Source organism: Choloepus didactylus, chromosome 12, assembly GCF_015220235.1.
Source record: "Choloepus didactylus isolate mChoDid1 chromosome 12, mChoDid1.pri, whole genome shotgun sequence".
Classification (NCBI taxonomy): domain Eukaryota; kingdom Metazoa; phylum Chordata; class Mammalia; order Pilosa; family Megalonychidae; genus Choloepus; species Choloepus didactylus.
In genome coordinates, this window is record NC_051318.1 from 102,372,186 (window position 1) to 102,660,543 (window position 288,358).

General features: G+C 39.0%; 3 protein-coding genes and 1 non-coding gene across 5 annotated transcripts; 1 reads left to right on the plus strand and 3 right to left on the minus strand.

Annotated features, from left to right (window-relative positions):
- The first annotated feature begins 32,848 nt into the window (after window positions 1-32,848).
- On the plus strand, window positions 32,849-50,695 carry SLC25A15 (solute carrier family 25 member 15). 2 transcript variants are annotated; one of them, XM_037800372.1, is made up of 7 exons: window positions 32,849-32,986; window positions 35,448-35,572; window positions 37,741-37,999; window positions 43,148-43,285; window positions 45,343-45,512; window positions 46,479-46,637; window positions 48,394-50,695. In XM_037800372.1, exons 2-7 carry the CDS (start codon window positions 35,518-35,520, stop codon window positions 48,516-48,518), a joined length of 906 nt encoding a protein of 301 aa, XP_037656300.1. In that variant the 5' UTR covers window positions 32,849-32,986; window positions 35,448-35,517; the 3' UTR covers window positions 48,519-50,695. The 2 variants fall into 2 exon arrangements, with proteins under 2 accessions (XP_037656300.1, XP_037656301.1); XM_037800373.1 differs by lacking the exons at window positions 32,849-32,986; window positions 35,448-35,572 and adding an exon at window positions 35,625-37,488.
- A 2,371-nt stretch (window positions 50,696-53,066) lies between these two features.
- Window positions 53,067-226,795, minus strand: LOC119506941 (phosphatidylinositol 3,4,5-trisphosphate 3-phosphatase TPTE2-like). Its single transcript, XM_037799943.1, has 17 exons — window positions 226,665-226,795; window positions 225,909-225,956; window positions 224,584-224,745; window positions 223,127-223,246; window positions 198,324-198,423; window positions 198,122-198,185; window positions 197,010-197,074; window positions 191,426-191,486; window positions 190,488-190,569; window positions 190,293-190,381; window positions 158,345-158,406; window positions 134,564-134,644; window positions 127,581-127,686; window positions 66,704-66,795; window positions 64,068-64,163; window positions 62,703-62,773; window positions 53,067-53,163 (listed from the first exon to the last, which is right to left on the minus strand). The coding sequence occupies exons 1-17, from the start codon at window positions 226,793-226,795 to the stop codon at window positions 53,067-53,069; spliced, it is 1,527 nt and encodes a 508-aa protein (XP_037655871.1).
- Window positions 62,403-62,517, minus strand: LOC119507502. The gene has a single exon (XR_005211260.1). It is a non-coding gene; the product is annotated as a U5 spliceosomal RNA (small nuclear RNA).
- A 13,374-nt stretch (window positions 226,796-240,169) lies between the features above and the next one.
- On the minus strand, window positions 240,170-241,725 carry LOC119507103 (lupus La protein homolog). Its single transcript, XM_037800194.1, has one exon. The coding sequence runs from the start codon at window positions 241,653-241,655 to the stop codon at window positions 240,438-240,440; it is 1,218 nt and encodes a 405-aa protein (XP_037656122.1). The 5' UTR covers window positions 241,656-241,725; the 3' UTR covers window positions 240,170-240,437.
- Between the last annotated feature and the right edge of the window lie 46,633 nt (window positions 241,726-288,358).

The following is a 288,358-nucleotide window of genomic DNA, read 5'->3' on the forward strand; positions in this document are numbered from 1 at the left end:
ATTGTGGAGTGTACATACAATGGAATATTGAGCTGCTATAAGAAGGAATGAAGTTGTGAGGTGTGCAACTAGGTGAATGGATATTGAAGACAGTATGTTGAGTAAAATAAACCAGAAATGAAAACACATTGTAGTACCTCACTAATATGGATTAAATGTAATGTGCAAACCATGAGAACTGAATCTGAGAGCACAGGTTATCAGAGGAAGGCTTATTGTAAAGGGTCTGTCCTAGTTTGCTAATGCTGCTGGAATGCAAAACACCAGAAATGGATTGCCTGTTATAAAAGGGGGTTTATTTGGTTACACAGTTACAATCTTAAGGCCATAAAGTGTCCATCAACAAAGGGTACCTTCACTGGGGAAAGACCATTGGCATCCAGAAAACCTGTTAGCTGGGAAGGCACGTGGCTGGCATCTGCTTGCTTCCAGGTTGCGTTTCAAAATGGCATTCTCCAAAGTGTCAGTGTCAGCTTTCAATGGCCATCTTCAAAATGTCTGTCTCAGCTCCAGCTAGCTATCAGCTCCTTCTGTCTGAGCTTATACAGTACTCCTGTAAACTAAACAAGGCCCACACTGAATGGGTGGAGCCAAGCCTCTATGGAAATTATCCAAACAGAGTTATCACCTACAGTTGGGTGGGTCACATCTCCATGGGCACTGAACCAATAGGTTCCAACCCAATCCACACTAATACGTCTGCTCCCACAAGAATGCGTTAAAGAACATGGCTTTTTCTGGGGGACATAAATACACAAACTGGCGCAGCATTCTAGAGTGTAAGCTCTTAAAGCAGTTACATCTATTCCCAAGTTGTAATGGCTATTACTAAATTCTGAGATGCTGAGCTTTTTGTGTATAACAAGGTTGGTCCCTGGAACTTTGGGTATCTGTGTGACGCCTGAGACTCAGAGCCAGAGCTCGAAAGCTATGAATGTCAGCATTACTCCATACAGCAAATGTTAGAGTCTGAAAAAGAAATCAGACTTTAATTAGAGATAAGACCAAAATGGACTTGGTTAGGACTAAGGTAAATCAGACTAAAGAATAAAGGACAATATTGATGGTGTTTCAAAACTTCAACTTCTGTGTGAGACCAAAGGAAGAGATGTTTATTAGGTGCAAAATCTATATTTTTTGTAGCACACTATATAATTTAAGTTGTATGATCAGTTTATTTGAACATATGAGTGCATGGAACTTTAAATAGGGAGTGAAATCTGGTGGGTTTGTACAGGTTAGTGTGAAGCTCTGATACATTCCAGAGTAATTTAGACAGAGAATAAAAATGCATTTGCAAATCCCCCTTGAGGGACTGGGGGAAACTGTGGAAATGTTAAACTCCCCCACTTAGGGAATTACTGATATTCTCACAAGCACTGGGGACTAGCAATTTAGAAGGCCAAACCCTCGATCTTGGGGCTTGCCCTTATGAAGCTTGTTACTGCAAAGAGAGGCTAAGTCTAATTATAATTGTGCCTAAGAGTCACCCCCAGAGAACCCCTTTTGTGGCTCAGATGTGGCCTCTCTCTAAGCCAACTCTGCAGGTGAACTCACTGCCCTCTCCCCTATGTGGGACATGACTCCCAGGGGTGTAAATCTCCCTGTTAATGTGGGACATGACTCATGGGGATGAGCTTGGCCCTGGCATCACGGGATTCAGAAGGCCTTCTTGGAACAATAGGTAGAAGAGAAATGAAACAAAATAAAGTTTCAGTGGCTGAGAGATTTTAAAGAGTCAAGAAGTCATTCTGGAGATTATTCTTATGAATTATATAGATTTCCCTTTTTAGTTTTTGTGAATTTTAATAGCTAGAAAGAAATACCTGAAACTGTTGAACTGCAATCCAGTAGCCTTTATTCCTGAAGATGATTGTATACCTATAGTTTACACTGTATGACTGTGTGATTGTGAAAACCTTGTGGCTAACACTTCTTTATCCAGTGTATGGACAGATGAGTAGAAAAACATGAACAAAAGGTAAATGAATAATTGGTAGTATGTGGTGGGGGGGTAAGAGATGTTTTGGGTGTTCTTTTTTACTTTCATTCTTATTCTTACTCTTTTTTTGTAGTAATGAAAATGTTCAAAAATTGTGGTAATGAACACACAACTATATAATGGTACTGTGAACAATTGTACACTGAAGATAATTGTATGGTTTGTGAGTATATCTCAATAAAATTGAATTTAAAAAATCAATATCTTAAATATGTCATACCACTGACTTCTGGTCTTTATGGTGTTGATGAGAAGTCAGCACATAGTCTTATTTGGCTTCCTTTGTATGTGGTGCATTGCTCTCCTCTTGCTGCTTTCAGAATTTTCTCCTTCGGCATTTGACAGTCTGATTACCATATGTCTTGGAGTGGGTCTATGCAGATTTATTCTGTTTGGAGTTTGTTGGGCTTCTTGGATTTGCATATGTATGTCTTTTATAAGGTTTGAGATATTTTCAGACGTTATTTCTCCAATATTCTTCGTGGGCCTTTTCCCTTCTCTTGTCCTTCTGGGACACTATTGCACAGATGTGTATATTTGTGTGTTTTGTGTTGTCAATCATTTCCCTGAAACCCTACTTAAATTTTTCCATTTCTCCTCCACTTGTTCTTTTGTCTTTTCAAACTTGGTTGATCTGTCTTCTAGCTCACTGATTCTTTTGTCTGCCTCTTCAAATCTGCTGTTGTGTGTCTTCAGTATATTTTTAATTTCATCTACAGCATCTTTACTTCCACAATGTCTGTTATTTTTCTATATATTCTTTCAAATTCTTCTATATGCTCTTCTAGTGTCTTCTTTATACACATTTTCCTTCATTTTTTTGAATTGGTTCAGTTGATTTGTTTGCACATCTTTGATTAGTTGTTCCAGATTCTGTATCGCCTCCAACTTTTTGATCTGTTCCTTTGCCTGGGCCATTTCTTCTTGAGTTTTGGTATGCCTTGTGTTTTTTTGCTATGTGGTCATCTGATTATCTTGATGGGTCTATTCTGAAGTCAATTTCTCTTGTCTAGGAATTTAGTTATCGCTTTGGCTTCTATTAGGGCACTGCTTTGACTGTTGGGTCATCCATATTTCTCAGTCAAAAGAGGGCCAGATACACTTGCAGGGGGGTAGTCCAGCTCTGATGGGCCTGGGATATTGTCTGGAGTGGCTCTGAAAAGCCCTGCGGTTCCCCTGCACTTTCTGGCCTGCCCAGCAGATGGCACTGTTCAGTGACTTAATCGACCTCAGAAGCTGTTTACCTCCTGGACCCAGGCTGCCTCTGACTGGGCAGGGCTGAAAATGTGGGATCCCTGTGCCCTCACTTCACTGGCCAAAATCTGGCTCAATGTGGGGCTGTGTCCCCCACTGTACTTGCAGTGGAGGATTCCATCAGTCCCTCAAATCTGCAGCCATTTCATAGGCAAGGATCAGGATGCCTGCTGCAGTTTCCTTCAAGGGTAAGGGATGAACACCAGGACCCAGGGCTGGAAATACAGTTTCTGCCCTTATTTTCTCAGAGTTTATTTCTCACTGACCTGGACCTTGAAATGTCCTTCCCTGTCCCCTGGGTTCCCAAACAATCTATTGAACAGGTTCTGTCTGGCTACTTGCTGCTTTTAGGGAAGATTTTGCAGTTCCTCCCTGATCCTCCATTTTGGAAGCTCTTCCTTGCTGCCCTTTTCTTTTTTTACATTTTATTTTGAAATATATTCAACTTTATAGGAACAGTTGCAAAAGCAATACAAACCCCATACACAGAACTCCAGCATTCCCTGACCCCCCGATACCCTGATCCACTAACTTTAACACCACTATTTCTTTCCCTCCTTCCCTCCCTCTCTCCCTATATATCATTCATCTATTGCTCTGTCTTCTGAACACATGAGAGCTAGCTGCACACATCCTTGAACAAACACTATAATTCACATATACAATTCCCATGAACAAGAACATTCTTTTATGCAATCCCATTAAGCACAGCTAAGAAGTACAAGAGATTCAACGATGATACAAAGCTTACATTCTATGTTTCCTTTTCCTTATGTCTCAACTGTGTCCCTTTGAGCCTCTTGTCCTCCATCCTCAGATCCCATCCAGGGTCATCCTTGGCATTCATTTGTCATCTATTTAGACTGTCTTTTTTTTTTTTTTCCTCATTTGTGGAAACATATATACAGCCTAAATCTTCCCATTCCACCCCCTCCCTAGCATTCTATTAGTGGGATTAATCACATTTAGAATGTAATGCTATCACCTTCCCACCTTCGATTACTAGACATTTCCCTTCATCTCAAACAGCAACCCTACACTCAGTTCTTAACTCCCCATTGCCCCTTCCCCCATTTCTCTTAACCCATACTCTACTTTTCATCTCTATGGTCATATTCTCTGATAATTTCTTTGTGTTTACCATGGGGCATAAAATTAAACTCTTAAATCCATAACAATCTTGTTTTTCTTTGATACCAACTTAATTTCAATAGGACACATAAACTATGTACCTATACTCCTCCATTCCCCCACCTTTATATAGTTCTTGTCAAACATTACATATTTTACATTGAGTTCAAAACCACTGATTTGTCATTAGAGTTTGTGTATTTTATATCATGTAGGAAGTAAATAGTGGAGTTATAATTAAAAAATTATTGACTTCTATCTGTATTCCATTGTGGTCAGAGATTGTGTTTTGAATATGTTCAATTGTGTTTTTGTTTGTTTGTTTGTTTTTTAATTTATTGAGGCTTGTTTCATGTCCCAGCATATGGTCCATTCTGGAGAAAGATCAGTGATCACTAGAGAAAAATGAGTGTCCTGGTGATTTGGGATGTAAGGTTCTATATATGTCTGTTAAAATTCTCTATGTCTCTTTCTCCTTTCTTTGTTTCTCTGTTGGTAGGGCTACGTTTAGTATCTGAAGTAGGGCAGTCTTTTATTGGCAAACTCTCTCAGCATTTGTTTGTCTGTGAAAAATTTAAGCTCTCCCTCAAACTTGAAGGAGAGTTTTGCTGGATTAAATATTCTTGATTGGAAATTTTTCTCTCTCAGTTTTAAATATGTCGTGCCACTGCCTTCTCACCTGCATGGTGGCTGCTGAGTTGTCACAACTTAGTCTTATGCTGTTTCCTTTGTATGTGGTGAATTGCTTTTCTCTTGCTGCTTTCGGAACTTGCTCCTTCTCTTCAGTATTTGCCAGTCTGATCAGAATTTGTCTTGAAATGGGTTTATTTGGATTTATTCTATTTGGAGTTTGCTGGGCATTTATGCTTTGTGTATTTATATTGTGTAGAAGGTTTGGGAAGTTTTCCCCAACAATTTCTTTGAATACTCTTTCTAGACCTTTACCCTTCCCTTCCCCTTCTGGGATACCAACGAGTCTTAAATTTGGATGTTTTATTTTATCTATCATATCCCTGAGATCCTTTTTAATTTTTTTTATATTTTTCTCCATTCTTACTTTTGCTCTTTCATTTTCTGTTCTGTGGACCTCTAAGACACTGAGTCATTGTTCATCTTCCTCTAATCTTGTATTATGAGTATCCAGAGTCTTTTTAATTTGGCCAACAATTTCTTTTATTTCCATAAGATCTTCTATTTTTTTTATTTAATCTTGCAATTTCTTCTTTATGCTCTTCTAGGGTCTTCTTTATGTCCCTTTTATCCTGCTCCATGGTCTTCTTCATGTCTTTTATATACTGTGCCATATTTTTGTTCCTCGATTGTGATTGTTTGATTAATTGTGCCAAGTACTGTGTCTCTTCTGATATTTCAATTTGGGTGTTTGAGACTGGGTTCTCCATATCATCAGGTTTTAGCATATGCATTAAGATTTTCTGTTGTTTTTGGCCTCTTGGCATTTGCTTTGCTTGAAAGGGTTCTTTCAAGTTGTAAAACAAAAAATACCAATCTAGTTTTTCAGAAATACAAGTTGGTGGCGTACGCTTTCTCCAACTAACCAGCAGGTGATGTCTGTGAGTCACCTATACCCCTCAAGTCAGTTCTCCCCAACTCTGTCTCTGTGGTTTGTGGGGAAATGATTTTTGTGGGGTTCAGTTGGTGAACTCAGTTTGGGTTTGTTGTTGGTGCTGTCCACCCTGAACGTGGTGTGTGTGTCTGGGTGGTCAGGGAGGCAGGGCTGCTTTAATATTCAAACCTCCCAGGTGTTCCCAGAGATTCAAGGCTGTTGCAAGAGTCTAAGCTTTCATTTCAGTTTTGCCCCAGATTTTCTGTCGCTGACCCACAAACCACCGGCATTGATGTAGCGTCCCTGTGTTTTCCGAGCGAGCCCCCCTTCTCGGCTGTGATCTTCCCGGACCTCTGCTGAGGGAAGGCTGTGCTACATCACTAGTGCATGTCATCCCTCAAGGGAAGCCTTGGGCCACCGGGCAGTGCAAGGGCACTCTCAGCCTGATGCAAAGATTAGCCTATAATTCTTGACTGGTGTAAGTTCTGAGTGAAAGGCAGGTAGTAGAGCTGGGCCCCACCCCTTTCCTCTTAGAGAAGATAGACGCCCTAGGGGAAGGTCATTAGCATTTCAATGGTCTCTCTCTGCCGGTGCCACACCCCTGTCTGGGTCACAGAACGGGGAACTGAAAATGGCTGAGGCTTTCTCCACTGAGTCAAAAAAGGAACAGAGCTAGTCCAAGGCGACCCTCAGGCTCTCCAAGGTCAGTCATCACCCAGACAGGTCTACTTTTGGGGATTCGTACCTCATAGTGAGCAGTTCACACTCGCTAATTAAAACCCCAGTTGGAGCTCAGCTGAGCTATATTCACTTGCTGGGAGAAAGCTTTTCTGGCACCACGAGGCTTTGCAGCTTGGGCTGTTGGGGAGGGGTCTCCCAATTTGGATCCACAGTTTTTACTTACAGATTTTATGCTGTGATCTTGGGCATTCCTCCCATTTCAGGTTGGTGTATGATGGGTCACGTCTGTCCTCCTGCAGTTATTCCAGATTATTTACTAGTTGTTTCTGGGTTTTTTTAGTTGTTCCAGGGGGGCTACTTAGCTTCCACTCCTCTCTATGCCGCCATCTTTGCAAACTGGCCCCTTGCTGCCCTTTTATATCCTGCCCTCCTTGGTAGCTTAAGTCCTGTTGTTGGTCTCTGTGGGCTTGTGTCTCTGTGTCCGGATATAGGTGGGGGTCTTCCACTGCTGTGAGAGAATGTCTACTCTGTGTCCCCATGGGAGGTGGGAGGGGTCCCAGCGGCTGCCTCTGGGCACTTCCTGAGCTGCCTGAAATTGAGTGATGGGGAGGGGAGAGGTGCTGGTCTGAGAGGAAAGTTTCCTACCTTACATTTTTCTCTTTCTTCAATTCAGCATTTCAGTCTTTACTGTCCTCCAGAGTTCTGAACAAGTGAGAATTGTCCTTTTTTTCCCTCTCAATCTCTGGGGAGAGGTTTCCAGTAGCTGTCTTACATTGCCATGTTGATGACATTACTCCATAACAATTATAAATATATATGCACCTAACAGCAAAGCCTAAAAATATATGAAACAAATATTGACAGATTTTAAGGGATTAATAGATGGTGCTACATTAATCATGGGTGACTTTAATACAGCACTTTCAATAATGGATAGAATAGCTAGACAGATGATCAATAAGGAAATACAAGATTTGAATGATACGCTAAACCACCTAGACCTACCAGACATATTTAGAACACTTTACCCAAAAGCAGAATAATACATATTTTTCTCTAGTGCATGAGCATCATTCTCCAGGATACACCATATGTTAGGTCACATAACAATTCTCAATAAATTCAAAAATATTGAATTCATACAATGTATCTTCTCTGACCACAATGGATTTAAGTTAGAAAACACTAACAGAGGGAGAAATAGAAAATTCACAAATATGTGGAAATTAAACAATGTACTCTTAAACTGCCAATGAGTTAGAGAGGAAATCACAAGGGAAATTAGGAAATATCTCGAGGTAAATGAAAATGAAAATTTTATTGGATGCAGCATAGGTAGTGCTGAGAGGGAAATTTATACGTCTGAATGCTTACATTAAGAAAGAAGCAAGACATCAAATCAGAGCCCTAACTTCAAAACTGGAGGAACTAGAAAAAGAAGAGCAAACATAACCCAAAGTGCGCAGAAGGAAGGAAATAGTAAAGATTAGAGTGAATATAAATGAAATAGAAAATAAAACACACAATAGAGAGAATCAACAAAACCAAGTTGGATTTTTGACAAGATCAACAAATTTGACAAACCTTTAGCTAACCTGATGAAGAAAAAAAGAGAAAGGATACATATAACTGAAAGGAGAAATGAAAAAGGTGGTTACTACCCACTCCACAGAAATAAAAAGGCTTATTAAGAGGATGCTATGAATAACTCTGTGCCAATGAATTAGATAAACTAGACATAATAAACCAATTCCTAGAAACACAAGTTACCTAAACTGACTCAAGAAGAAATAGAAGATCTCAACAGGCCAATAACAACAAAGAGATAGAAATACTAATAAGAAACTTTCCCAAAGAAAAAAATCCAGACCAGATAGCTTCAACACTGGTGAATTTTACCAGGCATTCAAAGAAAAAATATTACCAATTCTTCTCAATCTCTTTCAAAAAACTGAAGAGGAGAGACAATTTCATAATTCATTCTATGAAGTTAGCACCTTAATACCAAAGCTAAGTAGAGATCTCACAGGAAGGTAAAATTACAGAACAATATCCCAATTAATATAATGCTAAAATCCTCAACAAAATATTAGGAAACAAAGGATTGTACAATCTGGTAAAGTGTGATTTATCCCAGGGATCACATGGTGGTTCAACATATGAAAATCAATGTACGTAATACACCAATTTAACAGAATGAAAGAAGAAAAAATTATACTCTCATTTGATTCAAAAAATGAATTTAATGAAATCGAATACACTTTCTTGATAAAAGCACCGAGAAAAATGTAGGAATAGAAGAAAACTTCCTCAACACAATAAAGGGCACATGAAAAACCCACAGCTAATCTCGTACTCAGTGGTGAAAGACTGAAATCTTTCTCCTTGAGATAAGAAAGAAAACAAGGATAACTGCTGTCACTATTGCTATTCAACCTTGTAGTGGAAGTGCTAACCAGAGCATTAGGCAAGAAAAAGAAATAAAAAGCATCAAAATTGGAAAGAAGGAAGCAAAACTTTTCTTCTTCACAGGTGTCATGATCCTAAATACAGAAAATCCAGAGGAATCTATAAGAAAGCTACTAGACCTAATAAATGAATTCAGCAAAGTGATGGGGTATAAATAAGACCAATAAGCAAAATTTGGTAGTGTTTCTATACACTAGCAATGAATAACCCAAACAAGAAATCAAGAAAATTCCATTTACAATAGCAAATAAAAGAATAAAATATCTAGGAATAAATTTAACCAAGGTTGTAAAGGACTTGTATACAGAAAACTACAAAGCATTACTGAAAGAATTCAAAGACCTAAATAAGTACAAAGACGTTCCATGCCCATGGACTGGAAGACTTAATATTGTTCAGATATCAATATTACCCAAAGCAATACAATCCCATTAAAAAATTCCAACAGGATTTTCCAAAGAATTAGAAAAGCTAATTATCAAATTCATATGGAAGAAGAAGGGAGAGTGGATAGCTAAAAGTGTCTTGAGAAAGAACAAATTTGGAGGACTCATACCAATTTCAAAGTTTATTACAAACCAGTGGTAATCAAAAGTGTTGTAATGGCACAAGGCCAGACATATAGGAATGGAATAGAACTCAGAACACAGGAATAAAGCCATATATCTACAGACAATTAATTTTTGACAAGGTGGCTAAATCCACTGAATTGGAGAAAGAACAGTCTCTTAAACAAATAGGGCTAGAAAAATTTGATGTCCACATGCAAAGAATGAAATTGGATCCCTATCTCATACTGTGCTGGTTTGGATGTATTATGGCCCCCAAAATGCCATTATCTTTGATGCAATTTTGTGGGGGCAAATTGGTTAATCTTTTTGATTATGATATGACCTTTTGATAGGATGTTTCCATGGAGATATGACCCACCCAACTGTGGGTGATGACTTTGGATAATTTCCATGGAGGTGTGGCCCTGCCCATTCAGTGTGGGCCTTGATTAGTTTACTAGAGCACTATATAAGCTCAGACAGAAGGAGCAAGCTTGCTACAGCCAAGAGGGACACTTTGAAGAATGCACCAGAGCTGAGAGAGGAGCTGCAGATGAGAGGCAGTTTGAAGATGGCCATTGAAAGCAGACTTTTGCTGTGGAGAAGATAAGAGAGGACAAACACCCCAAGAGCAACATTTTGGAGAATGCCATTTTGAAATACAACCTGGGAGAAAGCCATTTTGAAACCAGAACTTTGGAACAGATGCCAGCCACGTGCCTTCTCAACTAACAGGGGTTTTCTGGACGCCATTTGCCATCCTCCAGTGAAGGTACTCAATGGTTGATGACTTACCTTGGATACTTTATGGCCTTAAGACTGTAACTTTGTAAACAGGTAAACCCCCTTTATAAAAGCTGCTCCAATTCTGGCATTTTTCAAAAAGGCCGCATTAGCAAACTGGAACACATACCATATACAAATAAAACTCAGATATATCAATGACCTAAATATAAGAACTAAAACTATAAGTCTCTTAGGAAAAAAATCATAGGGAAATATCTTCAAGACCTTGTAGTAGGCAGTAGATTTTTAGACTTGACACCAAAACACAAGCAACAAAAGAAAATATAATTAAGATGGACTTTGTCAATATTAAAAACTTTTGTGCATAAAAGGACATTTTCGAGAAAGTGAAAATACAACCAACAAAATGGGAGAAGCTATTTGGAAACCACATATCTGATAAGGGTTTAAAATCCAGAATATATAAAGAACTCCTACAACTCAACAAAAGACAAACAACACAGTAAAAAAATGGACAAAGGACTTGAATACACATTTCTCTGAAGAAGGTATATACATGGCCAATATGAGATACCATCTGTGATGGTTGGGTTCATGTGTCAACTTGGCCAGGTGATGGTACCCAGGTGTCTTGTCAAGCAAGCACTGGCCTAACCATTACTGCAAGGACATTTGTGGCTGATTAATAAACCAGAAGGCTGGTTTATTAAATCATCAGTCAATTGGCTGAGGCTGTGACTGATTACATCAACGAAAGGTGTGTCTTCCACAATGAGAGAATGTAATCAGCTGGATTTAATTCAACCAGTTGAAGACTTTTAAGCGGGACAGACAGAGGACCTTCACTTCTTCAGCTAGCCAGCAAAGCATTTCCTGACGAATTCACTGAAGTTGCCACTTCAGTTCATTGCCTGAGGAGTTCATCAAACACATTCATCAGAGTTGCCAGTTTGTTACCTGAGGAGTTCATCAAACATCACTGGAGTTGCCAGTCTGCTGTCTGCCCTATGGAATTTGGACTCATGAATACCCACAGTTGCATGAAACTCTTTTATAAATCTTATATTTATAGATATCTCTTGTAGATTCTGTTTCCCTAGAGAACCCTAATACACCATCTTATACCTACTAGAATAGCTATTATTTAAAAACAGAAAATAATTACTGGCAAGAATGTGGAGAAATATAAACTCTTGTACTTTTTTTGGTAGGAATGTAAAAGGGTGCAACCACTCTGGACAACAGTTTGGCAGTTCCTCAAAAGATTAAACATAGAACAAACATATGACTCAGCAAACCCCTTCTGAAGATATACACAAAGGAATTTAAAGATGGATATTTGTATACCAGTGTTCACAAAAGCATTATTCACAATAGCCTATAAATGGAAGCAAACCAAATGTTCACCAGGAGACAAACGGATGAGCAGAATGTATGTATGTATGTACAATGGAATATTAGTCAGGCTTAAAAAGAAATGTCCTGATACATGCCATATAAGAGATGAATCTTGAGGACATCATGATGAGTGATAGGACACTGAATCACAGGTCACTTTATTTAAGGAAATTGAGTCAAATGCATGTTTCAGTCACTTCTATGCACTCATCCTGACACACTGTTTCATACAAACTTTCTCTTACAAAACTGTGAAGCACGTATGTTATTTAACTTAGAAACTGAGTGAGAAATGACTATCATGTCTGTGAATGTCTCTTCACTTGCTAAACACTGTTTAAATTAAACTTTCTTTTGGAAAGCTGGGCGAATCACAGACTTCAAAAACTGAGTGAGACACTTCTTACACTTACTTCTATGGACTTATCTTGAATTAGAAACCACCTTTTAAATGAAAGGTTTTCTTAGAAAGCTATGAATCACATGTTACATAATTTCAGAAATGGATTAAAATTCATTTCACTACCTTCTATGCACTTATATTCACTTTAGAACACTTCTAAATGAAACTTCCCTTATAAAGCTGGGAATCGCGTTACTTATTTTCAAAAAAGGAGTGAGATATGTCTTTCACTTGCGTCTTTCTATGCACTTATCTTCCGTTACTAAACACTGTTTAAATGAAACTTTCAGAAATCTGAGAATCACAATGTTTCTTAGTTTCAGAAACAAGTTCCTGTTTCATTCCCTCTTACATATTTCTCTTGGCTTATATATCTGTTTAATAGAAATTTTCTTTTAGAAAAATGCAAATCACACATATTATTTCTGGAAATTGAGTGAAATGCATTTTGCACTCAACTGTATGCACTCATCTTGACTGACTAAACACAGTTTAAATGGAACTTACTGTTAGAAAAGTGTGAATCAAATATGTTACTTAGTTTCAAAAATGAGTAAAATGGATGTAATTCAGTAACTTGTACACACTTATCTTGTTTTGCAAAACAGTTTAATTGTAACTTTCTATTAGATAACTGTGAATCATGTGTCATTTAGTTTTGGAAACCAGGTGAAACGTTGCACTCCCTTCTATATAATTGTCATGATTTATGGAACACTGTTTAAAGACATTTTCTCTTTGATTATTTCACAATATATGTTTTGGAAATTGAATTAAATTCTTGCTGCACACACATCTACTCACTTGATATTTACTCATCAAACACTGACAGAACCTTTTTCTTAGAAAAATGTGGATCACATGTAACAAAGTTTCAGAGTGGATGAAACACATGTTTCACTCATTCCTATGCACTTTTCTTGACTTACTAAATATTATCTAATGAAACCTCTCAGAAAGCAGTGACTCACATGTTACATTCGAAACCTGAGTGAGGTGCCTCGCACACTTGCTTCCATGCTCTCATCTTCAATTGAAAAACATGGTTTTAAAAAACTTTAATCTTAGAGATCTGTGAATTTCATGTTACTTAGTTTTGAAAACTGAGGGACATGCATCTTTCACTTACTTCTATGCACTTGTCTTCACCTACTAAACACTGTTTAAATAAAACTTTTTATTTAACTGGAAGCTCGGAATCACATATATTACTTAATTACAGAAACTAAGAGACATGTCATACTCACTTCTAGGCAATTATCTTGACTTAGAAAACAGTTTAACTGGAATTTTTTTGAGAAAGTTGTGATGCATATATATTACTTTGTCTAAGAGACTGAGTATAAAGCATGTTTCACTAAATTCTGCACACTTATGTTGACTTAAAAAAACATTGTTTCAAAAAAACTTTCTCTTGGAAATATGTGAATCACGTTTCTTGGTTTTGAAAACTGAGTGTGACACATCTTTCCTTCACTTCCATGCACTTTTCTTCAATTGCTAAACAGTGTTTAAATGAAACTTTCACTTAGAAAGCTACGAATCACATATGTTCTTTAGTTTTGAGAACTCAGTAAAAGACATATTTCATTCACTTTTATGCACTTATATTGATCCACAAACACTGTTTATTAGAAACTTCCTTTTAGAAAACTGTGAATCACATATGGTTTCAGGAACTAAAAAGCATGCTTCACTCATTGTATGCACTTATTTTTTTTAAATTCAATTTTATTGAGATATGTTCACATACCATACAGTCATCCGAAGTGTACAATCAGTTGTTCACAGTATCATCATATAGTTGTGTGTTCATCACTACAATCAATTTTTGAACATTTTCATTACTCAAAAAATAAATTAATAAAAATGAAAGTAAAAAAGAACACCCAAAACATACCACCCTCTCACCCCACGCCCTATTATTCATTTACTTTTTGTCCCCACTTTTTTACTTATCTGTCCATATACTGGATAAAGGGAGTGTGAGTCACGAGGTTTTCACAGTCATATAGTCACACCATTTAAACTACATAGTTATGCAATCATCTTCAAGAAACAAGGCTACTGGGTTGCAGTTTGACAGCTTCAGGTATTTCCTTCTATTTATTCCAATACACTAAAAACTACAGAGGGATATCTATATAGTGCCTAAGAATAGCCTCCAGAATGAACTCTCATCTCCATTTGAAATTTCTCAGCCACTGAAACTTCATTTTGTTTCATTTCTCTTCCTACTTTTGGTCAACAAAGCGTTCTCAATCCCATGATGCCAGGGCCAAGCTTATCCCTGGGAGTCATTTCCCACATTGCCAGGGAGATTTACACTCCTGCAAGTCATGTCCCATGTAGTGGGGAGGGCAGAGAGTTCTCCTGCTGAGCTGGCTTGGAAAGAAAATGTATGCACTTATTTTTGACTTACAAAATGCTAAATAGAAAATTTACTTAGAAAACTGAAGCACATGTTACTTAGCTTGACATAAAAAACTTTATCTTGATTTACTAAATATGATTTAATGAAACTTTCTCTTAGAAATCAGTGAATCACATGTTACTTATTTTCCAAAAGTGAGTGAGATACATCACTCTCTTCTATGCACTTATCTTCACTTACTAAACATGGTTTAAAAGATACTTTCTAGAAGTTAATAATAGAGAGGCATATAGGGAAAAATATACATATCTATGGCAAATTATATATTACAGTTAGTAGTATTTTAATGTTCTTTCATCAACTGTAACAAATGTACTATACCAACACTATGAGTCAACAATGGAGTCAGGGTGGTTAGGGATAGAGGGGAGGATTTGAGTTTCCTATTTTTTTTGTCTTTACGTCTTTTCTGGAGTAATGAAAATGTTCTAAAGATCGAAAAAAATTAATTGTGGTGATGGATGCACAGCTGTATGATGGTACTGGGGCAACTGACTGTACACTTTGGATCTTTGGATGATTGTATGGTATGTGAACAATCACAATAATAATAATAATAAATACTTTCTAGAGAGTTGTGAATCTCACATCACTTTAAAATCTGAATGACATGCATGTTTTGCCTACTTCTATGCACTTACATTGATTTACTAAAAACTCTTTAAATGAAATTTTCTCCTACAAGCTGTGAAACACATCTTATTTAATTCCAGAAAATGAGTAAAATGTTTCACTCACTTCTATGCACTTATCTTGACTTACTAGACATTGTTTAAATGAAACTTGCTCTAAGAAAATATGAATCACATATATTAGTTTTGAAAACTCTGAGATGAGTCTACATTGCTTTTATGCATTTGTCTTCACTTGCTCAACACTGTTGAAATAAAGCATTCTCTTAGAAAGTTGTGAATCACATATGTTTGCTAGTTTCAAAACCTGAGTGTGATGTGTTTCACTTACCTCTATGCATCGATCTTCACTTACTAAACACTGTTTGAATGAAACTGCTCTTATAAACATGCACTATTTACATTATTTAGTTTCAGAAACTGAAGAAAGGCAAATTGCTCTCATTTCTATGCAATTAACTTACTAAAAATTCTTTAACTGAAATTTCCTTTAGAAAGCTTTCGATCATAAATGTTATTTAGTTTCAGAAATTGTGTGAAACTGATGTTTCTCTCATATCTATGCGCCAATCTTGACTTAGAAAACACTGTTTAAAAGAAACTTTTCTACAAAAGTGATAAATCATGTTAATTGCTTTCAAAATTGAATGAAAAGCATGTTTCACAAACTTCTACGCACTAATCTTGACAGAAAACACTAGTTAAATGAAATTTTCTCTTAGAGATTTATGAACCAAATATATTACTTAGTTTCAAAAACTAAGTGGTAGGAGTCCTTCACTTACTTCTATGAACTTACCTTTACTTACTAAACACTATTTAAATGAAATTTTCACTTATCTGTGAATCACATATGTTATGAGATTGATAACTGAGTGAGATGCATGGTTCACTCATTTGTATACACTTACTTTGAATTAGAAAATACTTTTTAGATGAAACTTTCTCTTAGACTCCTTTGAATCACGTTACTTTGTTTTAAAAACTGAATGAGTATTCAATTCTTCTATGCTCTTATCTTCACTTTCTATATGCTCATTATTTGTAGTTTTTTTTCGTTTTTCTTTTGTTTTCTATATGCTCTTTAAATGAAACATTCTCTTAGAAAAGTGTAAGTCACATATGTTTCTTAGATTTGAAACTGAGTGAGATGAGGCTCTCAATTACTTCCATGCACTTTTCTTCACTTACTGAATACTGCTTAAGTGATACTTTCACCTAGAAAGCTATGAACCACATATGTTACTTAGTTTTGATGAAAACAAGGTGACAATTAAAAAATTTCTGAGACTTCCAGGAAGAGGGCAGAATAGGGAGTTGCAGGGTTTACTCCTCTTCCAAAAAACAGCCCCTGGATAGGCAGAAGCTGTCCAAAACACTATTCTGGGGCTCTGGAGACCAGGGGAGCACTGCCCAGCACGTAGGGAAGAGCGGGATGAAAAGACTGAGAATCTGCAGTGAAGAACTGTGAGTAACTTGCTTGGCTGCAACTCCTGGTTCCCACCCCCCACCCTGGAGGCAAGCAGCTTTGGGTCCACCTGGTCCCTCCTGGCGGGCTGCTGTGAATGGCTAGGACCATGGAAATCCTCCTTCCCAAGAAGAGAGGGGGACGTGGCCCAGTACTGAGCCAGCTATTGGGTCCTACAGCTTTAGCCCATCCCAGATAGGCCCTGAAATGCCATTATTTCAGCCTGAGTCAGATGCAGAGCTGGCAGAGGGTACAAAATACCCTGCCTTCTTAGGACTTAGGGGAATAGGTTGCTGAAGAGCACCATCTGCTGGGCAGGCCAGGAAGGTGCAGCCTGGCAGAGCTGAAAAAAAGACTTTTTCATAGATTTCCTGATCCTCTACCTAGGGCCCTTTGGAACTGGTCTGCACCCCTATGATGGTCCCAGCCCTGTCTTGGCTGGGAAATACTGGTGAACTAAGTGTTAGCAAAGAGCCTTAACATAAAGCCAATCAATAACAAAATCCTAGACAAGAGAGAGAAACCAACTTTCAGAATAATCTCATTAAGATAATCAGATGCTGAGATTTCATAATAATCTCATTAAGATAATCAAATGCCCAGATATCAGCAAAAAATTACAAGCAATATTAATAAACAGGAAGATATGGCCCAGTGAAAGGAACAAATTGAAAGTCAGAGGAGACACAGAATTTGGAATAACTAATCAAAGATATTCAAACATATCTCCTAAATCAACACAAGGAGATGAAGGGAAACATGGGTAAAGAAATAAAGGATATTAAGAAGACACTCAGTGAACATAAAGAAGAATTTGAAAGCATTCAAAGAAAATTAACAACTTATGGGAATGAAAGACACAATAGATGAAGCAGAAAATACACTAGAGTCATACAGCAGCAGATTTGAACAGGCAGAAGAAAGGAGCAGTGAGTTAGAAGACAGGACATTTGAAATCTAACAGTCAAAAAAACAGAGAAAAGAATGGGGAAAACTGTGCACTGTCTCAGGGAATTGAACGACAGCACAAAGCACACAAGCATACATATCATGGGTGTTCCAGAAAGAGAAAACAAGGGAAAAAGGTCAGAAAGAATACTTGGGGAAACAATGGCTGAAAATTTCCCAACTCATATGAAAGACATAAATAAACAAGTACAATGTACTCCAAAGAGAATAAATCTGAATAGACCTGTTCCAAGACCCATACTAATCAGACTGGCAGTTGTCAAAGATAAGGAGAGAATTCTGAAAACAGCAAGAGAAAAGTGATCCATCACATACAAGGGACGCTCATTAAGACTAAGTGCCAATTTCTCATCAGAAACCATATAGTTGAGAAGGCAGTGGTATTTAAGATACTGAAAGAGAAAATTGCCAATCAAAAATTCTTTATCCAGCAAAACTGTCCTTCAAAAACAAGGCAGAGATTAAAATATTCACAGATAAGCAAAATCTGAGAGAATCTGTTAACAAGACATCTGCCCTACAAGAAATACTAAAGTGGGTTCTGAAAAGAAAAGATAGGAGAGGGAAGCTTGGAGGAGAGCGTAGAAATGAAGATTATCAGTAAGGGTAACTAAAAGGGTAAAAGGAGAGACAAAAATAAGATATGACATATAAAAGCCAAAGGATAAAATGGTTTAAGTAAGAACTGCCTTTACAATAATAACATTGAATGTTAACGGATTAAACTCCCCAAACAAGAGACACAAATTGGCAGAATGGATAAAAAAGTATGGTCCATCTAATCCTGTCTACAAGAGACTCACCTTAGATCCAAGGACACAAATATGTTGAAAGTAAAAGACTAGAAAAAGGTATTGCATGCAAACAGTAACCAAAAAAGAGCTGAGGCAGCTATACTAATGTTGGGCAAAATAGATTTTAAATGCAAAAATGTTATGAGACAAAGAAGGACATTATATAGCAATAAAAGGGGCAATCCCCAGAAGAAATAACAATCATAAATATTTATGTACCTAACCAAGGAACCCCAGAATGCATGAGGCAAACACTGGCAAAACTGAAGTAATAGACATCTCTACAATAATAATTGGAGACTTTAATACACCACTCAGATCAACAGATAGAACATCTAGACAGAGGATCAATAAGAAAATGGAGAACTTGAATAATGATAAATGAACTTGATCTAGCACACAAATTCAGAACATTGCATCCTAAGACAGCAAGATGTATGTTCTTTTCAAGTGCTCATGGATCATTCTCCAATATAGGCCACGTGTTTGGCCATATATTAGGGTTCTCTAGGGAAACAGAATCTACAAGAGATATCTATAAATATAAGATTTTATAAAAGTGTCTCACATAACTGTGGGTATGCAGCAAACTGGCAATTCCAATGAAGATATTTGATGAACTCAGGCAGTGAACTGGCAACTCTGATAAACATGTTCGATGAACGCCTCAGAAAATGAACTGGCAACTTCGATGAACTCCTCAGGAAATGCTTTGCTGGTTAGCTGAAGAAGCAGTGAAGGTACTCTATTTGTCTTGCTTAGAAATCTTCAACTGATTGAATTAAATCTAGGCAATTGCATTCTTGCATTGCGGAAGACACGCCCATTATAGTTGTAATCAGTCACAGCCACAGCCAATTGACTGATGATTTAATAAACCAGCCTTCTGGTTTATTAACCAGCCACAAATGTCCTTGAAGTAACAGTTAGGCCAGTGCTTTCTTGACCAGACACCTGGACACCATTACATGGCCAAGTTGACAGATGAACCTAACCATCATAGTCCACCCCTTGTCAGCTTGGCAGGTCTACACATCACCTTAAACCATATTTTATCTCTAAGCAGAGAACAATAACAGTATATATTTCACCTAACAATACTCAGCTGTCTTGTGTACACCCGGAAATGCACTAAATCTCTCCAGAATAGGGTGTAAGTACTTGGGTGACATTAACTCTCTTAAAATTGTTTTCCTTTAACTTAAATACTGCAAAATAAACAATACAGTTTATGTCATATGATAAGGGGATAAGATAGAGAAGAAAACAAAGATATTTGCTTTACAGACATATACAAACATACTCATAACAAAACAAGGAGGAAGGATTCATGCCATCATAGTCCTCATTTCTGTAACTGGTCACGTGGCCGTAGTTTATATTTACCATGACCTTCTTCCACTACCCATTCCATGTTCCCTTCACTCTCAGCAAGCACTTCAGCTGGCCGTGGTTCTTTGCCTGGTGGGGTGACCCAACCTTCATTCCTGAAGTTTCTTGGCCATTGGTAGTCCTGCCTGGATTGGGTTGTTGCAGTTTTCCACTGACTTGAATCACGGGGCATGGTAGTACTAAGAGACGCCCTAGGGGATCTCCTGTATTCCAGGAAAACTCTTCTTTACCTCCATTTGTGCAGTTGCAGTGCTATTTCCCCTTGATAGTCAGTATCAATCACCCCAGCCAGTACAGTCATCCCCTTCCTTGCCTGTTGATTCAGAGGCATAAGAAGCCTGAAGTGGCCAGGTGGCAGTCTTAACTTCCAGTTCAATGGGATTATTGTTGTGTTTCCTGGTGGAAGCACTCCTCCTTTTGGAACTAAGACTTGTAGACAAGCAGAGCTTAAGCTTGCAGGAAAAGGAAGGAAAAATTTACCTAGTGGATCACTAGGAGTGATAGTGTGTGGTGCCACTCCTGTTTCCACCCCTTGATTCCTGGACCCATTAATTCAGGCTATAGGAGAAACAGCACCATAGAGTGGATGCTGATTCAGAGCATACACAGCCTCCTGGAGAACACTGCCCCAGCCCTGCAAGGTATTGCCACCTAGTTGGTGCTGTAATTGAGTCTTTAACAGGCCATTCCACCGTTCTATCAACCCAGCTGCCTCTGGATGATGGGGAACATGGTAAGACCACAGAATTCCATGAGCATATGCCCATTCCCTCACTTCATTTGCTGTGAAGTGAGTTCCTTGGTCAGAAGCAATGCTGTGTGGAATACCATGATGGTGGATGAGGCATTCCATAAGTCCATGGATGGTAATTTTGGCAGAATCATTGCATGTAGGGAAGACAAACCCATATCCAGAGTATGTGTCTGTTCCAACGAGAACAAATAGCTGCCCCTTCCATGATGGAAGTGGTCCAATAATCAACCTGCCACCAAGTAGCAGGCTGATCACCCCAAGGAATGGTGCCATATCGGGGACTGAGTGTGGGTCTCTGCTGCTGGGAGACTGGGCACTCAGCAGTGGCTGTGGTCAGGTCAGTCTTGGTGAGTGGAAGTCCATGTTGCTGAGCCCATGCATAACCTCCATCCCTACCACCATGACCACTTTGTTCATGAGCCCATTGGGCAATGACAGGAGTGGATGGGGAAAGAGGCTGATTGGTATCTACCAAGTGGGTCATCTTATCCACCTGATTATTAAAATCTTCCTCTGCTGAAGTCACCCTCTGTTGAGCATTCACAAGAGGCACAAATATCTTCATGTTTTATGCCCACTCAGAAAGGTCTATCCACATACCCTTTCCCCAGACTTCTTTGCCACCATTTTTCCAATCATGTTCCTCCAAGTCCCTGACCATCCAGCCAAACCACTAGCAATAGCCCATGAATCAGTAAACAAACACACCTCTGGCCAGTCCTCCTTCCAAGCAAAGTGAACAACCAGGTGCACTGCTCGAAGTTCTGCCCACTGGGAGGATTTCCCCTCACCACTGTCCTTCAGGGACATCCCAGATAGGGGCTGCAGTGCTGCAGCTGTTCACTTTCAGGTGGTGCCTGCATATCGTGCAGAACCATCTGTAAACCAGGCCCGAGTTTTCTCTTCCTCAGTCAATTTAAGGAACTCCCCAAGATGCCATAGCTGTGGGCTGGGAAAGAGAAGGTAAGGTGGAAGGAGTGGGGGCCATGGGCATTTGGGCCACTTCCTCATGTAACTTACTTACTTGTGCCCTCAGGACCCATTTGAGCTCTATGTCTTATATACCATTTCCACTTTATGATGGAGTGCTGCTGTGCACACCCAACTTTATGGCATGGTGGGTTGGACAACACCCAGCTGATAGGTAGCTCAGGTCTCATGGTTACTTGGTGGCCAGTGGTTAAGTGTTCCGTCTCTACTAAGGCCCAATAGCAGGCCAACAGCTGTTTCTCAAATGGAGCGTAGTTATCTACAGAGGATGGTAAAGCTTTACTCCAAAAACCTGTGTTATGATTCTCCTATGGGAGCCTGCCAAAGGCTCCAAACAGAATCTCTATCTGCCACTGACACCTCCATCACCACTGGATCAGCTGGATCATATGGTCTGAGTGGCAGAGCAGCTTGCACAGAAGCCTGGAGCTGTTGCAGAGCCTCATCTTATTCCATTCCCCACTAAAAACTAGAAGCTTTTCTGGTCATTAGGTAAATGGGCAGGAGTAGCCCACCCAAATGAGGTATATGTTTTCTCCAAAATCCAAAGGGGCCAACTAAGCATTGTGTCTCTTTTTTGGTTGTAGGTGGGGCCAGATGCAACAGCTGATCCTTCACCTTAGAAGGGATATCTTGACATGCCCTACACCACTGGACACCTAGAAATTTTACTGAGGTGGAAGGCCCCTGTATTTTTGTTGGATTTATCTCCCATCCTCTGCCACGTAAATACCTTACCAACAAATATAGAGTAGTTGCTACTTCTTGTTCACTAGGTCCAGTCAACATATCATCAATTTAATGGACCAGTGTGATGTCTTGTGGGAGGGAGAAACAATCAGGAGCCCTGCGGACAATACTATGACATAAGGCTGGAGTTGATATACCCCTGAGGTAGCACAGTGAATGTATACTGCTGGCCTTGCCAGCTGAATGCAAACTGTTTCTGGTGGTCCTTACTAACAGCTATGGAGAAGAAAGCATTTGCCATCTCAATAGCTGCATTCCAGGTACCAGGGGATGTGTTGATTTGCTCAAGCAATGATACCACATCTGGAACAGCAGCTGTAATTGGAGTCACCACCTGGCTAAGCTTATGATAATCCACTGTCATCCTCCAAGACCCATCTGTTTCCTGCACAGGCCAAATAGGAGAGTTGAATAGGGATGTGTGGAAATCACCCCCTCCCCCCACCACCTGCATCCTTCAAGTCCTTAAGAGCGGCATTAATCTGCAATCCCTCCAGGAATCCAGTATTGCTTCTGGTTTACTATTTTGCTAGGCAGGGGCAGTTCTAGCAGTTTCCATTTGGCCTTTCCCACCATAATAGCCCACACTCCATGAGTCAGGGAACCAATGTGAGGATTCTGCCAGTTGCTGAGTATGTGTATTCCAATTATGCATTCAGGAATTGGGGAATAACCACAGAATGGGTCCAGGGACCCACTGGACCCACTGTGAGATGGACTGAGCTAAAACCCCATTGATGTCCTGACCTCCATAAGCCCCAACTCTGACTGGTGGACCAGCGTGATGTTTTGGGTCTCCTGGAATTAATGTCACTTCTGAGCTAGTGTCTAATAATCCCCCAAATATCTGATCATTTCCTTTTCCCCAATGCGCAGTTACCCTGGTAAAAGGTCATAGATTCCCCTGGGGAAGGCTGGGAGGTAGATTAACAGTATAAATCTGTGGCAGTTTAACAGGGCCCTTCCCCAAGGGTACCCAACCTTCCCCTCATTCAAGAGGCTCTGGATCTATAAACTGTCTCAAGTCCAGGAACTGATTAAGGGGCTGTGACTCTAGACTATCCATCTATGTTACTGCTAGGTACTTCATGATCCACTAGCCAGTGCCATAAGTCTCTGTGAGTCAGATTATTTTGACTGCTGCTTTGAGCCTGTTTTCTATTATGATAACCACACCCACCTTGTCTTTGGTGATTAACTGTTGCCACATGGCTTCTGCCAACTCAGGATCCAATTATTCCCCATTGTTTTTAAGGATTCCAGCTCAGTGACAGCAGTTCCCACAGCAATATCTGACCTACAGAGAAGGGGAACTACAGAGCACTTCATGGATAATGGAGCTAGTCTCACAAATTTATTCCCCACAGTCCTGGTAAAAGGTGTGTCCTCTGGACATTCCAGGGGTGTGTGAGCAGGTCTTCCATGATAAATCTACTTTAACATTCCAATCTCTATAAGCCTTTGAATTCCCTCCTCTACATTATACCAGGGCAGTTCTCGCATTTCAACCTCAGGTACTGTCAGACACCTTTTGATCCATGTTTTAACCAGCTACCCAAACAAACTGTTAACACCCTTTCTAACCCCTCAAGCTACAACACTGAATGCTTAGTGGGCCCATATCAGTAAATTCAGCCTGATCCAATTTTATATTCTTTCCACCATTATCCCACACCCTTAATATCCATTCCCATACATATTCTCCTGATTTCTGTCTGTATAAATTGGAAAACTCATACAGTTCTTTGGGGGTGTAGTGTACTTCCTCATGGGTCACACTTTGTACCTCACCCTTCAGGGCCTGTTGTGACTTTAGTCTAGTTATAATAGGTCTTGAAGCAAAGACTAGTGGTGGGGCTGGGTCATGAAAATAGTCAGAAGTATCCCTCAAGCCACTTACCTCAGGACATTCTGTTGCAGTTTCATCTTGTGAAACAGGATTAATCTCTCCAGACAGAGGAGTGAGGGCTGCTTCCTCGGGGAGGTGATTACAGGTTCAGCAGGCACTGAAGGGTTAGTCTCTTTAGGTGGAGGTTGGATGGCAGGCTCTTTAGGGCACACTGGAGATCAGGAAAATGCTTCCTTAAAGCAGGCTAGAGATTGGGTAGCTGTCTCCTCATGGCGGACTGGCAGTGGGGGGGCTATTTCCTAACAAAGACTCAGCAGAATTCTCACTGCCATTATTATCAATCCATATGCCCCCATCCCAAATTTCAGGAATCTGTTTTTTTCCAATCAATGCCTTTACTTTAACAGCAGACACCCTGCAAGTTTGAGGTTTTAGTTTACATTGTAAATCTGCTACTCACACAATGAGACTCTGGGTCTGGTTTTCAGAAATCTCAAGTCTGTGGCCACAGAAAATAAGATTTTCTTTCAGGGCACATAGAAACCTTTACATCTGTCATACAGCACTTAAGTTTAAAATTTGAAGCCTTTAGCTTCTCCCTTTCTCTTATCTTTATCCAGCATATCTAAGAGCAACCAGCCAACATCATTATACCTCTTAACTCTGCAAAACCCTGTTAAGGTGTCAAAAACACTGTCACTCAGAGCCTTGCTTCATACAAGAGTATGATTAGGAGACTCAAACAGTGATATTTTGCTTATCTCCATTGCCAACTCACGCCATGGACCGCAGTGCCATCTTGATTATTGGAAATGTAGGCATTAGTGCCTTTGAATCTAATCAGAGTAGAAAACCAATTGTAAAAGCCCATTTTAAGATTCTCTTTTTCAAGAACCACTCCCGGTACCAAGTTGTATTAGTTAGGGTTCTCTAGGGAAACAGAATCAATGAGAGATATCTATGAATATAAGATTTATAAAAGTGTCTCACGCTACTGTGGGTATGCACAAGTCCAAATTCTGTAGGGCAGGCAGCAAACTGGCAACTCCAATGAACTCCTCAGGAAACGCTTTGCTGGCTAGCCAAAGAGGAACAGTGAAGGTCCTCTAACTTTCTCACTTAAAAGTCTTCAACTGATTGGATTAAATTCAGCTGATTGAATTCTCTCATTGCAGAAGACACGCCCTTTGTTGATGTCATCAGTCACAGCTGCAGCCAATTGACTGGTGAGTTAATAAACCAGCCTTCTGATTTATTAACCAGCCACAAATGTCCTTGGAGTAATGGTTAGGCCAGTGCTTGCTTCACCAGACACCTGGACAACATCACCTGGCCAAGTTGACACATGAACCTAACCATCACAGTCATCTTTTCTTTTTTAATTTTCTTTTTTCTTTTTCTTTTCTCTTTTTGCTCCCCTTCCTCTTTCTTTGTGGAAGAAATGGAAATGTTCCCATATATATTGTGGTGGTGAACGCATAACTATGTGATTTTACTGGGAACCTTTGACTGTTTACAGGAGGGAATGTATGGTGTGTGAATAAAACTGTTTAAAAAATAAACAGAGGGAAAGAAGTGCTGGAAAAAATGTGGAGAGAGGGAAATACCTATTCACTGTTGGTGGGGAAGTAGAATGGTGCAGCCCATCTGGAGGGCAGTGTGGTGGTTCCACAGGAAGCTAAGTATGGATTTGCCTGACGGTCCTGAAACCCCATCATTGGGTGTATACTTAGAAGAACCAAGAACAGGGACACAAATGGACATTTGCACATTGGTTTGGTTTTTATGGTGGCAATAGTCATGATTTTCAGTGGTTGGAGGTGCCCGAAGGGTACATCGACTGATGAATGGAATGGCAAACTGTGGTGTACACATACAATGGAATGTTGTTGAGGATGGTAGGTTGAGTGAAATAAACCAGAAACAAAAGGACAAACATTATAATGCCTCACTCTATGGGCTAACTATATTGTGCAAACTCTGAGAGCATAGGTTATCAGGGGAAGTCTTATGGTAAATGTTCCTAGATTGTAAGCCCTTACAGCAGTTACATCTTTTTCTGAGTTGTAATGGCTATTTCTGAATTCTGAGATGCTGAGCTCTTTGTGTATAATCTGGTCAGTCCCTGGAACTTCAGAATCTCAGCATTACCCCATATAGAAACTGTTTAAGAGGCTGAAAAATAGATCAGACTTCAATCAGAGGTATGAATGAAATGGACTTGGTTAGGACTAAAGTAAATAAGGCTAAAGGATATAGGACAATATTGACAATGTTTTAAAACTTCAACTTCTGTGCAAGACCAAAGGAAGAGTTGTTTATTTGGTGCAAAATCTATATTTTCTGTAGCACACTAAATAATTTAACTTGTATGGTCAGTTTATTGAACACTATAATTACATGGAACTTGGAATAGGGAGTGAGATTTGGTAGGTTTTTACACGTTACTGTGAAGCCCCAATACATCCCAGAGTAATTTGGACAGAGAATAAAAATGTATTTGCAAAGTGCCTTTGAGGCACTGGGGGGAAATGTGGAAATATTAAATTTCCCCACCTGGGGAATTACTGATATTCTCACAAGCATTGGGGACTACCAATTTAGAAGGCTGAGCCCTCAATCTTGGGGCTTGCCCTTAAGAAGTTTGCTACTGCAAAGTAGGCTAAGCCTACTTCCAATTGTCCTTAAGAGTCACCACCATAGAACCCCTTTTGTTGCTCAGATGTGGCCTCTCTCTCTATGCCCACTTGGCTGGTAAACTCACTGCCCTCCCCACTATGTGGGACATGACTTCCAGGGATGGAAATCTCCTTAGCAACATGGGACATGACTCCCGGGGATGAACCTGGCCCCAACATCATGGGATTGAGAAAGACTTCTTGACCAAAAGTAGGAAGAGAAATGGAACAAAGGGAAGTTTCAGTGGCTGAGAGATTTCAGATGGAGTTGAGAGGTCCTTCTGGAGGTTATTCTTATGCATTGTATAGATATCCCTTTTTAGTTTTACATGCATCAGAATAGCTAGAAGGAAATATGTGAGACTGTTGAAATGCAACCCAGCAGCCTTGATTCTTGAAGATGATTATAGCTTATATGGTCTTGTGGGCAGCCAACTCAGCACCCGGCAGTCGGCCTAGTGGCACGGTCCCTGGGCCTTCAGTACATGTCGTGGTGACCGTTCCGCAAGGCGGAGCGTCGAGTGGCACCTACGACTCCTGCCTAAAAGGAATTTGTTTCTTGCTGCTGTTTCTTATATGTTTCTTATGCTGTCTCTTATATGTTTCTTATATTCATACTGCCTCTTTTTCTCGTTTGGCGTCTTCTGGGCTCTGTGGTGGTGGAATGCTCCCACACCTAGCTACATCAATGAGCCAGCAGCTTACCCTGCATTAGCGTCAGCGTAGTGACAATGCCTGCTCCTTTCTTAGAAAACAATAGGTCACCCTTTCTGCTCAAAATCCCCCTTCCCAAGCTTTGAAAGAGTTAGCTAGAAGAAACAAAAAGGTAATGATTAGCAGACTCTAAAACATGAACACAAAAAATAGTTATAGGTTGCTTGGTACTAAATAATAGGAACTGCTATGCCTGTCCGAACAGTGTGTCTTGCTGCGCTCCAGGGAGTCTGTCCCTGCAAACCCACTGATCACTGTGTAAGAATAAATAATGTCTGAAATTTAGCCAAACTATTCTAGTATTGCATGCCTAAATGCTAGTGTGTATGTTATAGAAAATTATAAAAATAAAGCTCTGATGCTCTGCTTGGTCGGAGATTCCATCTTTGTACCCGGACACAACAAGGGGTCTGTCTCGTTTCTTCGCGGACTCCAGCCCCCCTATCAGGACCCTGCCCGTTGCTGAGGGTTAGGCCAGCCCTCGGCACGGTCTGACTGTGTGATTGGGAAAACCTTGTGGCTTGCACTCCCTTTATCCAGTGTATGAACAGATGAGTAGAAAAATGGGGAAAAAAAGTAAATGAATAATAGGGAGGGATGGGATGTTTTGGGTGTTCTTTTTTACTTTAATTTTTATCCTTATTCTTTTTTTTTTGCAGTAGTGTAAATGTTCAAAAATTAATTGTAATGATGAATGCATAACTATATAATGGTACTGTGAATAACTGATTGTAGACTTTGGATGATTGTATGGTACGTGATTATATCTCCATAAAATTGAACTTAAAAAAAAGTGAACTACAAAAAAATTTAAAAAAGCTACTTGCCTTTCAAAGTCCCCTTGATGCGGGGTGGTTGCTTGGAGGCCTCCCCTGAAACCTTCTTTCCCATCCCTCCCAAACCATCACTCACGCCCTTCCCATGGTTCCCACCCTGCCAGCACTCCTGCTGCCACTTGCCCCTGGATGGTTGTTTCGTCCTCCTCTATTCAGACCGAGGTGTCTCTGAGACCAGCCAGTGTCCTTCCCATTCCTCTACCTCCATCACTTCTTTGGGGTTGATCCAGTGCCTGGCACATGCCAGGAGCTAAAGGAAGGTCTGTTATTCACACAAAGGATGATCCATGTTGAGGGGCCCAGGGACGAGGAAAGGGTGTTATTTAGTGACATGACTAACATAGATCTTGGTGAATAGCAGGGATTTCAACAGGCAGAATTTGCTGGGGATCATTCTGCCTTTAAGGCCTTGAATCTGCTTTTTAAAAAATTAATATATCCCTGAGCATCTTCCCATATCCGTAACACAATTTGGGGAATATTCTTGGTTGCCTAAGAGAACCCTACTTTTTCCAGTTTGGGGGGTGACTGTTTTTGGGAAAGCGGCCTCTTCTACAGTCCCAAGGGCAGAGGTCACTGTTAGGCTAAACCAGGGGTCCAGAAACCATGGCCCACCAAATCCGGCTCGTCACCTGCTTATGTATGGCCAGAAGCCATGCAAAATATTTTTTTACATTTTCAAATAATTCAAGAAATCAAAAGAAAACTAGTGTTTTGTTATAGTAAAGATGATATTGAAATTTAAAGGTTAGTGTCCATAGGAAGGTTTTATTGGAAAACAGGCATGCTTAGTCATTTACATAGTGTCTGTGGCTACTTTGTCCTACAACAGCAGAGTTAAGTAGATAAGACAGAGGATGCATGTCTAGCAAAGCCTAAAATATTTACTGTCTGGTCCTTTTCAGAAAAAGTTTGCTGACCCCTGTTCTAAACCAATCATAGTAATTCCATTCTTCTTCCAGTGTTTATTTTTGGGGGGAGCATGAGATCCAGTTCTGACCCAATTAAACATAAATCTGACAAAGGGCTTATGAGAAAGATATTTTTCTTCTCTGAAAGTAAGGAGATATGTGAGAATCCGTCGTTCCTGTCTTTGTATGTTGAGAGTGAGGATGTGATAGGCAGAGCTGTGGCAGCCATCCTGTGGTCATGAGGGAAGGGCCAAGTGAATCACAGAGAAGCCGCTCTGTAAACTGTTGAGCTGCTAAATTAACCAACACAAGAACTTCCTCCTGCTAGATTTCATTTTATATTCAAAATAAATATATAGTTGGACATTCTGCTTCTTGTACCAAATATGGTTTATGATGTGAGAAAATGATTTTTTAAATTATTATGACAATATTTCATCTTATTGGTGATCCATTAAATTTTAGCCATATATGGGCATTTTCTCTAATTCTTTGGTATTATAAATTTTGTCTTTTCATTTTTAATTATTTTACAAATACAAATCTAAGTCTCATGAAATACTCACTTCAAGTTGACTTCTTTTTTTCCTTTCTTCTCTTTCTTTCTCTCTCTCTCTTTCGTTTGCATGCCCTCTCCTTTTCTCTCTTTCAATTTCTTTTTTGCTCATACCATTAAAAAGCTGCCAAGGAAAAGACAAATAAAAGAAAGTGCCCTCTTTAAAACATTGTCCTAACAACTCTTTTATGGGACACAAATTACTCCCTTATTGTACACAGACTGACAGAAATCCAAGTCCGTATTAGTTACTTTAAATACAAACTCTCCTTGATTCCAAAAAAAAAAGACTTGAGAGCGTTTTCAATAAATTGCGCCAAGAATATTGAATGGGGAGTTGAAATAGTGTAATCAAAAAGCACTTTTTCTTTTTCTGTAACCTCAATATTAATTAACAAATGATTATGATTACTGAATCAATACATGAATTTTTTTCTTTCTATATAGAATAGGTAGACATTAATACCTGAAGTTACTGAAACTCAACAACCTGTAATCTCACCCTTGCTTATGCTTATTTATACTTACCACTATAATCATCATTCTAGCCTGGTTTCAGCCCTGTTTATCTGGTATTTTGATGGTAACAACTCCATCCCCTCTGGTGTGAATCCATAAAAACTATGAACTCCTTAGACTCTGGGAGATAGATTTTTGGGCCGAAAGGCTGTCTGATATCCTGCTTCACGCATGGCAATAAATTTTCTCTGTCTTTGAGACCTCGGTGTCATAGGTTGGCTGTTAGGAGCATCAGGCAGAGAACCCAATGCTTTGTTTGGTACCATTTCTCAATAACTAAAAACACATTTGGATCAGGGATGGTTTACGTTTTTGAATTATTTGCACTTCTAACTCTTAATTTGTTCAGTTAAACAACAGTCACATGGTATCAGGCTCAGGGATTTGTTTTGTGAAATTTTTCCTCCTTTCAGTATCATTAACCAGTACACTGTGAAATTCTGTTGAAATAGCAAAGGCTCCGTTCCAGGTAGGGAATCTGTCCGTTCTCTCACCTGCGTCACACTGGCCGCTTCATCACAGAGCCTGCTGTGCTATCCCTGGGTTGTGCAATCCCAGCCACAGCAGAGAGAGCAGTGTATTGACTTGTTTGTTGTTTTGAGCCCATGTATGAAATACTATTGGTTTGAGCTATCCAGATTAAAACACTGATTCTTAATCTGGATAAAATTCGGTTTTGAGCAGGCCAAAGAATTCCTGGGAAATTATCCCTAGGGGAAACTTTGCATGAATGTCTTCCTGATTTGGTTCTGGAAGATATGTTGGAGAGTTTGTGGCCAAACTCTTGATTTTCCTATTCATTCTCTGAGCTACTGTGGGATCTTAGGCATTTTAACATTTGTATAGTTGCTCTCCTATTTCTAAAACAAAGACAGCTTCCTCCTTTTGGCTATTGTCAATAAGGCTGTTATGAACATAGGTCCAAAATTATCTATTCAAGTCCCTGCTTTGAATTCTTTTGGTATATATCTAGAAGCGAGATTGCTGGGTCATATGGTGTATCTATGTTTAACTATTTGAAGAACTGGCAAAGCCTTTCCACCATTTTACATTCCCACCAGCAATGCATAAAGCTTTTAATTTCTCTACATCCTTGCCAACCCTTCTTGGGTGTGCAGTGGTGTCTTGTGTGTGGGTTTGAGCCTCTTTTCATGAGCTTATTGTCCATTTGTATATCTTCTTTGGAGAACTGTCTATTCAAATCTTTTGCCCATTTTTAAAAATGGGTTGTGTTCTTGTAGGTGAGTTGTTGGAGTCCAATGCTCTTTCTGAGCTATAACAGGAGGTCTGGGTCTGCACTTAATTAGGTTCTGTTTGGGCCTTGGTTTCCTAGTCTGCAAAAGTCACTGGACCAGGTGTGGCTGTAACTGTAGTTTCTTCTCCTGGATCTGCTTCCAGCTAGTTACGGGACACATTGTTTTGGGAAAGTTGCCCAAACTCCCTGGCTTGTTTCTGTCATTAAACGACATTCCAGACGCCTAGGTTTCTAAAATCCCGATTCTGTGAAAAGACAGTCTTGCCTCGTTTCTATCAGGAGCAGTTGAGGTTTGATACATTAGTAGCATCTACTACAGTGAGGAAAGTCTTATCCGTCCTGCACTCGTGTTAAGCACAAACACAAATAATATCAAATATTTAAATCATTGACTCGGGTCCCAAATTGGTGATAATCCAACACCATATCCAAACAAGGCAAAAAGTTGTAAAAAAATGACACCGTGTTTTAAGGAAGAAAATGAGAAATGCAGGAAGGCTGGATGCAATCCATCGATGCTCCTGACAGGGGCAGCCTGTGGCTGTCTGACTGGACTGGGGCCCCTGGGCAGGCCCCTTGCGCCTTTCGTCTTGGAGCACCACAGAAAATTATGGGACTCCTGGAATGCAAGAGTCCTTGAATATTTTCGTCTTTTAAAAATACCAGAGAACCACAGATAGAATTTATAATTGACTAGGAACTCAGAGATCAGAGCTAGTGACTCAGGGTTACAGTTTTCGGGGCAGTACTCTGAATGTCATCAGTGGGGATGGGAAATGGTTTTGAACGGGAATAAGCATATTTATTTATTCGCCATTATTTTCGCACTCAATTATAACTGAAGGGTAAGACAAGGCCTTGAGCCCCGAGTCCCAGCGAGGTTAACCAGTCTGCAGACCTCACCAAGCCCTGCGGCTGATCCCCGCTCCCCCCCGCAGGTCTGCCCGGAAGCCGGGGCTGGGACGCGGCCTCCGGGAAGCTGCAGCGAGCGCAGCCGCTCGCAGGCGCCGGGATCCCGCCCGCAGCGCCCCCCGCTCCCGGGCGGTGGAAGGCGGCGCGGGGCGGAGTTCCGCTTCCCCGGCAGCGGCGGGGGCCCCACGTCCCCGCGTCCCCGCCCCCGGCCGCAGGGCGCTCCTGGGCGGGGCGGAGGGCACGCGGGGTGAGCGGCTTCCCCGGCCGGGCAGGGCGAGCGGAGAGGCGGCGGCGGAGCCGAGCGGGGACGCGGCCAGCCCTGGCGCTCGGCGCGGCGGGGAGGGCGCCGGAGGGGAGCCCCCTGTCCCGGGAGGTAGGAGCTGGGGAGCGGGCACGGCCGCTGCTTCCGGGCGGCGCGACCTTCCCGGGCACCCGGGGGTGGTCCCCGGAGTCCTGCCGGGCGCCGCACGTGTCCCGGGATCCGCGGGCCTCCTCGCCACGCGTTGTCCCTCCGGCGGCTGTCGGAGAACCTGGGCTCCGGCAGCCGTCTTCGGGGTCCTGGGCTGGGAAACGTGGCTCTTGTTTGCCCCGAGGACTGTCGCCCGGCTTCTGGGCGCTGCGCCCCCCGCGCTGGGAGGAGCGAGGCTCTTAGGAGTGGGGGGCTCCCGGGGGCCGGGCAGGGAGCGTCCGGAGCTGGGAGGGGAGAGTTGGAAGTCCTCTGGGTAAGCTGTGCGGTGCGGGGGAAACCGGGGCCTGGGAGAAGCGCCCTGCGGGGCTGCTGAGGGGCAGAGCTGGTGTGCGTCCCCGCTCCTCTCCTGCCCAGCGCCAGCCGCTCGGTGGGCGGCCGCCTCCGACCGCCCCAGCTTTAGATTCCAGCTGGAAGCTTCCCGGAGCGGTTTCCCTGGTGGAGAACGTGGCCTCATTTGATTCCCCTGGCCGAGAAATTCATTTTCCCGAGCCACGAGAAAGGTGTCGTTTTTGTCTCTTCTGAAGTCAGACCCTGGTCTAGTTTGCAAGACGCGCAAAAGGGTGCTTAAAAGCTGCAGTTTTCTTCGTCCAAAGTGGTATGGAAAGTTTGTAAGTCAATTTTATTTCATGCTGATTGGTCTTGCTTCCTGGACTCCAGTCTTCTCCAGGCTACAGCTACATGTGATTTGAATTAATTGTCCACACCTTCTGGGCTAATCTGTTAGTACCCATCACGGTTCTCTATGCTAATAGTTCTGCCAATAGTTATTTGTAGAATTTGATGTTTTAACTTTGGCTTTCTTAAAGGGATTGAATATGCATTGATGTAGCACAGTCACATGTGCCTTTATGCTTTTATTTCCTGCTAAGTTAGGAAAGAAGCTTTGAAACCACAACAAATGAACATGCTGAGGTTTTTCTGAGAGTCCACACTTGGTGTGCCCCATCTTTGTGCCCCGCCTCTGTAGTTGCCTCAGTTTCCCCCTGAAATGCGGGGGTGGGTGATTTTTCTTTTTGGCCAGGTTGGAATATTTTCTGGAGGTAGGTTGGTAGGAACAGACGTGAAAGGGAACTTGAGTTGAATCCTCTGTGTGCTACCCTCTAGTTGTGTGGCCTTGTGTGACCTTAGATAAGCCACTTTCCCCCCATCTGAAAAAGGAGATGATCGGATTAGGATTTGGATATCCTTTTCTGAGTGAGTACTGGATGTGCCACACCTTACCGATTTGGTCATTGGTTCTGCCCTCTGAGCCCGCCCCTAACATAAAAATCGATGTCTTGTACTTCTTAGTTGCTTTATCAAGTACTGTACTTTTGTCACTGCTGCTGGTTTTAAAATTGTTTTGTAAAGAGGGAGGATTCTTGGAGTCTGGTCATTGGTGAGGTGATTCAAGCAGTTAAACAGACTTCTTGGTGGCTGAAATAATTTTCTGCTGACATTTGGGATGACTTTGGACATTGGGTAGCTCAACTCTGATCTGGCACCCCTCACCCCCCATCCCTCTCCCACAGCGTGGTGAGACTGGAAAGCCTTTCATTAGGAATAAAAACTTGTCGCTTGCTAATCACGGAGGAAGCACTTGCATAATTTGGAAAACATATAGAATGATTGTTGAATTGGTTAATCTCCTATATTAATGAGTCACTCTTTTTCTTAGTCAATATGTATTCAGAACATGCCCCAGAAATAGTTGATTTTTGTTTAAAGGTAGAATCTGGTTTTCCCAAACTTCTGAAGCCAGGACAGAGGCCTGGTAATTTGAACATTTAACAAGTGCCCCAGAGGGTTCTCGTCAAGCAGATTTGAGACACGGTGGACCAGATACAGTTTCTCAGAGTGGGGACAGGCAGCATGTCTGTCTGTCTAAGAATGAGACATCTGCCTAAGAATGAGAATCTGCATTTTAACAAGATCCCTGGGTGATTTGGGTGCACATTTAAGTTTGAGAAATGCTACACTAGTCTGTGCTGAGGTTAACTAGCATTTGTTACTCAACGCCAGGCCTCGTGCTAATTGCTTTACATGCATGTTCACAGTTCATTGTCATTATCAGCCCATGTGGTTATTGGTGATAGCCCATAATCAGAATATTTTTAATATTCACCTTGTGCAGGTGAGGACCTGCTGGTGGCTATTGACACTTGGGGAAGGTTTTTGACATAGCAGCTTACTGTGGGGAGGTGCTGGGTGGGGAGAAGCGGAGGTTGGTATCTACTGCATACACATATTCTTGAGCCAGTTTCCTTTGGACAATGTAGAGTGCACAATTCCATTCTCAGAAGTGCAGTGACCACTCATAGCAGTGGGCTGGGAGCGCGGGAGGCTGCAGACACCTGGCTAACGGTGAGCACTTACCTGCCCCCAGGGATATGAGGCGCCCATCATAAGCTCCAGAGAGTCGTCCTCCGTGGAAACCAGCAGACGAGTGGGAGAACATGAAGTCCAATCCCGCTATCCAAGCTGCCATCGACCTCACGGCAGGGGCCGCAGGTGATCCCAGAGAAAACCCAGTCCTCTGTGTTCCTCAGCCACCTTGGAAGCCAGAGCTGGGGAATGCAGCGTGAAAATATAACCTTCGTCACCCAAGGAACGATAGGCTTAACCATGGAATGAGTCTAAGCAAGGCAGAAAGTAGAGAAGTGACCACTGTTTTGAAACTTTATGAGTCAGGGTGGGGCTGGGAGTACCCCTACTTGACAGCTGGACAATGTCTCAGCTCAGAGATGAAGTCACTTGTCCGTTGTCGCAGGGCTGGGATCTGCAGGTGGTGATGTGGGATGCCAGTCCAAGTCTGGCTGTCTTCAAAGCCCTCGTGGTGCAAAATTAACACTATGCCGTGTCTCTGGGGGAATGCCATTTACTGTTTCAGCATTGCTGGGAAGGGAGGGAGGATGCTCTTCAGAAATGTCTTTGGTAAACCCAAGGGCAGACTGCAACTCCACCCACCACTGTGGCCTGCCAGGCTCATAGCTCCCTGCAAGCAGGAAGCTCTTTAGAAAGAAAGATCATCTTTTAAGTGGCAGGAACCCTAGCCCAGCCCCAGGCAAACTGACAGCATTGGAAGGGCATGGGTGACAATAACGTCTTTGGATTCCTGCCAGAGGAAGGCAGGAATGTTCATATTTCGCCTATGAAAACCAGGGTCTGGCCTCCCCTCCACCCTGATACTTATCACTGGGTGCAGCCGCCCAGGGGTGGAGAGCTCAGCCTGGTGTTTCCCAGGGTCCTCTTATCCAGTGGGACCTCCCAGATCAGCCAATCAAATGCCCTGTCCCCCACCCTGTCACTCACTCGATTTTATAAAAGAAATCGTTCAGAGAAGAACGAAGTATTTTTCCATGAGCCAAAGGTCTCTGCCAAGGTAAGATAATGTGGCAGGCGGAGGCCACCGTGCAGACTCTGACAGGCAGCCCTGGGCGATAAGCACAGCCTCCAGCCGGGACCCGAGCACGCCCAGGCCCACTGGGGCCCCGGAAGCTAGCTGCAGCCCCCAGACCCTGCACGCCGTCCCCTCCATCCCACTGTGAGAGCAGACCCCGAGAAGGGGGGGACTCCTTGCCTGCCTCTGATGTCCTTTTGCCGTTATGTGTTATGTCAAAGTCATGAAATGGCATTTCTTGACTATTTTATCATCTCACTTTTTGGGAGAGGATGATCCTTCTCTGTAATTTTGGTGACACTCTGAGAATCTCATTTAAGTGGTGTCTGTGTCTCCTGACACGAGCAGGAAAGATCTGAGGGGGACAGGCAGCCTTACCAGGGGCAGTTCCTGAAGTGCTGGCCCCAGGCCGGGGTCTGGGGTGTTAGCAGGTTGTTACGGTTCATTCCTGTGTTCAGGATTTTTATTGAAGTGCTTGCAATTTAGATTTTGCTGTATTTAAACACTCTAGTAGTATAAGATCATATAAATGTAGGCTTCATGAGAAGCAGGGGCACATTTCAGTCTGTCCCCTGTCTAAACACAGTTCACTAATTGGTAGAGTCCAAATTAAAGAGGTTTTTTCATAGGGCCAAATATTTCGCTCTTTGGGGATCAATTAGCCAGCCTCCTTATTTTGCTTCATCTGTTATTTTCCCAGTAGTCACCAGTACCCTGGGCACTCTGCTTGGGCAAAGAAGCGTGTTTAACTCTTTACACACTTCTCCTTCCCTTTACATGGCCTCTGTCCCATACGCACGGTAACGGCTGTTTATTAACCACTTACTGTGCAGTATTTAACCCGCACATTGAGCACCTGAGGTGTGCACAGGTAAGGATCCGAGGCTCAGAAGCTGCGTCACTCGTCCAGGGTCTCGCAGCTGGCTGGCGGCAGAGCCAGGCCACTCTGTTCCCGTTGCCGATCCGAAACACGTCACCCTGTGCTTCCAGGACTCCGACTGCTGCACACGTCTGCCTGCCCTCCCAAGTGCGAGCTCCTCAGGGCTGAGCATGTCAGGGGCCCCACTGTAAATGGGCCACGGTTAGACGGTTTGGGGTTGGGGGAAGAGGTCAAAATGAGCCGAAGCAGCGGCAAGCCTGGGGTGGGCTGCCTCACCTCATTTCCAGGGATCACTGAGGCCTCACTGGGAGACAGAGTCTTGCCCTCGGGCTAGGGAAGGACCCCCGCCCTGTGTGGTGCTGGGGTGGCTTCAGGTGGTGATGTGTTGTCTTGTGGCAGGGGGCACGGCGTGCGTGCTGACTGGGCAGCCCTTCGACACGATGAAGGTGAAGATGCAGACGTTCCCTGACCTGTACAGGGGGCTCACGGACTGCTGCCTCAAGACCTACTCCCAGGTGGGCTTCCGGGGCTTCTACAAGGGGACCAGCCCCGCGCTGATCGCCAACATCGCCGAGAACTCCGTCCTCTTCATGTGCTACGGCTTCTGCCAGCAGGTCGTGAGGAAGGCGGCTGGGCTGGACAGGCAGGCGAAGCTGAGGTGAGTCAAGGACACCATTCCGGTTTGCTAATGCTGCTGTTACGCCAAATACCAGAAATGGATCGGCTTTTATAAAGGGGTTTATTTGGTTACACAGTTACAGGCTGAAGGCCATGAAAATGTTCAAATTAAGGCATCAACATGAGTTTACCTTCATCGAAGGAAGGCCAGTGGCATCTGGAAAAACCTTTTAGCTGGGAAGGCATATGACTGGCGTCTGCTGATCCCGGGTTGTGATCCAGCTCCTCTCTCAGCTCCTGTGCATTCTTGGTTCTTTCTCCTAGGACGTTTCTCTCTAAGTGCCTGGAGGTCCTGTCTTAGTTTCTCTGGAGCAAACTCTGGGCTACTGTCTCTTAGCTTAGCATCTCCAAGTGTCAGCATCAGTGTCAGCTCTTAGCTTCTTTCCAAAATGTCACTCTTAGCTGCTCTGAGCTCCTTCTGTTTGTGAGCTCTTTCATAGGACTCCAGTGATTAAATCAGAACCCAGCCTAAATGGGCGGGACCTGTATCACCATGGAAATAATTTAATCAAATGTTTTGCCCACAGTTGATTGAGTCACATCTCCATGGAAACACTCAATCAAAAAATTCCAACCTTATCAACACTCATATGTCTGCCCCCACAAGATTGCATTAAAGAATATGACTTTTGGGGGAATGTAATATATCCAAACTGGCACAGACACCCACACTTATTTGTTTTAAGAGAAGAAAGCGTGAAGTGTCTCAGTGTGCCAGGCTGCTGACACAATGGGTTGACTGAAACGATGGGAATTTATTATCCGTCTGCTTTGGAGGCTTGACGGCCAAGGTCTTCTGGTCCGGTGCTGGCTTGCCGCACTCCTGGGGGTTCCTTGGCTGGGATCTTTCCCTCCGTCACATGACTTGTCCTTCTGTCTTGTCCTTTTGCTCAGTCTTGTCCCCATCTGTACAGGCATACCACAGAGATATTGCAGGTTTGTTTCTAGACCACTGCAATAAAGCAAGTCACATGAATCTTTTGGTTTCCCAGTGTATATAAAAGTTATGTTTATATTCTATTATGTGTGCAGTAGTATGTCTAAAAACAAATGTGACTCAGAGACACAAAGTGAGCACATGCTGTTGGAAAAATGGCACCAGTAGACTTGCTCAAATGCAGGGTTGCCATAACCTTCAATCTGTTAAAAATGCAATATCCACAAAGTGCAGCAAAGCAGACTGCAATGAAACAGAGTATGCCTTGTATTTCCTTTCCTTCAGCCGTTTGGACTGAGGCCCACTGATTCAATTCGGCCTCTTCACACCTTAACTAATAATATTGTCTTCAGAGGTCCTGTTTACAAACAGGTTCACACCCACGGGTACATGTGTCTTTTGTGGACGATGTGACTCAATCCCCCAAATCAAACTTTTTGTGATACCTTATGAGGGTGATCATCATCTTTTTAAAAATAACTACTTTCTTTATGATTACGAAGTCATACATTGACATCATGTAAAACTAGGAAAACATACATGCATTCCCCAAAAGGAAAATCGCCCGTAATTCACCACTGAGCATGAACTTGGGAACGTTTTGGCGTCCTTAGGAGACAGCTTGTCCACTGCCGTCACGGGCCTGCCTCTGGTGGGCAGAAGTGCTGGACCAGTCACAGAGATGAGACCCAAGGTTTGGGTTCCACGTCACTGTAGAATGCGGAGTATTGGACGAGGTTGTCTGAGCCACGTGAGTTTGAGGAGAAACTCCAAATGCGAGGAAGGGTCAGAAGCTGAGAAGATGCAGGTTACCACCCTGTTTCTCAGGCTGAGCCCACCCCGGACACCAGACTTCCCCTCACAGCTTGGTCCTCCTCGGCTATTTATTATACTGAGACTAAAAGTAATTCAGAACCCACTGGTATGTTTATCCCTCCTTTGAACGTCGATTTATTTTTAAATCATTTAAATTAATCACATCAGCTCTGTGGCCTCGTGGGTGGTTTTGGTAGGAATTTGAAACCCTCTTGCAGTTACAGGTCCCACTACGATGAAAGGAGGTTCCTTTTGGTCAGAAATGTTCTCCGGAAGTGCCTGGAGGTCTAAAGATGTGACCAGTTGCAGGCAGGGATTCTGTCACGCTGGATGGAAAAGCAGCTTGTATGGCCCGGGGCCGCCTGAGATCGCCCAGGGAGGGGGCTGGGTGCTCCAGCCTGCAGGGAGCAGGACGAGAGCGGTGAAGACCGGACGGAAGCAGAACTAGAGACGACTGTTGTTTTTCTCCCCACGTGAGGGAGAGGCTGTCTTTTATTTGGAGAGACCTGGGGTTTGGTTCTCCTTCCTCATCCTTAGAGAAGGACAGAATGGGTGAGAAGACCAGAGAATGGTGAGATCCTGAAGGCAGAGCTGTTTGCTCCCCTCTGGGTGGAGCAGTGACTTCTGCCTGCCGTCCCCCTATTGTCCTTTCCAAGGCTGTGAACAGAATGGAGAAAAGTCAAGAGCATGTTGGTTTTCTCATGGGGGACAGTATAATACCTTCCAGCTGCATTTCCCCTTACTCTCTTCAGATACTGAACCGGCGTCCCTAAAAAAGTGTTGGCAGCTCATCACGGTGTACTTCTCATGTATACAAGCTGCATTTCCATCCAGTGTGACAGAATCCCTGCCTGCAATTGATCACATCTTTACACCTCTAGGCACTCTACTTTTTATTTTATTTAGTGTACATGCTCTTTCAGTTGCTAAACGCACTCAGAAGTCCTGCAGTAAAAAAAACCATCCAGTTTCACTTTGTCTAACCCAGTGCACTCATCTTTTGTGAGCATGGGGACTTTTTTTTCTTCATACTGCAGAGCAGTTTTTGCTTGTTATCTGCTTGGGGAAATGCTGCCTCATGGTTCACAAAGCTCTGACATGGATGTCATCTTTGTAGCCCTCACCATGTCCCGGGAGATGAGCAGAGCGGGTGTTACCACCTCTGTTTCACGTGGGGAAACTGAGGCACAGATACGGACATGCCCAAGATCACCCGGGAACCAAATCCATGTTTCCTGAGCCCCTGTCTGTTATCCTTTCCATCAAACCACAGTTGAGACTCTGGAATTTTTGTTTTTGTAGGGGTCAGACCCAGAGAAAAGATTGAGCAGGAGCGGTGAAAGAACTGCTTGTGAGGATCTCTGGTGAATTTCTGCAATAATATTGTAAATATTAGTCTGTTCGTGGTTCCAACAATCCCCAGGGTTTGGCCTTTGGCTGGTTGGGGTTTTAGAGAGCAGGAGTGTGCAGGTATGTTTGTCGAAAGGGTGACAAACAGCCGATTCTTACAAAATCTCACCCGAGGCCTGTTGCTGTTTCGATTCCAGTTCTAAGCGTTTGCACTTCGGGCAGCACCTGGGGCCCACGCACCTGGTTAGCTCACTGGTTGATGAAATATTGGAAAGTCAAAGTCCACTGCAGATCTGATTTGGCCTCGCTGTTGCATGGTGGAAGCGTGGCTTGGAGTTTGTTCAGACACCATGGCCAGTCCCCTGAGTGTCTTAGGGTTAACAGACATCTGCGTTTTATGGACTGCCACCTTTGTTCCAGCAGACTCTGCAAAGTCTGGTTAATGACCCCATTGACTGCTGCCTGTCAGCAGGGCTGACGGAGAGTCCCCGAGGGGGATCTGCTGGCTGGCAGAAAGATGGCAGAAATCAGTCTAAGCTTTGGTTTTTTAAAGCTTTGGTTTTAACAGATGAGCCAAATAGGAGTGAAGCAAGGAGGAAAGGATGGACTGAATGGCGTAGAACCAAACTTGTAAGTGCTGCAAAGCTGCATCTGAATACACTCATCTGTCTGGCTTGCATCTGTTTGTCTTACCGTTAGTTCTCTAAAATCCCAGGGAAGACTTCTAGTGGGGTCTTATTCCTGAAAGAAAACCTCACTCCCCACCAGCTGCTCTGGGATACCTGGGTGTGGGGAGCCGCTCGGCACCAGAGACCTGCGTTGGGAGAGGCTAGACCACGGGGGAATAGAAAATCGGGGCCGTGGTTGGAGGCGGCCCTGATTTTGTACTGATGTTCAACACGGAGGTGACTTTGGGATCGCTGAATGTGTAGGTCGTCCATTTGCACTTGAGCCTGGTTGTGATGTCTTGCGGGGCCTGTGGGAATCGGTGAGTGGCCCTGGTGGTTGTGGTGAGAATGGGATGTTGGTTTGGATTGAGTGTGTTTTCAGAACCACCCAGTCCTTCCACCACGGCAAGGAATCGCTGTGTCCATAATGCCAGCCGTAAAGGGATTTCCTTTTCTGACGCCCTTAAGCCCTTGGAGAAACCTTCCTGGCAATTTATTTCTCAGGCTTCCCCCCATATTCTTTACTCCTGTTGTATTCCATCACCCCACTTGTGATGTTGCTGTAAGAGACTGGGGGACGCTGCCAGTTTTGTGTTTGTGTCATTTATCCCTCTGGTTCTTTTGGATTTCCACATTGGCCATTTTTCCTAGAACGCTGAGCTTCCTGACGCGTGGGTTGACCTCACCCTCTCCCACACTCCTGCCCTCTCTCTTGCTTTTCCCTGTTACTGAGGCTGATGTTCGTATCAGCTGAACTGGGAAATCTTTTTGCTTGTGTAGCAACTTTGTGGTTAAACATTTATCCTGGGTCTCATCGGTGGCGGTTATATTACATGTCTTGTGCTCCAGGTTGGATTTGGGGTGTGCAAAGACGGCCAGTGGTATTTAAAGCCTAGTGACACATACGCCTGGGTATAAGTAATTAAATGCATGTTTTGGAGTGGTGGGACCATGGGTACTTTTTTCCCTTCTCTTTTTTCTGTTTTGTTTGTTTTTGTCAACTGCTGTGTCTAATAAATCGAGCGTGGATTTCGCAGCAGCCAGAGCAGTCTGGGTTTGAATCTTACTTATCCCTGCCACTTTCTACCTGCAGGACCTTGGCACATTCTGTCTCACCTCTAAGTGTCATTTTCCCCACAACAGAACTGGGGTACTGCTGTCTGCCTCACAGGGTCACGGGGTCCTCAGGTGAAAGAGCAAGTGTGCGAAAGTTCCTGGCATGTGGTGGGCGTTCAGGAAGTGTTTCCCTTCCGTGTTCCTTGCTCTCCTTTGCCTTCCACGTGCTCTCTGCGTGGTGAGCGCCGGGTGTGTGACTGGCTGACCGGTGGCTGGTCTTCTTTGCACGTGTCCTTTGCAGTGACCTGCAGAATGCCACCGCCGGCTCCTTCGCCTCTGCCTTCGCCGCGCTGGTGCTCTGCCCCACTGAGCTCGTGAAGTGCCGCCTGCAGGCCATGTACGAGATGGAGACGTCGGGAAAGATCGCCAAAAGCCATAAGTAAGCACGCTGGGGCACAGACGTTTAGGTCGCTGTGTGTATTAGGCCTGGGCATATTGTTTACTTAAAATTTTTAATTATACGAAAATTAGGTGGGAGGTATGGAAATAGATTTATCTATTCCAAAATATTCTGTTGCTCAGAAGACTGTTTTCTAACGGGACTGGATGTGATATCCATAGGATATCTCCAGTGGATCTTTGCTGCCCCAGAAATGGAGAAGCGGGGAGCTTCTACCCATCTCGGCCCCTTGGGTTTGTCATGCCTGGTCCCCAACTGTATTTGGAAGCCCAGAGCAGGCAGCTTTGAACTTTGTCCCCAAGCATTCGCCAGCACATGTTGGGGGGCTGAGCCATCTCTAAGTGCCGTTTGGATTCTGAGATGAACGTTTGGTGCCCAATCCAGGGTTTCCCACAGCGGTTCAGGCCAAGCACCTCAGATCCTAGTAGAATCTTCCTTTACCCCCCTCCCTGCAGCCCCTGCAAAGGCCCAAGTCCTGAAAACATTCACCAAACCGTTGTAAGCGTAGCTGCTCCCCAGCGATCAAACCACTCTCTGACTCAGGCTTGGAAACAGATTCTGGTGACCCTGTGAAAGTGCACGTGTCATACCCAATATAATTTATTTTATCACTGAAAAGCAATTTATTACTCTTCTTAATCTCAAAACGTGCTTTTTAACTTGGACGTCTGAGTGATGTTCTGGTCTTGGATATTGCTATGGTTAACTAGAAGTTTTTTGATTCTATAGGAAAAAACCAGTAGATAAATGAATAAATTCTGGAGGTATTAGTCTCTGCTTAGCGAGAATTGGGTTTGTCATAATGACCTATTTTGTGTACCCTTGAGGTTTCATTACTACCAACTTGAATCCATCATTCATAGCCTAGAAGTCCAAAAGTTAAATTTATAAAACTTTTTACTGATATATAATAAATATAGTATGTGAATATGCACAGAAATCATAAATGTGCAGCTCTGTAAATAGTTGCAAATGAACATCCCTATGTAATCAGGACCCAGATTAAGAAACAGAATGTTAACAGCACCCAGAAAATTCCCTCATGTCCCTTCCAGGTAGTCTAAGGTATTTTTTTTTTTTAACTCCATTTTGTTTTGTTTTTTTTTAACATATAAAACAGCCATTTAAAGGATTTTTTTAAGAATAATTTTTAGATCCAAAGGGCTTAGGCAGATTGAAACCTTGGAAGAAGGTATAAAATTCCAAGTCTGACTTTGCATTTAGGCATAGCTGTGCTCCACACAGGGCTTTATAGTAGCTTTGGGTCAAGTGTTGGCCCTGGTTAACTGTGGGAGTGGGATTACTTTATTCCACATTATACAATGCAAGCGGGGCTGCAGGAAGGACCCGACAGTAATGTCTGCGAAGCCCCTGAGGTCCTCAGGAGGGAGCTCATCATCAGAGCCTATGGCCTTTCTCCCCTCAGCTGAGCCCTCTTTGCTCCCAGCCCGATCACCTGCTCTCTGAGAACAAAGGGAGGGGCAAGGTGTTTTTATCAAGACACACTGGGTCACCGGTCTCTAAGAACTAACCTCTTGGTGCTTTTTGCATTGCAGGAGCTGTAACTCAGTTCTTAGCATGTCTTTTGTCTTGCCTTCACATAACATACACTCCTTTGTTCATTTCTCTGCACTAAACCAAAACACACCCTAAACACCTGAACAAAGTCCCTCAAACCCCAGCAGATCAAAAGAAAGATTGAGGGGATAGGAACTGAAGTGGGTACTGGACTGAGGTATGGACTGAGCACATACAGTTTCATTTCATGCTTGCTGCATTCCAAGAGCTCCTCCATGGAAACATCTCTGATGACTCCTAGAAATATATGCATCCATTTTAATAAAATGTTTGCCATAGAATAAGTTAGGTGACAAACTTCGGTGTATGTATCCATAGTTCTCGGAAGTTATTTCCTTCCTGCAGAAGGATGCCCCTTGCATGCCCCTGCGACTTCCTCCCCCGTGCTCCCCCAGGGTGGGTCGTTGTCCTCCACCCCTTGCCTCCCAGCACAACTGTCTCCTTGTGTCTCCTCCCAGTACAGTAGGGTCTGTCGTGAAGAGCATCCTCACAAAGGATGGCCCCTTGGGCTTCTACCACGGCCTCTCCAGCACTTTACTTCGAGAAGTACCAGGCTATTTCTGCTTCTTCGGAGGCTATGAATTGAGCCGGTCGTTTTTTGCATCGGGAACATCAAAAGATGAACTAGGTAACTTCACTCAGGTGACGGTGTTGTCACTTCCCACTGGGTAGGCGGCTGCCCCTTCTCCAGGCTGTGTGCCGCTTTCTGGGGGGTCCACCTGGGACGGGGGAATTTCTGGATGTAGGAAAGTCACATGGCAGTGGGTGAGTGCTAGCACCCTTCCCCCAGGCTTCATAATTTCTTCAGGACAGGGATTGAGGCTCAGTACATCCCAAATACCTTTACTTGGAATTACATTTGTTAATTTCTTCAGGATCCATTTTAGGGGAAGAAGGAATACAGAAATTACTTTCCTCTTGAGGAAATCACCTGTAAATGATCTTGCAATAAGCTTAACACTTGGGAATAAATCTTGATAGTGAGAACAGTGAAAAGTGTAGTTCTAGCTGATTGCTGTTTAGCTATTTGACACAACTGTGCAACATTTGGCTCACATAAGTGAGTTGCTTTTTTCTTAAATAGCTCCTTTCATTGTTTTGAATCTGCTCAGGGAGTTATTCAAGCTCCAAACTAACTGTCATGTTTAAAAGAGAATTTTGATTTTTCATGATTAAGGAAGAACTGGGGCTGTGGGGAATTAAAATATTAGACTAAGAACATAGGAAAGAAGATGTGGCCGTGCTCTAAACCTGGCTTTCAGTGCCTCTGTCCTCATCCCCCGTAAGTGTGGCCACGCTGGCGGTGGGCCATGTGGGTTCCTGGGGTGCAGGCCTCTGGGATGGGGAGGGGTCACGCACTAGGGCTCCTTGTCCTGGCGAGACCCAGAGGTGCACCAGGACTATCAAATCTAACCTGGCTTGTGTTTTTAGCTCTCAGTAGTAAAGGGCTTTTGACAGTTTCCTCAAGAATTTTGTTTCTTGGCATTAGCAATTTTATTTTCACCTACCTGCAGCCCTTACTATGTTGACCTTTGGAAATGCTGCGTTCTCTGTTCTTGAGAAAAAAATACTGTTTGCTGTTTTTCTTCTCTAGGCCCTGTTCCTTTGATGTTAAGTGGAGGAGTTGGTGGAATTTGCCTCTGGCTGGTGGTTTACCCGGTGGATTGTATCAAATCCAGAATTCAGGTTCTTTCCATGGCTGGAAAACAGGCAGGGTTTCTCGGAACCTTTGTGAGTGTCGTGAGAAATGAAGGTGAGTGTGCTGACCACAGAACTGAATAGGTATGTGTTCCAGTTTGCTAGTGCTGCCGGAATGCAAAACACCAGAGATGGATCAGCTTTTATAAAAGGGGGTTTATTTGGTTACACAGTTACAGTCTTAAGGCCATAAAGTGTCCAAGGTAACGCATCAGCAATCGGGTACCTTCACTGGAGGATGGCCAATGGTGTCCGGAAAACCTCTGTTAGCTGGGAAGGCACGTGGCTGGCGTCTGCTCCTGAGTTCTGGTTCCAAAATGGCTTTCTCCCAGGATGTTCCTCTCTAGGCAGCAGCTTCTCAAAAATGTCACTCTTAGTTGCTCTTGGGGCGTTTGTCCTCGCTTAGCTTCTCCAGAGCAAGAGTCTGCTTTCAACGGCCATCTTCAAACTGTCATCTGCAGCTACTCTCTCAGCTTCTGTATATTCTTCAAAGTGTCCGTCTTGGCTGTAGCAAGCTCGCTCCTTCTGTCTGAGCTTATATAGTGCCCCAGTGAACTAATCAAGGCCCATGCTGAATGGGCGGGGCCACACCTCCATGGAAATTATCCAGAGTTATCACTCACAACTGGGTGGGGCGCATTTCCATGGAGACAACCTAATCCAAACGTTCCAGCTTAATCCCCATTAATATGTCTGTCGTACAAGACTGCATCAAAGAATATGGCTTTTTCTGGGGGACATAATACATTCAAACTGGCACAGTATGTGTGGAGTGGGTGGTCGTTCCGCTGCTCCTCTCATCGTGGTTTGATCAGACGTGTGACAGCTCTCCTCCCCCGCCTTATTTCCTTTTTCTAGCAGTGTATATTAATCTGCATTTGTGAATTTGTCTTTCCAAACCCCTTTCTTTAGCTTACCTTCATTATTCTCATGAAGAATGTTTAAAGTTCTTATTCCTAACCCCTGGGTCAGGCCCCTGTTGTGATGCTTTGTTTTCAATAGCCTGGAGGGAATTTTTAAAATACAGCCTTCTCTAAGGGGACAAACGGTTTGAGGTTAGCACATAATATAGATATTATCAGAAGATGATCTCCAGCAGTACCAGTGCAGGATTTAGAAGTAGTACAGCATCCTAAATGCTGGGACTTGGGGAATTTGAAGTGGGCTAAGCAATTTCTGAAGATTTTGCCAATTTTTAGAGTTGTGCAAGAGGAGAAGGATTTTCCAAGTCCTTCCAGCATCCAGTGTACATCTTAAAACCTGAGATGTGAATTTCTCTGTTTTGGTCTTAGAAAGACCAAGGACAGTAATCGAATGGAGAAACTGTGTTTAAATTCATGTCCCAAGTAGAGCACAGACATCTTGTAAATTACTAATTGAAGTCCCACTTTCAATTTGCATTAACACTTTATAGTTTTACAAAGTACTTACACCTCCATTGTCTAATTTGATCTTCAGAACAACCGTATGCAGGTATCTTCTCCACTTAATGCTAATCCAATGCTAATATTAGAAAAAAGGTCTCTTTCCAGGCTCACACCCCAGGTGAAATGGTGAGGTTGTCTGGGTGTGTGAGGCCTTGACTCTGCCCCATCTGTTTCACCAGGTGTGGATTTGGATGCCTGTTACCCGAACCTTGGAGACCTGACATTGTCCTTGTTTCCATTAGTGTATTAAGAGAAACTTAGAAATGAATCCTTCTTAGTGCCGTTGTCTGGACTTGTGTGAAAATACAAATACCCCATGCAGCTGCGCGCAGTGTCTCCAAGGGGGGCGAAATTACAGCCTTTGGTCTCCCTTTTGCCTTGCAGGAATGAAAGCTCTATATTCTGGACTGAAGCCAACCATGATCCGCGCATTCCCTGCCAACGGAGCTCTGTTTTTGGCCTATGAATACAGCAGGAAGTTGATGATGAGCCAGTTTGAAGCATGCTGAAGTGTCTTGGTGAAGCTGGCTCCAAGGACACACGTTTAGGGACTACAGTTCATCTCAGGGTTTCATGGAGTTCAAGACCAATGTGCAATTATTTTGGCTTCACAGGAATTTTGTTTTTGTCTTCTAAATCTTAAACTTTATGGAAGGACTTTTAATTTACATCATATAATTTCTGCCCATAATTTTACTGAAATAGAAAAGCTGCTGCTTTTGTCCTTGGTGGAATATACAGGCTGAGCCAGTGGCCCTAACTATCTTCTCTGAAAGGTCAAATGTAGGCGTATCAGGGCTTTTGATAAACCTGTAGATGTATATGTAGTTTGGTTTTGTGTTGCATGAAACACACAGTTTGGTTCCATGTTTAACCTCAGATGTCACAGAAGAACCCAGCATTGACCATGTTCTGTGAAGATGGTTATAAATGATTGCTTAACCCATTTAAGATGTAGGGTCTCTTTTAAAGTCTGCTTAACATGTGCACTGTATAAAGTTTAAAAAAAGTTTTTATGTGGAGCTTGAGAATCAAAATATTCATCTAGATTTTTACGAGGGAAATATACTTGCACACTGGTGTGGCTTCCATATTCTTGAGTTGAAGTTTTGGGGTAGGCATCCTGGATTTTCCCAGGGTGCTCCGCTCCTACCTGAAATGGTGCCAATTCAGTTCCTAAGCGGGATTGTATTCCTCACTCTGGCCGTATCGTTGGGTGTGGCCTTTGGGAAGCAGCAGGGCCTTCTCCTCTGTCAATGTCCCCTCTTCTCTCTCCAAAAGAACTTCTGCTCTGCTGGGCATCGGATTGAGGCCGGAGCTGAGGGGAAGGGGCCGTGCTGCCAAGCTGGGATGGAGACCCAGTGGCTGACAGCGGCTCTCTGCTTCTGGTTTCTGGGTCCTGGCCTGGAGAGGATTCCTGTCGGCCCACCTAGGAGCTGCTGAGCCACCTTGGACCACTCACTGTCCGCGCTGCCTCCACCAATCGGAAACCCTTCCAGGGAACGCAGGGTGCCAGAACCTTCCGGAGAAGCCTTGGTCCCCTTTTAGTTGTGGAGTGACAGACAGTACTCGTGGGTGAAGTCCTCTCCTCTCCGAAAGGACTAAATAGAACTTAGCCCTTGTGCCAGGTGGTGAGTCATGTCAGGGTTAGCCCATCCTGAAACTTACCTGGAGGTCCTTAACTCTTTGCTATGCTGGAGCCTTCTAAAATTGGGTACTGGAAGTCAATGAGTTTTAATGGTGATTTTATACAAGGTGAGACTTTATAAAGTAATGAAACATAAGAAAAGCCATTTTCTTCAACTTTCCCGTATGTCTGTGTATGTGCACCAGCACAAGAACCCCACAGTTCATCTGGTCCTTGCAGACTTGGAGATGGGTAGCTGTTCTTTGGCCATAGGGTGTAAGAAGGTTATTCTTTTCACCACTAAAGTAAGCCTCATCATTCCATGCTGCTCCAAGACCAGCAGGGTCTCTCTCATTGAAAAGTGTTCTTAAAAGCTGGTACTGCTGAAGGCAGGCCAACGATGTTAGTAATAGCCATAGCCTCTGTATCTATCAGTGTCAGCTTGTCTCAGAGCCCGTTTCCCTAAACTTTTTGCCCTCCGTGAGGCCTCTGTGGTAGCCTCAGCCACAGTGACAGAAGCAAGAGGGTCAGGGACGTGAGCTGCTGCGGACACACAGACATCCCGGAGAGGCTGCTCAGCCTGGTGCCTGAAGTGCTCCAGAGCTGTAGGCTGCCCTTCCGTTTGCTTTCTCTTAACAGAGAACAGTTTTCTACTTTACTTTGTTTCCATACTCAAGCTTCATCTGAGCCGAATGGATTAAAACTGTAGAAAACAGACTGGCTCCCAGCAGGAAGTGGGCGGCTCTGTGTCCACAGTGCCTGCCCAGGCGGGCAGCCAGTCTCGGCCTGTTGTCAGCAGAACTTTGGCTCCCACGTTGCCTGTTAAAGATTTAACTGGGTGTCTTGAAATAATTTCAGGTGTGTGAGAGTGAGTGGGAGAGGGGAATGAGTGGAAGGGATTTAAGTCAGAATTTTTTTCATTCAGTTTGCTTAATTCATGTTTAATATTGGAGTACAATTTGTACCATTTCAGATCTGTGCTTCAAACAAAAAGTACGGTCACTTGAAAGATTGTGTTTAAAGGAATTTGGGCATTCATTAAATATTTACCTAATTGAGTGTATTATGAGTTGTTTTTTAAGTGCTTACAGCCCTGTTAAGAACTCAGTATTAGAAATGTTTGAGTGTTACGTGTTTCAAGGTGGTGACTTTATTGCCAATAAGCATTTTTTTTCATCAGCAAGATTCTTGTATAAAATAATTTCGCTGTAGGTCAGTTGACAGGCATGGCCTTTATCCACTGTCGTCATGAAACGTGACCCACTATAATTGCTGTCTCCCTCTGCCAGGCTGTGGGCAGGAAGCCATCCTATTTTTATAAAATCGTGAAACTGCTTGTACTAAGTTTTGGATAATTCTATCCCAGTTAGTAAATTCTGTTTAACAAAACCAGTATCATTCTCATATATTATGATGTTTCTTGAGTTGTTCAAAGAATTAGTCACGTTGGAATCAAAGAAAGCAACACCCTGAGATGCCCTAAAACATTTTATGAGCAAAAGCAGAATAGTGTGTCAACTTATAATTGCCGGAAATTTTAATACATATTGGAGGGTTAAGAAAGAGAAACCACAACTATGACCTCCTTTCTTATTTCAAAAAGCAAAATGCTTAAGATAAAACTTGGGTTTTTATTGCCACTATTGAAGAAGATAGATCCTACCCTTCACCGAGCCAGCTAAATATTTTTGCAGTTCACCTAAGCCTCACGTACTCTGTCCTCTGAATTTATTGCTGAGTGAATTTGAAATGACAGAGTACAACTCGTTCTGTCATGATACAGGTTTCTACAACAAATTATGGAAAAATGGTAATAGCGTGGAAGTAACTTGAAAGCATGCTCTATACAGTCTTCTTCCACGGGGAGCCAGAATAGGGGTGCAAATGATAACTTTCTCCAGAAAAGGAAAAGCATTTAACTGGGTTGCTGCACCGGCAGCTGGAACCCTTTTTGGGCTATATTTTTAAAAACAAAATGCACACCTGAGCAAGGCCATGCCTCAGCTTTGTGCCCACCCTAGTGACGGCAGCCCCAGAGGCCCCAAGCTCAGCTTCCATCTGCGCTGCTTCAGCTCCTACCAACCCTTTTCAACTGAAGTACTGTTGTATTTCCATTTCTTTTTTAACACCCACTGTGGCAACCTCCAGACATTCTGAGCTGCCAACCTGCTGGTCCAGGTGGTTTTTGTTAGTGTACAGGTTACAAAATTGCTTAGTTAGAGTGGCCTGGCCCAAACATTCGCCCCATTTTATTTTCCTACAGAGTTTTTTAGAATGTGCTTTTTGCAGAGTGCAAAGGTTTTTCAGGAATGAGTGCTGTTTTAGCAGAGATGCTGGTTCTTTTCTGTTGCTATCTTTTATTTCCTGATGAATGCAACTTCATCTAGATTGCTGAGAGCCTTGCCAATACAAGGAAGATCACTCAAATAAGAATAATTTCAATAAAGCCAAAACAGAGCTGTTTTCAAGGACTATTTTGGCCTTAAAATGTGATGGCGGGGTACTTAGAATAAAACACCCAGTGCCAAAGAGAAAATAATTCTCTGTGGACATAGGACTAACCAGTTTTTGTAATGAGAAGGTGACCTTCCTCCAAACTTTAGATGAAGTTGGTCATGAGCAATTCCTTCAACTGGGTCTGGGAATGGAGGATTTTAACATAGTAAATCCAGATTACAATAGGGACAAATACTTCAATTATAATGTTACACAAAAGCAGAATTTACTGAAGCTTCTCTATCTTTCATGTTTACTGAGCTCCTTTTACCCTCAAGGGGAATACGTGTGTCATTGAAGAAAGCTGGTCACCTGTGGTCACATAAGCCACCCATGTGGTGTTTGGAGCTCCATGAAGATGCGGGAGGGGAGGTAACTGATTGTGTGAAACATTTCTCATTTCTTCAATGTTTAAAACTTAGTCTTCACTGCCCCTCTGATGTTTGTTAACATAGTTTATATATAAAGTGGAGGAAGAAAATAGAAATGAGCTTTTTTAATAAATCTGAAATTACAGATGTGAAACAAATCAAGGAATAAATACATGTCCATTAAATAAATAAATAAAATGAAACCCACAGTATTGGAGGGGATCCCAATTTTAAAATATAACAGTTCTTTTAATATGAAAGGTCTGTTTCAAAGTTTTTCAGTTTTACCTAATGTCCTTGTGTACTGTGTTCCAAAATAATCAGAATAACAAGGTAAAAACCTTATATGAAGAATATTCTTTCAAAAATAAAATCTGCATTGACATTTTATCTAGTTAGGAGAATCCTCAAGTACATATGTATATATGCATAAATACATGTGTATCAGCAAGGAAATAGATGTAAAAGCTATAAACATGTAGCAGGGATTGGGGACAATTCTTTGCTAGGTGGGAAACTATTCTTCATCAGATACCAGTTACAACCTAACTCTAGGTTATGTCTCATTCAAAATATACCTCTACTGCAAAATCTTGACCGTAAATTCTCCATGTTTTTGGTTTATGAGGATTATCCAATTCATTTCTGGGAAGATAAAGCCTAAAAATAGAAAGAAAAAAAATCATTTTATTTTAGGGCTGAAAGAAAAGTCATGCAGAAGGCACCCTTATTAGAGCTTCATAATTTTTTGCTTGTCACTATCAGAGCCTCAGCCCCTTTTCTGTTTCTTAGTTGGCTCCTCACATTTCTCCACTGAGTTGCAAAATATCGTAATCTACAGTAACAAACATGTCAGTGACAAAAAGTTCACCGATTCTTTTAACATTGCCTTTTATGGAATTAGTGACATCTGTGTTTAATAAGCAATCTAAATTCCTATTAGGTGACAGAAACCAGCTAGAAGACGGGTGTCTATTTAAGCACAAGTAATAAAATACCTATTATGATGAAGTTTAAACCACAATCCCATCACTAATAAAAATGGCTTGTCCAAGTAGTTTCAAAATTAAACTGTTAAGGAAATCTTTAAAAGCAATAAAAGTGGCTATAAGAGTGATCTAAGTTGTTGCTTCCCCAATATGAACATGGTGGCGTTAAGGAAAAAATTGTGTCCTTACAATAACTACTTAAGTAGCACCAATTCAAGTTTCATGCAGACATCGCTATTTGAGATATTTTGCTCATGTTATGAGCACACAAAACTGCGACCCATCCAGGAAAAAACTGGTAAAATTCGTCCATCAAATCCAAAGTTCACTGTATCAAAATACATTACATGTGTGTGCATTACAAGTATTTAAGCCAGATGTTAAATTCACTGTTGCCTTACTGGACTTGAGGTGTTACCAGAGCCAGTTCAGATTTGAAGAAAAGGCTAGGATTGTATGTAATGAGAACTATAAATTGATACCATGTACAATCACAAGCACTTCTTCAAATCTAAACGGAATAATTTTTAAAATACATGACTCCATCTCGATTTTTCACCACTACAGAACAGATACCCTTAATGTGGAATGCATTACCTGGAATACATTTCCAGATATGGTAGAAAGTTCTTTGGACTAATGATCTTCCAATCCAATTAACAATTACAAAAGGCTTCCCACTTCAGTTACTAGAAAATCACATCTAAATGGAGACTATTAGATTAATGATTTTTAGCTGCCCTCATGTATACTTGTGCCTTATCACTTCTGCTCTAGATATAAGTGTTATTGGTCAGCTTTTAAACTAGCTGGAGCCTCCCTAGACCACACCTTACTTTAGAATACGATTTGGTGGTATTTGCTCACCAGTTAACCGATAACTTCCTGAGTCCCTGCTATGTGTTAGATACCGAGCAGACTTGAGTGAAACTTCCGTGGGAGGGATTCCTGCACCCAAGACTCGACTGATACTTTTTAATTTGTAGCAGAGTAACTTGGTGTGGACCTTAAGGTTAATGTGCCAGTGGATCTCTAGAATAGCTATACTTTTTTTTTTCAGAACCATCTATCTTTTTTTTTTTTATCTTCATTTTATTGAGATATATTCACATACCACGCAGTCATACAAAACAAATCGTACATTCGATTGTTCACAGTACCATTACATAGTTGGACATTCATCACCCAAATCAATTCCTGACACCTTCATTAGCACACACACAAAAATAACAAGAATAATAATTAGAGTGAAAAAGAGCAATTGAAGTAAAAAAGAACACTGGGTACCTTTGTCTGTTTGTTTCCTTCCCCTATTTTTCTACTTATCCATCCATAAACTAGACGAAGTGGAGTGTGGTCCTTATGGCTTTCCCAATCCCCTTGTCACCCCTCATAAGCTACATTTTTATACAACTGTCTTCGAGATTCATGGGTTCTGGGTTGTAGTTTGATAGTTTCAGGTATCCACCACCAGCTACCCCAATTCTTTGGAACCTAAAAAGGGTTGTCTAAAGTGTGCATAAGAGTGCCCACCAGAGTGACCTCTCGGCTCCTTTTGGATTCTCTCTGCCACTGAAGCTTATTTCATTTCCTTTCACATCCCCCTTTTCGTCAAGAAGATGTTCTCCGTCCCACGATGCCAGGTCTACATTCCTCCCCGGGAGTCATATTCCACGTTGCCAGGGAGATTCACTCCCCTGGGTGTCTGATCCCACGTACGGGGGAGGGCAGTGATTTCACCTTTCAAGTTGGCTTAGCCAGAGAGAGAGGGCCACATCTGAGCAACAAAGCGGCATTCGGGAGGAGGCTCTTAGGTACAACCATAGGGAGGCCTAGCCTCTCCTTTGCAGCAACCGTCTTCCCAAGGGTAAAACTTATGGTAGAGGGCTCAACCCATCAAACCACCAGTCCCCTATTTCTGTGGTCATGTTAGCAACCATGAAGGTGGGGTAGGCAAATACCCCTGCATTCTCCACAGGCTCCTCAAGGGGGCACTACATCTTTTTTTTTTTTTTTTTTTTAACTTTCCCTTCTTTTTTAAATCAACTGTATGAAAAAAAAGTTAAAAAGAAAACAAACATACAATAAAAGAACATTTCGGAGAGACCATAACAAGGGAGTAAGAAAAAGACAACTAACCTAAGATAACTGCTTAACTTCCAACATGTTCCTACTTTACCCCAAGAAAGTTACCTAATATAGCAACATTTCTGTGAACTTGCTCCTACTATATCCATCAGAAATTAACAGACCATAGTCATTCCTGGGCATCCCCAGAACGTTAAATAGCTTATCTGTTCTTCTTGGATTATTGTTCCCCCTTCCTTAATTGCTCTCTATTGCTAGTTCCCCTACATTCTACATTATAAGCCATTTGTTTTACATTTTTCAAAGTTCACATTAGTGGTAGCATATAATATTTCTCTTTTTGTGCCTGGCTTATTTCGCTTAGCATTATGTCCTCAAGGTTCATCCATGTTGTCATATGTTTCACAAGATCGTTCCTTCTTATTGCCGCGTAGTATTCCATTGTGTGTATATACCACATTTTATTTATCTACTCATCTGTTGAAGGACATTTGGGTTGTTTCCATCTTTTGGCAATTGTGAATAATGCTGCTATGAACATTGGCGTGCAGATATCTGTTCGTGTCACTGCTTTCCGATCTTCCGGGTATATACCGAGAAGTGCAATCGCTGGATCGAATGGTAACTCTATATCTAGTTTTCTAAGGAACTGCCAGACTGACTTCCAGAGTGGCTGAACCATTATACAGTCCCACCAACAGTGAATAAGAGTTCCAATTTCTCCACATCCCCTCCAGCATTTGTAGTTTCCTGTTTGTTTAATGGCAGCCATTCTAACCAGTGTTAGATGTTATCTCATTGTGGTCTTAATATGCATCTCTCTAATAGCTAGTGAAGCTGAACATTTTTTCATGTGTTTCTTGGCCATTTGTATTTCCTCTTCAGAGAACTGTCTTTTCATATCTTTTGCCCATTTTATAATTGGGCCGACTGTACTATTGTCATTGAGTTGTAGGATTTCTTTGTATATGCAAGATATCAGTCTTTTGTCAGATACATGGTTTCCAAAAATTTTTTCCCATTGAGTTGGCTGCCTCTTTACCTTTTTGAGAAATTCCTTTGAGTTGCAGAAACTTCTAAGCTTGAGGAGTTCCCATTTATCTATTTTCTCTTTTGTTGCTTGTGCTTTGGGTGTAAAGTCTAGGAAGTGGCCGCCTAATACAAGGTCTTGAAGATGTTTTCCTACATTATCTTCTAGGAGTTTTATGATACTTTCTTTTATATTGAGATCTTTGGTCCATTTTGAGTTAATTTTTGTGTAGGGGGTGAGGTAGGGGTCCTCTTTCATTCTTTTGGATATGGATATCCAACTCTCCCAGCCCCATTTGTTGAAAAGACCATTATGACTCAGTTCAGTGACTTTGGGGGCCTTATCAAAGATCAGTCGGCCATAGATCTGAGGGTCTGTCTCCGAATTCTCAATTCGATTCCATTGATCTATATGTCTATCTTTGTGCCAGTACCATGCTGTTTTGGCAACTGTGGCTTTATAATAAGCTTCAAAGTCAGGGAGTGTAAGTCCTCCCACTTCGTTTTTCTTTTTTAGAGTGTCTTTAGCAATTCGAGGCATCTTCCCTTTCCAAATAAATTTCATAACTAGCTTTTCCAAGTCTGCAAAGTAGGTTGTTGGAATTTTGATTGGGATTGCATTGAATCTGTAGATGAGTTTGGGTAGAATTGACATCTTAATGACATTTAGTCTTCCTATCCATGAACATGGAATATTTTTCCATATTTTAAGGTCCCCTTCTATTTCTTTTAGTAGGGTTATGTAGTTTTCTTTGTATAGGTCTTTTACATCTTTGGTTAAGTTTATTCCTAGGTACTTGATTTTTTTAGTTGCTATTGAAAATGGTATCTTTTTCTTGAGTGTCTCTTCAGTTTGTTCATTTCTAGCATATAGAAACATTACTGACTTATGTGCATTAACCTTGTATCCCGCTACTTTGCTAAATTTGTTTATTAGCTCTAGTAGCTGTATCATCGATTTCTCAGGGTTTTCTAGATACAAGATCATATCATCTGCAAACAATGACAGTTTTACTTCTTCTTTTCCAATTTGGATGCCTTTTATTTCTTTGTCTTGCCGGATTGCCCTGGCTAGCACTTCCAGCACAATGTTGAATAACAGTGGTGACAGCGGGCATCCTTGTCTTGTTCCTGATCTTAGAGGGAAGGCTTTCAGTCTCTCACCATTGAGTACTATGCTGGCTGTGGGTTTTTCATATATGCTCTTTATCATGTTGAGGAAGTTTCCTTCAATTCCTGCCTTTTGAAGTGTTTTTATCAAAAAGGGATGTTGGATTTTGTCAAATGCTTTTTCAGCATCTATTGAGATGATCAATTGATTTTTCCCTTTTGACTTGTTAATGTGTTGTAATACATTGATTGATTTTCTTATGTTGAACCATCCTTGCATGCCCGGAATGAACCCCACTTGGTCATGGTGTATGATTTTTTTAATGTGTCTTTGGATTCGATTTGCAAGTATTTTGTTGAGGATTTTTGCATCTATATTCATTAGGGAGATTGGCCGGTAGTTTTCCTTTTTTGTAGCATCTTTGCCTGGTTTTGGTATTAGATTGATGTTAGCTTCATAAAATGAGTTAGGTAGTGTTCCCTTTTCTTCAATGTTTTGAAAGAGTTTGAGTAAGATTGGTGTCAGTTCTTTCTGGAAAGTTTGGTAGAATTCCCCTGTGAAGCCATCTGGCCCTGGGCATTTATTTGTGGGAAGATTTTTGATGACTGATTGGATCTCTTTGCTTGTGATGGGTTGGTTGAGGTCTTCTGTTTCTTCTCTGGTCAGTCTAGGTTGTTCATATGTTTCCAGGAAATTGTCCATTTCCTCTACATTATCCAGTTTGTTGCCATACAGTTGTTCATAGTATCCTCTTATAATTTTTTTAATTTCTTCAGGAGCTGCAGTTAGGTCACCTTTTTCATTCATTATTTTGTTTATATGGGTCTTCTCTCTTTTTGATTTTGTCAGTCTAGCTAGGGGCTTGTCAATCTTGTTGATCTTCTCAAAGAACCAACTTTTGGTGATATTTATCCTCTCTATTGTTTTTTTGTTCTCTATGTCATTTATTTCTGCTTTAATCCTTGTTATTTCTTTTCTTGTACTTGGTTTAGGATTGGTTTGCTGTTCATTTTCTAGCTTCTTCAGTTGATCCATTAGTTCTTTGATTTTGGCTCTTTCTTCCTTTTTAATATATGCGTTTAGTGCTATAAATTTCCCCCTTAGCACTGCTTTTGCTGCATCCCATAGGTTTTGGTATGTTGTGTTCTCATTTTCATTCGTCTCTATATATTTAGCAATTTCTCTTGCTATTTCTTCTTTAACCCACTGATTGTTTAGGAGTGTGTTGTTTAACCTCCAGGTATTTGTGAATTTTCTAAGTCTCTGATGGTTATTGACTTCTAATTGTATTCCATTGTGGTCAGAGAATGTGCTTTGAATAATTTCAATCTTTTTAAATTTATTGAGGCTTGTTTTATGTCCCAGCATATGATCTATTCTGGAGAAAGTTCCATGAGCACTAGAAAAGTATGTGTATTCTGGTGATTTGGGATGTTATGTCCTGTATATGTCTGTTAAATCTAATTCATTTATCAGATTGTTTAGGTTCTCAATTTCCTTATTGGTCTTCTGTCTGGTTGATCTATCTATAGGAGAGAGTGATGTGTTGAAGTCTCCCACAATTATTGTGGAAACATCAATTGCTTCCTTTAGTTTTGCCAGTGTTTCTCTCATGTATTTTGTGGCACCTTGGTTGGGTGCATAGACATTTACGATTGTTATTTCTACTTGCTGAATTGCCCCTTTTATTAGTACGTAGTGGCCTTCTTTGTCTCTCAAAACATCCCTGCATTTGACGTCTATTTTATCTGAGATTAATATTGCTACACCTGCTTTCTTTTGGCTGTAGCTTGCATGAAATATTTTTTTCCATCCTTTCACTTTCAGTTTCTTTGTGTCCCTGTGTTTAAGATGAGTCTCTTGTATGCAACATATTGATGGTTCATTTTTTTTGATCCATTCTGCAAATCTATATCTTTTAATTGGGGAGTTTAATCCATTTACATTCAACGTTATAACCGTGAAGGCATTTCGTGAATCAGCCATCTTATCCTTTGGTTTATGTTTGTCGTATTTTTCCCCTCTGTCTATTAATATCCTTTATTGTACCCATACCGAATCTCTTTAGTACTGAACCTTTCTCCAAGTCTCTCTGTCCTTTCTTTGTTTCTCTGTCTGTAGGGCTCCCTTGAGTATCTCCAGTAGGGCAGGTCTCTTGTTAGCAAATTCTCTCAGCATTTGTTTGTCTGTGAAAAATTTAAGCTCTCCCTCAAATTTGAAGGAGAGCTTTGCTGGATAAAGTATTCTTGGCTGGAAATTTTTCTCACTCAGAATTTTAAATATATCGTGCCACTGCCTTCTCGCCTCCATGGTGGCTGCTGAGTAGTCACTACTTAGTCTTATGCTGTTTCCTTTGTATGTGGTGAATTGCTTTTCTCTTGCTGCTTTCAGAACTTGCTCCTTCTCTTCTGTGTTTGATAGTGTGATCAGTATATGTCTCGGAGTGGGTTTATTTGGATTTATTCTATTTGGAGTTCACTGAGCATTTATGATTTGTGTATTTATGTTGTTTAGAAGATTTGGGAAGTTTTCCCCAACAATTTCTTTGAATACTCTTCCTAGACCTTTACCCTTTTCTTCCCCTTCTGGGACACCAATGAGTCTTATATTTGGACGTTTCATATTATCTATCATATCCCTGAGGTCCATTTCGATTTTTTCAATTTTTTTCCCCATTCTTTCTTTTATGCTTTCATTTTCCATTCTGTCATCTTCCAGGTCACTGATTCGTTGTTCAACTTCCTCTAGTCTTGTACTATGAGTGTCCAGAATCTCTTTAATTTGGTCAACAGTTTCTTTAATTTCCATAAGATCATCCATTTTTTTATTTAGTCTTGCAATGTCTTCTTTATGCTCTTCTAGGGTCTTCTTGATTTCCTTTGTCTCCCGTACTATGGTCTCATTGTTCATCTTTAGTTCTTTGAGTAGCTGCTCTAGGTGCTGTGTCTCTTCTGGTCTTTTGATTTGGGTGCTTGGGCTTGGGTTATCCATATCGTCTGGTTTTTTCATATGCTTTATAATTTTCTGTTGTTTTTGGCCTCGTGGCATTTGCTGAACTTGATAGGGTTCTTTTAGGATTTGTAGACCAATTGAAGTCCTTATCTCTAATCAGATCTACAGCTTCGTGGAGTACACTTTCTCTAACTAACCAGCAGGTGGCATCCACGAGCCACCTGTTCTCCACAAGCCAGTTCTCCCCTGCTCAGCCTTTTTGGTGAGTGGGGGAGTGAGTCTTGTGGGGTCGAATTGGTGTACCAAGCTTGCGTGTGTAGTTGGTGTTGCCTGCCCTGTATATGGGGCGTGTTTCTGGGCAGTCAGGGAGGGGGGGGTGGCTCTAACAATCAAATCTCCCTGGTGATCCTAGAGTTTTAAAGCTGCTGCAATAGTCTAATCCTTCAGTTCAGTCCTGCCACAGTTTGTCTCTGCCACTGACCCACAAGTCCTTGGTATTGGCGTATGGCTCCTGAGACTTGCAAGTGGGCCCCTCTTCCAGGCTGTGCACCCTGGGTCCTCTGTTGAGGGATGACTGTGCTATGTCACAGGTGAGTGCCGTCCCCCCAGGGCGGTTCTGGGCTGCTGGGCTGTGTAGGGAGGCTCCCAGTCTGCTGAAATAATGGCTGAATGGGGCTTTGTTAATTCACACTGCTCTACCTTCCCAACTCTGGGACAATCAGCTGAAGTTGCAGGGAAGGCTAATGTCCACGCCCAGTTTTGTGGTGTGTGCCTGTTATTTGAAGCACTTCCGTCACACTGGGTTGCCTGGGGAAGTTCTGGGCTATGGGGCTGGCGATGGGCAGGAGTGTTTCCTGTCCACCAGGATGATGGCTGTGAGCGGACACCCCCCTTTTCTTGGGAAGTTGTGGTGTTTAGTGAATTTTCTCAGCCACTGGATTATTGCGTTTTGTCTCAGAGCTCTCCTAGTTCTGCTCTTGACTTGACCTGCCCAAATAGCAAGTCTTTGAAGCTTTCTGTATTGGGCTTCTTAGAGTAATTGTTTTAGAAAAAGAAAAAAGGATTAAAAAAAAAACAAAAACAAACAAACAAACAAACAAACAAACAAAAAAACGGGCCCTCCTCAGAGATCTAATGGGTTATTGAAATGCTAAGAGACAAAGCAACCAGGGCCATTAACGAAAGGTCCACAGGGCAGAGAGATCAGCTTTTCTTCAGGATTTGCATATGCGCCTCAGGGCCCTTCCCCTTTCTATGTTCACCAGAACTCTAAAAATCCTCCGCTTTTATTTTGGAGTTTTTCGTGTTTTTTTTTTCTATGCCTGTCTCCTCTCTGCTGGGCTGGCTGCTCTCAGATTCTCTGGTGTCTGGTCTCAGTCTATCTATGGTTGGAGTTTGAATCAGTAGAATGAGTTTCCGATAAGGGCTGCCACTGCAGTTCTCCCTTCTCCTTCCCGGAGCTGACAGCCCCTCCTCCCCCGGGACTGAGCCTGGCAGGGAGGGGCGCGGGTCCCCTGGCCGCAAAAACTTACAGATTTCGCTGATCTCAGCAGTTCCACTTTTTCATGAGTGTTGTATGAAGTATGCCCAAAGTCAGATTGCTCTGTGGTGTCCAGTCCACGCAGTTCCTGGCTTTCTACCTACTTTCCTGGAGGAGTAACTAAAACATACAGCTCACCAGTCTGCCATCTTGCCCCGCCCTCCCATCTATCTTTTTATACTTTATTATTAGCTCTACAGATGCAGGGCCTCAAAAAATTGGGTTTAAACTCAGACTTGTTTCTCTTCACAGACTCTTTAGTAAAAAGTGAAAGATTTATAAGATCTGAAGAGAAACCAGAGTATAGAATAGCTATAAGTTTTAAAATAACTGGAGTAAGATGAATAAAAACTCTGAAGAATGAGTGATTTGAGGATTTTTTTGTTTCCATAAATTGCGCTTACAACAATCAGCAAAAGACTTGCCATTCCACCATTCACTCACACATTGAAGATTAAGCTGTTTCTGTTGGATTATATCATAGCCATACCTGTTATTTTGTATAAAAGATGTATGGAACCAAAAGAAAAATGGGCAGTTGTCATAGTATTTAGGAATATCCTAAAAATATATGAAAGGAAAAAAAGGTTATTTTTTCATAGTAAAATTGATACAAAGAGCTAATTATTCCAAAGGGATTAAATTTCTTCCTTTGGGGCATTTACATATTTATTAATCAATTGTAGTTATTAAATATGCAGCACTCTATAGTCTGTAACACAATACACATGAGGCACAGAGAAGGAGTTTTTAAGAGAAATGTATTCTTTCCATGATTTTTAGAAATTCAGGGACTGGTCTTTTAAACTGGTTTAGATATTGCAAAACAGAATCTACTAAGGACCTATGTCTATTTATACCCATATATATTATCCATTTCTATAAGGAGCAGCTGCATTGAATAATTAACCATTATTATTAATGATAATGATAGAAATACCTAAAAATATTGAAAGTGTCTCCATCTCATGGCCCTTGACAATCACAAATTCTAGATGTTACCCACCCCCACCCACCCAGGAAGGTAGTCTACACTACTGCTTCTGCTTGGAGCCCCCTGTTAAAGAGAGAATCAGAGCAGCTTCCTAATTCAAGTGGCATATGTCCAATATGGGAATTATCCAGTTCACTTGCTTCAACACATTTACCATTTCAATACTCAAAAGATTGTACCCCAAAAGGGAGTAAGCTGGGGATGAAGGAGGGCATAGGAAATAAAATTTACACTGATCTTGCCAACTACTTGTTGGCAGTTCTAATAGATATTTTGATAGGAAAATGAAACTAGTGAGGCTTAGAATTTGTTATATACAGAATAATAGACATACATTTTATATGACTGGTCAATATAAATACACTCATAATATTCAGAGTATTGACAATAAAAGACCTTATTTTTCATAAATAAATATTGGATTACTACTTTTATAATGTATGATATGTCAATTCAGAGGAAAGTAAGATCTCCCTGTATTAAAGGATTTCATACGTTATGTGGAACAATGTGTTAAGATACAAAACAAAAATGTGGATTACTGCTATGCAGTCAAAAATGTACCTTTGTTTTTTAAAATATTGGTTTTTGTAATTTTTCTTATTTTAAAATTAATACATGTCCACTGTATAGAATTTAGAAAAAGCAAATGAACAAAAATAAAAAACAAAAACCACATGTATTGTTCTTTTTTTAAAAAATTGTAGATCTAACTTACTGTTTTCCTCCCCCTCCCTGATTTGGGGTTGACTCTTTCCGATTAGCTCCCATGTTGGGAATTTTAGAAAAGGAAATCTCAAAAGAAAATCATTCCAAAGACCAGACAAGAATCATGACAGAGGTTGTTTTTTGGTTACTCACTGAAGAGGAGAGAAATTTCACTTTCACATCATCATACAGAATTGGACAGTTGAGTAGATTAATTATTACTTTGTCCCTTTCAGGGTCATGAAATATCTGTGAATGAAGACATGGAACTCTTCATTAAACTGAGCTGGAGACTAGATGGTAAATAAGTATAACAGTGAAGTAAGTTTTCACTGATCTAGGCTTCCTATATTTATCGAGTACTCTTGATCTTATAGGCCCATCACTACATGTATAAATAAATGTGAACCGTTGTTTCTATGAAGTTGTAACACTGTTGTTTACATTTTTTAAAGGCCAGCATGTTTGGGGTTATGGTGGGGCACTGTTAAAAAGCAGAGGATTCAATTTTCTATTAGTGTTTAATCAAGGAAATATTAATGTTGAATCTGTGTGACCTGATTTTCATGTATTGGGGCCTCTTTTGAGAGTATGCTAAGAAGCTCTATTTCAAAGCTGCTTTTTGGCATTCAAAAAGCAATGCATAATTGATTGTGTTTTATCAAAACCTTGTGTTTGCTGAATGGAATCACAGACCTGGTTCACTGAAGGCTGCTGGACGGGGTGACCAAAGATAGGTCAAGTTTCTGGAACAAACAACTTTGAAGCTATAATGAGTGTTTCTTTATTATTTGTTCACCCTGTATAATAATGGCACCCATCATGTGAAAGGTCTGTGTTAGGCACTGTGAAAAATACAAAAAAAGAAGTAGCCTACATAGTCAATGCCTTCAGGGAGCCATACACACACAAAACAATAATATAATGGAATCCAATTAAGTGCCAATCTATACGATGGAGATTGAGTGTGGTGTTGCACATTGCTGGGGAGGTTAACAGGAGCTGTTGGATGAGAAATCTTCAAGAGGAGGTAGGAATTGAGCTGGGCATGGAAGGCCTTGTGTAAATAAAGAGGAGCACGTAAAACAGTATTTAATCCAGACAAGAAGGGACAACATCTTCAGAAACACAAAGCAGAATAGAGTGTTGTATTCCAAGGGCCAGAATGGATTCTGTAGGTCAAGTTACTGATGGAAATAAGTTCAGTCATGATAGGGCCATACCTTAAGAGTTCAGGAATCAGGAAAATAAGTATGAAGTTGCTGAAGAATACAGTGAGGCATTTCCTATGTGGCAAAATGGCCTAATTACCACATAAAACTTTTGTTTAGTGCTTTATAATTCACAAAGCAACTTAACATATATTATCTCATTTAATCCTCACATTTGACACGTTCATTTTACTGACAAGAACACTGAGCCAAAGATGTTAACTGGCTTTGTTCATGGGCATGTAGTTTTGTCTTCTGATCTATATTATACTTTTTCACAATGAGAACATTATTTCAGGATGCATGTTGCAGGACTTTATAAATTGCACTGTATAAGGAGAAACAGAAAGTAAGAAGAACACTGTAGAAATCTATGCATGAGCAGATGAGGTCCTGGCCAGGTAGGGACATTGTGAATAGAAAGGAAGGAAGAGAGTGAAGAGAGATTTCAAAGCCATAGTCAACAGGATTTGGTGACTACATGGATTTAGAGGGCCAAGGTGAAGAGAGAATCAAAGATAATACCAAATTTCAGGCCTGAGTGGGAGAAGGCTGGTGTGATTTGCAGAAGTAGAGGAAAAGCTCATTTGATAAATTTGGACCGACAAATGTTGGGTTTGAATTGCCGAGGCAGGGACTGTGTATTTTATCTCCCTGCATCTGCCGCATTGCCAGGCACACAGTGTGTGCTCATAAATATCTGCTGAGTGAATGAACGAACAAATGATGGTTTATAGCAGGGGACTGGATGAGCATAACCAAGAACAGGAAACACAGGGTCAGGCTGGGTGGATGCCCTTAGTTAGGCGAGGTCAAAAAGAAGAGAAAGAAATAGTGTTGGAAAGGTAGCAGGAGAACTAGAGATGAAAGCCTGCGAAGAAATTTTAAAAGTTTCTATTTCTTAGACCTATGAAGAGCGCTTTCCTATTGCTTCGGAAAAAGTCTGTAATCTTAGGCATTTCTTCAACATTTTAGCAAAATACCGACTACCAGATTCCATTGCTTTGGGTAAAAGCGATTCCTCCACAAGCTATACCCTGTTGCACTGTTTCTTACAGCATGGGCCCACAGAACATCTGAATTAGAATCACTGGGGATGCTGTTAAGGCCCCATGCCAAGTTTCCTGAATCATACTTTGGGGAGTACAACCTAAGAAAAAACATTTTTCAGAAACTCCTGGGTGATTTTCATGCACACTAAAATTTGCAAATCAGAGGTATACAATGAATGATAAAATGACCCAGAAGAAGAGAATATAGCTAAAAATGACCAGATATATGAATTTAAAACCCTGATAGATTCCTGGAAACACACTCAGCATTTGTGGGAAGGTGAAAGGCAAAGCAACACTCTGAACTGGAAATTTGTTCTGGAAAATGCCCAGGAAAACCTATTCTGAACAATGAGGTTAATTTAGCACTGGTTTGCATCTGAACGCACTGATACCAAGTAGGATGGCAACCAGAGAGCAATATGGCATCTCTTTATGGTGTGACAGTTTGGGGATATCAACATGCAGATTTAAGACAAACTTTAAAATAAACATTGGAACTTCTAGTCCACATGCTTTCTCTTACATAACAGTTTTTGGAAGCGCAACAGGAAAAGACAGTCATTTTCTGCATCGTTATTTGCACTTTCAAATCACTTCCATTGCCTTTTCCAACACCTGAATGAAACAAAAGGCCGGTTAGAACAAAGATTAAAATGTCTTACCAGTGAGTATTATGGATTAAAAAGAGAAAAAAATTATCCCAGCTAACAGTGTGTCAATATTTGATCATTTGGGTCTTGCATGGATTTTGCCCTTGAAAGACAAGGTTTCAAGCCCAGTTCTTTCTCCTAAAGAATTTATAAGTCTCTAAGACATACAATTTAACTGCTTCACCTTTCTAGACAAAAGAATATTTTAGGGAAGGTGATTTGCAATCCTTCTCACTAATATGTTGCTTTCTCCAGACTTCTAATCATAATTAAAAAAATAAAGCCTAAATTCTTCTGGCCTAGTTTCTAATGAGACCTCTGTAAATATAGAGGATAGTTATATCCAAACATTCCTGTGGTATTCAGAATATATTACAGACAAATGGTCGCTTGCCCTTTTTATTAATCCAAATAGCCCACTTCCTCAAGCATTTCCTCAAAGGGTTGGTTTCTCATCCTCAAATTAATTTTTATTGATTTCCTTTCAATCCTACATATTTTATCTCAGTATTGGGGTACAGAACTTAAATATTCTAATAAAGTCCTACATTAATCATTCTTTTTTAAATTAGAGAAGTTGTAGTTTTACATAAAAATCCTGCAGAAAAAATAGTTTCCATATAGCCCCCACCCCACATACCCAGTTTTCCCTATTACTAACACTTTCCATTAGTGTGTTACCTTTGTTACATTAATGAAACTACATTATTATAATTATACTATTTAATATAGTCCATATTTTACATTAGGTTTCACTAGTTTGTGTTGTACAGTCCTATGTTTTTTTAAAATTTATATTCTAGTAACATACACACAAACTAAAATTTCCCATGTCAACCACATTCAAATATATAATTCAGTGATATTAATTACATTCACAGTGTTGTGCTACTATCACCACCATCAACTACTTAAGCTTTTCCATCACCCCAAACAGACAAGCTGTACCAATTAAAGCCTTAATTGCCCATGCCTTACACCCACCCCAGTCCCTGGTAACCTGTATTCTAGGTTCTGACTCGATGAACTTGCTTACTCTAATGATTTCATATCAGTGAGATCATACAGTATTTGTCCTTTTGTGTCTGGCTTGTTTCAAGGTTCATCCATGTTGTCACATGCATCCAAACTTCATAACTTTTTATGCCTTAATAATATTCCACTGTATGGATATGCTACATTTTGTTATCAGTTCGTCTATTGATGGACTCTTGCATTGCTTCCATCTCTTGGCAGTTGTTAATAATGCCACTATGAACAAGAGTGTGCAAATATCTGTTTGAGTTCATACTTTCAATTCTTTGGAGTATATACCTGGAAGTGGGATTGCCAGGTCACATGGTAATTCTGTATTTAACTTTCCACGGAACTGCCAAACTTTTCCACAGTGGTTGCACCATTTTGCAATCCCACCAAAAATGAATGAGTGTTCCTATTTCTTCACATCTTCTCTAACACTGCTTACTTTCCATAATTGTAATAGTAGCCATTCTAGGGGTGTGTGAAATTATATCTCACTGGGGTTTTGAATTGCATTTTCCTAATGGCCAGAGATGTTATGAATCCTTTCTTGTGCTTATTGGCCATTTGGATACCGAATCTGGAGAAATGTCTCTTCCAGAATTTTACCTATATTTAATTGTGTTGTATGCCTTTTTGTTGCTGAGTTGTAGGGTTTCTTTATATATTCTGAATATTAAAACCTTACTGGATATGTGGCTTCCAACTGTTTTCTCTCATTCTGTAAACAGTCTTTTTACTTTCATAATAAAGCTTTTTGAAGCACAAATTTTTAGTTTTGATTGTCCCATTTTCTATTTTTTCTTTTGTTGATTCCATGGGCTATATATCTGTCCTTGTGTCCATACCATGCTGTTCTGACCACTGTAGCTTTCTATCAATGTGGTGGTGTGAAGCTGCATGCACCCCAGAAAAGTATGCTCTTAAAGTCAATCCATTCCTCTGCGTGTGGACCCATTGAAGGTAGATCTTTTGGTGAGGCTACTTAAGTTAAGGTATGACCCATTTCATTCAGGGTGGGTCTTAATATTCTTACTGGAGTACTTTATAAATGAGATGGATGACTACAGAGAGAGAGAAAGAGAAAGCCAGGGAAGCAAGAAGCTGACAGCAAGGAAAGCCAGAAGAGAAGGGAGAGAACAGCAGATGCCGCAATGTGCTTTGCCATGTGAGAGAGGAGTCCAGGATCTTCTGCAGCTGGTCTTCAGGAAGAAAGCATCGTGTTGATGATGCCTTGATTTGGAATTTTTCATGGCTTCAAAACTTAAGCTTGTAAGCTAACAAATTCCTATTGTTGGATGGTGGATTAGGAGAGACAGGGCAAAAAAAGTCTCCATGAAAGATAGTATATAAAAGACAGAAAGTGCTCCAGAATACCAGTTCCAGTGACGCACCAGCTGATCAAGGTCTGTTAAATCCACAGGGACCGTGCACTTGGTGAAACCGAGAGTCTGCATTCTGAAATGAGTGAGTGAGTCTGCTGGAGAACCGACAGCCATCCTGTGGTCAGGAGAAACTGGGGGTTGGCATTCACAGACGGATTAGTTTAAAAACCCAAAAGCAGCTGCGGATCTGGCAGCGAGAGCCGCACAACCCAGCACGGCAGTAAGTCCTTCCCGCAAAATGCGCACACACCTCAGTAGCTGGTGTGGACGATAGCCTTTCGCACATCTGCAGCCAGTTGTCCCAGAGCTACAAAGGTGGAGGTCCATGATAAAGGGGGAAATTGCCATGCCCCACACGCCCATATTTTCAGTGGGCTGTGAACACCCCTGAGCGATGCAGTGGCCCAGAGCTTCCCTTGGGGACTGCACTCACCTGTGACATTGTGCTGTCTTCCTCCCACAGAGGCCCTTGGAGGCAGGACCTGTATGTAAGTCACAGGGACCATACACCAATATCAGGGACTTGTGGGTCTGTGGCAGAGACAGATTATGAGGAGACTGAACCAAAAGTTTGAACCCCTACAGCAGCTATAAGCCTCCAGGAACATCTGGGAGATTTGATTATTAAAGCTGCCATCCCTTCCTAACTGTTCAGATACAACCCCCACATTCTGGGGAGGCAGCATCAACTACACATGGAAATTTGGTGCACCAAGTGGACCCCCTCAAGATTCAGACCCCCACTCACCACAAAGACAAAGTTGGGGAGAACTGGCTTGAGAGGAATAGGTGCCTCACGGACACCACCTGCTGGTTTGTCAGAGAGAGTGTACTCCACCGAGCTGTAGCTCTGAGAAATTAGAGACAGTTGTTTAAATAAGTCTACATATCCTAAAAGAACCCTATCAAGTTAAGCAAATGCCAAGAGGCCAAAAAACAACAGGAAATTTTAAAGCATATGAAGAAACCAGAAGATATGGATAACCCAAACCCAAACACCCAAATCAAAAGATCAGAGGAGACACAGTACTTGGAACAATTAATCAAAGAACAAGATCATGGCACAGGATATAAAGGACATGAAGAAGACCCTAGAGGAACATAAAGAAAAATTTGCAATAGTAAATTAAAAAAAAACAGATGATCTTATGGAAATAAAAGAAACTGTCTATCAAATAAAAAAGATTCTGGACACTCACAGCACTAGAATGGAGGAAGCTGAGCAGCAAATCAGCGACCTCAAAGAAGACAGAACAGTGAGTGAAAGAAAAAAGCAAGAATGGGGAAAAATTGAAAAAATGGACACAGATCTCAGGGATATGATGGACAATATAAAATGCACAAATATAAGAATCATGGGTGTTCCAGAAGGGGAAGAGAAGGGTTAAAGTCTAGGAAGAGTATTCAAAGAAATGGTTGGGGAAAGCTTCCCAAACCTAAACAACATAAATACACAAATCATAGATGCCTAATGAACTCCAAAAAGAATAAATCCGAATAAAACCACTCCAAGACATATTCTGATCAGATTGTCAAATGCTGAAGAGAAGGAGCAAGTTCTGAAAGCAGCAAGAGAAAAGCAATTCACCACATACAAAGGAAACAACATAAGACTAAGTAGTGACTACTCAGCGGCCACCATGGAGGCGAGAAGGCAGTGGCATGACATATTTAAAATTCTGAAAGAGAAAAATTGCCAACCAAGAATTCTTTATGCAGCGAAGCTCTCCTCCAAATTTGAGGGAGAGCTCAAATTTTTTCACAGACAAATGCTGAGAGAACTTGCTAACAAGAGACCTGACCTACTTGAGATACTACAGGGAGCCCTGCCAACAGAAAACAAAGAAAGGCGAGAGAGGTATGGAGAAAGGACCAGAACTAAAGATATTCAGTATGGATACATTAAAGAACATTAAGAGAGAGAGGAGAAAGATATATCTGACAAACATAAGCCAAAGGATAGGATGGCTGATTTAAGAAATGCCTTCACACCAATAACACTGAATGTAAATTGTTTAAACTTCCCAATTAAAAGATATAGATTGGCAGAATGGATCAAAAAATATGAACCATCAATATGTTGCATATAAGAGACTCATCTTTGACACAGCAACACAAAGAAATTGTAAGTGAAAGGATGGAAAAAAATATTTCATGCACACTACAGCCAAAAGAAAGCAGGTGTAGCAATATTAATCTCAGATAAAATAGACTTTAAATGCAAGGATGTTAGGAGAGACAAAGAAGGCCACTACATACTAATAAAAGGGGCAATTCAACAAGAATAAATAACAATCATAAATGTTTATGCACCCAATCATGGTGCCACAAAATACATGAGACAAACACTGGCAAAACTAAAGGAAGCAACTGATGTTTCCACAATAATTGTGGGAGACTTCAAGACATCACTCTCTCCTACAGATAGATCAAACAGACAGAAGACCAATAAGGAAACTGAAAACCTCAACAATCTGATAAATTAATTTGTGTTAACAGATATATAAAGAACATTACATCCCAAATCACCAGGATACACATCCTTCTCTAGTGCTCACGGAACTTTCTCCAGAATATACCATATCCAGGGCCACAAAACAAGCCTCAATAAATTCTTAAAAATTGAAATTATTCAAAGCACATCCTCTGACCACAATGGAATACAATTAGAATTCAATAACCATCAAATAAAGACTTAGAAAATTCACAAATACCTGGAGTTTAAACAACACATTCCTAAACAATCAGTGGATTAAAGAAGAAATAGCAAGATAAATTGCTAAATATACAGAAACGAATGAAAATGAGAACACAACATATGAAACCCTATGGGATGCAGCAAAAGCGGTACTGAGGGGGAAGTTTATAGAACTAAACCCATACATCAGAAAGGAAGAAAGAGCTAAAATCACAGAACTAGTGGAGCAATTGAGGAAGCTAGAAAATGAACAGCAAACTAATCCTAAACCGAGTACAAGAAAAGAAATAACAAAGATTAAAGCAGAAATAAATGACATAGAGAACAGAAAAACAATAGAGAGGATAAATAATATCAAGAGTTGATTCTTTGAGATCAACAAGATTGACAAGCCCCAGCTAGACTGACAAAATGAAAAAGACAGATGACCTATATAAACAAAATAATGAATGAAAAAGATGACATTACTGCAGATCTTGAAGAAATTAAAAAATTATAAGAGGATACAATGAACAACTGTATGCCAACAAACTGGATAATGTAGAGGAAATGGACAATTTCCTGGAAACGTATGAACAACTTAGACTGACCAGAGAAGAAATAGAAGATCTCAACCAACCAATCACAAGGAAAGAAATCCAGTAAGTCATCAAAAAGCTTCCTACAAATAAATGCCCAGGGCCAGATGGCTTCACAGCGGAATTCTACCAAACTTTCCAAAAAGAACTGACACCAATCTTATTTAAACTTTCAAAACATTGAAGAAAATGGAACACTGCCTAATACATTTTATGAAGCTAACATCGATCTAATACCAAAACCAGGCAAAAATGCCACAAAAAAAGGATAACTACAGGCCAATTTCCCTAATGAATACAGATGCAAAAATTCTCAACAAAATACTTGAAAATTGAATCTAAAGACACATTAAAAAATCATACACCATGACCAAGTAGGGTTCATTCCAGGCATGTAAGGATGGTTCAACATAAGAAAATCAATCAATGTAATACAAAACATTAACAAATCAAAAGAGAAAAATCAAATGATCATCTCAATAGATGCTGAAAAGGCATCTGACATAATCCAACATCGCTTTTTGATAAAAACACTTCAAAAGGTAGGAACTGAAGGAAACTTCCTCAATATGATAAAGAGCATATATGAAAAACCCACAGCCAGCATAGTACTCAAAGGTGAGAGACTGAAAGCCTTTCTTACAAGATCAGAAGTGAGACAAGGATGCCTCTGTCACCACTGTTATTCAACACTGTGCTAGAAGTGCTAGCCAGGGCAATCTGGCAAGACAAAGAAATAAAAGGCATCCAAATTGGAAAGGAAGAAGTAAAACTGTCATTATTTGCAGGTGAAATGATCTTATATCTGGAAAACCCTGAGAAATTGATGATACAGCTACTGGAGCTAATAAACAAATTTAGCAAAGTAGCAGGATACAAGATTAATGCATGTAAGTCAGTAATGTAGAAATGAAAGAAGTGAAGAGACACTCAAGAAAAAGATACCATTTTCAATAGCTACTAAAAAAATCAAGTACCTAGGAATAAACTTAACCAAAGATGCAAAGGACCTATACAAAGAAAACTATATAACTCTACTAAAAGAAATAGAAAGGGACCTTAAAAGATGGAAAAATATTCCACGTTCATGGATAGGAAGGCTAAATGTCATTCAGATGTCAATTCTACCTAAACTCATCTACAGATTCAATGCAACCCGAATCAAAATTCCAACAACCTACTTTGCAGACTTGGAAGCTAGTTGCCAAATTTATTCAAAAGGGAAGGTGCCTCAAATTGCTAAAAACACTCTAAAAAAGAAAAACAAAGTGGGAAGACTTACACTCTCTGACTTTGAAGCTTACTATAAAGCCACAGTAGTCAAAACAGCATGGTACCAGCACAAAGATAGATACATCGATCAATAGAATTGAATTGAGAATCAGAGACAGACCCCCAGATCTACGGCTGACTGATCTTTTATTTTGAAATGAATTCAAAGTTATAGGAACAGTTGCAAAAACAATACAAACCCCATACACAGAACTCCAGCATACCGACTTCCCTCCCGATACCCCAATCCACCAACTTTAACATGCTGTCACACCGCTATTTCTTTCCCTCCCTATCATCCATCATCTATTGCTCTGTCTTCTGAATATATGAGAGCTAGCTGCACACCTCCTTGAACAAACACTATAATTCACATATACAATTCCCATGAACAAGAACATTCTTTTATGCAACCCCATTAAACGCAGCTAAGTACAAGAGATTCAGCATTGATACAAAGCTTACCTTCTATATTTCCTTTTTTTTCCCCCTTATATCTCAACTGTGTCCCTTTGAGCCTCCTGTCCTCCATCCTCAGATCCCATCCAGGGTCATCCTTGGCATTCAACTGTTATCTATTTTGACTTTTTTTTTTCTCAATTGTGGAAACATATATACAGCCTAAATCTTCCCATTCCACCCCCTCCCTAGCATTCCATTAGTGGGATTAATCACATTTAGAATGTTGTAATGCTATCTCTTTCCCACCATCCATTACTAGAAATTTCCCTTCACCTCAAACAGCAACTCTACACTCAGTTCTTAACTCCCCATTGCCCCCTCCCCCATTTCTCTTAACCCATACTCTACTTTTCATCTCTATGGTCATATTCTCTGATAATTTCTTTGTGTTTACTGTGGGGCTTAAAATTAACCTCTTAAATCCATAACAATCTTGTTTTTCTTTGATACCAACTTAACTTCAATAGGACACATAAACTATGTTCCTATACTCCTCCATGCCGTCACCTTTATATAGTGCTTGTCAAAAATTACATATTTTACATTGAGTTCAAAACCACTGATTTGTCATTAGAGTTTGTGTATTTTATATCATGTAGGAAGTAAATTGTGGAGTTACAATTCAAAAATTATTGCCTTCTATTTGTATTGCATTGTGGTCAGAGAATGTGCCTTGAATATATTCAATTTTTTTTTAAATCTATTGAGGCTTGTTTTATGTCCCAGCATATGGTCCATTCTGGAGAAAGATCTGTGATCACTAGAGAAAAATGAGTGCCCTGGTGATTTGGGATGTAAGGTTCTACATATGTCTGTTAAAGTTCTCTGTATCTCTTTCTCCTTTCTTTGTTTCTCTGTCGGTAGGGCTCCCTTTAGTATCTGAAGTAGGGCAGGTCTTTTATTGGCAAACTCTCTCAGCAGTTGCTTGTCTGTGAAACATTTAAGCTCTCCCTCAAATTTGAAGGAGAGTTTTGCTGGATAAAGTATTCTTGGTTGGAAATTTCTTTTCTTTTCTCTTGCTGCTTCCAGAACTTGCTCCTTCTCTTCAGTATTTGAGAGTCTGATCAGAATATGTCTCAGAGTAGGTTTATTTGGATTTATTCTATTTGGAGTTCCCTGGGCATTTATGCTTTGTGTATTTATATTGTGTAGAAGGTTGGGGAAGTTTCCCCAACAATTTCTTTGAATACTCTTTCTAGACCTTTACCCTTCTCTTCCCCTTCTGGGACACCAATTAGTCTTAAGTTTGGATGTTTTATTTTATCTATCATATCCCTGAGATCCATTTCAATTTTTTTGATTTTTTTTCTCCATTCTTTCTTTTGTTTTTTCATTTTCTGTTCTGTGGACTTCTAGGACACTGAGTCATTGTTCAACTTCCTCTAATCTTTTATTATGAGTATCCAGAGTCTTTTTAATTTGGCCAATAGTTTCTTTTATTTCCATAAGATCTTCTATTTTTTTAATTTACTCTTGCAATGTCTTCTTTATGCTCTTCTAGGGTCTTCTTTGTGTCCCTTATATCCTGTGCCATGGTCTTCTTCATGTCCTTTATATCCTTTGCCATGTTTTCATTCCTCGATTGTAGTTCTTTGATTAATTGTGCCAAGTACTGTGTCTCTTCTGATATTTTGATTTGGGTGTTTGGGATTCAGTTCTCCATATCATCTGGTTTTATCATATGCATTAAGATTTTCTGTTGTTTTTGGTCTCTTGGCATTTGCTTTGCTTGATAGGGTTCTTTCAAGTTGTAAAAAAAAATACCAATCTAATTTTTCAGAAATACAAGTTGGTGGTGTACACTTTCTCTAACTAACCAGCAGATGGCGTCTGTGAGTCACCTATACCCCTCAAGTCATTTCTCCTCAACTTTGTCCTTGTGGTGTGTGGGGAAATGATTCTTGTGGGGTTCAGTTGGTGAACTCAGTTTGGGTGTGTTGTTGGTGCTGTCTGCCCTGAATGTGGGGCGTGTATCTGGATGGCTAGGGAGACAGGGAAACTTTAATATTCAAACCTCCAAGGTGTTCCCAGAGATTCAAGGCTGTTGCAAGAGTCTAAGCTGTCATTTCAGTTCTGCCCCAGATCGGGACCCCTGCTGAGGGAAGGCTGTGCTATGTCACAAGTGCGCGCCGTCCCTCAAGGGAAGACCCGGGCTGCCGGGTGCAGGGGCTCTCTTAGCCTGATGCAAAGATGGCTGAACAGGGTGTCTCAACACCCCCCCCCCACAGTTTCTCCTTCCCAGCTCTGGGACAACTGGCGCGGCTCTGGGCTGTGGGCAAGGCCCCGGGCAGGAGTGTCTCCAGCCCGCAGGGGAGCCAGCTGCAAGCAGCAGGGTTTCTTTCTCCTTCTGGCTCTCCCCTCTGCTCCCCTGGCCCTGAGGGAATCTGCAGTGGGCTATCCTCCATGCCAGACACCGAGAGGCTGGCTCAGCCCACTCCTGCCGTGCTTCACTGTGCAGTTCCCACCGTCGCAACTGCAGCCGCTCCTGAGTTTTTCCCTTGTTTTTTTTTTTAGAACCAGTCCATCTCCAAACACCAACCTCTGGCTTCCCCACACTGCAGTGTGGCCGCGGGTCTTTCAGCCGGCTTACTCACTCGTTTCAGAATGCAGACTCCCGGTTTCACCAAGTGTACAGCCCCTGTGGTTCTAGCAGACCTTGCCCAGCTGGTGCATCGCTGAAACCGGTATTCTGGGTCACCTTCTGGTTTTTATCTAGTATTTTTCACGGAGGTGCTTCTTTGCCCTGTCTCACCTAGCCGTCATCTTAGGTTCTTGGCAGAAGAGTTTTGATGACAAATTTATCTGGAAGTTAATCTGAGTTTGCATGAGCTCATAGAAATAAAGAATTGTTTATAAAGAATTCATATGTTTATCTTTACAAAAAAAACCTTTTTTATTTGATATTAGCACTACCCCAGTTCTCTTTTGGTCACTATTTGCATGGTATATATTTTTTCTATTATTTCACTTTCAACCTACTTTTGTTTGAATTTATGATGAGTATCTCATAAACAGCATAGTGTTGGGTCATGCTTTTTTTTTTTTTTTTTAATCCATTCTGCCAATTTGTACATTTAACTAAAGAGCTTAATCCATTTGCACTTAGTGTAAGTATAACAATGCAGGATTTTCTTCTGACATTTTTCTCTTTGGTTTTGTAATTCTTACATGTTTTTACTTCAGAATTCTGTTAATAGTTTCATATTTATTTCAGTTTTTTGTTGTGTACTATTTTAAGTCCATCCTTATTTCTTTCTGTATATATTTTAATATATTTTCTTTGTGTTTACCATGGAGCTTTAACTTAATATTCTAAATCTATAGCAATCACATTTGATTTGATACCAATTTGACTTTAATAGCATACACATGCACTGTTCATTTACCACTCCATTCCCTCACATTTTGGTTGTACTTTTTACAATTACATTTTTATATACTACATGTCCCAAACCATAGATTTATCATTACTTCTTATGCATTTGCATTTTGGATCCTGTAAGAAGTAAAAAGTGGCATTACACACCAGAAAATACAATTAAACAGTACTGTAATTTATAAATACCCATATGGTTACTTTTACCATTAGTCTGTATTTCTTTTGCACTTTGATCCATTCTCTAGCATCCTTTACTTTCAGTCCACAGAACGTCCTTTAGTGTTACTCGTAGGGATGTTTTAGTGGTAACCAACTCACTCAGCTTTTGCTTTTTCCGGAAATATCTTCATCTTTCCCTCATTTTTGAAAGACATTATTACCAGATATAACATTCTTGGTTGTAAATTGTTTTTTCTATACTTTAAATATTTCCTCTCACTGCCTTCTTGCCTCCATGGTTTCTGATGAGAAATCAGGATTTATTCTTATTGGAACTCCCTTGTTCATGGCACTTTGCTTTTCTATCGAAGCTTTCAGAACTCTCTTTTTATCCTTGGCATTCCACAGTTTGACTACTATGTGTCTTGGTGTGGTTCTCTTTGCATTTATCCTGTTCTGATTTCGTTGGCTTCTTGAACGTGCATATTAATGTCTTTCATTACATTTGGGAAGTTTTCTGCCATTATTTTTTGGAATATTCCTTTTCCCCTTTCTTCTCCTTATAGGACCCCTGTAAGGCATATATTGGTATGCTTGATGGCTTTCCACAGGTCTCTTAGGCTCTTGTTCCAGTTTGCTAATGCTGCCTTATGCAAACTAACAGAAATGGATTGGCTTTTATAAAGTGGATTTATTTGGTTACAAAGTTACAGTCTTAAGGCCATAAAGTGTCCAAAGTAAGTCATCAACAATTGGGTACTCTCACTGGAGGATGGCCAATGGTGTCTGGAAAACCTCTGTTAGCTGGGAAGGCACATGGCTGGCATCTGCCCCAGAGTTCTGGTTTCAAAATGGCTTTCTCCCAGGATATTCCTCTCTGTGCTGCAGCTCCTCAAAAATGTCACTCTTAGCTGCTCTTGGGACATTTTTCCTCTCTTAGCTTCTGTGGAGCAAAAGTCTGCTTTCAAAGGCCATCTTCAAAATGTCTCTAAGCTGCAGCTACTCTCTCAGCTCCTGTGCATTCTTCAAAGTGTCCCTCTTGGCTGTAGCAAGCTTGCTCCTTCTGTCTGAGCTTACATAGTGCTCTAGTAAACTAATCAAGGCCCGTGCTGAATAGGCAGGGTCACACCTCCAGAGAAATTATCTAGTCAGATTTACCACCTACAGTTGGGTGGGTCACATCTCCATGAAACACTCAAAGAACTACAATCTAATCAATACTAATACACCTGCCCACACATAATTGCATCAAAAATAATGGTGTTTTGGGGGACATAATACATTCAAACTGGCACAGCTCTGTTCACTTGTAATAATTCTTTTTTGTTCTGCTTTTCATCCTGAATCATGTCGATATTGTTGTCACTGAGTTCAGTGATTCTACATTGCCAACTCCAATATGGTACAGAAACCCTCTAGGGATTTTTTTAAATTTCAGTTATTTTGGTCTTCAACTCCACTGCTTCTGTTTGGTTCCTGTTGAAATTTCTATCTCTATTGAGATCCTCATATTGTTCATATTTTCTTACTATCCTTTACTTCTTTCTCTGTGTTTCCCTTTTTCTCTGTATGAATATTGAGGATTTTTTAAAAGTATTTATCTAGGAGGAGGAGTAGGGAGAGGCTGGGCTCACATATTTACCTGCAAAAACAACCAGGAAACAGGAAGAAACTGTGTGAAACAGTGGTTCTGGAGCTCTGGAGATCGGGAGGAGTGCTGTGAACACCCAGGAAAGTGTGGGACAAAGCGACAGAGAAGCTGTGATGAAATAGCATGAATAATCCCCTGTAGTGCCAGCTCCTGGTGACCTTTCCCCATTCTTGGGGCAGAAAGTACAGGGGTATTGGTCCCTGATGGGCAGACAGCTACAGAAAGGAAGGGCAGTGGAGGTCCACTCCCTGAAGAACAGGGATGGATATGGGCAAATTTGGACTGCTGGGACAGAGGTTTCAACCTTCCTGGCCAGGCAGGGCTACACCATTGTCTGGAGCTAACAGCTAAGAATAGCCTGCATTCTGAGGGTGGGGGAAATAAGATTGCCAAAGAGCACCATCTGCTGGCAGGTGAGGAAAGTATTCCTCCAGCAAGATGTCTAAGACTTTTAGGTGAAGAGGCCATATGTTGGGCAGGCCAGGAAAAGGCACCCCTGGGGAGTAGAATTAAAGACTTTTTGCTGTCTTTACCTGACTGTCTTCCCAAAGCCCTGTGGAACTGGAGTGTGCCCCCTTCGTGGGTCCCTGGCCCAGCCCTGGTAGGGCAATATTGAGGAACCAAGTGTCAAAAGCAGCACTAACACAAACTGAATCAACAAAAGCTTTGAGAAGAGAGTGAGTCTGACCTTCAGAGTAAACTCACCAAGATAATCAGATGCCCACATCAGCAAAAAATAACAAGTCATAGGGAGAAACATGAAGATATGGCTCAGTCAAAAGAGCAAATAAAAATGTTGGAGGGAGTATAGAATCTGGAACAACTAATCAAATATGTTCAAACAAATCTCCTAAACCAACTCAAGGAGATGTCCAAGAAATAAAGGATATTAAGAAGAAACTGGGTGAACATAAAGAAGAATTTGTAAGTATGAAAAGAAAAATAACATATAGGAATGAAATGCATGATAAATAAATTAAAATACACTAGAGGCACACAACAGCAGATTTGAAGAAGCAGAAGAAAGGATCTGTGAGGTAAAAGACAAAGCATCCAAATTTGAGCAGACAAAAGAAAAGATAGAGAAAAGAATGGGGGAAATTTAGAAAGGTCTCAAGGAATTTATTGACAACATGAGCATACAAACATTCACATCTGGGTGTCCCAGAAGGAGAAAAGAAGAGAAAAGGTGAAGAAGAAATATTTGTGGAAATAATAGCTGAAAATTTCCCAACCCTTATGAAAGACATAAAAATACATGTCAAAAAAGCACAGCATACTCAAACAGGATAAACCTGAATTGACCAACTCCAAGACACACACTAATAACAATGTCAAATGTCAAAAATAAAGATAATTCTGAAAGCAGCAAGAGAAAAGCAATTCATTATATACAAAGTGTGATGGTTAGGTTCATGTGTCAACTTGGCCAGGTGATGGTGTCCAGGTGTCTTGTCAAGCAAGCACTGGCCTAACCATTACTGCAAGGACATTTGTGGCTGGTTAATAAACCAGAAGGCTGGTTTATTAAATCATCAGTCAATTGGCTGCAGCTATGACTGATTACATCAACGAAGGGTGTATCTTCCACAATAAGAGAATTCAATCAGCTGGATTTAATTCAACCAGTTGAAGACTTTTAAGTGAGAGAGATAGAGGACCTTCACTTCTTTGGCTAACCAGCAAAGCATTTCCTGAGTTCATCGAAGTTGCCAGTTTGTTTCCTGAGGAGTTCATTGAACATGTTCATTGAAGTTGCCAGTTTGCTGCCTGAGTTCATAGAACATCTTCATTGGAGTTGCCAGTTTGCTGTCTGCCCTATGGAATTTGGACTTGTGCATACCCACAGTTGCATGAGGCACTTTTATAAAATCTTATATTTATAAATATCTCTTTTTGATTCTGTTTCCCTAGAGAACCCTAACTAATACACAAGGGATGCCCAAAAAGATTAAGCTCCAATTTTTAATCAGAACCATAGAGGTGAGATGGCAGTGGTATGATATATTCCAGATGCTGAATGAGGAAAAACTGCCAGCCAAGAATTCTCTATCTGGCAAAACTGTTCTTCAAAAATGTGGGAGAATTTAAGATACAGATAAACAGAAGCATAGAGAGTTCATTAAGCAACCTGCCCTACATGAAATACTAAAGGGAGCTCTGCAGGTTGAATGGAAAGGACAGGAGGGAGAGGTTTGGAGAAGAATGTAGCAATGAAGAGAGTATCAGTAAAGATAACTAAAAGGGTATACAGAGAGACAAAAATAAGATATGACATATAAAAGCCAAAGGATAAAATAGTTGAAGTACTGCCATTACAATAATATCATTGAATGTTAATGGATTAGATTCCCCAGTCAAAAGACACAGACTCATAGAATGGATTTTTTAAAAAGGAGTCATCTATATGCTGTCTACAGACTCACCTTAGACTCAATGATACAAATAGGTTGAAAGTGAAAAGCTAGAAGATATTCCATGCAAATAGTATCCAAAAAGAAAAAAAAAAAGACAGGGTAGTTATACTAATATTGGACAAAATTGACAAAGAGGGACATGGGACATTATATATTAAGAAAAGGGGCAATAAACCAAGAAGAAATAACAATCATGAATATATATATATATATAATATATATATATTATATATATATTATATATATATATATATATATATATATATATATATATATATATATATATATATAAAATATATTTAACAAGAGAGCCCCAAAATATATGAGGCAAACACTAGCAAAACTGAAGGGAGAAATGGACATATCCTCAATAATAATTTGAGCCTTCAATACACTACTTACATCAATAGATATAACATCTAGACAGAGGATCCATGAGGAAACAGATAATTTCAGTAAACTGATAAATGAACTAGACCTAACAGACATATACAGAACAATCCATCCCTAAACAGCAAGATATACATTTTTCTCAAATGCTCACAGGTAATTCTCCAAGATAGACTACATGTTGGGTCACAAACAGGTCGTAATAAATTTGAAAAGATTGAAATGATACAAAGCACTTTCTCTGATCATAATGGAATGAAGATGGAATTCAAGAACAGATGGAGGACTGGAAAATGCACAAATTTATTGAGATTAAACCACACATGCTCAACCAGTGGGACAAAAAAGAAATTGAAAGAGAAATCAGTAATTTTGATACAAATAAAAATAAGGACATAGAATATCAAACCATATGAGATGCAGTGAAGGCAGTGTTGGGAGAAAAAATTTGTAGCCCTAATGCCTAAATTAAAAAGGAAGAAAGAGCTAATGCCAAATACCTACCTACCTGGAGGAACTGGAAAAAGAACCGCAAACTACTGCCAAAGCAAGCAGAAAGAAACAACAGATTAGAGCATAAATAAATGAAATTGAGAATAAAAAACAATAGTGAGAATCAAGAAAACCAAAAGTTGGTTCTTTGAGAAGACCAACAAAAGTGGTAAGGCCTTAGCTAGACCAACAAAGAAAAAAGAGAGAAGATGCAAATAAATAAAATCAGAAGTGAGAGGGGGTACATTACTACTGACCCCAGAGAAATAAAAACAGATCATAGAGGATACTATGAACAACCCTATGTCAGCAAACTAGACAACTTATATGAAACGGACAATTTTCTAGAAATACATGAAAAAACCTACACTGACTCCAGAAGTAATAGAAGATCTCAATAAACCAATCACAAGTAGAGACTGAAACTGTCGTCAAAAACCTCCCAACAAAGAAAGCCCAGGACCAGATAGATTCACAGGTGAATTCTTCCAATCATTCCAAGAATTAATATCAAATCTGCTCAAACTCTTCCAGAAAATGGAAGAGAACAGAACACTACCCAATGCATTCTCTGAAGCCAACACCACCCTAATACCAAAACCAGATAAAGATAATACAAAAAGGAAAATTACAGACCAACTTCTCTAATGAATATAGATGCAAAAATCCTCAACAAAATACTTGCAAATAGAATCCAAATGCACATTAAAAGAGGCACACACCATGATCAAGTGGGTTTTATCTCATGTATGCAAGGGTGATTCAACACAATAAAATAAATTAATATTTACAAACATTAGAAATTTACAAATTGAAGAAGAACCACATGATCATCTTGACTGACGCATAAAAGGCAAATGATAAAGTCCAGCTCCCCTTTTGATAAAAAGACTTCAAATATAGTAATAGAAGGAAACTTTCTCAACATGATAAAGGGCATATATGAAAAATCCACAGCTAACATCATACTCAATGGTGAAAGACTGAAAGCTTTCCCTCTAAGATCAGGAAAAAGACAAGGATGCTCAATGTCACTACTGTTATTCGATACTGTACTGGTAGTTCTTTCCAGAGCAATTGGGCAAGAAAAAGAAATAAGAGAGATCCAAATTGGAGAGGAAGAAGTACAATGTTCACTGTTTGCATATGATATGATCCTATACCTAGAAAGTTTCTGAAAAACCTACAATAAAGCTAGTAAAGCCAATAAATAAGTTTAGCAAGTGGCTGGATACAAACGCAACAAGCAAAAATCACTAGTGTTTCTGCACAGTTGTAATGAACAAGCTGAGGAGGAAACAGAGAAAAAATTCCATTTACAGTAGCAATTAAAGAATCAAATATCTAGGAATAAAATTAACCAAGGATGGAAAGGACCTGAATCCAGAAAACTACAAAGCATTGCTAAAAGAAATCAAAGAAGACCTGAATAAACGGAAGGACCATTCTGTGTTCATGGATTGGAAGACTAAATATTGTTACAATGTCAATTCTACCCAAATTGATATAAGGATTCAACGCAATCCCAATAACAATTCCAACATCCTACTTTGCAGAATTGGAAAAGGAAGTTGCCAAATTTATCACAGAGGGTAAGGGGCTCCAAATAGCTAAAAAAAAACTTGAAAAAGAAAAATGAAGTTGGACGAGTCTGATTTCCTGACTTTAAAGCATATTACAAAGCTAGAGTGGTAAAAAGAGCATTGTATTTGCATAAAGATAGGCAAACTGACCAATGGAATTTAATTGAGATTTCAGAAATAGACTCTTAGATCTATGGTTAACTGAGTATTGACAAGGCTGCCAAGTCCACCCAACTGGGAGAGAGAAGTCTTTTCACCAAATGATGCTGGGAGAACTGGATATATATATCCAAAAGAATGAAAGAGGAACCCTATCTCACACCTTATAAAAAATTAACTCAAAAAGGATCAAAGGGGGCTTCTGGGAAGATGGTGGAATCAGAGAGGCAGAGCAGACTTCTCTGTGAAAGGGACTAGAGAAGGAGCAGAGGGTGCTCAGAACAGCAGTTCCAGGTGTGACTGGCTGGAGAGGGAATGCTACAATGTATAGTGGAGACTTGGATGGAGATGGAGAGACTGGTGGCTGGAGTCGGACACCAACTGTGGGAGGGAGCAGCTTTCCACACCCTGTGCACCCATTTCAGCAGTTAGCTGGGGAGATAACTCTTCACAGACCTGTGGCCAGGAGCTCCTGTGACAGGACTTGGGATTTAGAGGACTTGTGGCTGCATTTACTCTTCCTCCCTGGAAACTAGTGGTGTGCACTGGCAAGAGGCAGAGATAGGTGAGAACGGTGCATGTAAGTGCCAGGAGCCCTTCCCCAACCCCAGAGGCTTGCAGGTGCATGATGGAGAGGGTCTGGGTGAATTTGAGCTTGGGGGTGAGATGTGTGGCCAAGCAGCTTGAGTGGTCCACTTGGAAGCCCGGGAACTACCAGACTCACTGTGCCCTTAAGCAGACTCCCTGCTGAGCTGCAAAGGGCCCAAATCCATACCCAGGGTGGGCAGTCCCCAATGCACATGGAGATCTGATGTGCTGATTAGATTTCCACCTGGTTTGCACCCCACACAGCACATGTGTGAGGTTAGGGGAAAGCTAGCTTGAGAGTAAGAGGTGGCTAAAGAGCACTATCTGCTGGGAGGACAGGGAAAGTGTACTCCAGGAAGCTTGTTAAAATTTTCCACCTTATATCATTTCTGTAACAATTGCTATTTGGCTGTTTTGAAATGCAGACTGAGAACTTTCCCTGCTATGTCTGATAAATGCTGTCCAGGTTTGTTTGCTAAGAATTTGTTGTCCAAATTTCCTGTTTAGTTTTTAAAGATGGAACTCCACACTTTGCTTGGTTTTAGGTATGTATGGAATGTTATGATAGAACATAGTAAGAGCGGTGGTCAGAAAAATGGAAATGGTGGAGAGACAAAAATATACTTGTGAAATAAACTCAGTATTTTAATAAAGTAAAAAAAATTATATTATATATACTGCCAAACTATATATAAATGCTGAAATAACCCTGTATATCTCAAAATAACTTTATCAAGACAAACAAATGCCCCAAATTCAACAGAAAATTGCAAAAGCATATGAAGACCTAAGTAGATATGGACAATTCAAATAACCAAATTAAAAAGCCAGAGGAGACACAGAATTTGGAGTAACTAATCAAAGAAGTACATACAAATCTCCAAAACAACTTCAATGGGTTGGCTAAAGACACAAAGGATATCAGGAAGACACTAGAAGAGCTTATAGAAATATTTGAGAGAGTAAATAAAAACATAGAAGATCTTCTGGAAATAAAGGGTACTTTAGATCAAATTAAAAATATACTAGAGACACATAGCAGATTTGAAGAGACAGAAGAAAGAATAAGTGAATTAGAGGATAAGGCAATTGAATGTGAATGCACAAAGGAACTAATGGTGAAAAAAATAAAAAAATTTGAAAGGAATCACAAGAAAATAAAGGACAACATGAAGTGTGCAAATATAAGAATGACTGGTGTCCCAAAAGGAGAAGAGTAAAAGGCTAGAAGAGTATCTGAGGACATAACTGGGGAAAACAACCCAACCCTTCTAACTGACATAAATATGCAAATCAAGGAAGCCCAATGAACTACAAATAGAATAAATACAAATAGACCCATTCTGAAACATATACTCATTAGACTGTCAAATGCTGAAGAGAAGGAGAACAACCTGAAAGCAGCAAGAGAGAAGTGACTCAACACATACAAGGGAAACCACATAAGACTAAGTACTGAGCACTCAGTGGACACTATGGAGGTGAGAAGGCAGTGGTATGACATATTTGAGATTCTAAAACAGAAATATTGCCAGGCAAGAATTCTTTATCCAGTAAAGCCCTCCTTCAAAATTGAGGGAGATTTTTAAAATTTTCACAGACAGGGGCAGGGCAAGATGGCAGAATGGTGAGGTGTAGAATTTAGTATTTCCTCTAGGGCAGCTGGTAATTACTCAGGAACTCTATGAAACAGTGTTTCTGGGGTCTCCAGTGACGAGACATACATCATACACAAGTCTGGAACTGGAGGGAAAGCTGAGATTGCAGTGAACCTTGCAAGTCCCTTGACCAGGGGTCTGGTGCCCCTCCCCACCCAGACCCCATGGAGTGTCTTGAAGCTGGCTCCCTGAAAGGAAAAAAAACCCCAACAATCTGCTGAGGGTAAGAAGGGGGACTCAACCCAGCCTCAACTGCAGAATTAATTAAAAATTAATGAACTTTGGGGGTTGGGGGTGCTAAAGAAGGGCTGGGTTCTGAGAAGGGGGGACACATAAAAGCAGGCACCCATTCCCTGGCTCCAAAAAAGCTTTTTTTTTCCCTTACATTTTGTACCTTCTCCTTTCTTACTGACTCGTTATTTTGTTGCACTTCAATAGCCCCAGGCAGGGGCAGAATTGAAGCTGTTGGAGAGTAATTATCAGACAATAGCCCAAAGTGCATCTTTAAATGCTCTATTCTGACACTGACAAAACTTCCAGGCTGGGGAAAGGCTTTTAAAAGGGACTTCTTTTTTTTTTTTTTTTTTCTTTTTTTCCTTTTCCTTTTTTTAATTTGAAAGTAACATATGTGGTTATTTTCTATCAGACAGCCCAGGTTGAAGGTTTAGGCCAGTCTTGGGGGGAGACAGAGTACCCAGAACTTCTTTGAATTTCAGATTAACTTCTGAAGAAGGTCTCCACCTCAGTCTTTATTGGCAACTCAGGGTGACCAAGGAATTAAGCTGGAGTTGCCCCAAGGAGAAGAGGGGAGAAGGGAATAGTGCCCCTAGGAGAAAGCTGGAGTTCCTAAGATTGGGAGAGTGGAGGGAGGTCCACTTCAATTGGCAGCACTCCTTCTGGGAACTCAGACCCCAGGGGCTTCAGTCAGCCACGCCCCCAACAGGCTCAGAGTCTGCAGACAATTAAAGGCACTTCACCTCCTTACACTGCTGGGGGAATTGCATGCTGGCAAGTGCCACCTGCTGGACAGGACAGGAAAAGTACCAAGTCCAGAGGCCTCACAGAAGGATCTCATTCTCAGGGAAACTCCATATCCTCCTAATGAGACCTGGGCCTCTCTAGACTGGGAAAACCTGACTGGGGTTGACCATATCTGAGGAGACCCTCTCACAAAAAGGCTACATAGAGGCAGGACAAGAAACAGAAAAACAAGAGGTGAAAAATTCTGATCAACTAAATAGAACCTAAGTTAGAGATCTAGAATAAGTTGAACTGAACAAGAAAGGTTAGCGAACAAAGCCAACCAACAAGAAACCCCTAAGTAAAAGAGTGAAAATGAGCTCCAGAATAAACTAGTAAAGAAAATCAGATGCCTAGACAACTTAAGATAATGAGCCATACTAGGAAACATGAAAATATGGATGGGCCAAAGGAACAAACTAATAGTCCAACTGAGATATAGAAGTTGAGGCAACTAATGCCAAATCAATTCAATGAACTGAGGGAAGATATGGCAAAAGAGATGAAGGACATAAAGAAGACACTGGATGACTACAAAGAAGAATTTGTAAACTTGAAAAAACAAATGGCAGAACTTATGGGAATGAAGGGCACAATGGAGGAGATGAAAAACACAATGGAGGGACACAACAGGAGATTTGAATAGGTAGAAAAAAGGATCAGTAAACTGGAAGACAAGACATTCAAATTCATACATGCAAAAGAACAGACAGTGAAAAGAATGGAAAAATAGGAGCAGGGTCTTAAGAGATCTGAGTGACAACATGAAATACATGAATATACATGTTATGGGTATCCCAGAAGGAGAAGAGAGGGGAAAGGGGGCAGAAAGAATAATAGAAGAAATATTCACTGAAAATTTCCCAACTCTTATGAAAGACAGAAAAACAGATTCAAGAAGTACAGCATACCCAAAACATAATAGATCCCAATAGATATACTCCAAGACACTACTGATCAGACTGTCCAATGTCAAAAACAAAGAGAGAATTCTGAAAGCAGCAAGAGAAAAGCAATCCATCACATACAAGGGAAGCTCCATAAGACTATGTATAGATTTCTCTGCAGAAACCATGGAGGCAAGAAGACAATGGAATGATATATTTAAGATACTGAGAGGGAAAAAGTGCCAACCAAGAATTCTATGTCTGGCAAAAGTGTCCTTCAAAAATGAGGGAGAGGAGCTGTATGTTTTAGTTACTCCTCCAGGAAAGTAGGTAGAAAGCCAGGAACTGCGTGGACTGGACACCACAGAGCAATCTGTCTTTGGGCATACTTCATACAACACTCATGAAAATGTCGAACTGCTGAGATCAGCGAAATCTGTAAGTTTTTGCGGCCAGGGGACCCGCGCCCCTCCCTGCCAGGCTCAGTCCCGTGGGAGGAGGGGCTGTCAGCTCCGGGAAGGAGAAGGGAGAACTGCAGTGGCTGCTCTTATCGGAAACTCATTCTACTGATCTAGACTCCAACCATAGATAGACAGAGACCAGACACCAGAGAATCTGTGAGCAGCCAGCCCAGCAGAGAGGAGACAGGCATAAAAAAAAAAAACAACACGAAAAACTCCAAAATAAAAGCAGACGAGTTTTAGAGTTCTGGTGAACACAGAAAGGGGAAGGGCGGAGCTCAGGCCCTAAGGCGCATATGCAAATCCCGAAGAAAAGCCAATCTCTCTGCCCTGTGGACCTTTCCTTAATGGCCCTGGTTGCTTTGTCTCTTAGCATTTCAATAACCCATTAGATCTCTGAGGAGGACCCTTTTTTTTTTTTCTTTTTTTAATCCTTTTTTCTTTTTCTAAAACAATTAATCTAAGAAGCCCAATACAGAAAGATTCAAAGACTTTCAATTTGGGCACGTCAAGTCAAGAGCAGAACTAAGAGAGCTCTGAGACAAAAGGCAATAATCCAGTGGCTGAGAAAATTCACTAAACACCACAACTTCCCAAGAAAACGGGGGTGTCCGCTCACAGCCACCATCCTGGTGGACAGGAAACACTCCTGCCCATCGCCAGCCCCATAGCCCAGAGCTGCCCCAGACAACCCAGTGTGACCGAAGCGCTTCAAATAACAGGTACACACCACAAAACTGGGCGTGGACATTAGCCTTCCCTGAAACCTCAGCTGATTGTCCCAGAGTTGGGAAGGTGGAGCAGTGTGAATTAACAAAGCCCCATTCAGCCATCATTTCAGCAGACTGGGAGCCTCCCTACACAGCCCAGCAGCCCAGAACTGCCCTGAGGGGACGGCACTCACCTGTGACATAGCACAGTCACCGCTCAACAGAGGACCCGGGGTGCACAGCCTGGAAGAGGGGCCCACTTGCAAGTCTCAGGAGCCATACGCCAATACCAAGGACTTGTGGGTCAGTGGCAGAGACAAACTGTGGCAGGACTGAACTGAAGGATTAGACTATTGCACCAGCTTTAAAACTCTAGGATCACCAGGGAGATTTGATTGTTAGGGCCACCCCCCCTCTCCGACTGCCCAGAAACATGCCCCACATACAGGGCAGGCAACACCAACTACACACGCAAGCTTGGTACACCAATTGGGCCCCACAAGACTCACTCCCCCACTCACCAAAAAGGCTAAGCAGGGGAGAACTGGCTTGTGGAGTACAGGTGGCTCGTGGACGCCACCTGCTGGTTAGTTAGAGAAAGTGTACTCCACGAAGATGTAGATCTGATTAGAGATAAGGACTTCAATTGGTCTACAAATCCTAAAAGAACCCTATCAAGTTCAGCAAATGCCACGAGGCCAAAAACAACAGAAAATTATAAAGCATATGAAAAAACCAGATGATATGGATAACCCAAGCCCAAGCACTGAAATCAAAAGACCAGAAGAGACACAGCATCTAGAGCAGCTACTCAAAGAACTAAAGATGAACAATGAGACCATAGTACGGGATATGAAGGAAATCAAGAAGACTCTAGAAGAGCATAAAGAAGACATTGCAAGACTAAATAAAAAAATGGATGATCTTATGGAAATTAAAGAAACTGTTGACCAAATTAAAAAGATTCTGGACACTCATAGTACAAAACTAGAGGAAGTTGAACAACGAATCAGTGACCTGGAAGATGACAGAATGGAAAATGAAAGCATAAAAGAAAGAATGGGGAAAAAAATTGAAAAAATCGAAATGGACCTCAGGGATATGATAGATAATATGAAACGTCCGAATATAAGACTCATTGGTGTCCCAGAAGGGGAAGAAAAGGGTAAAGGTCTAGGAAGAGTATTCAAAGAAATTGTTGGGGAAAACTTCCCAAATCTTCTAAACAACATAAATACACAAATCATAAATGCTCAGCGAACTCCAAATAGAATAAATCCAAATAAACCCACTCCAAGACATATACTGATCACACTGTCAAACACAGAAGAGAAGGAGCAAGTTCTGAAAGCAGCAAGAGAAAAGAAAAGCAATTCACCACATACAAAGGAAACAGCATAAGACTAAGTAGTGACTACTCAGCAGCCACCATGGAGGCAAGAAGGCAGTGGCACGATATATTTAAAATTCTGAGTGAGAAAAATTTCCAGCCAAGAATACTTTATCCAGCAAAGCTCTCCTTCAAATTTGAGGGAGAGCTTAAATTTTTCACAGACAAACAAATGCTGAGAGAATTTGCTAACAAGAGACCTGCCCTACTGGAGATACTAAAGGGAGCCCTACAGACAGAGAAACAAAGACAGGACAGAGAGACTTGGAGAAAGGTTCAGTACTAAAGAGATTCGGTATGGGTACAATAAAGGATATTAATAGAGAGAGGGGAAAAATATGGCAAACATAAACCAAAGGATAAGATGGCTGATTCAAGAAATGCCTTCACGGTTATAACGTTGAATGTAAATGGATTAAACTCCCCAATTAAAAGATATAGATTCGCAGAATGGATCAAAAAAAATGAACCATCAATATGTTGCATACAAGAGACTCATCTTAGACATAGGGACACAAAGAAACTGAAAGTGAAAGGATGGAAAAAAATATTTCATGCAAACTACAGCCAAAAGAAAGCAGGTGTAGCAATCTTAATCTCAGATAAAATAGACTTCAAATGCAGGGATGTTTTGAGAGACAAAGAAGGCCACTACATACTAATAAAAGGGGCAATTCAGCAAGAAGAAATAACAATCGTAAATGTCTATGCACCCAATCAAGGTGCCACAAAATACATGAGAGAAACACTGGCAAAACTAAAGGAAGCAATTGATGTTTCCACAATAATTGGGGGAGACTTCAACACATCACTCTCTCCTATAGATAGATCAACCAGACAGAAGACCAATAAGGAAATTGAAAACCTAAACAATCTGATAAATGAATTAGATTTAACAGACATATACAGGACATTACATCCCAAATCACCAGGATACACATACTTTTCTAGTGCTCACGGAACTTTCTCCAGAATAGATCATATGCTGGGACATAAAACAAGCCTCAATAAATTTAAAAAGATTGAAATTATTCAAAGCACATTCTCTGACCACAATGGAATACAATTAGAAGTCAATAACCATCAGAGACTTAGAAAATTCACAAATACCTGGAGGTTAAACAACACACTCCTAAACAATCAGTGGGTTAAAGAAGAAATAGCAAGAGAAATTGCTAAATATATAGAGATGAACGAAAATGAGAACACAACATACCAAAACCTATGGGATGCAGCAAAAGCAGTGCTGAGGGGGAAATTTATAGCACTAAACGCATATATTAAAAAGGAAGAAAGAGCCAAAATCAAAGAACTAATGGATCAACTGAAGAAGCTAGAAAATGAACAGCGAACCAATCCTAAACCAAGTACAAGAAAAGAAATAACAAGGATTAAAGCAGAAATAAATGACATAGAGAACAAAAAAACAATAGAGAGGATAAATATCACCAAAAGTTGGTTCTTTGAGAAGATCAACAAGATTGACAAGCCCCTAGCTAGACTGACAAAATCAAAAAGAGAGAAGACCCATATAAACAAAATAATGAATGAAAAAGGTGACATAACTGCAGATCCTGAAGAAATTAAAAAAATTATAAGAGGATATTATGAACAACTGTATGGCAATAAACTGGACAATGTAGAAGAAATGAACAATTTCCTGGAAACATATGAACAACCTAGACTGACCAGAGAAGAAATAGAAGAACTCAACCATCCCATCACAAGCAAAGAGATCCAATCAGTCATCAAAAATCTTCCCACAAATAAATGCCCAGGGCCAGATGGCTTCACAGGGGAATTCTACCAAACTTTCCAGAAAGAACTGACACCAATCTTACTCAAACTCTTTCAAAACATTGAAGAAAATGGAACACTACCTAACTCATTTTATGAAGCTAACATCAATCTAATACCAAAACCAAGCAAAGATACTACAAAAAAGGAAAACTACCGGCCAATCTCCCTAATGAATATAGATGCAAAAATCCTCAACAAAATACTTGCAAATCGAATCCAAAGACACATTAAAAAAATCATACACCATGACCAAGTGGGGTTCATTCCAGGCATGCAAGGATGGTTCAACATAAGAAAAACAATCAATGTATTACAACACATTAAAAACTCGAAAGGGAAAAATCAATTGATCATCTCAATAGATGCTGAAAAAGCATTTGACAAAATCCAACATCCCTTTTTGATAAAAACACTTCAAAAGGTAGGAATTGAAGGAAACTTCCTCAACATGATAAAGAGCATATATGAAAAACCCACAGCCAGCATAGTACTCAATGGTGAGAGACTGAAAGCCTTCCCTCTAAGATCAGGAACAAGACAAGGATGCCCGCTGTCACCACTGTTATTCAACATTGTGCTGGAAGTGCTAGCCAGGGCAATCCGGCAAGACAAAGAAATAAAAGGCATCCAAATTGGAAAAGAAGAAGTAAAACTGTCATTGTTTGCAGACGATATGATCTTATATCTAGAAAACCCTGAGAAATCGACGATACAGCTACTAGAGCTAATAAACAAATTTAGCAAAGTAGCGGGATACAAGATTAATGCACATAAGTCAGTAATGTTTCTATATACTAGAAATGAACGAACTGAAGAGACACTCAAGAAAAAGATACCATTTTCAATAGCAACTAAAAAAATCAAGTACCTAGGAATAAACTTAACCAAAGATGTAAAAGACCTATACAAAGAAAACTACATAACTCTACTAAAAGAAATAGAAGGGGACCTTAAAAGATGGAAAAATATTCCATGTTCATGGATAGGAAGGCTAAATGTCATTAAGATGTCAATTCTACCCAAACTCATCTACAGATTCAATGCAATCCCAATCAAAATTCCAACAACGTACTTTGCAGACTTGGAAAAGCTAGTTATCAAATTTATTTGGAAAGGGAAGATGCCTCGAATTGCTAAAGACACTCTAAAAAAGAAAAACGAAGTGGGAGGACTTACACTCCCTGCCTTTGAAGCTTATTATAAAGCCACAGTTGCCAAAACAGCATGGTACTGGCACAAAGATAGACATATAGATCAATGGAATCGAATTGAGAATTCAGAGATAGATCCTCAGATGTATAGCCGACTGATCTTTGATAAGGCCCCCAAAGTCACTGAACTGAGCCATAATGGTCTTTTCAACAAATGGGGCTGGGAGAGTTGGATATCCATATCCAAAAGAATGAAAGAGGACCCCTACCTCACCCCCTACACAAAAATTAACTCAAAATGGACCAAAGATCTCAATATAAAAGAAAGTGCCATAAAACTCCTAGAAGATAATGTAGGAAAACATCTTCAAGACCTTGTATTAGGCGGCCACTTCCTAGACTTTACACCAAAACCACAAGCAACAAAAGAGAAAATAGATAAATGGGAACTCCTCAAGCTTAGAAGTTTCTGCACCTCAAAGGAATTTCTCAAAAAGGTAAAGAGGCAGTCAACTCAATGGGAAAAAATTTTTGGAAACCATGTATCTGACAAAAGACTGATATCTTGCATATACAAAGAAATCCTACAACTCAATGACAATAGTACAGACAGCCCAATTATAAAATGGGCAAAAGATATGAAAAGACAGTTGTCTGAAGAGGAAATACAAATGGCCAAGAAACACATGAAAAAATGTTCAGCTTCACTAGCTATTAGAGAGATGCAAATTAAGACCACAATGAGATACCATCTAACACCGGTTAGAATGGCTGCCATTAAACAAACAGGAAACTACAAATGCTGGAGGGATGTGGAGGAATTGGAACTCTTATTCACTGTTGGTGGGACTGCATAATGGTTCAGCCACTCTGGAAGTCAGTCTGGCAGTTCCTTAGAAAACTAGATATAGAGCTACCATTCGATCCGGCGATTGCACTTCTCGGTATATACCCAGAAGATCGGAAAGCAGTGACACGAACAGATATCTGCACGCCAATGTTCATAGCAGCATTATTCACAATTGCCAAGAGATGGAAACAACCCAAATGTCCTTCAACAGATGAGTGGATAAATAAAATGTGGTATATACACACGATGGAATACCACGCGTCAGTAAGAAGGAACGATGTCGTGAAACATATGACAACATGGATGAACCTTGAAGACATAATGCTGAGTGAAATAAGCCAGGCACAAAAAGAGAAATATTATATGCTACCACTAATGTGAACTTTCAAAAATGTAAAACAAATGGTTTATAATGTAGAATGTAGGGAAACTAGCAGTAGAGAGTAATTAAGGAAGGGGGAACAATAATCCAAGAAGAACAGATAAGCTTTTTAACGTTCTGGGGATGCCCAGAAATGACTATGGTCTGTTAATTTCTGATGGATATAGTAGGAACAAGTTCACAGAAAGGTTGCTATATTATGTAACTTTCTTGGGGTAAAGTAGGAACATGTTGGAAGTTAAGCAGTTATCTTAGGTTAGTTGTCTTTTTCTTACTCCCTTGTTATGGTCTCTTTGAAATGTTCTTTTATTGTATGTTCGTTTTCTTTTTAACTTTTTTTTTCATACAGTTGATTTAAAAAAGAAGGGAAAGTTAAAAAAAAAAAAAAAGAAAGAAAGAAAAACAAGGAAAAAAAAATGATGTAGTGCCCCCTTGAGGAGCCTGTGGAGAATGCAGGGGTATTCGCCTACCCCACCTCCATGGTTGCTAACATGACCACAGACATAGGGGACTGGTGGTTTGATGGGTTGAGCCCTCTAGCATAAGTTTTACCCTTGGGAAGACGGTTGCTGCAAAGGAGAGGCTAGGCCTCCCTATATTTGTGCCTAAGAGTCTCCTCCTGAATGCCTCTTTGTTGCTCAGATGTGGCCCTCTCTCTCTGGCTACGCCAACTTGAAAGGTGAAATCACTGCCCTCCCCCCTACGTGGGATCAGACACCCAGGGGAGTGAATCTCCCTGGCAACGTGGAATATGACTCCCGGGGAGGAATGTAGACCCGGCATCGTGGGACGGAGAACATCTTCTTGACCAAAAGCGGGATGTGAAAGGAAATGAAATAAGCTTCAGTGGCAGAGAGATTCCAAAATGAGCCGAGAGGTCACTCTGGTGGGCACTCTTACGCACACTTTAGACAGCCCTTTTTGGGTTCTGGAGAATTGGGGTAGCTGGTGGTGGATACCTGGGGCTGTCAGGCTATAACCCGGAACCCATGAGTCTCGAAGACAGATGTATAGGAATGTAGCTTGTGAGGGGTGACAATGGGATTGGGAAAGCCATGGGGACCACACTCCACTTTGTCTAGTTTATGGATGGATGGGTAGAAAAATAGGGGAAGGAAACAAGCAGACAAAGGTAGCCAGTGTTCTTTTTTACTTCAATTGCTCTTTTTCACTCTAATTATTATTCTTGTTATTTTTGTGTGTGTGCTGATGAAGGTGTCGGGGATTGATTTGGGTGATGAATGTACAACTATGTAATGGTACTGTGAACAATCGAAAGTACGATTTGTTTTGTATGACTGCGTGGTATGTGAATATATCTCAATAAAATGATTAAAAAAAATAAAAAATAAAAAAATAAAAAAAAAATAAAAAAAAAAGAGGGAGAGATTAAAATATTTTCCGACAAAAAGACACTGAGAGAGTTTGTGAATAAGAGACCAGCACTACAAAAAATACTAAAGGGAGTGCTATAGGCTGATAGGAAAAGACAGAAGAGAGAGTGAGTTGGAGAAGAGTGCAGAAATGAAGATTATCAGGAAGGGTAAAAGGAGAGAGAGGAAAAAATAAGATATGACATGTAAAACCCAAAACAAAATGGTAGAAGAAAGTACTGCCCTTACAGTAATAACACTAAATGTTAATGGATTAAAATCCCCAACAAAAAGACACAGACTGGCAGAATGGATTAAAAAAACAGGACCCATCTATATACTGTCTACAAGAAACTCATTTTAGACACAAAGACAAAAATGACTGAAAGTGAAAGGTTGGAAAAAAGATATTTCATGCAAACAATGACCAGAGAAAAGCAGGAGTAGCTAAATTAATATCAGACAAATTAGACTTCAAAAGTAAAACAATTAAAAGGACAAAGAAGGACACAATACATTAATGAAAGGGTCAATTCATCAAGAAAACATAACAATTATAAATATTTATGCACCAAGCCAGAGTGTTCCAAAATTCACGAGGCAAACACCGAGAACACTGAAAGGAGAAGTAGATACCTCTACAATAATAATTGGAGACTTCAGTATACTGCTCTTATCAATGGACAGAACATCTAGACAGAGGATCAATCAAGAAATGGAGATGTTGAATTGTATGATGAATGCACTAGACTTGACAGACATTTATAGAACACTACATCCAACAATAGCAGGATACACTTTTTTCTCAGGTGGTCATGGAACATTTCCTAGGATAGACCACATGTTGGGTCACAAAGAAAGTGTCAACAAATTTTAAAATACTGATATTATGCAAAACACTTTCTCAGACCATAATGGAATGAAGTTGGAAATAAATAACAGGCAGAAGTTAATAAAATTCACAAATATATGGAGGCTAAATAACACCCTCTTAGAAAACCAGTGAGTAAAGAAATTACAAGAGAAATTAGTAAATATCTCAAGGCAAATGACAATGAAAACACAACATATTAGAACTTATGGGATGCAGCAAAGGTGGTGCTGAGAGGGAAACTTACTGCCCTAAACACCTATATTAAAAGAGATGAGAGAGCAAAAATTGAGGAATTAACTGTTCACCTGGGGGAACCATATAAATAACAGCAAACTAACCCCAAAGCAAACAGAAGGGAAGAAATAACAAAGCTTAGAGCAGAAATAAATGAAACTGAGAACAGGAAAACAATAGAGAGAATCAACAAAACCAGAAGTTGATTCTTTGAGAAAATCAATAAAATTTATGGACCTCTAGCTAGGCTCAAAGAGAGAGACTGAGAGAGAGAGAGAGAGAGAGAGAGAGAGAGAGAGAGAGAGAGAGAGAGAGAGACAGACAGACAGACAGACAGAGAGAGAGAGAGAGAGGGAGAGGGAGAGAGAGTGAGAGAGAAAATAAATACAATCAGAAATGGGAAAGGAGACATAACTACTGATCCTGAAGAAATAAAAGAGATAACGAGAAGATACTATGAGCAACTATATGCTAATAAACTAGACAATCTAGATGAAATGGACAATTTCCTAGAAGAGCATAAACAACCAACATTGACTCAAGAAGAAACAGATGACCTCAAGAAACCAATCACAAGTAAAGAATTGAGTTAGTCATCAAAAAACTCCCAAAAAGGAAAAGCCCAGGACCAGAAGACCTCACATGTGAATTCTACCAAGCATTCAAGAAAGAATTAGTACCAATCTTGCTCAAACTCTACAAAAAAATTGAAGAAGAGGGAAAGCAACCTAACTCATTCTATGAAGCCAACATCACCCAAATACCAAAATCAGACAAAGATACTACAAAAAAAGAAAATTATAGACCAATCTCTTCAATGAATATCGATGCAAAAATCCTCAACAAAATACTCACAAATTGAATCCAGCAGCACATTAAAAGAATTATACACCATGACCAGGTGGGATTTATTCCAGGTATGCAAGGCTGGTTCAACACAAGAAAATCAATTAACATAATATACCACATTAATAAATCAAAGTGGAAGAACCACATGATCATCTCGATCGATGCAGAAAAGGCAGTTGACAAAATTCAACATACTTTCTTGATGAAAACACTTCAAAGGATAGGAATAAAAGGGAACTTTCTCAATGTGATAAAGGCAATATATGAAAAACCCTCAGTTAACATCATACTCAATGGGGAACAACTGAAAGTTTTCCCTCTAAGATCAGGAACAAGATAGGGATACCCACTGTCATGATTGTTATTCAGCATTGTGCTGGAAGTGCTAGCTAGAGCAATTAGGCAAGAAAAAGAAATAAAAGGCATCCAAATTGGAGAGGAAGAAGTAAAACTTTCACTGTATGCAGAGGACATGATTCTATAAGTAGGAAACCCAGAAAAATGTACAACAAAGCTACTAGAACTAGTCAATGAATACAGCAAAGTAGCAGGCTACAGGATCAACTTCCAAAAATTGGTAGTGTTCCTATACACAAGTAATGTGAAACAGGAGGAGGAAATCAAGAAAAAAATTCCATTTACAATAGTAACCAAAAGAATCAAGTATTTAGGAATAAACTTAACCAAGGACACAAAAGGCCTTTACACAGAAAACTAAAAGAAACTGCTAAAAAAATCAAACAGGACCTTAAAAAATGGAAGAACATACCATGTTTATGGATTGGAAGACTAAATATAGCTAAGATGTCAATTTTACCTAAACTGATTTATAATTTCAATGCAATACCACTTAAAATCTCATCAACTTACTTTGCAGAAATAGAAAACCAGGAACCAAATTTATTTGGAAGGGCAAGTTGCCTCAAATAGCCAAAAATATCTTGAGAAAGAAGAACGAAGTGGGAGGTCTCACACTACCTGACTTTGAAACATATTACAAAGCCATGGTGCTCAAAACAGCATGGTACTGGCATAAGGACAGAGATACTGACCAATGGAATCAAACTGAATGTTTAGAAATAGACCCTCACATCTATAGACAACTGATCTTTGATAAGGCAGTCAAGCCAAAGCAACTGGTACAGAGCAGCCTCTTCAATATATGGTGTTTGGAGAACTGGATATCCATTTCCAAAAGAATGAAAGAGTACTCCCATCTCTCACCTTATACAAAAATTCACTTGAAATGGATTACAGACCTAAATGTTAGTGCTAAGACCATAGACTCTTAGAAGAAAATGTAGGACAATAGCTTAAAGATCTTGTGATAGGAGGTGGTTTCCAAGACCTCACACGCAAGGCATGAGCAAACAAAGAACAAATAGACAAATGGGATTGCCTCAAAATTAAACACTTTTGTACACAATGGACTTTGTCAGAAAAGCAAAAATGCAGCCTACGCAATGGGAGATGATATTTGGAAACTACATATCAGATAAGGGTTTAATATCCTGAATATATAAAGGGATCCTACAACTCAACAACAGAAAGACAAACAATCCAATTGAAAAATGGGCAAAAGACATGGACAGACACTTTTCTGAAGAGGAAATACAAATGGCTCAAAAAAGTGAAAAAATGCTCAACTTCACTGGCTATGAGAGAAAATGCAAATCAAAACCACAATAAGATATCATCTCACACCTACCAGGATGGTGATTATCCAAAAAACAGAAAATGACAAGTGCTGGAGAGGATGTGGAGAAAGAGGCACACTTATTCATTGTTGGTGGGAATGTAGAATGGTGCAACCACTCTGGAAGACAGTATGGAGGTTCCTCAGGAAGCTAAATATAGATGTGCTGTATGACCCAGCTATTCCATTGCTGGGTATGTACTCAGAGGAACTGAAAGTTAAGACACAAACGGACATTTTTAAACTGATGTTTACTGCAGCATTATTCATGATTGCCAAGAGATGGAAACAGCCCAAACGTCCATCAATGGAAGAGTGGATAAACAAACTGTGGTATATAACCTGATGGAATATTATGCAGCTGTAAGACAGAACAAAGACATGGAACATATATAAACTTGAGGACATTATGTTGAGTGAAGTTAGCCAGAAACAAAAGGACAAATACCATGTCACTAATAAGAACTAACATTAATGAGCAAACTTTGAGAGTTAAAAGCTGATAACACAGGTACCAGGGGATAGAAAGAAGGTAGAGATCGGGCATTTGATGCTGAAGGACTACAGAATGTTCAGCAGATTGAATGTATAGATTTGGATAGCATAATACTGTGTAATGGTAGCACAATATTGTAAGGACACTGAACAAAGATGTCTGTGAGTAAAGCAAAAAGAGGTAGGATAGGGGAATGTACGATACCAGAGGTAAAGATAGATGATAAAGACTGGGACTGTATAACTTGGCAAAAACTGGAGTGGCCGATGACTGTTACTAAATGTATAAATATAAAAATGTTTTTAAATGTGGGAGAACAAATGAATGTCAACCATGCAGAGTATTGAAAAAAGGGATGGTATTTGGGAAAAAACAGAATCAAAGCAAACTGGAGGCTATGGTCAACAGTAACAGTGTAATATACTTCCATTAAATCTAACAAAGGCAATATACCAAAGCTAAATGTGTATGAGAGGGGGATATAAGGGAGGTGTTTTAGTTTGCTAATGCTGCAGAATGCAGAACACCAGAGATGGATTGGCTTTTATAAAAAGGGGGTTTATTTGGCTATACAGTTACAGTCTTAAGGCCATAAAGTGTCCAAGGTAACACATCAGTAATCAAGTACCTTCACTGGAGGATGGCAAATGGCATCCAGAACACCTCTGTTAGCTGGGAAGGCACATGGCTGGCGTCTGCTCCAAAGTTCTGGTTTCAAAATGGCTTCTCCCAGGACATTCCTCTCTAGCAAGCTTGCTCCTCTTCAAATAACATCACTCACAGCTGCACTCCGTTCTGTCTCTTTGAGTCAGCATGTTTTATATGGCTCCACTGATCAAGGCCCACCCCGAATGGGTGGGGCCACGCCTCCATGGGAGTATCCCACCAGAGTCACCACCCACAGCTGGGTGGGGCACATTCCAAGCAAATCTAATCAGCACCAAAACTCTGCCCCACAAGACTACATCAAAGATAATGGTGTTTGGGGTACAAAATGCATTCAAACTGGCACAGGAGGGATATGGGATTCTTGGAAGTGGTGTTGTTTTCTGTCCTTACTATTATATTGTATTTATGACATTTTATTTTTCTATTTTTTTAATTATTGCTAGAAAAAAACCTTTTTTTTTTTTTTTTTTTTTTTTGCAAAAATCAATATGCTCAAGTGCTGACTGTGGTGATAAATGTACAACTTTATGATGATACCCTGAACAACTGACTGTACACTGTGCATAAATGTACAGTATGTGAACATATCTCTATAAAATTGTAGGAAAAATATAAATAGGGGTAAAAATGGTGGAGAAAACATGGATAGAGGAACGTACCTATCTACTGTTGATGAGGAGGCAGAATGGTGTAGCCTTTCTGGAAGACAGTGTGGTGGTTCCAGAAGAAGCTAAGTATGTAGGAGCCATAAGGTCCTGCAACCTCATTATGGGGCATATACTTGGAAGATCTGAGAGCAGAGACATGAATGGACATTTGCACACTAGTGTTTATGGAGGCAGTATCCATGATTTGCAATGAGTGGAGGTGGCCTAAGGGTACACTGACTGAAGAACAGAATGGTGAACTGTGGTGTGTGCATAGAATGGAATATTGAGCAACTACAAAAGGAGTGAAGCTGTGAGACATGCAATGAGGTGAATGGACCCTGTAGACAGCATTTTGAGTGAAGTATGCCAGAAACAAAGGCAAACACTATAATGCCTCACAATATGGACTAACTATAATGTATAAACTCAGAATTGAATCTTAGCACACAGCCTAACAGGGGAATGATTATTGTAATGATCCCTAGATTGTGAGCTCTTATAGCAGTTGAATCTATTCCTGAATTGTAATGGCTATCTCTAAACTGAGATGCTGATCCCTTTGTGTATAACCTGATTGGACTCTGGAACATTGGGTATCTGTGTGACACCTGAAACCCAGAGCTAGAGCTTGGCAGACATGAATGTCAGTATTAGCGCATACAGCAAATATTTAAAAAAAAAGGTGGAAAAGAGCCTAGACTTCAATTAGAGATATGAATGAAGCAGATCTGGTTAAGACTAGGGCAAATTGGGCCAAAGGGTAAAGGTTGAAACTGACTGTGTGTTAAAACTTCAACTTCCATGTGAGACCAAGGGAAGAGATGTTTACTTGATGCAGGATCTATGTTTTTTAAACAGTATAACTTCTACAGTCAGTTTGTTCAAACACCACAATTACATGGAACTTTGAATAGGAAGTGAGATACGGTAGGTGTGTATAGGTTAGAGTGAAACAGGGACACATCCCAAAGTAATTTGAGCAGAGAATAAAAATATATATGCAGGCCCCCCTGAGGAGCTTGGGGAAAATGTGGAAGTGTTAGACTTCCTCACCTGGATTGCTGCTGATGTTCTCACAAACATTAAGGACTGGTGGTTTGACGTGTTGAGCCCTCTATCATGGGACTTGCCCTTATGAAGCTCATTACTACAAAAGAGAGTCTAAACTCGCATATAATTGTGCCTAAGATTCTCCCCCTGAGTACCTCTTTGTTGCTCAGATGTGGCCCTCTCTAGCTAAGCCACCTCAGCAGGTGATCTCACTGCCCTCCCCCCTACATGAGACCTGACTCCCAGGGGTGTAAATCTTCCTGGCATCACAGGATATGATTCCTGGGGATGAATATGGACCTGGCATTGTGGGATTGAGAACAACCTCTTGACCAAAGGGGGATGCAAAATGAAACGAAAGAAAGTTTCAGTGGCTGAGAGAATTCAAATGGAGTTGAGAGGTCACTCTGGTGGACATTCTCATGCACTATATAGATAATACATTTTAGGTTTTAGTGTATTGGAATAGCTAGAAGCACCTGAAACTATCAAACTCCAACCCAGTAGCATTGACTCTTGAAGATGATTGTATAACAATGTAGCTTACAAGGGGTGACAGTGTGATTATGAAAACCTTGAGGACTGCACTCCCTTTATCCAATGTACGGATAGATGAGTAGAAAAATGGGGACAAAAACCTAAATGAAAAATTGGGTGGGATGGGGGGGATGATTTGGGTTTTCTTTTTTACTTTTATTTCTTATTCTTATTCTCTCTGGTGTAAGGAAAATGTTCAAAAATAGATTGGGGTAATGAACACATAATTATATGATGGTACTATGAACAGTTGATTGTGCACCATGGATGATGGTATGGTATGTGAATATATTTCAATAAAACTGAATTTAATTACAAAAATTTTTCACAGACAAAAAAAATGCTGAGAGACTTTGTTAACAACAGGTGTGCCCTGCAAGAAACAGTAAAGAGAGCTCTACTGGCTGAGAGATAAAGAAAGGAGAGAAAGGTCTGGAGAATGGCACAGAACTGAAGAATATTTGTAAGGGTAACTTACAGGAAAGAAAGGTGTGTGTGTGTGGGGTAGATCTGACAATTAAAATCCAAAGGATAAGACGGCTGGTCAAGAACTGCCTTCACAGTAAGAACTTCGAATGTAAAGGGATTAAACTCCCCAATTAAAAGATACCGACTGGTAGAAAGGATTAAAAAGTATGACCCATTGATATGCTGTTTACAAGAGACTCAATGTAGACCCTGAGACACAAAAAGACTGAAAGTGAAAGGAAGGAAAAAAATATTTTATGTAAGCTTTAACCAAAAGAAAGCAGGAGTAGCTATAATAATATCAGACAACATAGATTTTGAATGCAAAGATGTCATAAGACACAAAGAAGGTTAATTTCCTTACTGTGAAATATGACATATATAATTTATTTCTTAATTAATAAAAGGGACAGTTCACCAAGAAGAAATAATCATAAATGTTTATGCACCCAATAAAGGAGCTCCAAAGTACATGAGACAAACATTGGCTAAACTGAAGGGAGAATAGACATTTCTACAATAATAGTGGGAGACTTCAATATACCAATGTCTTCTATAGACAAAACAACTGGAAAGGGAATCAATAAGGAAATTGAGAACCTAAACAATGTGATAAATGAATTAGAATTAACAGACATATATAGATCAAATACCAAAAACGGACAAATACAGGTCAAATACCAAAACCAGATAAAGACACTACAAGAAAGGAAAACTACGGGATAATCACTATAATGAATACAGATGCAAAAATTCTCCACAAAATACTTGCAAATCGAATCCAAAAACACATTGAAAGAATCAAACAGCACAACCAAGTGGGGTTCATTGCTGGCATGCAAGGGTGGTTCAGTATAAGAAAATCAATTAATGTAAAGCAACACATTAACAAATTGAACAGGAAAAATCAAATGACCATCTCAATAGATGCTGAAAAAGCATTTGACAAAATTGAGCATCCGTTTTTAATAAAAACACTTCCAAAGTTAGGAATTGAAGGAATCTTCTTCAATATGACAAAGGGCATATATGAAAAACCCACAGCCAGCATAGTATTCAATGGTGAGAGGTTGAAATCCTTCCCCCTAAGATCAGGAAAGAGACAAGGATGCTCACTGTCACCACTATTATTCATAATTGTGCCAGAAGTCCTAGTCAGAGCAATTGGCCAAGAGAAAGAAATAAAAGGTACCCAAATTGGAAAGGAAGAAGTAAAACTATCATAATTTGCAAATGATATGATCTTATCTTTGGAAAATCCTGAGAAATCAACCACTAAGCTATTTGACCTATGAAAAAAATTCAGCAGAGTTGTGGGATGTAAGATTAACACACATAAGTCAGTGATGTTCCTATACACCAGTGTCTTAGTTTGCTAATGCTGCAGAATGCAAAACACCAGAGATGGACAGGCTTTTATAAAACGGGGGTTTATTTCACTACACAGTTACAGTCTTAAGGCCACAAAGCGTCCAAGGTAACACCTCAGCAATCGGGTACCTTCACCGGAGGATGGCCAACGGCGTCCGGAAAACCTGTTAGCTGGGAAGGCAGCTGGCGTCTGCTCCAAAGCACCGGCCTCAAAACAGCTTTCTCCCAGGACGTTCCTCTCTAGCAAGCTTGCTCCTCTTCAAAACATCACTCCCAGCTGCACTCTCTTTCTTTCTTTCTTTTTTTTTTTTTTTCACACTCCAAGCAAATCTAACCAGCACCAAAACTTCTGCCCCACACAAAACTACAAAGATAATGGCATTTGGGGGACACAATACACTCAAACCGGCACAACCAGTAATGACCTATCTGAACAGGTAATCAAGAAAAAAATTCCATTCGGATTAGCAACTAAAAAACCCAAATTACCTAGGAATAAACTTAACCAAGGACATACAAGACCTCTACACAGAAAATTACAAAACATTACTAAAAGAAATCAAAGGGTACCTAATTATGTGGAAAAATACTCTGTGTTCATGGATAGCAAGGCTAAACATCATTAAGATGTCAATTCTACCCAAACTGATCTACAGATTCAATGCAATTCCAATCAAAATTCCAATAACCTGCTTTGCAGATTTGGAAAAGCTAGTTATCAAATTTATTTGGAAAGGAAAGGGCCCTCCGATTGCCAAAAATGTTCTTAAAAAAGAACAAAGTGGGAGGACTTATAATTCCTTACTTTGAAGCCCACTATAAAGCCACAGTGGTCAAAACAGCATGGTATTGGCACAAAGACAGACAGACTGATAAACGGAATTGAACAGAGAGTTTAGAAATAGACCCCCAGATCTATGGTCAACTAATTTTTGATAAGGCCTCCAAATCCACTGAACTGGGACAGAACAGTTTGTTCAACAAATGGGGCTGGGAGAATTGGATATCCATATCCAAAAGAATGAAAGAGGATCTCCAACTCACACTCTATACAAAAATTAACTCAAAAGTGGATCAAAGACCCCAATATAAGAGACAGCACCATAAAACTCTTGGAAGTTAATACAGGGAAATATCTTCAAAACCTAATAGTAGGAGGTAGCTTCTTAGACTTTATACCCAAAGCACAAACAACAAAAGAAAAAACAGATAAATAGGGGCTCTTCAAAATCAAAAGCTTCTGTGCCTCAGTAGACATTGTCAAAAAGATAAAGCGGCAGCCAGCTCAATGGGATAAAATATTTGGAAACCACATGTTCTGGTTTGCTAATGTCGCCATTATGCAAAATATCAGAAATGGATTGGCCTTCATAAAGGGGATTTATTTGGTCATAAATTTAAAGTTCTAAGGCCATAAAAGTTTTCAAACTAAGGAATTCACAAGAGAATCCACAGCTGATGGTGTCTGGAACACCTCTGTTAGCTGGGAAGACCCGTGGCTGGCATCTGCTGGTCCTTTACTCCTCGGTTGTGTTGCTTTCAGCTTCTGATTCCTGTGGTTTTCTCTGTAAGCATCTGGGAGTTCTCTCTTAGCTTCTCCAGGGCAAACTCTGGGCTTTATCTCTTAGCTTGCTGTCTCCAAACATCCTTCTGTCCGCATCTCCTAGCATCTCAGCATCAGCAAGCATCTGGGTCTGTGTTGGCTCTTAGCTTCTCTCTTCAATACTCCAGTGAACTAATCAAGACCCATACTGAATGGGTGGGGCCACACCTGCATGGAAGTAATCTAATCAAAATTATCACCCACATTTGGGTGAGTCACATCTCCATGGAAACACTCAATTGAAAGTTTCCGCCCTAATCAAAAGACTAATAAATCCGGCCCCACAAACTGCATTAAAGTACATGGCTTTTTGGGTGACATAATATATCCAAAATGGCACACCATATTCTGATAAGAAACTGACATCCTGCACATATAAAGAAATCCTACAACTCAATGATAATAGTACAAACAGCCTAATTATAAAATGGGCAAAAGATATGAAAAGACATTTTTCCAAAGAGGAAATACAAATAGCTAAAAAATACATGAAAAAAATGTTCATCTTCACTAGCTATTAGGGAAATGCAAATCAAAACCACAATGAGATATCATCTCACCCCAATAAGAATAGCTGCCATTAAACAAACAGGAAACAATAAATGCTAGAGAGGATGTGGAGGAATGGGAACTCATTCATTGCTGGTGGGAATGTATAACGGTACAGCCACTGTGGAAGACTTTTTGGCTGTTCCTCAGAAAATAAGATATTGATTTACCCTATAATCTGGCAATTCCACTTCTCAGTATATATCCAGAAAATATGAAAGCAGTGCCATGAACAGACATTTACACACCGATGTTCACAGTGGCATTGTTTACAATTGCCAAGAAATGGAAACAATCCAAGTGTCCTTCAACAGACAAATGGTTAAACAAAATGTGGTAAGATTCAACAAGGTCCTGAAACATATGACAGCATGGATGAAACTTGAAGATACAATGCTGAGTGAAATAAGTCAGACACAAAAGGAGAAATATTGTACGTTACCACTACTATGAACTCTCTGAACAGTGTAAAATCAGTGTCTTATAATATAGAACAGAAGGGACCTACAGATAGACAGAAGCTAGTGAAGGGGGAATTATAATCTAATATGTACAGACATGTTAATGAGGGTGAATTTAAAAGTATGGGAATGGATAAGGGTGATGATTGTTCACTAATGGGATTATAAATATCACAGCTGCATTGAAGGTGAACATGATTGAAAGTGGTTGTTTAAAGGTATGTATCCCATAGATTAGTACCACAAATATAAATAAGTGCTTGCATGACACTGGTACAAAAAACAGAGTGGTTTATGGGAAAAACTACATATTGCATACCCTATAGGGACTATAATTAACAGGAATACCTTACTAGTACTATACAAATACTAGGGATAAATAATTAGGGATGATAAGAGCTTTGGTATGTTTGTGTCATGAGAATTGTTTAAAATGTAGTGTGATGATGATTGTACTAAATGAAGATAATGTGAGACACTGAATGTTCATCTTGGCCAGAACATATGCTATGTGAAATTAGGAATTCCCTACTTAATAAATCAAGCCCTCGATTGTGCAGCTTGCTCTGGTGAAACTTGTGGTTGTAGAGAGGAGGCTAAGCCCACCTATAATTAGGCCTAGAAGTCACCTCTAGAGAACCTAGTTTGTTGCCAAATGTGGTCTTTCTCTCTTTATTTTTATTTATTTATTTATTTTTTGTCCATAAACTTTTTTTTATTTTTATAACAACATTTATTATCTAGTAGGTGTTTAACCCTATAGGTTCAGTCATCAGAAGTGGAAAACAATTAATAATCTATTGGAATATCGAAGCTTCTTCAGAAAGGCCAGACTGGCGTCTTGTCTAGTCCAGTCTTCTCTTTCCTTAGATTGGCAGTTGATGTGCTGCTTTACAGGCCTTTGTTTGCTTGTTTGTTTCCATTTCATGGTTTATGAGAGAACTTTCCTGTAAAGTTCTTGAGACTGTATGATGCCACATGACTGAGCTTAACTCGGCAGTCTGTTAATTTTGTTCTTTAGCTGTGACAGGTCTTATCTATAAGAACCATCATTTTATACTTTGATGTAAACCAGCAGGATAAAATCAGTTTCTTCTTTATTTTCTGGTAATCAGTTATTTTATGGAAAAAAGGAAGATATTTCACCCTTTTGGCATTTTTCTTTGATAGCCATAAAAGAAACTTCAAATAGCCTGTCATATGAACTTTCTTACATTGTCATATTTCCATTTAACTGAAATGCAAGTTCAAAAACAGACTGGATTTATGGTCATCTGCTGTATCCTGAAGACCTCTAAATATCCAAGATGTTCTGAATTCTTTTTTACAAGAGAAATGAATAAAACAGATATACAATAAATGAACATTTCTGACAAAAATGTTACCCTGCTCCCTATGTCCTCCATTATCTCTTATTCTTTTCATGTACAAATTTATTGAATACTTTTTCACTTCAGATTGAGCTTTTCAGACTTAAACTCCGTAGTTATAATTCTTCCACTATGTCTCTAATAGTAATCTCCCAATGTGTGTTTTACTTATTTTTTATTATCGTCCCTAAAATGCCCATCCACTCTTTCTTCCCTGGAAGTCAACGATAATGTTAGGATTCTTTATGCTCTCAATACTACAAGAAGACCCTCCACCCATTTTCCTATGCCCCCACCTATTCAACTTACAACAAAGAAATGTTCCTATTCATGCATGAAAATATCAGAATTTATCTAGAATTTATCATTTTCAGCTGACCTTCAACTTTTTTTTTTAATCTTCATTTTATTGAGATATATTCACATACCACGCAGTCATACAAAACAAATCGTACTTTCGATTGTTTACAGTACCATTACATAGTTGTACATTCATCACTTAAATCAATCCCTGACACCTTCATTAGCACACACACAAAAATAACAAGAATAATAATTAGAGTGAAAAAGAGCAATTGAAGTAAAAAAGAACACTGGGTACCTTTGTCTGTCTGTTTCCTTCCCCTATTTTTCTACTCATCCATCCATAGCCTAGACAAAGTGGAGTGTGGTCCTTATGGCTTTCCCAATCCCATTGTCACCCCTCATAAGCTACATTTTTATACAACTGTCTTCGAGATTCATGGGTTCTGGGTTGTAGTTTGATAGTTTCAGGTATCCACCACCAGCTACCCCAATTCTTTAGAACCTAAAAAGGGTTGTCAAAAGTGTGTGTAAGAGTGCCCACCAGAGTGACCTCTCGGCTCCTTTTGGAATCTCTCTGCCACTGAAGCTTATTTCATTTCCTGTCACATTCCCCTTTTGGTCAAGAAGATGTTCTCCGTCCCACGATGCCAGGTCTACATTCCTCCCCGGGAGTCATATTCCACGTTGCCAGGGAGATTCACTCCCCTGGGTGTCTGATCCCACGTAGGGGGGAGGGCAGTGATTTCACCTTTCAAGTTGGCTTAGCCAGAGAGAGAGGGCCACATCTGAGCAACAAAGAGGCATTCGGGAGGAGGCTCTTAGGCACAACCATAGGGAGGCCTAGCCTCTCCTTTGCAGCAACCGTCTTCCCAAGCGTAAAACCTATGGTAGAGGGCTCAACCCATCAAACCACCAGCCCCCATGTCTGTGGTCATGTCAGCAACCATCGAGATGGGGTAGGCAAATACCCCTGCATTCTCCACAGGCTCCTCAAGGGGGCACTACATCTTTTTTTTTCCTTGTTTTTCTTTTTTTTTTTTTTTAACTTTCCCTTCTTTTTTAAATCAACTGTATGAAAAAAAAGTTAAAAAGAAAACAAACATACAATAAAAGAACATTTCAAAGAGACCATAACAAGGGAGTAAGAAAAAGACAACTAACCTAAGATAACTGCTTAACTTCCAACATGTTCCTACTTTACCCCAAGAAAGTTACCTAATATAGCAACATTTCTGTGAACTTGTTCCTACTATATCCATCAGAAATTAACAGACCATAGTCATTCCTGGGCATCCCCAGAACGTTAAATAGCTTATCTGTTCTTCTTGGATTATTGTTCCCCTTTCCTTAATTGCTCTCTATTGCTAGTTCCCCTACATTCTACATTATAAACCATTTGTTTTATATTTTTCAAAGTTCACATTAGTGGTAGCATATAATATTTCTCTTTTTGTGCCTGGCTTATTTCGCTTAGCATTATGTCTTCAAGGTTCATCCATGTTGTCATATGTTTCACGAGATCGTTCCTTCTTACTGCCGCGTAGTATTCCATCGTGTGTATATACCACATTTTATTTATCCACTCATCTGTTGAAGGACATTTGGGTTGTTTCCATCTCTTGGCAATTGTGAATAATGCTGCTATGAACATTGGCGTGCAGGTATCTGTTCGTGTCACTGCTTTCCGACTTTCCGGGTATATACTGAGAAGTGCAATCGCTGGATCGAATGGTAACTCTATATCTAGTTTTCTAAGGACCTGCCAGACTGACTTCCAGAGTGGCTGAACCATTATACTGTCCCACCAACAATGAATAAGAGTTCCAATTTCTCCACATCCCCTCCAGCATTTGTAGTTTCCTGTTTGTTTAATGGCAGCCATTCTAACCGGTGTTAGATGGTATCTCATTGTGGTCTTAATTTGCATCTCTCTAATAGCTAGTGAAGCTGAACATTTTTTCATGTGTTTCTTGGCCATTTGTATTTCCTCTTCAGAGAACTGTCTTTTCATATCTTTTGCCCATTTTATAATTGGGCTGTCTGTACTATTGTCATTGAGTTGTAGGATTTTTTTATATATGCAAGATATCAGTCTTTTGTCAGATACATGGTTTCCAAAAATTTTTTCCCATTGAGTTGGCTGCCTCTTTACCTTTTTGAGAAATTCCTTTGAGGTGCAGAAACTTCTAAGCTTGAGGAGTTCCCATTTATCTATTTTCTCTTTTGTTGCTTGTGCTTTGGGTGTAAAGTCTAGGAAGTGGCCGCCTAATACAAGGTCTTGAAGATGTTTTCCTACATTATCTTCAAGGAGTTTTATGGTACTTTCCTTTATATTGAGATCTTTGGTCCATTTTGAGTTAATTTTTGTGTAGGGTGTGAGGTAGGGGTCCTCTTTCATTCTTTTGGATATGGATATCCAACTCTCCCAGCCCCATTTGTTGAAAAGACCATTATGACTCAGTTCAGTGACTTTGGGGGCCTTATCAAAGATCAGTCGGCCATAGATCTGAGGGTCTATCTCTGAATTCTCAATTCGATTCCATTGATCTATATGTCTATCTTTGTGCCAATACCATGCTGTTTTGGCAACTGTGGCTTTATAATAAGCTTCAAAGTCAGGAAGTGTAAGTCCTCCCACTTCGTTTTTCTTTTTCAGAGTGTCTTTAGCAATTCGAGGCATCTTCCCTTTCCAAATAAATTTGATAACTAGCTTTTCCAAGTCTGCAAAGTAGGTTGTTGGAATTTTGATTGGGATTGCATTGAATCTGTAGATGAGTTTGGGTAGAATTGACATCTTAATGACATTTAGCCTTCCTATCCATGAACATGGAATATTTTTCCATCTTTTAAGGTCCCCTTCTATTTCTTTTAGTAGAGTTATGTAGTTTTCTTTGTATAGGTCTTTTACATTTTTTGGTTAAGTTTATTCCTAGGTACTTGATTTTTTTAGTTGCTATTGAAAATGGTATCTTTTTCTTGAGTGTCTCTTCAGTTCGTTCATTTCTAGCATATAGAAACATTACTGACTTATGTGCATTAATCCTGTATCCCGCTACTTTGCTAAATTTGTTTATTAGCTCTAGTAGCTGTATCGTTGATTTCTCAGGGTTTTCTAGATATAAGATCATATCATCTGCAAACAATGACAGTTTTACTTCTTCTTTTCCAATTTGAATGCCTTTTATTTCTTTGTCTTGCCGGATTGCCCTGGCTAGCACTTCCAGCACAATGTTGAATAACAGTGGTGACAGCGGGCATCCTTGTCTTGTTCCTGATCTTAGAGTGAAGGCTTTCAGTCTCTCACCATTGAGTACTATGCTGGCTGTGGGTTTTTCATATATGCTCTTTATCATGTTGAGGAAGTTTCCTTCAATTCCTACCTTTTGAAGTGTTTTTATCAAAAAGGGATGTTGGATTTTGTCAAATGCTTTTTCAGCATCTATTGAGACGATCAATTGATTTTTCCCTTTTGACTTGTTAATGTGTTGTAACACATTGATTGATTTTCTTATGTTGAACCATCCTTGCATGCCTGGCATGAACCCCACTTGGTCATGGTGTATGATTTTTTTAATGTGTCTTTGGATTCGATTTGCAAGTATTTTGTTGAGGATTTTTGCATCTATATTCATTAGGGAGATTGGCCGGTAGTTTTCCTTTTTTGTAGCATCTTTGCCTGGTTTTGGTATTAGATTGATGTTAGCTTCATAAAATGAGTTAGGTAGTGTTCCCTTTTCTTCAATGTTTTGAAAGAGTTTGAGTAAGATTGGTGTCAGTTCTTTCTGGAAAGTTTGGTAGAATTCCCCCGTGAAGCCATCTGGCCCTGGGCATTTATTTGTGGGAAGATTTTTGATGACTGATTGGATCTCTTTGCTTGTGATGGGTTGGTTGAGGTCTTCTATTTCTTCTCTGGTCAGTCTAGGTTGTTCATATGTTTCCAGGAAATTGTCCATTTCCTCTACATTATCCAGTTTGTTGCCATACAGTTGTTCATAGTATCCTCTTATAATTTTTTTAATTTCTTCAGGATCTGCAGTTATGTCACCTTTTTCATTCATTATTTTGTTTATATGGGTCTTCTCTCTTTTTGATTTTGTCAGTCTAGCTAGGGGCTTGTCAATCTTGTTGATCTTCTCAAAGAACCAATTTTGGTGATATTTATCCTCTCTATTGTTGTTTTGTTCTCTATGTCATTTATTTCTGCTTTAATCCTTGTTATTTCTTTTCTTCTACTTAGTTTAGGATTGGTTTGCTGTTCATTTTCTAGCTTCTTCAGTTGATCCATTAGTTCTTTGATTTTAGCTCTTTCTTCCTTTTTAATATATGCGTTTAGTGCTATAAATTTCCCCCTCAGCACTGCTTTTGCTGCATCCCATAGGTTTTGGTATGTTGTGTTCTCATTTTCATTCGTCTCTATATATTTAGCAATTTCTCTTGCTATTTCTTCTTTAACCCACCGATTGTTTAGGAGTGTGTTGTTTAACCTCCAGGTATTTGTGAATTTTCTAAGTCTCTGATGGTTATTGACTTCTAATTGTATTCCATTGTGGTCAGAGAATGTGCTTTGAATAATTTCAGTCTTTTTAAATTTACTGAGGCTTGTTTTATGTCCCAGCATATGATCTATTCTGGAGAAAGTTCCATGAGCACTAGAAAAGTATGTGTATCCTGGTGATTTGGGATGTAATGTCCTGTATATGTCTGTTAAATCTAATTCATTTATCAGATTGTTTAGGTTTTCAATTTCCTTATTGGTCCTCTGTCTGGTTGATCTATCTGTAGGAGAGAGTGATGTGTTGAAGTCTCCCACAATTATTGTGGAAACATCAATTGCTTCCTTTAGTTTTGCCAGTGTTTCTCTCATGTATTTTGTGGCACCTTGATTGGGTGCATAGACATTTACGATTGTTATTTCCTCTTGCTGAATTGCCCCTTTTATTAGTATGTAGTGGCCTTCTTTGTCTCTCAAAACATCCCTGCATTTGAAGTCTATTTTATCTGAGATTAATATTGCTACACCTGCTTTCTTTTGGCTGTAGCTTGCATGAAATATTTTTTTCCATCCTTTCACTTTCAGTTTCTTTGTGTCCCTGTGTCTAAGATGAGTCTCTTGTATTCAGCATATTGATCGTTCATTTTTTTTGATCCATTCTGTGAATCTATATCTTTTAACTGGGGAGTTTAATCCATTTATATTCAACGTTATAACCGTGAAGGCATTTCTTGAATCAGCCATCTTATCCTTTGGTTTATGTTTGTCATATTTTTCCCCTCTCTCTATTAATATCCTTTATTGTACCCATACCGAATCTCTTTAGTACTGAACCTTTCTCCAAGTGTCTCTGTCCTTTCTTTGTTTCTCTGTCTGTAGGGCTCCCTTTAGTATCTCCAGTAGGGCAGGTCTCTTGTTAGCAAATTCTCTCAGCATTTGTTTGTCTGTGAAAAATTTAAGCTCTCCCTCAAATTTGAAGGAGAGCTTTGCTGGATAAAGTATTCTTGGCTGAAAATTTTTCTCACTCAGAATTTTAAGTATATCGTGCCACTGCCTTCTCGCCTCCATGGTGGCTGCTGAGTAGTCACTACTTAGTCTTATGCTGTTTCCTTTGTATGTGGTGAATTGCTTTTCTCTTGCTGCTTTCAGAACTTGCTCCTTCTCTTCTGTGTTTGACAGTGTGATCAGTATATGTCTCGGAGTGGGTTTATTTGGATTTATTCTATTTGGAGTTCGCTGAGCATTTATGATTTGTGTATTTATGTTGTTTAGAAGATTTGGGAAGTTTTCCCCAACAATTTCTTTGAATACTCTTCCTAGACCTTTACCCTTTTCTTCCCCTTCTGGGACACCAATGAGTCTTATATTCGGACATTTCATATTATCTATCATATCCCTGAGGTCCATTTCGATTTTTTCAATTTTTTTCCCCATTCTTTCTTTTATGCTTTCATTTTCCATTCTGTCATCTTCCAGGTCACTGATTCGTTGTTCAACCTCCTCTAGTCTTGTACTATGAGTGTCCAGAATCTTTTTAATTTGGTCAACAGTTTCTTTAATTTCCATAAGATCATCCATTTTTTTATTTAGTCTTGCAATGTCTTCTTTATGCTCTTCTAGGGTCTTCTTGATTTCCTTTGTCTCCCTTACCATGGTCTTATTGTTCATCTTTAGTTCTTTGAGTAGCTGCTCTAGGTGCTGTGTCTCTTCTGATCTTTTGATTTGGGTGCTTGGGCTTGGGTTATCCATATCGTCTGGTTTTTTCATATGCTTTATAATTTTCTGTTGTTTTTGGCCTCATGGAATTTGCTGAACTTGATAGGGTTCTTTTAGGATTTGTAGACCAATTGAAGTCCTTATCTCTAATTTATCAGATCTACAGCTTTGTGGAGTACACTTTCTCTAACTAACCAGCAGGTGGCGTCCACGAGCCACCTGTTCTCCACAAGCCAGTTCTCCCCTGCTTAGCCTTTTTGGTGAGTGGGGGAGTGAGTTTTGTGGGGTCGAATTGGTGTACCAAGCTTGCGTGTGTAGTTGGTGTTGCCCGCCCTGTATATGGGGCGTGTTTCTAGGCAGTCAGGGAGGGGGGGTGGCCCTAACAATCAAATCTCCCTGGTGATTGTAGAGTTTTAAAGCTGCTGCAATAGTCTAATCCTTCAGTTCAGTCCTGCCACAGTTTGTCTCTGCCACTGACCCACAAGTCCTTGGTATTGGCGTATGGCTCCTGAGACTTGCAAGTGGGCCCCTCTTCCAGGCTGTGCACCCCGGGTCCTCTGTTGAGGGATGACTGTGCTATGTCACAGGTGAGTGCCATCCCCCCAGGGCGGTTCTGGGCTGCTGGGCTGTGTAGGGAGGCTCCCAGTCTGCTGAAATGATGGCTGAATGGGGCTTTGTTAATTCACACTGCTCCACCTTCCCAACTCTGGGACAATCAGCTGAGGTTGCAGGGAAGGCTAATGTCCACGCCCAGTTTTGTGGTGTGTGCCTCTTATTTGAAGCACTTCCGTCACACTGGGTTGTCTGGGGCAGCTCTGGGCTATGGGGCTGGCGATGGGCAGGAGTGTTTCCTGTCCACCAGGATGATGGCTGTGAGCGGACACCCCCCTTTTCTTGGGAAGTTGTGGTGTTTAGTGAATTTTCTCAGCCACTGGATTATTGCCTTTTGTCTCAGAGCTCTCTTAGTTCTGCTCTTGACTTGACCTGCCCAAATTGCAAGTCTTTGAAGCTTTCTGTATTGGGCTTCTTAGAGTAATTGTTTCAGAAAAAGAAAAAAGGATTAAAAAAAAAGGGCCCTCCTCAGAGATCTAATGGGTTATTGAAATGCTAAGAGACAAAGCAACCAGGGCCATTAAGGAAAGGTCCACAGGGCAGAGACATCAGCTTTTCTTCGGGATTTGCATATGCGCCTCAGGGCCTGAGCTCTGTCCTTCCCCTTTCTATGTTCACCAGAACTCCAAAAATCCTGCGCTTTTATTTTGGAGTTTTTCGTGTTGTTTTTTTTCTATGCCTGTCTCCTCTCAGATTCTCTGGTGTCTGGTCTCAGTCTATCTATGGTTGGAGTTTGGATCAGTAGAATGAGTTTCCGATAAGGGCTGCCACTGCAGTTCTCCCTTCTCCTTCCCGGAGCTGACAGCCCCTCCTCCCACGGGACTGAGCCTGGCAGGGAGGGGCGCGGGTCCCCTGGCCGCAAAAACTTACAGATTTCGCTGATCTCAGCAGTTCCACGTTTTCATGAGTGTTGTATGAAGTATGCCCAAAGTCAGATTGCTCTGTGGTGTCCAGTCCACACAGTTCCTGGCTTCCTACCTACTTTCCTGGAGGAGTAACTAAAACATACGGCTCACTAGTCTGCCATCTTGCCCCGCCTCTTTCTCTCTTTAAGCCCAACTCTGCAAATAGATTCATCACCGTCCCCCTGATGTTGGACAGGACCCCACAGGTGAGTGAATTTCCCTGGTGATGTGGGACAGGATCCCAGGAATGAGACTGACCCTGGCCTCAAGGAACTGTGGATGCCTTTTTGACCAAAAGGGGGAAAAGAAGGGCAAGAAAATAAGGCTTTGGTGCCTAAGAGATTTCAAATAGAGTTGAGACACTGTCCTGGAGGTTACTGCTATGCAAGCTTCAGCTAGATGTGCCCAATTGTCACAGTATGACAAGGCCAAATCAACAGTAGTCCAGAAAACCCTAAAGAATACCCTGGTCCCAATCTGAGACTCTAAAAGTTTCACTCACTAAGTTAATTTTTCAGAAACTTAAGTCCTCCAGAGTATTCCTATGTCAGATAAGTTCCAAAATGCAGGGGCAATGGCTTCTTCAAGAACATCAACCATATGCGTCCCCCTTTCTCATGATGTCAACACCCCTTCTCAACATGAACAAGTTAAGGTGTTCACTGTCTAGACATCCCTGAAGATCAGGAAAGTGATTAAACTAGAGGAAGGGGTAGCAACAGACAAGACAGAATTCAACAAAGGATTATAAATACTGTATCTTTATATACATATTTTTCTTAGTTGCTAGAGTATTAGAATAGTTAGAAGGAAAGAACTGAAATGGTGGAACTGTAGCCCACAACATTCTTTGAAATTTGCTCTGTATCTACTTGTTAAACTGTACTTTGAAAGTTACCACCTTTCTGCATATATATTTCACAATAAGGAAATAACTGAAACTGTGGAAACTTAACCCATAACATTCTTTGAAATTTGCTAACTACCTGTTAAATTGTGCTTTGAAAGTTACCACTTTTATCTATATATGTTATTTTCCACAATAAAAAATGAAAAAAAAAAAGGGATCAAAGACCTAGATATAAAAAGCCAGAATCATAAACCTCTGGAAGAAAATGTAGAGAAGGAACTTCAAGATCTTCTGGTAGGCAGAGGTTTCCTAGATCTGACACCCAAAGCATAAGCAATGAAAGAAAAAAATAGGTAAATGTGACCTCCTCAAAACTGAATACTTTGGGGCTTCAAAGGACTTTGTCAAGGTTAAAAGGCTGCCTAGTCAATGGGAGAAAATATTTGGAAACCAAATATTCCTGGTTTAATATCCAGGATTTATAAAGAGGACCTATTACCCAATGATAAAAAGACAATCCAATTTAAAAATGGGCAAAAGACAAGAAAAGACATTTTTCCAAAGGAAATACAAAGGGCTAAAAGGCACATGAAAAGATGTTCAACCTCACTAACTATTATGGAATTGCAAATCAAAACTACAATGAGATATCATTTTAGAGAAATGATAAAAAATACAGAAAACTGCAAGTATTGGAGAAGATTCAGAACAATAGGAACACTTACTCACTGCTGGTGGGAATGTAGAATGGTGTAGCTGCTGTGGAGGACAGCTGGCTGCTCCTCAGGAAGCTAAGCACAGGACTGTCAGATGATCTGGCAATCCAGCTACTACTCAAAAGAACTGAAAGCCGAGACACAGACAGACAACTGCACACCCATGTTCGTAGTGGCATTACTCACAATTTCCAAGAGACAGAAACAACCCAAGTGTCCATGAACCCATGAAAGGATAAACAAAAGGTGGCATATACATATGATGAGATATTATGCAGGTGTAAGAAGAAATGAAGTGATGATGCATGTGACAACATGGATGAACCTTAACCACATTATGTTGAGTGAAATAAGTCAGACACAAAAGGGCAAATACTGTATGACTCCATTAATATGAATGAAATATGACTAGCAAACTCTTGGTGTTAATATCAAGAACATAAGTCAACAGAAGACAGAACGAGGGCAGAGAATGGGGAGCTGATGCTTAATTTGTGCAGTATATGTAATAAGGTTTATTGTAAATGTTTTGAAATGGATAGAGTTGATGATAGCACATTAATATGAGTGTAATTAACAGCACTGATATGTGGGTGTGATTGTGGTTGAAAGGGAAAGTTTAGGGTCATGTATGTCACTAGAAGCCAAGCCAGATGATGAACCATGGGACTGCATAACAGTGAACTCTCTTCAGGGTGAAAATTTTCTATTGATTGTGGTGATGAATGCACAACTCTGTGAATATGCTAGAAGACATCGATTATACCCTTTAGATGGATCGTATGGTATGTGACTTTATCTCAATAAAACTGGTTAAAAAAAAGAAGTCTTTGTCATGTCCCAGTCTTCTCTTTTTTGTTGATGGTTTCTGGATATTTATCTTGTTCCTCTGGGTGGATCATCATCTCCTTTTTTTTTTCTTGTAATCTTTTGTTGCAACACTGTACATTTTAATATTTTAAAGTTGTTTCCTCTTGGATTTAGTCCCTGAACTCTCTGTACCTTAAGTTTTTATCCAGCTAGTGATATGTTAGGGAATTCTGGAGTGCCAGGAGCTAACAAAAACAAACAAATCAATGCAAAAAAGATCTTTCAGTCTTTGCAAATTGGCTCTGCACTGGCTGGTGCTGTCCTTCAGAATTTAGCCCTTCTCTCAAGGCAAATGGGAAGTGCAGGGTCCTCTCTGTCTTTTCTGAGCCTATATCTTGTCCTGAACTTATGCTTGCTCCTGGCCTCAGGAATTCTCCCCTTTACATGAATTCTAATGCCCCCTGTAATCCCAATGTAAAAGACTTTCTCCTTCTCCTAAATGTTCTACTGTATGACTTAAAGCAGGCAATTCTTTGCCCCAGGACACTGTGACTCAATTGTTTCTTATATTGCTTTAGCTATCAGAAGCTACTTCTGCCTACAGGCAAGTTCTGGAGATCAAGCCAGAGAGCAGTTTTCTGGTTCAGTTTTTCAGGCTACCACCTGATAGATTGTGTTCTGGTTTGCTAATGCTTCCGGAATGCAAAACACCAGAAACGGATTGGCTTTTATAAAAGGGGATTTATTTGGTTACACAGTTACAGTCTTAAGGCCATAAAGTGTCCAAGGTAACACATCAGCAATCAGGTACCTTTACTGGAGGATGGCCAGTGGTGTCCGGTAAACCCGTTAGCTGGGAAGGCATGTGGCTGGCATCTGCTATGGTTTCACAATGGCTTTCTCCCAGGGCATTTCTCCCTAGGCTTCAGCTCCTCAAAAATGTCACTCTTAGTTGCTCTTGGGGCATTTGCCCTCTCTTAGCTTCTCTGGAGCAAAAGTCTGCTTTCAAAGGCCATCTCCAAAATGTCTCTGTAAGCTGAAGCTCCTCTCTCAGCTCCTGTGCATTCTTCAAAGTGTCCCTCTTGGCTGTAGCAAACTCACTCCTGTGTGAGCTTGTATAGTGCTCTAGTAAACTAATCAAGGTCCATACTGAATGGGCAGGGCCACATCTCCATGGAAATTATCCAATCAGACTTATCACCTACAGTTGGGTGGTTCACATCTCCATGGAAATGCTCAATCAAAGAATTAAGATCTAATCAACACTAAATACATCTGCCCCCACAAGACTGCATTAAAGAACATGGTGTTTGGGGGGACACAACACATCCAAACCAGCACAGACTGGCACTGAAATACATGCACCTCAGGATTCACTTAGGGGTTACTCTGTTCCCTCTGGAGCCTTGCCAGGAGCCACAATGGGAGTGCAGGCTGGCTCCACACATCACCAGAAGGGTGTGGGCCAGGGACCAGCAAGGGGGCCAGGAGCTTCTGCTAACAATTTTTTTTTCTTTTTCCCCAATTCAGTTTTATTGAGATATATTCACAAACCCTACAATCACCCACAGTGTACAGTTGTTCACAATACCCTCATATAGTTGTGCATTTCATCACCAAAATCGATTTATGAACATTTTCCTTACTCCAAAAAATAACAAAAATAAGAATAAAAATACATTAAAGAAGAACACCCAAAATATCCCATCCCCCAACCCCCTAACATTCATTTAATTTTTGCTCCCATTTTCTACTCATCTGTCCATACACTGAATAAAGGGAGTGTGAGCCACAAGGTTTTCACAATCACACAATCATACCATGTAAGCTACATGGTTATACAATCATCTTCAAGAATCAAGGCTACTGGGTTGTAGTTCCACAGTTTCAGGTATTTCCTTTTAGCTATTCCAATACACTAAAAACTAACAAGGGATACCTATATAGACCAGAAGAATGCCCTCCAGAATGACCTCTTGACTCCATTTGAAATCTCTCACCACTGAAATTTTATTGTGTTTCATTTCTCTTCCCCCTTTTGGTCAAGACAACTTTCTCAATCCTATGACAATGGGTCCAGGCTCATCCCCAGGAGTGATGTTCCATATTGCCAGGGAGATTTACACCCCACCCACATAGGGGGGAGGGCAGTGAGTTTACCTGCCGAGTAGGCTTAGAGAGAGAGGGCCACATCTGAGCAACAAAAGAGGTTCTTTGGAGGAGACTCTTAGGCACAATTATAAGCAGGCTTAGCTTCTCCTTTGCAGAAACAAGCTTCATAAGGGCAAGCCCCAAGTTCGAGGGCTTGGCTTACCTAATTGGTAGTCCTCAATGCTTGTGAGAATATCAGTAATTCCCCAGGTGGGGAAGTTTAATATTTCCGCATTTCCCCCCAGTTTCTCGGGGGGGGGCGCTGCAAATACATTTTTATTCTCTGACCAAATTACTTTGGAATGTATTGGGATTTCTCATTGACCTGTATAAACCTACCAGATCTCACTTCCTATTCAAATTTCCATGTAATTATGGTGTTTGAATAAACTGACTGTAAAAGTTAAACTATTTAGTGTGCTACAGAAAATATAGATCCTGCACCAAATAAACATCTCTTCCCTTGGTCTCATACAGAAGTTGAAGTTCTAAAGCACAGTCAATATTGTCCTTTACCCTTTGGCCCGATTTGCCCTAGTCCTAACCAGATCCGCTTCATTCATACCTAACTGAAGTCTGAACTCTGTTTCAGTTTTTTTTTTAAACAGTTGCTGTATGAGGCAATACTGACATTCATAGCTGCTGAACTCTAGCTCTGAGTTTCAGTGTCACACCAATACTCAAAGTTCCAGAGACTGACCAGGTAATACACAAACAAAGAGCTCAGCATCTCACAATTTAGAGATAACCATTACAACTCAGGAATAGATGTGACTGCTGTAAGAGTTCACAATCTAGGGAGCTTTATAATAAGCATTCCCCTGATAACCTGTGCTCTAAGATTCAATTCTCAGAGTTTACACATTATCGTTAGTCCATATTAGTGAAACGTTATAATGTTTGTTTTTTTGTTTCTGGAGTATTTCACTCAAAATGCTGACCTCAAGATCCATTCACCTATTTGCAGGTCTCACAATTTCATTCCTTCCTGCAGCCACTCAATCTTCTATTTATGCATAAACCACAGTTCACCATTCTGTTCATCGTTCAATGTACCCTTAGGCCACCTCCATCCATTGCAAATCGTGAATATACTGCCCCCATAAACAGCAGTGTGCAAATATCCATTCGTGTCTCTGATCTCAGTTCTTCCCTCCTAACAATTTTTTAAAGCTGCATTTTTTGGAATCTGTATTCACCCAGTTACTGTAACCCTTTAACTGTTGTGCAGAGTTCAGAGGAAGATGGTTCTGCCTGTCGTTGCCAGTTGTTCAAAGATTCTGTTGGGAAACAGCACCCTGGAGCATCTTATGCTGCCATCTTTGTTGAAAGGCATATTAATCAGACTTGATTACTCATCCATCATTATACCTGTTTTCTTTCCATTTAATTTTGTTTTCACTAACAATATATTATTAATTTGTCATTAGGAGTCATGTTTCCATCCCTCAGCTCCATCTGTTCCAGTCTAGTTGCAGAACTTCTTTCTACTAATATTTACCAGCAAATCAGGGAAATGTAGAACTTAAACTCAAAGACTTATCACATGACAGGAAGAAGGCATTGATTTATAAGCTTAATTTCCCTACATGTAAAAATTTTTAAATAATTTATATTTACATGATTTAAACATCTGTTTAGCTTCCCACTATTATTAGTTTCTTGTGTATAATTTTATATATACAGAATTAAGTAGGAATATATATTCTCCCAGAGGTTTTTTAAAATTTTTTATTGTGATAACATATATAAAACAGAAAATTACCCATTTTAGCCACTTTTAACTGGTATTAATTACATTCACAATTTTGAGCTACCTTCACCACCATCCATTACCAAAACTTTTTGATCAATCCAAACAGAAAATTTGTTCCTATTAATCAATAACTCCCCATCCTCTCCTCCACTTTGAGGTGATACACACACATACACACACACACACACACACATGCATGTTTATACATATATATATATCACAACTACATACATACACACCAATATGAATATACATTATTCCATTTTGTTTTACAGAAATGGTTGTCTATCCTAGCATTGTTCTGTACCTTGCATTTTTTTTAACACATGCCAAAGATTTTATCTCACTTTTTAAATAAGAAACTAGTAAAATAGTACCACTGGTTCAAAGAAGAATTTAAAGTACCACACATTTATATTCAGGTGAACAGCTGATGAAATGCATTTACAAAGAGGTGCAAACTGATCATTATTCAATTGTATTCCACTGTACACAATTAATTTGTAATTCTCTGAACAAACATACTGCATTACTATCAATTTTCTACAATTTATAGAGTTGTAAAATAGCTCAAAGACAATGAAAGGTAGGCATAACCCTGGAAGGGTTAGAAAAGAAACTACGCATTTCAGTCTTTCAAACTTTTCTCGACAGTTTTCCCAGTCCCATGATCATAACAATCTCAAGGGAAGATTATTTTTATTTTGAAATAAGTCTAGCCTCATTAGACTTGGCCCAATTATTTACATAGGTGCAGCAAGAATTTTAACTTACCATGTACGCATTTTTAAATTTGTTCTGCAAGGTGCAGAACTCTATTTCTGTCTGGAAGTCATCATAAGGACTCTCAGATTGGATTTTTTAAAAGCCTCTATTTTATGCTAACCTGAGGTTAGAAAACCAAGCCTAAGAAACAACCCACCAGATTTCACGAGCAGTATCTATAAAATTTGGATGAAGTCCTCTCTTCTCCAGATCTCTGCCTTACAGTTTTTTGTTTGTTTAAGTAATCCTTTATTTCATGCATAAAAACAACCTTGGCAAGGCCAATGTCAAAACTGACAGAGACTCTGAGTTAGTGGAATCAGTTAATGAGGATTTTATTTTACAAAAGCTTACAAATTATATCTTATTTCTTGCATGGCCCCAGAAAGGCCTTGCATAGCCCCAGCCCTCTTGCCCTTCTCCTTTACCAGAACTTTATTTTCTGGGAGATAGACGGGAGTCCAAATATGTCCCAGAGGCCCACATGGAACCTTTGTGCAGGGCTAGAGGGTGGGATCTACCTTTCAGTCTTAACTAAACAATATAGTGTGGATTTCCACAGGGTTTAAACAAAATTCAAAATACTTGTGAAAGAGAAATCCCAGTCTTAGGATATATCAGGCTGAAACAACATTCATAATCCTAGAACTTGTTAAAAACATCTTAAACTTAGAATTTTGAGAAACTATTTTTTTTCTCATTGCTCATATTAGAGTAATGCATTAAGACCCAATTAGACTAAAACACTAGACATTAAAGTCTGTTTGCCTTCTTGGAATACTTAATATGCACAAAGGGTTTGTATAGACACTGTCCTTCCCATTGTTAGCAAAGGGGAAACTGAGGCAGAGTACACACTTAGGGTACAGTACAGGCTGTCACACCACCAAGTTGGTTTTACAGTTGGGTTTAAGTGTATTTAGCAGAAGAAACTTCTCCAACTGCAGACCATTTTGCCTCTTACACTACAGTGTAGAGTAGTATAGATGTTTATGCTGGGCCCCACCAAGTGTGTAAAGGAAGGGGAGGGGAGGCCCTGCTCTCCCCCACTCCATTCCCCGCTGTTGGAGGAGCCTGGCACCTCTGGTCTGACAACAGCCATTAGTGAGGTCAGCCATTCATCTCCACTACAATCCTGTCCCTCATAATTCATACACATTCCACAAAGCAGTCATAACAGACTTCACAGTCTACAAAGCCTGTTCACAAACAGTTGCTCATTTATATACATAGGCAGTCTCCTGCTAGAACGGGCTGTGTTTCAAGGCTCTGCCTGTACAATGCTCGTTTGGAAATCAAGAGCAAATTTTCCCTGAGAAACAATGCTACTGTGTTGGAGTTTGTTTTCAGAAGCCACAGACCTATTTAATCTGTTTGTGATGCCCCCATAAAATGCCTATACATCAACAAGAGGCAGTGGTGGTATGTGTTGGGGAAAGAAACCTATGTAAATAATTTTAAAAATAGCACTTTGCATTTTAACTAACAATTGTAATTAATTTTTGAGTACACAGTTTTTATATACCTTTAAAAGATTCTTTTATTTCTGAATAATTGGATGAAATATTAAAGAAAATATGCTTAGCTCTTATGCTATATGTATCTCTGGAAGGCTAGAAATACTAACTTGTCTGGGTGGACACCAGGGCCCTGGCCCTGTATCCCTGGGGTGTGACCTTGCTGTTGGAAGAGGTGTGTGGAGTTCTGCTTCAGGGATTCAGCAACATCTCCCCTTGCTGTATCTCTGCAGTGAGAGTGGTGATGCTCCATTCCCTCCACACTGGGACTTCCCGGATTCTGCCCTACTGGATGGTGCCGGAGCGTAGGGGAAGCACCCAGACAGATGGGTGTGAGGCCGGTTCCTCTCATTCCCTTTCTTTTCCTTAAGTCCTGGAGATGGATGATGCATCTGACCAACTTTCCTGTCTCCCTGGGCAATGGTGGAACCTGGCCACATTTCAACTGTCTCCTTACTTGCTGCAGCAGGCAAACAATCAGCTCTTCCAAAGTTTATAGGGATTTTTACTAGTGGTACCGAAAGACACCCCACAGAGCCCATCTTTCCCCCAACTCTTTTCATTTTCATGTAGGATCAGGTAGGGTGCAAAGGAGGACCTAAGTGCTACCTCCTTAGGGAGCTTTCCCTGACCCCCAGGCTGAGCTGGGGCCACCGTGGACACCCAGAGAATCTTGGACAGCTCTTTATCTGTGTACTTGGTCCTCTCCTTGGCTTACTACCCAAGGACTCCTTAAGGGCACAGAGCCTGGCCCCAAAACTCAATAGCTATTTGTAAAAAGAAGAACTAAAATTCATTTGTAGTTCAGGTGTTTAAGACATCTTGGTAGAATTGCTGGAGTGAGAGGGCTCAGGTGAGGATGGAAGGGAAAGAGAGACTATGGGGATGAGAAAAAGAGTCTGAAAGGAGTAGGTGAGAAAACAGTAAGGGGCCTGGGATGCCACCACCAAGATGAGCTCAACTAGAGGAGAGAATGAGAAAGAAGTGGCCTCGAGGGCTCACAAGCTCTTCCTGTCTCTTAGCACTTGCACTCTTAAAAGTCCACCCTGGACGTAGGCCAGAGGAGCAAGAACAGGAAAAAAAGGGAGTGGATTAATTCCGCTCCCCAAACTGGTATGTCTGTAAAAGCTAGACAAGAGCCGGCAGAGGGAGGAAGAGAAGGACATTTAAGAGTTGGCCATAGGACCACAGGATCACTGGGCTGATGGGCAATTCCAGAGTATGAGTTCATGTGCGAAGATAGATTAAAAAGACAGTTGTCAGCTGGGATTGTCTGAGTATAGAGTTATGAACAAAATCATTCCAAATATTAATAACACTAGCCCTTCTGCCCAATTCTACAATTATAGCTAAAGCACTTACCATGAATTGAATGAATAACAATTCTTTTTATTATAAGTGTTTTTCTTGGAGGGAGATTCCACTGGTAGATATTTTTCACTTTTTCAAAATATCCAACATATCTATTCTGCAAGACAACAGAAGCCTCAGTTTAAGTGGAAAAGGAAACTCTAAGGTTAGTATTGCTTTTTTATTCATAGAGTTTAAGGATAGTAATTAACTAGAGAAACTATATTGGGTGTCCATTACATAACTAGGCATTTTTATGTTTGTCGCCTCACAACTGAATATCTACCTAGAAAAAAAGTTCTGAACTATGTGTTATGGGGTTATATAAGTAAGGAAATAGGTCTTGCTTACAAGTTGCTTATGATGGAGAGGGCAACTAACCAGAACAAACAACAAAACAGCTACAACATCATAGCAAGAGAACACTAATTGCAACTCCGAAAAAAGTCTATCTGGATTTGGGGGAGTAGTAGTTTCGTTGTGACTGTTGGAGGAAAGTTTGTGGTTTGGTGGGCAGAGCAGCCTGTGAGGCATGGGAGAAGGCTGGATGTGAAAATTCAAGAGGAAGACCTCCATAAGGCGTTAGTAGATTTTATGTCATTTTTCTCTTGTCTGCCAGCCAGAGTTTCTTCACTCTCAATTTCTCTAATTCTATTTTTGCAAGGAAGCCTGGAAGCCTAGTCCCTCCCTATGGCAAGCTGCTCACAAGGGCACTCCTTGAATCTCTCTTCTCTTCATCAGCATTCTACTACTGAATCAAGTGAACTTAAAAGTTGACAGAACTTTCCCCACCTGCTGGGAAGTATTAATAAAATTAACTTCTATGTTTTCCCTTGGAAAGGGACAGTCAAGAGAAAGGCCCATGCAAGTTCTTAATTCAGAAGTGGATGAAGTGAGGTTCCTATTGCAGTCCACAATGCAGGGTCGGAATGTGACAGTAACTGAGAATTGCTACCCCACACAGAGGGAACTCTGTCCTGGAATCTCTAACACAGCTCTCCACCCTGAAGCTGGATCCTTGCATTGCTTCCCAGTGAATCAGAGGAGATGAAGTTGTAGCCTATGGGGAACTGTGCATAGCTGCAGAAGAAATGGGGAAAGGGAGAGGTACAGGGTGCCCTGTTGAAGGAGCTATACTAACACCCCCTTGGCTCCTGACTCAAGATTCTCCATCCCCAGTAAAGGCTTGTAACCCCACCATGGACCTTAAGCTGCTTTTGTTCCCACTCTTCATTCTCCTACAGGTGAAAACAACAATAGCTCGTAGCAGAATTTAATACAACTGACACATATTTAGTAAACACCACAAAAAAAAGGCACTATGCTACCACTTTGGGATGTGAAGAGTGGAAAGATGGCTAAATTGTGGTCCAGGCACTTCAAATAGCTAGAGAATAATATAAAGTGAATTAAGTCCCTAAAAGAAATACAAAGGACTGTGATAACTGAAAAAGCAAGAGACTACCCCAGGCTGGGAAGGGAAGAGGATTACAGGAAAAGGGGCCACATGAGTAATCCATGTGTGTGGGCAGTGTTTACAGGTGTGGGGAATAGCACACAGTCTGAATGTGTTAAAGAGTAGGATATGTGAATGCAAATAGAAGAGGCTAGAAAATTCAAATTGTTGAAGATATTGAGTGCCAGCTTAAAACATCTGGATTTGTTTCCATTAGTAATGGGGAGCCTTTATCGATTTTGAGCATGGAAATGATACAGTTAGAGTTGAGCTTCAGGACATACAAGTATTACTTTTAGCCTATGGCCTATGGCTATCCTTTTTTGCTTGGGTATGGCAGAAAAGCATCAGTGGCTAAGTATAAGTTCTTTTTGCTCAAACTAAAAAGTTCAGGGGCCAGGAGAGTGTTCCACTAGCAAGGTCAAGGGTGCCTGTTCAACTCCCCTCACTTCACTCAAAGAAAAACTCATTTATAGCCACATCCACTTAAGAATTATGAACCAACTATCACTTCAGTTTGAGGCAAATACAGAAAAGGCAATAGAAATGAGAAGCTGTGTACTGAATGGGACATGAAGGGCTTCAGCATCTGACAGAGGATCTGAGTCTTGGCTCAAAAAGTTAATTTCTCTGAACATCAATTACTCAATCTGTAAAATGGGAATCAGTATAGTGACTACTCATAGAGTTGTTGAGAATATTAAATGAGATAATGAACATAAAGCCCTTAGCATGGTTCAGCAAAGGTTAGAATGTTTAAATCTCTATAGGGCAAATATTCTGACTGCTTCAATAAACAAATTACAAGGAATAAAGATAGAGAGATGGGGAAACTATAAATAAAAACAGACTCAAGAGACATAGCAATCAAATGAAATGTGTGGAACTTGCTTGGATCCCGACTGAAATAAACCAAATCTAAAAAAATCTTAAACACAATTATGGAAATTTAAAGAAGTACTAGACATCTGATTTGAAGGTATTTTTCAAGTTTTTTTTTAAATTTCATTTTGAAATACATTCAAACTTACAGGAAAAGGTGCAAAAACAATACAAAACCCATACACAGAACTCCAGCATACCCCAACCTCCCTCCCCCAATACCCCGATCCACCAACTTTAACATCCAGTCACACCGCTATTTCTTTCTCTCTCTCCCTCCCTATCTATCATCCATCATCTATCGCTCTGTCTTCTGAACATATGAGAGCAAGCTGCACACATCTTTGAACAAACGATATAATTCACATATACCTTTCCCATGAACAAGAACATTCTTTTATGCAATCTCATTAAGCACAGCTACGAAGTTCAAGAAATTCAACATTGGTATAAAGCTTACATTCTATATTTCCTTTCTTTTTTTCTTATGTCCCATCTGTGTCCTTTTGAGCCTCCTCTCCTCCATCCTCAGATCCCAATCCAGGTTCATCCTTGGCATTTAATTGTCATCTATTTAGGCTGTCTTTTTTTTTTTTTTCAATTGTGGAAACACATATACAGCCTAAATCTTCCCATTCCACCCCCTCCCTAGCATTCCATTAGTGGGATTAATCACAGTTAGAATGTTGTAATGCTATCACCTTCCCACCATCCATTACTAGAAATTTCCTTTCACCCCAAACAGAAACCCTACACTGACTTCTTAACTCCCCATTGCCCCTTCCCCCACTTCTCGGAACCTGTACTCTACTTTTCATCTCTATGGTCATATTCTCTGATACTTTGTGTTTACTGTGGGGCTTAAATTTAACATCTTAAGTCTATAACAATCTTGTTTTCTTTGATACCAACTTAACTTCAATATGACACATAAACTATGTTCCTATACTCCATCATTCCCCTACCTTTATGTAGTTCTTGACAAAAATTACATGTTTTACATTGAGTCCAAACCACTGATTTATCATTACAGTTCATGTATTTTAGATCCTGTAGGGAGTAAATAGTGGAGTTACAAATCAAAAATACAGTAGTGTTGGTATTTATATGTGATCTTTACTAGAAATCTTTATTTCTTCATGTAGTTTCAATCAATTGTTTAGTGTCCCTTCCTTTCAGCCGGCTCAACTCCCTTTAGCATTTCTTATAGGACTGATTACTGGTGATGAAGTCCCTCAGCTTTTGATTATCTGAGAATGTTTTCATCTCCCCCTCATTTTTACCCTCCATGTGTTTGTGAATTCTCCAAGTCTCTGATGGTTATTGTCTTCTATTTGTATTCCATTGTGGTCAGAGAATGTGCTTTGAACAAATTCAATTTTTTAAAAAAATTTACTGAGGCTTGTTTTATGTTCCAGCATATGGTCCATTCTGGAGAAAGATCCGTGATCACTAGAGAAGAATGAGTGTCCTGGTGACCTGGGATGTAATGTTCTATATATGTTTGTTAAATTTCTCTATATATCTCTCTCCTTTCTTTGTTTCTCTGTCAGTAGGGCTCCTTTAGTATCTGAAGTAGGGCAGGTCTTTTATTGGCAAAATCTCTCAGCATTTGTTTGTGAAAAATTTAAGCTCTCCCTCAAATTTGAAGGAGAGTTTTGCTGGATAAAGTATTCTTGGTTGGAAATTTTTTCTCTCTCAGAATTTTAAATATGTCATGCTACTGCCTTCTCGCCCCCATGGTGGCCACTGAGTAGTCTCTACTTAGCCTTATGTTGTTTCCTTTGTATGTGGTGAATTGCTTTTCTCTTGCTGCTTTCAGAACTTTCTCCTTCTCTTCAGTATTTGAGAGTCTGATCAGAATATGTCTTGGAGTGGGTTTATTTGGATTTATTCTATTAGGAGTTCGCTGGGCATTTATGCTTTGTGTGTTTATACTGTGTAGAAGGTTTGGGAAGTTTTCCCCAACAATTTCTTTGAATATTCTTTCTAGACCTTTACCCTTCTCTTCTCCTTCTGGGACACCAATGAGTCTTAAATTTGGACTTTTTATTTTATCTATTGTATCCCTGAGATCCATTTCAATTTTTTTCGGTATTTTCCCCATTCTTTCTTTCATTCTTTCATTTTCCATTCTGTGGTCCTTGAGGATGCTGAGTCGTTGTTCAACTTCCTCTAATCTTGTATTATGAGTATCCAGAGTCTTTTTAATTTGGCCAACAGTTTCTTTTATTTCCATAAGATCTTCTATTTTTTAACTTAATCTTGCAATTTCTTCTTTATGCTCTTCTAGGGTCTTCTTTATGTCCTTTATATCCTGTGCCATGCTCTTCTTCATGTCCTTTATATCCTGTGCCATGCTCTCATTGTCTGTCCTTAGTTCTTTGATTAATTGCACCAAGTACTGTGTCTCTTCTGATCTTTCGATCTGGTTGTTTGGGTTTGGGTTCTCCATATCGTCTGATTTTATCATATGCTTTAAGATTGTCTGTTGTTTTTGGCCTCTTGGCATTTGCTTTACTTGATCTCTAATTTGTCAGATCTACAGCTTGGTGGCGTACACTTTAACTAATCAGCAGATGGCATCCACGAGTCACCTATTCCCCTCAAGTCAGTTCTCCACATCTTTGTCTTTGTGGTGTGTGGAGGTCTGGTTCTTGTGGGGTCCAATTGGTGCACCAAGTTTGGGTGTGTTGTTGGTGCTGTCTGCCCTGAATGTGGGGCGTGTGTCTGGGTGGTTAGGGAGGCAGGGCAGCTTTAATAACCAAACCTCCCAGGTGTTCCTGGAGATTTAAGGCTGTTGCAAGGGCCTAATCCTTCATTTCAGTCTTGCCACAGATTGTCTCTGCCGCTGACCCACAAGTCTTGGTATTGGCGTAGGGTCCCTGGGATTTCCGAGCGGGTTTCCATTCTCAGCAATGCTTTTCCAGGACCTCTGCTGAGGGAAGGTTGTGCCATGTCACAGGTGCACACTGGCCCGCCAGGGAAGCCCTGGGCCGCTGGGCTGTGCAGGGGCGCTCCCAGCCCGCTGCAAAGATGGCTGAATGGGGCATGTTAATCTCCCCCTCTTTGCACAGCTCCACCTTCCCAGCTCCAGGACAATTAGCTGTGGGTGCACTAAAGGCCACTGTCCACGGACAATATTGTGGTGTGTGCGTGGTGCTGTGGGAAAGACTCCCCATCACACTGGGTTTCTTCGTGCGGCTCTGGGCTGTGGGTCTGGCCCCAGGTGGGAGCATCCCTAGGCTGCCAGGGAGATGGCTGCAAGGGGCACGGTTTCTTTCTCCTTTTGGCTCCCCTCTGCTCCCCTGGCCCTGAGACAATCAGCAGCAGGTGTGGGAAGGGGTATCCTCCATGCCAGACACCGAGGCGTTGGCCTAGCCCACTCCTGCCATGCTTTATCGCGTGGTTCTCACTGTCGTATCTGCAGCCGCTCCCAGGTTTTTTTTTTTTAAGAACTAGTCCGTCTCCAAACGCCAACCCATGGTTTCCCCACACCGCAGTGTGGCCGCCGGACTTTCAGCCAGCTTACTCACTCATTTCAGAATGCAGACTCCTGGTTTCACCAAATGCACGGTCCCTGTGGATTTAGCAGACCTTGTCTGGCTAGTGCATTGTTGGAACTGGTGTTCTGGGTCACTTTCTGGTTTTTATCTAGTATTTTTCATGGAGGTGTTTTTTTTGCCCTGTCTCACCCAGCTGCCATCTTAGGTTCTCTTAAGGTATAATATTTTTAGGTATGGTAAGTGGTATGAAGGTATGTTTTTTTAGGAGTCCTTATCTTAGATCTCATACTGAATTACTTGTGGGATAAAATGATATGATGATTGGATTTGCTTCAAAACAATCCAGGTTCAGGGGAGGAATGGAGAATGGGAGGGTGAGGAGAGCTGGGAGGGAATGGATGAAACATGGTCGGCTAGTGTGAAGAGATTGCTGGAGCTGTGTGATGAAGATGAGGGGATTCGTATCTGATTTCTCAGCTCTTGTGTATGTTTAGGATTTTCCATAATAAAGTATTTTAAAAGGAAAAATAAGGTAATAGTATATATTTCACATGGGTATTATGCAAATAAAATGAGATGATATATGTAAAAGTGCCCTAGTGTCTGGTATATAATAGGTTCTTGAAAAATGTTTATTCTCCCTTTCTTCTCTTTTAAAGTACAGTTTCTCTGTTTCCTTCTCCCCCCCTCCCCACCCCTCTCTCTTTCTCTCTTACACACACACACACACACACAAGGGAGTCTGCAGAAAGAGTCCTTGTGATGTTCTGAAAGGATTCAATTGCCCCAGCAGGAGTTTGTGAAAGATTCAGTTCCACTCTATAGGGAAATAAAAGACTGATCACTTTACATAATCTTCAGGGGTCTGGAACCTATTTTATGAAGGGATTCAGCTCCTGAACTCTGAAAAACAACCAATATAAAATGCATAGCAGGGTGCTCTGGGGGAGAATATGATGCTCACAAAGCATAAGCAGCCCCTGAGATGCAGCTCTTAGCTTTTGGAAGGGATCAAGGCTACTTGGCCTGTCATAGGACACCCAAGTTCTGCTACCTGATTGCCAGAGACTAAAATGAAACCAAGTACTAGGCACCACTCAGACTAATCCCCAAAGAGCCATGGCCCCAACCCCTTTTTAAGGAAAACTTACTTGAGAAGGTGTTTCTACTCCCTGAAATTTAGAACTGGTGGTTTTATCTGTTCGTCGTTCTCCAAAATAATAAAGGCTTTCCTAGAGAAAAGAGGAAAATCCAACCATGATGCATGTATGCTTTTCCTTTTCCTATTTAAAGCATTTTTTAAATGTCTAAAGTCATGTTATTTTCTTCAGTCAGTGTTCTCTGGGCAGAGGCTACCAAAAATAACAAAATTAATAAAGTCACATCATGTATTTTTCTCATTTAAGATTCATATAGACATGAAATTTTAGAGCTGGAAAGACCTTAGAGATCATCTGGGTCTAACCCTTCTTCCTATCATTGCATTTTATAGTGAGAACATACAGACCAAAAAAGAAAAAAGAAAAAAATTCCAAATGACCCCTCATGTATAGCACCACTTACAGGTAGAATGGGTACTGAAAACAGGTCTCCTGGCTTAGTCTAGGGCTCCAGATCAGTGGCTTTCAAACTTTTTATTTAATAGAGAAGTTGTAGGTTTACAGAAAAATCATGCAGAAACACATAGTTTTCCTTATTGTTAACACTTTGCATTAATGTGGTACATTTGTTACTATTAACTATAGCCCACAGTTTACACTAGGGTTCACTCTTTCTGTTGTACAGTCCCATATTTGTTTTTAACATTTTTATTCTAGCTAACATATATACAATGTAAAATTTCCCCTTTTTAACCACATTCAAATATATAATTAGTGGTGTTAACTACATTCACAATATTGTGCTACCATCACTACCATCTATTACCAAAGTTTTCCATCACCCAACAAAGTAAGTCTGTACCAACTAAGCAATAACTACCCATGCTCTACCCCCATCCGGTTCCTGGTAACCTTATTATAGGTTCTGACTGTATGAATTTGCTTATTCTAATGATTTCTTATCAGTGAGATCATTCAATATCTGTCCTTTTGTGTTTGGATTGTTTCACTTAACATGATGCCTTCAGGTTCATCTGTATTATATCTATGTTATTGCATGTATCAGAACCTCATTCCTTTTTCATTGTATGTATGTATAGAACACATTTTGTTTACTGATTCATCTGTTGATGGACACTTAGGTTGCTTCCATCTTTTGGCAATTGTAAGACATTAAGAACATCAATGTGCAAATATCTGTTCAAGTCTCTGATTTCAAATATTTTGGGTATATACCTAGAAGTGGGATTTCCAGGTCATATAGTAATTCTATATTTAACTTTCTGAGGAACAAACTGTTTTCCACAGTGGCTGCATCACTTTACATTCACACCAATAATGAGACTCTCCACTACCTATTACTTTTTATTTTCCATTAAAAAAAAATAGTTAACTATTCTAGTAGGTGTGAAAGGGTATCTAGTGGTTTTGATTTGCATTTCCCTAATGGTCAAACGTTCAGCATCTTTTCTTGTGTTTATTGGCCATTATTATATCCTATTTGGAGAAATGTCCACTCAAATCTTTCGTCCATTTTTTAATTGGGTTGTCTGATGGTTAGTTTTATGTGTCAACTTGGCCCAGGTGTTAGTGTCCAGTTGTTTGATTAAGCAAGTACTGGCCTTATTGTTACTGTGAGAATATTTCATAGACTTAAATCATCAGTAAGTTGATTGCATCTACGGCTGATTACATCTACCATAACTGAGGAGATTGCCTTCAACAATGAGAGATGTCTCATCCAATTAGTAGGAGGCTTTAAAAGGTGTTAAAAGTGAGAAGTTATGATTTCAGCAGTCAGAAGAGAGAATTTCTATCTCTCCTTCAGCCAGCCAGCTTCTCCTGGGGAATTCATCAAAAACCTTCACCTGAGTTCCTAGCTTGCCATCTACCCTACGGAACTTGGACTTGCCCATCCCCACTGGTGAATGAGGCAATTTTTTTTTATTGTAGAATACAACATATATACATAAAAGTGATAACTTTCCAAGTGCAATTTAACAAGTAGTTAGAGAGCAAATTTCAAAGAATAGTATAGGTTATAATTCTACAGTTTCAGTTATTTCCTTAATAAGAAATATAACATATATACAAAAAGGTATTATCTGAGTATGATTTAACAAGTAGATATACAGGAAATTTCCAAAGTTATTATGAGTTATAGTACCATAAGTTCAGTAATTTCCTTATTGTGAAATATAACATATATACAAAAAGGTACACCTTTCAAATTACAATTTAACAAGTAGCTATAGAACAAATTTCAAAGGATGATATGGGTTACAATTCCACCATTTCAATTCTTTCCTTCTACCTATTCTAATACCCTAGCAACTAAGAAAAAGAAAATCATATAAAGATTCAGTATTCATAATGCTTTGTTAAATTCCATCTCACCTGTTGCTAGCCCTTCCTCTCGTTTAATCACTTTCCCAATCTTCAGGGATGTCTAGGCAGTGACCACCCTAACCTGTTCATGGTGAAAAGGAGTGTCAACTTTATGAGCAAAGGGGACACATCTAGTTGATGTCTTTAAGAGGCTATTGCCTTTGGATTTTGGGACTTAGTTGGCATCCGAGCACTCTGAAGGATTTAAGTTTCTGATGAATAAACTCAGTGAAACTTTTATAGCGTCTCAGATAGGGAGCTGGGTATTCTTTAGGGTTTTCGGGACTACTGTTGACTTGGGCTTAACATACTGTGGTCATTTGGCGTATCTAGGTGAAGCTTGTATAGGAGTAACCTCCAGGACAAATTCTTGACTCTATTTGAACTGTCTTAGCCACTAAAACTTTATTTTGTTGCCTTTCCTTCCCCCTTTTTGGTTAAAAAGACCTTTTCAATCCCTCAATGCCAGGGTCAGGCTCATTCCCAGAATCCATGTCCCATGTTACCAGGGAGGCTCATTCATCTTGGGGGTCCTGTCCCACGTCGGGCGGAGATTGATGAATTTATTTGCAAAATTAGGCTTAGAGAGAGAAATCCACATTTGAGCAACAAAAGAGGTTCTCTGGAGGTGACTCCTAGGCATAATTTCAGGTGGGCTTAGCCTCCTCTTTACAACCATAAGTTTCACCTGAGCAAGCCTCAATATTGAGGGCTAGACTTATAAAGTAGGGGGCTCCTAAATTCACATAGCATATGTTATATCCACGATAATCCATCCACGTCTCACATTATCATCACTCAGTTGTACAATCTTCATTACTCTCCATTTTAAACAATTCTCATGACCCAAAACATCTCATAGCTCCTGTCAGCCCTTAATTAGTTGTCCTTAGTATTTGTGTAATACTAGTGTGGTATTCCTGCCAATTTTTAAAATAGAAAACTCATACTATTTACAGATATTTCCTATTGGTTCTATTTCCCTAGAGGACCCTGACTATTACAGGTTGTTCGTCTTTTTGTTTTTGAGTTGTAGAATATCATTATATAATCTGGACATAAAACCCTCATCTGACATGTGGTTTCCAAATATTTTCTCCCATTATTTAGGTTGTATTTTTTTTAATTAGAGAAGTTGTAGGTTCACAGAAAAATCATGCATAAAATAAACAGTTTTCATATACCACCTGTTGCAGTTTGCTAATGCTGCCATTATGCAAAATACCAGAAATGGATTGGCTTCTACAAAGGGGATTAATTAAGTTACAAATAACCTAAGTTACTTAAAAATGTCCAAAATAAGGCATCAACAAGAGGATAACTTCACTGAAATAAGGGCAATGGCATCTGGAAACCTCTGACAGCTGGGAAGGCACGTGGCTGGCATCTGCTGGTCCTTTGCTCCTGGGCTGTTTCAAAATGGCTTTCTCCAAAATGTCTTTGGCTTTCTGTCTCTCTTAGCTTCTCTCAGATCTCTGCTTGGTTCTCCCAGGGTGTTTCTGTCTAAGCATCTAGGAGTCCCCTCTTAGCTTCTCTGGGGCAAACTCTGGGTTTCATATCCTAGTTTAGCATCTCCAAACGTCATTCTGTCTGCATCTCCAGAATTCCTAAGCATCTCTGTCAGCTTGGGCTCCTCTTAAAGGACTCCAGTGATCTAATTAAGACCCACCCTTCCATGGAAATAATCTAATCAAAAGGTTTTACCACACAAGATTTATTAGAAGATCATGGTTCTTATGGGGTCCATAACAGTTTCAAACTGGCACACCATCCTATTATCAATACCTAGGATTAGTGTGGTACATTTGTTAAAATTCATGAAAGAACATTTTTATAACTGTACTATTAACTGTAGTCCCTTGTTCACAATAGTGGTCACTTTTTATATTGTATCACCTTACATTTTTTTTGAATTTTTAATCAAGTAACATACATAGAACCTAAAATTTCCCCTATTAACCACATTCAAATATATTAATCCAGTGCTGTTAGTTACATTCACAGTATCATGCCACCATCGCTAAAATCCATTACAAAAAATTTGCAATCAACTTAAATAGAAACTCTCTACAATGTAAGCACTAACTTCTTCTACAAAACCATACCTTGGTAACCTATACGCTAGATTCTGACTCTGAGTTTGCTTATTCTAATCATTCATATCAATATATTTGTCCTTCTGTGTCTGGTTTATCTCACTCAACATGATGTCTTCCAGGTTCACCCATTTTGTTGCATTAATCAGAATTTCATTTTGCTTTAATGATAATTAATATTTCATTGTATATATATACCATATTTTATTTATCCATTCATCACTTGAACCTTGGCTAGTATTTGGATTGCCAGGTCATACGGATGTGCCAGTTTGAATATACTATGTCCCCCAAAATGCCATGTTCTTTGAGGCAATCTTGTGGGGGCAGAAGTATTTAGTGTTGATTCGATTGGAATCCTTTGAGTGAGTGTTTCCATGGAGATGTGACTCAATCAACTGTGAGTGAAACATTTGGATAATTTCCATAGAGGTGCTACCTTCCCCTTTCAGGGTGGGTGTTAATTGGATCACTGGAGTACTTTAAAAAGTCACACAGGCCCAGAGGCTTGCCACAGCCAAGAGGGACACTTTCAAGGATGTATAGGAGCTGAGAGAGGAGGTGCAGATGAAAGACAGTTTGAAGACAGCTGTTGAAAGCAGACTCTTGCTCCAGAGAAGCTAAGAGAGGACAAACACCCCAAGAGCAACTGAGAGTGACATTTTGAGGAGGAGCTGCGGCCTAGAGAGGAATGTCCTGGGAGAAAGCCATTGTGAAACCAGAACTTGGAGGAGACACCAGCCACGTGCCTTCCCAGCTAACAGAGGTTTTCTGGACGCCATTGTCCATCCTCCAGTGAAGGTACCCGATTGTTGATGCATTACCTTTGACACTTTATGGCCTTAAGACTGTAACTGTGTAACCAAATAAACCCCTTTTATAAAAGCCGATCCATTTCTGATATTTTGCTTAATGGCAGCATTAGCAAACTAGAACATATGGTAATTCTATCCTTACCTTTCTGAGGAACTGCCAAACAGTTTTCCATAGAATCTGAACCAGCAATGAATGAGTGTTCATATTTCTTCACATCCTAACACATTTATTTTCTGTTTTTTTTTATAGCAGTTTTTTTTAATGGGTATGAAATAGTACCTAGCTGTTTTTTTTTTACATTTTTTTATTGTGAAATATAACATATATACAGACCAGTGATAACTTTCAAAGTACGATTTAACAAGTAGTTAGAGAATGAATTTCAAAGAATGTTATGGGTTACAGTTTCACAATTTCAGTTATTTCCTTATTGTGAAATATACTGTATATAAAGAAAGGTGATAACTTTCAAAGTATAATTTAACAAATAGTTGTATGGGTAATTTCAAGTGGTGTTATGGCTTACAGTTCCACAATTTCAGTTTTTTCCCTCTAGCTATTTTAATACTCTAGCATCTAAAAAAAAGTATTAATATAAAGATTCAGTATTTGTAATCCTTTGTTAAATCCTATCTTGTCTGTTGCTACCCCTTCCTCTCGTTTAATCACTTTCCTGATCTTCAGGGACTTCTAGGCAATGACCACTCTAACTTGTTCATATTGAAAAGGGGTATTGACATAATGGGGAAGGGGGGGCTGCATCTGGTTGATGTTCTTGAACAGGCTATTGCCTCTGGGTTTTAGGGACTTATATGGCATAGGAACACTCTGGAGGATTTAAGTCTTTGAAAAATAAAGTTAGTGAGTGAAACTTTTACAGAGTCTCAGATAGGGACCTAGGTATTTTGGGATTACTGCTGGCTAGGGTTTGGCATACTGTGGCCATTTGGAATAGCTGGAACTTGCATAAGAGTAAACTCCAGGATAGCCTCTTGACTCCATTTGAAATCTCTTAGCCACTGTAACCTTATTTTATTACCTTTCTTTTCCACCTCTTGGTCAAGAAGGCATTTTCAATTCCTCAATGCCAGGGCCAGGCTTATTCCTGGTAGTTGTGCCCCACATTGCCAGGGAGATTCGCTCCCCTGGGAGTCACATCCCATGAAGGAGGGATGTTAATGAATTTATTTGCAGAGTTGGGCTTAGAGAAAGAAAGGCCACATTTGAGCAATAAAAGAGGTTCTCTGGAGGTGTTTCTTAGGTATAATTATAGATAGGCTTAGCCTCTCTTTTACAGCCATAAGTTCACAAGAGCAAGCCTCAAGATTGAGGGCTTGACTTATGAAGTAGGGGGTTCCTAATTTCACATAGCATGTATTCTCTCCAAGATAAACAATCAGTGTCTCACATTAACTTCATTTAGTTTAACAATTATCATCATTCTCAATTTTATACAATTATCATAACACAAACACACCAAAGCCCTTATCGGCCCCTAATAATTGATTCCTAGTATTAGTCTAGTACTGGTAAGGTATTCCTACTAAATATAGTCTATAATATGTTGCTAACTCTTTGTACCAGTATCATGCCTTAGAACTGTATCATGCAAACACTTATTTATATTTGTAGTTCTAGTCTGTGGGATACAAGCCTTTAAACAACAACTATGATCATGTTCATCTTCAACCCGGTGAACGAAAAACCCCATTAACGAAAAATCGTCACCCTTGTCCATTCCCATACCTTTAAGTTTACCGTCATTAACATGTCTGTACATATTAGGTTATCATTCCCCCTTCCCTAGCTTCTGTCTATCTTTAGGTTCCCTATATTCTACATTGTTTAAAACTGCTTTTACATTGTTCAGGGAGTTCATAGTAGTGGTACATTACAATATCTCTCCTTTTGTGCCTGACTTATTTCACTCAGAATTATATCTTCAGGGTTCATCCATGTTGCCAAATGTTTCAGGACCTCATTCCTCTTCCTGCTGCATAGTATTCCATCATATGTATATACCACATTTTGTTTATCCATTCATCTGTTGAAGGACACTTGGACTGTTTCTACCTCTTAGTAATTGCGAACAATGCCACTATGAACATCGGTGTGCAACTGTCTGTGTCACTCCTTTTCAGATCTTCTGGGTATATACCAAGAAGTGAAATTGCTGGATCATAGGGTAACTCAATATTTAGGTTTCTGAGGAACCATGAAACTGTTTTCCACAGTGGCCATATCATTATACAGTCCCACCAGCAAGGAATAAGAGTTCCAATTTCTCCACATCCTCTCCAGCATTTGTAGTTTTCTGTTGTTTTTTCAATATAGGCAGCCATTCTTATTGGTGTGAGATGATAACTCATTGTGGTTTTGATTTGTATTTCCTTAATAGCTAGTGAAGATGAACATTTTTTCACTTTTTTTTTTATCCATTTGTATTTCCTCTTCAGAAAAATGTCTTTTCATATCTTTTGCCCAATTATAATTGGGCTGTCTGTATTACCGTTGAGTTTTGGATTTCTTTATATAATATTGGATACCAATCTCTTACCTGACACACGTTTTCCAAATATTTTCTCCACTGTTAGCAATGACTCTTCACCTTTTTGACAAAGTCCTTTGAGGTATAGAAGTTTTTGATTTTGAAGAGTTCCCTTGTATTTATTTTTTCTTTTGTTGCTAGTGCTTTGGGTGTAAGGTCTAAGAAGCTACCTCCTAATACTAGGTCTTGAAGATGCTTCCCTACATTATCTTCTAGGAGTTTTATGGGACTGTCTCTTATATGGAGATCTTTGATCCACTATGAGTTCATTTTTGAATAGGGTGTGAGATAGGGGTCCTTTTTCATTCTTTTGGACATGGATATCCAGTTCTCCCAATCCATTGTGTGAAGAGGACTGCTCTGTCTCAGTTCAGTGGATTTGGGGCCTTATAAAAAATCAGTCGACCATAAATCTGGGGGTTTATTTCCAAACTCTCATTTTGATTCCATTGATTAATATATATTTCTATCTTTGTACCGATATCATGCTGTCTTGACTACTGTGGCTTTATAGGAGGCTTTAAAGTCAGGAAGTGTAAGTCCTCCTACTTCATTTTCATTTTTAGAATGTTTTTGGCAATTTGCAGCCCCCTTCTCTTCTAAATAAATTTGATAACTAGCTTTTTCAAGTCTGCAAAGTAGGTTGTTTGGATTTTGATTGGAATTGCATTGAATCCGTAGATAAGATTGGGTAGAATCAACATCTTACTTATGTTTAGCCTTCCTATCCATGAACACGGAGTATCTTTCCACCTATTTAGGTCCTTTTGGATTTCTTTTAGTAAAGTTTTGTAATTTTCCATGCAGAGGTCTTTTAGGCCCTTGGCTAAGTTTATTCCCTGGTACCTGATTTTCTTAGTTGCTATTGTGAAAGGAATTTTTTTCTTGAATGTCTCTTTGGTTAGGTCATTTCTAGCAAACAGGAACATTACTGATGTATGCACATTAATCTTTTATCCCACCACTTTGCTGAATTTATTAGCTTACATAGCTTTGTCATTGATTTCTCAGGACTTTCCAAAATATGATCATATCATCTGCAAATAATGACAGTTTTGCTTCTTCCTTTCCAATTTGGGTGCCTTTTATTTCTCTGTCTTACTGTACTGCTCTGGCTAGAATTTCTGGCCCATAGTTGAATAACAGTGGTGACAGTGGGCACCCTTGTCTCATTCCTGATATTAGGAGAAAGGCTTTCAGTCTCTCACTGTTGAGCACTATGCTGGCTGTGGGTTTTCCATATATGCCCTTTATCATATTGAGGAAGTTTCCTTCAATTCCTACCTGTTGAAGTTATTTTATCAAAAAAAGGATGCTGAATTTTGTCAAATGATTTTTTTGGTATCTATTGAGACGATCATCTGATTTTTCCCTTTTGATTTGTTAATGTGTTGTATTCAGTCGATTGATTTTCTCATGTTGAACCACCCTTGCATGCCTGGAATGAAATCTGCTTGGTCATGGTGTATGATTCTTTTAATGTGTCTTTGGATTCAATTTGTAACTACTGTGTCTCCCAAAATGCCATGCTCTTTAATGCAATCTTGTGGGAGCAGACATATTAGTGTTGATTAGGTTAGAACCTATTGATTGATTGTCTCCATGGAGATGTGACTCCATCAACTATGGGTGATACCTTTGATTAGATAATTTCCATGGAGGTGTTACCCCAACAAATCAGGGTGGGTCTTAAATCACTGGAGTCCTATAAAGGAGTTCACAGACAGAAGGAGCTCAGAGTAGCTGAGAGTGACAGTTTGGAGAGGAGCTGAGAGAGACACTTTGGAGATGGCTTGTGAATAAAGCAGGACTTTTCCTAACACTTCAGAGATGCTAGCCCAGAGTTTGCTCTGGAGAAGCTAAGAGAGGACAAACACCCCAAGAGCAACACTTTTAAGAACACACAGGAGCTGAGAGAGGAGCTGGAACACAACCTGGGATCAGCAGATGCCAGCCATGTGCCTTCCCAGCTAACAGAGGTTTACCAGACACCATTGGCCTTCCTTCAGTGAAGGTATACTTGTGTTTATGCCTTAAATTGGACATTTTCATGGCCTTCAGACTGTAAATTTGTAACCAAATAAACTCCCTTTATAAAAGTCAATCTGTTTCTGGTATTTTGCACAATGGCAGCATTAGCAAACTGGAAGAGGGAGATTGGCATGTAGTTTTCCTTTCTTATAGTATCTTTATCTAGTATTGGTATTAGACTGACGTTATCATCAGAAAGTGAGTTAGGTAGTTGCCTTTTCCTTAAAATTTTTTAAAAGAGTTTGAGCAGAGCTTGGAAAGTTTGGTAAAATTCCCTGTGAGGCCCTGCTTTTATCTGTAGGTAGATTTTTGATGACTGATTGGATCTCTTTAATTGTGTTTGGTTTGTTGAGGTCTTCTATTTCTTCTTGGGGCAGTCTAGGCTGTTCATGTGTTTCCAGGAAATTATCCATTTCCTCTAAATTGTATAGTTTTGGGGCATACAGTTGTTCATAGTGTCCTCTTATGATGTTTTTTGTTTATTCTGGATCCACAGTAATGTTTCCCCCTCTCATTAATGATTTTGTATATTTGGGTCTTCTATCTTTAAAAAGCAATTTTATTGAGATATATTCACATACCATACAATCATCCAAAGTGTACAATCAATTGTTAACAGTATCATCATATAGTTGTGCATTCATCATCACAATCAATTTTTTGAAAATTGTCATTATTCCAAAAAATAAAAATAATAAGAAAAATAAAAGTGAAAAGGAACACCCAAAATATCTCATACTCCTTTTCCCTCCTTATTATTCATTTACTTTTTGTCCCCCATTTTTCTACTTATCTGTCCATACACTGGATAAAGGGAGTGTGAGCCACAAGGTTTTCACAATCACACATTTGGACCATATAAGCTAAATAGTTGTATGATCATCTTCAAGAATCAAGGATACTGGATTGCAGTTCAACTGTTTCAGGTATTTCCTTCTAGCTATTCTAAGACACTAAAAACTAAAAAGGGATATCTAGGCAATGCATAAGAATGTCCTGTTCTCTAGTTCATGAATCTTTTCTTTTGCCTCTTCAAATTTGCTGTTGTATGTCTCCATTGTGTTTTTCATCTTTTCTATTGTGCTTTTCATCCCCATAAGTTCTGCTAAATGTTTTTTCAAACTTTTGAGTTCTTCCTTATGTTTGCCTAAAGTTTTCTTTATATCCTTCTTCTCTTTTTACCATATCTTTCCTCAACTCATTGATTTGATTTTTGAATTGATTTAGCATATTTGTTTGAAGATCTTTAATTAGTTGTTTCAACTCCTGTATCTCATTTGAAGTTTAAGTTTGTTCCTTTGATTTGGCCATATCTTCTTTTTTTCCTAGTGAGATTCATAATTTTTTGTTTTCTAGGCATCTGGTTTCCTTGATTACCCCAATCAGTTTCTCCCAGATGAGACGGGCCCTGGTCTCAAGTGGCTGTAATCAGTATAAAGTTTCCCTGAGGATGAGTCCCAGAAGGTTGCCAGAATTTCCTGTGAGGCCTCTAGATTCTGCGCTTTTCCTATCCTGCCCAGCAGGTGGCGCCTGTCAGCCCACAGCTCCCCACTGGTGTACAGAAGTGTGGTGCCTTTAATTCTCAGTGGACCCTGTCCTAGCCTGGAGCTGAGGGTGTCAGAAAACAAGCTTAAACTGTTTCTGTCCCTCCCCCTCCCCACCCCAGGCCTTGGGGTCTGAGTTCTGAGGGAGGGCTGCCAATTGAGCCAGGCCCCACTCCCTTTTTCTTAGGGAAAATAATCCCTTTAGGGAATTGTCTCCTACACTTGAGTTTTTCCTTTGACTCTCTATCTTAACTCCACCATTGCCTAGGTCAGTGCTGACAATTGAAAATGCCTGAGACTTTCTCTAATGAGAGGAAAAAAATGCAAAAAGAAAGAAGTCCCCTTTTCAGAGCAAGAACCCAGCCCTACAGTTCACCAGGTAAGAACTGGAGTTGGTACCTGGCTCTGCGTGTCCCTTTTCTTGGGACACAGTCCTTTTCCAGTATTCTGAGCTCAGCTGACTCCAAAGCCTATGTTTCTATTTATTTATGTATTTTTTTCCATCAGCCCCACCTCCTCTCTGCCAGGAGAAACCTCTGGGTTCCTTTCTGGCTTGCTCTGGATTTATCTGTGCTTGTAGCTTGTATTCAGTAGTCCAAATTTGTAAATTAAAACTCATTTGGAGCTTGGTTGAGCTTCATTCCTTTACTTCCAGCAGGGACTGCTTCTTTTTCCCACATGTTCCAAATCAGCTGCTGTGCTGGTGGGGGAGGGATGCCAACTTCACAGTTTGGGGAGATTTACTTACAGTTCTATGCTGTGATCTCAGCCATTCCACTCATTCCAGACTGGTGTACGATATTGTCTGGTCACGGAAGTCCCCCTAACATTTGTTCCAGCTTATTTACTGGTTGTTCCTGGCTATTTGCTAGTTGACCTAGGGGACTAATTAAATTCTCCACCTCTGTATGCTACCATCTTGCCCTGCCTCCATCTCTTCTATCTTTTTAACTTTGTCAGTCTAGCTAAGGGTTTGTTCATCTTCTCGATCTCAAAGAACCAACTTTTGGGTTTTATTTATTTTCTCTATTTTTTTTTCATTCTCCATATCAATTATTCCTGCGTTAATCTTTGTTATTTCTTTTCTTCTATTTGCTTTAGTGTTTGTTTGCTGAGCAATCTCTAGCTACTTCAGTTGTTCAGTTATGTCTTTGATTTTAGCTCTTTCTTCCTTTTTAATGTATGCATTTAGAGCTATAAAGTTCCCCCTCAATACTGCTTTCACTGCATTCCATATGTTTTGATATGTTGTTCTCTTGTTTTCGTTCATCTCTAGATATTGAGAAATTTCTCTTGGAATTTCTCCTTTAACCCACTGATTGTTTAGGAGTGTGTTGTTTAACCTCCAGATATTTTTGAATGTTCTAGATCTTTAATGGTTATTGACTTCTAGTTGTATTCCATTGTGATCAGAAAATGTGCTTTGAACAGTTTCAATCTTTTTAAATTTATTGAGGCTTGTTTTATGCCCCAGCATATGATCTGTCCTGGAGAAAGTTCCATGAGCACTAGGGAAGAATGTGTACCCTGGTAATTTGGGATGAAATGCTCTATGTATGTGTATTAACTCTAATTCATTTATCACATTGTTTAGATTTTCAGTTTTCTTATTGTTCCTATGTCTGGTTGATCTATCTATAGGAGAGAGTGATGTATTGAAGTCTCCCACAATTATTGTGGAAACATCTATTGCTTCCTTCAGGTCTGCCAATGTTTGTCTCAAGTACTTTGGGGCACCTTGACTGGGTGCATAGACACTTAAGATTGTTATTTTTTCTTGTTGAATTGTCCCTTTTATTAATATACAGTGTCTTTTTTTGTCTCGCATGACATCCTTTCATTTAAAGTTTATTTTATCTGAGATTAATATTGCTAACCCTGCTTTTTTTTTTTGGCTGTAGCTTGCATGGAGTATTTTTTTCCCATCCATTCACTTTCAATTTCTTTGTGTCTCTGGGTCTAAGAGAGTCTCTTGGTAAGCAACATACTGATGGTTCGTATTTTTTATTCCATTCTGCCAATCTATATCTTTTAATTGGGGAGTTTAATCCATTCACATTCAATGTTATTACTGAGACGGCAGTTCTTGAGAAAGCCATCATATCCTTTGTTTTTTATTTGTCAGATGTATTTTTTCCTCTCTCTATTTCCTTTAATGTACCCTTACTAAGATTCTTCAGTTTGGTGCCCTTCTCCAGACCTCTCTCTCCTTTCTTTTCTTCTCAGCTGGTAGGGCTTAGTAGTATTTCTTGCTCATCTTGAGCATTTTTAAGATCATTTTAAAAAATGGCTTTGTTTTGTATCTCCACATTCTCATCATCTTCACTGATGTTTTCTGTATTTTTATACTCTTATGGTTGGGCCATCATTTTCTGTTTCTTTGTTTGTCTTGTACTCATTTTTACACATTGTACACTTTAATATTTAAAAATATTAACTCTGGGATTTATTCTCTGGGTTGTTTGTTTCTTGGATTTGTAACCAGCTACTGATAAGGCAGAGATTTTCTTGAACTTCAGCCCTTCTTTCAGGAAGGTATGCCCAAAAGTGAATGCAGTGTTCAGGGTTTTCTCTGTCTTTCTGGGCCTCTCTCTTGCCCCAGACTTTTCCTTGTTAGTTGTTTTGGAGTTCTCCTGTAAGCAGGAGTTTGGTTGTCTACTCTCTTTCCATGGAGACAAACCTTCTCCCAGATAATTGTGCCTGGAGGGCAAATTCTGGGAGGATGGGCACCCTGGAGAGGACTTTCTCAAGTGTTTCCCAGCCAAAACAGGGCCAAGGCCCTCAAAGGAGGCACAGAGTAGCTCCAAAGTGTCCTGGGGGAGGGGATCAGGAAGGGCTCCAGAAGCTTCTCTGATGAGTCCCCAAAGTGGAGCGTTCATGTTCTGCCCAGCAAATGCAACCCTTTAGCTAAATGTCCCCTGTAGCCCTGAGGAAGCACAGAATCTTTAAATCGCCACTGACAATGCCCCTGTCTGGTGAGGGCTGAAACAATGGCTGCCGCTGCCTTTGTTGGAGAAGGGTTGAAACAATGGCTACCCTCAGAGCAGGGACCCAGCAATCCAAATTCACTAATCAAGCCATGATCAGAAACTGACCTCCCGTGTTCTTGGGGAAGAGTACTTTTACATCTCTTTCTGTTACCAACAGTTAGCCAGGGACTGTACCTTGCAGTGTTTTGTTGTGAGAGAGGGGGATTGTCATCACAGAGTAGCCACTACATGGAGAGAGTAATCTTCTGTTCTTTATTGTAATTTATCTACCTCTTCTTCCCGTTATTCCCTGGATACTGTACAGTGTTGTTCTAGCCTCTGGAGTTTCAAAATAGTTGTTTCAGACAGTTTCTGCCATTTAAATTGTTGTTTTCGTAGGAGAAGCGAGGACTGGAATGCCCTACTTTGCCATCTTCCCCAGAAGTCCTCCCTTCCATATAAATTTGATTGGCTTTTCCATTTCTCCAAAGATGGTTATTGGAATTTTGGGGAGGACTGCATTGAATATATAAAGTCCTTTGAAAGTATTGTCATCTTAATGACATTTAGTACTCTGATCCATGAACACAGAACGTCCTCCCATTTATTTACGTCTTTTTTTTTTTTTAATTTTCTTTTAGAATGTTTTCTAGTTTCTGTGTGCAAGTCTTTTACATCCATGGTAGATTTACTGCTAGTTATCTGATTCTATTAGTTGCTATTAGTTGTGAATGGATTTTTTTTTCTTGACTTCTTCTTCTGATTGATCATTGCTTGTGTATAGAAACACTACTGACTTTGAGGTGTTGATCTTTTACACTGCCAGTTGGCTGTAGTCATTTATTAGCCTTACAATCTTTGTTGTGGATTTTTCAGGATTTTCTGTATATGGGATCTTAACATCTACATAGGGAAAGTTTAATTTCCTCCTTTCCAGTTTGGATGCCATTTATTCTTTTGTTTGCCTAAGTGCTCTGGCAAGAACTTCCAGTATGATGTTGAATAACAGTGATTACCTGGGCATCCCTGTCTTGTTGCTGATCTTAGAGGGAAAGCTTTCAGTCCTTCACTGTTAGGTAGGATGTTAGCTGTGGGCTTTTCATATATGCCTTTTTTCATGTTGAGAAAGTTTCCTTTTATTCCTAGTGTTCTAAGTGCTTATATAAAGAAGGGGTGCTGGATTTTGTCCATTGCCTTTCTGCATCAATTGAGATGATCATGTGTTTTCTCCTTCATTGTGTTAATGTGGTATATTACATTAATTGATTTTCTTATGTTGAACCAACTTTGCATATCAGGGATAAATCCCACTTGATCATGGTATATAATTCTTTTAATATGCTGTTGTATTCAGTTTGCTAATATGTTCTTGAGAATGTCTGCATCCATATTCATAAGAGATATTGATTTGTAGTTTCTTTTTTTTGTGGTATCTGTCTGGCTTTTGTATGAGGGTGATTTGTTCTCATAGAATGAATTAGGGAGTATTCCTGCTTTTTCAATTCTTTGGAAGAATTTGAGCAGAATTGGAATTAAGTCTTTTTGGTATTTGGTAGAATTCCTGCGTGAAGACACCTGGTATCTGGACATTTGTTTTTGTTTTCTTTTTCCTTACTACTGAGTCAATATCTTAATTAGTAATTGGTTTCTTGAAATCTTCTATTTCTTCTTGAATCAATGTACATAGTTTGTGTGTGTCTAAGAATTTGTCCATTTCAAATTAGGTTTTCTAATTTATTGGCTTACAGTTGTTCAGAGTATCCTCTTATACTCTTTTTTCTTTCAGTGCGGTCAGTCGTAATGTCTCTCCATTTCCATTTCATATTTTAGTGATTTGTAGCCGCTCACTTTTTTCTTTGTCTGTCTAGATAAAGTTTGTCAATTTTATTGATCTTTTCAAAGTACCAACTTTTTTGTTTTTCAATCTTCTCTATTTCTGTGTAATCTATTTCTGTGTAATATTTTTCTGCTTTTATCTTTTTTTCCTTCCTTCTTCTGGCTTTGACTTTTGTTTGTTTTCATTTTCTACTTATTACAATTTTGAGGTTAGGTCTCTGAGTTGAAGTCTTTATTCTTTTACTGTGTAAGCATTTAGAGCTATGAATTTTCCTCTCAGCACTGTCTCTGCTGCATTCTATGTTTTCATATGTTGTATTTTTGTTTTTATTCACCACAAAATATTCCCTAATTTGAAGTGTGATTTCCTCTTTACCCATTGGTTGTTCAAGAATACGTTATTTAAACTCCATACATTTGTGAAATTTCCATTTCTCCCCTCTGTTATTGATTTCTAGCTTCATGTTGGAGAAGGCACGTTGTGTCCTTTCAATATTTTTAAGTGTATTGAGACATGTTTTGTTACCTAAAATACGGTCTATACTCAAGAATGGTCCATGTGCACTAGGGAAGAATGTGTATTCTGCTGATTTTGGGTGAAATGTCTTGTACATGTCTGCTTTTAGTTGGTTTATGGTCTCATTCTATTCCCTTACTGTTCTTCTTTCTGGATGTTCTATCCAATTTTGAAAGTGATTTACTGACATCTCCTACTATTAATGTAAAACCGTCAATTCCTCCCTTCAAATCTGTCAATATTTGCTTCATGTATCTTGGGAATTCTGCTGTTGGGTGCATATATATTTATAATATTTGTGTCTTATTGTGGAATTGGCCTCCTTTCCAGTATATAGTGACCTTCGTTATCCCTTGTAACAGGTTTTTACTTAAAGTCTGTTTTACATGACATTAGTAGAGTATCCATGTTCTCATTTGGTTACTATTTGCATGGTATATTTTTTCCATGCTTTCACTTTCAACCTACTATGTCTTTGAATTTAAGGTGAGTCTCTTATAAATAGCATATAGTTGGGGCATGCTTTTTTTTTCATCCATTCAGCCAATCTCTGCCTTTTTATTGGATAGTTTAAATAATTTTCATTTAAAGTAATTACTGGTAATGCAGGACTTTCTTTTGCCATTCAGCGCTTTATGTCTTACACCTTTTTTGTCTGATTTTTTGTAGTCTTCCATGTTGAGTCCCTTCTTATTTCTTTCTCTCTGAATTTTTCAGATATAATATTCTTTGTGGTTACCATGGAGTTTAAATCTAACATCATATATTGATAACAATCACGTTTGATTTGATACTGATTTAACTTCATTAGCATTCACATACACTGTTTCTGTACCCCTATTTCCCCCCATCCTTTCTTCGTACTTGTTACAAATTATATCTTTACACATTGTATGTTCAAAACCATAGATTTTTCATTACTTTTATGCATTTACATTTTAGTTCCTATAGGAAGTAAAAAGTGGAGTTACCAAAAACCAAATATAGTAGTACTGGTATCTATAATTACCCATATATTTACCTTTACCAGAGAAATCTTAATTTCCTTCTGCCACTGATCCACTGTCTGGTGTCCTTTTCTTTCAGCCTGAAGAACTACCTGTAGCATTGCCTGTAGGGCTGATCTAGTGGCAATGAACTCCCACAGCCTTTGTTTATCTGCAAATGTCCTTATGTCTTCCATGATTTTGAAGGACATTCTCGCTGGATACAAATGCTTGGTAGCCAATTGTTTCCTTTTATCATTTTAAATATTTCATCTCACTGCCTTCTTGCCACAATGGCTTCTGATGAGAAATAAGCACTTAAGCTTTTTCTTAAATTCAATTTTATTGAGATATATTCACATACTATACAATCATCCAAAGTATACAATCAATTGTTCACAGTACCATCATATACTTGTACATTCATCACAATTTGTGAACATTTTCATTACTCCCCCACAAAATAAAAATAAGAATAAAAATTAAAGTTAAAAAGAATACCCCAAACATCCCACCCACCACATCCCTCCCTATTATTTGTTTACTTTTTGTCCCCATTTTTCTACTCATCTGTCCATACACTGGATAAAGGGAGTATGAGCCAGAAGGGTTTCACAATCACACATTCACATCATATAAGCTATTTAGTTATACAACTGTCTTCAAGAATCAAGGCTACAGGATTGCAGTTCAACAGTTTCAAATATTTCCTTCTAGCTATTCTAATACACAAAAAACTAACAAGGGATATCTATATAATGCATAAGAATAATGTCCAGAATGACTTCCTGACTCCATTTGAAATCTCTCAGCCACTGAAACTTTATTTTGTTTCATTTATCGTCCCCCTTTTGGTCCAAGAAGGCTTTCTCAATCCCATGATGCCAGGGCCAGGCTCATCCCTGGGAGTCATGTCCCATGTTTCCAGGGAGACTTACAGCCCTGGGAGTCATGTCCCATGTAGGGGGGAGAGCAGTGAGTCCACCTGCTGAGATGGCTTAGAGAGACAGGCCATATCTGAGCAACAAAAAAGGTTCTCTGGGGGTGACACTTAGGCACAATTATAAGTAGGCTTAGCCTCTCCTTTGCAGTAACAAGCTTCCAAAGGGCAAGCCCTAATATTAAGTGCTTGGCCTTCTAAATTGGTAGACCCCAATGCTTTTGAGAATATCAGTAATTCCCCAGGTGGGGAAGTTTAACATTTCCATATTTTCCCCAGTCCCTCAAGGGGCTTTGCAAATACATTTTTATTCTCTGCCCAAATTACTCTGGGATGTATCAGGGCTTCACACCAACATTTACAAACTAACCAGATCTCACTCCCTATTCCAAGTTCCATGTAATGTTGGTGTTTGAATAAACTGACCATACAAGTTAAATTTTATAGCGTGCTACAGAAAATAAAGATTTTGCACTGAATAAACATCTCTTCCTTTGGTCTCACACAGAAGTTGAAGTTTTAAAATACCGTCAATATTGTTCTTTACCCTTTAGTCTGATTTATCTTAGTCCTAACCAAGTCCATTTCATTCATATCTTTAACTGAAGTCTGATTTCTTTTTCAGAATCTTGAACATTTTTCTGTATGGGGTAATGCTGACATTCAAAGCTGCCGAACTCTGGCTGTGAATCTCAGGTGTCACACAGATACACAAATTTCCAGGGACTAACCAGGTTATATACAAGGAGTTCAGCATCTCAGAATATAGAAATAGCCATTACAACTCAGGAATACATATAACTGCTGTAAGAGCTTACACTCTAGGAACCTTTACCATAAGCCTTCCCCCGATAATCTATGCTCTCAGATTCAATTCTCAGAGTTTGCAAATTATACTTAGTCCATATTAGTCAGGCATTATAATGTTTGTGTTTTCATTTCTGGTTTATTTCACTCAACATACTGTCCTTATGGTCCATTCAACTAGTTGCATGCCTCACAACTTCATTCCTTCTTGTAACCACTCAATATTCCACATAACCACAGTTTGCCATTCTGTTCCTCAGTCGATGTACCCTTAGACCACCTCTATCCGTTGAAAATCGTGAATACTGCCACCATAAACACCATGGTGAAAATGTCCATTTGTGTTCCTATTCTCAGTTCTTCCAAGTATCTACCCAATAATGGGGTTGCAGGACCATCAGGCAAACCCATACTTAGCTTCTTGTGGAACCACCACACTGCCCCCCAGATGGGCTGCACCATTCTACCTCCCCACCAACAGTGATTAGGTACATCCCTCTCTCTCTCTCTCTCTCTCTCTCCACGTTTTCTCCAGTACTTGAATCCCTCTGCTTATTTTTAAAACAGTTTTATTCACACACCATACATTCCCTCCTGAGTAAACAATCAATGGTTCCTGGTCTAATCACATAGTTATGCACTTACCACCACAATCATTCCATTTCTGATATTTCTTCTCTTTCTTCAATTTGGCATTTGCGGGATCCTTTTCCAGTCTATATCCTCCTCCAGAGTTTTAAAAAATTCAGAATTGCCCCTTTTCTTGTTGAATCTCTGGAGAGAAGTTTTCAGTGGCTGTTTACATCACCTTGTTGAGAAGCATTTAATCTTACTGGGGACTCCGTTGTATGTAACAAGTTGCTTTTTCTATTGCAGCTCTTAGAACACTATCCTTATCCTTGGCATTTGACAGTTTGGGTACTATGTGTCTGGTCCTGGTTCTCTTTGAGTTTATCCTGTTTGGGGTTGTTGGGCTTCTTGAATGTGCATATTCATGTCTTTCTTTAAATTTGGGAAGTTTTCTGCCAATATTTCTTTGAATATTCCTGCTGCCTGTTTCTCTCTTTCTTCTCCTCTGGGTTCCCATAATGCATACATTGGTACATCTGATGGTGTCCTACAGGTTTCTTAGGCTGTATTCACTCTTTTTCATACTTTTTGCCATCTGCTCTTCAGCCAGAACATTTCAATTGACCTACTTTTTAGTTCACTGATTTTTTTTTTCTCCCAGCTCTAATTTGCTGCTGTAACCCTCAAGGGAATTTTTCTTTTCAGTTGTGGTCTTCTATCATTGAAGAAATCCTTTAAAAAATTTCTGTATCTTTATTAATATTCTCACATTGTTCATTCATTGTTTTCCTGATATCCTTTAGCTCTTTCTCTGTGTTTTGTCTGTCTGTTCCTTAACTTTGTATTCAGCTAGTGAAATGACAGCAATTTCCTTGAGTGCCAGAAGCTAACAAAACAAACAGACCAAGGCACAAAAACATCTTTCACAGCTGGGGAGGAGCTAGTAAGGGTGCCACAAGCTCCTCCTAAAATTTTTAAAGCTGATTTTTTTTTGATTTGGTACTCACCCAGTTACTGCAACCCTTTAGCTGTTTAATGGAGTTCTGAGGAAGACGGCTCTGCCAGATTTTGCTAGCTGTTCAAAGATTCTTTGGGAGGGCATCATCCTTGAGCATCCTATGCTGATATTCTGATCAACTGGGAAAATAGTGTGTCTTTTGACTAGACCATAACTGATACAGACGAAGTACTCAAACTTTTTTGTAAAGCTACAATCCACATTAAAAAACCTAGAACACATACACACAACTGAAACAAAAGTTTCACAGAACAATACATACATTTTGATATTTTCTACTCTAATGTATTTCATTTTCTTAAATAGAAAATGCTGGTCATGACTGATTTTACAACTCACTGATAGACCACAAACCATAGTTTGAAAGCCACTGTCCTAGAACACTCATTGTCAAAACTGATGTGCCTTAAATCAGAGAAAATGAATGTGGTAGGATTCAGAGCTTTGTGGGCATAACCCACAGCTTTTTTAATTTAGACCATATCCCAAGTGGGGAGCAGTACTGCTGGGAATGTATCCTGTAAGTGGTGACATCTCAGAAGGGTCATGACAGAATGAAAACTGATAGCCCTGTTTTAACAAGTAGAAACAGCTCACCCTGTCTTCTTAGAAATTTCCAATGGTCACAGATGCCACATATTTTGATTATGCAAAGATAACATTCATTTGTTATCTGATTTAGAAAAAGGTAACTTTTATTTCTCTCACACTTATAAGGATGTTCAAAGACTTTTGGAAAACCTTTATAATTAATCTTGATATTATTGTTGTGAGAAAGAAAGACATCACTTTATTGGTGGGAGTAAGAGCAGGGCCAGGACTAGGGTGAGGGGCGTGAAGCATCTTGATAACTGAGTGTTTTTGCACTTGAAGAATGGCCTTATATGCTTTACCTTAATCCTATTGGATCCTGCCTTTATATAAACTGTTGATATTGTGTTCATCATGGATTATTTTTAAACATTGTACTAAAATATTATTTATCTACATTTTCAAAATACTGTATTAAAATATTATTTTCTAGATTACTGAGATTTTCGGCACTCCCTTAAATTTGTGCCCATCCCAAGAAACACATGAAAAAATGTTCAGCTTCACTAGCTATTACAGAGATGCAAATTAAGACTACAACGAGATATATCTCACACCAATCGGAATGGCTGCCATTAAACAAACAGGAAACTACAAATGCTGCAGAGGATGTGGATAAATTGGAACTCTTATTCATTGTCGGTGGGACTGTATAATGGTTCAGCCACTCTGGGAGTTTCTTAGAAAACTAGATACAGAGTTACCCTTTGATCCAGCAATTGCACTTCTCAGTATATACCTGGAAGATCTGAAAGCAGTGACATGAACAGTTATCAGCATGCCAATGTTCATAGCAGCATTATTCACAATTGCCAAGAGATGGAAACAACCCAAATGTCCTTCAACAGATGAGTGGATAAATAAAATGTAGTATACACACACAATGGAAACCTATGCAGCAGTAAGAAGAAATGATGTTGTGAAACATATGACAACTTCGATGAACCTTGAAGACATAATGCTAAGTGAAATAATCCAGGCACAAAAGAGAAGTATTATATGCTACCATGAATGTGAACATTGCTGGGGGAAACTGCAGGGGTTTTGGACTTCCCCACTTTGACGGTTGCTGATGTGCTCACAGACATTGGGGACTGGTGGTTTGCTAGGCTGAGCCCTCTATCACGGGACTTGCCCTTGGGAAGACTGTTGCTGCAAAGGAGAGGCTAGGCCTGCCTATAATTGTGCCTAAGTGTCTCCTCCTGAAAGCCTCTTTGTTGCTCAGATGTGGCCCTCTCTCTCTAGCTAAGCCAACTTGGCAGATGAAATCACTGCCCTCCCCCTATGTGGGATCTGACACCCAGGGATGTAAATCCCCCTGGCAATGTGGAATACAACTCCCATGGAGGAATCTGGACCCAGCATCATGGGATGGAGAACATCTTCTTGACCAAAAGGGGGATGTGAAATGAACTGAAATAAGTTTCAGTGGCTGAGAGATTCCAAAAGGAGCCGAGAGGTCACCCTGGTGGGCACTCTTACGCACAATATAGATAACCCTTTGTAGGGTTAGGTAGCAGTAAATACCTGAAACTATCAAACTACAACCCAGAACCCTTGAATCTTGAAGACGATTGTGTAACAATGTAGCTTATGAGGAGTGACAATGTGACTGGGAAAGCCATGTGGATCACACTTCCCTTTGTCCAGTGTATGGATGGATGAGTAGAAAAATGGGGGCAAAAAAACAAAACAAAACAAAACAAAACACCCAGTGTTCTTTTTTACTTTAATTGTTCTTTTTCACTTTAATTTTTATTCTTATTACTTTTGTGTGTGTGGTAATGAAAATGTTCAAAAATTAATTTTGGCGATGGAAGCACAACTATATGGTGGTACTGTGAACAACTGATTGTATGCTTTGTATGATTGCATGGCATGTGAATATATCTCAATAAAATTGAATTATTAAAAAAAAAATGTGTCCAAGGTGAATGCCTGGTTGATTTCAGCCTATTCCTGGTCCTGAATAAGAGGTTACCTAGGTCAGTTATTAACTAGTGCAAGTTAAAAAAGTAAATATAAAAAACAGACTTCCTAACAACTGTTCCTACAATTACAATTTTCTCTTAAGTACCGTGACTCAAAGAATCATCTTAACATCCTCACAGTGATGTTTCAGAACTAGCAAATTCAAACAGATTAAGACAGAGTGTGTAGAAACATCTTTCATACCTCTGCAGTTGAAAATAATTCACTGGCAATAAGCCAAGCACAAACCATAGTTCCAGTTCTTCCTAGGAAAGAAAAGAAATTGGTTCAAGGAATTATTATTCATGCTATTATTGGTATAAAAATACTTCCAGAAATATTCAGAGTGCATTTTGGATTGATTTTCTTTCACCCTGAATCTACTGGACAAAATATTTCAATTCATAAAAAGCCTAAAGCCATGCAATTATTAAATGACATAACTGGGATTTGAACCTAGATATTTTATTTCAAAGCCTCTGCTTTCAACCACTATGTTTTGATGCCAGAAACTCCTCAACCTTTTTTTTTTTTTTACATCTTTTAAGGAGAAAAAAGTTTTTCAATTGAAAAGAATAGACTACACACTGGTAAAAGATATCTATAAAAGAAGGTTGAAATACTGAGAGAGAGAGAGAGGGGGGGGGGAGATATCAGTGAATTCTACTACTTGGGCCACTGGAATTATATCTCAGAAAACTCAGAACCTCTGACTGGACAAACTTGCAAAAGGCATTGCTCAACATCCAAGGATATTCCATGTTGGAGTACACGAGGGTGGAGAACATGAGAGGTGCTACAGCCTACAGCTGATTCAATTCCTACTTTGAAAATCAGGAAGTGTTGGGTTCCCCGAACTGTAAGCCAGTAACCTTGATGTTAATTTGAGGAGAGTTTCTAGAGTAGATACACTTAAAAGAATAGATTGTGTGCATGCAAATGAAGAAGCAGCCATGACCACTCGGATCCAATATCAACTTTCTCAGTTATGGTAGAATTACCTCATTTGCATCTTTTATATTCTCATGGTACTCTGTACTTTCTGTTCTCTGTATAGCTTGTGCTATGATATTCCTTGTATGGTATGCCTTCTCCAACTTTAATTGGTGAGACCTTCCTTGGCCATCTATGCATCAGTTAGCAACCTCTCCCCATTCCCTATTTTCCTCACTGCCTTTTATATTATTTTTTAATTGCACTTATCACCATCTAATACATATTTTTTTCTCTGTAAACAATAGACTGTGATCTCCATAGGAGCAGTGAATGGGTCTGCCTTGTATACTGTCATATCCCCTACATCTAGACAGTGTATGGTGCTAATGAATGAATGAATGAACTTATCTGTCCTTTCAACTTATCATGATGTCCACTTCATGACTGCTTTTTTTTTCTCTTTCTAGTTCACTTCCTCATCCACCCAGATGCATGATGGACGATTTCTTTATTGGTTTTACCAATAATGAGTAACACTGCCTCTTGCTTCTGGTCCTTTTGCTGTACTCATTACATAAAAGCCCAACAGTGGGTCAATTCAGATACCTACTTCTTCCATTCCTGTACCAGAGATATGGAAAACTGCTGTAGAAAAATCACACAACTTTTCATATTTAAATTAGTGATCTAAAACTGAAGTTGGGCTCTCAATGCAGCCAAGACACCTATCTATAGTTTGATTCCCTTTCTTGGTTTCACCAGAAGGTGGTTCAAATTTTCCCCACTTTCCTCAAGTCTCCAACCGAGCAATCTTCCCACTGACTCTGTGTCTTCATTATTTTCTTCAAAGAAACAAGAACTCCCTTAATTGCTGCTCCCCCTCACGTATAACCTTGCCTGTGATTGCATCGTGCTTAACTTCTTCACTTGAATCTGACTTGTGAGAAGTTTCTCCTCTTAATTCAGGTCAAATCCTTCATTTGGGCTCTGTACTCATTTCCCTTAACTCGGTATCTTAACCATTAGTTTCCACTTTTCTGTGTTTTCAAAAATCCCATGGCTCCCCCTCCTTGGCAAATAAATATAGTTCAGTCCTCCCACACCATCTTATAAACCGTACTCTATCAGCCCCTAAATGCCCATAAAAACTAACTTTACTCCATTCATTCATGGCGAAGCTTCTTGAATCCTGTGTCTACACTTGCTATTACCATTTCTTTTTTTTTTTTAATCATCATTTTATTGAGATATATTCACATACCACACAGTCATACAAAACAAATCGTACTTTCGATTGTTTACAGTACCATTACATAGTTGTACATTCATCACCTAAATCAATCCCTGACACCTTCATTACCACACACACAAAAATAACAAGAGTAATAATTAGAGTGAAAAAGAGCAATTGAAGTAAAAAAGAACACTGGGTACCTTTGTCTGTTTGTTTCCTTCCCCTATTTTTCTACTCATCCATCCATAAACTAGACAAAGTGGAGTGTGGTCCTTATGGCTTTCCCAATCCCATTGTCACCCCTCATAAGCTACATTTTTCTACAACTGTCTTCGAGATTCATGGGTTCTGGGTTGTAGTTTGATAGTTTCAGGTATCCACCACCAGCTACCTCAATTCTTTAGAACCTAAAAAGGGTTGTCTAAAGTGTGCGTAAGACTGCCCTCCAGAGTGACCTCTCGGCTCGTTTTGGAATCTCTCTGCCACCGAAGCTTACCTCATCTCCTTTCACATCCCCCTCCTGGCCAAGAAGATGTTCTCCGTCCCACGATGCCGGGTCTACATTCCTCCCCGGGAGTCACACTCTACGCTGCCAGGGAGATTCACTCCCCTGGGTGTCCGATCCCACACAGGGGGGAGGGCAGCGACCCCACCTTTCAAGTTGGCTTAGCCAGAGAGAGAGGGCCACATCCGAGCAACAAAGAGGCACTCAGGAGGAGACTCTCAGGCACAAATATAGGGAGGCCTAGCCTTTCCTTTGCAGCAACTGTCTTCCCAAGGGTGAAACTTACGGTAGAGGGCTCCACCCATCAAACCACCAGTCCCCTATGTCTGTGGTCATGTTAGCAACCATGGAGGTGGGTTAGGCGAATACCCCTGCACTCTCCACAGGCTCCTCAAGGTGGCACTACATCTTTTTTTTTTTCCTTGTTTTTCTTTCTTTTTTAACTTTCCCTACTTTTTTAAATCAACTGTATGAAAAAAAAAGTTAAAAAGAAAACAAACATACAATAAAAGAACATTTCAAAGAGACCATAACAAGGGAGTAAGAAAAAGACAACTAACCTAAGATAACTGCTTAACTTCCAACATGTTCCTACTTTACCCCAAGAAAGTTACATAATATAGCAACATTTCTGTGAACTTGTTCCTACTATATCCATCAGAATTTAACAGACCATAGTCATTTCTGGGCATCCCCGAACGTTAAATAGCTTATCTGTTCTTCTTGGATTATTGTTCCCCCTTCCTTAATTGCTCTCTACTGCTAGTTCCCCTACATTCTACATTATAAACCATTTGTTTTACATTTTTCAAAGTTCACATTAGTGGTAGCATATAATATTTCTCTTTTTGTGCCTGGCTTATTTCGCTCAGCATTATGTCTTCAAGGTTCATCCATGTTGTCATATGTTTCACAAGATCATTCCTTCTTACTGCCGTGTAGTATTCCATCGTGTGTATATACCACATTTTATTTATCCACTCATCTGTTGAAGGACATTTGGGTTGTTTCCCTCTCTTGGCAATTGTGAATAATGCTGCTATGAACATTGGCGTGCAGATATCTGTTCGTGTCACTGCTTTCCGATCTTCCGGGTATATACCGAGAAGTGCAATCGCTGGATCGAATGGTAGCTCTATATCTAGTTTTCTAAGGAACTGCCAGACTGACTTCCAGAGTGGCTGAACCATTATACAGTCCCACCAACAATGAATAAGAGTTCCAATTTCTCCACATCCCCTCCAGCATTTGTAGTTTCCTGTTTGTTTAATGGCAGCCATTCTAACCGGTGTGAGATGGTATCTCATTGTGGTTTTAATTTGCATCTCTCTAATAGCTAGTGAAGCTGAACATTTTTTCATGTGTTTCTTGGCCATTTGTATTTCCTCTTCAGAGAACTGTCTTTTCATATCTTTTGCCCATTTTATAATTGGGCTGTCTGTACTATTGTCATTGAGTTGTAGGATTTCTTTATATATGCAAGATATCAGTCTTTTGTCAGATACATGGTTTCCAAAAATTTTTTCCCATTGAGTTGGCTGCCTCTTTACCTTTTTGAGAAATTCCTTTGAGGTGCAGAAACTTCTAAGCTTGAGGAGTTCCCATTTATCTATTTTCTCTTTTGTTGCTTGTGCTTTAGGTGTAAAGTCTAGGATGTGGCCGCCTAATACAAGGTCTTGAAGATGTTTTCCTACATTATCTTCTAGGAGTTTTATGGTACTTTCTTTTATATTGAGATCTTTGGTCCATTTTGAGTTAATTTTTGTGTAGGGGGTGAGGGTAGGGGTCCTCTTTCATTCTTTTGGATATGGATATCCAACTCTCCCAGCCCCATTTGTTGAAAAGACTATTATGGCTCAGTTCAGTGACTTTGGGGGCCTTATCAAAGATCAGTCGGCCATAGATCTGAGGGTCTATCTCTGAATTCTCAATTCGATTCCATTGATCTATATGTCTATCTTTGTGCCAGTACCATGCTGTTTTGGCAACTGTGGCTTTATAATAAGCTTCAAAGTCAGGGAGTGTAAGTCCTCCCACTTCGTTTTTCTTTTTTAGAGTGTCTTTAGCAATTCGAGGCATCTTCCCTTTCCAAATAAATTTGATAACTAGCTTTTCCAAGTCTGCAAAGTAGGTTGTTGGAATTTTGATTGGGATTGCATTGAATCTGTAGATGAGTTTGGGTAGAATTGACATCTTAATGACATTTAGCCTTCCTATCCATGAACATGGAATATTTTTCCATCTTTTAAGGTCCCCTTCTATTTCTTTTAGTAGAGTTATGTAGTTTTCTTTGTATAGGTCTTTTACATCTTTGGTTAAGTTTATTCCTAGGTACTTGATTTTTTTAGTTGCTATTGAAAATGGTATCTTTTTCTTGAGTGTCTCTTCAGTTTGTTCATTTCTAGCATATAGAAACATTACTGACTTATGTGCATTAATCTTGTATCCCGCTACTTTGCTAAATTTGTTTATTAGCTCTAGTAGTTGTATCGTTGATTTCTCAGGGTTTTCTAGATATAAGATCATATCATCTGCAAACAATGACAGTTTTACTTCTTCTTTTCCAATTTGGATGCCTTTTATTTCTTTGTCTTGCCGGATTGCCCTGGCTAGCACTTCCAGCACAATGTTGAATAACAGTGGTGACAGCGGGCATCCTTGTCTTGTTCCTGATCTCAGAGGGAAGGCTTTCAGTCTCTCACCATTGAGTACTATGCTGGCTGTGGGTTTTTCATATATGCTCTTTATCATGTTGAGGAAGTTTCCTTCAATTCCTACCTTTTGAAGTGTTTTTATCAAAAAGGGATGTTGGATTTTGTCAAATGCTTTTTCAGCATCTATTGAGATGATCAATTGATTTTTCCCTTTCGAGTTTTTAATGTGTTGTAATACATTGATTGTTTTTCTTATGTTGAACCATCCTTGCATGCCCGGAATGAACCCCACTTGGTCATGGTGTATGATTTTTTTAATGTTTCTTTGGATTCGATTTGCAAGTATTTTGTTGAGGATTTTTGCATCTATATTCATTAGGGAGATTGGCCGGTAGTTTTCCTTTTTTTAGCATCTTTGCCTGGTTTTGGTATTAGATTGATGTTAGCGTCATAAAATGAGTTAGGTAGTGTTCCCTTTTCTTCAATGTTTTGAAAGAGTTTGAGTAAGATTGGTGTCAGTTCTTTCTGGAAAGTTTGGTAGAATTCCCCTGTGAAGCCATCTGGCCCAGGGCATTTATTTGTGGGAAGATTTTTGATGACTGATTGGATCTCTTTGCTTGTGATGGGTTGGTTGAGGTCTTCTATTTCTTCTCTGGTCAGTCTAGGTTGTTCATATGTTTCCAGGAAATTGTCCATTACTTCTACATTGTCCAGTTTGTTGCCATACAGTTGTTCATAATATCCTCTTATAATTTTTTTAATTTCTTCAGGATCTGCAGTTATGTCACCTTTTTCATTCATTATTTTGTTTATATGGGTCTTCTCTCTTTTTGATTTTGTCAGTCTAGTTAGGGGCTTGTCAATCTTGTTGATCTTCTCAAAGAACCAATTTTGGTGATATTTATCCTCTCTATTGTTTTTTTGTTCTCTATGTCATTTATTTCTGCTTTAATCCTTGTTATTTCTTTTCTTCTACTTGGTTTAGGATTGGTTTGCTGTTCATTTTCTAGCTTCTTCAGTTGATCCATTAGTTCTTTGATTTTGGCTCTTTCTTCCTTTTTAATATATGCGTTTAGTGCTATAAATTTCCCCCTTAGCACTGCTTTTGCTGCATCCCATAGGTTTTGGTATGTTGTGTTCTCATTTTCATTCGTCTCTATATATTTAGCAATTTCTCTTGCTATTTCTTCTTTAACCCACTGATTGTTTAGGAGTGTGTTGTTTAACCTCCAGGTATTTGTGAATTTTCTAAGTCTCTGATGGTTATTGACTTCTAATTGTATTCCATTGTGGTCAGAGAATGTGCTTTGAATAATTTCAATCTTTTTAAATTTATTGAGGCTTGTTTTATATCGCAGCATATGATCTATTCTGGAGAAAGTTCCATGAGCACTAGAAAAGTATGTGTATCCTGGTGATTTCGGATGTAATGTCCTGTATATGTCTGTTAAATCTAATTCATTTATCAGATTGTTTAGGTTTTCAATTTCCTTACTGGTCTTCTGTCTGGTTGATCTATCTATAGGAGAGAGTGATGTGTTGAAGTCTCCCACAATTATTGTGGAAACATCAATTGCTTCCTTTAGTTTTGCCAGCATTTCTCTCATGTATTTTGTGGCACCTTGATTGGGTGCATAGACATTTACGATTGTTATTTCTTCTTGCTGAATTGCCCCTTTTATTAGTATGTAGTGGCCTTCTTTGTCTCTCAAAACATCCCTGCATTTGAAGTCTATTCTATCTGAGGTTAATATTGCTACACCTGCTTTCTTTTGGCTGTAGCTTGCATGAAATATTTTTTTCCATCCTTTCACTTTCAGTTTCTTTGTGTCCCTGTGTCTAAGATGAGTCTCTTGTATGCAACATATTGATGGTTCATTTTTTTTGATCCATTCTGCGAATCTATATCTTTTAATTGGGGAGTTTAATCCATTTACATTCAACGTGATAACCGTGAAGGCATTTCTTGAATCAGCCATCTTATCCTTTGGTTTATGTTTGTCATATTTTTCCCCTCTGTCTATTAATATCCTTTATTGTACCCATACTGAATCTCTTTAGTACTGAACCTTTCTCCAAGTCTCTCTGTCCTTTCTTTGTTTCTCTGTCTGTAGGGCTCCCTTTAGTATCTCCAGTAGGGCAGGTCTCTTGTTAGCAAATTCTCTCAGCATTTGTTTGTCTGTGAAAAATTTAAGCTCTCCCTGAAATTTGAAGGAGAGCTTTGCTGGATAAAGTATTCTTGGCTGGAAATTTTTCTCACTCAGAATTTTAAATATATCGTGCCACTGCCTTCTTGCCTCCATGGTGGCTGCTGAGTAGTCACTACTTAGTCTTATGCTGTTTCCTTTGTATGTGGTGAATTGCTTTTCTCTTGCTGCTTTCAGAACTTGCTCCTTCTCTTCTGTGTTTGACAGTGTGATCAGTATATGTCTCGGAGTGGGTTTATTTGGATTTATTCTATTTGGAGTTCGCTGAGCATTTATGATTTGTGTATTTATGTTGTTTAGAAGATTTGGGAAGTTTTCCCCAACAATTTCTTTGAATACTCTTCCTAGACCTTTACCCTTTTCTTCCCCTTCTGGGACACCAATGAGTCTTATATTTGGATGTTTCATATTATCTATCATATCCCTGAGGTCCATTTCGATTTTTTCATTTTTTTTCCCCATTCTTTCTTTTATGCTTTCATTTTCCATTCTGTCATCTTCCAGGTCACTGATTCGTTGTTCAACTTCCTCTAGTCTTGTACTATGAGTGTCCAGAATCTTTTTAATTTGGTCAACAGTTTCTTTAATTTCCATAAGATCATCCATTTTTTTATTTAGTCTTGCAATGTCTTCTTTATGCTCTTCTAGAGTCTTCTTGATTTCCTTTATATCCCGTACTATGGTCTCATTGTTCATCTTTAGTTCTTTGAGTAGCTGCTCTAGGTGCTGTGTCTCTTCTGATCTTTTGATTTGGGTGCTTGGGCTTGGGTTATCCATATCGTCTGGTTTTTTCATATGCTTTATAATTTTCTGTTGTTTTTGGCCTTGTGGCATTTGCTGAACTTGATAGGGATCTTTTAGGGTTTGTAGACCAATTGAAGTCCTTATCTCTAATTTATCAGATCTACATCTTCGTGGAGTACACTTTCTCTAACTAACCAGCAGGTGGCGTCCACGAGCCACCTGTACTCCACAAGCCAGTTCTCCCCTGCTTAGCCTTTTTGGTGAGTGGGGGAGTGAGTCTTGTGGGGCCCAATTGGTGTACCAAGCTTGCGTGTGTAGTTGGTGTTGCCTGCCCTGTATGTGGGGCGTGTTTCTGGGCAGTCGGGGAGGGGGGTGGCCCTAACAATCAAATCTCCCTGGTGATCCTAGAGTTTTAAAGCTGCTGCAATAGTCTAATCCTTCAGTTCAGTCCTGCCACAGTTTGTCTCTGCCACTGACCCACAAGTCCTTGGTATTGGCGTATGGCTCATGAGACTTGCAAGTGGGCCCCTCTTCCAGGCTGTGCACCCCAGGTCCTCTGTTGAGGGATGCCTGTGCTATGTCACAGGTGAGTGCCGTCCCCCCAGGGCAGTTCTGGGCTGCTGGGCTGTGTAGGGAGGCTCCCAGTCTGCTCAAATGATGGCTGAGTGGGGCTTTGTTAATTCACACTGCTCCACCTTCCCAACTCTGGGACAATCAGCTGAGGTTGCAGGGAAGGCTGATGTCCACGCCCAGTTTTGTGGTGTGTGCCTGTTATTTAAAGCACTTCCGTCACACTGGGTTGTCCGGGGCAGCTCTGGGCTATGGGGCTGGCGATGGGCAGGAGTGTTTCCTGTCCACCAGGATGATGGCTGTGAGCGGACACCCCCCTTTTCTTGGGAAGTTGTGGTGTTTAGTGAATTTTCTCAGCCACTGGATTATTGCCTTTTGTCTCAGAGCTCTCCTAGTTCTGCTCTTGACTTGACCTGCCCAAATTGAAAGTCTTTGAAGCTTTCTGTATTGGGCTTCTTAGAGTAATTGTTTTAGAAAAAGAAAAAAGGATTAAAAAAAAAAAAAAAAAAAAAGGGCCCTCCTCAGAGGTCTAATGGGTTATTGAAATGCTAAGAGACAAAGCAACCAGGGCCATTAAGGAAAGGTCCACAGGGCAGAGAGATTAGCTTTTCTTCGGGATTTGCATATGCGCCTCAAGCCTGAGCTCCGCCCTTCCCCTTTCTGTGTTCACCAGAACTCCAATAATCCTCTGCTTTTATTTTGGAGTTTTTCGTGTTGTTTTTTTTTTCTATGCCTGTCTCCTCTCTGCTGGGCTGGCTGCTCTCAGATTCTCTGGTGTCTGGTCTCAGTCTATCTATGGTTGGGGTTTGGATCAGTAGAATGAGTTTCCGATAAGGGCTGCCACTGCAGTTCTCCCTTCTCCTTCCCAGAGCTGACAGCCCCTCCTCCCACGGGACTGAGCCTGGCAGGGAGGGGCGCGGGTCCCCTGGCCGCAAAAACTTACAGATTTCGCTGATCTCAGCAGTTCCACATTTTCATGAGTGTTGTATGAAGTATGCCCAAAGACAGATTGCTCTGTGGTGTCCAGTCCACACAGTTCCTGGCTTCCTACCTACTTTCCTGGAGGAGTAACTAAAACATACAGCTCACCAGTCTGCCATCTTGCCCCGCCTCTATTACCATTTCATAATTATCAGTGTTCCAGATGCTGGTGGTCTTTATTTTTTTAACACCTTGGTGCTTTCGTCTACAACTCCATACCCATTCTGGTGCAGGTCAGATGTGTTCTTGTGGTAGTAAGTCTTCAAATAAAAAAAAAGTCTTCCATCTTAAATGTCTTAATATACCATATTTTAAAGTATACATATGTTTGTATCTACATGCTACTCTAAGTCTGGATCCTATTCTTCCTTCCGTCAAATCCCACCAGAATTTTTTCTCTAGGTTTGGTGGGACAAGGCCCACCATGTTGAGTTTTAATTTGAGGGGTTGTACAAAAAGTGCACACTAGTAGCAAGTAGGCATGGATTCCAAGATTCATGCTTTCAGTTCCAGAGCATTTTGCACACCTTTTAAAAAATCATTATAAAAGTTATGGGTTTACAGAACAATCATGAAAAAAATACAGGATTCCCATATACCACCCTATTACTAACATCTTTCATTGGTGTGGTATATTTGTTACAGATGATGAAAGCATATTTTTATAATTGTACTAGAAACTATAGTTCATGGTTTAACTTAAGGTTCACTATTTGTGTTGTGCAGTTCAATCATTAAAAAAATTTTTTTCCTAGTAACATATATACAGCCTAAAAATCCCTTTTTAACTGCATCACATATTTAACTCAGTGCTGTTAATTGCATTCACAATGTTGTGCTACAAGATCACTATCCATTACCAAAATTTTTCTATCACCCCAAATAGAAACTCTGCACATTTTAAGCCTTAACTCCCTATTCCATAACCCTACCCTGTCCTCTGGTAACCTATATTCTAGATTCTGACTCTATGAGTTTTCTTGTTTCAAATCAGTGAGATCATATAATATTTGTCCTTTTTCTTTGGCTTATTTCACTCAACAAGACTCTTCAAGGTTTATCCATGTTATCACATGTGTCAGAACTTCATTCCTTTTTATGGTTGAATAATATTCCATTATGTATACACCACATTTTATTTGTCTATTCATCTGCTGATGGACATTTGGGGTTGCTTCCATCTTTTGGCAATTGTGAATAATGCCCCTTTGAACATCGGTGTGAAAATATCTTTTCAAGTCCCTGTTTTCAAATCTTTTGGGATATATACCTAGAAGTGGATTGCGAGGTCATATGGTAATTCTATACTTAACTTTCTGAGGAACCATCAAACTGTTTTCCACAATGGCTGCACCATTTTACATTTCCATCAGCAATGCATGAGTGTTCCTGTTTTTCCATAGGCTCCCCAACACTTGTAATTTTCTGTTTTTTTAAATAGTAGCCATTCTAATGGGTGTGACATGGTATCTCCTTGTTTTGATTTGCATTTCCCTAATGGCTAATGGTGTTGACCATATTTTCATGTGCCTTTTCATGTTCTTTAGGGAAATGTCTATTCAAGTTTATGCCCATTTTTAAATTGGGTTGTCTGCCTTTGTGTTGTTGAGCTGAAGATTTCTTTATATATTCTGGATATTAAATCCTTATAAGATGCTCCTGGTCTTTATACCCCATTTAAATAATGATACTAGCTATAATTAATTCACTACCTACTAAGTATCAAGTATTGTACTATGCATTTACTATGTCTTATCTTGTTCAAGCCTCATAACAATCCTCTGATGTAGGTATCATAATTCCCATTATATAGATGGGAAAACTGCAGCTCACAATGGCTCTGTAACTCACTCAACTTGGTTAGCAATGATCCTGGAATATAAACCCTGATGGTCTGATTTCAATTACCCCATTATTACCCATTGTATAATAATATACACACTTTGAGGAATATTTTCACTGCATTTATAAGTTTACAGCAATTTTTCAATTTTATTATAAAATGCTTTTGTATTCTTTCTTTTATCTCTTTTAAATTAGATATTATAATACACATACATAAGATAATGAAATCAATCACTGTATCTATCTATCTTTGTCTTGAGCTCCTTTAGATTCTCCCAGTGACAGTTCTGGTCACCTATAGGCTTGATTGTCTACTTTGGTTTTTCATTATTTCTTCATGCTACCTGGATCACTGCTTTTGGAATTTCCCTTCCTGGATTTTAATTTGGTTGTTTTGCTTTCATTCAGGTATTTTTGTTATTTATCTTATAAAGAGATTTCTCTTCTATATTTTCCCAGAAGTGAAATTTATTTATTATAACAAATAAGAAATTCTAAAGACAAAGTCTTTAGCTTTACAAGGATACTAAGGTAATATTAAATCTGAATACAGTCTGCATTAGAGCTCAGTAAATTTGACAAAGATGAGTGAAATTTAAAAAGACTGTTCCCGGAGGCAGGGCAAGATGGCAGACTGGTGAGCTGTATGTTTTAGTTACTCCTCCAGGAAAGTAGGTAGAAAGACAGGAACTGCGTGGACTGGACACCACAGAGCAACCTGACTTTGGGCATACTTCATACAACACTCATGAAAACGTGGAACTGCCGAGATCAGCGAAATCTGTAAGTTTTTGCGGCCAGGGGACCCGCGCCCCTCCCTGCCAGGCTCAGTCCCGTGGGAGGAGGGGCTGTCAGCTCCGGGAAGGAGAAGGGAGAACTGCAGTGGCAGCCCTTATCGGAAACTCATTCTGCTGATCCAAACTCCAAACATAGACAGACTGAGACCAGACACCAGAGAATCTGAGAGCAGCCAGCCCAGCAGACAGGAGACAGGCATACAAAAAAAACAACACGAAAAACTCCAAAATAAAAGCGGAGGATTTTTGGAGTTCTGGTGAACATAGAAAGGGGAAGGGCAGAGCTCAGGCCCGAGCTCAGGCACTGAGGCGCATATGAAAATCCCGAAGAAAAGCTGATCTCTCTGCCCTGTGGACCTTTCCTTAATGGCCCTGGTTGCTTTGTCTCTTAGCATTTCAATAACCCATTAGATCTCTGAGGAGGGCCCTTTTTTTTTTTTTTTTGTTTGTTTGTTTAATCCTTTTTTCTTTTTCTAAAACAATTACTCTAAGAAGCCCAATACAGAAAGCTTCAAAGACTTGCAATTTGGGCAGGTCAAGTCAAGAGCAGAACTAGGAGAGCTCTGAGACAAAAGGCAATAATCCAGTGGCTGAGAAAATTCACTAAACACCACAACTTCCCAAGAAAAGGGGGGTGTCCGCTCACAGCCATCATCCTGCTGGACAGGAAACACTCCTGCCCATCGACAGCCCCATAGCCCAGAACTGCCCCAGACAACCCAGTGTGACGGAAGTGCTTCAAATAACAGGCACACACCACAAAACTGGGCGTGGACATTAGCCTTCCCTGCAACCTCAGGTGATTGTCCCAGAGTTGGGAAGGTGGAGCAGTGTGAATTAACAAAGCCCCATTCAGCCATCATTTCAGCAGACTGGGAGCCTCCCTACACAGCCCAGCAGCCCAGAACTGCCCTGGGGGGACAGCACTCACCTGTGACATAGCACAGTCATCCCTCAACAGAGAACCCGGGGTGCACGGCCTGGAAGAGGGGCCCACTTGCAAGTCTCAGGAGCCATACGCCAATACCAAGGACTTGTGGGTCAGTGGCAGAGACAAACTCTGGCAGGACTGAACTGAAGGATTAGACTATTGCAGCAGCTTTAAAACTCTAGGATCACCAGGGAGATTTGATTGTTAGAGCCACCCCCCCCTCCCTGACAGCCCAGAAACACGCCCCATATACAGGGCAGGCAACACCAACTACACACGCAAGCTTGGTACACCAATTGGACCCCACAAGACTAACTCCCCCACTCACCAAAAAGGCTAAGCAGGGGAGAACTGGCTTGTGGAGAACAGGTGGCTCAAGGACGCCACCTGCTGGTTAGTTAGAGAAAGTGTACTCCACGAAGCTGTAGATCTGAGAAATTAGAGATAAGGACTTCAATTGGTCTACAAATCCTAAAAGAACCCTATCAAGTTCAGCAAATGCCACAAGGCCAAAAACAACAGAAAATTATAAAGCATATGAAAAAACCAGACGATATGGATAACCCAAACCCAAGCACCCAAATCAAAAGATCAGAAGAGACACAGCACCTAGAGCAGCTACTCAAAGAACTAAAGATGAACAATGAGACCATAGTACGGGAGACAAAGGAAATCAAGAAGACCCTAGAAGAGCATAAAGAAGACATCGCAAGGCTAAACAAAAAAATGGATGATCTTATGGAAATTAAAGAAACTGTTGACCAAATTAAAAAGATTCTGGACACTCATAGTACAAGACTAGAGGAAGTTGAACAACGAATCAGCGACCTCGAAGATGACAGAATGGAAAATGAAAGCATAAAAAAAAGATTGGGGAAAAAAATTGAAAAAATCGAAATGGACCTCAGGGATATGATAGATAATATGAAACGTCCAAATATAAGACTCATTGGTGTCCCAGAAGGGGAAGAAAAGGGTAAAGGTCTAGGAAGAGTATTCAAAGAAATTGTTGGGGAAAACTTCCCAAATCTTCTAAACAACATAAATACACAAATCATAAATGCTCAGCGAACCCCAAATAGAATAAATCCAAATAAACCCACTCTGAGACATATACTCATCACACTGTCAAACACAGAAGAGAAGGAGCAAGTTCTGAAAGCAGCAAGAGAAAAGCAATTCACCACATACAAAGGAAACAGCATAAGACTAAGTAGTGACTACTCAGCAGCCACCATGGAGGCAAGAAGGCAGTGGCACGATATATTTAAAATTCTGAGTGAGAAAAATTTCCAGCCAAAAATACTTTATCCAGCAAAGCTCTCCTTCAAATTTGAGGGAGAGCTTAAATTTTTCACAGACAAACAAATGCTGAGAGAATTTGCTAACAAGAGACCTGCCCTACTGGAGATACTAAAGGGAGCCCTACAGACAGAGAAACAAAGAAAGGACAGAGAGTCTTGGAGAAAGGTTCAGTACTAAAGAGATTCGGTATGGGTACAATAAAGGATATTAATAGACAAAGGGGAAAAATATGACAAACATAAACGAAAGGATAAGATGGCTGATTCAAGAAATGCCTTCACGGTTATAACGTTGAATGTAAATGGATTAAACTCCCCAGTTAAAAGATATAGATTCACAGAATGGATCAAAAAAAAATGAACCATCAATATGTTGCATACAAGAGACTCATCTTAGACACAGGGACACAAAGAAACTGAAAGTGAAAGGATGGAAAAAAATATTTCATGCAAGCTACAGCCAAAAGAAAGCAGGTGTAGCAATATTAATCTCAGATAAAATAGACTTCAAATGCAGGGATGTTTTGAGAGACAATGAAGGCCACTACATACTAATAAAAGGGGCAATTCAGCAAGAAGAAATAACAATCGTAAATGTCTATGCACCCAATCAAGGTGCCACAAAATACATGAGAGAAACACTGGCAAATCTAAAGGAAGCAATTGATGTTTCCACAATAATTCTGGGAGACTTCAACACATCACTCTCTCCTATAGATAGATCAACCAGACAGAAGACCAATAAGGAAATTGAAAACCTAAACAATCAGATAAATGAATTAGATTTAACAGACATATACAGGACATTACATCCCAAATCACCAGGATACACATACTTTTCTAGTGCTCATGGAACTTTCTCCAGAATAGATCATATGCTGGGACATAAAACAAGCCTCAATAAATTTAAAAAGATTGAAATTATTCAAAGCACATTCTCTGACCACAATGGAATACAATTAGAAGTCAATAACCATCAGAGACTTAGAAAATTCACAAATACCTGGAGGTTAAACAACACACTCCTAAACAATCAGTGGGTTAAAGAAGAAATAGCAAGAGAAATTGCTAAATATATAGAGACGAATGAAAATGAGAACACAACATACCAAAACCTATGGGATGCAGCAAAAGCAGTGCTAAGGGGGAAATTTATAGCACCAAACGCATATATTAAAAAGGAAGAAAGAGCCAAAATCAAAGAAGTAATGGATCAACTGAAGAAGCTAGAAAATGAACAGCAAACCAATCCTAAACCAAGTAGAAGAAAAGAAATAACAAGGATGAAAGCAGAAATAAATTACATAGAGAACAAAACAACAATAGAGAGGATAAATATCACCAAAATTGGTTCTTTGAGAAGATCAACAAGATTGACAAGCCCCTAGCTAGACTGACAAAATCAAAAAGACAGAAGACCCATATAAACAAAATAATGAATGAAAAAGGTGACATAACTGCAGATCCTGAAGAAATTAAAAAAATTATAAGAGGATACTATGAACAACTGTATGGCAACAAACTGGATAATGTAGAGGAAATGGACAATTTCCTGGAAACATATGAACAACCTAGACTGACCAGAGAAGAAATAGAAGACCTCAACCAACCCATCACAAGCAAAGAGATCCAATCAGTCATCAAAAATCTTCCCACAAATAAATGCCCTGGGCCAGATGGCTTCACGGGGGAATTCTACCAAACTTTCCAGAAAGAACTGACACCAATCTTACTCAAACTCTTTCAAAACATTGAAGAAAAGGGAACACTACCTAACTCATTTTATGAAGCTAACATCAATCTAATACCAAAACCAGGCAAAGATGCTACAAAAAAGGAAAACTACCGGCCAATCTCCCTAATGAATATAGATGCAAAAATCCTCAACAAAATACTTGCAAATCGAATCCAAAGACACATGAAAAAAATCATACACCATGACCAAGTGGGGTTCATTCCGGGCATGCAAGGATGGTTCAACATAAGAAAATCAATCAATGTATTACAACACATTAACAAGTCAAAAGGGAAAAATCAATTGATCATCTCAATAGATGCTGAAAAAGCATTTGACAAAATCCAACATCCCTTTTTGATAAAAACACTTCAAAAGGTAGGAATTGAAGGAAACTTCCTCAACATGATAAAGAGCATATATGAAAAACCCACAGCCAGCATAGTACTCAATGGTGAGAGACTGAAAGCCTTCCCTCTAAGATCAGGAACAAAACAAGGATGCCCACTGTCACCACTGTTATTCAACATTGTGCTGGAAGTGCTAGCCAGGGCAATCCGGCAAGACAAAGAAATAAAAGGCATCCAAATTGGAAAAGAAGAAGTAAAACTGTCATTGTTTGCAGATGATATGATCTTCTATCTAGAAAACCCTGAGAAATCGACGATACAGCTACTAGAGCTAATAAACAAATTTAGCAAAGTAGCGGGATACAAGGTTAATGCACATAAGTCAGTAACGTTTCTATATGCTAGAAATGAACAAACTGAAGAGACACTCAAAAAAAAGATACCATTCTCAATAGCAACTAAAAAAATCAAGTACCTAGGAATAAACTTAACCAAAGATGTAAAAGACCTATACAAAGAAAACTACATAACTCTACTAAAAGAAATAGAAGGGGACCTTAAAAGATGGAAAAAAGTTCCATGTTCATGGATAGGAAGGCTAAATGTCATTAAGATGTCAATTCTACCCAAACTCATCTACAGATTCAATGCAATCCCAATCAAAATTCCAACAACCTGCTTTGCAGACTTGGAAAAGCTAGTTATCAAATTTATTTGGAAAGGGAAGATGCCTCGAATTGCTAAAGACACTCTAAAAAAGAAAAACGAAGTGGGAGGACTTACACTCCCTGACTTTGAAGCTTATTATAAAGCCACAGTTGCCAAAACAGCATGGTATTGGCACAAAGATAGACATATAGATCAATGGAATCGAATTGAGAATTCAGAGATAGACCCTCAGATCCATGGCCGACTGATCTTTGATAAGGCCCCCAAAGTCACTGAACTGAGCCATAATGGTCTTTTCAACAAATGGGGCTGGGAGAGTTGGATATCCATATCCAAAAGAATGAAAGAGGACCCCTACCTCACCCCCTACACAAAAATTAACTCAAAATGGACCAAAGATCTCAATATAAAAGAAAGTACCATAAAACTCCTAGAAGATAATGTAGGAAAACATCTTCAAGACCTTGTATTAGGCGGCCACTTCCTAGACTTTACACCCAAAGCACAAGCAACAAAAGAGAAAATAGATAAATGGGAACTCCTCAAGCTTAGAAGTTTCTGCACCTCAAAGGAATTTCTCAAAAAGGTAAAGAGGCAGCCAACTCAATGGGAAAAAATTTGGGGAAACCATGTATCTGACAAAAGACTGATATCTTGCATATACAAAGAAATCCTACAACTCAATGACAATAGTACAGTCAGCCCAATTATAAAATGGGCAAAAGATATGAAAAGACAGTTCTCTGAAGAGGAAATACAAATGGCCAAGAAGCACATGAAAAAATGTTGAGCTTCACTAGCTATTAGAGAGATGCAAATTAAGACCACAATGAGATACCATCTAACACCGGTTAGAATGGCTGCCATTAAACAAACAGGAAACTACAAATGCTGGAGGGGATGTGGAGAAATTGGAACTCTTATTCATTGTTGGTGGGACTGTATAATGGTTCAGCCACTCTGGAAGTCAGTCTGGCAGTTCCTTAGAAAACTAGATATAGAGTTACCATTCGATCCAGCGATTGCACTTCTCGGTATATGCCCGGAAGATCAGAAAGCAGTGACACGAACAGATATCTGCACGCCAATGTTCATAGCAGCATTATTCACAACTGCCAAGAGATGGAAACAACCCAAATGTCCTTCAACAGATGAGTGGATAAATAAAATGTGGCATATACACACGATGGAATACTACGCGGCAGTAAGAGGGAACGATCTCGTGAAACATATGACAACATGGATGAACCTTGAAGACATAATGCTGAGCGAAATAAGCCAGGCACAAAAAGAGAAATATTATATGCCACCACTAATGTGAACTTTGAAAAATGTAAAACAAATGGTTTATAATGTAGAATGTAGGGGAACTAGCAATAGAGAGCAATTAAGGAAGGGGGAACAATAATCCAAGAAGAACAGATAAGCTATTTAACGTTCTGGGGATGCCCAGGAATGACTATGGTCTGTTAATTTCTGATGGATATAGTAGGAGCAAGTTCACAGAAATGTTGCTATATTAGGTAACTTTCTCGGGGTAAAGTAGGAACATGTTGGAAGTTAAGCAGTTATCTTAGGTTAGTTGTCTTTTTCTTACTCCCTTGTTATGGTCTCTTTGAAATGTTCTTTTATTGTATGTTTGTTTTCTTTTTAACTTTTTTTTTCATACAGTTGATTTAAAAAAGAAGGGAAACTTAAAAAAAAAAAAAAAAAAAACAAGGAAAAACAAAAAGATGTAGTGCCCCCTTGAGGAGCCTGTGGAGAATGCAGGGGTATTCGCCTACCCCACCTCCATGGTTGCTAACATGACCACAGACATAGGGGACTGGTGGTTTGATGGGTTGAGCCCTCTACCACAGGTTTTACCCTTGGGAAGACGGTTGCTGCAAAGGAGAGGCTAGGCCTCCCTATGGTTGTGCCTAAGAGCCTCCTCCCGAATGCCTCTTTGTTGCTTAGATGTGGCCCTGTCTCTCTAGCTAAGCCAACTTGAAAGGTGAAATCACTGCCCTCCCCCCTACATGGGATCAGACACCCAGGGGAGTGAATCTCCCTGGCAACGTGGAATATGACTCCCGGGGAGGAATGTAGACCTGGCATCGTGGGACGGAGAACATCTTCTTGACCAAAAGGGGGATGTGAAAGGAAATGAAATAAGCTTCAGTGGCAGAGAGATTCCAAAAGGAGCCGAGAGGTCACTCTGGTGGGCATTCTTATGCACACTTTAAACAACCCTTTTTAGGTTCTAAAGAATTGGGGTAGCTGGTGGTGGATACCTGAAACTATCAAACTACAACCCAGAACCCATGAATCTTGAAGACAGTTGTATAAAAATGTAGCTTATGAGGGGTGACAAGGGGATTGGGAAAGCCATAAGGACCACACTCCACTTTGTCTAGTTTATGGATGGATGAGTAGAAAAATAGGGGAAGCAAACAAACAGACAAAGGTACCCAGTGTTCTTTTTTACTTCAATTGCTCTTTTTCACTCTAATTATTATTCTTGTTATTCTTGTGTGTGTGCTAATGAAGGTGTCGGGGATTGATTTGGGTGATGAATGTACAACTATGTAATGTTACTGTGAACAATCGAAAGTACGATTTGTTTTGTATGACTGCGTGGTATATGAATATATCTCAATGAAATGAAGATTAAAAAAAAAAAACCAAAAAACAAAAAAAAGACATAATGCTGAGCAAAATAAGCCAGGCACAAAAAGAGAGATATTGTATGTTACCACTAATGTGAATTCTGTGAAAAATGTACAATGTTTTATACTGTAGAATGTAGGGGACCTAGAGATACCAATTAGTGGAGGGGGAATGATAATCTAATAAGAACAGATAAACTATGGAGGGTAATCTCAATGTTATGGGAATGCTCAGGAATGATTATGGTTTGTAAACTTTCTTGGATATAGTAAGATCATGTTGGAAGCAATAGAGTTATTTTAGGTTTTTTTTTCTCTTATTCCTTTGTTTTCTTAGGGGTTGTTAATTTTCTTGGGGTATGGTAGGAACATGTTGGAAGCAATGTAGTTATTTTAGATTATTTGTTTTTCTTACTCCTCTGTTTGGACATGGTTTATTAATTTTCTTGGGGTATGGTAGGAACATATTGGAAGCAAAGTAGTTATTTTAGGTTATTTGTTTTCCTTAATCCATTGCTTTGTTTGAAATGTTGTGGGGTTTTTTTGGTTGTTGTTTGCCTGTTTGTTTTTAATTTTTTGATAAACAAAGTTAAAAAATTGAAAAAAAATCAGTAGAAAAATGGGAGTAAAAACTAAATGACAAATAGGGTGGGATGGGGGGATGGTTTGGGTATTCTCTTTTCACTTTTATTTTTTATTCTTATTCTGATTCTTTCTGATGTAAGGAAAATGTTCAGAAATAGATTGTGGTGATGAACGCATAACTATATGATCATACTGTGAACAATTGATTGTATACCATGGATGACTGTATGGTTTGTGAATATATTTCAATAAAACTGAATTTAAAAAAAAAAAAAAAAAAAAAAGGGGGATGTGAAAGGAAATGAAATAAGCTTCAGTGGCAGAGAGATTCCAAAAGGAGCCGAGAGGTCACTCTGGTGGGCATTCTTATGCACACTTTAAACAACCCTTTTTAGGTTCTAAAGAATTGGGGTAGCTGGTGGTGGATACCTGAAACTATCAAACTACAACCCAGAACCCATGAATCTCGAAGACAGTTGTATAAAAATGTAGCTTATGAGGGGTGACAATGGGATTGGGAAAGCCATAAGGACCACACTCCACTTTGTCTAGTTTATGGACGGATGAGTAGAAAAATAGGGGAAGGAAACAGACAGACAAAGGTACCCAGTGTTCTTTTTTACTTCAATTGCTCTTTTTCACTCTAATTATTATTCTTGTCATTTTTGTGTGTGTGCTAATGAAGGTGTCAGGGATTGATTTAGGTGATGAATGTACAACTATGTAATGGTACTGTAAACAATCGAAAGTACGATTTGTTTTGTATGACTGCGTGGTATGTGAATATATCTCAATAAAATGAAGATTAAAAAAAAAAAAAAAAAAAAAAAAAGACTGTTCCCAAGTCAAGACAGTAGTTTGAGCTTCCATGGTGGACTGAAAAAACCTTTCCTTCTATATCAAATACATGAAAATGTAGAGAAAACATGTCTGCACTCGAAAATAAAACACAAGGAAAAATCAAGAGAGCCATAAATGGAGAGAGGAGTCAAGCTGGTAAGTAAAAGCTAAATCTCAGAAACTGCAAAATACACTGTAATAGAAAAAAAGGCAGTGAGAGAATAACACATTCTTGACCAATCCACAGAATGTGGTAAAGGAAATAAAAAGAAGCACAGAAAGATTGTGGTGCATGTAAAAGCCATATGTGAAAGCCATAAATAAGCCCAAATATGTCAGTAATCACAAAAAATAAGTTGAAAATGGAGATCACATTTTTAAAGATGCAGCTATATGAAGTGTCAAGAGACCCACTGTGATGGTTAGGTTTATGTGTCAACTTGGCCAGGTAATGGTGTCCAGGTGTCTGGTCAACCAAGCACTGGCCTAACCATTACTGCAATGACATTTGTGGCTGGTTAATAAAATCTGGTTTATTAAATCATCAGTTAACTGACTGCACCTGTAACTGATAACATCAACAAAGGGCGTGTCTTCCGCAATGAGAGAATTCAATCAGCTGGATTTAATCCAATCAGTTGAAGACTTTTAAGGAAGAGAGAGAATGGACCTTTACTTCTTCAGCTAGCCAGTGAAGCATTTCCTGAGGAGTTCATGGAATACCTTTACTGGAGTTGCCAGTTTGCTGCCTGTCCTACGGAATTTGGACTTGTGCATCCCAAAGTTGTGTGAGACACTTTTATAAAATCTTTACAGATATCTCTTGTTGATTTTTCCCAGACAACCCTAACTAATACACCCATCTAAACCAAAATGGCACAGAAAGGTTGAATGTAAAATGATGAAAAATTGATAACAGAAACAGCCCACTAAGATATAATAATCACGTAGCTTCACGTATCTATTGTTGTACCATAATGTACAACAATACCATCTATTGTTTTCTATTTCAATAATCTATACTCTTATTCTTAGTTATTTCCTTTCTTCCACTTTCCTTGGTTAATTTGTTATTCTCTTCCTAACTTCTTGGATTTCTAGACTTCTTTTGTATTTAGTATTAAGTCTATAAATTTCTCTCTAAGGATTACTCTAGCTTCATTCCACAAGTTTTTGAGTGTGTGTGTTCCAATAAAATTTTATTTACAAAAACGGTTGGGGGGATGTGCCAGTTTGAATGTATTATGTCCCCCAAAATGCCATTATCTCTGATGCAATCTTGTGGGGCAGACTGATTAATCCTTTTGATTAGGGTGTGACCTTTTGATTGGATGTTTCCATGGAGATGTGACCTACCCAACTTTAGCTGATAACTGATTAGATAATTTCCATGGAGGCGTGGCCTCATCCATTCAAAGTGGGCCTTGATTAGTTCATTGGAGCCCTACAAAACCTCAGTAAGGAGCAAGCTTGCTATAGCCAAGAGGGACACTTTGAAGGAAGTACAGGAGCTACAGATGAGAGACAGATTGAAGATGGCCATTGAAAGCAGACTCTTGCTCCAGAGAAGCTAAGAGAGGACAAACTCCCCAAGAGCAACTGAGAGTGACATTTTGAAGAGGAGCTGTGGCCTAGAGAGGAATGTCCTGGGAGAAACCCATTTTGAAACCAAAACTTGGAACAGACTACAGCCATGAGCCTTCCCAGCTAACAGAGGTTTTCCAGATGCCATTGGCCATCCTGCAGTAAAGGTACCCAATTGTTGATGTGTTACCTTGGACACTTTATGGCCTTAAGACTGTAACTGTGTAACCAAATAAATCCCCTCCATTTTTGGTGCTTTGCATCCCAGCAGCATTAGCAAACTAGAACAGGGAGCTAGATTTGACATGGAGGCTGTAGATTGCTGACTCCATGCTCTAGAGCCCAGCTTGCCAAACATTGTTTTTTTAATTGCATTTTTATTGAGGATATATTTGCATAACATACAATCCTTCAAAGTGTACAATCAGTTGTTCATAATTGTGCACTGATCACTATAATCAATCTTTGAACATTTTCATTACTACAAAAAATAAATAAAAAATAGAATAAAAAAGAACATTAAAAACATTCCATTCCCCTCTTCCTCCCATTGTTCATTTACTTTTTTTCCACACTCATTGTTTTATTTAACTTTATCAAAAAATTTAAAAAAAAACAATAAAAAACTTTTCAAACAAAACCTAAACAAAGGAATAAGAAAAAACAAATAACCTACAATAACTACATTGCTTCCAACATGTTCCTACCCTACCCCGAGAAAATAAAGACTTTAACCCAACAAAGGAATAAGAAAAACAAATAACCTACAATAACTACATTTCTGTGAACTTGTTCCTACCATAGCCCCCAGATATTAACAAACCATAGTCGTTCCTGAGCATTCCCAGAACATAAAGTTTACCCTCCATAACTTACCTGTTTTTATTAGATTATCATTCCCCCTTCACTATTTGCTAGGTCTCCTACATTCTACAATACAAACCATTTATTTTACATTTTTGACAATGTTCACATTAGTGGTAACATACAGTATTTCTCTTTTTGTGCCTGGCTTATTTCGTTCAGCATTATGTCTTCAAGGTTCATCCATGTTGTCATATGTTTCACGAGATCGTTCCTTCTTACTGCCGCGTAGTATTCCATCGTGTGTATATACCACATTTTATTTATCCACTCATCTGTTGGAGGACATTTGGGTTGTTTCCATCTCTTGGCAATTGTGAATACTGCTGATATGAACATTGGCGTGCAGATATCTGCTCGTGTCACTGTTTTCAGATCTTCTGGGTATATACCGAGAAGTGCAATTGCTGGATCGAAGGGTAACTCTATATCTAGTTTTCTAAGGAACTGCCAGACTGTCTTCCAGAGTGGCTGAACCATTATACAGTCCCACCAACAATGAATAAGAGTCCAAATTTCTCCACATCCCCTCCAGCATTTGAAGTTTCCAGTTTGTTTAATGGCAGCCATTCTAATTGGTGTGAGATGGTATGTGGTCTTAATTTGCATCTCTCACAGCTAGTGAAGCTGAACATTTTTTCATGTTTGTTTTGGCCATTTGTATTTCTTCTTCAGAGAACTGTCTTGTCATATCCTTTGCCCATTTTATAATTGGGCTGTCTGTACTATTGTTGTTGAGTTGTAGGATTTCTTTATATATGCAAGATACCAGCCTTTTGTCAGATACATGGTTTCCAAGTATTTTTTTCCATTGAGTTGGCTGCCTCTTCACTTTTTTGACAAATTCCTTTGAGGTACAGAAACTTTTAAGTTTGAGGAGTCCCCATTTATCTATTTTTTCTTTCGTTGCTCGTGCTTTGGGTATAAGGTCTAGGAAGTGACCTTCCAATACAAGGTCTTGATGATGTTTCCCTACATTATCTTCTAGGAGTTTTATGATACTGTCTCTTATATTGAGGCCTTTAATCCATTTTGAGTTAATTTTTGTGTAGGGTGTGAGGTAGGGGTCCTCTTTCATTCTTTTGGATATGGATATCCAGCTCTCCCAGCTCCATTTGTTGAACAGACTGCTATGTCCCAGTTCAGTGGTTTTGGGCCTTATCAAAGATCAGTCGACCGTAGATCTGGGGGAAGCTTTTTGATTACTGATTGGATCTCTTTGCTTATGACTGGGTGGTTGAGGTCTTCTATATCATCTCTGGTCAGTCAAGATTGTTCATGTGTTTCCAGGAAATTGTCCATTTCCTCTACATTATCTAGTTTGTTGGCATACAGTTGTTCATAGTATCCTCTTATAATTTTTAAAATTTCTTCAGGATCCGCAGTAATGTCACCTCTCTCATTTATTATTTTGCTCATTTGAGTCTTCTCTTTTTTGATTTTGTCAGTCTAGCTAGGGGCTTATGAATCTTGTTGATCTTCTTGAAGAACCAACTTTTGGTGTTATTTATTCTCTTTACTGTTTTTTTTGTTGTTGTTGTTGTTGTTCGCTGTCATTTATTAATGCTTTAATCCTTGCTATTTCTTTTCTCCTACTTGGTTTAAGATTAGTTTGCTGTTCATTTTCTAGCTTCTTCAGTTGTTACATTAGTTCTTTGATTTTAGCTTTCTTCCTTTTTAATGCATGCATTTAGAGCTATAAATTTCGCTCTCAATACCGCTTTTCCTGCATCCCATAAGTTTTGATGTGTTGTGTTCTCATTTTCATTTGTCTCTATATATTTGGCAAGTTCTGTAGCTATTTCTTATTTAACCCACTGATTGTTTAGGGGTGTGTTGTTTAACCTCCAGATATTTGTGACTTTTCTAAGTCTCTGATGGTTATTGACTTCTAAATGTATTCTGTTGTGATCAGAGAATGTGCTTTGAATAATTTTCAATCTTTTAAAATTTCTATCTTTTAAAATTTATTGAGACTTGATTTATGGCCCAGCATATGATCTATTCTGGAGAAAGTTCCATAACCACTAGAGAAGAATGACATCCTGGTGATTTGGGAAGTAACATTTTATACATATATGTAACATTATATATATATATATATTAGTTAATTCAGATTTATTTATCAGATTGTTTAGGTTTTCAGTTTCCTTATTGGTCCCTTGCCTTGTTGATCTAGCCATAGGAGAGAGTGATGTAATGAAGTCTCCCACAATTATTGTGGAAACATCTATTGCTTCCTTCAGGTTTGCCAATGTTTGTCTCATGTATTTTGGGGCACTTTGGGTGCATAGACATTTATGATTGTTATTTTTTCTTGCTGAATTGTCTCTTTTATTAGTATATAGTGACCTTCTTTGTCTTTTGTAACTTCCATGCATTTAAAGTCTATTTTATCTGAGATTAATATTGCTACTCCTGCTTTCTTTTGGCTCTAGCTTGCATGGAATATTTTTTTTCCATTCTTTCACTTTCAATTTGTGTCTCTGGATCTAAGATGAGTCTCTTGTGAGCAACATATTGAAGGTTCATATTTTTTAATCCATTCTGCCATTCTATATCTTTTAATTGGGGAGTTTAATCTATTCACATTCAATGTTATTACTGTAAAGGCATTTCTTGAACCAGCCATCCTATCCTTTGGTTTTTGTCAGATATATTTTTCCCCCTCTCTCTTTATTTCCTTTAATGTACCCTTACTAAATCTCTTTAGTTCTGAACCCTTCTCCATACCTTTCTCTCCTTTCTTTGTTTCTCTGCCAGTAGGGCTCCCTTTATTATCTCTTGTAGGACAGGTCTCTTGTTAGCAAATTCCCTCAGCATTTGTTTGTGAAGAGTTAAAGCTCTCCCTCAAATCTGAAGGAGAGCTTTGCTGGATAAAGAATTCTTGGTTGGCAATTTTTCTCTTTCAGAATTTTAAATACGTCATGACACTGCCTTCATACCTCCATGGTGGCCGCTGAGTAGTCACTACTTAGTTTTATGTTGTTTCCTTTGTATGTGGTGAATTGCTCCTGTCTTGCTGCTTTCAGAACTTGCTTCTTCTCTTTAGTATTTGACAATCTGATCAGAATATGTCTTAGAGTGGGTTTATTGGGATTTATTCTGTTTGGAGTTTGTTGGGCATCTATGATTTGCATATCTGTGCTGTTTGGAAGGGCCGGGAAGTTTTCCCCAACAATTACTTTGAATACTCTTCCTGGACCTTTACCCTTCTTTTCCCCTTCTGGGACACTAATGATTCTTACATTTGTGTGCTTCATGTTGTCCATAATATCCCTGAGGTCTATTTCAAATTTTTGATTTTTTTCTCTATTCTTTCTTTAGTAGTTTCACTTTCAAGCCTGGACTTTTCCAGTTCACTTATTCTTTCCTCAACTTCCTCTAGTCTAGTACTGTGTGCAGAATCTTTTTAATTTGATCAACAGTTTCTTTTATTTCCATAAGATCATCTATTTTTTTAAATTTACTCTTGCAAATTCTTCTTTATGCTCTTCTAGGGTCTTCTTCATGTCCTTTATATCCAGTGCCATGATCTCATTGTTTGTGATTACTACTTTGATTAATTGCTCCAAGTAGTGTGTTTCCTCTGATTTTTTGATTTGGGTGTTTGGGTTTGGGTTATCCCTATCTTCTGTTTTTTTCATATGCTTTAAAATTTTCTGTTGCTTTTGGCTTCTTGGCATTTGCTTATCTCAATAGGGTTCTTTTAGGGTATGCAAGCTTATTTGAAAAATTATTTATAATTTGTCAGAGCTACAGCTTGGTGGAGTGCACTTTCCATAACTTACCAGCAGATGGTGCCCTGGAGCCATCTATTACCTTCAAGCCAGTTCTTCCCAAATTCATCTATGCAGTGAGTGGGGGTCTGAATCTTGTGGGGGTCTGAGCAGTCTACCAATTTTCCATGGGCAGTTGGTGCAGTCACACCTGAAGGTGGGGTTGTGCCCTATGCACTTAGGGAGGGAAACTGGCTTTAAGACTCAAGTCTCCCAGCCATCCTTGGAGACTTAAAGCTGTTGCAGGAGTCCAACCCTTTGGCTTAGACTCCCCACAGTCTCTTGCTGCAGTGGGCCCATAAGTCCCTGGGAATGGTGTAGGGTCCTTGGGACTTCTGTGTGGGACCTGCCTTCAAGCCATGCACTCCATGGGCCTCTGCCAAGGGAAGACTGCGCAATATCACAGGTGAGCAAAATCTCCCAGGGCTGTGGCGCCGCACAGGGGCATTCCCAGTCTGCTGAAAAGATGGCTGTACGGGGCGTGGTAACTTCCCACTTCCACAGAACTCCACCTTCCCAGCTCTGGGACAATTAGCTATCGGTGTGTGAAAAGCTATTGTAAATGCCAGATACTGATGTGGGTGCCCAGGGTGTGGAAAGCAGTCCCCACCATGCTCGACTGCATGGCTCTTGCTCCTGGATCCGCAGTCACTTTTGGGGTGTGTCAGTTTGGATGTATTATGTACCCCAAAACACCATGTTCTTTGATGAAACCTAGTAGGGGCAAATATATGTGTTGATTAGATGGGAATTCTTTGATTGTTTCCATGGTGCTATGACTCTATCAGCCATGAATGAAATGTCTGATTGGATAATTTCCATAGAGGTGTTACCCCATCCATTCAGGGTGGATGTTAGTTGGATCACTGGAGTATTTAAAAAGAGCCACACAGGCCCAGATGCAGAGCAGCTGTGAGTGACATCTAGGAGAGCAACTGAGAGTGACATTTTGAAGAGGGGCTGTAGCTAAGAGAGGAAAAAACACCCCAAGAGCAACATTTTGGAGAATGCCATTTTGAAACATAACTTGGGAGCAAGCAGACACCAGCCACAAGCCTTCTGAGCTAACAGAGGTTTTCTGGACACCAACGGCCATCCTTCAGCGAAGGTACTCCCTTACCTTGGACACTTTATGGCATTAAGACTGTAGCTTTGTAACCAAATAAACCCCCTTTATAAAAGCCAATCCATTTCTGGTATTTTGCATAACGGGCAGCATTAGCAAACTGGAACACGGGGTTTTTAAACTAACTCACCTCCAAACGCCGATCCCAGTTTTCTCCCCACCATGGGTGAAGAGAAATTGAATAGTGGGGCACTGAATAGTGGGGCATTTTTGTTTAGTTCCTGACTAAACATGATAGAATGCCATCAACATTCTTTCATGAAATATGATGTAGCTGTTAGGTATTTTGGTAGATTCCCTTTATCAAGTTAAAACAGTTTCTTAGTTCTTCTAACTTTTTTAAAACTCATGAATGCACGCTGAATTTTAGTAAATGCTTTTTCCCGCATTATTAAGATGCCTCCTTTTATCTGTGACTATTATAACTTACATTAATACAGATTTTCTAATATGAATGATCCTTTCAATCCTGAGATAAATGGTGCTTTGTATTGATGTTTTTTTCTATGTTGATGGATTTACTTAGAAAATATTGCATTTTAAAAATATCTATTTCATAAGCGAGATAGATATATTTTCTATTATATTTGTACAGTTTTGGAACTAAGGTTATTTTAGTGTCATTAAATGAGCTGGGACTTTTTCTCCTTTTTACTATTATCTAAAAGATAATCTGCACCTCACATTTAAGAAAAAAAAAAGTTAACTTATATAAACTCATCCAGAGAATAGAAAAAGAGGAAACACAACCTAACTCATTTTATGAAGCCAAAACTTGACAAAATATTATGAGAAAGAAAAATTATACACCAATCTCACTTATGATATGTATACAAAAATCCTAAACAAAATATTAACAGAGTCCAGCAATTTATTAAAAAGATAATTTAGAAGAATTGATTTGAATTTATTTTGAGGAATACAAGTTTGGTTTAACAAATGATAATTAATCAATGTAATTAGCCAAATGAATAGAATGGAGCAGGAAAATCATATTAATATCTCAAAACTCATAAAAAGCTTTTGATAAAATTTAACATCCATTCGTGATAAAAAAAACCTCTTAGCAAAGTACAAATAGAAGGGAGTTTCTTAAAAGGTAAAAATTTGATAAAAGGTGTCTAAAAAAGCAAAAACAAAAACAAACCTAAAGCGATTGGTGAAAAGTTGAAAGCTTTTCCTTTGAAAGCAGGGATAAAACAAGGATACCCTCTATCACACTTCTAATCCAACACTGTACTGAAGGTTCTAACCAGTGCTGGAAAAAGAAAAAAGATTGAAAAGGAAAAAAATAATGGCTCATTATTTTCACATGATATTAACATGTACCATAAAATCCAAAGGATTTTACATATACATTATTATAAGTGAGTTTAGTAAGGTTGCTGCTTACAAGATTAATAAATATAATCAACAGTATTTAGAACAGGAAAAACAAACATTTAGAAAATGTAAATGTTAAAGAAATACCATTTATAATAGTGTCAAAAATATCAAATATCTAGGAATAAATCTAACAAAGATGTACAAGTTCTCTATACAAAAATGATAAAACACTGTTAAGAGAAACTGCAGAAGACAAATACATGAGGATACATCTGTGTTTATTTATTGGAAGACAATCTTGTAAAGATGTCAGTTTTCCCCAGTCTGTAGATTCAATGCATATCCCAAACAAAATTTCATCAGTTGTCTGTGTGTGTGTGTGTGTGTGTGTGTGTGTGTGTGTAATTTGACTAGCTGATGTAAAAACTTATTTGGAAATATAAATGGCTAAAATATCCAAATAAATGTAGTACAAAGTGCAAGGTGAGTGGACGTGCTCAATAGGGAATCAGTACTTATTAAAAAGCTACAGTCATTAAGGCTTGCAGACAGGTGAAAGAGCAAGAAATAGAATAGAAATTCAGAAACAGACCCACCTTCCACAGAACAGTGAGGAAATGAATGTTTCCAATCAGTGTGTTGGAACGATCGGATATGGGAAAATATGAAACCCGACCTCTTTCTCATATCACACAAAAAAATTAATTTCAGATGAAATGAACCTTCTAGAAGATAAGTATAGGAGAATGTCTTTTTAAGCTCAGGGAAAGATTTCTTAAATCAGGAAACAAAACCACTCATCTTATAAAGAGAAATTATGATACATTTGACTATGTTAAAGTTAAGAAATTCAGTTAACCATAAGATACTATTAATAGAAAAAAAAAGGCAAATCACAGAGCAGAAAAGAGTTTTGTGGGCTAATATAAAATCAACAACAGTTATAATCCAGAATACACAATGATTCCTATAAATCAATAGGGTAAAGACAATCCAGGAGAAAAAGGCGCAAGGAAATTAAAAAGGTACTTCAGAAAAGAGGATCTCCAAGTAGGCTAATAAACCTATGAAATTTTCTCAGTCTTATTAGTAATCATAGAAATGAGAATGTAAACCACAATGAGATATCACTACACACCCATCATATGGGTAATTTTTTTTTTTAAATTTTAACTCTAAGTTAAAATTAACTCTAAGTGTTGGTGAAGATATGGAACACTTGGAACTTTCATAAAATGCCACTGAAGTATAAATTAGTACAATTTTGGAAAATAAATGGCATTATATATTAAAGTTGGAGATTCACTACCCTAAGAAAGCAATTTTAGTCTGAGGTATATACTGAACAGAAATGTGGGTACATATGCAACAAGAACTGTGTGTTTCATAGCAGCCATTATTTATAATAACAAAACCCAGAAATAACCCAAAAGTAACAGAAAAATATTCCATTTGTAGTAGCAATATGTCTTAGGAATGAATTTAACAAAATACGTGCAAGATCATTACGAAGAAAAGCATACGATATTATTGAAGGAGAGGCCAGATGATTCAAATAGAAAGATATCTGTATACAACTTGGCTCCCTTAACCTTAAAAGTTGTTCAAAGTTTAAGAACAGCCTTAAATAAAATAAAAGTACTCTGACAGTTTCTAAAGTTAAATGCTATTTGTATATGTATTTTGCCATATCAACTGGCAGATCAAAAATGAAGAAACCCAAATAGTCAATACACACAGGAAAATATGCTCAGACTTCCTTTAGTCTTTTCCCATTTTCTTCCCTTCCTCCCTCCATCCTTCCCTCTCTTCTTTCCTTCCTTTAATATTCTAAAATGTTAACAGCTATGCCTACAGATTAATAGAAATATATGTATTGTTCTTATACTTTAATAAATTTTCCAAATTTATTCAGGAAAAAAATAAAAATGTTATTACCTTTGCCTCCTTTACAGTGAATCACTATGATGTTTTTTTCATCTTCAGACATCCATGCGTCTACTTCCTTGGTGAACTGCACCATCTCACTGATTTCAAACGTAAGATTTTTAGTTGAATTAAAATATTTTCAAAGAAATCAAGTCCCAAACTATTTAGCCCTTTTCTGATTGGCCAAATTCAGATAAGCCTTACCTCAGAGAGGGGACATTGTGATCATCAATCATGATTCTGTGTACCCTATAATGGAAGTGGTCAGGATCATAACCTTTCTCACCTATAAAAAATTACAAAGGTCATATCTCTATATCCAATAAGCTTAGTAAATGGCCAAGTTATAAGTAAGTTATACTTTTATATCATAAGTTCCTTATCCACCTACAAGAGGAGCTCTCTGAGTCATTCCTCCTGCCCTACAGGGAATTTAAGTCTCAAAAACATAAAGATAGTGGTTCACTAATCTCAGGTAATCTTAATTAATATGTCAGGCTTACTCATAAGCACAACTTATTTTGGCTTGTTTGATAGGCTTTACTTTTAAATTTCCAGCAGACAACTCATTTTATTATTGTTGGGTAATTTGAAACCATGGAGCATATGTGACCTACCAAAATGCTTGCCCTGCTAAAAATGTCTATTTAATATACAGGTAGAGGGAAAATCAAGAGAGAGAGAGAGAGAAAGAGAGAGAGAGAGAGAGAGGATGGTAAGCTATGGTACAGTCTGTTTACTACAGGTTTTTTTAATTTCCGTCTAAGCCCTTGTTCTCCTCACAACCCACCGCTAATGGGTTATGGAGAACGCATTTGCTGAATTGTTTATGTTCTCAAAATGCAACACAGCAGATTTTCAGGAAGATCTTCCTAAACCTCATACCATTAGAGTGGCTTTTTCCAAAATTATTCTGCCTACACTGCAGCCTCTTTGGTCACACCAGGCTACTAGCTGCCCTCGCTCCCAGGGCATTTGGAGTGTTGAGTTACCTTTTCATAACAAGAGGGGCCAAGGCAGGATGGGGATTTTTGAACTCACTCGCCGCCACCAGCAAGTACTTATGGTCAAATGAAATGTAAAAACTGAATGCAGTGGTCTGTTTTCTGTCAAGAGGAGAAAATATCCAGTTATATACATACTGCATAGATTGTAGATTAGATAGTGGTCCTGATGTTTGGTATCCAGGAATCGCACAACTTCCTAAAAAGATAGACACAAATCTTATGTATCTACATGGCACCAACAAAAGCCATTTCCTAGGAGTAAACTAAAATGGTAATTACCTTTTATTCACTTGTCAGTCACTTAGCATATTGTAAGGAAGATTCAGGGAATATGAAGGCATATACATTCCAAGTCATATTTAAGCCACTGGGTTTTCAAATTGCCAACAAATTGTGTATGCCTACTCTGGCTTCCATTCTAAATATACATTGTTTAAAGACACCAGAGAAGGAAATAAAATAGTTAACCATCTTTAAGTAAATTTGTTCCATATCATTAATTTACAATAATATATGGTTCTTATTTAATTCTGAATAGATATGTCTTTTACATAATGATCTGGATATTAAAGGTCACTAAAGCACTAGGTAAGTGGTGGCAATATGGTGACACTCTGAATTTTGGCTCATCTGTGTTCTAAAATGAATGTGTGTGTGTACATATATGCATATATGGACAAATTTTTAAATACGAAACAAATAGTGATTACTATGTCAAGTGCAGTCAATTCCACCATACTAATCTAACAACAACATTTCCAGTAGCAATTTTTGCTACTTCTCAGTAACATTTGACATTTCTTTTCTTGCTATCTTACCACTTAAGAAATCTTACTGACTGCTATGCATATTACCACTCAACGTTATTTAAAACATGACCCTGCAACTATAATCTCTCTTAAGGATGAAGGGGACTCACATGACTATTCAGCATTATTTCAGGAGCTAAGTATGTCCAGATCTGAATCCTGAACCCTTTAGTCAACCTTGATTTGAAATAGTTTAAAGATGGCTCTTATATTAAAAATGAACAAGGCATTCCTTTTACAAGATATGCTGTTATTACCAAACATGTAACCACTGTAGCAGCTCCATTGATTAATTTCAGTCTCCCAAGGTAGCTGAACTAATAGTTCAGTACTATGGCAAAAGATGGAGGATTAAATATTAATATAGGAGGTACATGTGTTTTGGGGGTGGTTCATGACTTATGGATTTTATGAAAATAGAGATGATTTATTACCTCCTCTTCAGTTACTCTGATTAAAAATAATAAAGAGATCAATTTCTTATTAGAACTTCTTCAAAATCCCAAGGAGATTACACTTTGGTAACTGATAGAAGCCTATGGGCTAGAGTTCACCTCATAAGCCAAGAGTAATATCTTTGTTTTGACTTACACACTAAATGAAGTTTTTGGAATTTTTAATGCCTCATCTAATATTAAGTATTGCTATTAGACATTTAAAACCACCAAATCTCTACAAAAGGGGAACTGGCTCAATTTAGACAATCTATAATTAGCACACAGTTATCAGCTCAACCGGCTAAGAAACAATATTGGCAATCAATGAATGCTTTCTCTATAAAGATGGAATCTGACAATTTGGGATTGGCTGCCTTACAGTGTCAGGATCCATCCAATGGACTGTAGTCAAACTGCTCAAAAACTGCTCCCATTATGGAAGAGAGAAACTGGCTTCCACATTAAACGAATAATGTTCAGAAAATAATTCAAAATTGGCCAAATAGCATAAACTGGGAAAGATGTGACTGAGGCCCTCAAGGCCTTTGTGAACATTTACAATGGAAATATGTATTAGCTATTGTTTCTAAATTGTTTCCATGTATAAAAATGTTTCCCTGCCTGAGATAGGGTAGAATGATTGCACTAATGTTCCCAGTGCTTCATCTTTTCTTGTATCCATGGCCTTGCATTTCACCTTGTACTGCTCTCTCACTCCATTTGTGGACCCCATGACATGATTTGATTTGGCCTATGGATGACACAAAGAAGAAGCTTCTGAAAGCACTAGTGAGAATCCACTCTGGCTCTTGCCTTTTACTATCATCATAACACCCAGGCTAGCCTGATGGAAGGTGAAAGATGTGGAATAGATAGGAGTTACCACAGCACCCTCAGCTAATGTAATTGTAAACCAGCTGATTACATTTCAAGAAAGGTAAATTGAAGGTCTGTATCTCTCATGAACATAGACAACAAAGTTCTGAGGAAAATATTAGCAAATGGAATTTAGTGATTTATTAAAAGGATAATATATTATGACCAAAGGAAGCTTATTCCAGGAATGAAAGGTTGGTTTAGCATTTGAAAATCTCATCAATGGAATAACATAGGAAAACATTTTGATCATCTCAATATATTCAAAATCAGTATCTAATAAATTCAACACCCATTCATGATCAAAAAGATCTTGGCAAACTAGAAATAAAATGGACTGTCCTAATCTGATAAATGATAGCTACAAAAGTCTATAGAAAACATCATTTCTAATACTGAAATATTGAATTCCTTTCACCTAAATTTGGGAAAAAGGCAAGGCTGTCTCCATTCAACCTTACAGCTGAGGTTCTAGATAATTTAATAAAGAGAAAGAAGGAAATGAAAGGTATAAAAGTGGAAAGAAAGCAGTAACATTGCATGATTGTATACAAAGAAAACCCTCAAGGAATCTAGTGGTTAACATGGGAAATTATCAATTGTATATGTTACCACAATGAAAGTAAAAAAGAATAAGAAAATGAGCGAATTAATGAAGGATGCTGGATACAAGATCAATATACAAAAATCAATTTTATTCCTACCTAACCAGGAGCAAATAATCAGAAAAAGAAATTTTCAAAATACCACTTGTATTTTGTATTGTGAGATTGTTATGGACCCCAGAAGGGCCACAATCTTTTAATCCAATCTTTTTGGGTGGAAACTTTTGATTGAGTGTTTCCATGGAAATGTGACTCACCCAACTGTGGGTGAGACCTTTGGTTAAAGTATTTCCATGGAGATGTTACCCCGCCCATTCAGGATGAGTCTTGCTTAGATCGCTGGAGTACTTAAGAGAACTTAAGAGCTGACAAGACACTGATGCTTGGGGATGCTTGGCAATGCAGACAGAAAGATGTTTGGAGATGTTAAGCTAAGAGGTGAAGCCCAGAATTTGCCCTGGAGAAGGTAAGAGAGGACCCCCAGATGCTTAGAGAGAAATGTCTTGGGAGATAGAAACACGGAGCTGAGAGAGAGGCGCTAAGAGAGATGCACCAAGACATTTTGGAGAAAGCCGTTTTGAAACATAAGCTGGGAGCAAAGGACCAGCAGATGCCAGCCACATGCCTTCCCAGCTGACAGAAGAGTTCCAGACGCCATCAGCCCTTCTTCAGTGAAGGTATCCTCTTTGATGCCTTAGTTTGGATACTTTTATGACCTTAGAACTTAGGATATTTGTAACCTAATAAATTCCCTTTATAAAAGCCAGTCCATTTCTGGTATTTTGCATAATGGCAGCTTCAGCAAACTGGAACATACATCAAAACCAATCAAATACCTAGGAATAAAACTAACAAAAGAGGTGCAAAACCTGAACACTAACATGGGCACGTATACTATGTTTATGGGTTGGAAGACTCAATATTCTTAGATGTCTATTCTCCCCAAATTAAGCCATATTGTCAATGTCATCCAATTAAAATACTAGCACAGTATATGTGTGTGTAAATTGACAAGCTGATTTTAAAATTTATATGGAAATTATGAATTTTAAAGAAGTACAAAGTTGGAGGATTATACACATATCCTCAAGACTTACTATCAAGCCATAATAATTAAAACATTGTGTTTTGGGTTTGAGGATAGACAGACAGATCAATGGAATAGAAGAGAGAGACCAGAAACAGACCCATAGATATGCATTCACTTGATTTACAACAAATGTGCCTCTATAATTCAGAAGGGAAAGCAGTTTTATAATAAATGGTGCCAGACCAATTGAATAACTAAATGGGAAAATATGAATCTTGATGCCTTCTTTAAGTCTCACATAACAATTAATTGGAGTTTGATCAAAGACCCAAATGTGAAAGGTAAAACATTAAAGTGTTAGAAAAAAAGACAAGAGAAAAATTTCAAAACCTTGGGCATCAGATAAAGATTTCTTAAACAGAACACAAAAACACTAACAATAAAAAGTTAATAAATTGGACTTCACTCTTCTCATTAAAAGAAACAGAAAGTTAAAAGGCAAGCCAAAAGACAAGGAGAAAATATTTGCAATAAAAATATCTAACAAAAGATTTGTATCTGAAATATATGAAAAACTGCTAAAAATCAATAAGAAACAGCTCAATTTAAAAATGGGCAAAATATCTATTAAATAAGTACTTCATAAAAGAGGATACCCAAAGGCATATATCTACCAAAAGACATATATAAAGATGCTCAGCAACTTCATTCATAACAGCCTCCAAATGGAAATAATCCAAATGTCCATCAACAGTTAAGTGAAAAATGAACTGTAATATATTGAAACAATGCAGTCTATTCATATGTAAAAAACAAACTACTGGATGAATCTTACAGAATTTATTTTGAGCATAAAAAGCCAGTCACAGAAGATGTACTATAGGATTCCACTTACATGAAATTCAGACAAAAGTAAAACTAATCTATGACAGAAATCAGAATAGAAGTTGCCTCTGGTGTGGTGGGATACTGCCCTGAAAGGGACATAAAAAAAACTTCTGGGATGCAAAAAATGTCCTATTCCTTGATAGTGGGTGTTGGTTATATAGATACATACATGTATAAAATTTCATCAAGATATACATTTAAGATTGGTGCAATTTATAACTTTTGCTGTATCTCAGTAGAAAATGTATACTGTACACATGTATGCATACACACAGACACATTTATATACGCAAACTTCTTAAACAATTACTTTTAGCTGGAATTTAATAATAAACAACATTATATGTTTGAAATTAATTTATTTAGTTTTCCATAGAACCTAAAGTGATATGCTTCTACTTTAATTTAGGATCCCAAACTATGAACACAAATTTTAGATATTGTATTCCCATCCATCTCCCCTATGATAGACTACAAAAATGGTCACAATTCTTTGCAGTTCTTCCTATCAAGAGAAGGAATCTGTTTTTCAATCCTTGTAATTTGCTTTGTCCAACAGAATGAGGCAGAACCCATACTCCATTAGATTTGACTCTGGGCCTTAAGTGTCTTTGCATTCTTTTGTTTGCTTGTCCTGAGACCCTTGCCACTGCCAGCACATGAACAAGCCCGGTCTAGCTTGATGGAGAATGAGAGACCACATGGAGTCAGCTCAACCAAGCCATTTTAGATCAGCCAGTCGTCAGATGACCTGGCAGCTGTTCACAGATGCATGAGTCGGCTGAGATCAGCCAAGCCTGGCCCTGATCAGTGGAACTACCCAGTTAAATCCAACTCAAATTCACTAATGACAGTATCATGAGATAAAAAAATGGTAGTTGTTATAAGCCACTAAGTTTTGTGGTTTTTGGTAACACAGTCAAAGTTAACTGCTATCAACCCATCATAATTTTTTATAAGAAAGAGTAAGTTTTTAGGAGAATACTTCCATTTCTGGGTCAATATTAAACTTATGACTCCACAGTCTATGTTTATTGAGAAATATAATGAGATTTCTTAAGTAAATTCCCTTACCTTAATGGGATTTCTATAGAAAGACTGCTTTCCAGAAGAAGGGAATGACATGGCAATAATACGCTCTGGAAGCCAAAACAGTCACTATTACAAATGTCATTACAGATGTAAAACAATATAAGAAAATCTAATTTACAGATAATCAGAGTCCTATTTTACAGAAAAGAACTTTCAGGATTGAAAATGACAGAAAAAAGCTAACCAACACGCAGGATAATCAAGATAATATATTAAGTTATCCAACATAATGGCCTTAAGCTTGCATGGTAATTCCCTAGTCTTAGTTGGTTCCAGCCATATGTGACAGATTTGTGTTAGACTCAGTCTGGGGCTCCCTGGCCCACTGTGGTTGGAACTTGTTTCTTATCTTAAACACCAAAGGAAACAGAGTGCTAGTGATGGTGGGATCTCCAAGGGTGCTTTCCAGCCCTCCTGATGTCGAAAACCTACAAAGCAGTGACCTCATTCTTTGGGGTTCTAGGAAGAAAGCAGGTCTTTCTGGGATCCCTTGGACCTGGCATAACTACCAGAACTTAATATATTCTAAACCAAACTAAAAAAGAGATTCAGAGCCATTCAACCTCCAGTATTTCAACCAAGAAGCCTGACTTAAGATGACAGTGGAGATTTTCCATTGCCAGGGCAAACCTACAAATACATCATACTACCAGATGCTATTTAAATTACAGACACTTTGCCATAATTGTTTTATTTTATTTTAAGCATTTCTTTTTACAAAATAGTAAATCATTTAGTAATATTATGCCACTAGTAGCTAAATATTAGATAACTTTTGATCTTGCATAAAGCAGAATAGATAACATGCTTTTTCCAAAATATCTAGAATCCTTTAGTATTCTATAGGTAGAATACTTGGAAGTAGAATAATACATCGTGATTGAGGTATAATGTAAATAATTATTCTGAATCTCAGAAAAATACTTGCAGGAATACTGAAGGGAAACGTTAATAATGAAATGCCTTTGTGAATAAGTAACCCCTTGAAAGAAGATAGCTTAGACAAGGCAAGCACAAAACAAAAATATAATTACTCATACACAAGAAAAAATGTGAAGCTAATGTAAGTAAACCAACAGTTAAACTGCACAAACCAGTAACATAGGTGAGGTCTAGGTCAAATCCATCTTTTCTGTATCGTCTTTTGTTTCCAGAAACCTGAAAATTAAAAAAAAATCAATTTGTGAAATGTAAGTCAACATAAAAAAGAACATAATACAGATAGATCTGTAACCCTTGCCAGTATTTTCCCAAACATCCACCTTTTCTGAATCATAAAGTGTTTTTCCCACTTACCATCCTCCTGGTCAGTGTTTCAAGTTGTCTTTTTTGATAAGCCAGATGAAAAACTCTTAACAGAATGATAAGTCGTAGAGATCGAAATAAAATTGTTAACCTAACAAAATTAAAAAGATCCATTTTTGTTTCAGAAACGGAGTTCTGTCATTACGGGCTAAGTCTAACACTGGTTCTAAATCAGCAGCGATTCTTCCACCCACCCGCTCACCCACTAACTCGGGGGATGCTTGGCAAGGTCTGGAGACATTTTTGGTTGTCACAACTTGGTAGAGTGGGGACACTACTGGCATATAGTGGGTAGAGGCCAGGGATGTGGCTAACATGCTACAATGAACAGGAAATTTCTCCATAACAAAGAATTATCTGACCCAAATGTTAATAGTGGCTTCTGAGAAAATGGAATATTAGGAGAGACAGAGCAAAATTCTCCTCAGTAAAAAACAATAGATAAAGGTCAGAAAGTGCTCCAGAACAGCAGTTCCAGGGTTCCACTGGCTGGGCAGGGACTTCTACATCCATAGCGAGTATGTACTTGGGGAAGCCAACAGACTGTGTTTAAGAGTGGTGAGTGTTCAGCCCAGAACGCCACTGGGAATGGGAAGGTGGAGCTGGCTGACAAGGCTGGAGGGGAGCAGCTTTCCACGACCCAGACAACCTCCTCAGCACTTGGCTCAGGTGATAACCCTTTGCGGACCCATGGCCGAGAGCCCCCGTGCCGAGGACTAGCATTTGGAGCAGGCAGGTGATTGTGGAAGGGGCATTTTTCCAGGCCCCATGCAGCCATCTTTGCAGTTGGCTGGAGAGATGACCCTTCACAGCTCTATGGCTGAGAGCTTCCTTAAGGGAATTCAGGATTCAGAGGGCAATAGCATCCACTCTTCCTCCATGGAAACCTATAGTGTGCACAGCCTAGAGGTAAGGGTGCTGCATGGAAGTGCCAGGAGCCATCCCCCAATCTCAGGGATTCTTGGGTGCATGGCATTTGAGCTGGAAGTTGAGATGCACAGCTCTGCAGCCCCAGAGTACTCCACCCACAGCCACAGGTATGGCTGGGAGGCTGTGTCCTGGAGCGAACTCCCTGCCAAACTGTGAAGGGCATATCCCCCACTCACAGGGCTGGCAGTCCCCGGTGCACACAGAAAACTGGTGCACTGATTGGACCTCCACATTGTTTGGACCTCAACTTAGTGGACAGATGAAGTTGGGGGAGAACTGGCTTGAGGGTGAGGTGGCTGAAGAGCGTCATCTGTTGGAAGGACATGGAATATGCACTTGACCAAGCAGTAGCTCTGCCAATTATAGATAAATGTTCAAATAATCCCACATATCCTAAAAGAGCCCTATCAAGATAAGCAAATGCCAAGAGGCCAAAAACAACAGAAAATAATAAAGCAAATGAAGAAACCAGAAGATACGGATAACCCAAAAGCCCAAATTAAAAAGTCAGAGGAGACACAGAACTTGGACCAATTAATCAAAGAGATACACACAAACATTAATGTCATGTCTCAGGATATAAAGGACATGAAGAAGACCCTAGAAGAGCATAAAGAAGAATTTGCTGGAGTAAATAAAAAATAGCAGATAAAGAAAAGATACTGTTGATCAAATTAAAAATATTCTGGAGACCCAACAGCAAATTTGAAGAAGCAGAGGACTGAATTGTGAACTTGAGGAAAGGATGATGGAAGGCAAAAGCATAAAATAATGAATGGTGAAAAAAACCTGAAAAATTTGTAATGGATCTCAGGGAAATGATGGACAACATGAAGTGAACAAATACAAGAATCATTGGTGTTCCAGCAGGTGAAGAGAAGAGCAAAGGGCGAGGAAGAGTATTTGAAGACATTATTGGGGAAAACTTTCCAGACTTTCTAAGTGACATAAATATGAAAATCAAAGATACCCAATGAACTCCAAATAGAATAAATCCAAATAAACCCACTCTGAGACATACTCTGATCAGATTTTCAAATGTTGAAAAGACGAGAAAGTTCTGAAAACAGGAAGGGAGACACAATTTACCACATACAAGGGAAACAATGTAAGTCTAAGTTCAGACTATTCAGCGGACACCATGGAGGAGAGAAGGCAGTAGTATGACATATTTAAATTCTGAAAGAGAAAAATTGCCAGCCAAGAATTCTTTATCCAGCTCTCCTTCAAATTTGAGAGAGAGCTTAAAACTTTCATAGACAAACAAATGCTGAGAGAATTTTTTAACAAGAGACCTGCCCTACAAAAATACAAAAGGGAGCTCTACTGGCTGAGAAAAAAAGACAGGAGAGAGAGTCCTGGAGAAGGGTACAGAACTGAAAAGTTGCAGTAAGGGTAACTTAAAGGAAATAGAGAGAGGGAAAAAAATAGATCTGACAAATAAAAACCAAAGGATGGGAGATCCAAGATGGTGGATTAGGAGAGACAGAGCAAAATTCTCCTTCATGAAAAACACTAGATAAAAGACAGAAAGTGCTCCAGAACAGAGGTTCCAGGGTTGCACCAGCTGGGCAGGGACTTATATATCCATAGTGACTGAGCACTTGGAGAAACCAAGAGACTGTGTTCGGAGACGTGTGTTTGATTTAGAGAGCCACTGGGGAAACGGCAGCCAAATTCACACTGTAGTTGGGAGAAACCAAGAAACTGTGTTTGGAGGTGTGTTAGAGTAAGATCCAGAAAGCAGCCAGGGAGCTGGCAGCAGGAGCTGCATTGATCGTGGTGGGGAGCACCTTCCACGCCCCAGGCAACTGCCTCAGTATCTGGCGTGGGTGATAGCCCTTTGCACACCCACAGCTAAAAGCCCCTGAGCCAGGGACAAGTCACTGCAGCAGGCAAATGATAGCACAAGTGGGTAGTTTCCACACCCGGTGCAGCCATCTTTGCAGTGGGCTGGGAGACACCCCTTTGTAACACTGCGGCGGAATGCTTCCTTAAGTGAATTCTGGATTTGGCTGGCTTCTGACTGCGCACACTCCTCTTCCACAGAAGCCTATGGGGTGAAAGCCTAGAGGCAGGGGTGCCACACAGAAGTGCCAGGAGCCCTACACCAAGCCTAGGGACTTGTGGGCCCAGGGCAGAGAGGGACTGTGGGGAATCTGAGCTGAAGGGTTAGACATGTGCTGCAGTCCCAGGATATTCCAGCTGCAGCCCTGGGAATGGCTGGGAGTACTGGGTCTTAAGGCCTTATTCCCTGTTAAACTGAACAGCGCATGTCCCCCACCCACAGGGCTACTGGTCCCCACTGCACACAGAAAATTGGTGCACTGATTGGACATCCATATGGTTTGCACCCCCACTTGCTGCATAAATGAAGTTGGGGAGAACTGGACTGAGGGTAAGAGGTTGGTAGGTCAGGATAAGTGCACTGCAAAAAGCTGTAGCTCTGTCAAATTATAGATAATTGTTTAAATAAGCCTGCATATCCTAAAAGAACCCTATCAAGATAAGCAAATGCCAAGAGGCCAAAAACAATAGAAAATTATAAAGCATATGAAGAAACCAGAAGATATGGATAACCCAAATACCAAAATTAAAAAACCAAAGGAGATACAGAACTTGGAGAAATTATTCAAAGAAGTAATCACAAACACCAATATCATGGCTCAGGATATAAAGGACATCAGGAAGATCCTAGAAGGGCAAAAAGAAGAATTTGCAAGAGTAAATTAAAAAAAAAAGATGATCTTATGGAAATAAAAGAAACTGTTGATCAAATCAAAAAGATTCTTGATACACACAGCACCAAATTAGAGGAAGCAGAGGAATGAATAAGTGAACTTGAAGAAAGTGTGTTGGAAAGTTAAAGCACAAAAGAACAAATGGTGAAAAAAATCAAAAAATTTGAAATGGATCTCAGGGATATAATGGACAACATGAAGCACACAAATAAAAGAATCACTGCTGTTCCAGAAGGGGAAGAGAAGGGTCTTGGACTAGGAAGAGTATTCAAAGACATTGTTGAGGAAAACTTCCCAACCTTTCTAAATAACATAAATACACAAATCACAGATGCCCAATGAACTTAAGTCCAAATAAAGCCACTCTGAGACATATTCTGATCAAACTGTTAAATGCTGAAGCGAAGGAGCAAGTTCTGAAAGCAGCAAGAGAGAAGCAATTCACCACATACAAGGGAAACAACATAAGACTAAGTAGTGAGCACCCACTGGCCACCATGGAGGTAAGCAGGCAGTGGTATGACATATTTAAAATTTTGAAAGAGAAAAACTGCGAACCAAGAAGTCTCTATCCAGCAAAGTTCTCCTTCACATTTGAGGGAGAGCTTAAAATCCTCACAGACAAACAAATGCTGAGAAATTTGCTAACAAGAGATCTGTCCTACAAGAAATACTAAAATGAGCCCTATCAGCTGAGAAAAGAGAAAGGGGAGAGAGGTCTGGAGAAGGGCACAAAACTAAAGAGTTTTAGTAAGGGTATGTTAAGGAAATAAAGAGAGAGGGGGGAAATATATCTGACAAATAAAAACCAAAGGATATGATGCCAATTCAAGAACTGCCTTCGCAGAAATAACACTGAATGTGAATGGCTTAAACTCCCCCAGCAAAAGATATAGATTGGCAGAATGGATTAAAACACATGAACCATAAATATGTTGTTTAAAAGAGACTCATCTTAGACCCAGAGATGCAAAGAAATTGAAAGTGAAACAATGGAAAAAATATTCCATGCAAGCTACAGCCAAAAGAAAGCGGGGGTAGCAATGTTAATCTCAGATAAAATAGATTTTAAATGCAAGAATGTCACAAGAGACAAAGAAGGACACTATATACTAATAAAAGGGGCAATTAAAAAAAAAAGAAATAACAATCATAAATGTCTATGCACCCAATCAAGGTAACCAAAAGTACATGATAAAAACATTGGCAAAACTGAAGAAAGCACCTAGCAGTTTCCACAGTAATTGTGGGAGATTTCAACACATCACTCTCTCCTACTGATAGATCAACCAGACAGAGGACCAATAAGGAAACTGAAAACCTAAACAATGTGATAAATGAATTCAACTTAACATAAATATATAGAGTACTACATCCCAAATCACCAAAACACACATTCTTCTGTAGTGCCCACAGAACCTTCTCCAGAATAGATCATATGCTGGTGCATAAAACAAGCCTCAACAAATTTAAAAATATTGAAATTACTCAAAGCACATTTTCTGATCACAATGGAATACAACTAGAAGTCAATAACCATCAAAAATTTAGAACATTCACAAATATCTGAAGGTTAAACATCACAATCCTAAACATTCAGTGGGTTAAAGAAGAAATAGCGAGAGAAATTGCTAAATTTCTAGATACAAATGAAAATGAGAACACAACATATCAAAACTTTTTGGATGCAGCGAAAGTGCTATTGAGGGGGAAATTTATAGCTCTAAATGCATACATTAAAAAGGAAGAAAGAGATACTGGAGAAGAAGACGGTGGCATAGAGAAGAGTGGAAGCTAGTTTGTCCCCCTGGAACAACTTATAAACACAACCAGGAACAACTAGTAAAAAATCTGGAATAACTGTGGGGGGACAAACGTGACTGTCCACTCATCAAACAGCAACCTGAATTGGGAGGAATGCCCGAGGTCACAGCACAAAATCTGTAAGTAAAAACTGCAGATCCAAGCCAGAAGCCCCCTTCCACCATGGCCTGAACTGCAAAGCCTGGTGGTGCTGGAGAGCAGCACTCTTCCAGCAAGTGAATATAGCTCAGCTGAGCTCCAACTTGGGTTTTAACTAACAAGCATGGACTGCTCAATACAAGCAACAGTTCCCAACAAGCAGACAGAGGCTTGTGGTGACTACTGACCTTGGAGAGCTAGAGGGTGGCCACAGACTGGCCCTAAAGGGGGCCTTCTGTCCCTTTTTTGGCTTAGTAGAGAAAGCCTCAGCCATTTTCAGTTCCCAGCACTCTGACCCAGACAAGGGTGGAGATAGCACAGGCAGAGACTATTCGAATGCTCATGACCTCTCCCTAGAGGGTTATCTTCCCTAAGAGGAAAGAGGTGGGGCCCACTCAGAACCAGACCCCAGAGTCTGGGCGAAAACAGCCAAGGGCCATACCTCCTTACACCAATCTGGAATACAGGCTGACAACTGCCACCTTCTGGGCAGAAAAACACAGTGACTTGAGGCCTCACAGGGTATACCAATCTTCTAAGGCACCATCAGGGAAACCAGACCTGAGCCCTCCTTCCAAGATCTGAGCCCATTCTGGTCTGGGAAAACCTGATTGGGGTAACCAAGGAAACTAGATGCCTAGACAACAGATAACTACAACCTACACTAAAAAAATGAAGTTATGGCCCAGTCAAAGGAACAAACTTTTACTTCAACTGAGATACAGGAATTGAAACAACTAATACTAAATCAATTCAAAAAGTTTAGGGAAGATATGGCAAAAGAGATGAAGTGTATAATGAAAACACTGGGCATACATAAGGTAGAGACTGAAAGTTCAAAAAAAAAAAACAACTGGCAGAATCTAAGGAAATAAAAGACACAACACAAGAGATGAAAGACACAATAGAAACATACAACAGCAGATCTCAAGAGGCAGAAGAAAACACTCAGGAACTGGAGAACAAGGCATCTGAAAGCCTACACACAAAAGAACAGATAGAGAAAAAATGGAAAAATATGAGCAACTTTTCCAGGAACTTAAGGAAAAAATGAAATGCGGGAATGTATGTACCATTGGTGTCCCAGAAGGAGAAGAGAAGGGAAAAGGGGCAAGCAATAATAGAGGAAATAATCAATGAAAATTTCCCTTCTCTTTTTTTTTTTTTTATTTTTTTTTTATTTTTTAATGGAATTTTATTGAGATATATTCACATAACATACAATCCTTCAAAGTGTACAATTGGTTTTGCATAGTTGTGCATTCTTTGAATATTTTCATTGCTCCAAAAAGCAAAATAAATATTAGGATATAAGAGAACATCCCTCCATTGTTCATTTACTTTTTGTCTCACTCATTCCTTGTTTTTTTAATCAAAAAATTAAAAAACAAACACTAAAAAAACAACAGTTCAAACACAACTAAATCATCACCTTTTATCCAAATCCTTTGAGGCATGGAAGTTTTTATTTTGAGGAGATTCCAGAGGAGATTCCGTTCATTTTTTTTTTCTTTCATTGCCTGTGCTTTCAGTGTAAGACATTAGAAGCTTCCTTTTATTACTAGGTCTTGAAGGTGTTTCCGTATATTATCTTCTAGACATTTGATTGTCCTTCCTCTTATATTGAGGTCTTTGATCCATTTTAAGTTAATTTTGTTTATGGTGTGAGGCAGGGCTCTTTCATGCTTTTGGATGTGGGTATCCAGTTCTCCCAGCCCCATTTTTAACAGGCTGTTCTTTCTCAGTTCAGTGGATTTGGAGGCTTTATGGGAAATCATTTGACCATATATCTGGTGTCTATTTCCAAACTCTTGATTCAATTCCATTGACCAATATGCATATCTCTGTGCCAGTACCATGCTGTTTTGACCTCTATGGTTTTTTTTTTTTTTTTTTTTTTTTTTTTTTTTTTTATTTTATTGAGATTTATTCACATACCACGCAGTCATACAAAACAAATTGTACTTTCGATTGTTTACAGTACCATTACATAGTTGTACATTCATCACCTAAATCAATCCCTGACACCTTCATTAGCACACACACAAAAATAACAAGAATAATAATTAGAGTGAAAAAGAGCAATTGAAGTAAAAAAGAACACTAGGTACCTTTGTCTGTTTGTTTGCTTCCCCTACTTTTCTACACATCCATCCATAAACTAGACAAAGTGGAGTTTGGTCCTTATGGCATTCCCAATCCCACTGTCACCCCTCATAAGCTACATTTTTATACAACTGTCTTCGAGATTCATGGGTTCTGGGTTGTAGTTTAATAGTTTCAGGTATCCACCACCAGCTACCCCAATTCTTTAGAACCTAAAAAAGGTTGTCTAAAGTGTGCGTAAGAGTGCCCACCAGAGTGATCTCTCGGCTCGTTTTGGAATCTCTCTGCCACTGAAGCTTATTTCATTTCCTTTCACATCCCCCTTTTGGTCAAGAAGATGTTCTCCATCCCACGATGCCGGGTCTACATTCCTCCCCGGGAGTCATATTCCACGTTGCCAGGGAGATTCACTTCCCTGGGTGTCTGATCCCACGTAGGGGGGAGGGTAGTGATTTCACCTTTCAAGTTGGCTTAGCCAGAGAGAGAGGGCCACATCTGAGCAACAAAGAGGCATTCAGGAGGAGACTCTTAGGCACAAATACAGGGAGGCCTAGCCTCTCCTTTGCAGCAACCGTCTTCCCAAGGGTAAAACTTATGGTAGAGGGCTCAACCCATCAAACCACCAGTCCCCTATGTCTGTGGTCATGTTAGCAACCATGGAGGTGGGGTAGGCGAATACCCCTGCATTCTCCACAGGCTCCTCACGGGGGCACTACATCTTTTTTTTTTTTTTTTTTTTTTTTTTCCTTGTTTGTCTTTTTTCTTTTTTTAACTTTCCCTTCTTTTTTCAAATCAACTGTATGAAAAAAAAAGTTAAAAAGAAAACAAACATACAATAAAAGAACATTTCAAAGAGACCATAGCAAGGGAGTAAGAAAAAGACAACTAACCTAAGATAACTGCTTAACTTCCAACATGTTCCTACTTTACCCCAAGAAAGTTACATAATATAGCAACATTTCAGTGAACTTGTTCCTACTACATCCATCAGAAATTAACAGACCATAGTCAATTCTGGGCATCCCCAGAACGTTAAATAGCTTATCTGTTCTTCTTGGATTATTGTTCCCCCTTCCTTAATTGCTCTCTACTGCTAGTTCCCCTACATTCTACATTATAAACCATTTGTTTTACATTTTTCAAAGTTCACATTAGTGGTAGCATATAATATTTCTCTTTTTGTGCCTGGCTTATTTCGCTCAGCATTATGTCTTCAAGGTTCATCCATGTTGTCATATGTTTCACCAGATCGTTCCTTCTTACTGTCGCGTAGTATTCCATCGTGTGTATATACCACATTTTATTTATCCACTCATCTGTTGAAGGACATTTGGGTTGTTTCCATCTCTTGGCAATTGTGAATAATGCTGCTATGAACATTGGCGTGCAGATATCTGTTCGTGTCACTGCTTTCCGATCTTCCGGGTATATACCGAGAAGTGCAATCGCTGGATCGAATGGTAGCTCTATATCTAGTTTTCTAAGGAACTGCCAGACTGACTTCCAGAGTGGCTGAACCATTATACAGTCCCACCAACAATGAATAAGAGTTCCAATTTCTCCACATCCCCTCCAGCATTTGTAGTTTCCTGTTTGTTTAATGGCAGCCATTCTGATCGGTGTTAGATGGTATCTCATTGTGGTCTTAATTTGCATCTCTCTAATAGCTAGTGAAGCTGAACATTTTTTCATGTGTTTCTTGGCCATTTGTATTTCCTCTTCAGAGAACTGTCTTTTCATATCTTTTGCCCATTTTATAATTGGGCTGTCTGTACTATTGTCATTGAGTTGTAGGATTTCTTTGTATATGCAAGATATCAGTCTTTTGTCAGATACATGGTTTCCAAAAATTTTTTCCCATTGAGTTGGCTGCCTCTTTACCTTTTTGAGAAATTCCTTTGAGGTGCAGAAACTTCTAAGCTTGAGGAGTTCCCATTTATCTATTTTCTCTTTTGTTGCTTGTGCTTTGGGTGTAAAGTCTAGGAAGTGGCCTCCTAATACAAGGTCTTGAAGATGTTTTCCTACATTATCTTCTAGGAGTTTTATGGTACTTTCTTTTATATTGAGATCTTTGGTCCATTTTGAGTTAATTTTTGTGTAGGGGGTGAGGTAGGGGTCCTCTTTCATTCTTTTGGATATGGATATCCAACTCTCCCAGCCCCATTTGTTGAAAAGACCATTATGGCTCAGTTCGGTGACTTTGGGGGCCTTATCAAAGATCAGTCGGCCATAGATCTGAGGGTCTATCTCTGAATTCTCAATTCGATTCCATTGATCTATATGTCTATCTTTGTGCCAGTACCATGCTGTTTTGGCAACTGTGGCTTTATAATAAGCTTCAAAGTCAGGGAGTGTAAGTCCTCCCACTTCGTTTTTCTTTTTTAGAGTGTCTTTAGCAATTCGAGGCATCTTCCCTTTCCAAATAAATTTGATAACTAGCTTTTCCAAGTCTGCAAAGTAGGTTGTTGGAATTTTGATTGAGATTGCATTGAATCTGTAGATGAGTTTGGGTAGAATTGACATCTTAATGACATTTAGCCTTCCTATCCATGAACATGGAATATTTTTCCATCTTTTAAGGTCCCCTTCTATTTCTTTTAGTAGAGTTATGTAGTTTTCTTTGTATAGGTCTTTTACATCTTTGGTTAAGTTTATTCCTAGGTACTTGATTTTTTTAGTTGCTATTGAAAATGGTATCTTTTTCTTGAGTGTCTCTTCAGTTTGTTCATTTCTAGCATATAGAAACATTACTGACTTATGTGCATTAATCTTGTATCCCGCTACTTTGCTAAATTTGTTTATTAGCTCTAGTAGGTGTATCGTTGATTTCTCAGGGTTTTCTAGATATAAGATCATATCATCTGCAAACAATGACAGTTTTACTTCTTCTTTTCCAATTTGGATGCCTTTTATTTCTTTGTCTTGCCGGATTGCCCTGGCTAGCACTTCCAGCACAATGTTGAATAACAGTGGTGACAGCGGGCATCCTTGTCTTGTTCCTGATCTTAGAGGGAAGGCTTTCAGTCTCTCACCATTGAGTACTATGCTGGCTGTGGGTTTTTCATATATGCTCTTTATCATGTTGCGGAAGTTTCCTTCAATTCCTACCTTTTGAAGTGTTTTTATCAAAAACGGATGTTGGATTTTGTCAAATGCTTTTTCAGCATCTATTGAGATGATCAATTGATTTTTCCCTTTCGAGTTTTTAATGTGTTGTAATACATTGATTGTTTTTCTTATGTTGAACCATCCTTGCATGCCTGGAATTAACCCCACTTGGTCATGGTGTATGATTTTTTTAATGTGTCTTTGGATTCGATTTGCAAGTATTTTGTTGAGGATTTTTGCATCTATATTCATTAGGGAGATTGGCCGGTAGTTTTCCTTTTTTGTAGCATCTTTGCCTGGTTTTGGTATTAGATTGATGTTAGCTTCATAAAATGAGTTAGGTAGTGTTCCATTTTTTTCAATGTTTTGAAAGAGTTTGAGTAAGATTGGTGTCAGTTCTTTCTGGAAAGTTTGGTAGAATTCCCCTGTGAAGCCATCTGGCCCTGGGCATTTATTTGTGGGAAGATTTTTGATGACTGATTGGATCTCTTTGCTTGTGATGGGTTGGTTGAGGTCTCCTATTTCTTCTCTGGTCAGTCTAGGTTGTTCATATGTTTCCAGGAAATTGTCCATTTCTTCTACATTATCCAGTTTGTTGCCATACAGTTGTTCATAATATCCTCTTATAATTTTTTTAATTTCTTCAGGATCTGCAGTTATGTCACCTTTTTCATTCATTATTTTGTTTATATGGGTCTTCTCTCTTTTTGATTTTGTCAGTCTAGCTAGGGGCTTGTCAATCTTGTTGATCTTCTCAAAGAACCAACTTTTGGTGATATTTATCCTTTCTATTGTTTTTTTGTTCTCTATGTCATTTATTTCTGCTTTAATCCTTGTTATTTCTTTTCTTGTACTTGGTTTAGGATTGGTTTGCTGTTCATTTTCTAGCTTCTTCAGTTGATCCATTAGTTCTTTGATTTTGGCTCTTTCTTCCTTTTTAATATATGCGTTTAGTGCTATAAATTTCCCCCTTAGTACTGCTTTTGCTGCATCCCATAGGTTTTGGTATGTTGTGTTCTCATTTTCATTCGTCTCTATATATTTAGCAATTTCTCTTGCTATTTCTTCTTTAACCCACTGATTGTTTAGGAGTGTGTTGTTTAACCTCCAGGTATTTGTCAATTTTCTAAGTCTCTGATGGTTATTGACTTCTAATTGTATTCCATTGTGGTCAGAGAATGTGCTTTGAATAATTTCAATCTTTTTAAATTTATTGAGGCTTGTTTTATGTCCCAGCATATGATCTATTCTGGAGAAAGTTCCGTGAGCACTAGAAAAGTATGTGTATCCTGGTGATTTGGGATGTAATGTCCTGTAGATGTCTGTTAAATCTAATTCATTTATCAGATTGTTTAGGTTTTCAATTTCCTTGTTGGTCTTCTGTCTGGTTGATCTATCTATAGGAGAGAGTGATGTGTTGAAGTCTCCCACAATTATTGTGGAAACATCAATTGCTTCCTTTAGTTTTGCCAATGTTTCTCTCATGTATTTTGTGGCACCTTGATTGGGTGCATAGACATTTACGATTGTTATTTCTTCTTGCTGAATTGCCCCTTTTATTAGTATGTAGTGGCCTTCTTTGTCTCTCAAAACATCCCTGCATTTGAAGTCTATTTTATCTGAGATTAATATTGCTACACCTGCTTTCTTTTGGCTGTAGCTTGCATGAAATATTTTTTTCCATCCTTTCACTTTCAGTTTCTTTGTGTCCCTGTGTCTAAGATGAGTCTCTTGTATGCAACATATTGATGGTTCATTTTTTTTTATCCATTCTGCGAATCTATATCTTTTAATTGGGGAGTTTAATCCATTTACATTCAACGTTAAAACTGTGAAGGCATTTCTTGAATCGGCCATCTTATCCTTTGGATTATGTTTGCCATATTTTTCCCTCTCTCTATTAATATCCTTTATTGTACCCATACCGAATCTCTTTAGTACTGAACCTTTCTCCAAGTCTCTCTGTCCTGTCTTTGTTTCTCTGTCTGTAGGGCTCCCTTTAGTATCTCCAGTAGGGCAGGTCTCTTGTTAGCAAATTCTCTCAGCATTTCTTTGTCTGTGAAAAATTTAAGCTCTCCCTCAAATTTGAAGGAGAGCTTTGCTGGATAAAGTATTCTTGGCTGGAAATTCCTCTCACTCAGAATTTTAAATATATCGTGCCACTGCCTTCTCGCCTCCATGGTGGCTGCTGAGTAGTCACTACTTAGTCTTATGCTGTTTCCTTTGTATGTGGTGAATTGCTTTTCTCTTGCTGCTTTCAGAACTTGCTCCTTCTCTTCTATGTTTGACAGTGTGATCAGTATATGTCTCGGAGTGGGTTTTTTTGGATTTATTCTATTTGGAGTTCGCTGAGCATTTATGATTTGTGTATTTATGTTGTTTAGAAGATTTGGGAAGTTTTCCCCAACAATTTCTTTGAATACTCTTCCTAGACCTTTACCCTTTTCTTCCCCTTCTGGGACACCAATGAGTCTTATATTCGGACGTTTCATATTATCTATCATATCCCTGAGGTCCATTTCGAGTTTTTCAATTTTTTTCCCCATTCTTTCTTTTATGCTTTCATTTTCCATTCTGTCATCTTCCAGGTCACTGATTCGTTGTTCAACTTCCTCTAGTCTTGTACTATGAGTGTCCAGAATATTTTTAATTTGGTGAACAGTTTCTTTAATTTCCATAAGATCATCCATTTTTTTATTTAGTCTTGCAATGTCTTCTTTATGCTCTTCTAGGGTCTTCTTGATTTCCTTCATATCCCGTACTATGGTCTCATTGTTCATCTTTAGTTCTTTGAGTAGCTGCTCTAGGTGTGTCTCGTCTGGTCTTTTGATTTGGGTGCTTGGGCTTGGGTTATCCATATCGTCTGGTTTTTTCATATGCTTTATAATTTTCTGTTGTTTTTGGCCTCGTGGCATTTGCTGAACTTGATAGGGTTCTTTTAGGGTTTGTAGACCAGTTGAAGTCCTTATCTCTAATTTATCAGATCTACAGCTTCGTGGAGTACACTTTCTCTAACTAACCAGCAGGTGGCGTCCACGAGCCACCTGTTCTCCACAAGCCAGATCTCCCCTGCTTAGCCTTTTTGGTGAGTGGGGGAGTGAGTCTTGTGGGGCCCAATTGGTGTACCAAGCTTGCGTGTGTAGTTGCTGTTGCCTGCCCTGTATGTGGGGCGTGTTTCTGGGCAGTCGGGGAGGGGGGGTGGCCCTAACAATCAAATCTCCCTGATGATCCTAGAGTTTTAAAGCTACTGCAATAGTCTAATCCTTCAGTTCAGTCCTGCCACAGTTTGTCTCTGCCACTGACCCACAAGTCTTTGGTATTGGCGTATGGCTCCTGAGACTTGCAAGTGGGCCCCTCTTCCAGGCTGTGCACCCCGGGTCCTCTGTTGAGGGATGACTGTGCTATGTCACAGGTGAGTGCCGTCCCCCCAGGGCAGTTCTGGGCTGCTGGGCTGTGTTGGGAGGCTCCCAGTCTGCTCAAATGATGGCTGAATGGGGCTCTGTTAATTCACACTGCTCCCCCTTCCCAGCTCTGGGACATTCAGCTGAGGTTGCAGGGAAGGCTAATGTCCACGCCCAGTTTTGTGGTGTGTGCCTGTTATTTGAAGCACTTCCGTCACACTGGGTTGTCTGGGGCAGCTCTGGGCTATGGGGCTGGCGATGGGCAGGAGTGTTTCCTGTCCACCAGGATGGTCGCTGTGAGCGGACACCCCCCTTTTCTTGGGAAGTTGTGTTGTTTAGTGAATTTTCTCAGCCACTGGATTATTGCCTTTTGTCTCAGAGCTCTCTTAGTTCTGCTCTTGACTTGACGTGCCCAAATTTCAATTCTTTGAAGCTTTCTGTATTGAGCTTCTTAGAGTAATTGTTTTAGAAGAAGCAAAAAGGATTTAAAAAAAAAAAAAAAAAACGGCCCTCCTCAGAGATCTAATGGGTTATTGAAATGCTAATAGACAAAGCAACCAGGGCCATTAAGGAAAGGTGCACAGGGCAGAGAGATCAGCCTTGCTTCGGGATTTGCATATGCGCCTCAAGGCCTGATCTCCGCCCTTCCCCTTTCTGTGTTCACCAGAACTCCAAAAATCCTCTGCTTTTATTTTGGAGTTTTTCGTGTTGTTTTTTTTCTATGCCTGTCTCCTCTCTGCTGGGCTGGCTGCTCTCAGAGTCTCTGGTGTCTGGTCTCAGTCTATCTATGGTTGGAGTTTGAATCAGTAGAGTGAGTTTCCGATAAGAGCAGCCACTGCAATTCTCCCTTCTCCTTCCTGGAGCTGACAGCCCCTCCTCCCCCGGGACTGAGCCTGGCAGGGAGGGGCGCGGGTCCCCTGGCCGCAAAAACTTACAGATTTCGCTGATCTCAGCAGTTCCACGTTTTCATGAGTGTTGTATGAAGTATGCCCAAAGACAGATTGCTCTGTGGTGTCCAGTCCACGCAGTTCCTGGCTTTTTTACTTAATCGCTTTTTGACTCTGTTTCCTCACTACAGAATGATGAATTTGCAGAAAAATCCAGAGCTAATCCGATCCGCGGGTGGAGAATGCAGAACACTCCTGCCCTGGCTCCGCTTCAGCCGGGCCACCCCTCCCTGCCTTAATGCTGACTGCTCGCCATCCTCTTTGGCTTCCAGGGCCCCCTTCTCTTTTAAAAGACATAAAATTACAGATCCAAGAAGCACAGTGTACCCCCAAACAGAATAGATCTGAATAGGCCTACGCCAAGACACTTACTAATCAGATTATCAAAGTCAAAGATAAAGAGAAAATCCTGAAAGCAGCAAGAGAAAAGCGATCCGTCACATACAAAGGAAGCTTAAAAAGACCATATGCGGATTTCTCAATAGAAACTATGGAGGCAAGAAGGAAGTGGTGTGATATATTTAAGATACTGAAAGACAAAAACCACTAACCAAGAATTATGTATCTGGCAAAACTGTCCTTCAAATAAGAGGGAAAGCTTAAAATATTCTCTGCAAACAAAAAATGACAGAGTTTGTGAACAAGGTACCTGCCATACAGGAAACACTAAAGGAAGCACTGCAGACAGAAAGGAAAAGACAGGAGTGAGAGGTTTGGAAAACAATTTTGGGAGATGGTAGCACAGCAATATAAGTACACTGAACAAAGATGACTTTGGGCATGGTTGAAACAGGAAGGTTAGGACCATGTGAGACCCCAGAATGAAAAAGGAAAGATAAAGACTGGGACAATATAACAGTGAAACCTAATAAAAGGTTCAAATATGTTTTCACATGAGGTAGAACAAATGAATGTCAACATTGCAAGGTGTCAAAAATAGGGTGGGATTGGGGGGAAAATACAATCAGTGCAAACTAGAGACTATAATTAACAGAAACACTGTATTATGCTCCCTTTAATATAACAAAGGCAATATACTAAAGCTAAATGCATAGGGGAAGGGTACAGGACTCTTGGCATTGGTGATGTTGTCTGACTCTTTATTCTACATTAGTTTAATGCTTTCTTTCCTTTTGTTGCTTTATAGCTGTCATGTTTTTTTTTTCTCTTTCTTTCTTTTTTCTCTTTCTTTTGTCCCTCTATCTTCTCTGAGTCCTCCTCCTTTTTGTGGAAGAAATGGAGATGTCCTTATATAGATAGTGGCAATGGTGCTAAACACATAAATACATGACTATACAGGGAACAAATGATTGTTTACTTAGGACAGAATGTATGGTGTGTGAACAAAACCATCTTAAAAAAATGGGTTGATGAAGAAACCTTGAGGGCACTATATTGTTTGAAATAAGACAGACACATAAGGACAAATATTGCAAGGTCTCACTGATAGGAACTAATTATAATATGTAAACTCACAGACATGAAATATAAGTTACCAGGATATAGAATGAGGCTAAAGAATGGGGAGCAGTTGCTTATTATGAGCAGAATGTTCAACTAGGATGAACTTAAACATTTGGAAATGGACAGAGGTGATGGCAGCCATGTTGTGAGAATAACTAACAGTGCTGAATGGTGTGTGAAGGTGGTGGAAAGGGTAAGCTCAGCATCACGCATGTCACCAGAAGGAAAGTTGGAGGTTAAAAGATGGGAATGTATAAAACAGTGAATCTTGTGGTGGACAATGTCTGTGATTAACTGTACAAATATTAGAAATCTCTCTCGTGAACTAGAACAAATGTATGACACTTTAACTAGAAGTTAATAATAGAGAAGCATATAGGAAACAATATATACCCATTGCAAACTATATACTACAGTTAGCAGTATTTTAACATTCTTTCATCAACAGTAACAAATGTACTATACCAAAACTATGAATCAATAATGGAGGGGGGTGTGTTTAGGGGTATGGGAGGATTTGAGTTTCCTTTTTTGGTCTTTATTTCTTTTCTGGAGTAATGAAAATGTTCTACAAATTGAAAAAATAAAATTAATTGTGGTTATGGATGCACAGCTGTATGATGGTACCATAGGCAATTGATTGTACACTTTGAATCTTTGGATAATTGTATGGTTTGTGAACAGTTTTAATAAAAAAATGCAAAAAAAAAATGGAAGAAAGAACTAAAACCAAAGAACTAATGGAACAACTGAAGAAGCTAGAAAATGAAATGCAAACTAATCCTAAACCAAACAGAAGAAAAGAAATAACAATGATTAAAGCAGAAATAAATGACACAGAGAACAAAAAAACAATAGAGAGAATAAATAAAACTACAAGTTGGTTCTTTGAGAAGATCAACAACAATGATACGTCCTTAGCTAGACTGACAAAATAAAGAAAAGAGAAGACCCAAATAAACAAAATAATAAATTAGACAGGTGACATTACTGTGGATCTTGAAGAAATTTAAAAACTCATAAGAGGTTACTATGAACAACTTTATGCCAACAAACCTGATAATGCAGAGGAACTGGACAATTTTCTGGAAATACAGGAACAACCTAGACTATCCAGAGAAGAAACAGAAGACCCCAACAAACCAATCACAAGCAAAGAGATCCAATCAGTCATCAAAAAGCTTTCCACAAATAATGCCCAGGGCCAGATGACTTCACAGGGGAATTCTACCAAACTTTCCAAAAAGAACTGACACAATTCCTACTGAAACTCTTTCAAAAAATTGAAGAGAATGGAACACTACCTAAATCATGTTGGAAGAAATGCAGCTATTTTATGTTATTTGTTTTTCTTATTCCTCTGTTTTGTTTGAACCACTTTTTTTTTTTCAATTTTTTGATAAATTAAAAAAAAACTATTGCATTAAAAATTAGCTTCAACATAGTTATTTTAGGTTATTTGGTTTTTCTAATGCCTTTGATTATGGTTCGTTAATTTTCTTGGGGTATGGTAAGAACATGCTGGAAGCAAAGCTGTTATTTTAGGTTATTTGTTTTGCTTATTTCTTTGTTTAGTTTTGTTTAAAATGTTTTTGTGTGCTTGTTTTTTTTAATTTTTAGATAAAGTTAAAAGAAAAAAAACAAAGGATAAGATGGCTGATTCCAGAACTGCCTTCACAGTAATAACATTGAATGTGAATGGATTAAATTCCCCCATTAAAAGATACAGATTGGCAGAATGGATTAAAATATATGAACCATCAATATGCTGTTTATAAGAGATTCATCTTAGATCTAGCAACACAAAGAGACTGAAAGTGAAAGGATGGAAAAAAATATTCCATGCAAGCTACAGCCAAAAGAAAGCCGGGGGAGGGGGTAGCACTACTAATTTCAGATAAAATAGACTTTAAATGCAAGTATGTTATAAGAGTCAAAGAAGGACACTATATATTAAAGGGGACAATTCAACAAGAAGAAATAACAATCACAAATGTTCATGCACTCAGGGTGCTCCAAAAGTACATGAGAAAAACATTGGCAAAACTGAAGGAGGCAATATGTTTCCACATAATAGTGGGAGACTTCAATACATCACTCTATCCTATAGATACATGAACCAAACAGAGAACCAATAAGGAAACTGAGAACCTAAACAATGTGATAAACATTTAGACTTAACAGGCATATATACAGCATTACATCCCAAATTACCAGGATATATATTCTTCTCGAGTGCTCATGGAGCTTTCTCCAGGATTGATCATATGCTGGGGCATAAAACAAGCCTCAATAAATTTAAAAAGATTGAAATTATTCAATGTACATTCTCTGACCACAATGGAATGCAACTAGAAGTCAATAACCATCAAAGATCTAGAACATTCACAAATATCTGGAGGTTAAACAACACATGCCTAAACAATCAGCAGGTCAAAGAAGAAATTGCAATAGAAAATTGCTAAATATCTAGAGATGAATGAGAACAAGAACACAACATGTCAAACTTACGGGATGCAGGGAAGGTGGTATCGAGGGGGAAATTTATAGCTCTAAGTGCATACACTAAAAAGGCAGAAAGAGCTAAAATCAAAGAACTAATGGAACAACTGAAGAAACTAGCAAATGGTCAGTAAACTAATCCTAAAGCAAGTAGAAGAAAAGAAATAACAAGGATTACAGCAGAAATATATGATATGGAGAACAAAAAACAATAGAGAGAATAAATAAAACCAAAAGCTGCTTTATTTGAGAAGAGCAACAAGATTGACAAACACTTAGCTAGACTGACAAAAGTAAAAAAGACAGAAGACCCAAATAAACAAAATAATAAATGAGAGGGAGGACATTGCTGCGGATCCTGAAGAAATTTAAAAAATCATAAGAGGATACTATGAACAAATATATGCCAACAAACTAGAAAATTTAGAGGAAATGGATCATTTTCTGGAAACACATGAACAACCTAGACTGTCCAAAGAAGAAATAGAAGAACTCAACAAACCAATCACAAATAAAGAGATCCAAGCAAGTCAACAAAAAGCTTCTTACAAATTAAAGCCCAGGGCCAGATGACTTCACGGGAATTCTACCAAACTTTCCAAAAAGAACTGACACAATTCCTACTGAAACTCTTCCAAAAACCTGATGAAAATGCACACTACCTAACTAATTTTATGAAGCCAACCTCACACTAATACCAAAACCAGAAAAAGATGCTACAAGAAAGGAAAACTACAGGTCAATGTCTCTAATGAATATAGAGGCAAAAATTCTCAACAAAATGCTTGCAAATCGAACACAAAGTCACATTAAAAAATTCATACACCATGACCAAGTAAGGTTCATCCCAGGCATGCAAGGGTGGTTTAACATAGGAAAATCAATGAATCAATGAATCAATGGTGAGAGACTGAAAGCCTTTCCCCTAAGATTAGGAACAAGACAAGGATGCCCACTTTCACCACTGTTATTCAACATGGTACTAGAAGTTCTAGCCAGAGGAATCCGGCAAGACAAAGAAAGAAAACGCATCAAAATTGGAAAGGAAGAAGTAAAACTGTCATTATTTGCAGATGATATGATCTTATATCTGGAAAACCCTGAGAAATTGATGACACAGCTACTTGAGCTAATAAACAAATTCAGCAAAATGGTGTGATACAAGATTAATGCACATAAGTAAGTAATGCTCCTATAAACTAGAAACAACCTAACTGAAGAGACACTCAAGAAAAGATTGCATTCACAATAGCAACTGAAAAAATCAAGTACCTAGAAATAAATTTAACCAAGGACGTAAAAGACCTCTACACAGAAAACTACATAGCTTTACCAAAAGAAATAAAAGGAGACCTAAAGAGATGGAAAGATATTCCATGTTTATCAATAGGAAGGCTAAATGTTGTTAAATGTCAATCCTACGCAAACTGATCTACAGATTCAATGTAATTCCAATCAAAATGCCAACAACCTCTTTTGCAGACTTCGAAAAGCTAGTAATCAAATTTATTTGGAAGGGAAAGGTGCCTCGAATTGCTAAAAACATTCTAAAAAAGAAAAACAAAGTGGGAGGACTTAACACTTCCTGACATTGAAGCCTACTATAATGCCACAGTAGTGCAAACAGCATGGTATTGGCACAAAGATAGACATATTGATCAATGAAATCAAATTGAGAATTTGGAAATAGACCCCCAGAGATATGGTCTATTTTTGATAAGGCCCCCAAATCCAATGAACTGGGACAGAACAGTCTCTTCAACAAATAGGGCTGGGAGAACTGGATATCCATATCCAAAAGAATGAAAGAGGATTCCTACCTCACACCCTATACAAAAATTAACTCAAAGTAGAACAAAGATCTCAATATAAGAGACAGTACCATAAAACTTCTAGAAGATAATGTACAGAAACATCTTCAAGACTTAGTATTAGGAGGTCACTGCTCAGACCTTATAACCAAAAGCACAAGCTATGAAAGAAAAAATAGATAAATGGGAACTCCTCAAAATTAAAAGCTTCTATACCTCAAAGGTACTAAAAGGTGAAGAGGCAGCCAATGCAATGGGAGAAAATATTTGGAAACCATTATCTGATAAGAGAGTGATATTGTGCATATATAAAGAAAACCTACTACTCAACAACAATAATACAAACAGCAATTATAAAATGGGCAAAAGATATGAAAAGACATTTCTCTGAGGAGGAAATACAAATGACTAAAAAACATATGAAAAAATGTTTATCTTTACTAGCTATTAGGGAGATGGCAATCAAGACCACAATAAGACATCATCTCACATCAGTAAGAATGGCTGCCATTAAACAAACAGGAAACAACAAATGCTGGAGAGGATGTGGAGAAATTGGAACTGTTATTCATTGCTGGTGGGACAGTATAATAGTACAGCCACTCTCAAAGACAGTTCGGCAGTTCCTCAGAAAACTAGGTATCAAGTTACTGAATGTTAAAGCAATTTCACTTCTCGGTATATACCCAAAAGTTCTGAAAGCAGTGACATAAACAGATATTTGTATACTGATGTTCATAGCGGCATACCAAGAGATGGAAATGATCCACATGAGTGGTTTAACAAAAGGTGGTAAATACACACAATGGAATACTATGCAGCACTAAGAAGGAACGAGGTTGTGAAACATATGACAACATGATGAACCTTGAAGACACAATGCTGAGTGAAATAAGCCAGACATAAAAGGAGAGGTATTGTATGTGAACTCTGTGGAAAATGTAAAATAAATGTCATATAATGTAGAATATAGGGGACCTAGAGACAGACAGAAGCTAGTGAAGGGGGAATTATAATCTAATATGTACAGATACGATAATGAGGATGAACTTAATTGTATGGGAATGGTCAGGTGTGACTATGATTCGTCAATGTGATTATAAGTATCAGTGAAACACTGAAGGTGAACATGTTCCTAAATGGTTGTTTAAAGGCACGTAACCCACAGAATAGCACCACAAACCTAAATAAGCATTAGCATGATATACTTATAAGGTATGACACTGGTGCAGAGGGTTAACAACAGAGTGGCATATGAAAAAACTACCCATTATATATTAAAGACTATATTTAATATGAATATCTTACCAACACTATACTAATACTAGGGATGAATAATTAGCAGCTGATAAAGAGTTCTGGGATGTATTACGTTATGATAATTGTTTAAAAGTTGAAAGTGATGATGACTGTACAACTAAGTGAAGATAATGTAAGAAACTGACCGATTATCTTGGGATAGAATATATATTAAGTGAAATCAGGAACCCACTACGTAATAAATCAAGTCCTCGACTTGAAGCTTGCTGTTGTGAAACTCAGGGTTGTAAATGGGAGACTGAGCCCTCCTGTAATTATGCCTAAGAGGCACCTCTAGGAACCTCCTTTGTTGCTTAGATTTGGCCTTTCTCTCTCTAAACCCAACATGGCAAATAAATTCTTTAACTCCCCCGACTACGAGGGACATGACTCCCAGGGCAATGAATTTCCCTGGCAATATGGGATGTGACTCCCAGGAAAAAGCCTGGCCCTGGCAGAGAGGGATTGAAAATGCTTAGTTGACCAAAAGGGGAAAAAAAGAAAGGTAACAAACTGTGGTCACAGTGACTAAGACACCCCAAACAGAATCGAGAGTCTATATTGGAGGTTTCTCTTATGCAAGCTCCAGCTAGACATCCACATGGCCACAGTACACCATGCCCTTACCAAAAGTAGTCCCCAAATACTTAGGTCCCTACCTGAGATTCTATAAAAGATTCACGCACTAAGTTTTATATCTCAGAAACTTAAATCCACCAGAGCATTCCTATGCTAGACAAGTCCTAATACCCAGAGGTAACAGCCTCTTTAAGAACAACAACCAGATGCAGCCCCCTTCCCCATACTGTAAACACCCCCTTTCAATATGAACAAGTTAGGGTGCTCGCTGCCTAGACACCCCTAAAGATGGAGAAAGAGATTAAGCAAGAGGAAGGGGTAGCAACAAATGAGATAAGATTTAACAAAGGTCTATGAATACTGAAACTTTATATATACATATATTTTTAGATGCTGGAGTATTGGAAGGAGGTAAATGACATGGTGGAACTGCAACCTGTAATATCTTTTGAAATTTGCTGTACAGCTACTCGTTGCATTATGCTTTCAAAGTCTTCACCTTTCTGTGTATACTCTATATTGTATAATAAGGAAAGAACTGAAATTGTGGAAATGTAACCCATAATAATTTTTGAAATTACCTATGTAACTGCTTGTTGAGCTGTACATCGAAAGTTCATACCTTTCTGTATTTATGCTATATTTTACAATAATGGAAATAGCTGAAGTTGTGGAACTCTGACCCATGACATTCTTTGAAATTTGCTCTCTACTTGTTAAATCGTACTTTGAAAGTTATCACTGTTATGTATATACGTTAAAGTTCACAATAAAAATTCATAAAAAAAGATGTCAATAGTGTTGAAGATGAGGAACTCCTGTCTAGATGAATAGTAACATAAGAACCTCTTAGAATTTATGGATTTAATTTCTGTGGTTTAAGACCATTATTTTTCATTCAGTCTTTTCCCCATCAAAACAAAGGTTATTGTTCACCTGCAACTAACTCAGGACTATTATTCATCCTTATTACTCCCATCAGTAATAAAGATTCACTACAGCTGCTATACACATTAGGCAGGCAGCAGATTGAGATACTTGCCAAGTGCGCCAGGCAGTGTCTCTCCTCCCATCAGAGACACCATGGAAGAGAAGTGATGGTTTAGACTAGTGCTTCTCTAACTTGAGCCTGCAAAAATCACTTGGTAAAGCTTGTTAAACCAGGGATTGCTGGGTCTCATCCCCAGATATTCTGATTTGGATGGTCTTGGGTGGGGCTTGAGTTGCTGCATTTCTACCAAGCCCTCAGGTGATGCTGAGGTTGCTGGTGGGAGAACTATACAGACTCTGATTATTTGTAAAAACAATTGCAAAGGCCTATCATATGAGGACTCATTTAGTTGGGGCCCTAATTAAAGGCCTGGGGGACTGAGGTGCAGAAAGAAGCATTTCTGCCAGAACTGTACTGCAGCACTCTACCTCTACATTGCTATCCATGTCACCTCCTTATTCTCCGTTTCATTTGCTCGCCTTTAGAAGACCATCAATGGAGTCACTCAAATTCTGCATATTCTCAAACCAATACTCTCTTGGTTATAGAAAAAACATAACAAAACAGGAATTACAGGTAGAATTTCATGGCTAAAGATTTCATGGTTGAAGCACACTGGGAATTTAGAGGGGTTTCAAAATATAGAGAAATGAAAGTTTAAGAGGCAAAGTCCCCAGCGTCCTCTTGGGTGCTCTATCATTTTCATACAACTAAAGGCATTTAATGTGTATACACTTTGCCGGTCCCTAAACTCCACCATATTTTAGTTTCAAAGTATGTGGAAATATATCTATACATTTTCTTTTCAAGAAGATTATTTGGTGCAGAATTGGTACACTCAAAGGTAAAAAAGATTATACTGAATGAAAAGTTATGGAAAATGCACCAAAAAAACAAAACAAAAAACCTAACAACCATGAACAACTTTAGAAGAGGGAATTATATGTTCTTACCTGGGGATATTATGAAGCTTCCCAAAGTCATAATTAATATAAATGATATCAATCACCAGAGTCACCACAATAATGATAGCATCCAAAGTATTAAGTATATCAGAAAAATAAAATTGTATACTGTAATAAAAAACAAAGTATATAAGTTTATCCCCAGCCACTAAAAAAGAGGTAAGAATATTTTAAGACACAAATTGTTTAACCCATCCCTATTAAGAATCGTTTTTAAGAATTCTACTTTATTAGATTATTTAAAATGCATTTAGTAGACTGGACTAAGGGAAAATATAAAATTATTAGAAAGTTTTCAAGAAGTAAATTTATTTTCATCATTGTATACATATCTATTACAAAAGCATCAATATGACAATTTAACTATAGTGAGTTAGAGACGAACCAGAGGCAAACACTGCCGTAGGTGGGAGAGGAAAGGTCGGATGTTGGGCAGTACTGATTGTCAGCGGAAGCTGAACATGTCATAGCCTCAGAGCAACCAATGCTGTGAGGAGTGTACAAGAGAAGCTTTTGAGAGGGTTATGGGGCCACTATTTGGGCCTGCAAACTCATTGTCTGGCTTGGCACTCACACTCTAAACCCGATGGACTGGTGTAGCTTTCCCTGGCAAAGCTGAACTTCCATCCACTGCACCTTCTCCCTAGCACTGGCTCCTATGGATACAGGCACTGCTGCTCCAGGGAGGTCTTCTCATTCTGGGGAAGTTCTTTTAGGCTTTGAGCAACTTGGGAGTGAGCAACTTTCCTCAGCTCAAACCTTAGGATAGAAGTTTATCAGACAAGAGATAAGCTGCTTTCTGAGATGCTCTGGAAGAAGCCCGAGTGGGAACTAAGTCCCTGACTCCTCCAGTGTTCCAGCCCCAAAGGCTTGGCTTTTCTCCACCCGTCTCCTCAGAAAGCTAGCAAGAAGAAACAAATCACCTCCTGCCCCACAATCAAGCCTCACTGATGGGATGAACATCCTCAGATCGCCTCTGCACCTTAACAAAAGTTTTAATTTTAATTGAGATACGGTGTTATTCATGATCTATTATTTAGTATTTAACATACCATCAATTCTTATTTAGGATTCAAATCTTTAATAAAAGTATTAATATTTAGACTTTACATACACATTCCTCTTATCAACGTGCATGTAGACACAACAGCTGCCTGGCCCCATTTGGAAAGCTCTTTCAGTTTTATCTACTGAAGGAATCACCTAGAATACACTGTAGGAGACTGGAGTGTGAGTTGCAATCTTAGTACCAATAAAGTCCAAACTATGAAAAAACAGGGTTTGGACTGTTGTTTCTCTGTGCACCATGACTTCAAGGAGAATTATTTTGATAAAGAGGGTCATATTTGGTTAGGTTGACCTGGTAATTATTTTGGAAAGCTCTACTAGCAATACAGAATAGTTTTATGCATTTTTAATGCATTTTTAACATGAATCAAACTTACCCTTCTACAAATACTTGAAGAAGAACATCCACGAAAAAAAATAGAGCAATAGCTAACGAAATGAAACTATATTCCAAAGGAACATTTGCTGGATTATTGCTAACAAGTAGGTCCATAATGACAAGAGACATATCCACAAAGATCAGCAGGACTCCAAATATTCTACAACGAAAAAGATAAATAATGTAAAGGGGCTTTCACCTCTATATAGTAAGACTATATTTAGGCCAATGATCAGGTAATAACCAAATGTCATTATTTAGGATAAAACTGACCAGTAGTAGGGAAAACTACTTTGCCTTAGAATCTCAAAAACATTACTCTGTTTTTACTCAATAAAAATGGTTGTTAGGAAAATTAAATTTATTTCCCCTAAACCACTTCAAAATATGTCATAAGGCTCTTTTAGAGTAGGCACACCAGACTTCCACTCCAAGATAAAAGAGGGAAGCTGAATTAAAATAACATAGCCATTTGTAAACTCTGATAATTTTTAAAGTGACTTTCACCAACCTTTCATAATAAATACAAACCTCATTAACCTGGATAATTTTTAAAAATTTAATATTTTAAAAAAACACAATGACTTAACATAAGCCCTTAAAAGGACACTTTGATCAGTAAAATTTTTTATTGGTGGGGTTTTCAGCAAGTATATAATTACATATTCATGGATGCTTCTAGCACAGTGATGGGCACATAAGAACAAATTCAATTCCATAAGTATTTACACAATTGAACTCTGAAGTACCTCCTAAGTCTTTCTGTTACATACTTTAAACACACTCTCCATAAATTGATTATACTATTTGCATAATCTATGACGATAAATAAGTCTCTAAAGTACTTCTTACAATTGCAACTCAAATTAATATCTTCTAAATTTATAAGGAAGCAATTATATTGTGTGAAGCTGTACCAGAGTGTGAAATCTCACTCTCTTGTAGAGAAGAAGCCTAAGTAGAATGATTCCAGAATTAACGAGATAATTCTAGACTTATAGGGTGTTTAATAAAATACTTATAATGGTAGAATTTAAAAATTCATGCTTCATTATTTTTACTTTCACAGGTAGAGAGGAATTAATATTAATATGTTACTGTTAGACTAATGTGTTACTGTTAGGCAAACATTTCTGTGCAAGTCTAAATATTCAGCTTAATCTAAAATTCCAAGAAAATTAGATTATGTTAATGGAGCTTTTTAGTAACATATTGACAGTGTAGTTTGGAAATGCTTTTTGCTTTAGTTTTCAGATCCCTTCTTGTTAAAAAAATATATTAAATGTCACACATACTCAATTACATCCTTTTCTTGGGTCTCACCTGAATAAAATCGATGCAACAATTGAACGCACAATTTTCTTAATCTTGCTGTTGCAAAAAGAAGTAGAAATTAATAAAATTCCAGAGTTTTCACGTTTATCATAGATTTTGTCTAACATATATTGTGAATTTAACAAAAAACCAAAGGACATTATAAATGTAATTTTAAAAATTCTTTAGCAATTGCACCTTTCTTTGTCATGATTTTTTTACTTTCATATCTAGAACTAAATATATATGAAGGAAATACTAAACTTTAGATATTTAGTAACATTTCCCTTACCTATAAACTCCCAATCCCAACTTTATGGTAATATTAAACCTGGGGTCAACTAAAGCAACAGAGTATGTAAGCAGAGAAATGGTAGAAGAGATCTGTGTTCCAACTCCAGCTCTCTTATTAACAAGCTGTGGGATCCTGAGAAAGTCATCAAACCTTGGCCAGGCTTCAATTTCCCGAGCAATATTATGAGGGATTTCAGGGATGGGCACAGGACATGTGCTTGTCCTTTAAACAAGATGCTCAGTGACTACAACAGATAAACATCACATTTGGGGTTGGAAATGTACTTAGGAGGTAAGGATTTTTAGTAAAATAATTTTCAAAGAAGAAACACCCTAGAGACTGGACCCCTTCTATTAATTGAAAGAGGAACCTCCAGTAAGGCCTTATTTTATTCTATGACTGGAGACAAAGTAGAGGGCTCACAAGGTGGCTCTGGGGTAGTAATTTCTTGCCCTGCTGAATCCTCTAACCTGGAACCCAAATCCACCTCAAGTGGGATCAAACTCCAGGAGGTGCTCATAGTCTGCGTCCAAGGCTGCAGACTGGAGAGGGTAGCTGCTGAGCAGAACTGGGGCACTGAGAAAACTGGCCACAAGTGCATGCTGTTAGACTAGCCTGAGATATGGGAACTCCTCCATTGCCTCTAGACTCCCCGTCCTCCACCCGCATTCCCCGCCCCTGCCCAGTCTTGGGGAACTCAGGCTAATGTGGACAGAGGACTGATTGACCAAAAGAGGTGAATCCTCTGCAGAGGCTGTCATCCCACACAGACCACTGGATTTGCACTTGCCTGACAAAGCAAACATACACTCTCTGACAAAAACATGGAGACCCGAAGGGGTGGCTTGGGTAGCTTTAGCCTCTCCAATTTCTTTCAGTATCCCCCAAAACTACCCTAAGGAAATATACAATTGAGATTTTAAAAAATAGCATGCTTTGTAAATGCAGCTTCAAGAAACGTGTGCAGGGTTTGTCAGAGGAAGACTGTAACTCAATACTTCTATATCTAAGAAAAGTACTGTTCGTATTTGGGAGCAACAGATAGACATCCTCCAACATGCAGCAATTCAAAGCATAACAGTCATGTACTTTTCCAAAAAACAATTACTCAAAGCAGTGCTCCAGTCAACTGAGCAATAAATCAAAATGAAGAATCTTAGAATAAGGAAGATGCATTAAAAAGAAAAGGTGCTTATAAACAAAATCATAAAAACTCAGAACTAAGTCTAAACAATCATTGTTAATGTGCATGTGTAAACATAGCAGATGGAAATGTAAATAAATAATTCTAAAAGCAAAGATATATAATATAAAATTCTCAATAACAGTATGGATTTAAAATTGCAAAATTCCTCACACAATTTAGGATATAAAATTTGAAAGAAGATAGAAGTAAAAACATGTTTTATTTCTTATCTTTCTTAGATACAAGTCCAGTTTTATTCTAGATATCAATGGAGAAAAAAGGTACCATTATGTATTTTAAACATTTAAATATAAACACTGATAGACTAGAAATAGGTTTATAACTTTCATATCAATAAAAATGAAGGAATAAATACAAATCTATAAATGGCAAAATATAGAGAAATTTAAAGATAAATAGAAAGGAAATGTTTTTAAATACAGAAAACAAAGTAAGATGATAGCAATAAAACCTAATATACTAGAAATTATAATAAGTACAAACATGTTCCCCTCATGTTAAATATTGACAAATACTCTCAAATTAGTTTAAAAACTAAAGCGCTATATGCTCTATATGACTCAGATCTGATCCTGAATTAGCCAACAAGAGCTTCTAAATACTCTGATTAATATGCTCAAGGAAACAGAAGATGGATGAAATCGATAAAAAGATGGTGAATTTTAACAAAGTTTCAATTTCTGAAAATAATAAGATAAACATTCTAAAACTGCAAAATATAACTTCTAATGAAATAATGGCTGAGAATTTTCCAAATCTGATTCAATCTCTAGATTCAAAAAGCTGAAAAATATCTTATAATCAAGAAAAAGAACAATCAGTAGAAGTTCAGATGACCCAAATGTGAGAATTAGCAAATAAGAATTATAAAACAGATATTTAAAATATGTTAAAGAATATATAGGAAAAGATGGACTGATCAGGTGAATAGAGAAGAATCTTAAACAGAGAAATGGAAACTATAAAAGACCAGATGACAATTTTGGAACTAAAAAATACATATGTGAAAAGAAAAAAAACTATTTTTGATAGTTTGAAGAAAGACTGGACATAAAAGAAGAAACATAAAAGCTTGTTTTTTTCTAAATGTCTTTAAAAGACCGTTGATTGTGTGAAGCAAAAATACATATATTTGGGGATTTATAAAATATGTAGAAGTAAAATGTATGACAGCAACAACACGGCAATAGCATAAAGGTCTGACAGAGGTAAATGGAATGATATCTTAATTTCTTTTATTTTTGGTGAAATGTAGTATTAATTTAGATTAGATGATGATAAGCATATTGTAATATCTAAAACTATCACAACATTTAAAAAGAAGTACAGCTTGAAGGATAACACAAACAAAAAGGAGTACTGAAAAGGACTCAGCTAATCAAAAAAAGACAAAGGAGAAAAAAGAAACACATGAGGCAAATAGAAAATAAATAATAAGATACTTTGAGTGCAGTCATATGGATAATTACATTAAATGTGAATGAAATAATGCTTTGATTAAAAGATAGAGATGCTCAGATTAGACTGTTTAAAATCTCAGTTGTGTACTGTTTACAAGAGACACACTTTAAGTATAAAATCATAGTTAGGATGAAGGTAAAAGAGTGGAAAATTACATGCCATGCAAACCAGAACTAGAACAAAGGTGATGCTCCTTCAGTTATAGTAATATCAGGCAAAGTCGACTTAAAGGCAAGAAGTAATTTAACAGAAAAAGAAGGGAATTTTGTAATGATAAAAGGGTCAGTTTAATGGAAAGAAATAATCCTAAATGTGTACGCACCTAGTAAAATAGGCTGAAAATGTATAAAGCAAAAGTTGCCAAAACTAAAGGAGAGCCAGGCAGTCTACAATCATAAGTGGCTTAATGATGAATTACTGCAAAATTTAAGAAAGAAATAATACTAATATTACCAATAGTACCAATATTCTTTCTGGAGAATAAGAGGGGAAGACACTTCCAGCTCATTTAATGAATTTTAGATAATTTGATGTCAAAACTTGACAAGAACATTATAAGAAAAGAAAAATTTTGCTCGTGAACAAGTGTACAAAACCAACATGAAAGATTAGCAAATAGAATCCAGCAGCATTCCTAAAGGGTAATATGTCATGACCAAGAAGGATTTATTCCAGAATGCAAGGTTGGCTTAAAATTCACAAGTCAGTTACTGAAATTCACTACATTAACATAAAGGAAGGAGGAAAAACCATAAACAATCATATTGAGGTCTTACTATCCTTGGCAACTTTTTAGAATAAAAATATCTCCTAAAAAAGGGAGAGGAATATTGAAAGCAATATGACATATTTTATGTATCTTTATTTTGGGGATGTAAAAAATTTTTTTTGTAAAGTTCCTGTTTATGTTTAGGTCAGTGTGGCTGGAGTGTCCCATCACTATTATAAACAAAGTGAACCCAGTGCTCCCCTATATTGCAAAGAATATCTTATATCTGGCTAGTTTTATAGTTAGTAATGTCCATTTGTATTAGTCTAAGCATCATCCCCATTTTAAAGACCAGCTATTCTACCTTAAGTTAAACCATGGGCTTTAATTAATAGTACCTGTATAAAAATGTGCTACCAGCAATTGTAACAAATGTTCCACACCAATGCAAGGTATGGTGGGGTGGTATATTGGAATCCTGTATTTTATGCATGGTGGTTCTATAAACCCACAACTTTTCTAATAAAGAAATAAAAAAATTAAAAATTAAAATCTATAATACATCTTATCCACCACAATGGCTTGCAGCTAGACATCACGAACACAGGGAGAAACAGAAAATTCACAAATATGTGGAAATTAAACAACACAATCTTAAACAAACAATAGGCCAAAGAAGAAAGCACAAGGGAAAATAGAAAATTACTTGAAGCAAATGAAAACAATAACAAAGATACAACATACCAAATTTATGGGATGCAGCAAAGGCATTTCAGAGAGAGAAATGTATAGCTCTAAATGCTTACATGAAAAAAGAAGATATCAAGTAAGAGAACTAACATCAAACATGAAGAAACTATGAGAAGAAGAGCAAACTAACCCAGAGCAAGCATAAGGAAGGAAATAACATTAGAGAGAAAATATGAAATAGAGAATTAGAAAATAACAGAATCAACAAAACCAAAAGTTGGTTCTTTGAAAAGATCAGTAAACTCGAGAAGCCTTTGGATAGACTGACAGAGAAAAAGGCAAAATACACAAATAACTAAAATCAGAAATGAAAGGGGAGACATTACTACTGAAACCACAGAAATGAAATGCATTCTAAGAACACATTATGAACTATATCCCAAAAAACTGGATAACCCAAAAGAACTGGACAAATTCCTAGAAACATACAAACTACCTACACTGATTCAAGAAGGAATAGAAGATCTCAACCAACCAATAACAGGTAAAGAGATTGGGTGAGCAATCAAAAACCTTCCCCCCTCCAAAATGCCCAGGATCAGATGGCTTCACTGGTGAATTTCAGCAAGCATTACAAGAAAATTAAAACCAATCCTGTCCAACTATTCCAAATAAATTGAAGAGGAGGGAACACTTCTTAAGTCACTCTATCAAGCCCGTATCATCCTAATACCAAAGCCAGATAAAGATATTGTAAGAAAAGAAAATTACAAACCAATAACCTTTATGAATATAGATATAAAAATATTCAACAAAATACTAGCAAACCATATCCAACATCATATTAAAAGAATTATACACCAGGATCAAGTAGGTTTTCTCCTAGGTATGTAAGGGTGGTTCAATGCAAGAAAATCAATTAAGTTAATGTATCACCTTAAGAGAACAAAGAAAAAACATACATGATCATGTCAATTTATACAAAGAAAGCATTTGATAAAAATCCTGCACCACTTTTTTTTTATCTTCATTTTATTGAGATATATTCACATACGACGCAGTCATACAAAACAAATCGTACTTTCGATTGTTTACAGTACCATTACATAGTTGTACATTCATCACCTAAATCAATCCCTGACACCTTCATTAGCACACACACAAAAATAACAAGAATAATAATTAGAGTGAAAAAGAGCAATTGAAGTAAAAAACAACACTGGGTACCTTTGTCTGTTTGTTTCCTTCCCCTATTTTTCTACTCATCCATCCATAAACTAGACAAAGTGGAGTGTGGTCCTTATGGCTTTCCCAATCCCATTGTCACCCCTCATAAGCTACATTTTTATACAACTGTCTTCGAGATTCATGGGTTCTGGGTTGTAGTTTGATAGTTTCAGGTATCCACCACCAGCTACCCCAATTCTTTGGAACCTAAAAAGGGTTGTCTAAAGTGTGCGTAAGAGTGCCCACCAGAGTGACCTCTCGGCTCCTTTTGGAATCTCTCTGCCACTGAAGCTTATTTCATTTCCTTTCACATCCCCCTTTTGGTCAAGAAGATGTTCTCCGTCCCATGATGCCGGGTCTACATTCCTCCCCGGGAGTCATATTCCACGTTGCCAGGGAGATTCACTCCCCTGGGTGTCTGATCCCACGTACGGGGGAGGGCAGTGATTTCACCTTTCAAGTTGGCTTAGCCAGAGAGAGAGGGCCACATCTGAGCAACAAAGAGGCATTCGGGAGGAGGCTCTTAGGCACAACCATAGGGAGGCCTAGCCTCTCCTTTGCAGCAACCGTCTTCCCAAGGGTAAAACTTATGGTAGAGGGCTCAACCCATCAAACCACCAGTCCCCTATGTCTGTGGTCATGTTAGCAACCATGGAGGTGGGGTAGGCGAATACCCCTGCATTCTCCACAGGCTCCTCAAGGGGGCACTACATCTTTTTTTTTTTCCTTGTTTTTCTTTTTTTTTTTTTTAACTTTCCCTTCTTTTCTAAATCAACTGTATGAAAAAAAAGTTAAAAAGAAAACAAACATACAATAAAAGAACATTTCAAAGAGACCATAACAAGGGAGTAAGAAAAAGACAACTAACCTAAGATAACTGCTTAACTTCCAACATGTTCCTACTTTACCCCAAGAAAGTTACATAATATAACAACATTTCTGTGAACTTGTTCCTACTATATCCATCAGAAATTAACAGACCATAGTCATTCCTGGGCATCCCCAGAACGTTAAATAGCATATCTGTTCTTCTTGGATTACTGTTCCCCCTTCCTTAATTGCTCTCTATTGCTAGTTCCCCTACATTCGACATTATAAACCATTCGTTTTACATTTTTCAAAGTTCACATTAGTGGTAGCATATAATATTTCTCTTTCCGTGCCTGGCTTATTTCACTCAGCATTATATCTTCAAGGTTCATCCATATTGTCATATGTTTCATGAGGTCGTTCCTTCTTACTGCCATGTAGTATTCCATCGTGTGTATATACCACATTTTATTTATCCACTCATCTGTTGAAGGACATTTGGGTTGTTTCCATCTCTTGGCAATTGTGAATAATGCTGCTATGAAAATTGGCGTGCAGATATCTGTTCGTGTCACTGCTTTCCGATCTTCCGGGTATATACCGAGAAGTGCAATTGCTGCATCGAATGGTAACTCTATTTCTAGTTTTCTACGGAACTGCCAGACTGACTTCCAGAGTGGCTGAACCATTATACAGTCCCACCAACAATGAGTAAGAGTTCCAATTTCTCCACATCCCCTCCAGCATTTGTAGTTTCCTGTTTGTTTAATGGCAGCCACTCTAATAGGTGTTAGATGGTATCTCATTGTGGTCTTAATTTGCATCTCTCTAATAGCTAGTGAAGCTGAACATTTTTTCATGTGTTTCTTGGCCATTTGTATTTCCTCTTCAGAGAACTGTCTTTTCATATCTTTTCCCCATTTTATAATTGGGCTGTCTGTACTACTGTCATTGAGTTGTAGGATTTCTTTGTATATGCAAGATATCAGTCTTTTGTCAGATACATGGTTTCCAAAAATTTTTTCCCATTGAGTTGGCTGCCTCTTTACCTTTTTGAGAAATTCCTTTGAGGTGCAGAAACTTCTAAGCTTGAGGAGTTCCCATTTATCTATTTTCTCTTTTGTTGCTTGTGCTTTGGGTGTAAAGTCTAGGAAGTGGCCGCCTAATACAAGGTCTTGAAGATGTTTTCCTACATTATCTTCTAGGAGTTTTATGGTACTTTCTTTTATATTGAGATCTTTGGTCCATTTTGAGTTAATTTTTGTGTAGGGGGTGAGGTAGGGGTCCTCTTTCATTCTTTTGGATATGGATATCCAACTCTCCCAGCCCCATTTGTTGAAAAGACCATTATGACTCAGTTCAGTGACTTTGGGGGCCTTATCAAAGATCAGTCGGCCATAGATCTGAGGGTCTATCTCTGAATTCTCAATTCGATTCCATTGATCTATATGTCTATCTTTGTGCCAGTACCATGCTGTTTTGGCAACTGTGGCTTTATAATAAGCTTCAAAGTCAGGGAGTGTAAGTCCTCCCACTTCGTTTTTCTTTTTTAGAGTGTCTTTAGCAATTCGAGGCATCTTCCCTTTCCAAATAAATTTGATAACTAGCTTTTCCAAGTCTGCAAAGTAGGTTGTTGGAATTTTGATTGGGATTGCATTGAATCTGTAGATGAGTTTGGGTAGAATTGACATCTTAATGACATTTAGTCTTCCTATCCATGAACATGGAATATTTTTCCATCTTTTAAGGTCCCCTTCTATTTCTTTTAGTAGAGTTATGTAGTTTTCTTTGTATAGGTCTTTTACATCTTTGGTTAAGTTTATTCCTAGGTACTTCATTTTTTTAGTTGCTATTGAAAATGGTATCTTTTTCTTGAGTGTCTCTTCAGTTTGTTCATTTCTAGCATATAGAAACATTACTGACTTAGGTGCATTAATCTTGTATCCCGCTACTTTGCTAAATTTGTTTATTAGCTCTAGTAGCTGTATCGTCGATTTCTCAGGGTTTTCTAGATATAAGATCATATCATCTGCAAACAATGACAGTTTTACTTCTTCTTTTCCAATTTGGATGCCTTTTATTCCTTGCCCTGGCTAGCACTTCCAGCACAATGTTGAATAACAGTGGTGACAGCGGGCATCCTTGTCTTGTTCCTGATCTTAGAGGGAAGGCTTTCAGTCTCTCACCATTGAGTACTATGCTGGCTGTGGGTTTTTCATATATGCTCTTTATCATGCTGAGGAAGTTTCCTTCAATTCCTACCTTTTGAAGTGTTTTTATCAAAAACGGATGTTGGATTTTGTCAAATGCTTTTTCAGCATCTATTGAGATGATCAATTGATTTTTCCCTTTTGACTTGTTAATGTGTTGTAATACATTGATTGATTTTCTTATGTTGAACCATCCTTGCATGCCTGGAATGAACCCCACTTGGTCATGGTGTATGATTTTTTTAATGTGTCTTTGGATTCGATTTGCAAGTATTTTGTTGAGGATTTTTGCATCTATATTCATTAGGGAGATTGGCCGGTAGTTTTCCTTTTTTGTAGCATCTTTGCCTGGTTTTGGTATTAGATTGATGTTAGCTTCATAAAATGAGTTAGGTAGTGTTCCATTTTTTTCAATGTTTTGAAAGAGTTTGAGTAAGATTGGTGTCAGTTCTTTCTGGAAAGTTTGGTAGAATTCCCCTGTGAAGCAATCTGGCCCTGGGCATTTATTTGTGGGAAGACTTTTGATGACTGATTGGATCTCTTTGCTTGTGATGGGTTGGTTGAGGTCTTCTATTTCTTCTCTGGTCAGTCTAGGTTGTTCATATGTTCCCAGGAAATTGTCCATTTCTTCTACATTATCCAGTTTGTTGCCATACAGTTGTTCATAGTATCCTCTTATAATTTTTTTAATTTCTTCAGGATCTGCAGTTATGTCACCTTTTTCATTCATTATTTTGTTTATATGGGTCTTCTCTCTTTTTGATTTTGTCAGTCTAGCTAGGGGCTTGTCAATCTTGTTGATCTTCTCAAAGAACAAACTTTTGGTGATATTTATCCTCTCTATTGTTTTTTTGTTCTCTATGTCATTTGTTTCAGCTTTAATCTTTGTTATTTCTTTTCTTCTACTTGGTTTAGGATTGGTTTGCTGTTCATTTTCTAGCTTCTTCAGTTGATCCATTAGTTCTTTGATTTTGGCTCTTTCTTCCTTTTTAATATATGCGTTTAGTGCTATAAATTTCCCCCTTAGCACTGCTTTTGCTGCATCCCATAGGGTTTGGTATGTTGTGTTCTCATTTTCATTCGTCTCTATATATTTAGCAATTTCTCTTGCTATTTCTTCTTTAACCTACTGATTGTTTAGGAGTGTGTTGTTTAACCTCCAGGTATTTGTGAATTTTCTAAGTCTCTGATGGTTATTGACTTCTAATTGTATTCCATTGTGGTCAGAGAATGTGCTTTGAATAATTTCAATCTTTTTAAATTTATTGAGGCTTGTTTTATGTCCCAGCATATGATCTATTTTGGAGAAAGTTCCGTGAGCACTAGAAAAGTATGTGTATCCTGGTGATTTGGGATGTAATGTCCTGTAGATGTCTGTTAAATCTAATTAATTTATCAGATTGTTTAGGTTTTCAGTTTCCTTATTGGTCTTCTGTCTGGTTGATCTATCTATAGGAGAGAGTGATGTGTTGAAGTCTCCCACAATTATTGTGGAAACATCAATTGCTTCCTTTAGTTTTGCCAGTGTTTCTCTCATGTATTTTGTGGCACCTTGATTGGGTGCATAGAGATTTACGATTGTTATTTCTTCTTGTTGAATTGCCCCTTTTATTAGTATGTAGTGGCTGTCTTTGTCTCTGAAAACATCCCTGCATTTAAAGTCTATTTTATCTGAGATTAATATTGCTACACCTGCTTTCTTTTGGCTGTAGCTTGCATGAAATATTTTTTTCCATCCTTTCACTTTCAGTTTCTTTGTGTCCCTGTGTCTAAGATGAGTCTCTTGTATGCAACATATTGATGGTTCATTTTTTTTGATCCATTCTGTGAATCTATATCTTTTAATTGGGGAGTTTAATCCATTTACATTCAACGTTATAACCGTGAAGGCATTTCGTGAATCGGCCATCTTATCCTTTGGTTTATGTTTGTCACATTTTTCCCTCTCTCTATTAATATCCTTTATTGTACCCATACCGAATCTCTTTAGTACTGAACCTTTCTCCAAGTCTCTCTGTCCTGTCTTTGTTTCTCTGTCTGTAGGGCTCCCTTTAGTATCTCCAGTAGGGCAGGTCTCTTGTTAGCAAATTCTCTCAGCATTTGTTTGTCTGTGAAAAATTTAAGCTCTCCCTCAAATTTGAAGGAGAGCTTTGCTGGATAAAGTATTCTTGGCTGGAAATTTTTCTCACTCAGAATTTTAAATATATCGTGCCACTGCCTTCTCGCCTCCATGGTGGCTGCTGAGTAGTCACTACTTAGCCTTATGCTGTTTCCTTTGTATGTGGTGAATTGCTTTTCTCTTGCTGCTTTCAGAACTTGCTCCTTCTCTTCTGTGTTTGACAGTGTGATCAGTATATATCTCGGAGTGGGTTTATTTGGATTTATTCTATTTGGAGTTCGCTGAGCATTTATGATTTGTGTATTCATGTTGTTTAGAAGATTTGGGAAGTTTTCCCCAACAATTTCTTTGAATACTCTTCCTAGACCTTTACCCCTTTCTTCCCCTTCTGGGACACCAATGAGTCTTATATTCGGACGTTTCATATTATCTATCATATCCCTGAGGTCCATTTTGATTTTTTCAATTTTTTTCCCCATTCTTTCTTTTATGCTTTCATTTTCCATTCTGTCATCTTCCAGGTCACTGATTTGTTGTTCAGCTTCCTCTAGTCTTGTACTATGAGTGTCCAGAATCTTTTTAATTTGGTCAACAGTTTCTTTAATTTCCATAAGATCACCCATTTTTTTATTTAGTCTTGCAATGTCTTCTTCATGCTCTTCTAGGGTCTTCTTGATTTCCTTTGTCTCCCGTACTATGGTCTCATTGTTCATCTTTAGTTCTTTGAGTAGCTGCTCTAGGTGCTGTGTCTCTTCGGATCTTTTGATTTGGGTGCTTGGGCTTGGGTTATCCATATCGTCTGGTTTTTTCATATGCTTTATAATTTTCTGTTTGTTTTTGGCCTCGTGGCATTTGCTGAACTTGATAGGGTTCTTTTAGGATTTGTAGACCTATTGAAGTCCTTATCTCTAATTTATCAGATCTACAACTTCGTGGAGTACACTTTCTCTAACTAACCAGCAGGTGGCGTCCACGAGCCACCTGTTCTCCACAAGCCAGATCTCCCCTGCTTAGCCTTTTTGGTGAGTGGGGGAGTGAGTCTTGTGGGGTCCAATTGGTGTACCAAGCTTGCGTGTGTAGTTGGTGTTGCCTGCCCTGTATATGGGGCGTGTTTCTGGGCAGTCAGGGAGGGGGGGTGGCCCTAACAATCAAATCTCCCTGGTGATCCTAGAGTTTTAAAGCTGCTGCAATAGTCTAATCCTTCATTTCAGTCCTGTCACAGTTTGTCTCTGCCATTGACCCACAAGTCCTTGGTATTGGCGTATGGCTCCTGAGACTTGCAAGTGGGCCCCTCTTCCAGGCTGTGTACCCCGGGTCCTCTGTTGAGGGATGACTGTGCTATGTCACAGGTGAGTGCCGTCCCCCCAGGGCAGTTCTGGGCTGCTGGGCTGTGTAGGGAGGCTCCCAGTCTGCTGAAATGATGGCTGAATGGGGCTTTGTTAATTCATACTGCTCCACCTTCCCAACTCTGGGACAATCAGCTGAGGTTGCAGGGAAGGCTAATGTCCACGCCCAGTTTTTGGTGTGTGCCTGTTATTTGAAGCAGTTCCGTCACACTGGGTTGCCTGGGGCAGCTCTGGGCTATGGGGCTGGCGACGGGCAGGAGTGTTTCCTGTCCACCAGGATGATGGCTGTGAGCGGACACCCCCCTTTACTTGGGAAGTTGTGGTGTTTAGTGAATTTTCTCAGCCACTGGATTATTGCCTTTTGTCTCAGAGCTCTCTGAGTTCTGCTCTTGACTTGACGTGCCCAAATTGCAAGTCTTTGAAGCTTTCTGTATTGGGCTTCTTAGAGTAATTGTTTTAGAAAAAGAAAAAAGGATTAAAAAAAAAAAAAAGGGCCCTCCTCAGAGATCTAATGGGTTATTGAAATGCTAAGTGACAAAGCAACCACGGCCATTAAAGAAAGGTCCACAGGGCAGAGAGATCAGCTTTTCTTCGGGATTTGCATATGCGCCTCAGGGCCTGAGCTCCACCCTTCCCCTTTCTATGTTCACCAGAACTCCAAAAATCCTCTGCTTTTATTTTGGAGTTTTTTTTCTATGCCTGTCTCCTCTCTGCTGGGCTGGCTGCTCTCAGATTCTCTGGTGTCTGGTCTCAGTCTACCTATGGTTGGAGTTTGGATCAGTAGAATTAGTTTCCCATAAGGGCTGCCACTGCAGTTCTCCCTTCTCCTTCCCGGAGCTGACAGCCCCTCCTCCCACGGGACTGAGCCTGGCAGGGAGGGGTGCGGGTCCCCTGGCCGCAAAAACTTACAGATTTCGCTGATCTCAGCAGTTCAACGTTTTCATGAGTGTTGTATGAAGTATGCCCAAAGTCAGATTGCTCTGTGGTGTCCAGTCCACGCAGTTCCTGGCTTTCTACCTACTTTCCTGGAGGAGTAACTAAAACATACAGCTCACCAGTCCGCCATCTTGCCCCGCCTCTCTCTCTGCACCACTTTTTGATAAAAATATATAAGAAACTAGGAATAGAAGGAAATTTCCTCAACATGATAAAGGGCAAAAGGGCACATATGAAAAACAAACCGCTAACATCGTATTCATTGCTGAAAGACTGAAAGCTTTCCCTACAAGATCGGGAACAAGACAAGGATGCTCAGTGTTCCTGCTGTTATTCAACAATGTACTGGGAATTCTAGCTAGAGCAATTAGACAAGAGAAAGAAATAAAAGGCATCCAAAGTGGAAAAGAAGAAGTAAAAATTTCACTATCTGCAGATGACATTCTCCTATACACAGAAATTCCTGAAAAATCTATAACGAAGCTGCTAGAACTAATAAATGAATTCAGCAAAGTGGTAGAGTACAATGTCAACATGAATTTACAATAGCAACTAAAAGAATCAAGGATCTAGGAATAAATCTAACCAAGTATGCACTAGACTGGCACATGGAAAAACTACAAAACATTGCTAAAAGAAGTCAAAGAGAACCTAAACAAATGGAAGGACATTCTGTTTTCATGTATTGGAAGACTAATCATTGTTAAGATTGCAATTCTACCCAAAGTTACAAATTCAATGCAGTCCCAATCAAAATTCCAATAGCCGTCTTTTACAAAAATGGAAAATCCAATCATAAAATGTAGATGGAAGGGCTAGGGGCCCTGTTCCGGTTTGCTAATGCTGCCCTTAAGCAAAATACCAGAAACAGATTGGCTTTTATAAAGGGGGTTTATTTGGTTACACAGTTACAGTCTTAAGGCCATAAAGTATCCGAGGTAACACATCAACAATCGGGTACCTTCACTGGAGGATGGCCAATGGCATCTAGAAAACCTCTGTTAGCTGTGAAGGCACATGGCTGGCATCTGCTCCAGAGTTCTGGTTTCAAAATGGCTTTCTCCTAGGACATTCCTTTCTAGTCTACAGCTCCTCAAAAATGTCACTCTTAGTTGCTCTTGGGGCATTTGTCCTCTCTTAGCTTCTCCAGACCAAAAGTCTGTTTTCAAAGGTCATCTCCAAAATGTCTCTGTAAGCTCCAGCTCCTCTCTCAGCTCCTGTCCATTTTTTTTTGCTCTGTTTGTATAGTTTATTAAGTTTGTACTAACACAGTCTCATATTACAAAGGCAATTTAGTGGAAGAAACTTCCCTTTGATATTTGAACCATCTGAAATAACACAAACAGAAATATACATTAAAAAAAACTTAAGTGGATAACAAAACAAAACAAAAAGACAAAAAAAAAAAATCTTTCCTTTCTTACAGGTGGATATTGAAGTGGACCTAATTCGGTTTTCTCTTTAAAAACTCCAAAGACAAAAGCAGCTTAAAATCTAATTAAAATGAATAAAAATTTTGTTTCCTAAGCTACTGGTCTCCAGCACCATTTTCTGTTTTCTGTTGTTTTGATGCAGGTTCTTCCTTGTCTGCTTCTTCTCTTGCTCTTTTCACTGTTCCAGCAGCACCATTTTCATTACGTTCATCATCACTATCAAACTCAGTTTTCTTGCCCTGAAACTGTACTTTTCCTTTAGCAGACCCAGCCTGAGCAGCTTTATTTCCCTTTCCTTTTCCTTTAAATCGACAACCTTTTGATTTCCATTTGTTTAGGGATTCTTGTTGATCTTCTATGATTTTTTCCAATGCATCTTTCTCCATCTCTCCTTCTAATACTTCCCAAGTCACATCTTTGTTTCTTAATTGTAGGTTACCATTATTTGCATCTTGGGCTTTATCCAGTGCTTCTTTAGCTTTTTCTTTAAATAGGATTATTCCCTCTTTTGCTCCTCTGACAAAGTCTATCCATTTTATTTCACCATGACTTGAAAAAAGGATGTGCAAATCTTCTCTACAGGTCTGATCATCTAAGTCACCCGAAAATTTCAGCAAGCATCCAATCTTTTCTTCTAGAGATTTCATTTCAGCATCTTCTGCCAACTTCTGTTTTTCTTCTTGCTCTTGTTTAGCTCTTAATTTAGCTTCCACTTTATGTTGCTTTCTTTCTTCATTCTTTTTTGCAAAGTAATCTTCCTTGAAAAGTATTAGCAGGTCTGTGTCTTTGTATTTCTGGCCAGGAGTCTCTACAAACTTCTTAGCAGATTCAATGCTATCAAACACAGGAAATATTGATCCCTTAAATGCTTTGTGCCATGTTCTTCTCATCTGAATATTTAGTACTTGACCTTTACCTTCCAACCATTCTTTTATGTCATCAAGGGTTGCATCCGTTGGGAAGCCTTTAATATAAACGGATCTGTTTTTTACATCATTTTTATACTCGTCAGTCACTTCAGGGAGAGGTTTACTTGGAGATCTTCTGATTTTAGTTTTATCTTCACTTATTTCCATGAGTTCTGCCTTAGATTTGCTCAATGCTTCAACTATTACATTAAAGTCTGTTGTTAGACGGTTTAACCTATTGAATTTTATCATTATCTCCAAAGGTACCCAGCCTTCATCCAGTTTTATCTGTTCCTTTAAAAACTTGTCCCGTGGCAAATTAAAGTCGCCAAAATAATACTCAATTTGATGACAGATTTTGGCCTCTAGGGCAGCCATTTTTTCATTATCACCATTTTCAGCCATTGTGACAACCTTTAGGGACCTGATGTCGCAGAGCCGCGCCGCAGGACCACCAGCAGCAACAGCCTGCACTTCCAACTCCTGTCCATTTTTAATGTCTCTGTAAGCTGCAGATCCTCTCTCAGCTCCTGTGCATTCTTCAAAGTGTCCCTCTTCGCTGTAGCAAGCTCGGTCCTTCTGTCTGAGCTTATATAGTGCTCTAGGAACTAATCAAGGCCCATGCTGAATGGGCAGGGCCACACCTCCATGGAAATTATCTAATCAGAGTTACCACCTACAGCTGGATGGGTCACAGCTCCATGAAAACACTCAAAGAATTACAATCTAATCAACACTAATACATCTGCCCAGACACGACTGCTTCAAAGATAACGGTGTTTTGGGGGACATACATTCAAACTGGCACAGGCCCCAAATAGCAACAACCATCTTGAAAAAGAAGAACAAAGTTGGAGGACTCACACTTCCTATTCTTAAACTTATTACAAAGCCTCTGTAATCAAAAAAGTATGGTATTGGCACAAGGACAAACAGATAAATGGAACTAAATTCAGAGTTCAGAAATAAATCCCTCGAATTACAGCCAACTGAGTTTTGACAAAGTGCCACGTCTATGCAATGGGGATAGAATAGTCTCTTGTACAAATGGTGCTGGGAAACTGGATGCCCATACACAAAGGAATGAAGCTGGACCCTTAAACTCATACCATATACATAAATCAACTGCTGTTATCACCACTATCACTATCATCTGGCACACACTAGTACCCTTCTTATTAAGGGGCAGAATGAACTCGACTTCTCATGAAGGGGTCACAGAAAGAGTAACTTCATGGGTAATTTGAAAAATTATTTGTATTCATTAGTTTTTCCTTTATTTTCCATTAATCTTTGTCTAGACACCAAAAAATTGTGACAATGAACTACCAATTCCTCTTTGGCACCACTTAATCAACATTGACGCAAGTTGGTGAATGGTTCAATAATAGGCTAAAAGAGATGCAGAAGAAAAGCCTCATGAATATTTCAGCCTGTTCGGACACATGCAATTCTAAGAATGTAGCTTCCTCTGAGGAAATACATAACAAGAATGACTTCGGCCCAGTGCAACAGGAAATACTCTGAGTAAGTCTACTCAGAAACAAGTAAAAACTAATAAAAATGCCAGTCAACGTGAAGAAGCCATTAATCAACAAAATATATTCCCTTTGCTATGCATCCCATTTGCTCACAGACAACATCAACACACCCAGGAATCAGAGTACTTCCAGGAAAAATATGGAAGGATAATAATTGAAGAGTAAGTTGTATCCTCCACTCAATTTAAGGAAGACACTTATAAAAATTAATGATAATCTACCCAGGATATTTTTCAGCCCTCTAGTAAAAGATCATTTCACTGTGAATAGATGAAATTGTTTTTCTCAAACATGGTACTTGTCTGCAAAGTAAAAACTAGCATCACTGATCATGTATTCTTCTCTCTCCCAAATATTTTCATACTTTTCCATAGCTTTCCAGTTTGCTTCTTCCCTGGTCACCAGCCCTGTCCTCCCACAGATCCGTCAGTGGCTCCCTCCCTACGTCCCTCAAAGTGACTTACTTATGTAAAGTAGAACCATCATCAGGCTTGGAAAACTGTCCTAGTCTATTTCAAGCCAAGAAATGCAAAAACACATCATTAGAGATTAGCTACTTGGAACAACAATATAATCAATTATTTGAACAATAAGAATTCCTTGAATCTGAAGATATAGTAAACATGATACAGTTTACTGGAAGACCAAATGTTTTATAATTTTAGAATAGTATCCAGAAAACTCTTTATTCTCATGGATGCCTCTGAGACTGAATTTTGCAAATATCATTCTAAGGCTCCTCTAAATATATATTTATATCTCACCTGCCATTGATGGGTTCATCAAGTGACACTGATGATGCTTTTTTCAGGTCAATGCTAAAAGGATTAACAATATATATAGTCAGACATCAAATGACTTACTCTTTTGGTTGAAATTAGGTATAATTGTTCTATAACTTAAAAGTCATAAAATTTATATTAAATTAGTAATTTGGAACCTAATATTACATTTTCCCCATGAAATCAGGCCACATATGTTTGTAATGAAGATCTTACTCCAGTCAAAGAGCCAAATGAATCAAGATTTAAGTATAGTTCTTTATTAAAATTACTTCAAACTACAACTTGTTTGTAGGTACACATTGTTCTTAACCCACCTCACTGTCTCTTCTAATCCCTTTCCACCTCCTTATTTTTCACAAAACAAGGCTATCTTTCCTGCCCCTCACATGGGGATAAACTAAAGGTATGAGGCAAGAAATCAATTCCATATGATGCTGGGTCTAGACAATGGAGGCAGAGCTCTGGAGGGTCAAGGCCAGATCCAGATCCAGGGACTATTAGGTCCTTTCCTTTCTGCCCAGGGATCCACTCTTCCCTGCCCAGTGTTACTACCCTCCTTGCTTCCAAAGAACATTCTTTCTTCCTTGGCCCACTCCAGCAGAGTGTCACACACAAATAACAAGCATTCTGATAGTTTTCTAAGGGTTTTGGCAGCTAGTAACTAAGGGTCACAAAACAGACCAAGAGTAAGAAGTGTCCCTCTTATGATCTGTTCCTCTTTTTTCAAATTAGACTAAAAAGAAAAGGAAAGTTAGACCCAGAAGCTTACACTGGGAAGACTTTGCAGACATTGTCAAGGAAACTCTGTAATACCATGTATGCTTCTGAAAACAAACTTCACAAACCTCAATCTCTCTCTATATATATGCACATATATACATACCTACACATATGCAAATACAACTGTATGTATAGAAATACATTTATGTTAAAACTCACATATATCTCACCTTTGATTGCTGGCTCCTAAAGAAATCACTGCAGGGAATCTCAATTGATTCACGTCAGTGCTAAAGGAATAAAAATGTACGTAGTCATACACCATGTAAATTCATAGAGATTTTTTTGGGCTCTAGTAGTGACAATTACTCTACAACTTGTAAAATGAATATTCACAGGCGAATTACTTATTTGGACTATTGAATTTCCTTTTCCCCTAGAAACAAGGCTTTATTGTGGCTGTAAGGAATTTTTTAGACACATCGAAAAAAGCCTAATGATTAAATTTATAAATACAGTTCTTTATTATTGCACCTAATCGCCATGTATAACAGCATTTTAAGTTGAAATTTACTTCAGATTATAGACATCCTTCTTAACCCACCTAATTCTTTCTTCTAAACCCCTCCCATCTCCTTATTGGTTGTCTCCCTTACCCCTCACTCAGGGTGCAAGAAACAAAGGAGTGAGAAAAGAAATCCATAAAATATGATTCCTGGTCTAGGTATTGGGGTGCCAGCCAGACAGCGGCAGAGCTCTGGAGGGATAGAGACAAATCCAGGACTACCTGCTCCTTCCCTTTCCGCCAAGGTCTTCTCTGTTCCCTGCCCCTGCTACCACCTTCCTTGCTTCCAAAGAGCATTTTCTTGTCTGTAGCCCATTCTGGTACAGTCTCATACACAAGCATTCTGATAGTTTCTTAAGGGTTTGCCTGCTATTAACTAGGGTCACACACTGACTAGGAGTGAAAATATCCCTCTAATGATTTTCCTATTCTTTTACAACTAGATCAAAAATAGAAAGAAGTTTACACATAGAGGCTTACAGTGAAAAGACTGTAGACATAGTATCAAGAAAATTCTGTTTTTGCCATGGATGATTTCCTACAATGAATTTCCAAATCTCAATTTCTCTTTGACACACACACACACACACACACACACACACACACAAACTAACACACATTTTATCTTTCATTGCTGACTCCTTTAGAAATCATGGAAGAGACTGTGAATACACTCGGATTAGTGATAAAGGAATAAAAATGGATATAGACCCCATGAAACCTCAAAGACTTTCTTTTTTTTGATACAAATAGCTTCAATTACTCTACAGCTTATAAATTGGTTGAACCCTGAAATATTCATGCGTAAATTAGTTACTGGAACTCAGTTTTTCATTTTTCTACAGAAATAGGAATTGTATGTTTATAACAAAGCCTTTTGGTCTGTGAAAAAGCTTAGTGAATGAAGATTAAAGTACACTCCTTTATCACTGAAACTTATCCCCATGTATAACATTGTATTGATTTGCTGCAAATCCAACTTCAATTTGTATGTACCTATTTCTCTCTTCTAATTTCCTGTTCCTCGTAACCCTCCACCACCTGCCTGCTCTTCATGAACATGGATATCCTTTCTATGTCTCAGAGAAGGTTTAAATCACAGCAGCCTGAGGCAGGAGCTCCATGCCGTATGACGGTGGCTCTAGGTATTGGGGCACCAGCCTCAATTGGTGTCAGAACTAAGCACAGTGAAGGACAGATCCAGGATCTTCCAATCCTTTCTCTTCTCCCTAGGCTCCTCTGTTCCCTGTCCACTTTATCACCCTCCTTGATTCCAAACAGGCTTCTCTCTTCTTTGGCCCACCCCAGTAGAATCGCCTGCACACACATTCTGATAGGTTTCTTTTAAGGCTTTTGGCTGCTGGTAATTAAGTGTCACAAACAGATTAGGAGGAAGAAGTCTCTCTCTTATGATCTGTTCCTGTTATTTCAATTCAGGCTCAAAAGAGAAGGAAAGTTAGACCTAAAAGCTACAGTGGAAAGACTCTGTAGATATTATCAAGGAAATTCTGTATTGTCATGGATGCTTCTGAGAGTGAACTTTGCAAACCTCAATCTCTCTCTCCCTCTTGCTCTCGCTCTCTCACTCTCGCTCTTTTTGTGTATAAATATATATGAATATTTATGTATATACATATATGTATTTATGTTAATACACACATCTCACCTTTTATTGGTGGCTCCTTTAGGTATCTTCAACTGATTCAGATAGGTGCTAAGGGATTAAAAATGTACATGGTCATGTACCAAGTGATTTCATATACTTATTTTCTTGGCTCAAGTAGTTATAAATATTCTATAAAACTTATATATAGAATGAAACATAAAAAATTCATGTGTAAAGTATTTATTTGGACACTAGTATTTCGTTATCTGCTAGAAATAAGGCTATATTTTGATTGTAAGGAATTTTCTATATATGCAAACCCTAATGATATTTAAATACATTTCTTTATTATTGAATTTCATTCCCCTGTGTAATATTATTAGGAGGTAAAATTTGCATTAAATTCACTTCAGTTTGTAGGAAACCATAACTTTTTTCAAAACTTAATTGTACCAGTTTGGATATATTATGTCCCACAGAAAAGCCATATTCTTTAATGCAATATTGTGGAGGCAGGCTGATCAGTCTGTTGATTAGGGTGGAACCTCTGATTAGATATTTCCATGGAGGTATGGCCGTGCCCATTCAGGATGGGACTTAATTTGATTACTGGAGTCCTTTAAGTAGAACAGGAGCTGGAGTCAATAGAGATGCTTAGAGATGCCTGGAGATGTGGACAGAGGACATTTGGAGATGCTAAGCAAGGAGATGAAGTCCAAAATTTGCTCCAGAGAGGAAACCCAGATGCTTAGAGAGAAAGGCCTTGGGAAAAAGAAGCAAGGATGCACAGGATCTGAGAGAGAGGAGCTGAACACAACCTGGGACCAGCAAATGCCAGCCACGTGCCTTCCCAGCTGACAGAGGTGTTCTGGACACCATCAGCCATTCTTTAGTGAAGGTATCATCTTGTTGATGCTTTAGTCTGGACTCTTCTATGGCTTCAAAACTGTGACTTTGTAACCTAATAAATCCCCTTTATAAAAGCCAATCCATTTTTGGTATTTTGCACAGTGGCAGCATTAGCAAACCAGAAGATTTTGGTACCAGAGAAATAGGGTGCTGCTGAGTTTGCAAATATCAAACATGTTGGAACAGCTTTTTAAATGGATCTGGGGAAGATTCTGGAAGAATTGTGAGAAGCTTGACAGAAAAGTCCTAGATTGCTTTGAAGAGATTATTGGTAGAAATACGGACTCTAAAGGTATTTCCAACAACCCCTTAAACAGAAATGATGAATGTGTCTTTGCCAATGGAATAATGGTGATGCTTGTTTTAGAGTGGCAGAGAATTTATTTGGACACTGGTGTTGGATGGAAGGCAGAATTTGAAAGCAACAAGCTGCGATACTTAGCTGAAAAGATTTTGAAACTAAATGTGGAAAATGCAGCCTGGCTTCTCCTTGCAGCTTATAGTAAAATGCAAGAGGAAAGAGATAAGTTGAGAACTGAACTCTTGGGTACAAAGAAACCAGAAATTGATGGTTTGGAAGATTCTGGGCTTCCAGAAAGTTAGACCCCAGAGGCCTCATGTGAGGATTTAACCAAACATAAAACCTGAATGCCATCCAGGATTGGAGATGAAGTTATCCAGAAAAGATTTGTGGAAGGTCCAATTGTGTGATAATTTTGACCCCTGTATGCTGCATGCCAAGCCAACAAATTTTCTGTGAGATCTGTACAGATGGAACCACTGCCAGTCTGGACTAAAAGGAACAGAAAAGGGACAGATTGAAGGAAAAATTTCTTTAGAGAAGGCAAAACCATGAAAGCCAAGTTCTGAAGCCAAGAAATCTCTTGCAAGGAGAGCAGAGCAACCCATGCACATGGAAAGGGTAAGTTTACCCTGGGGGTCGAGGGTAGGCCTTCCACCTCAATGCTCAGGAAGAGTGCTGTCACTCCAGGCCTCAGAGAGGGTGGAGCACATACTCCAGGGATTGGAAAGAGCCTGGCCACCACCCCACTGCTCAGAGAGGGGAGAGCCTTTGCCCCAGAGATGCAGAGTCCAGGTGGCACCACAATGCTTGAGGAGGGTGGGGTCGAGAAGAAGGTGGTCTCACCAATGCATCGATATACTGGAGCACACATTCCAGCATTTAGAGAGAAAAGGGCTGCCACAAAGGCCCTCAGAACAGGTGGGACTACTGCTCTCTCAAGCCCGGAGGATAAAACGTCATTCTATAAATGGCTCTGAGACTTTGAAATCTATTGACATTTACCCTGCGGGTTTTAGGAACTGTTTTGGTCCCATGACCCGTGTCTTCATTCCAATTTCTTCCTAAGGCAATGGGAACATTTATCCTATGACTGTCCCCCCTTTGTATATTAGCAGCAAATAATTTGTTCTGAGTTTCACAAGTCCACATCCAGAGGAGAATGTTAAGACTCTGTACTTATCTATATTGTGATGGAATGAATAGATTTTTGCATTTGGAAAGAACATGTCCTTCTAGGCTCCAGGGGGTAGAAGGTGCCAGTTTGGATATAGTATGTCCCCCAGAAAAGCCATATTCTTCAATGCAATCTTGTAGGGGCAGACTGATTAGTCTGTTGATTAGGGTTGAACCTCTGACTGAATTATTTCCATGGAGATGGAGTATTAGTTCACTGGAGTATTTAAGAGAGCTAAGGGCCAACACAGATGCTGGCACTGAGAGATGCCTAGAGATGCAGACAGAAAGACATTGGGGGATGCTAAGCTAAGAGATGAAGACCAGAGTTTACCCTGGAGAAGCTAAGAGAGGACCCCCAGATGCTTAGAGAGAAACACCCTGGGAGAAAGAAGCAAGGATTCACAAGAGCTGAGAGACAGAAGTGAAGACAGAAGCCCAGAGACATTATGGAAAAAGCTATTTTGAAACCAGAACCTGGGAGCAAAGGACCAGCAGACGCCTACCATGTGCCTTCCCAGCTGACAGAAGTGTTCTGGACACCATTGGCCTTTCTTCAGTGAAGACACCGTCTTGTTGATGCCTTAGTTTGGACAACTTTTATGGCCTTAGAACTGTAAATTTGCAGCCTAATAATCCCCTTTATAAAAGCAAATCCCTTTCTGGTATTTTGCATAAGAGCAGTTTTGGCAAACCGGAACATTATTTTATTTTATTTTAAATTACCTGGATACATTCTTAAAATTTTTATTTATAAAATATAAAATGTATATCTATAGCATCACATGATATTCTTAAGCTTTGACCCCAAGTTATTTCAACAGATAGAACTTTTTTTTTTTACTTGTCTTGTGATTTTTTCCATCTGGTTTTCTGAATAGATTTCATTCGTCAAACCCGTAACTCCTCCAATTATTTAAATTTCCTCCCAGTACATCAAGATGCATCAAGTACTCTAATAGAGGCATAAACCAAGAAAAAAGAAGACAGGAGATTCTGGAAACAGTGCTCTTACACAATATCATCTTCTTGAAAAACTAAATTTCTCCTGAGGCCTTTTGTACCATTTCTCTTTACATTCTGCAATTTCTTTTCTCTATAATGCCTGGCCTCGCTTTTGTATAAGATCCATGGTATCATGTCTTCCTCTTTCTTAGTTTATTCTTCTGATATACTAGAACATCTTTCTGAACAAAAATTATTTAGACAATGCTTATCTGAAAATGTTTTGATTTCCCCATACACTTGTTTGAGTTTGGGTAGAGAATTATAGGTTGTAAATTATTTTCGTTCAGAGTTTTGAACAAAAAGTTTTTTTTTTTACCTTCTATGTTTCATTGTAGCTATTGAGAAGTACAAAGCCATTCTCATTCCTAATTCTCTGAATGTGACTTATCTGTTGTTTTCTTTCTCTGGAAGTTTGTAGAATCTTGCTCCTGTATTCCAAGATTTCATAATGATATGTTTATTTTTATCCATTGTATTGGGCCTTTTCCAACTGGAAGCTTTTTCTTTAAGTTCCAGAAATTTATTTATTTATTTATTTATTTGATTATTTTCTCTTCTTTGTTTGCTTTGTTTTCTTTTTCTGGAATTCCTAGGCTGTTAGACTTCCTGGATGGTCCTTTTTCCTATGTTCCAATGATAATGTTTGTAAAGATGTTTTACTTTTTGTGAAGATTTTCTTTACTTTATCTTCCATTCATTCCACTGAGTTTTTTTCATTTCTGCTATCATATTTTTAATTTCCATGAGTTCTTTTCTGTCCTATGAATATTTCTTCTTATAGCATCTGTTTTAGTTTCCTGGGTGCTAAAACAAATACCATCTATACTACTCGTTGGCTTAACAACAGGAGTTTATTGGCTAATCATTTCAAACTAGAACGCTTGCTTCCTCCTGGGGACAGTATCTTCTGGTGGGTCAGCAATATTTGGCTTTCCCTTGGTTTTTCTGTCACATGGCAAGGCACAATGGCAGCATCTTCTTTCTTTTCCAGGTTCTGTTGATTTCTATGTTCTTGTTTCTCCCTGATAGTAGTTTTAGGGTTGCAGAAATATCTTGCATAAAATATATAAAATATTGAATTCCGATATATCATCCTATTATTATCACCTTGCATCAGTGAGGTATATTTGCTATAATTCATGAAAGGACATTTTTATAATTGTACTATTAACTATAGTTCATGGTTTACAATAGGGTACATTGTGTTGTACAGTCCTATGTTTTATCTTTGAATTTTTATTCTAGTACATATATATGACCTAAAATATCACCTTTAACCACATTCACATAGTTCAGTGCTGTTCAACACATTCACAATGTTGAGCTACCATTACTACCATCCATTACCAATCAATCAACCAAAATATAAATTTTGTACAAATTAAACATTAACTCTCCATCCCTACACCTAACCCAGCCCCTAGTAAACTATATTCTAGATTCTGACTCAATGACTTTGCTTATACTAATTATTTCATATCAGTGCAATCATATAATTTTTGTCCTTTTGTGTCTGGCTTATTTCTTTCAATATGATGTCTTCAAGATTCATCCACTGAAATCAGAATTTAAATTCTTTTTAATGCTGAATAATATTCCATTGTATGTATAAACCAATTTTATTTATCTATTCATCAGCTGATGGACACTTGGATTGCTTCCATCTTTTGGCAACTGCGAAAAATGTTGTTATGAACATCAGTGTGCAAATATCTGTTTGAGTCTCTGCTATCAATCTTTTGGGTATGTACCTAGTAGTGGGATTGCTGGGTCATATGGTAATTCTATACTTAGAATTCTGAGGAACTGCCAAATTGTCTTCCACAATGGCTGTACCATTTTACATTCCCATGAACAATGAATGAGTGTTCCTGTTTCTCCACATCTTCTCCAACACATGTAGTATTATTTTTTTTTTTTTAAATAGTAGCCCTGTTAGTGGCTGTGAAATAATATCTCAATGAGGATTTGAGTTTCATTTCCCTGATGTCTGGTGATATTGAGCATCTTTTCACGTACTTTTTAGCCATTTTTATATCCTCTCTGGAGAAAAGTCTATTCAAGTCTTTTGCCCATTTTTTAATTGGGTTGTTTGTTATTTTATTGTGGAGTGGAATGATTTTTTTTTTTTCTTCCATGGAGTACGCTGTCTTTTCACTTTCATGACAAAGTCCTTGGATACACAGAAGTTTTTAAGTTCGAGAAGATCCCATCTATCTAATTTTTCTTTCGTTGCTTGTCCTAGTACTTGTATTTAGGTCTTTGGTCCATTTTGAGCTAATTTTTGGATATTGTGTGACACAGGTGTTCTTCTTCACTTGTGTATGTGTGTGTGTGTGTGTGTGTGTGTGTGGATATTGAGAACTTCCAGCACCATTTGTTAAAAAGACCATTCTTTCACAATTGAGTGGACTTGGCAGCCTTGTCAAAAATCAATTGGCCGCTCATGTTACAGTCTATTTCTGAACACTCAATTCGATTTCTTTGGTCAATGTACCTATCCTTGTACCAGTACCATGCATTTTTTACCACTGTAGATTTGTAATATGCCTTAAAATCAGGAAGTGTGAGACCTTCAACTTCATTCTTTTGTATACCGGTTTTGGCTATTAGGGATCCCTTACCCCTCCAAATAAATTTGATAATTGGCTTTTCCATTTCTGCAAAGTAGGGTGTTGGAATATTGATTGAGACTAGGTTGAATCTGTAAATCATTTTGGGTAGAATTGATGACTTGACAGTATTTAGTCTTCCAATCCATGAGCATGGAATGTCATTCCATTTATTTAGATCTTCTTTGATTTCTTTTAGCAATGTTTTGTGGTTATCTGTGTCTAGGTTATTTACATGCTTGGTTAAATTTAATTCTAGATATTTGATTTTTTAGTTGCTATTGTAAATGGAACTTTTTTCTTGAAGTCCTCCTCAGTTTGCTCATTACTAGTGTATGGAAACACTACTGATTAGGGGGTGTTGGTCCTGTAACCCACCACTTTCATTTATTAGCTCTAATAGCTTTGTTGTTGATTTTTTGGGATTTTCTATATATAGGATCACATCATCTGCAAATAGTGAATGACAGTGGGCATCCTTGTCTTGTTCCTGATCTCAGAGGGAAGGTTTTCAGTCTTTTGCCATTATGTTTGTCATTAGCAGTGGGGTTTTCATATATGCCCTTTATCCTGTTGAGGATGTTAACTTCTATTCCTATTTTTCTAAGTGCTTTTGTCAAGAAAGGATGTTGGATTTTGTCAAATGCCTTTCTGTATCAATAGAGATGATCATGTGATTTTTTCTGTTTGTATTATTAGTGTGGCTCATTACACTAACTGATTTTATGTTGAACCACTTGATCTTGGTGTATAATTATTTTAATGTGCTGTTGGATTCTATTTGCCATTATTTGAAATTCATAAAAGAATTCATAAGAAAACTGGTCTGTAATTTTCTCTTTTGGTAGTATCTTTTCCTGAATTTGGTATTAGGGTGATGCTGACCTCAGAATGAAATAGGTAGTTGTATTAGTTAGGGTTCTCTAGGGAAACAGAATCAATGAGAGATATCTATGAATACAAGATTTATAAAAGTGTCTCACGCTAAGGGTATGCATGAGTCCAAATTATGTAGGGCAGGCAACAAACTAGCAACTCCAATGAAGACGTTCGATGAACTCCTCAGGAAATGAACTTGCAACTTCGATGAACGTGTTCGATAAACTCCTCAGGAAATGAACTGCCAACTTCAATGAACGTGTTTGATGAATTCCTCAGGATACGCTTCGCTGGGCAACCGAAGAAGAAGTGACGGTCCTCTATCTGTCTCATTTAAAAGTCTTCAACTGATTGATTGGATTAAATCCAGCCAACTGCATTCTCTCATTGTGGAAGACACACCCTTTGTTGACATCATCAGTCACAGCTGCAGCCAACTGACTGATGATTTAATCAACCAGCCTGTTGGTTTATTAACCAGTCACAAACGTCCTCGCAGCAATGGTTAGGCCAGTCCTTGCTTGACCAGACAGCTGGGTACCATCACCTGGCCAAGTTGACACATGAACCTAACCATCACAGTAGTGTTCCCTCTTCTTCAATTTGCTGGAAGAGTTTGAGCAGGATTGGAATGTTTGGTAGAATTCACCTACGAAGTCATCTTGTCCTGGGCTTTTCTTGCTGTGAGGTTTTTGATGACTGATTCAATACTTACGTTGCAATTTGTCTGTTGAGACTTTTTATTTCTTCTAGAGCTAGTGTAGTTTGTTCATGTTTTTGTAGGAATTTGTCCATTTCATCTAGGTTGTCTAATTTGTTGGCATACAGTTATTTAGTATCCTCTTATGATCCTTTTTATTTCTGTGGTGTCAATAGTAATGTCTCCCCCTCATTTTGACTTTGAGACTTCTCCCTTTTTTTGTTTGTCAGTCTAGCTAAAGATTTGTCAATTTTATTGGTTTTTTCAAAGAACCAACTTTTGGTTTTGTTAAGGAACTCTACTGTTTTTTATTTTCAATTTAATTTCTCCCTGCTATAATCTTTATTTCTTTCTTTCTGTTTGCTTTGGGTTTACTTTGCTCTTCTTTTTCTAGTTCTTCTGAGTGTGAAGTTAGTTCTTTGATTTTAGCTCTTTCTTCTTTCTAAATTTAGGCATTTGGGGCTATATATTTTCCTCTCAGCACTGCATTAGTTGCATCCAATCAGTACTGATATGTCATATTCTTGTTCTTGTTTGCCTTAAGATATTTACTGATCTCCCATTTAATTTATTCTTTGATCCATTGATTATTTAAGAATACGTTATTCAGCATTCACATATTTGTGGATTTTTCAGTTCTCTGCCTATTATTGATTTCTAGCTTTATCCCATGTGGTAAGAGAAGATATTTTGTATAATTTCAATCTTTTAAAAATTTATTTGGACTTGTATTGTGGACCAACAAGAGGTCTATCCTGGAGAAAAATCCTTATGTACTTGAGAGAAATGTATAGTCCTGCTGTTCTGGAATTCAATGTTCTGTATAAAGGCTAGTTCATTTATCAAATTATTCAAGTTCTCTGTTTCCTTATGGATCTTCTATTTAGATGTACTATCTATTGATGAGAATGGTGTACTGAGGTCTCCAACTATTATTTTAGAGGTATCTAGTTATCCCTTCAGTTTGCCAGTGTTTGCCTCATGTATTTTGGGGCATCCTGGTTAGATGCATAAATACTTATTATTGCTATTTCTTCATGGTAGATTTACCCCATATTAATATATAGTGTCATTTTTTGTCTCTTATAACAGCTATTAGTATACTACCCCAGCTCCTTTTTGCTTAGTATTTGCATGGATTGTTTTTTCCATCCCTTTACTTTCATCCTATTTGTATATTTGGGTCTAAGGTGAGTCTCTTGTCAATAGCATATAGTTAGATCATTCTTTTTTATCCATTCTGCCAATCTGTGTATTTTGATTGAGGAATTTAATCCATTAGCATTCAGTGCTATTACTATAAAGGCAATAGCTACTTCAGCCATTTGTCCTTTAATTTCTACATGCCATATCTTTTTTTTTGTCTCTTTTTTTTCTTTATTGCAGCCTCCTTTTCTATATAGTTTATCTTTTGTGATGTATCTGTCTGATCTCATTCTCAATCCTTTTACTCTATATTTCATGTTTTTTAATGCAATTTTATTGAGATATATTCACATAACATGCAATCCTTTAATTTCTCTATATTTTAAAAATACTTTCTTTGTGGTTACCCTGGAGTTTGCATTACACAACCTAGGGCTATAACCACTACTTTGAAATGGTATCAACTTAGTTTCAATAGCATTCATGTTCTTTGCTCCCTTATCCCTCCATTTCCCTCTTTATATTGTTTATGCCCCACATTCCCTTTTTATATTTTCTGTGCTCGTTACCAGGAAATATGACTTTTTCCTGTTCAATTGTATTCTGACTCATATAGGAATTAAAGAGTAGAATTATATATTGAGGATACAGGACTACTGGGTGTTGCATTTACCCTTTTAGTTACATTTACTAAAGATCTTCACTTCTTCATACTACTCCAAACCACTCTCTGCTGTCTTTTCTTTTCAATTCCCTTTAGTAATTCTTGTTGGGAAGGTCCTTTGTTGACAAACTACCTCAATTTCTGTTTATCTGTTAATATTTTAAACTCTCTCTTTGTTAAAGGACAGTTTTGCTGCATAAAAAAATTTCAGCTGGCAGTTTTTTTCATTTAGTACCTTAAATATATCATACCATTGCCTTCTTGGCTCCATGGTTTCTGATGAGAAATCAGGACTTGGTCTTATTGACTAGTTCTTATCAAATTGCTTTTCTCTTGCTGCTTTCAGAATTCTCTCTTCATCTTTGGCATTTGACATTCTGATTAGTATGTGTCTCAGAGTAGGTCTAATAGGGTTTATTCTGTTTGGAGGACATTGTGCTTCTTGGACATGTATATTTGTGTCTTTTCATAATATTCTGATGAGAGAACATTAAAATAGTACTATTAACCATAGGCCATAGTTTGAATTAGGTGTATTTTTCCTACCATCCTATTATTAACACCTTGTATTGGAGTCATAAGTTTTTTATAATTCATGAAAGAACACACTTGTACTATTAACTCCAGTTGATCATCTACAACAGGGTAGACAACTGTATCACTGTCATATAACCCATTTTAATCTTTTTTTTTTTTTTTTTTTTTTTACAATTCTCATGACCCAGAACACCTCATTATAGCTCTTGTCAGCCCTTAATTATTTGTCCCTAGTTTTTGTAGTACTAGTATGGTATTCCTATTAATCATAGTCCCTAGTATGCAATATGTAGATTTTTCCCATATACTCTTCTGTTTTCAACCCTCTGTGCTAGTATCATACCTTAGAAATATATCATGCAAGCACCTATCTATAGTTGTGCTACTGATCTGTGGGAAACATGCATTTAAACAAGCCCTTCAATCCTATTCACCTTCAATACAGCTCTGTAATTATAATCTCATTAACAAACAATCATCACCCCTATTCATTCCCATACCCTTGCATTCACTATCATTAATATATCTGAACACATTAGATTATCACTCCCCCTAACGAGCTTCTGTCACTAGGTCCCCAACATTCTACAAGTCATTGATTTTACATTGTTTAGAGAGTTTATAGAAGTAGCATACAATATCTCTCCTTTTGCGTCTGACTTATTTTACTCAGCAAGTTCATCCATGTTGCCAAGTTTCAGGACCTTGTTCCTTCTTACTGCTACATAGTATTCCATCATATGTATATACCACATTTTTTTTTTTAATCCACTCATCTGTATAAGGACACTTGGATTGTTTGCATCTCTTGGCAATTGTGAACAATGCTGCTACGAACATTGGTGTACAAATGTCTGTTCATGTCACTGCTTTCAAATCTTCTGGGTATATACCAAGAAGTGGAATTGCTGGATCGTAGGGTAATTCAATATCTAGTTTTCTGAGAAACTGCCAAACTGTCTTCCACAGTGCCTATACCATTAAACATTCCCACCAGCAATGAATAAGAGTTCCAATTTCTCCACATCCTCTCCAGCATTTATTGTTCCCTGTTTGTTTAATGGCAGCTATTCTTACTGGTGTGAAATGGTATCTCATTTGCATTTTCCTAACAGCTAGTGAAGATAAACATTTTTTCATGTGTTTTTTAGCCATTTGTATCTCGTCTTTGGAAAAATACATTTTCATATCTTTTGCCCATTTTATAATTTGGCTGTTTGAACTATTGTTGAGTTGTAGGATTTCTTTATATATGTAGGATATCAGTCTCTTATCAGATACATGGTTTCCAAATATTTTCTCCCATTGAGTTGGCTGCCTCTTCACCTTTTTGCTAAAGATTTTTAAGGCACAGAAGATTTTGATTTTGAGGAGTTCCCATTTATCTACTTTTTCTTTCATTGCTTGTGGTTTGGGTGCAAGGTCTAAGAAGCGACCTCCTGATACTAGGTCTTGAAGATGTTTCCTTACATTATCTTCTAGGAATTTTATGGTACTGTCTCTTATATGAGGACTTTGATCACTTGAAGTTAATTTTTGTATACGATGTGAGGTAGGGATCCTCATTCATTCTTTTGGGTATGGATATCCAGTTCTCCCAGCCCCATTTTAAGAGACTCTTCTGTCCCAGTTCTGTGGATTTGGGGGCCTTATCAAAAATCAGTCAATTATATATCTGGGGGTCTATTTCTGAACTCTCAATTCGATTCCGTTGATCAATATGTCTATCTTTTGCCATGCTGTTTTGACCACTGTAGCTTTACAGTAGGCTTCAAAGTCTGGAAGCATAAGTCCTCCCACTTTGTTCATCTTTTTTCGAATGTTTTTGATAATTAGAGGCTGCTTTCCCTTCCAAATAAATTTGATAACTACCTTTTCCAAGTCTTTAAAGTTGTTGGAATTTTGATTGGAATTGCATTGAATCTGCAGATCAGTTCGGGTAGAACTGATATTTTAACAATGTTTAGTCTTCCTATGCATGAGCCCAGAATATTTTTCCACTTATTTAGGTCCTTTTTAATTTCTTTTAGTAAAATTTTGTAATTTGCTGTGTAGAGGTCTTTTACATCCTTGGCTAGGTTTATTCCTAGGGACTCGATTTTTTTAGTTGCTATTGTGAATGGAATTTTTTTATTGCCTCCTCTGTTAGGTCATTACTAGTGTATAGCAACATTACTAATTTCTTTTAATTATTAATTTATTATTTAAAAAAAGTTATGTATATATTAACATATATACATAACAGTGATAACTTTCAATGTATGATTTCACAAGTAGTTAGAGAGCAAATCTACTCATGGGTCACAGTTCTACAACTTCAGCCATTTCCTTTATTGTAAAATATAACATACATACAGAAGGGTGTCATTTCTCAATGTAAACTCAACAAGCAGTCATATAGGTAATTTCAAAAAATGTTATGAGTTACAGTTCCACAACTTCAGTTCTTTCCTTATTATGTGCATTAATCTTATATCCTGCCACTCTGCTGAATTTATTAGCTCAAGTAGCTTTGTTGTAAAATTCTCAGGATTTTCCAAATATAAGATCATATCATCTGCAAATAATGACAGTTTTACTTCTTCCTTTTCAGTGTGGATACCCTGTATATCTTTGTCTTGGCAAATTGCTCCAGCTAGTACTTCTAGCACAATGTTGAATAATAGAGGTGACAGTTGGCATCCTTGTCTCATTCCCAATTTTAGGGGGAAGGCTTTCAGTCTCTCACCATTGAGTACTATGCTGGCTGTGGGTTTCTCCTTTATCATATTGAGGAAGGTTCCCTCAATTTCTACCTACCTTTTGAAGTTGTTTTTTTTTTTTAATCAAAAAGGGATGTTGAATTTTGTCAAATGCTTTTTCAGCATCTATCGAGATGATCATTTGATTTTTCCCTTTTGATTTGGTAATGTGTCAAATTACATTAATAGGTTTTCTTATGTTGAACCACCCTTGCATGACAGGAATGAACCCCATTTGGTCATGGTTTATGATCCTTTTAATGTACCTATGGATTCAATTTGCAAGTATTTTGTTTGTGATTTTTGCATCTACATTCATTAGGGAGATTGGCCTGTAGTTCTCCTTTTTTGTAGTATCTTTATCTGGTTTTGGCATCAGAGTGATAATAGCTTCATAAAATGAGATAGGTAGTGTTCCTTTTTCTTCAATTTTTGGAAAGAGTTTGAGCAGGAATGGTATGAATTCTTTTTGGAAAGTTTGGTAAAATTTCCCTGGGCTTTTATTTGTAGGTAGCTTTTTGATGACTGATTGGATCTCTTTGCTTGCGATTGGTTTGTTGAGTCTTCTATTTCTTCTTGGGTCGGTCTAGGTTGTTCATGTGTTTCTAGGAAATTGTCCATTTCCTCTAAATTGTCTAGCTTGTTGGTGTATAGTTGCTCATAGTATCCTCTTATGATTTTTTTTTATTTCTTTGTATTCTGTAGTAACTATCCATTTTATCTTAAAATTTTCATTCTAGTAACATACAAGACCCAATATCTCCCTTTCCAACCACCTTCACATACATAATTCAGCACTGCTAATTATACTTACAGTAATATGCTACATTGTCAGCATCCTTTTCTAAACCTTTACAATCAACCTAAATTGAAATTCTGCTTAAATTAAGCATTAGCTCTACTGACTCCACCCCCATTGCATCCCTTAGTAAACTATAATCTGGATTCTAACTCTATATGAGTTTGCTTATTATAATTAGTGCACATCAGTGAGATTATACGATACTTGTCCTTCTGTGTCTCATTTATCTCACGCAACATAATGCCCAGAAGGTTCACCCATTCTGTTGGATGAATCAAGACTTCATTCCTTTTTATAGCTGAATAATATTACATTGTATGTATATACCACATTTTGTTTATCCATTCATTGGTGACAGGCACTTAGTTTGCTTCCATCTTTGGCAACTGTGAAAAATGCCGCTATGAACATCAATGTTCAAACATCCACTTGGGTCCTTGCTTTCAGTTCTGGATGTATACCTAGCAGTGGGATTTCCAGATCACATGGTCATTTTATACTTAGCTTCTTGAGGAACTGCCACAGTAGTTGCACCATTTTACATTCCCACCAATAGCAAATGAGTGTACCTATTTCTCCACATCCTCCCCAACACTTACAATTTTCTATTTTTCAGAAGTGACCATTCTAGTAGGTATGAAATATCTCACTGTAGTTTGATTTACATTTCCCTAACAGCTAGTGATGTTGAGCATCCTTTCATGTGCTTTTTAGCCATTTGTATATCCCCTTTGAAAAAATGTCTACTAAAATCTTTTGCCTATTTTTAATTGGGTGGTTCATCTTTTAATTATTGAGTTGTAGCAATTCTTTATATAGTCTGGATAATAAATACTTAACAGATATGTTGTTTCCAGATATTTTCTCCTATTGAGTAGTCTGTCTTTTCACTTTCTTGACAAAATCCTTTGAAGCACAAAAGTATTAAATTCTGAGGAGGTTCCATTTATCTATTTTTTTCTTCATTGCTTGTGCTCTAGGTATAAAATATAAGAAACCATCAACCACAGGACCCTGAAGATGCTTTCCTACATTTTTTACTAGGAGTTTTATGGCCCTGGATCTTATATTTAGGGCTTTGATCCATTTTGCATTAATTTTCGCATAAGATATGAGACAGGGGTCCTCCTTCATTCTTTTGGATATGGATATCCAGTTCTCCCAGCATAATTTGTTGAAGAGACTGTTCTGTCCCAATTGAGTGGACTTGACCATAGAGCTGAATGTCTATTTCTGAACTCTCAGTTCAATTCCTTAGGTCAAGAAATCTATCTTTATGCCACTAACATGCTGTTTTGACCACTGTAGGTTTGTAATATGCCAGTCCTCTAATTTCATTCTACTTTTCCAAGATGCTTTTGGCTACTCATAGTCCCTTACCCTTCCAAATAAATTTGATACTTGGCTTTTCCATTTCTGCAAAGTAGGATGTTGGAATTTTGATTGGGATTATGTTGAATCTGTAAATTACTTTGAGTAGGATTGATATCTTCATGATATTTAATCTTCCAATCCATGAACAAGGAATGTCCTTCCATTTATTTAGGTCTTATTTGATTTCTTTTAGCAATATTTTGTGGTTGTGTACAAGTCCTTTACAGCCTTGTTAAATTTAATACTAGAGAGTTGATTCTTTCAGTTGCTACCAAAAAATTGAAGAGGAGGGAACACTACCTAACTCATTCTATGAAACCAACATCACAGACCAATTTGAACTTCTATTGATGTCCTCCACCTCTTGCTCATTCCTAATGTACAGAAACACTCCTGATTTTTGCGTGTTGAACTTCTATCCTGCCACTTTCTGAGATCACGTATTAGCTCTCGTAACTTTTTTGTAGCTTTTTGTAGGATCATGTAATATGCAAATAGTATAGTTTTATTTCCTACTTTTCAGTTTGGATACCTTTTATTTATTTTTCTTGCCTAACTGTCCTCGCTAGAACTTCCAGCACAATGTTGAATAACAGTGATGACAGTGGGCATCCTTGTCTTTTTCCAGGTCTTAGAGGAAAAGCTTTCAGTCTTTCACCATTGAGTATAATGTTAGCTGTGGGTTTTTCATTTATGCCCTTTATCATGTTGAGGAAGTTTCCTTCTATTCCTACCTTTCAAAGTGTTTTTTTTTTTTTTATCATATTTTTTATTGTGGAATACAACATATATACATAGAAGTGATAACTTTTCAAGTGCAATTTAACAAGTAGTTAGCAAATTTCAAAGATTATTATAGGTTACAGCTCCACAATTTCAGTTATTTTCTTATTTTGAAATATAACATATATACAAAAGGTAATATCTTTCGAAGTATGATTTAATAAGTAGTTATATAGGAAATTTCCAAAGTTGTTACGTAACTCATAAAAACTTTGGAAATTTCAAAGCGTTTTTATCAAGAATGGATGCTGGATTTTGTCAAATGCATTTTCTGCATCGTTCAAGATGATCACGTGGTTTTTTCCCAGTCCATTTGTTAACATGGTGAATAATATTGATTTTATGTGTGTGTTTTGAAAACCCTTGCATTCCTGGCATAAAACTTGCTTGATCATGGTGTATAATTCTTTTAATGTGCTCCTGGATACAATTTGCAAGTATTTTGTTGAGGATTTTTGCATCTATATTCATTGGAAAAACTGGTCTGTGATGTTGGTTTCATAGAATGAGTTAGGTAGTGTTCACTCCTCTTCAATTTCTTGGTAGAATTTGAGCAATATTGGTATTAATTCTTCTTAGGATGTCTGGTAGAAATCTTCTGTAAAGCCAACCTGGGCTTTTCTTTGTTGGGATGTTTTTGATGACTGATTCAATCTCTTTGCTTGTAATTGGTCAGGTGAGGTCTTTTATTTCTTGTAGAGGCAGTGTAGGTTTTTTTTTTTCCTCATGTTTCTAGGAATTTGTCCATTTCATCCATGTTGTCTATTTGTTGGTACACATTTGTTCACAATATCCTCTTACAATCATTTTTATTTCTGCGGCATCAGTAGTAATGATTCCCTCCCATTTCTGATTTTACTTGTTTCTTCTCTCTTTTTTCTTTGCTACTCTAGCTAAGAGTTTTCCAATTTTATTGGTCTTTTCAAAGAACCAACTTTTGGTTTTGTTATTACCCTCTACTGCTTTTTATTTCTCAGTTTCATTTATTTCTGCTCTAATATGCTATTTCTTTCCTTCTGCTTGCTCTGAGTTTAGTTTGCTGGTCTTTCTCTAGTTCCTCCAGGTGTGCAGTTAGGTCTTTGATTTTTAGTTCTTTTGTTTTAATGTAAGCACTTAGGGCTATAAATTTCCCTCTCAGCACTGCCTTCAGTTCTTATGTTAATTTGTCTCAAGATATTTACTGATTTCTTTTGCAATTTCTTTCTTAACCCCACTGATTGTTTAATAGTGTGTTGTTGAAGCTCCATGTATTTGTGAATTTTCCAGTTTCCAGCCTGTTTTTGATTTCCAGCTTCATTCTAGTATAGTCAGAGAACGTGCTTTGTATAATTTCAATCTTTTAAAATTTATTGAGATCTGTTTGCGATCTAATATGTAGTCTTTCCCTCAGAATGATGCATGAGCACTTGAAAGAATGTTATCCTGCTGTTCTGGGGTGCAATATTCTGTATATGTCTCTTGAGTCTAGTTCCTTTATCATATTATTCAAGTACTCTTTTTCTTCATTGATCCTCCGTTTAGATGTTCTGTCTATTGATGAGAGTGCTGTACCGACCTGTCCAACTATTATTGTAGAGATGTCTATTTCTCCCTTCAGTTTTGCCAATGTTTGCCTCATATATTTAAGGGCACCCTGGGTAGATGCATAAATATTTATGATTTTTATTTCTTTTTGATGGATTGCTTTTTTATTATAACATAATGTTCTTTCTAGTCTCCTATAACAGGTTTTGTCTTAAAGTTTATTTTTTTCCTGATATTAATATAGCTATCTCAGCTCTTACTTTCATTACTATTTGCATAGACTATCTTTATCCATCCTTTCAATTTCAACCTATTTGCATCTTTAAGTCCAAGATGAGTCACTTGCAAACAACAGATAGTTGGATCATGCTATTTTATCCATTCTACCAACCTGTGTCTTTTGACTGGGGAGTTTAATACATTAGCATTCAGTCATTATTGTAAAGGCAGTACTCACCTCAGCCATTTTGTACTTCAGTTTTTATGTCATGTATTTTTTTGTCTCTCCAACTTTATTGCAACCTCATTTTCTGTATAGTTAATTTTTTGTGATATATCTGATCCCTTTCTCATTTCCTTTTCTGTATTTTAAAAAATACTTTCTTTGGGGTTACCCTGGGGTATATATTACATAATCTACATCTATAATCTACCAATTTGGAAGAGACACCAATTTAGCTTCAATAGCATACATGTTCTATGTACCCATATCCCTGTTTCCTCTCTTTATGTTGTTTTTGTCCCTCTTTATCACTCTATATTTTGCATGTCCATTATCAGAAAATATGCCTTTTTCTTATCCAATTGTATTCTGATTTTTACATGAATTAAAGATTAGGATTGTATATTGAGGATACAGTACTACTGTGTTTTTGCATTTACTGTTTTAGTTACCCTTACTGATTATCTTCACTTCTTCAAACTACTCCAAGCCACTCTTCCCTGTTTTGCCTTTCAACCTGCAGAACTCCCTTTAGTAATTCTTGTAGGACAGGTCTCTTGTTGATGAACTCTCTCAAGTCTGTTTATTTGTGAATATTTTAAACTTCTCCTCATTGTTAAAGGACAGACACTTCCGACACATAAAGAATTTTTGGCTGGCAGTTTTTATCTTTCAGTACCCTAAATATATCATACCATTGCCTTCTTGCTTCTAATGGTTCTGATGAGAAATTGGCACTTATTCTTGTTGAGGATCCCTTGCATGTGATGAATCACTTTTTTCTTGCTACTTTCAGAATTCTCTATCTTTGGCATTTGACATTCTGATTACTATGTGTCTCAGAATAGGTCTATTAGGATTTATTCTGCTTGGAGTACATTTGAGTTTCTTGCACATGTATATCTGTGCCTTTCAAAGGAGTTGGGAAGTTTTGAGGAAGCCTCAAATATTCTTTGTGCCTCTTTCTCCTTCTCGTTTCCTTCTGGGACACTGTATTAGAGCTCTCTAGGGAAACAGAATCAACAAGAGATATCTATAAATGTAAGATTTTATAAAACTGTCTCACGCAACCATGGGTATGCACGAGTGCACGAGTCCAAATTCCATAGGGCAGGCAGCAAACTGGCAACTCCAATGAAGATGTTCGATGAACTCCTCAGGCAGCAAACTGGCAATTTTGATGAACATGTTTGATGAACTCCTCAGGAACAAACTGACAACTTTGATGAACTCCTCAGGAAACACTTCACTAGTTAGCCAAAGAAGAAGTGAAGGTCCTCTATCTGTCTCACTTAAAAGTCTTCAACTGATTGGATTAAATTCAGCTGACTGAATTCTCTCATTGAGGAAGACATGCCCTTCATCCATGTAATCAGTCACAGCTGCAGCCAACTGACTGATGATTTAATAAACCAGCTTCTGGTTTATTAATCAGTCACAAATGTCCTTGCAGTAATGGTTAGGCCAGTGCTTGCCTGACCAGACACCTGGACACCATCACCTGGCCAAGTTGACATATGAACCTAACCATCACAGACACCCATGACACGTATGTGTGCTTCATGCTGTCACTCAAATCCCCAAGACACTGCTCAATTTTCTCTACTCTCTCCTCTATCTGTTCTTCTTAACATTTGCTGTCTTCTAGTTCAGTGATTCTTTCTTCTGCCTGTCTCAAATTTGCTGTTTTATGCTTCTAGTGTATTTTTAATGTCTACGTTTGTGCCTTTCATCCTCATAATTACTGTTGTTTCTTTTTACACTTCCAAATTCTTCTTTATTCTCACATATTATCTTCTGAATGTGCTTTATCTCTTTATGCATATTTTCCTTCATCCCTCTGAACTGATTTAGATTTGTGTGAACATCTGAATAGTTGTTTCAACTTCTAAGTTTCCTCTGAAGTTTTAGTTTGTTCCCTCGCCTGAGCCATACCTTCCTATATCTTAATATGGATGTAATTTTTGCTGACATCTAGGAATTGGATTATATTGATGTTAATCCATTTCTCCTTCTTGTCTATGATTTTATTGTTGATTGGTTTTGTGTTAAGGCTCTTCTTTGACAAGTGGTCCAACTTACTCTGGACCTTTAGAGTAGCCAATGTTTAACTGTTCAGATTGAATCAGCAGTTCTGCATGTGATTCCTGCCCTAGATATACAGCACAATTTTTAAGACTGCCCTTTATGTGTGTAACTGTTTCACTTGCAGGAAACATTTGTTTCATCTTTAGGAATCTGGGTCTTTAAGGTTTGCGTTTTGCAGGATTTTCTGAACAGCTCCTTTGATTTGCTTAAATTCTCTTCCCTACTTAGTGACCCTTCACATTACACTTTTCAGTTCTGGGACCCATCCTGTCTTACAGCAGTTCAGTTTTACACCCTCCCCCCTTTTTTTTTCTGTGATGCTTTTCTGCCTCCAGTTAGTGCTCTGTTAGGGTATCCCACCATGAGGAGACAGCTGGGGTCAATCCAGAAAGGTCTGTCTTGCATTTAGGTGGTCCAGCAAACAGCAACTGGATTGAGTGTGTATACCTCTTGCCAACAGTTCTGCAGTCTCCTTTTTCCCTGCAGACACTTTGTATGTGGCACTCCTCCCCTCTTGTGCTCAACCCTGGGTCTCTGCAAACTTTGGCCCCTGTGTCTGGATATGTGTGGGATTATAATTGCTTCTGTAGGTGGCTTTATGGTCTTCATCCATGGAAGGAGGTACTCAGGCCATGTTGCCTGTCTGTGACTCCAAAGCTGCACAGGAACAGGTAAGGGTAAGGGGACCAGACTGGTGGGTCCAAGATGAAAATCTCCTATCTAATTTTAGTGTTCATTTTTCTTTTTCTTTGATTCAGCATTTGCAGAGTCCTTCTCCAGTGTCTCTCATACTCCAGAGATCAAAACAACTGTTGTCCTTTTATTAGTTGATTCTGAGGGGAGACTTCTCCAGGGGTTGTCTTACACTGCCATGTTTATGATGTCACTCAGGACCCATCTGTCTTGTCCCTTCTAATTCCCTGCTTCTCATATCTATTCCAAGTAATATGGATGTCTTTCCTACACCTCACTCAGGACTTAAATGACTTCATGACTGAATCATGGCTCTGTCCAATCTGAGGGTCTCTTTAGGTATTGGAGCACCAGCTTCAGATGGTAGCTGAGCTCTCAAGGGTTAGGAACAAATCCCAGGTATTAGCTACTTTCCTTTCTTTCAAGGGCTCCTCTGTTCCTTTTCCACTGCTACCACCCACCTTGCTTCCAAAGACAATTCTTTTTTCTCTGTTCTGTTCTATTGAAGTCTCATACACTGATAGTTTTCCAAGAGTTTTGGCTGCTAGTATCTAAGGTTACAAACAGTTGAAGACTAAGAAATCTCCCTTTTATGATCTGTTCCCGTTTCTCCATGTAGATTAAAAGAGAATGAATGCCTCATACAGAAGCCTACAAAGAGAAAGTTTTACAGAGTGCCAAAAAAACTTGTATTGCTATGGATGCTCTTGTGATTGAACTCCGTACATCTCAAATTCTCTCTCACCCACTTCTCAAACTTTCTCCTCCTCTCCCTATCTCTCTCCTTGTATTTATTGTCATGTATTTGTGTGTGTGCGCACATGTGCGTGCACGCTTAAACATCATGTATCTCACCTTTCATCTGGGGCTCCAGCACACTTTACTGATGTCAATTCATTTGGATCAGAACTAAAGGATAAAAATTGTTGTCACCACTTGACTTAACATGATTAGTTTTTTTAATTAAAATTAGTTACATTTTTTCACAACTTATAAAGTTGTTAAACCATAAAAAATAATTCATAGTATATTAGTCATTTGGGACCTAGTACTTCATTTTTTCTTATAATAAGGCTTTATATTTTTCTAATGAAGGTCTTTGGCCTCTCACAGAATCATAATGGATAAAGAATTAAATATATTTATTTACTTTGCACCTAATCCCCATATGAACAAATATATTTCAAATTCAACTTCAGTATATAGGTATCCATTCCTCTTGCCCCTTTAAATTTTCTGTATCTCAATTCTCTGTACCTCCTCCCTACTCACGTAACATGGATAGCCATCCTACCCCTAAGATAAGGTTTAAATGACTGCATGCCTGAGGCAGGGGCTCGATACAATGTGAGAATCTGCCTAGTCATTGGGGCACCAACCACAGATGGAGGCAGAACTCTGGAGGGTCACGGTCAGATCCAGGGTCTATTACTCTTTTCATTTAGCTGAAGGTGCCTCTGTTTCCTGTCCACTGCTACCACATTCTCACTTTCAAAGAGGATTCTCCCTTGCTTGGCCCACTCTGTAGTGTCTCATAAACAGGCATTCTGATTGTGTTCTAAGGGACTTGTCTGCTAGTAACTAAGGGTTACAAACAGACCAGGAGTAAGAAATAGCTGTCTCTGGACTGTTCCTTTTTCCCCACAAATTTTTAAAAAGAAAGCAGGTTACCTACAGAAACTTACAGCCCTTCAAGGAAACTCTGTATTTCCATGGATGCTCTTAAGTGGTTTCCCCACTCAGATCAGTCATAATCAACTCACCTTTTCTTGACATTTTCATGAGCGGACAGTGGAAAGGCTGTTAAAGTATTCTTGTCTCTGCCAATGAGTAAAAAAAAATACACAAAGAATAAAATCAGAAAATGTGGAAGGAAATCATGCTATTTTTTAACAGGAATTTCAGGACATGAAAGGTAAGGTTCTTTCTTCAGGGCCATGTCCTTAGTAACTGACCACTCATTCCCCTTAAATAAGACATCTCGATGGACTAATGACTAATCAGCCCATGACTGGCTACAAGTTAATTGGCTGCTGCCAGGCCTATTCCTAGGCCATAGCTGAGTGATAGCGATTTCCCCCCACCAAATAAAAAGATACCAAACAAGATAAATCATGAGGACATGTGACAGGAAATAAAAAATAGCCTCAGGTTAAAGCAGTGGGACATCTGAGACAGCATCTGTTTTGTGTGTGTGTGTGTTTGAGAGAGAGAGAGAGAGAGTAAACTGCAAGGATAGAGAAGGAAGTGAGGGAGAAGCAGCACTGATGATTAAGTCTCCTTCCCTCCTCCCATTTATGTCAACTAGTCTGGAATCACGTTGGGAAATGAGAGGGACACACAGAGAGGAGGGATGGGGAAGTGGATTCAGTTAATAGCTAGTGAAGGCATACAGAGGAAAGAAAGAAACCCCAGAGTGATTTTCATTCTAATGGCAAGTGCTAGTGATTGGGGGCCATTTGGAGGAGAGAAATAAATACAGGTAAGTCAGGGATGGCCTAATATACATTTACAAGATTTTCTGTACTGAAAGTAGAGCACAGCATCAGAGTTAATTTTTAAATTTTTATGAATCGGTTTTTTCAAAGGTTATCTCTCTATCATAAAAAATTATGGGAGAACCTAAGATGGCAGCTAGGTGAGACAGTGCAAAAAAACACCTCCATGAAAAATACTAGATAAAAACCAGAAAGTGACCCAGAACACCACTTCCAGAGTAGCACCAGCCAGACAAGGTCTGCTAAATCTACAGGGACCGTGCATTTGGTGCAACCAGGAGTCTGTATTCTGAAATGAGTGAGTGAGTCGGCTGAAAATCCCTTGGCCACACTGCCGTGTGGGGAAACGGTGGGTTGGTGTTTGGAGATGGACTAGTTCTTTAAAAAAAAAAAAAAAAAAAAAGCCCAGAAGCAGCTGCAGATAAGATGGGAGCAGGCTGGGCTAACACCTCAGTGTCTGGCGTGGAAGATACCCCTTCCCACACCCACTGCTGATTGTCTCGGGCTCAGGGGAGCAAAGGGGAGCCAAAAGGAGAAAAACATACATGACTTGCAGCCATCTTCCCTGCAGGTGGGGGCACTCCTGCCTGGGTCTGAACCTACAGCACAGAGCTGCACCAAGAAACCCAGTGTGACAGGAAGTCTTTCCTACAGCACCGCGCACATGTCACATTATCCACCGTGGACAGTGGCCTTTAATACATCCATGGCTGATTGTCCCAGAGCTGGGATGGCGGAGCTGTGCAGAAAGGGGGAAGTTAACATGTCCCATTCAAACATCTTTGAAGCGGGCTGAGAATGCCCCCGAATGGCCCGGTGTCCCAGGGCTTCCCTGGAGGCTGGCACGCACTTGTGACGTAGCACGGCTCTCCCCCCCTAAGCAGAGGTCCTGGAAGAGCACAGCAGGGAAAGGGGAACCACTCGGAAATCCCAGGGAACCTACGCCAGTACCAAGGACTTTAGGGTCAGTGGCAGAGAACAGCCTTAAATCTCTGGGAACACCTGGGAGGTCTGATTATTAAAGCTGCCCCTCCTCCCTAACCACTCAGACACATACCCCTCATTCAGGGCGGACAGCACTGACAACACACCCAAATTAAGTGCACCAATTGGACCCTACAAGAATCAGACCCCCACACACCACAAAGACAAAGTTGGTGAGAACTGACTTGAGGGGAATAGGTGACTCATGGATGCCACCTGCTGGTTAGTTAGCGAAAGTGTACACCAAAAGCTGCAATTCTGACAAATTAAAGATCAAGTAAAGCAAATGCCAAGAGGCCAAAAACAACAGAAAATCTGAAAGCATATGATAAAACCAGACGATATGGAGAACCCAAACCCAAACACCCAAAACAAAAGATCAGAAGACACACAGTACTTGGCACAATTAATTAAAGAACTACAGACAGACAACGAGAGCATGGCACAGGATATAAAGGACATAAAGAAGACCCTAGAAGAGCATAAAGAAGACATTGCAAGAGTAAATAAAAAAACAGAAGATCTTATGGAAATTAAAGAAACTGTTGGCCAAATTAAAAAGACTCTGGATACTCATAATACAAGATTAGAGGAAGCCAAACAACATCTCAGTGTCCTAGAAGCCCACAGAACAGAAAATGAAAGAACAAAAGAAAGAATGGGAAAAAAAAGTAAAAAAAATAGAAATGGATCTCAGGGATATGATAGATAAAATAAAACGTCCAATTTAAGAATCACTGGTGTCCAGAAGGGGAAGAGAAAGGTAAAGGTCTAGAAAGAGCATTCAAAGAAATTGTTGGGGAAAACTTCCCAAACCTTCTACAGAATATAAATACACAAAGCATAAATGCCCAGTGAACTTCAAATAGAATAAATCCAAATAAACCCACTCCAAGACATATTCTGATCAGACTGTCAAATACTGAAGAGAAGGAGCAAGTTCTGAAAGCAGCAAGAGAAAAGCAATTCACCACATACAAAGGAAACAACATAAGACTAAGTAGTGACTACTCAGTGGCCACCATGGAGATGAGAAGGCAGTGGCATGACATATTTAAAATACTGAGAGAGAAAATTTTCCAACCAAGAATACTCTATCCAGCAAAACTCTCTTTCAAATTTGAGAGAGAGCTTAAATTTTTCACAGACAAACAAATGCTGAGAGATTTTGCTAATAAAAGACCTGCCCTACTTCAAATGCTAAAGGGAGCCCTACCGACAGAGAACAAAGAAAGGAGAGATATAGAGAATTTTAACAGACATATATAGAATATTACATTCCAGGTCACCGGGACACACATTCTTCTCTAGTGATCACGGATCTTTCTCCAGAATGGACCATATGCTGGGGCATAAAAACAAGCCTCAATAAAATAAAAAAAAAATGAATTTGTTCGAAGCACATTGTCTGACAGCAATGGAATACAAATAGAAGTCAATAACCATCAGAGTCTTTGAGAATTCACAAACACCTGAAGATTAAAAAAAGATTAAAAATGAGAGGGAGATGAAAACATTCACAGATAATCAAAACCTGAGGGACTTCATCACCAGTAATCAGTCCTATAAGAAATGCTAAAGGAAGTTGAGCAGGCTGAAAGGAAGGGACACTAAACAATTGACTGAAACTACATGAAGAAATAAAGATTTCCAGTAAAGATCACATGGTAAATATAGATACCAATACTACAGTATTTTTGATTTATAACGCCACTATTTACTTCCTACAGGAGCTAAAATACATAAACTGTAATGATAAATCAGTGGTTTTGGACTCAATGTAAAATATATGTAATTTTTGACAAGAACTACATAAAGGTGGGGGAATGACGGAGTATAGGAACATAGTTTACATATCCTATTGAAGTTAAGTTGGTATCAAAGAAAAACAAGATTGTTACAGATTTAAGAGGTTAAATTAAAGCCCCACAGTAAACACAAAGAAAGCATCAGAGAATATGACCATAGAGATGAAAAGTAGAGTAGGGGTTCCGAGAATGGGGGAAGGGGCAATGGGGAGTTAAGAAATGAGTGTAGGGTTTCTGTTTGGGGTGAAGGGAAACTTCTAGAAATGGATGGTGGGAAGGTGATAGCATTGCAACATTCTAAATGTGATTAATCCACTAATGGAATGCTAGGGAGGGGGTGGAATGGGAACATTTAGGCTGTATATATGTTTCCACAATTGAAAAAAAAACAGTCTAAATAGATGACAATTAAATGCCAAGGATGATCCTGGATGGAATCCGAGGATGGAGGAGAGGAGGCTCAAACGGACACAGATGGGACATAAGAAAAAAAAAGGAAATATAGAATGTAAGCTTTGTATCAATGTTGAATTTGTTGAACTTCTTAGCTGTGCTTAATGAGATTGCATAAAAGAATGTTCTTGTCCATGGGAAAGGTATATGTGAATTATATTGTTTGTTCAAAGACATGTGCAGCTTGCTTTCATATGTTCAGAGGACAGAGCAATAGATGATGGATGATAGATAGGGAGGGAGGGAAAGAAAGAAACAGTGTTGTGACAGGATGTTAAAGGTGTGGATCAGGGTATTAGGGGAGGGGGGTAGGGGTATGATGGAATTCTATGCATGGGGTTTGCCCTGTTTTTGCAACTGTTCCTGTAAGATTGAATTTATTTCAAAATAAAATTTATTAAATTAAAAAAAATAAAGGGCTAAAAAAAAATTTATGGCTTCCTTTCACCCAAAACAATGACTTGAGTAATTTGATGTATCTATAACTTTACTTCCTCATCTATAAATAAGATATGTAAAAAGGGCACTTTGCATCTGTCAACTTTAGAAAATCATGCTGAACATCACAATTTCACAAGTATGAGTGGTTTTTTGACAGCCTACCCTCCTAACCAAAATATGTGCCATAAAAATCAGCATGTGACAACATAAACTAAGACATATTTATGTTAATTATTAAATACATTAAAATTCTCACGAAAGTAATATATTCCCATTACTTCCTTCACTTCCTGTGAAGATAAGTAGTACAGTATTCTGCATCTTCCTCCCAAATCTACAGAATTCAATAGAAGAAATAACAAGATAAGCCCTGGGAGGCACCAGAAGACTGAAAAGGCTGTGCCTTAACTTGTGGACAGCCTGGAATGGAGGGAGGCCAGGGGCAGCTTTGAGACACTTGCTGGGAGGGAGGCTTTTAGGTTCTAGTCTTGAGGGTCTCTTGAGTTTCTTGGAGATATAATTGCCTTTCTCTCTCTACTGCTAACCAGCAGCATGACCCAGGTGTTGCTGGAGTAAAATTAGGGTAGTATTAGGGTAGCTGATGAAAATAGGAAAGAACTAAAAGCTCATTACCTTCATTCATATTTAATTTACCAAAAAAGACACAACTTTGTTCCTGTTTTCAATGAGGTGACTATATAATCACCCAAACCAGGACACATTCAAAGTGAAAAGGGGACACGACTGATAACTATTCTGACACAAAAACCACATATTGAGACTGTCCCAAGCAAACCTCCAACCCTTCTTCAATACCAGTGAACAGGCAGCGTAGCAAGAGCCACAAGGAATGGAGCTCACAAGGCGAAACTGAAACCTGAGGAGTACAACTACTGAAAAAGAAACACAACAAACTTGAACAACACATACCAAATGAAGCAAAACTACTGAAAGAAACTTATCAAGATTTAAAAATAAGCATGGAAGAAAGGAGCCGAGAGGTCACTCAGGTAGGCACTCTTATGCACAATACAGACAACCCTTTTTATGTTCTAATGAATTGGAACAGCTAGCGGTAAATACCTGAAACTATCAAACTACAACCCAGAACCCATGAATCTTGAAGATGACTGTATAAATATGTAGCTTATGAGGGGTGACAACGTGCTTGGGAAAGCCATATGGACCACACTCCCCTTTATCCAGTGTATAAATGAGTAGAAAAATGGGGGCAAAAAAAAAAAGGCACCCAGTGTTCTTTTTTACTTTAATTGTTCCTTTTCACTTTAATTTTTATTCTTATTATTTTTGTATGTGTGGTAATGAAAGTGTTTAGGAGTTGATTTTGGTGATGAACGCACAAGTATATAATGGTACTGTGAACTGAATGTACACTTTGTATGACTCCATGGTATGTAAATATATTTCAATGAAAATGTGTTAAAGAAAAAAAAATAAGCATGGAAGATACACTTAAGAATATAAGGGATATAAGGCTAAGATGGTGGCATGGGGAGTTGTAGGGTTTAGTCCGTCCTGCAGAGCAGCAAGCAAATAGAAACTGTCGGAAGCAACTGTTTGGGGACTTTGGAGATCAGACGTACATCATATACCAGCCAGGAACAAGTAGAAATGAAATTTCAGCAAAGATGGTGTAAGTAAATCCTTCCACGTTGTGGAGGCTGGTGCCCCTACCCTACAGCAGGGCAGGCTGACTCAGAGTTACTCTTTCTCCCTTTTGGGAAACAGAAGCCCTTTCTCCTCATAGCAAGGAAGGGGAACTCAGCCAGGTACAAAGTATGCATTTGATTAATGAATTCAGACTTCTGAATACCAGCTTCAAGCACAGACAAACTTACAATGCAACCAAGAAAGAAAATGGGTATTCTGTTTCAGTCCTGTTTTCAGTAGGGAGAAAGCAAAGTGGGTGAAAATCAAAAAAATAGTTTAAAAAAAAACACACACACACACAGAGGCTTCTGCAGGTAGCTGAGCTTGGAGTGCTGGACAAGCACTGTTTCCCAAGAAAAGGGACACATGATCAGCTAAATAGAAGCTAGCCTAGACTCTGACTCTGGATCTTGACTGGAGAACCCAGGGATCTGCAGTCCAGCTCTGAGAACAGCTCTTTTTTTAAAAAAGCAGCCCATTAAAGAAAGCAGGGGGCACTTTCCGTTTTTAGCCCTGATCCAGGCAATAGCAGAAGTAGGGCTGAATGAGAGACAAAGAAACTAATCAGGCGGTGGTGATAGTCCTGTAAAGGGAGGATCTTCCCCAAGAAAAGGGCAGGGGGCAGGGCCCAATGCAAGTGGTTGCTGTCATTCAGACAATTTAGATCCCAGGGGCTGGGATATTAGCAACGGTTTCAATCTACAAAGGGCAGAGCCCAGCCTCTGTCAGAAACATGCTCCAGCAGGGACAGAAGTGGGGCTGCCTGAAAGTCACTGTGGCTTTCCCAGCCTGAAGGAAATAGGGGGCTGAGAAGCGGCTCCTCCCTAAGAAAAGGGTAGGAGGGGGCGGGGAGGCAAGGCCCTGCACAGGCAGTGGCTGTTATTTAGAGAACTCAGACCCTGGGGGCTGGGAAAACAGCAACAGTTTCAAACAGCTTTCCCCTCACAGCCTCTGTCTCAACCACACCCCAGGCAGGAGCAGGGCAGGCTGAGAATTAAAGGCACAGTACCACCTTAGGTCTGTAGGGACCAGTGGGCTGAAGAGTGCCATCTTCTGGACAGGACAGGAAAAGCACAAAATCAGGAGGCTTCACAGGAAAGACTAGCACCCTGTTGGTCTCATCCACAGGGAACCTTGATATTCAACCACACCCATTTGTGAGTCCTAGATCTGTCTTGTCTGGGAAAAACGGACTGGGGTAGATCCTCTCTGGGAGGACTTTCCTCCCAGAATCAGCCCTCTGGTCAAAAGTTGCTAGAGGAAATGAAAAGAATGTTGAAAACATAGAGGCAAAAAACAAAACAAAACAAAGCAAAACTAAAACAAAATAATAAACAGCAGATCCATGTTCCCTGAGGAGGAAGAGGGAAGAAAAGAGAAAGCTTTTTCCTGGGGGCAAAACAACTGCACAAAAAAGGACAATCTCAAAACGCATTCCCTATAAGTTGGGAAAGAATGAGAAAAATGAGAGCTGAAAAAATTCTGATCAGCTAAATAGAAGCTAGCCTAGAGACCAAGAATAAGTTGAGCCAAAAGAACACTTAGAGCACAAAGCCAATCAAGAAGAAAATCCTAGGTACTGAGAGTAAACAAACTCTGGAATAAACTAATCAAGAAAATCAGATGCCCAGACACCAGCAAAAAGTCATGAGTCACACTATGAAGCACAAAGATATGGCCCAGTCAAAGGAACAAGCTACAACTTCCAATGAGATACAGGAGTTGAAACAACTAATTAAGGATGCTCAAACAAACATTCTAAAAAATTCAACAAGCTGAAAGAAAATGTGGCAAAAGAGATGAAGGATATAAAGAAGACACTGGGTGACCATAAAGAAGAACTCAGAAACTTGCAAAAACAAATGACAGAACTTATGGGAATGAAACACACAACAGAATAGATGGGAAATACAACAGAGACATACAACAGCAGATCTGAAGAGGAAGAAGAAAGAATTAGTGATATCTGAACTCTTACACACAGAAGAACAGATAGGGAAAAGAATGGAAAAATTTGAGCAGGGTCTCAGGAAATTGAATGACAACATGAAGCACACAAATATATATGTTACAGGTATATGAAGAGGAGAATAGAAGGGGTAGGGGACAGAAAGAATAAATGAGGAAAAAATTGCCCCAAATTTCCCAACTCTTATGGAAGATATCAAATTACATGTCCAAGAAGTGCAATGTATACCAAACAGCACAGTTCCAAATAGTCCTTCTCCAAGACACTACTCTCAGATTGTCAAATGCCAAAGACAGAGAGAATTCTGAAAGCAGCAAGAGAAAAGTGATCCATCACATACAAAGAAACCTTGATAAGATAAGTGTGGATTTCTCAGCAGAAACCATGGAAGCGAGAAGGCAGTGGTATGATATGATAACAAAAGAGAAAAAATGCCAACCAAGAATTCTATATCTGGCAAAACTGTCCTTCAAAAATGGAGACTTTAAAATATGTACAGATAAACAGACACTGAGAGAGTTCATGAACAAGAGATCTGCTCTACAAGAAATACTAAAAGGAATGCCATAGGCTGATTGGAAAAAACAGGAGAGAGAGGTTTGGAGGAGGGTGTAGAAATGAATATTATCAGTAACAGTAAAGAAAGGTAAAAAGAAAGAAATATAAAATATGACATAAAATCCACAGGACAAAATGGTTGAAGAAAGTGAGACCTTTACAATAATAATGCTGAATGTTAATGGATTAAACTCGGCAATCAAAAGACATAGACTGGCAGAACAGATTAAAAAAACAGGATCCATCTATATGCTGTCTATAAGAGACTCATTTTAGACCCAAGGACAAAAATAGGTTGAAAGGGAAAGGTTGGAAAAAGATATTTCATGCAAACAACAACCAGAAAAAAGCAGGGGTAGCAATACTAATATCAGACAAATTAGACTTTAAATTTAAAACAGTTAAAAGAAACTGTGTATTAATAAAAGGTAAAATTCATCAGGAAGAAATAACAATCATAAATATTTGTGCACATAGCCAGAGTGCCCCAAAATACATGAGGCAAACACTGGCAAACTAAAGGAGAAATAGACATCTCTACAATAATAATTCAAGACTTCAATACACCACTTGCATCAATGGATAGAACATGTAGATGGAAGACCAATAAGGAAACAGAGATCTTGAATAACATGATAAATGAACTAGACTTAACAGACATTTAAAGAACATTGCTCTCAACAACAGCAGTGTATACATTCTTCCCAAGTGCTCATGGATCATTCTCCAGGATAGACTACATGTTGGTTCACAAATCAAGTCTCAATAAATTTTAAAAGACTGAAATTATAAAAACACTCTCTCGGAGGCGGGGTAAGATGGCAGACTGGTGAGCTGTATGTTTTAGTTACTCCTCCAGGAAAGTAGGTAAAAAGCCAGGAACTGCGTGGACTGGACACCACAGAGCAATCTGTCTTTGGGCATACTTCATACAACACTCATGAAAACGTGGAACTGCTGAGATCAGCGAAATCTGTAAGTTTTTGTGGCCAGGGGACCCGCGCCCCTCCCTGCCAGGCTCAGTCCCGGGGGAGGAGGGGCTGTCAGCTCCAGGAAGCAGAAGGGAGAATTGCAGTGGCTGCTCTTATCGGAAACTCATTCTACTGATTCAAACTCCAACCATAGATAGACTGAGACCAGACACCAGAGACTCTGAGAGCAGCCAGCCCAGCAGAGAGGAGACAGGCATAGAAAAAAAACAACACGAAAAACTCCAAAATAAAAGCAGAGGATTTTTGGAGTTCTGGTGAACACAGAAAGGGGAAGGGCGGAGATCAGGCCTTGAGGCGCATATGCAAATCCCGAAGCAAGGCTGATCTCTCTACCCTGTGCACCTTTCCTTAATGGCCCTGGTTGCTTTGTCTATTAGCATTTCAATAACCCATTAGATCTCTGAGGAGGGCCGTTTTTTTTTTTTTTTTTTTTTTTTTTTTTAAATCCTTTTTGCTTTTTCTAAAACAATTACTCTAAGAAGCTCAATACAGAAAGCTTCAAAGAATTGAAATTTGGGCACGTCAAGTCAAGAGCAGAACTAAGAGAGCTCTGAGACAAAAGGCAATAATCCAGTGGCTGAGAAAATTCACTAAACAACACAACTTCCCAAGAAAAGGGGGGTGTCCGCTCACAGCCACCATCCTAGTGGACAGGAAACACTCCTGCCCATCGCCAGCCCCATAGCCCAGAGCTGCCCCAGACAACCCAGTGTGACGGAAGTGCTTCAAATAACAGGCACACACCACAAAACTGGGCGTGGACATTAGCCTTCCCTGCAACCTCAGCTGAATGTCCCAGAGCTGGGAAGGGGGAGCAGTGTGAATTAACAGAGCCCCATTCAGCCATCATTTGAGCAGACTGGGAGCCTCCCAACACAGCCCAGCAGCCCAGAACTGCCCTGGGGGGACGGCACTCACCTGTGACATAGCACAGTCATCCCTCAACAGAGGACCCGGGGTGCACAGCCTGGAAGAGGGGCCCACTTGCAAGTCTCAGGAGCCATACGCCAATACCAAAGACTTGTGGGTCAGTGGCAGAGACAAACTGTGGCAGGACTGAACTGAAGGATTAGACTATTGCAGTAGCTTTAAAACTCTAGGATCATCAGGGAGATTTGATTGTTAGGGCCACCCCCCCTCCCCAACTGCCCAGAAACACGCCCCACATACAGGGCAGGCAACACCAACTACACACGCAAGCTTGGTACACCAATTGGGCCCCACAAGACTCACTCCCCCACTCACCAAAAAGGCTAAGCAGGGGAGATCTGGCTTGTGGAGAACAGGTGGCTTGTGGACGCCACCTGCTGGTTAGTTAGAGAAAGTGTACTCCACGAAGCTGTAGATCTGATAAATTAGAGATAAGGACTTCAACTGGTCTACAAACCCTAAAAGAACCCTATCAAGTTCAGCAAATGCCACGAGGCCAAAAACAACAGAAAATTATAAAGCATATGAAAAAACCAGACGATATGGATAACCCAAGCCCAAGCACCCAAATCAAAAGACCAGAAGAGACACACCTAGAGCAGCTACTCAAAGAACTAAAGATGAACAATGAGACCATAGTACGGGATATGAAGGAAATCAAGAAGACCCTAGAAGAGCATAAAGAAGACATTGCAAGACTAAATAAAAAAATGGATGATCTTATGGAAATTAAAGAAACTGTTGACCAAATTAAAAAGATTCTGGACACTCATAGTACAAGACTAGAGGAAGTTGAACAACGAATCAGTGACCTGGAAGATGACAGAATGGAAAATGAAAGCATAAAAGAAAGAATGGGGAAAAAAATTGAAAAACTCGAAATGGACCTCAGGGATATGATGGATAATATGAAATGTCCGAATATAAGACTCATTGGTGTCCCAGAAGGGGAAGAAAAGGGTAAAGGTCTAGGAAGAGTATTCAAAGAAATTGTTGGGGAAAACTTCCCAAATCTTCTAAACAACATAAATACACAAATCATAAATGCTCAGCAAACTCCAAATAGAATAAATCCAAATAAACCCACTCCGAGACATATACTGATCACACTGTCAAACACAGAAGAGAAGGAGCAAGTTCTGAAAGCAGCAAGAGAAAGGCAATTCACCACATACAAAGGAAACAGCATAAGACTAAGTAGTGACTACTCAGCAGCCACCATGGAGGCCAGAAGGCAGTGGCACGATATATTTAAAATTCTGAGTGAGAAAAATTTCCAGCCAAGAATACTTTATCCAGCAAAGCTCTCCTTCAAATTTGAGGGAGAGCTTAAATTTTTCACAGACAAAGAAATGCTGAGAGAATTTGCTAACAAGAGACCTGCCCTACTGGAGATACTAAAGGGAGCCCTACAGACAGAGAAACAAAGACAGGACAGAGAGACTTGGAGAAAGGTTCAGTACTAAAGAGATTCGGTATGGGTACAATAAAGGATATTAATAGAGAGAGGGAAAAATATGGCAAACATAATCCAAAGGATAAGATGGCCGATTCAAGAAATGCCTTCACGGTTTTAACGTTGAATGTAAATGGATTAAACTCCCCAATTAAAAGATATAGATTCGCAGAATGGATCAAAAAAAATGAACCATCAATATGTTGCATACAAGAGACTCATCTTAGACACAGGGACACAAAGAAACTGAAAGTGAAAGGATGGAAAAAAATATTTCATGCAAGCTACAGCCAAAAGAAAGCAGGTGTAGCAATATTAATCTCAGATAAAATAGACTTCAAATGCAGGGATGTTTTGAGAGACAAAGAAGGCCACTACATACTAATAAAAGGGGCAATTCAGCAAGAAGAAATAACAATCGTAAATGTCTATGCACCCAATCAAGGTGCCACAAAATACATGAGAGAAACATTGGCAAAACTAAAGGAAGCAATTGATGTTTCCACAATAATTGTGGGAGACTTCAACACATCACTCTCTCCTATAGATAGATCAACCAGACAGAAGACCAATACGGAAATTGAAAACCTAAACAATCTGATAAATGAATTAGATTTAACAGACATCTACAGGACATTACATCCCAAATCACCAGGATACACATACTTTTCTAGTGCTCACGGAACTTTCTCCAGAATAGATCATATGCTGGGACATAAAACAAGCACAATAAATTTAAAAAGATTGAAATTATTCAAAGCACATTCTCTGACCACAATGGAATACAATTAGAAGTCAATAACCATCAGAAACTTAGAAAATTCACAAATACCGGGAGGTTAAACAACACACTCCTAAACAATCAGTGGGTTAAAGAAGAAATAGCAAGAGAAATTGCTAAATATATAGAGACGAATGAAAATGAGAACACAACATACCAAAACCTATGGGATGCAGCAAAAGCAGTGCTAAGGGGGAAATTTATAGCACTAAACGCATATATTAAAAAGGAAGAAAGAGCCAAAATCAAAGAACTAATGGATCAACTGAAGAAGCTAGAAAATGAACAGCAAACCAATCCTAAACCAAGTACAAGAAAAGAAATAACAAGGATTAAAGCAGAAATAAATGACATAGAGAACAAAAAAACAATAGAAAGGATAAATATCACCAAAAGTTGGTTCTTTGAGAAGATCAACAAGATTGACAAGCCCCTAGCTAGACTGACAAAATCAAAAAGAGAGAAGACCCATATAAACAAAATAATGAATGAAAAAGGTGACATAACTGCAGATCCTGAAGAAATTAAAAAAATTATAAGAGGATATTATGAACAACTGTATGGCAACAAACTGGATAATGTAGAAGAAATGGACAATTTCCTGGAAACATATGAACAACCTAGACTGACCAGAGAAGAAATAGAAGACCTCAACCAACCCATCACAAGCAAAGAGATCCAATCAGTCATCAAAAATCTTCCCACAAATAAATGCCCAGGGCCAGATGGCTTCACAGGGGAATTCTACCAAACTTTCCAGAAAGAACTGACACCAATCTTACTCAAACTCTTTCAAAACATTGAAAAAAATGGAACACTACCTAACTCATTTTATGAAGCTAACATCAATCTAATACCAAAACCAGGCAAAGATGCTACAAAAAAGGAAAACTACCGGCCAATCTCCCTAATGAATATAGATGCAAAAATCCTCAACAAAATACTTGCAAATCGAATCCAAAGACACATTAAAAAAATCATACACCATGACCAAGTGGGGTTCATTCCAGGCATGCAAGGATGGTTCAACATCAGAAAAACAATCAATGTATTACAACACATTAAAAACTCGAAAGGGAAAAATCAATTGATCATCTCAATAGATGCTGAAAAAGCATTTGACAAAATCCAACATCCCTTTTTGATAAAAACACTTCAAAAGGTAGGAATTGAAGGAAACTTCCTCAACATGATAAAGAGCATATATGAAAAACCCACAGCCAGCATAGTACTCAATGGTGAGAGACTGAAAGCCTTCCCTCTAAGATCAGGAACAAGACAAGGATGCCCGCTGTCACCACTGTTATTCAACATTGTGCTGGAAGTGCTAGCCAGGGCAATCCGGCAAGACAAAGAAATAAAAGGCATCCACATTGGAAAAGAAGAAGTAAAACTGTCATTGTTTGCAGATGATATGATCTTATATCTAGAAAACCCTGAGAAATCGACGATACACCTACTACAGCTAATAAACAAATTTAGCAAAGTAGCGGGATACAAGATTAATGCACATGAGTCAGTAATGTTTCTATATGCTAGAAATGAACAAACTGAAGAGACACTCAAGAAAAAGATACCATTTTCAATAGCAACTGAAAAAATCAAGTACCTAGGAATAAACTTAACCAAAGTTGTAAAAGACCTATACAAAGAAAACTACATAACTCTACTAAAAGAAATAGAAGGGGACCTTAAAAGATGGAAAAATATTCCATGTTCATGGATAGGAAGGCTAAATGTCATTAAGATGTCAATTCTACCCAAACTCATCTACAGATTCAATGCAATCCCAATCAAAATTCCAACAACCTACTTTGCAGACTTGGAAAAGCTAGTTATCAAATTTATTTGGAAAGGGAAGATGCCTCGAATTGCTAAAGACACTCTAAAAAAGAAAAACGAAGTGGGAGGACTTACACTCCCTGACTTTGAAGCTTATTATAAAGCCACAGTTGCCAAAACAGCATGGTACTGGCACAAAGATAGACATATAGATCAATGGAATCGAATTGAGAATTCAGAGATAGACCCTCAGATCTATGGCCGACTGATCTTTGATAAGGCCCCCAAAGTCACTGAACTGAGCCATAATGGTCTTTTCAACAAATGGGGCTGGGAGAGTTGGATATCCATATCCAAAAGAATGAAAGAGGACCCCTACTTCACCCCCTACACAAAAATTAACTCAAAATGGACCAAAGATCTCAATATAAAAGAAAGTACCATAAAACTCCTAGAAGAGAATGTAGGAAAACATCTTCAAGACCTTGTATTAGGAGGCCACTTCCTAGACTTTACACCCAAAGCACAAGCAACAAAAGAGAAAATAGATAAATGGGAACTCCTCAAGCTTAGAAGTTTCTGCACCTCAAAGGAATTTCTCAAAAAGGTAAAGAGGCAGCCAACTCAATGGGAAAAAATTTTTGGAAACCATGTATCTGACAAAAGACTGATATCTTGCATATACAAAGAAATCCTACAACTCAATGACAATAGTACAGACAGCCCAATTATAAAATGGGCAAAAGATATGAAAAGACAGTTCTCTGAAGAGGAAATACAAATGGCCAAGAAACACATGAAAAAATGTTCAGCTTCACTAGCTATTAGAGAGATGCAAATTAAGACCACAATGAGATACCATCTAACACCGGTTAGAATGGCTGCCATTAAACAAACAGGAAACTACAAATGCTGGAGGGGATGTGGAGAAATTGGAACTCTTATTCATTGTTGGTGGGACTGTATAATGGTTCAGCCACTCTGGAAGTCAGTCTGGCAGTTCCTTAGAAAACTAGATATAGAGCTACCATTCGATCCAGCGATTGCACTTCTCGGTATATACCCGGAAGATCGGAAAGCAGTGACTCGAACAGATATCTGCACGCCAATGTTCATAGCAGCATTATTCACAATTGCCAAGAGATGGAAACAACCCAAATGTCCTTGAACAGATGAGTGGATAAATAAAATGTGGTATATACACACGATGGAATACTACGCGGCAGTAAGAAGGAACGATCTGGTGAAACATATGACAACATGGATGAACCTTGAAGACATAATGCTGAGCGAAATAAGCCAGGCACAAAAAGAGAAATATTATATGCTACCACTAATGTGAACTTTGAAAAATGTAAAACAAATGGTTTATAATGTAGAATGTAGGGGAACTAGCAGTAGAGAGCAATTAAGGAAGGGGGAACAATAATCCAAGAAGAACAGATAAGCTATTTAACGTTCTGGGGATGCCCAGAAATGACTATGGTCTGTTAATTTCTGATGGATGTAGTAGGAACAAGTTCACTGAAATGTTCCTATATTATGTAACTTTCTTGGGGTAAAGTAGGAACATGTTGGAAGTTAAGCAGTTATCTTAGGTTAGTTGTCTTTTTCTTACTCCCTTGCTATGGTCTCTTTGAAATGTTCTTTTATTGTATGTTTGTTTTCTTTTTAACTTTTTTTTTCATACAGTTGATTTGAAAAAAGAAGGGAAAGTTAAAAAAAAAAAAAAGAAAGAAAAAAGACAAACAAGGAAAAAAAAAAAAAGAGAGATGTAGTGCCCCCTTGAGGAGCCTGTGGAGAATGCAGGGGTATTCGCCTACCCCACCTCCATGGTTGCTAACATGACCACAGACATAGGGGACTGCTGGTTTGATGGGCTGAGCCCTCTACCATAAGTTTTACCCTTGGGAAGACGGTTGCTGCAAAGGAGAGGCTAGGCCTCCCTGTATTTGTGCCTAAGAGTCTCCTCCTGAATGCCTCTTTGTTGCTCAGATGTGGCCCTCTCTCTCTGGCTAAGCCAACTTGAAAGGTGAAATCACTGCCCTCCCCCCTACGTGGGATCAGACACCCAGGGAAGTGAATCTCCCTGGCAACGTGGAATATGACTCCCGGGGAGGAATGTAGACCTGGCATCGTGGGATGGAGAACATCTTCTTGACCAAAAGGGGGATGTGAAAGGAAATGAAATAAGCTTCAGTGGCAGAGAGATTCCAAAACGAGCCAAGAGATCACTCTGGTGGGCACTCTTACGCACACTTTAGACAACCTTTTTTAGGTTCTAAAGAATTGGGGTAGCTGGTGGTGGATACCTGAAACTATTAAACTACAACCCAGAACCCATGAATCTCGAAGACAGTTGTATAAAAATGTAGCTTATGAGGGGTGACAGTGGGATTGGGAATGCCATAAGGACCAAACTCCACTTTGTCTAGTTTATGGATGGATGTGTAGAAAAGTAGGGGAAGCAAACAAACAGACAAAGGTACCTAGTGTTCTTTTTTACTTCAATTGCTCTTTTTCACTCTAATTATTATTCTTGTTATTTTTGTGTGTGTGCTAATGAAGGTGTCAGGGATTGATTTAGGTGATGAATGTACAACTATGTAATGGTACTGTAAACAATCGAAAGTACAATTTGTTTTGTATGACTGCGTGGTATGTGAATATATCTCAATAAAATGATGATTAAAAAAAAAAAAAACACTCTCTCAGATCATAATGGAATGAATCTGAAAATCAATAACAGGTGGAGGGCTGGAAAACTGACAAATATATGGAGGCTAAAAAACACACTCTTGAACAACCAGTGGGTCAAGGAAGAAATTACAAGAGAAATCAGTAAATATCTTGAAACAAATGAGAATGAGAACACAACATAACAAAACTTATGGGATACAGCAAAGGCAGTGCTGAGAGGGAAATTTATTGCCCTAAACACCTATACTGAAAAAGAAGAAAGAGGAAAAATCAAGGACTTAACTGCACACCTGGATGAACTAAAAAGTGAACAGCAAACTAACCCCAAAGTGAACAGAAGAAAGAAATAACACAGATTAGAGCAGAAATAAGTGAAACTGAGAACATAAAAACAATAGAGAAAAATCAGCAAAACCAGAAGTCGGTTCTTTGAGAAAGTCAAAAAAATCGATGGACCCTTCCCTAGACTGACAAAGAAATACAGAGGATGCAAATAAATAAAATCAGAAATGGGAGGGGGATATTACTACTGACCCTGCAGAAAATAAAAGATATAAGAAGAGAATATTATGAACAACTGTATGCCAACAAACTAGACAAATTAGATGAAATGGAGAACTTTCTAGAACCACTTGAACTGACACTGAAGCCGGAAGAAAGAGAAGAACTCAACAAGCCAATTACAGGTAAACAGATTGAATAAGTCACCAAAAACCTCCCAAGAAAGAAAAGTCCAGGACCAATGGCTTCACATATGAATCCTGCCAAACATTCCAGGAAGAATTAGTACCAATCCTGCTCAAACTCTTCAAAAAAAAAATGAAGAGGAGGGAAAGCTTCCTAACTCATTCTATGATGCCAACATCACCCTGATACCAAACTCAGACAAAGATACTACAAGAAAAGAAAATTACAGACCAATCTCTTTAATGAATGTAGATGGAAAAATCCTCAACAAAATACTTGCAAATCAAATCCAGCAGCACATTAAAAGAATTATACACCATGACCAAGTGGGTTTTTTTTCCAGGTATGCATGGGTGGTTCAACACAAGAAAATTAATTAACGTAATACACCACATCAATAAATCAAAGGGGAAAAACCCCATGATCATCTCAATTGATGCAGAAAAGGCATCTGACAAAACTTGACATCCTTTCTTGATGAAAACACTTCAAAGGATAGGGATAGAAGGAAATTTCCTCAACATGATAAAGGGAATATATGAAAAATCCACAGCTAACATCATACTCAATGGGGAAAGACTTTCCCTCTGAGATCAGGAAGAAGACAAGGATGCCCAATGTCACCATTGTGATTCAACATTGTGCTGGAAGTTCTAGATATAGCAATTAGGCAAGAAAAATAAATAAAAAGCATCCAAATTGGAAAAGAAAAAGCAAAATTTTCTCTGTTTGCAGATAACATGATCCTATATGTAGAAAGTTCCAAAAAATCTATCACAAAGCTACTAGAGCTAATAAATGAGTTCAACAAATTAGCAGGGTACAAGATCAACATGCAAAAATCAGTAGTGTTTCTATACACTAATAATGAGCAATCTGAGGAGACAATCAGGGCAAAAATTCCATTTATAATACCAACAAAAAGAATCAAATATTTAGGAATAAATTTAACCAAGGACACACAGGATCCATACAAAGAAAACTACAAAACATTGCTAAAAGAAATCAAAGAAGACCTAAACAAATGGAAGGACATACCATGTGCATGGATTGGAAGACTAAATATAATTAAGATGTCAATTCTACCCAGAATGATTTATAGACTCAACATAATACCAATCAAAATCCCAATAACTTACTTCACAGAAATAGATAAACCAATAATCAAATTCATTTGGAAGGGCAGAGTGTCCCAAATAGCTAAAAACATCTTGAGAAAGAAAAATGAAGTTGGAGGTCTCACATTAACTGACTTTAAAGCATATTACAAAGCTACAGTGGTCAAAACAGCATGGCACTGGCATAAAGACAGATATACTGATCAACGGAATTGAATTGAGAGTTCAGAAATAGACCCTTTCATTTATGGACAATTGATTTTTTGACAAGGTGGCCAAGTCCACTCAACTGGGACAGAGTAGCCTCTTCAGCAAATGGTGCTTGGAGAACTGGACATCCATATCCCAAAGAATGAAAGAGGATCCCTTTCTCACACTTCGTACAAAAGTTAACTCAAAATGTATCAAGGACCTAAACATTAGAGCTAAAACCATTTAACTCAGAAGAAAATGTAGGGAAATATCTTAAAGATTTTGTGACAGGAAGTGGTTTCCTAGACCTTATACCCAAAGCACAAGCAATGAAAGAAGGAACAGATAAATGGGATCTCCTCAAAACTGAATACTTTTGTGCCACAAAGGACTTTGCCAAGAAAGTAAAAAGGTAGCCTACTCAATGGAAGATAATATTTGGAAACCACATATCTGATAAGGGTTTAATATCCAGAATATACAAAGAGATCC

Excerpts from the sequence above, each read along its gene's own strand:
- LOC119507103 (XM_037800194.1), bottom strand. The coding sequence starts at position 241,655 with ATGGCTGAAAATGGTGATAATGAAAAAATGGCTGCCCTAGAGGCCAAA.
- SLC25A15 (XM_037800372.1), top strand. The coding sequence starts at position 35,518 with ATGAAGTCCAATCCCGCTATCCAAGCTGCCATCGACCTCACGGCAGGG. Across the intron at positions 38,000-43,147 it reads GACAGGCAGGCGAAGCTGAG|TGACCTGCAGAATGCCACCG; the intron begins GTGAGTCAAGGA and ends TGTCCTTTGCAG. Across the intron at positions 45,513-46,478 it reads AACATCAAAAGATGAACTAG|GCCCTGTTCCTTTGATGTTA; the intron begins GTAACTTCACTC and ends TTTCTTCTCTAG.
- LOC119506941 (XM_037799943.1), bottom strand. The coding sequence starts at position 226,795 with ATGCACTTGTGGCCAGTTTTCTCAGTGCCCCAGTTCTGCTCAGCAGCT. Across the intron at positions 223,247-224,583 it reads CTTCAAGTATTTGTAGAAGG|TATACAATTTTATTTTTCTG; the intron begins GTAAGTTTGATT and ends TTTTTATTACAG. Across the intron at positions 190,570-191,425 it reads TCTAATCTACAATCTATGCA|GTGAGAAAGGTTATGATCCT; the intron begins GTATGTATATAA and ends AATTTTTTATAG.